At 39.5% G+C, this 288,358-nt stretch overlaps 1 protein-coding gene and 2 pseudogenes across 1 annotated transcript; all 3 read left to right on the top strand.

The window, feature by feature from the left end:
• Positions 1-268,158: 268,158 nt before the first annotated feature.
• On the top strand, positions 268,159-269,911 carry LOC114468218 (peptidyl-prolyl cis-trans isomerase FKBP8-like). The gene is made up of 2 exons (XM_028454983.1): positions 268,159-268,293; positions 268,937-269,911. Exon 2 carries the CDS (start codon positions 268,970-268,972, stop codon positions 269,909-269,911), a length of 942 nt encoding a protein of 313 aa, XP_028310784.1. The 5' UTR covers positions 268,159-268,293; positions 268,937-268,969.
• Positions 269,912-272,413: 2,502 nt separating this feature from the next.
• Positions 272,414-274,146, top strand: LOC114468217 (peptidyl-prolyl cis-trans isomerase FKBP8 pseudogene; annotated as a pseudogene).
• An 11,283-nt stretch (positions 274,147-285,429) lies between these two features.
• On the top strand, positions 285,430-287,162 carry LOC114468216 (peptidyl-prolyl cis-trans isomerase FKBP8 pseudogene; annotated as a pseudogene).
• The last annotated feature ends 1,196 nt before the right edge of the window (positions 287,163-288,358 follow it).

Here is a 288,358-nt window from a genome sequence, read left to right as displayed (position 1 = left end):
GCGTTATAGCCCGTCAGGAATTTGTGTAGCATTTTATTTAATATTTTAAATGCACCTCACACTGTACGTCAGACGAAGAAGAGGAACCCGGAAGTGGAGAAACACTCGCAAATCTCAGCAAAAAGAGCTTTAATAAAGAAAAGATGGCAGCTGGACAGACGTGGGCAGTACAGTCCGTCAGTTCTACAGCGGTCCTACGGTGTTCATGCACGTGTAGTGTCAGAGTTTGAGGTCAGCCAGTCCGTGGCACTGCTTCAACTGTGAGATACGCTCATGAGGAGTGACTGAATTTCAAACATGTTTGATTTCCTTACGCTGGTCGTCAGGTGTTAATCGCTTCTCGTGACCCCATGTATACTACACAATGCACGACACGATCTAGCAGAGACTCGCATGCTCCACAATATAGATGCACGAGCCAAAAATCAGCTCTAAATGGGCCAAAAATTGCACAGTGTAGGCCTGCCTTTAGTTCTTCTCTGACGTTTTGCGATTTAGATTTACTGTCTGATTATTAGCAGGTGAAAGAGTGGCTGTCAGGTAACTTTTGCTTATTTTTTTTTTTTTGTTGCCATTGCCTTGTGGTCATTTGTTTAATGCTTAACTAATTTGTTAAGAATTATTTGACCAGATTCAGTTAAAACTACATTTATATCCAACATTCTGTTTTTTTTTTTTTTTTTTTTTTTTAGTTATCAGCATGCCCTTAGCACCGGGAGAAAAAAAAATCCTGGTGCCGAGCCGGTGGCCCAGGCTTGTTTGAGCCATCGCAAATAAGGTGACACCAGGTGATTGGAAGTGTGTGATCGCAGCAGCATGACCTGACATGGCCAAGCCACAGCAAAGGTAGTGTGCCTACGGAGGGATCTGAAAGTTGTACTGGCTCAAATGTAATGCTAAGTCCTCTCTCTCCACCAACTTGCCGACTGCAGCTTTAAAGGCCATCAGGTCGTTTTGACAATCAGATGCACTTCCACTAGGTGACGTTATAATCCGACAGTGGTGAAGGTCAGTGACGTCTGCCATGTTGAAAATAACTACACATCTCCGAAAATGGACTAATGTACTATTACCTGCACCTCTAACCACTGATATTATCTCAAATATCACAAGGTTGGAATGTAAATCAAAGGAAAAGAGACTATGAGGAACTAAAGTGAAACTAAAAAAGAATGTCACATTCAGAAATCAACATTAATCCTAATTAATTATGATTTTTGGGAATTGTTACAAGATATAGGCCTACATGACATTCTAGGAATACACATGTACAACCACACAAAGCATTCCGAGGTGAATTAAATATGCTGAATAAAACATAATGTGGCTTAAAATATCTCTGATCCCTCTTTGTTATGAGACAGGGTGCTCTGTTTTATGTCAGTTACCATCTGATAATATGGCTTGCATATCATAAGATATAGGTTTTGCATTATTTAATTGTGTTGAGGCATATTATTGCTTTGGTGACAGTGATCCCGCCATCATTCTGTGTCCAAACACTAATGCTAAATAGTGAGGGAGGCCTGATTGGTAATGGGACACACCTGGGTGGAAAACATGAGGTAGCGAATCACAGCAACCAAACACTGGGAGGAGGAGACACCATCAGGAATACCTGGAACAGAAAGACAATAGATAAAACATAAAACTAGAACTAGAACAGAAACTAAACAGAACAAACAAAGACTCACAAAACAAAAATAGGTCCACAAGGGCTAAAGACAGCTAAAACTAAAGAGAACTTGACAACATCAAAGCAATCAGCAGACACCTCTGAAGAAGCCTGGCAGTTGACAGTCGAAACAAATCAGGAGATAAAAGTAGTCTGAATAAATGAAACCTTAACATATATCGGGAAGTCAAATTATAATGATTTATCTAATAAATTAAATAACCAGAAATTTAGCAGAATGACATTTTAAAATGTAAGGAAAATGGCTGAATTACCCAGGTGGGCTCTGACTATTAGCTCCAATTCTACAGTATCTCAACTCACTGTTGTTTGTGTCATTCTCACACATTTTGGGAACAACTGCTTCTGACGGATTGACACAATGATGACACTGCAATGTATCACACCACAACGTGTAGAGCACAAAATGTGACTCACATATGGACCTGAACCTATCAAGATAATCTGTATAAAATCATCAATAAAACAGTTTATTTAAACAATAAAACCAAAGTTGCAGGTTGTAGAAGTTGTATTTTGTGTAAGGTGGTCTGACATCTTTACTCTTTAACCAGCACTGATTTATTATTCAGACTTAAAGGAAAGATTTGTATTCATGGTGTTTAATCTTGTCTCTAATAAAATACTCATAAAGATTTCATGTTACTTTGTGATATAACGTCTCCATCAGAGCCCGACCTTTACCAGCTGCTTCTAACAGAGGTTTCGGACATATTAGTGACTTTAGGGAGGATGAATCACTCTCCCTGCTCACCCTGTGTTTTAATTCTTGCTCACAATGTGACTTGTCATGACCAGGACATTGACTTGTTGCATGTTATGTGAACGGCATGAAACATGAACCACCAATCTGACCAGAGCAGCTGTCACTTGGCATTATTGCCCAGTCCAATGGTTGCCTCATCGCATGTATCACCATCCAAACAATGATTACTGTATGTCGGCCCTTGTTCACATACTGCACGTCCACGGGTCTGTGCTCATTGGCTACCTGGTCCGTGGTCGTTGAACCTGTGAATCATTGTAAAGCTGCAGATGCTCGAACAACTCTTACATAAGCAAGGGCAGCATGTTTAATGTAAGCCCACACACACCCAAGAAACCTGAAAGACTAATGGCAATCTGAACACCTTCATCTCTAGTAAACACATTTTACTGAATGAAGGAATCTCAATGACACTAGTCTTCTTAGTATAAGTTTATTACTTTTATGTTATTGTGGAACTTCTGTTAACTTTTCACCTCCTATATTTTTGGCAGCCACTGTAAGCAGCTCAAGGTTTTACTGCTTGAGGATGGTAACTTTGTGGTGAAATAACCGTGTTTTGTTGCACACTCCCTCTCCGCTTTCGGCCTCCGACTCTACTTCAAGGGAGCTTGAAGATTGTAAGCCGTTCTCTTGGCATTGTTTTTTCTGCTGCTCACATGCTTGGCAATATGCTGCTGGGCTGCTTTGCCAGGCTGCTGCGGATCTTTATAAAGATGATGTTTTGGCATATGCTGCAAGCAATCTCTGCAGCTGCTGTCTATGTAAAGAGAACATTTAAAATGATTATTATTATTTTTTTAATTTAATTACATTTTTTAAGGTGAGAATCTTTAATTTAAATGGCAAGGCTAAATTATTTGTATAGCACATTCCAGATGTGGCAAGTTTAGAAATCAATAAAAAAAAAAAAACGAGTTTTAGTCAAAATTTAGTCAATAAAATTTGTGTTATAGATGTTACAGATATAGTGGACAAAAATATAAATGTTTTATTTTTTAAGATTCTATTGCTATTCATCAACTTGATATGGGATGATATTAATGTGTAAATAGACAGACAGATTTAATGTGATCAATGCGTAAGATCACATGATCACATGAGTTCTGATCGGATTTTGTCCCATGACAAAATTATTGTAGTGTTTTTTTTTTGATGAAAAAAATGAAAACAATAGCCGGGTTTCCATTACCCTCAGAAATGTGCAAAATCTAAATAGTGCAATAAAAACTGGTAATGGAAACACCTGAATATAAAAAAAAAAAAAAAAAAAAAAAACACTCAAATATTGCTTAAACATTTTTACACTTTCATAAGGAGGAATTTCAGACGTTTCGATATTGAAATGTGTCGCAAAATCAATCAATCAATCAATCTTTTATTTGTATAGCGCCAAATCATAACCAATGGTATCTCAAGACACTTTACAGTAGAGCAGTCTTAAGGACGGACTCTTCATTTTATGGATACACACATATGCATATATACGTATATACACATACATATGTATCCCACACCCAACATGAATTCATCATGGCGGCAAGGAAAACCTTCTGTTAAGCAGCAGGAACAAAGCAATAGCAAAAGCGCTATGGAAACACTTTTTCCGCACATACACTTCTGTCCAAAACAACGTTAGATGGAAACACGTTCAAAGCGCAATTACACTTTGTTGACATTTCGAAGCATCACTGTAACGGAAACACAGCCATAGTTTTCATTCATGGATTTTTTTTTTAATTAGTCATAATCTCGTTATTGTCACCTAAAAAAATGTAGTCGACGAAAACGATGATGACAACTTTTAGTCAACAAAATTAACACTGGTCCCAAGTGTGACAATGGCTGCTGTTCCTGTGCTTGTTAGATATTTTGTTTTAGCAAATATCATAATTCAAATTAGAAAATGTGCATTTCCAGCTAAAATGGGAGTGAGAACGCTCAATGTTGAAATGCTCTGGCCAGGTAAAGGCACACATTTTTGTCAATTTCTCAATATTTTTAATTGGGAGAACATCGAAGTACGATTCATGCTGTTTTGACCCGTCTTCTGTTGCCATGGCAAAAAAAAATCCAAAAGTCAAGCTAAACTGTGTATTATTCTCACAGGACACAGAACTAATAAAAAGTTACATTTGCCATTACTTCACCACTTACTTTAACCCTATACTGGGAGTCGACCGTTTCTGTGGGGAAAAACTTATTGGTGTTAAAAGATTAGTGAGAGTGAAAATTGGTTTAGATAGTAAAAAAAGATACACGATGCACATTTACGTCTTGAATGCGTTGCAATTGTCCAAGTCTTATTGCAGGGCCAACAGTCAAAAGAACAAATTATTGGCTAACCTGGAACTCGGTTGTTGGGCCAACAGATTTGGGGCTAAATTATTACTTGATGCCTGAAGGTTTGCACTGCTATTTGTTCATTACATTCCCAGACGCCCGGTGCTTTTTTTTATTTAGAAAAAAAAGCAATATGGTAGATTGCTCTCAAGGCTTTGAGAATTGCATCACAAGGAAGGGCAATAAGGTCTAATTCTCATTACTAATGGCTTCAAAACAAACCGGGTGGCCAACAGGTTGCCATTATGTAAGTGATTGCCCACATACCACATGGTCCATATGTCAAGCCATGAGTTTAAGCCTGAGTCACACTCTACATATGTCAAGCCTGCTCACGTGTATATGTTCATGCTGCACGACAGAAGAAATTAGTCTTTGTTAATGAAACATCCGTAAAAAAAAAAATGCCTATTCAATCTTATAAAGCAGTGATTCTCAAACCTTTTTGGCTCAAGTACCCCTTTAGAAAACTATTTAAAAACAACTATAGAGCATAATGATGGAATGAATGAGTGATTACATTTTAAAGAATCTAACTTTGTATATAAGTGAATGAAACAGTATATACCTGTAGTGCCTCCTGAATAGATTTATTAGGACTAGTACAGTGCCCGATGGAAATATGCATTCATGTGGGAGCATAAGTACAGTTGTCTTTTATGTCCAAATGAGCATGTGTTTGAAGGTTGGATGTACAAAGAGGTGTACATACTCTGTACTCTGAAGTGTTATAAAGGGGTTTATTTCCCTAGTTTCATTCTATGGGACATGTGCATGATAAATGTGTTTGTTGTTTTTTTTTTTACTCGTTTTTATATTTTTTTTTGTTTGGTGTATTTTTTGGAATCATTATGTGTAATTTTGTTTCTTTTTGTTTTTCTTTGTTGCCAATGTATTGTGATTCTGGAGTCATTTTGTGTATTTTTGGAGCCTTTTTGTATGTTTTTGTGCCTTTCTGTTGTAGTTTTGTGTACAAAAGTCAATCCACATTCATGATCTGAGAGTAGAGAAAGTGTGATGACAGTGGTGGCCTATGGTTAAGGAAGCGGGCTTGTAATTGGAGGGTCCAATTTTGTGTACGTAGCTGTACATGTATGACAAAAAGGCTTAATTATCATAATTATTATAGGAGATATTCCAGCAACAGTCTCCATCGCGGCTTTTGGCACAGCGGTTACACCGCAAAGCAAGAGGAAAACGGTATGTGCGGCGCGCTGCGTGCGATCCACTTTCAGTGCGCAGTCTGCCCCACATACCGAATCAGAGTGATAACAGACGGAATAAATAGCTTGTAAACCTAAGAGAAACATTATCTAAAGTGGAGAGAACAGACGCCATTCATCGCATTGTGGTTGTGGAATTGTGTGTCTGTTCTGATCAGCTGCATATGTGTGAAGAGCAGCTGTGTAAGAGCCTCTTACTGTCATCACAACAGCAAGCGATACATGCTTTTATGTATCTAAAACATCAGAAAACTCTCCAATAAGATAGGATAAAGTCCCTACATTTGTTCCTAGTACCTATGACATGCACGCAAGCGTTCATCGGTGAGTTTCATTCAGGAGGGGAGGGGGGAGCGTGGGGCGTCTCACAATTCTACAAACTGCAGCTTTACAGCTCAAACACACTCGGGCGGACTCCGTGCACAACAGGCCCCGCGCGGACTGTTCCTCAGAGCTTACATACACGGGAGTAGTTTCAATTAAAATCCTACATTTCCCACAATCCTTAGCACTTCTCTGTAGTCTTTGTACTCCTGGGATGTGTTTTAAAGGTGTCGCTTCCAGTTTCTCCTCTAAGCTCATGTTCATCTCCCCTGCTCTGCTTCACCAGGCGGTGAAATGCAGGTTGGTGTTACATTTAATGTGGATCGATACAATGCTGAGCAGTGTTTTGTGTGACACCAATTACGTGGCGAAGTCCACGCGGTCGTATGATCTGAGCTTTGCATTTAATTGGCCTGGCGGACTCCGTTTGGGGGTGTCCGCGCTAGTATGTTTGAGCCTTTACAAGGGGACGAGTCGAGGATGGCATCGATGCAATTAAAAGAAGAAAATTCTGCTAGAATAGAACTCATCATCACCGGCCCAACATCACCACAAGCATCTGAAGTGAGCATAATGTCGGCCACCGTGTCTCCTGGGCGTCTACGTTTTTTCTCCTTCTTGGCTGCTCTACCAGGACAATTAAAGAAAGTTACCAACTAAACTTCTAGTACTATGATGATGTGATTTGCAATTAAAATTCACTACAGGTAACCTTTAATGTTGGCAACAGATTACAAAGATAGAAAACAATCTGGCTGAGAATGTAAATACAGTCTGCTTTGAGCTAATCTGCATCTCTGCATTGGTCACTCTCTAAAGACTCAGTTTGAAGATTGTAAAGCACCACGACCAGAGCCATCTGCTATTATCTTAGCTCTTGTTTGCCTGAGATTTCTACTTCTGGTTTTATGACGCTTCATAAAGTGATATCCAGTCAGGACAGTTTGGATTTTTTCATCACTCACTGTTAAATTGTTAGCTTTTTACTATGTTTATCAGAAGAAAAGTCAAATGTGACGACAATAATATGCAATAAAGTATGTCTTAGTAAAATGTATGTTAAAAAATGCATTACCAGGTATCTACCAGTGTCATTTTCCTCTTCGTGGCGACCCACTGAGAGAAACCGTTTGGGTCTCCTGAGTTTTCATAGCTACATGGAGAGATTCCTCATCTACTAAATGGCCCATGACCTGCTGAATGATGGGTCCCATCACTCCTATATTACATGTTGGCTGATGCCACAGACTGCACAACTATGGATTCCTGTAATTCTGACTTAGTTGCACCTCAAAAACACTAGCCACAGCATATAAAAGCAGCGTATCTTATTCTAAATTTATTTTTATTCATATTAATGATAAAGATGGGTACATTTTCATTCTCTTCAAATGAGGCTGAGGATTTAGCTTTGGGGCCCCCTATTGGCTCATGGGACCCCTTAAGTTGGGGTCAAATAGTTTATAGCTGTCGAAGTGTTGAAGTGTCCTTGGGCAAGACAATGAACCCTAAGTTGCTCCCAGTGGTCGACGAGCGCCTTGCATGGCAACTCTGTCCCATTGGTGTATGAAAGGGTGAATGAGCTGATACTGTATGTAAAGTGCTTTGGGACTACAGTGTAGGGATAAAGCGCAATATAAATCAAGTTCATTTACCATTTTACCTTATTATCTGAGTAAGACAAGGCTTAGAATAGGGGTGTCAAACTCATTTTAGTTCAGGGGCCAAATACAGAGTAGTTTGATCTCAAGTGGGCCACAGATTTTAGGCTGGAAAACAAGTAATTTCAACATTATTGTGTTCTAGTTTTACACATCTACGTATACATAAAATACGAAATATGTAAGAAAACGACAATAACCAATAAGTGACAGCCATCAGTCCCAACAAGATTTTCACTTTAAATTTCCTAGATTGTGTGACCAATTTCTATTTAATTAAGGAAAATATTATCTCATAATTTGGGGAAAATTAAAGTAAACAGTGTAACAAAAATTACTGCAGTCATGTGATATAAGCACCAAGAGTATTGAGTTTGCATTTACACAATGTCTCATATTTTCTCTGTAATTTTTACTGTCTCCTGCGGGCCGAATTAGATGCTCCAAAGGGCCGGATTTGGCCCCCGGGGATTGTGTTTGACACGTGTGGCTTAGACAGTGGAAATTGTTCTTTTTATACAATCAGGTCGTTCGTGGGCACAAGAAATTACCGACAATAATATTTGATTACATAAACATAGTCTTATCATTTTGATTTTTTAAAAAAAAAAGTAAAAATAATGCATCATATTTTTATGCTTTACCCTTTCTTTGTTCTGTAGTGTTAAACAATGTAACTCTTCACAGTAATTGTATTGCTTAATGTGAACAATACAATATGTAGAACAACTTTTTTCTAAATTTCATGCCTTTAATCGCAGTGTTTCAACTTTGAGCAAAGTACATGGTTCTATTATCATCTGTATTGGCATTTTAGTTTGTATGACAAAAAATTTAATAAATTAATTCATTCAAATAAGTTGGGTAATCCATGCACTGAGAAACCAGTGATAGACAATGAAGCCCGATGCTGTATCTCCGGCATAGATTTTGACAGCATAGATTATAAATAGGGTGGCCTTTTTCCCTTTCTTTTGTAATGTACTACTTGTGTGTGTAGATAGGACTTTGCTGAATGGCAAAGACATAATTCTCTGTAACAAAAACACTTAAAATATTTTTTTTTTATTATTCACTATCAGTTGTATAAAACATGGGCTGTGAATTCAGCTGCTCCTGGGAAAGCTTCAAAACCTGTGAAACACAGAGCTTTGAAACAACAGGAAGAAAAAGCCACAGTGGAGGATACAGAAGCTTAAATCCCATCATCATAAACACAATTTTACAAATCTAATGTATCCAAATTTGGATCACTGATGCTGATAATGCCCCAATTTAAGAGATCAATTTGTAATGAGTAAGTCATATTTGCCCGTTTATAATCACTTAAAGTAGCTGAAGACACAACATTTTATCGCATAAATCCATATAGGCCTCATGGAGCAATATACAGTAATTAGCTCCAAAAAAAAAGATGGAAATGATTGAAATTGCCGCTCAAAAGTTTGTTTTCATATCTACTGTAAACACTTTCTAAAGACATTTTCAGAAAACATTTGTGCATTGCATTGTCGGATGTGGAGTCCTGTAAATGGGTACATAGAAGCGTTCATTGTTATTGTTTATTTCTTGTGTTTCTACACCAGACAAGGAAGCCAGTGATTCACTTTACAACATGTTTGTTCTAATCACTTCTCGAGACATTCAAAATAAACATCTGCTACAACTTCCAGTCCATAAAAACACCAGAAATTTGTTGTTGTTGTGTTGGGAAGTGACTTTTGCAGTGTGTTTAGGGGCAAAGACAAGAACCCACAAATGAAGTAAAAACACTTCTATACATCTGTCCGCAGAGGTGTCCATAAAGGAGGGTTAACAAACTCTGAGTCTATCCATAAACTCTGGGTCAACATACCCAGCGATGGGAAACTCTGGGTATTTGATTCCATTACCGCTGGTATGAAGTGGGTTAATCAACCCTGAGTATGTAAACCTTGGGTTACTGACGTGCACGTGCGCGATAAAAAACCATCATCAATAGATCAGAGATGACTCAAGCTGCCATGACAACCAAATGGAAGAGAGTGATTTACTCACCCTAATGGGTGAAAGAAACCGGTGTTTGAGGAATATGAGCCTGTTCTAAAGGTGCGTTCAGTCTTCAGTGACTATAGTGGCTTAAATCACCCGTAATCAGTCACACTTTTTGGTCACTTCATCAATTTATTGCTTCAGTGACGTGACGAGCGGTGAATAATATGAATAAAATGTGTCTGAGGAGAAGTGCCAGCAGCATAGGATGGCTACATAAAGAGCCCTCCCATTACACTGGATATAAAGACAGTGACTGCCGCTTGATATCGAATCAATTATATTGATTTTTAATGTAATATTGTCGCCAGAGTCATCTCGACGTCCTAAAAAATGTCTTAAAAAAACATTGATGCGGGACACTAACCCACGACCCATCACTTCCAAGACCAGCGTCACAATTTTAAATTATCATCTCCTCTTTTATATTATCCACAGGTTTGTATTCAGGGAACTTTACTACAGACGTCAGTAGATGTTTTAATGCAGATCAACCTCAGTGTCTTTCATTTAATGATCTGCATATACAATGTTAGAAAGAAAACTACCGTTTGCACAAACAAAAAAAAAAGGTAAAGCAACACAACATTACTAATGATGTGAACACGTCTGTGGTGTGTGATGCTACTAATGTGTTTCAGAGAAGAGTGTTAAGGTTCATTAAAGTGTTCAGAAACGGTGTTCAGGTGGGCAGAGCCAGGTAGAAACCCAGGGTTTCTTTGATAAAACCTGCCAGCGACCAGGTTTAGTTCACGAACAATGTTGCCATGGAAACATACTCAGAGAAGAGCCTGAACATACTCAGTTTGAACATATAATATGGAATACCCATCAGGACTCCACACCTCACAATGCAATTCTGGGAACTTTTCCGACAATGTCAATAAACGAAGTGTTTTGAACAACAATTTTAATCTTGTAAATTTTTTCAAAGTAGATTATCTTTGATTTTTCTATCCATGAGGCTTACAATAGCTTTAATTGGGCAAAATAAAGAAGAACCGAACCCAACAGAACACGACTCGAACTTGCACGAATGAAGCCAATGTCTCTTTAAGCCCGAAACCGTTTCAACCCAAGACATCCGTGTGTGTGTCTTTCTTTCTTGCAAAAAATTGCCATATACTTAGTGTGCTTTTTAGGACCATTGACTCTGCTTTGCAATGTTATGCCACCATTCCCACGCAGGAATTAGTAGCACGGACGTACAGACGTGCTATGTGAATTTCAAAATGAAAGCATATCTTAAAGATGACGATGTTTATCAATGTTTTCATTGTACATCGATGTAATTGCTTTGTTAATTAATTAATCGATGTATCGATGTGGATCGACGTATTGTTACACCACTATATGGTATGGTACTATAACCTACGAAAACAAACTCTGCTGCCCTTTTGTTTTGTTCCAACTGACCTGAATGTAAATGTGTGATCACACATGCAGGACAATTTTGAGTAAACATTTCTCATAGCACATCTCAAAAAGCATGTTCATATAACTTGAGGACAAGTCAGGAACAGCTTCAGCAACCATCACTATTGCTTTTGAGAACCTAACCTAATTTGGACGAACAAACATCATTGCTGTTTAAAATTCACAGCTGAGATCTGGCTCCTGGCCCAAATAACTGACCGTTGAGGGGCATCGAAAAGGTCTCTGGCTTTTTCATAATGCCACGACAGCAGTGCTGTGTGTATGTGTGTAGTTTTTGATTAAAAGCGTGCCTCAGGGGACGTAGTACACAGAGGTCCAGGCTGTGGGAGCCTCTGCTTGGTAGCGTTCACGCCTGGAGGACATGAGCCACTGAGGCTGGATCGTCTGGAAGTGTCAAGTTGCCAAATGTTGTCTCGATGAAATTTAGAGCTGCTATCTCTCTACTTCCCTGGTTGTATTTTTCTATTACAGTTTTTCACGATTGATAAGACTTTGTTCCTGAAAAGTGGCACACACTTCCCAAAACACTACACCCTATTTTCTTTATTAGGACACAATTTGCAAAGCACTGCACACTTGTGTCAAAAATAAGCACACAGAGCAAGAGTAGCACACTGCGCTGCTGAATACAAAACTCTAGCTGTGTTTCCATTAGGCATGAGTGAGTACATCATTATCTGTATCTGTTAACCATATGAATTATATGTATCTGTATCTGTACTCGGAGTGGGGTGGGGCCTAACCCAAAAGTCGGCGAGATTTAACCAGGAAGTGGATTGGGTTGTCTTGAAATGGGCGGGATTTAACCGGTATGTTATTTTAAGCATGCAATTAATATGTCTTATGTTTTTTGCTGATTAGAAAGATATTTACAAGATCAGCATTGAGCTTCAGATCAATGGTTTTGATCACGATAGCAAACAAACTATTTACAGAACAAGTTTTGCAACAATGATTACAACACATGCGGTTGCAATTATGAAGTAAAATGTAATGAACGAGAGTATTCATACTAAACATAACTTTCTTTTTTTAACTTTTCTTTTTTTTACAATCGTGTTACTTTTTATCTTTTTTTTTTTGCTCTTTTACATTTTTTTTATTTCCACAAATTGTGTGTGTGTGTGTTTCTCATGCCAATAAAGCTGTTTTGAAATGAATAGAATTGAGAGCGAGAGAGAGAGAAAAAGAGAGAGAGATTTTTTAGATTTTAATCAACTTTATTTGCCGCTCTTTTTTCTAAGAGCACATCTCAACATAACAAAAACATCCACATTGTTACTCCCTAGAAATAAATAGATAAATAACTGGACGAATAAATAAATGAATAGTTAATTTACATGAGCACATCTCCAAACTGCAACACAACACCTGATTAAAACACCAAACCTGCTGGAATGAGTCCAAATCTCCTGCTGCCTTGTAATAGTTAAAATCAATGAGAAGTCTGGACTTCATCATATTAACACACACAGTGACAGGTTCAACAATAAAACCATCCTCCACCTTCCTCCTCCGGCTAAAATACACCGCCACCTTGGCCTGCCCTAAAACAAAGTTTAAAAGCTGGCATTTGTTCTTGTGATGGCGTGTGTACTTAAAACCCAGGATAAAAGACTTCTTGGTAAAAACCTCTCCACATTTGGTAAAAACAGTTTCTAAAAACAGAAACAAAGGTAAAAGACGAAGACTATGATAAAAACAGTGAAACACAGTCTCTCTTTGGTCACAGTAGGGACACTTTTGTGGACACAAACGAGTTCACTGCGATGATTCCATGGAGGACTCTCCAGTGAATGTCTGCATGTCTGTCTCTTGGAGAGTGGAGGCTTATAAAAGGACCTCCACTCAGGTCTGGCTGCAGGAGCCAGCTGAAGATGTTTCCTGCATGGGGTGTCAGCTCTTCCGTCTAGTCTCGTTTTGTTAATTGTTTTCACCATCAGTCTGTAAAAGGTTTTCCCCCGTGGTCCCATCTAGTGGTACAGGGTGTATATTTTCCATAAAAGGACCAGAACACTCTTTAAAATCCGGTGCCAGGGAAAAGGCAGGAAAAGGGTCTTGATCAGTCACCGTCTGAATAAAAGGGGATTTTAAAAGCAGGCGGTCATGTCCCGTGAGTCTCTGTCTCCAATGTTCCAAGAGCCTTTGTGTGACTCTTACTGATGTCAGTCCCAGCCGGGCAGCGAGTCTAGAGGGGTCATCCATCCGGGGTCCAGCCAGCTCCACTACCTGCCCCAGAGTAACAACCCCAGCAGTCTGCAGTCTCGAAGCCAGACTCTGACCTGCCCAGCTGGGAAGGTCCAGACAGGTCCCCCACAGGACCGGCTCTTGGAGGATCCAACACAAAGAGTTCACCTGCCCCCTTCTCTCCTTCTTCAGCAGGTTCCACACTCTGAAAACACTTTTAGACATGCTCATGTTCGGCATGTTCATTAAAAACAAATTAAAATCATGACCCAGGCCTTTAAAACCCTGCAGAATGCAGCGAGACAGGAGCCTCCACAGAGTGTCCTTTGGTCCCGTCAGTAATCTCTGGATAAACTGGAGGTTTAAAGCTGTGCCCCTGCTGGCCAGAAGGACCAGGCCTTGCCCCCCTCCTCTTCAGGCAAAAAAAAGGACACTCTGTGGGACCCAGTGTAGCTTATCCCAAATAAAATCCACAAAAACTGCCTGAATTTTAGACAGGAGAGAAGTCGAAGGATCGACATAGGCCAGCCGGTGCCACAGGGAGGACGAGACCAGGTTATTCGCAATCAAGGTTCGGCCTCTATACAACATTTTTGGGAGCAGCCACCTCCACTTCCCCAGCCGACCTTTGACCTGCTCCAAGACATTGTCCCAATTTTTATTAGTGCGGGTTTCATCCCCCAGAAAGACTCTGCGGTACCTGAAACCTCCTCTTTTCCACTGTAGGCCACCGGGCAGCCCGAGTTGCTCCCACAGCTCCCCCCCCGCCATCAGAGCCTTGCTTTTCCCCCAGTTCACTCTAGTTCGACGAAAAAGTACCAAAATCTATCACAGTGTCAGTTAAAATGTCAATATCTCTTTGTGAATTAACTAAAACAATGAGATCGTCAGCGTACACAGACAGTTTAAAAGACACAGGACATTGGGGAAAACACACACCTGGAGGTTTAGCCCTAAGGCTGTGGAGCAGAGGCTCAATGGCTATGGAATACAACATCCCAGAGAGAGAGCAGCCCTGCCTCACCCCTTTCTTGATCTCAAATTGTGCGCTCAGCCCGCCGTTAATTTTCAGAACACTCGCAATGTCACTATAGAGAACCCGGACCATGGCTATGAAACCTGGGCTGAACCCAAAAGCAGCCAGAATCTGCCACAGGTACTGATGTTCAACCCGGTCAAAAGCCTGTTCCTGGTCTATCGAAATTAGACCAGTTTCTACACCCAATGAACTGGAGAGCTCCAAAATGTCTCGAATTAAAGTGACATTGTCACTGATGAGCCTGCAAGGCACACAGTAGGTCTGGTCAGGGTGGATGATGGATGCCATCACCTCCCTCAGTCTAAGGACCAGAGCTTTAGACACGATTTTATAATCCGTGCACAGCAATGAGACTGGCCTCCAGTTTTTCAGTTCTTGCAGGTCTCCCTTCTTAGGCAGCAGGGTTATGGCAGCCCTCCTGCAGCTTAGAGGCAGTCTGCCGATCTTTATGCTTTCATTAATCACCTCCAGGAGATCTGGTCCTATTATGGACCAGAAAGACTTGTAAAAGTCAGCAGGAAGGCCATCCATACCTGGAGCTCTGCCGCTCTGCAGGCTCATGGTGGCAGCGTGAAGCTCGAGCAGCGTCACCTCTGCTGCCAGCTCGCTGTTGTCAGCCTCGTTGACTTGAGGGAGACCTCTGAGGAAGCTGCTGTGCACATCCGGATTGTGTGTTCACTCACTATTAAACAGGTTTTTGTAAAAAGCGGCAGCATACTTCCTAATCTCACACGAGTCTGAAACTTCGGAGCCGCTTTTTTGCTCAGCCCAAAGAAGAAGCGAGATGGGGCATCCATCTGTGTGATGTTCATAAACCTAGACCTGACCAGGGCCCCCTGTGCTGAGATGCCCAGCAGGTTGGCTAAGGCCGACTTTTTCGACTTGAGGTAGTCTAAAAGCCCTTGATTTGCTGTGGAGTCCGCTAAAGTCTGCAGCTCCACTACCTGCGTCTCCAGATCTTTCATCAACCGGGTTAACCCCATAGTGACACCGCGAGTGAATTGCTGACAGAGCTGCCTTATCTGGGTTTTACCAAAATCCCACCACTGTTGTTTGCTTGAGAAGGCAGATTGGCTCTCCCTGTGGGATTCCCAAAAAAACTTAAAAGCAGTTCTAAAAGTCTGGCATGTAACAGTGCCGTGTTAAAATGCCAATAGGCGCTCTTCAAACGGATATTTTTAATAAAAACACGACAGGAGACTAAAAAATGATCACTAAAACCCACAGGCTGAATAAAACACCTCTTGAAAATATTTAAATGGTGTTTAAAACAATAAAAGCGGTCCAGTTTGGCCAGAGATAACACCCCCTCTGTGCTGTGGCTCCAGGTGTACTGTCTGTCCTGACTGTTAAAAGACCTCCACACATCACTCAGTTCCTGATTCTCCATCAGCTGTCTGAGTGTGTGAGACAAAGGGGGGTGTGGCTCAGGATGGTTCCTGTCTAGGGTTGGACTTTCTGTGCAGTTAAAATCATAAAACCATCATCCTCACAGTTCTTTACACAGTCACTTAAAATGTTTAAAAATGCCACCCTAGTGCGAGAATAGACATTTAAAAACACGCTCACGTCATGTGACCGTGTACGTCACTTTCTGTGATATGCATTTGCGGGAAAAGTGTTTTTTGACACATTTCAATATGAAACGTCTGAAATTACTCCTCATGAAAGCACAACAACTGTTTAGCAATATATGAGTGTTTTTTTTTTTTAATTCAGGTGTTTCCATTACTAGTTTTTAATGCGCTATTTAGGTCTTGGTCTCGTCTCGGACTCTGAAGCATTTTGACTCCGTCTTGTCTCGGACTCGGGCTGCCCGGACTCAGAATTTTCCCTCAAGACCGTTCGAGACCAGCACTAATTCCTGCTATTTTTAAACTTTTTTATAATGTGATAATAACACGGAGAAGAACGGGATAAAACAATCCTTTATTCGTTCTTTAATCCACCTCGTATAATGACCACAACCTTCCTTAATGTGACTGAGTGACGTGTGTGTGTGTGTGTGTGTGTGTGTGGCTATGGTTTCAGTTTGAACCGCGGAGCGGAAGAGAGATAGAAGCTAATCACCGGTAAAAATCCCAGTAAAACTCCGGAAAACAATCACCAGCAATAAATAGTTGCTCCCTGGTAAAGACAGTAGCTCTAACAACAGGTAAAATGATAAACTGATGATATTACAGCCAGTGCATGCAGGTCGGGTACGCATTTACTCCGCCTCTGGGTCCTAGTGCCTGCCCCCCGGGGAAGCCTGTTCGGTTTACCGAGGTCCGTGTGTGTTTAATAAGTCTGTGTGTGTCCGTCTGAAAGTCCGCATGTTTATGCCTCTGTCCATCCACTCTTTTCATTATATCCATGTCTTTTAAGGCTCTTATTAAATAGTCTCGGCTGTAGTCCGGGCCGCTGCCATCTTGGATTATGTCGTCACCAGCGCGTCATCGCCGCAAGTCTCATATTTTAATTTTATTTTGCTTTGCAACATACAAGACAATACACAGGAACAAAAAAACTGACAGCATAGATTCAGGGAACAGTATTTACAATTTCTTGCAGTATGTGTGTGTCTGAGAGGGAGAGAGAGAGAGAGAGAGAGAGAGAAACAGGAGGGAAGGGATGAAGAGACTATATATATATATATATATATATATATATATATATTAATAACAAAATAAGATATAAAAATAAATATAAAGTAAGAAAAAAATAAATAAATACAATTTACATAATCCAATATATAATATATATGTATATAATATCCATGATACAATAACAAAATACATATAATAATAGCTGACATAATGATACAAATATGAGTTTTATATACACAGTCCATTTTCATTTTAAAGTGGTGGTTTTTTGTGGCTTTAGACTCCAATTACATTTATGTATATAAATAATATGTTCCCTACAATATAAACAGGTTGACAATATAACTACTTTTTTACAGTTTCCGTTTTCACTGTTTCCAGAATAATAATAATAATTCTCAACAAGAACTGTTGATTGATTTGTCACATGACTGTTCCAGGGTTGGAGTATTTAGTTTCACATCTACCTGTAGCTCTTTGTTTTTTAGACTGATGACAACTTGTTTGTAGTTTTATTTCAGTAAGTTTAATTTTTACAGTTACAGTTGGGGACCTTTGTAATGTATTAAGGCTTTTTCAAACTAAAAAAATATCTTGTGAAATCTGTGACCTGTTGACCTGCACAACTCAAAGAATCGGAATCGAGAGTCGTTTAGAACAGGATTCCAAATTGAGAATCGGAATCAGAATCAATAAAATCCAAACGGTGACCAGCCATGTTATCTCTTGGCAGAAATGCTTTTAAACACTTGCTGTACATTCAGCTGACATAAAAATTTTGTTTTCAATTATGTGGAATAATTGTGAATTTATCAGTAGCAGTAGTAGTTTTAATATTTTAGTTAATTTTTTGCAGGCACCTTTTTTGTCCATCAAATGTATTTAGAATAAACTAAAATTAAAGAGAGAATGTTATTTAACTGTCGAACCTTGTCATAATTTTATATATTTATATATTTTTTTAAATTGAAAAAAAAAAATGTTTATGGTCTTGGTCTTGACTCGGTCTCGGCTCCCGGAAGTCTTGGTCTTGTCTTGGTCTCGGTGTATTCTGGTCTCGGGAAAGTCTTGGTTTCGGATCATGTGGTCTTGGACACAACACTAACTTACAGTAAACACAAATGCATCCTATGAATGAATCAGAGGGGATCATTACAGTGCCTGACTGTACATTACTAGATAAAAATAATATTACACTAAATTACAAGGCTGTATTATACACAGTACAACACAGTCTTTGTGTTCGCTTTTTAAAAAATGTGTGCTACATGTGAGAAGTGCATTCAAATGAGCAAAAATTGTGTTCAGTGTTTCGCAAAAAGAGTGCAAGAGTTTTGGAAACTGTGTGCAAACCATGAAATGTTCAATGTTTTGACATCAGTGTCCCGTTTGTGAGAAATGTGTGCAGTCAGTCTTATTAATCGAGAAAAACTGTAATTTAACCAATAAATGCGTACCAGTTAATCTCAGCGATTAGTGCAGTTTCACTGACAGAACATTGACTTATTCAGGCAGACATATCAACTTTTTGATGAAAGTCACACGGGAGTCACAGGAGGCTTCAAATGCCACGTCATGCTGGACAAGCTGTGACTTTGTGATCTTAGATCATAGATCTCACATCTCAAGTAAAAGGCCAAGAACTTACAGCAACATTTCATCATGTTTCTGTCAGAAAAGTTTCATCTTAAATACTTATCGCTGTTGAGTTTGACGATCTGACTTTTTCCCACTCATAGATGTCATGTTAAATACTAACACATCTCCATCTGTAGCCTATTTGTGACCCGGTTTCTTCTCTAACTCCCTCCTTTGCCACGTTATGTAATTTTGCTGCATTGAGCAATGTTTATAGGGCAAATTTTTTGTCTTCTTTCTTTTAAAAACGACTTCTGTGAAAACCAAAGGAAAAAGGTTGTTCATATGATTCAATACTGTGTGATATTTATGCACACATTACACCCACACATTTGACCCATAATACAAGTATTTAACTTGATTTTCATGATTTTAAAGGTTGTACATCATTTGCCTTGACTGTTCTAATTTATCAAATATTTATTTTAATCAAGTAGTGATAATGGGTTCAGGCCAGTTAATAACTGCTGCTTCAATGATCAATGCTTTTATAGAAGGAATCTATGCAGAAGACACACCACTTAGTGAGAAACAGAGCAAACGAAAACTAAAAAGAATGAGCATGAGTTTTTTTTAAAAGCACATCACTGACCTCTGCTTAACCTCAGCCCAAGCTCTGAATAAAGAAGTTCGCAATTTGTTTTTTTAAATACTTCTTTTAAAAAAGGGGCTTATTTCTCGCTTACTTAGATTCACAGATTCCTGGCATAATAATTCATATTGAAAATAGTATATCTATTAAAACAAACGTTTCCACAATGACAAGAGACATCTATCAACAAAATGAAACAAAAGAAAGGGAACTTAAGTTGCATTTTAAGTGTTTTAGTTAAGGTTCAATTTGGTCATCAAGGGGGTGGGACAAGAGAAAAATGCAATTTTAGGGGGTATTCCAGACACTTTTGGCATTTAAAAAACATATTCAGTTCGATTTGGTATCAAGACAAGTACAAGTTACTCATCAACTAATTGTCATAACAGTTTGTACATGGATTTTATGAAATTTATTTCATCGTTTTGAGCCTGAGGTCGATGCCGTAGCTGCGCGTAACTCTCTGTGCGTCAACGTAGACCCCCACGCTGTAACGTGCGTTTTCCAAAAATTGTGACTGCGCTTCGAGGCGACGCAGTCTATAAGGGAGATGATTGGTCCGCTCTAATCCCCACTCCCTGTTTGTTGTTTTTTTAAGTCAACACCGCCATGTTTCAGCTTCTTTTGGAGCGATTTGAGAATTGACAGATTGAGTCAAAGAGAGAACCGAGTTGGACAAAAAGGGCCAGCGTTTTATTGTTTCCTTTCATGGCTGAGGCACATGTTCACTGCCACTGCCACTACCACTGCCAAACGCAGTTCAGTCACAGACAAAAAGTCTGTTTGGTTATTATTGCTACCAGGGTTCTTGACCAGGTGTTTTTGTTTCTTTCCTTTTTTAATCATTAATAATTGTTGCACACTTGGACACAAAAGGGACTTCCAGGCGTGCACGTGTTGTTTAAACTCTCTTTTTAACCTGCATAACCAAGAAACACATACAGTTGTGCTCATAAGTTTACATACACTGGCAGAATTTAGGATTTTTTGGGCATTTTTCAGAGAATATCATAATGACATGAGAAACTACCCAAAGCACCGTCTATTTAATACAGGCAATTTGCTTGGATGCTCCAGTTTTCACCTGGGGACCAGAGGATCCTTGAAGCTACTTAGCTTCCTCCGATGTTGCCTGTCTGCATCCTCCGCTTTGTAACTATAATCACCGTCCAATATAAACAGTGTAGCGTGTAGCGGCACATGAATCTGGTTATCATGTTTATAACTGACAACGGATCATTCTATACGTGTGCACAGGGATCTGAATATTGTCGGGTTGAAACGAGTTTGGGCTTAAAGAGACATCGGCTTCATTTGAGTCAGACGGCTTCGGGCCGTGTTCTGTCCAGTCGGGTCAGGTCTTCTTTTAGGCCCAACTAAAGCTCTACCGTGTGCATCCTCCATTTTGAACTACAACACTCGCCCTATGCTGTGACAAAATACCTGGTGAGAATCCTGGCTACTCTGCCTTGTCTCTGAACCTACAGTGTGCCTGTGTGTGTGTGCGTGTGTTTCATTAACAGCAAACAATTACCAACATTCTGCGGAGGCTGCCAGAAGGCAGTCGCACTCTCTGTTTCTCCCTCTCTTCCACCCTTGCTGCTTTGTCTGGTCCTGTGAGCCTAACAAGAGCCTCTCTCTCCGACTCATCCAAAACTGGAATAATGGAACTAATTAGTTGGTCTCTCAGTGCTATCGCCCAGATTTGTTTTGACGAAAAGAACCGGGGGTGGTGAACCCGCATGTCCAAGCGGGACGTTTGCGGCAGGATACGCACTTGACCCTTGGAACAAGTGGCGAGTTGTGTCTGTCGATTATTTCCGTGGAAGACGTGGAGGACATCTACATGATTGGAATAATGATAGTAGGCATGCTGCTGATCGGAGCTGGTGGCTTCATAATCTATCGAAAAGTCCGTACTACGGTGGCAACTGTTTCGGAAAAGCTGCCAGTGATTTCTGAAGGATGTCGTAGGGCTCTGAACACTCAGACTCATGTGTCGATGGATATCAAAAGCAAGCTAGAGCTGCTTTTGGATCGTCTACGCGTCATGGATAACAACTGGGAGAAGTTGGAGACCCGGTTTGGATTACAGCAAAGAGACCCAGGACAGAAGGCTATTGAAAGTTGACATAACCTGTATCAAAAACACATTGCTTATCAACCTTTCAGATCCCCAAGCAGCCAAGGCTAAAGCCAAGGTTGTCTCATCTCTTATCGCCAGGAAGTTTCTGCAGACGGCGGTTATGTTTACAATCTACAGCTCCATACATGTTGCATATGTTTATAATGACAAATAATGCGCACATTTTGAAACAGTTGTTTTCATGTTCGTGTCCAACAATACACATATGGTTAGGGGGGTGAGTAATAATCCAGAAATAAATTGTATAATAAGATAAAACATAAAACATTGTTTACTGCAGTGCTTCTCAAAGTGTGTGGGGCGCCCCCTGGTGGGGAATGGAGACATGGAGGACATTTTCAATTTCATGCCAATCTTCTAAAATGCCTTTCTTCATTAACAATAAAGATAATTAACACTAAACAAAACACCTACACACAGACAAAATGTAATGTGGACCTAAAGTTAGTAGCATGTACTTCACATGGAGCGGAATAATAAACAAACTTTCAATAGCTGACTTAAAACAAACAAAGAAAACAAAAAATATGTTTAATGTATTACCAATAAGCAAAATATGTTAACTTTTTTTAAAATGAAAAAAACACATTAAAAATACTTTTTAGAATGAATTTATACCTTGGGGCATAAACTATGGAGAGTCGCCATTTTGGTCAGGATATGACGCACTTTTGTTTATTCCTGTTAGCTGTTGCTAGGCAACAGTGTTCCGTTGTGCCAATCAACGAACGTGCGTCATATCCATTCCACGATGGCGGCTCTATATAGTTTATGACAGAAGGTATAAAACTGTCCTAAAAACTCCTTTTTATGTGATTTTAAAAAAAAGGTGCCCATGATGTTTATTGGTAAAACATTAAACACATGTTTTGTTATAAACTACATTTTCACTACAGATGCCCTTTAAGCTTTTTGTCAAAGACTGACAACAATGTTTAATTATATCTTGTTTTTTTCACAAATGCGCTTTCACATTTGTTTTTTTATGCAGGTGATTAGTTTAATTTAGTTGTTGAGTTTTGATTAATTGTGCAATATGGTGTTACTTGTTCCCTGTCAGTTCAATAAATTAGAAAATGTGTTATTTGTCAAGATTATTTTGGGTGCGTGGGGCCTGAAAGTTTACTTTTGTTCCAAAAGGTTTGAGAACCACTACTTTAGTGTGATCGGAAGATTAACAAGGGCCCCTTAAAGCTGACTCTGAAATACACACACACACACACACACACACACACACACACACACACACACACACACACACACACACACACACCCTATTGTTATTCGTGAGCCATATGCTTCTACAGGCTGGCAGAAGTATTTGGCAACCCGTGTATTTAAAGCAGCTGTGCTGTGTCAGACAAAGACAGAGATGATATCACAATGATACAGATGTGCCTCCACTTGTTAATTTGACACAGCATATTCCTGCCAAAGCATGTTGTCAGATAGAAGCCAATTAGTACAAGGACGATATAAAGAAGGAATCTGTTCTCTAGAGAGAGAAAGGGTTTCTAAAACATTGTAGAAGATTTTTCTGTCAGGCCCGCAGGGGAAAAGTATGAAAAGTCTTTTGCCTTTTTCAAAATAGAGCTTTGAACACAATCAGTGATTGATTTGAGCAGATGAAGAAATAACTTTTTTTTTTTTAACCATCGTAATCAAATGATCAGTTCACAACTATTCAAGTCACACAGAATACAATTTTAGATTTTTATAAACACCCAGTTTTGAGGCTGGTGACACTGAGGGCCTGTACTAAGAAGCTGGATTTCCTCTTATCCTCCTAACTTCTGGGATTTATTCAGTGTGTTCTCTACTACAACGCTGGATAACTTCTTACCGGACTAAATCGCCATGGTAACTTAGGCTGAACACCTAACTTGGTCGGGGAGTAGGTTTTATTCTGTATAAGATCTGAGCGAGCACTAAAGCCCCGCCTCCTGACCAATCAATTCTCTTGTAAAATAAGCTGCCCATTGTTATTAGATCCTGGTTGGTGCAGATCTAACAGCTGTGTTTAGTAATGAATGATTATTAATGGATAAATACAATCATTTCATTTACTGATGACATCCTTTAGGAAAGATATAGATTTATATCTGATGGACTGATCTACAGTCAGCTGATGAAATCTGTGGGGAGACACACTACGTATGTATGGATGGATGAGCTCATTCATTCATGTCAGCATCAGCAGGAACATACTACAGTGAACCAATGTGTTCTCGTCCCAGTGTGTGTGTGATAAATTGAGGAGGACTACCTGAATAGAAACACGCCTGTGATGTAATAAAGTGAAACTGATCAGAGCGTGTCCGTTTATCATCCCATGGATTAATATTGTCTAATCTGACGTTTATACGCATTAACAGTGTCAGCAGCTTCCTGCCTGTGTTCTTTTCTTGATGCTTTTTCTGCAGCAACAGTTTTATTTTTGGTCCAAATTATGGATTTTAATTCTTCATGTTTTTAAAGAATTATTCCTCATTTGTGATGTAAATTGCTCTACACTTTCTCTGTGTTTGTGATTGGTCTGACACTGCAATCTCCCCGTCACAGGAGCGTGCACGTAGCCAGGCTTCAACTGAACATATTAATATCCTGCTTTGTAGGACAGCTGTTCTCTGACAGGGAATGTTTGGTTAAGTGAAGCCCGCTAACAGAGAAATATCCTGGATATACTTATCCAGCGTCGTAGTACAGGCCTATAATGGCCAACTTGTTCCCAATATGTGATAGAAATCACTGAGCAGCAGAGTGTCATGGAGGAGCGCTACGAAACTCCAGTTACCCATTCCACGATTGCCAACGTATAAAGCTTCTACTAAAAAAGAAAAGAAAAGTCTGGGTACAAAGCTTGTGGATAAACGTCTTTGTGACTGCAACAGAATTTATCTCTGAGCACGGGGGCCCCCCAAGGATGTGTGCTGAGCCCCCTCCTCTTCACCCTGCTGACCCATGACTGCGCCCCATCTTCCAGCTCCAACCTCTTCGTTAAGTTCGCGGACGACACGACTGTGGTGAGTCTCATCAACAACAACAATGAGTCAATCTACAGGAGTGAGGTGAGCAGGCTGGCCTCGTGGTGCAAGGACAATAATCTCCATCTGAACGTGGAGAAGACGAAAGAGATTGTTGTGGACTTCAGGAGAACGCACACCCAGCATGCTCCTCTGACCATCGACGGTGCTGCAGTGGAGAGGGTGAGCAGCACCAAGTTCCTGGGTGTGCACATCTCCGAAGACCTGTCCTGGTGCCTCAACTCTGCATCACTGGCCAAAAAAGCTAATCAGCGCCTTTACTTCCTCCACAAACTGAGGAGAGCAAGAGCCCCATCCTCCATCATGCACACATTCTACAGTGGCACCATTGAGAGCATCATGTCCAGCTGCATCACCGTGTGGTACGGCGCTTGCACCGTGTCCTGCCGTAAGTCTCTGCAGCGCATCGTGAGAATAGCTGAGAAGATCATTGGTGTCTCTCTTCCCCCCCTTCTGGACATTTACAACTCACGTCTCACCCGCAAAGCCACCAGGATTGCAGGTGACCCCACCCACCCGTCCTACAGCCTCTTCAGCCTGCTGCCATCTGGGAGGAGACTGCAGAGTCTCCGTGCTCGAACGAGCAGGCTCAAGAACAGTTTATTCCACCAGGCTGTCAGGAGACTCAACTCCCTCCCTGCTCTCCCTCCCATTCGTCCACTCATCCCCTTTCCCTTTCCTGCCCCTGCCTCCATCCCCCCTCCGCCTCCTCCACCCTCTGCCCTCAGTTCTCTACCCTCCTTCACCCCTCTGCCCCCTCTGCCCTCCATCCCCCCCCCCCTTCATCCTGCCACAGTCTGCCCCTACAGGACCTGGCATCACCCCCCTCCACCTCCACCCCCCGCGTGCTCCACTAATTCACGCACCCTAAACTCTGCACAGCCGTCATTGTATTGTTATGCTATTTGTACTATTTGCACACTACCTCACTTTTTAACTTCGTAATTTAATCTGCACTCTGTTTATATTATTAATACTGTAATTTATTTATATTCTACCTCATAGTAATTTATCCACATTCTACCTCATAGTGGAACACTCACAAGTGCCTTGTCTGTCGATTGTCTGTTGTTCGTTATTTGTTGTCCGAATGTCTTTAGTTAAGTTATTTGTTGTATAGTATTGCTAGTTGTTTTTTTGTGTGTTTGTTGTATGTTTTTGTGTTTTAAGTGCTCTTTTTATGCACTGCAGGTTTGCACTGGGGGTTGGGGGGGGATTGCAATTTCATCTGTGCTGTATGTTTAACATGGTGCATATTTGACAATAAAGAACCTTGAACCTTGAACCTTGAACCTTGAACCTTGAACCTTTTCAAAGGGGGAGGGACGTTCTGCTTTTAAAAGGATTCCAAACGGACCAGGATTTGGAAACATTTCTCATGGACAGGTAATAAACATGTTTTAATCAAAAGTTGTGGCACTCTAACAATAAACGTGTAGTTTTTATAGTTATGCGACTTTGTTGTGTTTTGCACAAACATAGAGGCGTAGCTTCTGGTAGATTGGCAGAGGCAGGGGAGGAAGTAGAGCTGTTGAGGGCGGGACATTGAGACGTTCTCTCAAAAAATCTAGATAGCAGCTTTAAACGTTTTACCGTTCAAAAGTGCATCACAAACTGCCCCCTCCGCTCTAGCTTCCTTGGGCTACAACAGTCAACTGCTCACTTCTGGAACTATTGTGAGGCTCCATGAACCACCATTCCTGTAAAAAAAAACCTAACCATTAGAGTGAATGGAGGTGTTGCTACTCTCTCTATACGTCTCTGGATGGATGCTGAAACCTGTCTGAAGAAACACATTAGATACAAGATCAGTTGAAATGTCAGAAGTTATTGATCACTAAAAATGAGTTCATATAATAATCTGGACTTCAAACACATTTTTTCCCATTAGCCAATGCCAAACTAAAAGCCAAGAGACACAACAAATTAGTCTTTTTTACTGTTTTCCCCAAGAAATCTATAAATTTTAAATTCATTCATCTATTTTCTGTGTCTGCTTATTATGATTAGTCTTTTGCAAGACGACACACAACACACTCCTACAGGCTCCTACTCCTATAGACCAAAAAACTACCATATATGTTTACTGTATTGTGAATTTCAGCCACTCATATTCTGTGATGTTCAGAGGGAAACAGGAAGTAGACTGCACACCGAGCACTAATCAGTAATGATGATGCTCTTAATCAGTGACGTGTCGTGAGCACTAGGGTAGGGTAGGCAGGGCGTTGCAAATCGAGACCACCAATGTCGACACCAATGACAATTTCATATGTTTCTGCTGGCAAGTGTTTTTCTAACAAAATCAACATCGTAAAACACCATTAAAGAAACATAAACAATTATTTAATATAGCCTCCATACTCTCCCAACAAGATATATCTCATGACACGGCAGCGCTTTGTTGTTTTTGTTGGAAACACAGAAACACGGAGAAAATGTCAGCAACAATCACTCAGAACAGCCTCAGTGAGGCGTATCCACAAAGCCAATCCTTCCATTCACTGTAGAAAACACGAAACATTTTCTGACCTTACCTTTACAGAAAAGTCTGGTAACTCAGGTGTTGGTCTCCCATCTTTTAAAAGCTGTTTTGTTTTCTCAAAAAAAGTTTCTGTATCGTCTTTAGCGCTGTCATCCTTCCTGTAGTGTTATCCCGCCCACTAGCTAGAGAACATAGCAGCAGCGGTCACACTTTTATTAATGCACTAATGCACTCTGAATGTACGTATAACATTTAGCATAGCGCGGTTTTGTCCAAAGGCAGCGTAGAGAGCTGCCTTTTTATGTAAATCGTTTTCATATTGGGGAACTGACTGCGCATGCTCAAACACATATAAACACAGGCTATGGGGCCAGAGGCAGAGCAGCAATGTGCCTTTGGGAGAGGGTGTGGCCTGATCCTGGCTCCTCCTCCTGCCTTACAGCTGAGTGAGACAGCTTCTCTGCCCTACCAGGAAATAGCATTGTTTAGTCATTTGGGCTATGAAAAGCACAAAACGCTGATACTTTCAAACTTATAGGTACTGTAGGCTATCAGAAAGTGAAAAATAAATGATTTATAATGGGCGACCGTGGCTCAGGTGGTAGTGGGTCGTCTTCTGATCGAGAGGTCGGGGGTTCGATCCCAGTACCTGACTATGTGTCGAAGTGTCCTTGGGCAAGACACTGAACCCTAAGTTTCTCCCAGTGGTTGACTAGTGCCTTGCATGGCAGTCCTGTCCCACTGGTGTGTGAATGTGAGAGTGATTGTGTGAATGAGCTGATATGTAAAGCGCTTTGAGACTGCTTCAGTGTGGTGATAAAGCGCTATATAAAGTCAAGTCCATTTAGTCCATTTATAATGAAATTATAGTTAAAATAAATTATCACCCTTGGGTAGGCACTGCCTACCCTGACTACACATCACTGCTTGTAATTCAGAAAACATGTTTAAACATCAAAACCTACACAAGGAACTCCTTTCCCCCCATCCTCTTCACACTCTTCTTGCTCTCAGCTGGACACATCTCAAACTCTTTTCCAAAAGGTCTCATCATCACACTCCTAATGGAAGGCTTTTATATCATCCAAACAGATACAGAGGTGTGCTCTTTCTTTAGACCTCAATTTGAAGTGTTTTTTCATATTTTTTTTCTCTTCTGGTGTGTATTTAAACCTAATGGAGTGTCTACTTTATGCTTATTCGCTGACTCATACATGGTGGTTGTTCTGACACTCCTGAAGAGAGACAGATGTATGCTGTGAATAGACTGTGGGAAGAAAAAGTAGGCCAAAGAAAACAGGGCAAATCAACACATCAGACCGTGCATGGTTTATTTCTGAATGTGTGACATACAGACAAGCAGTGATGATGAGGTTTGTTTTCATATTTTCACAACCCACATACTGTATGATCTGATTAAAATCACGCTTATAGAAAGAAATACTCTGATGTACTTTTAAAATAGAAAGTAATTTGTTATAATGTGTTTCAGCCAGTAACAATTAAAGGCTTGTTTCTGAGGATTTAACAAAAGCCTTTTTACAAGCATATGTAAACCCTATGCCTACAGAGATGTATGCAGCTTTATTCAAGTAACATGCTGCCTGAATTCGGACCTTTAGACCACTAATTCTTAAAAGGGGGTATGTGTATCCCTAGGGATATGTGATGGTACTACAGGGGTTACGAGAGAGAGAGAGAGAGAGAGAGAGAGAGAGAGAGAGGGAGGAATTAAAGCATTAAAATATGGGGTTAAATAATGTTTATTTTCAGTGAAAAATGATAATCACACTGATTATTACCACTTACCAGCAACTCACAAAATGACAGACACACTAAATGACAGAAAAATACACAAGATCACTACAAAATACACAAAAATAACAGATAAACATACAAATTGACATCAGAAACAACAGCAACTAAATATACAAAATGACAAAGAAACACAAAATGATTATAGAAATGAAATGAAAATACAAGGACATGATAAAAACTGTAGAAATACATCTATTCAGGAGGCAATAAATACAGTTTCATTCCAAATGAGATTCTATAAAATGTGTGTTATCACTCGTTCATTCCATCATTATGCTCTATAGTTGCATTTTCCATAGACATACGGGGGTACTTGCATTCAAAAGTAAGATCTGCTTGATAAACTACTTAATATTTTGCCCCTCAACTAAAATGAGTTTGACACCTTTGATCTAAATGATAGGGATAATGCAAGTTAAAATTGTTCCAATACAAAAAATAACGAGTTTTCAGCTTTTTTTAGTTTTTAAATGTTGTCCCTAGTTGGGTTTTTACATAAAATGTAATCAAAATTGACAGCATAGATATACTTAGAATAATAAAAGACGTAAAACCAACAAACCAAAATATTATCTTCACAGATAACAAGGTAAAGATAAATGCAGCTCTGGTTTACTGTCAGTCAGCCCTTTACCTTTGTTAGAAAAGCTTTAATATCAGTGACGGTGGGTGATATATATTGATATATTTCTGTCCCCAATCTAAATTAAATTTGTTCCAATGTCAAAAAAGATAACCAAGCAAAATATTAGCCAAATCTATCGTTGTTTATGGGGTCCAACAAGCCAGTGAATAAATGAAAAAAACACCAATAATAGTAGGAAATATGCATCATTTTGGTGAAATTACAAATTACATCATAAATTACAGTTTTATGCATATATGAATGGCTATATAAAAATTAACTGTATTAGAGAGTCTATCTTATTGTCCTTTTACACAAACTGTAGTTATTGACACCGGCCTATTTCTGGTGACTTGTAGATGGGTCAGACTTCTGTTGACTGAGGTTTGGTTTGTAGTACATCCTGGTAGTGTTCCTCATGTTTGGATGCTGCCAGGAAGTGATAACTCCCTGCTCAGCACAATCGTTCACAACATTTTATGCTTGAAGTGACGTTTGTTGACCAGGATTCTACAGTTTTAATAAAGGAATGATTGGTCAAGTTTGAACAGAGAAACCATGTACCACTCGTCTGGTCTCACAAGGTCGGCCAATTTTATTGTATTTTTAATATCTTTCGGGAATCCTGGTTTCCCGAAGCCTGTTCCAAAGTGATGCTATGGTGCATTTAACTCAACATCTGGTTTCACTGCTAGAATACTGTCCGCCAGTGCTTGTTTATCATCAGTAGGCACAATATCGCTGAAGTGTGCTAGATGCACTATTTCAGCTGTGATGTACCAGAAGTGTCTCTGCATTGCCTTCACTGCACTTTAAGGGCACAACTTGATTGACTGTGTGGTACGTGAGGAAGTCCTTGTAGAACTTGAGGTCATTCCTTGCAGCGTCGACTGCAGATGTACACTTCAGCCACCACTGTGAGTACACCAGGGTGACAGAGTTGGAAAATTCTTGCACCTTAAGAACTCTGTGTTTTATTGTAATGGTCACTGAGGAAAGTTCTTGAATCTGTGTCTCTAACAAGCAGATTTTGATGGTATAGCACACTATAGCCATCACCCTTTCTTTGTGCAGTGATCCTGGGAAGGATTGGCTTGCATGGTCATCCCCAGGGAAGACCAAACACAGTTTCACAAACTCTTTGTTGTCACCTCCTTGGAGATTAAGTTCAGACCAAGGCAGTGACGGCTGACCAATAGAGGGCGCTAGGAAGCCATCCCACCGCTCAGCACATTAGTTTGAGTAAGGCATATAAAATAATACAAATTAATAATGAATTAAAAATACTACAAAACAAAGTTATATTTTTATTTAGATATTCAGAATAAATATATAGATAATGATGATGTGTAAAGTTGTCTTCATGCATCAATCTTTACCGTCCACTCTCGTTAAAAGTTGTACATGTGCAGTAACTCCTCTTCAATATGAGTCAATGGAATGTCTGTGGGGCGCAGCTTACATGCGCCCAGAGACTCTCTGTGGCTGTGCAGAGTTGAATGCAGCCGGATCATTTACACAACACGTCCTCCCGCCATGGGAGGGGCTGATGTCACAGTCGTCCGTCATAAAGTGGCTTTGAGAAGGGAAGCCGTGGGACGTTAGAAGGAGAATCAAAATGAAGAAAGATAAATTAAATAATTCTGCTTTCCCTGCCTACCTGCTGACTTGGCATGGATAAAGACAGGTAACACTTTCAGAGAAGGCAAAGAAACACGAACAAACTAGAAACAAACTAAATTTGATGATTTCTAATCTTGAATATGTCCATATTTTGTAAACTATGTCTTAAATTATATGAATTCAATACCACTTCCTTTGTCACCTCCCGTTTGTATTTAATTACTTGTTAAACTAACTAAAACTAAAAAAAAATACGTAAAATCTGAAAAACTAAATAAAAAAACCAAATTCCATTTCATTCCATTTCAACAAGTATAATAACCCTGACACACACTCACTCACTCTATTGTATATACCAGAGTTTCTCAAATTAATAGAAACTAGTACAGTGCCCGTCGGAAGTATGCGTTTATGTGGGAGCATAAGGGGTATATTTGCGGGTGCAAAATGTGGGTGCAATTTTCCTGGTTTAATTCTATGGGATATGAGCATGATAAATGTGTTTGTTGTTTTTTTTTTTTACTCACTTTTATATTTTTTTGTTTGGTGTATTTTTCTGTATTGTATGTTTTTTGGAGTCATTATGTGTGATTTTGTATCTTTTTGTTGTGTTTTTGTGCATTATTCGTATAATTATTGTTTTTGTTTCCATTGTTCTGGAATCATTTTGCGTATTTTTTGTATAAATATTGTTTTGTTTTTGTTTTATTTTACTCATTTAGTATATTTTTATTATAAATACTGTGTGTGTGTGTGTGTGTGTGTGTGTGTGTGTGTGTGTGTCTACATCCATTCCTCCGTGTGTGTCTGCATCCATCTACTCCGTGCACGCGCATCAGCCGTGTGTGTGTGTGTGTGTCTATATCCGACTCTGTGAACGCGCATCAAATAAATAAATACCTTGTGTGTTCATGAATGTTTGAGACGCTGATAACAAAACTCCATAGACATTGTAGCGCCAATCAGAAAAGTAACAAAACTGCGCAAAACAAAACGGAAAGCTCCAGACTACATGAGTGAGTAAGTAAATTAAAGTATTATCTACAATTCGGCTGTCTTTTTTTAAAAAAACAAAAATAATTTTTTACCTTTAAACAGAGTGGTCAGAGCTTAGCTTCCATGCACGACACCACAGAGAATCCGCAGTTTTCCAGATGGAGTATTGAACAGGTTGGGGAACGTGTCTCTAAAAAACTTACCAGTGGCTGACGGTTTCAAATGATCTATTCAGAGAGCTCCGTGTCTCGGTCTAAACTATCTTCTTCTCTATCGCTCGTGTGTTTACAGCTGCTTAGCTGTGTGTGCAGCGATTGGCTCTGGCCGCTGTTGTTGTGCGCTAGCGCCCCCTCACACCCTGAGGTCAAAAGTTGAATAGGTTTCATTTCGGGGCCGTCCAGAAGTGAAATAATATTAAAATAAACATTTGGAAAAGACCAAATTACTCCAAAATAACAGATACACACACTCGGGGTATTTGGAACCGAGTTTCAGGTCGAACTCGCAACGCGTCGGGGAGATATTTGCTCCACACACGCACGCACACACACACACACACACACACACACACACACACACACACACACACACACACACACACACACACACACACACACACACACACACACACACACACACACACACACACACACAGACCTCCTTTGCTTTTATAGGTAGATAAATTCATGAGGCACTAAATACTGTTTGTTTCCACTTTTTTACAAAATGAGATTCTTTAAAATGTGTGTTATCACTCATTTATTCCATCATTATGATCTGTAGTTATATATTTTTTACAGTATTCTGAGCAAAATGTTGTAGTTGGACATAAGGGGGTACTTGGATTTAGAAATGAGAGAAAGGGGGTACTTGAGCCAAAAAAAGTTTGATAACCACTAGTGTATACTCCATTTGTTCTTGCTTGTTTATGGGTTCTGTGGAAATAAATGTGGTTAGTTTGGTAGCAGTTCTGTCACTGCAATGTTCCTTTCTAATTTGTTCAAAGCTACACAAACCCTGTTTTTGGTGTACGTCTATTTTGGAGTTGTAGCTCCCCCGGAGAAAAATGCACCAAGAGTGGCGGATGCCTCAAGCAGTTCTGTTAAATATATAATTTATTCCAGCAAAAAATTAACAAATGCTATATTAAACAAAATAAATAAATAAAATCACTCATATTGAGGTATATGTAAAAATTTCAACCTTGAGGTGGAACCCCTAAATATAAATTGATTTACCAAATATTTTGCAAGGCTTCCTATTTTGGTTGTTGGATCATAATTAGACTAGGAACTGATTGATTTTAAAACATCTGTATCTCACTCACTTACTCTATTGTGATCATTGTAACCATCAGCAAGACATGGGTCCTCTATACTTTAACAATAGAAGTCACAAAGTTGAACATTTTTAGTAAGTAAAACTCGAGCATAAAAGAACAGAAGCGTATTATATTGTATTGCAAAAAACTTCCAAAAAAAATCAAATTTTTTTTAATGCAATAAGCCTCTGTATAAAAGAAATTAATGACTGTATTTAACAAAAAAATTACAAAATGTTTTATAAGAAAATGCATTTACATTATATTTTCAAGGATCAAAATGGACTGGAGGTAACAAGTTCAATACACAACTACTGTATGTTCTTATTAATTGCTCATTGGAAAATTAAAAATAAATAAATAAAATAAAAAAGAACAAGATAATTACAATGCACTCCAGAAATGAATAAGTCTATAGACATGTTCCCTTACTTTGCAAAATCATGAATTTGTTTCTGGCTCGTTTCGTTCTTTTGTAATCAGCCGTTGAATAGAGCAAGTTTCGCACAAATCTTCAGTTTCAGAGCAAAATGCTGAGAAAATCGCCTTTTTCTAAAAAAATCCCTGTCAGTGACTTTTTTTTTTTTTTTTGCTTTAGTGACAACTTTAACATCTGAACATTGTTTCCTTATATAAAAATGGATTACTTACTGTATTTTGCCGTTCCTCCAAGTTTCTCTCCCGTCAGTCTGCACACACGCAACTTCCTCATCCTCCCAGACATGCAGAGTGTCACTACGTTCCCCGTTTTTTTTATATTGTTTTATCTCAACATCGCCACACTATCCATGAGTTCCACACATGCTCTAGTCAAGTGTGCGCTGCTGTGAATGTCAACTCTCGTACGTAGCACCATTTTCTGTCTTGTAAACGCCTTTCCTCCTCTCCCTCTTAGCTCTGCTGAGCACGGATGATCTCTCATCCAAAGGTGCTGCTACCTCCTACATGTCACCTTTTATTTTGCTATCTGACTCACGGGCTGGGGGGTATTTTTCCACCCTCCCCCTCCCCTTCCTCCTCCCGACATGCAGCGATGACACGTTTGGCTCGGTTAGTTGATGGTTTTATCTCACCATCACAACATTATCAATAATCTACTCAGGTCCACACATGTTCTGTGTTAGTATGTGATGCTGTGAGCTGATGAATACTTCACAATATCACTCTGTAGTGCCATAATCTCACTTGTTCCTGCTTCTTCCTCCTTTGCTGGGTAGCATCAGTGGCTAATCTCTCATCTAAAGGTGTACTGCAGCACAGTTGGGCACTACATCACCCCACAGTTTAGATATTGATGTTTTCTAGTAATCCCTGTGAAAAAACGCAATTGACGAGTTATCTCGTCAATGGCACTGAGCGTTTGGATCTGAAATGATGAGTTATATCGTCAATGGCACTGAGTGAGTTAATAGTTCATGCAAACTAAGGGAGGAACAGACATATAAAAGCTTGCATGGCTGCCTTTTATCCCAACCATTCCTCATTGTGCTCTGTGTATTTCAATCTGCAATTTCTCTCTCGGGAAAGGTTTACTGTCAATGAGGTTTTGGAACAGCTCTTTCACAGTGGAAGTGATGTAAAGGAGAATGTGCCTGAGACAGAAGATTGTGTTGAGGAGTACTCTGATTTTGAGGTACGGTGTTGAGTTGACCCTCCTGCAGAAACAATCCCTTCCAAAAAAAAATGGAATGGCCAATATCAATTAATATTGTTCATTCTGTGAGTCATGAATTTAAAACAGGGGCACCCCAAATTAGAAAAGATTTGGATGAAAGATTTTAAAAATGTACTAACTCTAAAACTGAAAGTTTGACCTGATGGTGGTGCTGCAGGAAAGGTCATATCATCACCACAACCAATAGCGTTCATACTCTTGCAGTCAATAAATTTGAGAAGATTTGAATGAAAACTCTTCAAGATAAATTAATTCTAATTTATAAGTTTGGCCTGATGGTGGCGCTAGAGAAAAGGTCAAGATTTCCTTATCAATGGGTTATTTATGTATTCAATAAATAAACAAGGTCCCTGACACAAAAAACTTAGACAACAACTTTCTGAAAATAAATTTTCTGGAAGCAAATATCCCTGGGGTCAGATTGACCCCAAGGGTTAAATGTGTTAGAAGGGTTTATTTCTCATTTCACATCCAAGCCTCCTTCATTCAATCTGCTTTTACTTGTGTCAGAAATCAGCATCTTAACTATAGCAGCTAGCAACTGACTATTTTAGAGCTCTTAGTTAAGGCTGCATATTTTTTTCTTTGACGTCCCTGATGAAGAAACGTGTAGAATGACGCAGGTGGGCCAGGCTTCAGAAATATTCAAGGTTTTTCTTTACAAAAAAATAACAATAGATTTCCGAGCAATTTACAAATCTTAAGTAGGGGTAAAAACAATCCGATTGAAGCAAAAAGTGAGTGAAAAACACCAACCAAAGCCTTCTGACATATCTTTAATTACACAAACATATTATGATGAATACATTGTCAGATTCTGGGTGTGCGTGTGTGTGTGTGTGTGTGTGTGTGTGTGTGTGTGTGTGCGTGTCCAGACAGATCAAGCAGTGTGAGCAGTAAAACCTAATGAGAAGACAGGGAATAAATAAGACTCAACTAAATCCCAGCTGAATATATCACACACAAAAGCAACTAAACCATAACTAAAACCGTATAATATCAATAGTTTAAAACATACAAGAATGAGAACAGAAAAAACTTGAATAAATGTCGACAGAAAACCACAAATATATAATAAATAAATTAAAAAAAACTCTAGGTTTGTCACATTTTCACTGTGACAGTGGTTGATTTGTATTTACTTCTCTTAGGGTCAAGAGAAAACCTAGGGTGTATTGAAGAACAGCCAGATGAAATATTTAAAATCTTGAATTCCTAGGAAGCCAATATAGAGAGAAATACTGTAGAAAGAAGTCTTACATTTGTTATTAGAATTGCTGCAATTTTAAATAAATCAGAGGATTTGAAATGGGTTTCTGGGACACTGTGACACTACACAATAAACTAGATTTGAAGCATCAAACACATTAACCTCATTTTTCCAGCATCATTTTGGCGTTCACAGATTAGGAAAGGGACAAATATTCGAGAATTAAGATAGAGATAGCTTCAAGTTCTCTTCAAAGGTCTCACTTGGAAGAATATCTGTTGGTTTTAAAAACAACAATCAATTTAATCTTTTTTGTTTTTTACGTGATTGACTCAGCAGAAGGATTTATAGCAAAAATAAATAAAAAAAATCAAATTCAGAAACCAAACCAAAATAAAAAAAATGTTGCTATAATACAAAGGAAAATTGGGTATATTTTTACATTTAGTTTGGCTCTGGCATTTAAAAAGAAGAGTGGTTTCTCTCACATATAAGAAAATCCACTCATTAAATACCTCAGAGATGGGAGAACGTTTCCAGAAACTCCCATTCGCAGTGGCTGTCTCTACTTTTAGAAAATCTCTGAACTGCTCCTTCTTTCTTTTGTGGGATCATTTTTGAGTTTCTGTCTGGGTGCGGTGGTGCGTAACTTAAAACTTTAAAATGTCAACATAACGGACAAACTTCCTCCATGACTTAACACGAAGTCACCTCGTGTCTATGGTTAGTGTTTGTGCTGACACATCAACTTGAAGCTGTCCGTGAGGACAGGCTGGTGTTTTTATCTTCAACTGCTGAAGGGAAAAAGTGGCTCTCGGTTCTCTGCAAGTGTGACAAGTTGGTGACGTTAGGACACACTGCTCCTTTCTCTCTTATATGTGTGCATACTATACATTCTAATAATACAAATAAGAACTCATTCTTTCATATCTTAACCCAGTTAGACTGGGGTACAACACAAAAGCTATGACATAACAGAGAAGCCACAATGAAAGTAATACTTCCTAAAGTCACAGAGGTTAAAACAATTCCATGGAGTTAAACCCAAAGTGAGAATCAAACAAACACTGGCAGCAGATAGTTTGACAATAGCTTATTGTTGTGAAGCACTTGGTATGCCGCTGGCTGTTTCAATGTGCTATTTAAATAAAGCTGACATTGACATGTCATTTGTTAAACTCTTATTTGTTAAAAAATTCTCTCAATTACTTTTTTTCTTTTCTCCATTAGTGTTGTAGTACTCGAGGCCGGTGCGTCTTTTAACCCCCGGAAGTGTTTAAATGGCGGCCATGATAAGGAAAGGAGGCTCAAAGCTTCCTTTATAACTTCCTTTTTGCCGAGGAAACACTAATGCATCTTTTACCAAAGGGGACCATATAATGCTGACTCTCAATGCCTTGCGGCAACAACATTTAAAGGGACGGACTCATCAAAGAGTTCATCGAAACTCACAAACACTGAAAAGGGATGCAGATCATGTAAGTTAGTAAATTTGTAGTTTTTTCACCACGGCAGACATCACAAACTTTCGCCGTTGTCAGATTATTACGTCAACTAGTGGAAGTGCATCTGAATGTCAAAACAACGTGATGGCCTTTCCCTAACTCCTTTAGGAAGTCTCCTAACACCTTTCCTTAAACCTGTGACATCATCCACTTGGAAAAGTGGATAGGAAAGGAAAGAGGAGGGAATATTCGGACGCAGCCTTGGTCTTGAAACCAAAAAAAATTGTGAACACATTTTGAAAGTCTCAGTCTTGCCTTGGTCTCAGAGTGGGCGGACTCAAGATTTTCCATTAATACCAGTCGATACCACCACTGATCTGCTATTCTTCAACTTCTTTAATGTGATAATAATTATAGCACTTAGAACTGTTCCCGATGAATTCATGTTGTAAATTAACTTAAAACATTTACTGTTAGCTCTTTAAAGTTGCATAGGACAGGATCAAGAAATAAGACTCAATTGTGCAGACATAGGCAACTGGCAGCCCGGGGGCCACAAGCGACCCTCGGTTTAATTTTATGTGGCCCCCAAAGTAAATGTACAAAATGATAGAAAAATACACAAAACAAGAGCAAGAACAGATTAAAAAATACAAAGAATTACAACATTGTAGGAAAATATTGTAAAAAAACAAGAGACAAAACAGACAAAAATGAACAAAACGACAACAGTAATATACAGAATTACTCAGATAAATACACAAAATTACAACAGAAGTACACAAAAAGACAAGAAAACCATGAAAAATGACTTCACAAACCCACAGAGCTAACAAAAAAGCAAAACGACAACAGAAAAAAACAAAAATGTATCCAAAAAATGCAAAATGGCAGCAAATACACAATACGACTCCAAAAATCATATTTTACAGGAAAGATACACAAAAGAACTACAGAAATGCACAAAATGCCTCACAACGAGCAAGACAACAAACATACACAGAATGAAAAAAAAAAAAACACACAAAATTACAATATAAACTTTGTTCGTTTTCAGTATTAATGCTCAGATCGCCCATCATTCTAAATGCTGACATAAATGTTGAAAATGTGGTCCTCTGATCAAACAAACTCATTTCTGTGGCCCCTCTGTGATAAAAGTTGTCTACCTCTTCCTTAGTAACACAATGGCTGTTGGTGTAACTGCAGTCATCAGCAGAGCAGCTGATACTATGACATGGCTATTCATTTACTCACCATTCATTGCCTCTGAGGGACCAAACAGTAGTTTGGCTCACCGTTCTTTGTCTCCAAGCCATCTCTTTCTTCTTTATTTCTGGCAGAGTGGACGCCTCTCCAAGCTGTCAAGGACACGTATTACATTTCACCCCCTCAGAGCTCAGCACAACAAAAACAAGAAGACAGTCATCAACATCCCCCGCCAGATTGGTTGTCATAACTCACAACCTTTTCCTAAATGTCCCAAATCTCAGAACTGAGTAAAAAACAAAACAAAAAAAAACTGCACAAGGGCAATAACTCTGGAAAATAACATTTGCGCACTTCTCATTTTCGAACTCCATCAAGGTATTGATACACTGAAGCCACACACCAAATTTGGTTATTGTATCTTAAACAGTTTCTGAGAAAAGCTGTCCCTTTTGAAGATGCCCTGAAAAAAGTAAAAAAATTAAAAAAGGGCAATAACTCGGGAAAAAAAATGTGGGCTTCTCATTTTCAAACTCCATCAAGGTATTGATACCCTGAAGCCACATACCGAATTTGTTGTTCTATCTTAAACGGTTTCTTAGAAAAGCTGTCCCATTTAACCCGGACAGACGGAGCACAAACCTATAGCTCCCTTCACACTTTGTGGCAGGGGATGATAATCAAAAGGGTTGGTCATGGGTGATGCTAACAAAACTGCACATCAAGCAAAAACTGGGCCTTGTTATCTAAAATATGACAGTGGGATTGCTCTCCACTATCACCCACTTAATCAAAAATTCTAATAATTAGGTGGAAGCCGCAATCTAAAAGGGAGGTGTTCACTACAAACAACCAAAGAAGTGCTTGGATAAATTGTTCACACAGTCACAGTTTTCATTTAATTTCCATAATTCCATTCAAAAACAATTTCATGTATTTATTTGTTTATTTTTACATAATTTGGGCTTCAAGCTCATAAAACCCACGAAAACAGCAATTCAACAAATCAGAATACGGTGAAGAAATCACCATTTACTTCTCGTTTCTGCAGAAACAAAAGAGGAGAAGAAGGAATGGACTGTTGGCCAGTGGTCCAAGGTGCTCTTTTCCAATTAAAGTAAAGTGTGTCTTTCATTCGTGAATCAAGGTCCAAGGGTTTGGAGGAAGACGGGTGAGGAACAGAAACCAAGCTGCTTGAGGTCCAGTGTGAAATATCCACAGTCAGTCATGAGTTGGGGTAAAATGTTCTGTTCTGTTTTTTTTTTTTAACATTGAGCTCACTTTCCTCACATTTAGCTCATTTTTCTTTCATTTAAGACAAATTCATGAACAATTGCAAAAATGTGTAAACGTAAAAAAAAAAAAATAATCTAAATTTAAAAGTTAAAGGTCCAGTATTATGCTATTTTTCACTCATCTCCATTTGTTCTAAGAACCCCAACAACATAGTATAGGTTTATTTCCCCAAACTCGCCTGATTTCTGGAGATTTTGCTGTCTGAAAAGTCACTTTCTGAGCAGTTTTATAAATGGGCTGTTTTGGGGCCTATTTATGCATATTCACGAGTAGGCATGTCTGTAGATGCTGACTCCACACAACAGTTTGCTATCCACATACTCTTGTTATTATTGTAGCTACAAAACTGCTCATTACAGTAAAACACATGGCTATTTTAGTGGCTATTGAGTCACAAATTCTGCTCCACGGTGTGTTTGTGTGTTTGTGTGGCAGCAGCAGCGGAGTTAGTGAGCTAGTCACCTGCTGCTGCTGCCGCTGCTATGCCACTTTCTCCTCCTCCTCTTCACTACTTATTACAGGAATAGTTGATTCAAAGTGATAGTCCACTGTTTTGTCCAACATGGGTCACAAACACATCAGATCAAGTCAAAGGTGATACGAGGCGATATAACGGGTACTAAAAATGGAACTGCTCCAGGTGCTACAACGTGGCTACTTACTGCTCCTCAGGGAGAGGTTAAATGCAGAGAACACATTTTGTGTATGTAGCTTGACATCACTAAGTGGAGAAAATCCAACTCGCCCTGACTTTTTACAAAATGTGGAATAACAGACCTTTTTCAACTTTGGCCCTCTGAATGAGGCTAAAGGAATGTAAATCACTGTAGCAAAACCATTATAAAGTTGTCTTTTTACAATACAGCCCTTTTAAATCTAAAACTAAAAGTTATATCAGTCGCCAAGTGTAAAGCTGTTTAAAAATTATACAAAGTGGGCAGGTCACATGGCCCCCACACTTCAAACACCCAACCCTCCAAAGTTTTTGGCATCCTCGGTGTCTTCATCGTTGGCAAAAGTGAGCTAACATACAGCATGATGGTGCTGCTCTCAGTGAATCTAAGTCTGTTAAACTGTGTGAGGACAGTTTTCCACACATTCCCTCAGTTGATGTGCAGTCCGTACACCAGTCATTACCGCTCTTGTCAGTTTGGAGCGATCCCGCCATGTCTCACTCTTGATTTCTTCTCACTCACTGAGCCGCAGTCAGTGGTGTGGGTGGAGCCTCATGATTGACAGGTGATGACCTGCCCACTTTGCATACTTTCTAAACATTTTGCTTTGCACTTGGCGACGATTTAACATTTAGATTTCAATTAAAGATTTAGATTTAGATTGAACTTTTACATTTGTATTTATTTTTTGTGTACACAATTTTAAAAATGATATAGAACATTATGTTTTACATGAATTTATGTCTCAAATGAAAGAAAAACAATTGAATGTGAGCTAAATGTTAAAAATATGTCGGCTATGAAAAAGTGACCGAGCTTTTACATTGAGCACCCTTTGTGTATGGATAAGCTCCTGTTATGGAAATGAATGATACAATTCAAAATGATTGGGTGGATAAAATGTTACAGGTTGTACTGTAACTGAGTGGCTTGAATTTATTGAATTAATTTCCAACCAATTGCTGTCTAGGAGCATAGATATAAGGCCAGTTGTAAAACAAAAATTAAGTTCACTAGCTTCCTCCCACTCATGTAAATGGAAAAGTATTTGCCATCTGAAATGAACAGGTGTGCAAAGACATTAAAAAATTTTTAAAAAGTAAATTACAACAGTCACGAGTAGCCGACTCACGAGTTTCACCTCTTTCTACAAAGTTTCTCAAGGTTTTTTAAGGAAAAAAACTGAAAACACTGAAAAAGGAAGTTTGGAAAAAGAAAAAAAAGCTTTTGTTTGTGAAATGTCATCGTGAAGTTGGACACATATGGTAAATAGTGACGGCTACTGCTACTTGTTTTCTACTTGACAGTTCTGTCATGCTGGCCACGCCCACTGTAGCCTGATGGTCTCTGGAGAAGAGAGTCCCAGGTGTGGGAGAGTGAAAATGTTCCTTCATCCCTGTTGATGTTAAAGCTCCGCCTCCTGATCTAGCATTTGCATTTGTTTCTTTCTGTCCCGATTATTGTTGCGTCGTCAAAGTAAATTTCCTGAAAAAAGTTGTCTGAATAAATGAAACCTTAACATAATATTTCTCTTACATTTGCACTAACTGACAAACTGGGCAACCTTTCATGATGAATGCTTAGTGAGCGAAGAAGATTACACCAGAGCCAGAATAAAAATCACAGCTGGTTAATGCTCCACGTGATATTAGAAGATAGATAATACATGACTTTAGGGTCACATTTACATTCACATAAGCACAAGCCTTCCCCTGCAATTAAATCTCATCTCTGAATAGCTGCAGGCTAACTCTGCTGCAACCTGGAAGCATTTTAGAGTTAGAGGCCTTGCTCAATGGCTCAAAGTTGTGGTCATTAGGACAATTAATGCCTTATGATCCTCTACGTCTATTCATCACTTTGAGAAATCTAGTACAGTTATATTGCTGTATCATTACTGCCACATGACTATGGTGTTACAGAGTGCCTTTAGTGACAAAAAACGAATATCGGATTTATCGGACTTCATCTAAAATCTATGATATATATTATATTATACGTATTCAATTGTAGAATACTGTAGATATTATGTTGAAGGTTAAACTTTATGTAACCAATTGCTTATAATTAAACGGGTCAGTTTTTCTCATACTTGCTGACTATTGTTCTCTGATTGACTAACATCATTTGATCAAGCCTTTTCTAACATTCTACACTACAAAATATGTAAAAAAAAAGTATGTATAATTTGTGCAGATATTGTATCGTATCAATATTGGTATATTATCGGTATTGTATCGGAAGTGAAAAAGTTTTATAGGGACATTTCTAGCATATACACAGTTTTATGTGAGCGCCCCAAAGTTTAATGCATGTGCCTAAATATACATTGTGTTACAATGATGCCGGTATTGCACCGGAATCTGTGACCCATTGGATTTTGTGACTGTCATTGCTGCAATTTCGGAATATCAATGTGTAAGTGGTCAACATTTCAATGATCACACAACAATGTTTGTGATGTTTTGGAAAACTTAACATGTTTATTATATGAGGATGATACCAGCCTGTACTGCTCAGGAAAGGACCTGAAACAAATCCTTGCTACAGTAGAAGACAAACACACATTCTTTAAAAAATGGTTTGATTTAAACAAACTTTCAATAAATTTGGGTAAAACAAAATACATTGTTTTTGGAATTAGAAAAATCAGTGATCGTACAATTTAAAAAATTAATGATACAGAAAATGAACAAGTTTTTGCAAATACATTTGTAGAAGTTACCATTGATGGAAAACTTGAATGGAAATGACATATAAGTATATTAAATACAAAATTAGCAAAAACCATTGCTGTAATTGGCAAAATGAAAACTGTACTTGGCAAAACATTTTTTCTATTACTATATAACGCCCCCATTTTTCCTTATCTAAATTATGGCTTGGAAATATGGGGAAACAACTACAAATCCACTACTCATCCTATTTTCAGACTCTTAAAAAAAAGGCAATAATAAGAATGATCACTAAACTCAATGTGTAAATTTAATTTACTCACTCATGTAGTTTGGAGCTTTACATTTTGTTTTGCGCAGTTTTGTTACTTTTCTGATTGGCGCTACAATGTCTATGGAGTTTGGTTATCAGCATCTCAAACATTTCACGGGAACACACACACAAAGTATTTATTTATTTATAATAAAAATATACTAAATGAGTAAAATAAAACAAAAAAACAAACAAAAAAATGCACAGAAAGACAACTGAAAGATAAAAAAACACACAAAATGACTCCAAAAAACATACATTACAGAAAAATATGCCAAACAACAAAAATATAAAAATGACTCAAAATAGACAAAACTAAATATGTATACAAAAAATACTCAAAATGACAACAGAATCACACTACAATGGCAACAACAAACTATAATTATACAAAAAAAACAAAAAGATAGAAAAATACGCATAATGACTCTAAAAAACATACATTACAAAAAATATAAAAATTAGTAAAAAAAAAAAAACAACAAACACATTTATACAAAAAATGCACAAAAACATTACAGAAAAATACACCAAACAAAAAAAATATAAAAGTGATGATGAAGTCATGCACATGTCCCATAGAATTAAAACAGGACAATTGCACCCACATTTTGCACCCACAAATATATCCCTTATTCTCCTAAATGAATGCATACTTCCGACGGGCACTGTACTAGTATACATTGATATTAACTATATCATATATTATATTGTGTTGCCTTGCAATGGACTGGCACCATATCAAAGGTGTAGCCATGTCATGTACTGAGGACACATCGTACTGAGATTGTACATGCGCATGCGTACATGCGCATATACAATCTTAATTTTTACTTAGAAAAAAATAAAAAAATCATTTTTGTTTATTTTTGTTTTCAAAGTGAACGGACAAGTGTTTTATTTGTTTATTGGATTATGTTAGGGTGAGGGTTATAATCTCAGTACGGAGGTAAACTCAGTATGTGACACCCCCACCTAATGCCCATTGAGAGCTGGAGATAGGCACCAGCATTACCCTCGACCCTGAAAACAGGAACAAGTGGGTCTGAAAATAGATGGATGGATGGGTATATCATATTGTGCGGAAGTTGAGACAAAAGGCGAGAGTGGCTTATTTCGAGTTGTTGATTTGTTATCAGACTTCCATCAATGCACAACAACAACATGGAAGTAACAGTTGTTTTTTTATGACATTTCTGGTGATGAGAAAAACCCCTTGTGGTCCGCCACAATTCTATGCTTTGAATTAGTCATGGTTTTGTTCTTGTCATTTAAAAAAAATTGACATCATCAAAATGAACAGTGAAGCAGCTTGATGTCCAACCAAACTATTGGAGACCACAACAGACAGCAAAGACAAGGAAAACTACCAGCACCCAACAATTATCAAGACTTCTAGATGAGAAGCATGGTGTAGAGAGCCTGTGTGCATTTTTACAACTTGCTGCATAATCTCTCCTTCTCCTCCTCTGACTGACCTACTTCAACCATTCATTCAACCATTAATGCATCCAACAGATAAAACCTAAGTGTAACTAAATGTGATGCATCAACATAATTTATCTCAATACTGAAATGGCCAAGTTTGCAATCAAGATAATGTGTGTGTAGAGCGAAAACTGTTGCATTTTAAATAGGGCCTCAACAGCTCAACTCCTATTTAGCATAGATAGTAGCTATGTTAAGTCGCTCTCCAAAAAAAAAAAAAAAAACTGCTGTGCATTTACAAAACAATGAATCCTAAACTTAAAGTAGGATGGCTTAGTTTTTAATGATTACTAGAAAACCTTGATATAAATCGAATTCAGACGTCAAAGTCAAAAACAAAACCCAAAATGAGCTTTTGTGCAATATTAAAGATTGGGCAGATAAAATATAGGATTTGTGTTAAAGATGAAAAGCTATGCCAAAAATAAAAAGGATGAAATAAAGCACTTGTTTGGCAGAAGTGGCAAGTGAATAAAAAAATAAACAATAAATATTAAAGGAAAGACAAACACAAGGACGTAAATTCCAGTGAAAGTAACTGATTACAAGTACTCAAGTGAATGTAATTGAGTTGCTTTTATGGGTACTTGTACTTTTTTGAGTATATTTCTGAATCAGTCATTGTACTTGTACTTAAGTACATTTTAATAATAGAAAAGTAATTTGTTACATTCCTACACACAAACGTAACTGAGTAAATTATATTTTGTTTTAAAATGATCAACAGACATTGTGAAACTACTAAAAAAATGAAACGACAAGACAATAAACAAATGTATCACATCATAGCCGACAAATGAGATTCATCGTAATGCACCGCACCAAAACAGCATTAAATGGAGGTTATTTTCTCAGTTTTAAAGTTAAAAAATTTAACTATACTTAGACCCTGATTACATTTTGATTTGAATTATTTGGTGTTATTTTATTTAAAAAATAATTGTACATTTTGACAAAACTTTTATTTCCTACAGATGCCTTTGGATAATAAATTAAGTTCCAATTCTTCCTTTTTAAGTTATATATACATGAGATGCTTACTGTATGCAAGGGAACCGTGGTAAGATTATTACCAAAAATAAATGTGGGGGGGGGGTGAAAATCTGTAAGTACTATTTATTTGAACGACTTTTTACTTGTACTTGAGTATTTCAGAATCAGAATCAGAATCAGAATCAGAAATGTTTTTAATGGCCATGTACAGTTTTAAGGACAGTACAAGGAAATTGTCTTGTTAGTTGGTGCACAAAACAAACAACAAAAAAAAAATAAAAAACAAAGAACAACCCAGCAACAATAATAATAATAATAATGATAAATATAAAGGATGAGGGATAAATAAAGGATAGATAGAGAATAAAGGATAAATATAAATATGAATATATATATATACAGTGCAGCAGATAATGTCATCATGGAGGTGGTGATCGGGTGGGGGGGGGTTCAGTAGGATTAAGTTATATTATACTTGAGTACAATTTTAATCAAGTAACAGTACTTCTACTTAAGTAGAATATATCAGTACACCTCTGTCTGAATGACACGGGACAGTAGTTGTGATTAAGAAAAGTAGATTTGTGTAATTTTAGATTGTTCCACCGCTTTGACTAAGTACCAGGTCGCTTTCTGTGGTGCGTGTCTCTGGAACCAATCAGAAGTGTGTGTTCCACCTGAACTCACTACCTGAAGCAAAGAGCTATTTAAGCAGCCGCTAAATTATTCAGGAGCCTCAGTGTGCTGAGCAAACTCTTAACCTGAGAGCACTTCAACTTAACGCATCTGTCCTCAACTGTTTTTTTTCTTCTGTTGTTATTTTTCTTTGTGAGTTATGACTGCTCTCCTTTATTCTCCCACTGTTTGTGCTTTCAGCCAAACACACCGAGGGAATAACATGACTACGTGAAACCCTGTAATGCAGATTTGTTGAACGTTTCTGCTTATCACCATAGAATACTGCAAGGAATGCAATGCTGAGCTCGAGGACTGAAAAATAGGACTTAGTGTGAGAAACAGGACATGGTTTAATGAAGTCTTACAGTTTATTGTGACTCAGTTGAAACAGCATGTTTTAAATAGTTTTCTTATTTGTGTCATAATACTCCTACTAGAGAAGGCTTTCTTAGAGAAATGGTATCGTCTGGAACGTCAGTATCCTTGGTCTCACTAAGCCAATATGAAATCTTCACAGTACCACAATATGAAACACTTTTTTCAACTCTGATGACCTACTTTGATTCTCACTTCAAGCGCTCAACTTCACACCTCCAGTACCACCTCAGGAGCCTCAACCCCCAACCCCCTGGCCCTTAATCTTTTTTATTTGCACAGGGTGCAAACAATAACCCTTGAAGCTAATTCCTCTTTATTTCCCTTGAGTGTGCTGTTGAAGCTTACATTCAATGAAAAAGAGTTAAGTTTCCTCAATCAAAAAAAAAGAAAAAGATGTCATGAACCTTGAAATCTACTGCTCATTGAGGCTCATAACACCTAATATTGACATTACATCTGACCAGTCCTGACCAGTAGTGAAAGTAGAGGTTTTTGCTGCTGTATCTCAATTCATTGTAATCTTCGGCTATGTTTACACTCTAAGCCTTAAAGCTGATTTCGGCAGTTTTTGAGAAATCTATGTTTATGTATCATTCTTTTGAAATGCGGCAAAATACCTAACTAGTCTTTTACTATTTACTGCCGGTGGTCATTCATGTACATTAATGTATATAAGTCCCTCCTTTGTCCTATAGAAACCCTGTACAAATGGAAATGATTGCAGAGTTTTCAGTTTGCATCTAAAAGTGTTAAATGTGGGAGCTCCTCTCAGATGTGCAGTCAAAGTGGAGCAGATAACTGAAACAATCATTCACATAGTGATACAAGCATCAAACCTGGTAAAAAAAAATACTCCTTAGACATTACTCTTTTGAAATAGTATGCAGGCCACTTGCAATTCAAGATGGTCACCATGTGGACTTGTAAATGGGTTATTTTACACATAATCTCACCACTTTGATGGATTTGGTTGATCTTGGTGTCTAATGAGAATGAGAATGAGACAGCTGAAAATTCAACTCTGAACACTCCCAGCACTCTAAGAAGCTTCTTTCCACCATTTCTAGCAAAAGATGATGAAAACTTTAGATAGACCAGAACATAGGCATTGAAATATTGTATATGATCCTTGTTTGAATGTACAACTGGAATGTTCAGTTATTTCACATTTTTGGGACATTGATAGTTAAATTGCAGCATAGAATAAATCTGACAAAAAAGTATTTAAAAAGGGATGTCTGTTCTCTTGTACTTGTTGGAGTATGCTTGTACTTTGGGGAGCACATCTAACATGGCTAAGTCTTCAAAAGTCACTGAGGTTTGTGGTGGCAGGGTGTTGACCAGTGCTGAACCATTAATTATGATTGCATCAGCCTTTTTTTAAATTTATTTATTTATTTATTTATTTATTTATTTATTTATTTATTTATTTATTTATTTCAGGCATGTGCCATTTAATACATTTTGTGCAATCACATACAGTACATATCAAATATTCCTATACCTACACACATCCAAAAATATATACACCATTTGATGTTAATAAATAAAATGTATTATATCTTGTAAAAATATAATTATACAAAAAAATATATATATAAACTATGTTTAATTAGACCCACATATACTTGTCAACATACATACATACATACATACATACATACATACATACATACATACATATCTCATATCTGATTAGCGGTAGGAAGAAGTAAACTTATCATATCCTACCCCTTCTCCAATATTTAATAGTTATTTATTATAATTGTCTTTCTGTATTAAAAATAGTATTATGTATGTAAATATAACAGTAAGACTGTTATCCAATATAGATTACTTATATATACATATATGTGTATACAGTATATACATATATGTAAACAATATTCACACATATACACATTTATCAGATATATACACACAAAATGTTAGTTCATATACATTCAGTCACACAGTGTTCCCCTTCCCAATATGTCTGTAAACACCCAAAACCTATATATAAAATTATATCTACAATCACCCGTGTATAATCCTGTTATACACCCTATAAACCCATGCCACATTACCTCACAGGTCACGTAATGTACGGCCCAGCACCATGATGGAAGAACAAGTTACAGCAGGAAACGATTTGAAACCATAAACTGTATATAGCGAAGCAGAAAGCCCACAAGCGATGGTATCGATATTGGCAAAATATGTACATATTTATTGCAAAACATACAAATTCGATACTACATATGGCAGCCATCTTGAAAATGGGTGGCCATCTTGAATTTCAGGTGGCCCACATACTTTTTGAAAAGAGTAAGGTCCAAGGAGTATCTCAGCCAATTTTGGTGCTTGTATCACAATTTGAAAGATTCCTTTGAAATGTAACGTTATCTGTTCCACTAGCAGGGCATTACATTTACTAGGGGAGTAAAAAACAATATCGTCCATTTGCGACCAAAAGTGGTCATTTCCGGTCATCACGGGAACACCCCCTATCTGAAACGAGAAAGCCCACCATTTCTTCGGCTGCCAGATGCGTAAAGAAAAGAAGGTGGTGACATCTCCTGTCAAACATACGAAGTTGATGTAAGAACAATATGTGTCTATTTTAAAGAGGACAATAACTTCCTACACAGTTTTGAGACTGCTTTGAGTTATACACTTACCAAATATACAAGCATTTTAATGTACTGAATGTCTAAATAGTAAAAAGGTCATTTTAATGAACAAATTGACACATTTAAGGAGGATGAAAAAAAACAATAAAACACTTAAATATTGCACTGAGCAGTTTTTAATTTAATATGAGCTACCATGGCATGTTATATATAATTTAAAAGCTTATTTTCTCAGGAAAACATCCACATCACTCTGAACATTTCTCCCAACAGGAATAAAAGAGCACTCAACAAGATAATGAAACAAATATAAATGGCTGTAAATATTTAGTAAGCAGCAAATCTCTTACACATCTTTAGTAAATTGCCGTAATTGTATATGCCATACACTCCGCAATTTGGGGTTGCAGAGTAAATTTTTCAGTGAAGGCTATGAAATATATGGACAAAATAAATAGCAGATAGTGATTAGTGAAGTGAGAGGGCACATTGTGATACTTCATAGACCCTTGCGACGGACATCACAGCACACTGACCCAGTGCCATCTTGGAAGATGACGGCCCTATACGGATGCACCTGCGTGGGTGTGTGTACTAGACTGATTGTGTTGTTTTTTGACTTATTGAAAGCAGCCCATGTGCTAAACGATGATTGTCGAAGGTCGTCTCCGTTTGGCCTCAAAATGTCGGAGGCCACGTATTATGTTGACACTCTACCAGAAGCTGAGAGAAGTCGGTACAAGGAGAAACTGGGTCTGATTGGCGGGAATGACCCCATACAACAAATGGAATGAAGATGTCTCTTATTTCCCAGGAGTGACTTATCCTGACATTGTGAACTACCTCGTCTTTACATCTAGCTCATACACAATGGACCACATGAAAAGTTTCAAGGGACTGGGAGCTTACAACCAGTTGGTTTACGGCTGGATTTGTGAAGTAGCTGCTTTTATTCATAATGGACTCCATGTGCTTAAATCCAGGGTAAGAAGGCTAATTTATCATAATTAATCTGGAATATGAGTGTGCAATGCTGGTTTTTCAGAGAAATAAGATAAATAAGATAACAATATAAACATAAGAAAATGGAAATCTGTAATCTGTTGGGGAGCTACTTGGAAGGGGGAGGTGAGGTGCTGGAAGCTCACGAGTTACAGGTTGGAGACCCCCTGGAATTGAACATCCTCCACTACGTACTTTCCATGTCCCAAAGATTTTAGGAGGATGCCTGCTCTTTCCCATTGTTCTCTGGAAGACAACAACCATTCCAGTTTCAGAACCAGACCACTGCCATTCCCCACAACCTCACAATTGTCTGAAATTTTGGTTCACATGTATGGCTGAATATCATGTTCCATGGCCAAATAATCATTAATGTGGACTTTTGGCAGGAAAGGCTTCACGAGCTCCCTGAATGTGTTGGAAACTCTGTTGAAGGCCTCGAGTATGGCCATGTCCATGGACAGTGTCATCTGGATGATTAGTTGCAGGACTTCTGGTGGAAGATATGGCATGTCCTCTTCCTCAGTCTCTGGGGGGTGTGACACCAGCACTTTGTTTGCTGGAGAGTGAGGCATCTTGTTTAAGAGCACAGCAGGTATAGAGAAACTGATTACAAAAGTTGCACATAGCACCACCGCCTGATGTCACACATGTTCGCCTGTAATACAATGTTGTTTGATGATATGTGTTAATGAAATATTAAAATATTGTAAATTTTCAATTTGGGGCTACAATTGCTTTAAAAATGACTTCACATGCATTTAGATTTCAAAAGAAAAGTCAAAATAATACATGGCCCTCTGTCTTGGTTTTAGTACCTGAAAACGGTTAATTTCATCTGATAACAAAACATGTCAATTATAAATCCAGTAGGGTTGCAGCTATCGATTCTTTTTGTAATCGATTAATCTAGCCCTTTATCGATCGATTAATCGGATAATTTTTTTGCGTTCCTAAACAACCAAAACATATAATGCTGACACTTCCCGGTGAGACCCCGCAAAGAGTCCAAATCCATTTGGTGGATTCATTATCTTACTAACTAAATTAAAAATTAATAATAAAGTGAGGTCCCATTGCAATGTGTAAAAATTTTTCTTCATTGTTGTTGTTTAACGTTAAATTTATCATCCTAGCTCATACTCCTAGCTCATACTACTCATTTTTCACTCATCACTGTACAATCATGTCCTAAAGTTATATTTAATTCATTCATTTACTTTACTACAGCAAAAATAAATTAAGTTTAAAAGTATTTTATTCTATTTATTTATTTCATTTTTATTTAAAACTTATTGTATTTCTTATTTTCCACATTGTTGGATGAAATGGCATTAATATAATTGAACCTTGAGGTTAACGCTGTGTGTTAACTTTATCCAGTGAGCATATCCTTATCCTTACTTATCTGCTACTTATCCCTTAATCTACTAGTTTAGCGGGGATAATTCACTAACATGCTTTAATGCACACGTTAATGAGTTTACATATGTTGATAATAATAATAATAATAGTAATTATAATAATGATAATAATGCTTCACAAACTCTCTCTCTGCTGTGGCTTCAATAGGCTTCATCAGTGAACTGCTACTTCCGGGGAATGAATGCGAGTCTGCATGAACCGCCATTGCTGTGAAAAAACTGAACCATTGGTGTGAACGGAGTTGACGCAACTCTCTTTCTCTATGGCTCTGGTCCAGTCTAGTTGAAATGAATGCATTGGATGTTGACAGAATGTCTCTAATTTTTTATATGTTCTTCAGATGATAAAATGCAGATTTTGAGATTTGATTTTTTGAAATTTAAATTGTTGTCCAGTATTTTTCCAAGGTCTTTTGCTTGATTGTTTGTGTTTAAAGGGATTACATTGAGATGAGATTACTTTTAGTCTTTGAGTTTTTGGACCAAAAATCATTATTTGTGTTTTGTTTCCATTGAGCTGAAGAAAATTATCTGACATCCAAGAGTTTAAGTTATTGATACACTGGGTAAGGGAGTTTATGGGACTAAGGTCATCTGAGGATAGTGATATGTAAAGATGTGAATCATCTGCATAGTTATGGTAGTTAATATTGTTTTTTTTCAATGCGACCTGATACATTGTGTCACTTTACTGTCACGGGACGGAACTGAGGCTCAAGCGCAGACAGCACAACAGGAGGCACAGATACAATTAACTGATTTATTTCACAAAACTGAATACAACAGAAAACCTACCAGCGCCCTAAGTGGGGTGGTGGAGAAATTAAAGAAGTGCTGAGCAAACTGAGGGAGACCTAATACTAAGATTAACTAAAAACGATCAGGAAACTACTGACGAAAAAACAGAACCCTAGGTCTAAAGGCATAAACTCAGAATGACTAAACTAACAAAGGAAACCTCTGAACCCCAAATGGGCAGGAACACAGAGACGCTCGAGCTGCAGCCAACGCGGCCGAAACGAAGGAGCCTGGCACAGGAGTGGGGAAGAACCGGCTGAAGGGTGGAGTGAGCTGAGGGATTCCAGCGGTGATGATGGTTCCAGGTGGGAAGGAGGCAGGAGAGATCCCATCGGCTGAGAGGCGGTTGGCCTGCCGCTCCATCCTCTCAGTTGATTGTATAAGTCTGGCCCTGGCCCTGTCCCAGACCCTTTTGATCTGGCTGACGAAGGCTTGTACAGAGGGAACGGAGAGTTCTTGTTCTTGGGAGGGGAACAACGGAGGTTGATAGCCGAGGGAGCACTGAAAAGGAGACATCCCCAGAGAAGAGTTTATCTGTGAATTGTGTGCATACTCCACCCAGGCCAGATGCTCACCCCAGGCAGTGGGGTTGGAGGAGACCAGACACCGGAGGTACGTCTCTAGGGACTGATTGGCCCGCTCTGCTTGGCCATTAGACTGAGGGTGAAAGCCAGAGGTGAGACTGAGGGTGGCCCCTAGGGCCGTGCAGAAGGCTTTCCAGACTCCGGAGATGAACTGTGGACCCCGGTCCGAGACAATGTCTGCTGGTATCCCGTGCAACCGGAAGACGTGGTCAACTAGGAGGGATGCCGTCTCCCTGGCTGAGGGGAGTTTGGGAAGGGCGACGAAGTGTGCTGCTTTGGAAAAACGATCAACAATGGTGAGGATGACTGTGTTACTTCCAGAGGGGGGTAGTCCTGTGACGAAATCCACTGCGATGTGTGACCAAGGCCGAGTGGGCACCGGGAGTGGTTGAAGAAGACCCGAGCTGGGCCTGTAAGGGGTCTTGCCCCGGGAGCAGGTGGGGCAAGCGGCGACAAAGTCCCGAGTGTCCCTTTCGAGAGAAGGCCACCAAAACTTCTGCCGAAGGATGGCTGTGGTCCGGAAGCCCCCAGGATGGCAGGCGAAGCGAGAAGTATGAGCCCACTGGAGCACCTGGGTACGCACAGACTCAGGAACATAGAGAACATTAGGCGGGCAGTTACCTGGGATTGGCTGTTGGGACTGCGCTTGACGAACCTGATCCTCCACTTGCCAGGTTAGAGAGGCGACAAGACGAGCAGGGGGAAGGATAGATTCAGGGTCACCAGAGGGTTTGTCGCAGGAGAACTGACGAGACAGGGCATCCGGCTTGGTGTTACGGGACCCAGGGCGATACGTGAGGGAAAACTGGAAGCGACCAAAAAACATCGCCCAGCGGGCCTGCCGAGAGTTCAATCTCCTGGATGAACGAATGTACTCCAAGTTCTTATGGTCGGTCCAGACAATGAATGGGTGCTCTGCCCCCTCCAGCCAGTGACGCCATTCCTCTAGAGCGAGCTTGACCGCCAACAGCTCCCGGTTCCCCACATCGTAGTTCCGTTCTGCTGGGGTCAGGCGGCGAGAGAAGAAGGCACAGGGATGCAGCTTTTGGTCAGATGGGGTCCTCTGGGAGAGTACGGCCCCAACCCCGGAGTCGGAGGCATCCACCTCGACCACAAACTGAAGGTGGGGATCTGGCTGAACAAGGATAGGCGCAGAGGTAAAGCGTACCTTGAGGGACTGAAATGCTTGCTCGGCCTTGGGGGTCCACTGGAAGGGAATTGAGGTGGAGGTCAGGGCTGTGAGAGGGGCTGCCACCCTACTATAGTCACGGATGAAGCGGCGGTAAAAGTTAGCGAAGCCCAAAAAACGCTGTAACTGTTTCCGGGTCTCTGGCTGGGGCCACTCGGAGACAGCCGATAGCTTGGCCGGGTCCATCATGACACGTCCTGGGGAGATGACAAAGCCCAAAAATGATACAGTAGTAATGTGAAACTCACACTTCTCTGCTTTAGCAAAAAGGCGGTTCTTCCACAGGCGCTCCAAAACCAGGCGGACATGGCGGATGTGTTCCTCCTGGTCTCTGGAATAAATCAGGATATCGTCTAGGTAGATAAACACAAAGCGGTTGATCATATCTCGGAGCACATCGTTAACCAGGTTCTGGAAGACGGCGGGGGCATTCGTGAGACCAAAGGGCATTACTAAGTACTCAAAGTGTCCCAGGGGGGTATTAAAACCCGTCTTCCACTCATCTCCCTCTCTTATTCTCACTAAATGATAAGCATTTCTCAGGTCTAGTTTGGAGAACACTTTGGCCCCGTGGAGGAGGGTGAAGGCAGAGTTTATCAGAGGTAGAGGGTACTTGTTCTTCACGGTTATATTATTTAGGCCCCGAAAGTCAATACAGGGTCGCAGGGACCCGTCCTTCTTATTTACAAAAAAGAATCCCGCACCTACCGGAGAAGTGGAGGGCCGAATGATACCTGCTGCCAGGGAGTCCCTTATGTAAGTTTCCATGGCGGCCTGCTCGGGTTTAGAGAGGTTGTACAGACGGCCAGAGGGCAAAGTGGCTCCAGGCAGGAGCTCGATGGCACAGTCGTAGGGCCGGTGAGGAGGCAAGGATAGGGCATCCTCCTTACTGAAGACTGGAACTAGGTCATGGTAAACCTCAGGAACGCCGGACAGGTCCGGAGGCCGAGGATCTGGCTTGGGATTTACTGGAGCAGGGGATGGGGCTGAACGGAGACAGTTAGCATGACACCCAGTACTCCAGGACTTAACCTGGCTGCCGCACCAGTCAATAGAGGGGTTATGTTTAATCAGCCAGGGGTGCCCCAGCACCAACTGTGGGCGAGAATGTTCCAACAAGTGAAAGGTTAGTGTTTCATGATGGTCACCTGCTAACCGGAGGGTGACAGGAACTGTTCTCCGGCGGATCGTGGCCAGGGGGAGGCCGTTAAGAGCACGGGCCTCCACGGGAGAATCCAGTGGCACCGACGGGATGTAGAGCTGCCTGGCGAGGTCCGAGTCAAGGAAGTTCTCCTCGGCCCCAGAATCCACCAGCACGGTCACAGAAAGTGAGTGGTTCTGATAGCTGAGTGTAGCGGGTAGCTGTAGCAGATGAGGGAGGTGGAAGCAGTCTGGCTCACTCGTAGACTCCCCGTCACGAGTGAGCCCTCTCTTTTGCTGGTCTCTTGGGGCAGGAAGCAATGAAGTGCCCGGAACCCCCACAGTAGAAACAGGTGTTAGTAGCCCGCCTCTGCTCCCTCTCTTGCTGAGTAAGCGGTGCCCCACTGATCCTACCAACCTCCATGGCCTCTGGGGCAACCTCAGGGAACGGTGCGGGCGTAGCAGACTGGAGAGTGGGACTCAGTCGGCGGGGGGGTGCTGAGTCCCTCCAGTGTGAGCGCTCTCTGCGTCTCTCCCTCAAGCGATTGTCAAGCCGGATGGCGAGGGAGATTAGGGCCTCCAGGCTGCCCACCTCCTCCTTGGTGGCGAGTTCATCTTTCAGAGCCTCAGACAGTCCCCTATAGAATGACCTCTGGAGGGCCGGATCGTTGAACCCACTGGTAGCTGCAAGGGCCTGGAATTCCACGGAGTACTCTGCAACACTGCGGGCCCCCTGCCTCAGGGTCATGAGGCGATCTCCAGCGTCTCGTCCCCGAACTGGGTGATCGAAGACGCGTCTCATGTCCGCAGAGAAGCGGGAGTAGGAGGTGCAGACCTCCCCCTGTTTCTCCCACACAGCTGTTCCCCAGTCCCGTGCAGGCCCCCGTAGAAGCCCAATTAGATATGCAATTTTAGCCCTATCGGACGCGTAGGATGTCGGTTGTAACTCAAAGACGAGTGAAACCTGAGTCAGGAAGGCCTGGCAAGAGCCGAGATCCCCAGCATAGCGCTCAGGAACCGGAACCGTGGGTTCACGGGCTACTGTGGCCAGAGCCGAGGGAGAGCCTACAACCGTTGTTTCGGGGGCATTAGTGGGGGTAGGCTGACAACCTGACGCAGCTAGGGAAGATGCTAACACGGACTGCTGACCAGTAAGGTGAGACATTTGGCTGATTAGAGCATTAACGCTAGACACAAGAGTCTTGAGTAGCTCCTCATGCCGGCCTAGAATTGCGTCATGGCTATCTACAGCATGAGGAGCGGCTGAGCCCTCATCTGTCGTGCGGTCTGCTGAGCTCATTATGGCCAAACTGTACTGTCACGGGACGGAACTGAGGCTCAAGCGCAGACAGCACAACAGGAGGCACAGATACAATTAACTGATTTATTTCACAAAACTGAATACAACAGAAAACCTACCAGCGCCCTAAGTGGGGTGGTGGAGAAATTAAAGAAGTGCTGAGCAAACTGAGAGAGACCTAATACTAAGATTAACTAAAAACGATCAGGAAACTACTGACGAAAAAACAGAACCCTAGGTCTAAAGGCATAAACTCAGAATGACTAAACTAACAAAGGAAACCTCTGAACCCCAAATGGGCAGGAACACAGAGACGCTCGAGCTGCAGCCAACGCGGCCGAAACGAAGGAGCCTGGCACAGGAGTGGGGAAGAACCAGCTGAAGGGTGGAGTGAGCTGAGGGATTCCAGCGGTGATGATGGTTCCAGGTGGGAAGGAGGCAGGAGAGATCCCATCGGCTGAGAGGGTCAGAGTGTGCAATGTTTACAGTTTGGCGTCGGTTTGTGGTCTGCCGGTGTCTTAAGTAGTGGTGTGACCACTCCCCGCCGCAGCAGGAAGCAATCCTGATGATTAGAGTTGAGTAGTCCGGACAGTGAGGCATGGAGACCACCAGATGATGCCAACGGACCAATTCAGGAGATGCCAGAGGTAGAGGGCATGACATTTACAGCTGTAGCAGTGAGCTGTCCTCTGCTAATAGTTAATATTGTTATTCTGAATGACCTGTGGAAGTGGGACCATGTACTGTAGAGGTTCAATAACAGTGGTCCATGAATGGAACCTTGAGGCACTCCATACTTAACACTCACTTTATTTGAGTGGAAGTCTCCAATAGAAACAAAAAACTGCCTGTTTAATAAAATGCTGTGATCCATCATATTAAATGCTGCAGAGAGGTCAAGAACATTCAGGAACATTACAAGGTTGCAATGGGTCACATTAATATAGGTCTATGGGTCAGTTAAGAGCCAAAATTATATTTACCTGTTTGCTGTTGTGACGCGCGGCCTTGTTTCCGTGCACAGTTACACATTCACTTTGACTGAGAGTCTCAAAAACACGAAGTCGAAGCCTATTGGCTGGACGCAGTTAGCGATCGTTTCCATTTGTATAGGGGTCTATAGGACGAAGGAGGTACTTATATACATGAATGTACAGTACGGTATGAATGACCACTGGCAGTAGATCATAGTAAAAGACTAGTTAGGTATTTTTATGAATTTCAAAAGAATCATACACAAACAGATTTCTCAGAAACTCCAGTTATCAGCTTTAAGGGTTTTGTTTCTGTGTAACTGGGGATGAGGTGTATTCAATGTTTTTGAGCTACAAATATTTTGTCTAATGATGATTATTTTATTATTAAAAACTGCTCACAGGTATCGGTGGAAATCATCTGTGCTGGGATTTGGCTGCCTGTCAACCGTGAAAAAGAGTGCTTTATTATTGTTTATGTTTTCATTAATGAGTTTAGAGAAATAAGACTGTCTAGCTAATTTCATTTCTTTGTGATACGTATAACGTGTACCCCTGTAAATTTTATAGTGAGTTTGTAGTTTTGTTTTTCTCTACTTACGTTCAGCTTGCCTCTTAAGCTGTCTAACGCGTACTGTATTTCTCCATGGGTTGTCTTTGTTTTTAATGATTTTAGTTTTCACAGGTGCAATGTTGTTAGTCATATTCTGTAATTTATTGTTAAAATCCATCACAGGATCATCAGTTGATGATACCAGGAGCCCAGGAGACTTATAGTTTTCTCAAATTGTTTAACTGTGTTGTCATCAATAAAAAGTTTTTTGATCATTTTAACAGCATTCTGTGAACCAGGTGAGGCAGACACATCAAAGGAAATACAACAATGTTTAGAGAAGGCAAAATCTCTAACACAGGATTTAGGAATAATAAGCAAGGTGCAAGGTGTGTCCCTGATTATGAGTGCAACCAGATACATGCTGTGAAAGGCCAAAAACATCCAGCCAGCCGACAGCAGCTCAGAGAATACATCAATAAATCTGTGTAACAATTAAGCTTTTTTGTAGTTAAACACAGTGTACTAAGATAGCAAGATATTCAAAAGAAACAAAGTCCCCAATGTGAACCTTATTGCAGATGTACATGCTGGAAAAAACAGCTGCTATGTTTGAGTTAGTCTCAGCGCACACTTCGTCTGCAAATGCCTCGCAACCCACACCCAACCCCACCCCAGCTTCTCCTCTTCTGTGTAATTTAACAGTGTCTTCTGTTTCCATCTAAACATCTGTTTTTCAGTTCCAGGGGATCCTGCTGACCACTCTCTCTGATTATGCCAATCCATGTAGCTCATGGAAGAGCGAGGGGGAGCTTCCTTCGCCTTCGCTTCGGGCTTTCCAAATAACTGCTGGAATGGCAGAGAGGTCCCGGAACAGAGCCTCACTGCCAAATCTAAACTGCATGCTAAATAAAACAATTTGACTAAAGTGATCCTGACGGCTTTTTGCTGTGCTGATATGTTTTTAAACACAGACCAGTTAGGATATGAACCTTCAAGCTTTTCTTTAGAGTGCAAATCGGGCCGCATTTTTTCATCCGAGTCCGACCCGAACCCGAAATAGTAAAACCATTCCCGACCGGTATTGAGATATTTATATCCGAGCCCGACAGTGAAAACCCAATTTTTTCCTCATACAAATATATATTTATGTTGGTTTTAGTAGAAAGCCTGCTTTCATTAACAAAAAAAAAACTGTTAATGTCAACAGAACAGATCACCACCAACCATCGTAATATTTGACTCACAAAAAAATGAGATATCAACTTCCGTTTTTTTTTTTTATTCTTTTGGGGCCTCAAATCGAAAATCGGGCTCCGAGCATCAATGCGTACACATCCATAGATTATAGCTACCAAATTTTAGCCCCATCCGTTCACGAATAACAGAGGAGTACCGATTTTAACTAGTGTACACAAGAAGAAGAAGAAGAAGAAGAAGAAAGTGAGTGGTGTTTTGAATCCAGTAGGCTGGCGCAAAAATCAGATCTGTATCTGATTCAGGACCACATATGTAAGGCTATGTTCACACTGCAGGCAAAAGTGGCCCAAATCCATTTTTTGGGGGACAAGTGGACAGATCTGCTTTTTTAAAAGCAATTTTTTTTTCAATGCGACCTGATACATTGTGTCACAGCAGTGAGCTGTCCTCTGCTCACCGGGGACCAGAGCAAAGCTTGGAGCACATCTGCTGTTGATACATTCCTTTTTCTGCACAAGAACATGGATTATCCTTATATTTGATACATGGATTATGTAAATAGATCCACTGTCTCTTGTGCGCACTGCATTTGTGTTTGATGTTCACTTGTTTACTCGTGCGCTGATCTGAGGTTGAGATTTACAGTTGTTTGTTAATAAAAGCGGGCTTACCACTAAAACAAATGTAAATATGTCTTTTGTATGAGGAAAAAAATAGTTTTTAACTGTCGGGTTTGGGTCGGGCTCGGATATAAATATCTGGATTCCTGTCGAGTTTGGTTTTGCTCTATCGGCTTTGGGTCAAAGCTGTGTTTAAAAGCACATCAGCACAACAAAAAGCCAAAACAAAATACTTGGCTCTTTTTCCTCTTCCTCCTGTACACCTGCTCATTCATTCTACGGCTCCCATTGCACAAAAACTCTGAGACAAATGCAAAAATCTGCATGCAGGTAATTTCGCAGCCGCAAACAGTTCACACTGGAATCTCATACAGGTCACATTTTAAATGGTAATGTGAACTTCTAAACAAAAAATCGGATCCGAGAAAAAAAATCAGAATTGGGCATTAAGGCTTGCAGTGTAAACTTAGCCAATATGTTCTAAATCTAATTAGAAAAATCAGATATGGGCCAGATTTCAATGTTCACACTGCTTCTAAAGTATTCAGGTCAAAAATCCAATTTGGGTGACTTTTGCCTGGAGTGTGAATGTAGCCTTATAGTCTTCCATGGCTCAAATCTAAGTTAACACTGATGTTAAACAGTTGCATTTCTGAAATTCAACTGATGATGTCTTTATTTCCTGCAAGGTAAGATACAAGCAAAGAGAAATTCTTTTTATTCTTTTCGAAAAAAACCAAATGAAAAAGTTCTGTCAGGATTTTTACAGAGATGGAGTTGGAGTTGTTGGTTTCATCTCCAGTAGGGCTTCAGGCTGACATTGAGCTGAGGCTGTCAGAGGGGTACCGTACACTGGAAATGTATTCACTCCACACATCCCACACATCCAACCAACAGCTCCTCAACCACACACACACATACACACACACAAACACTGCAGCCCAACCGGCTCTGCCTTTGTGTTGGATTCAACTCCTCTATGGAAGGAAGATTCACAGCAACAGTGTGGGGAAAACCAAAGGTTGCCTTGCCTATATGAAATATGAATGTGGATTTGTATTGAGCTCCAGGGAGGCAATGGAAGCTCCATCTTGAGTCACTCAAAGATCGTCTCCATAGATTGACACACAGCTGGTGCCACCAGTTTCAAAGGAGGTTGTTTGAGACTTCAGGGAATGTAAAGGTGCTGAAATAACTGCTATTTCACTTCCATCCATCAACGACCAAATAAATGAACCACATTACTGTATAGATACTGTATGTACACCACCATATGTTAACTCCCACATATGTACTAAAGCTATTATTCTTGGCAGGTTGAGTTACATGTACAAGCTATCTAATTATTCAAATGTAGCAAAGGAAAACAAACAGCATAATGCATTGAATTCATTCTCCTCCCTGCCAGTATTTCATCTTTTCATATCCATGAGAAGAGAACAAGCCGATCCCAATTGATATGAAACTATTAATCATTTTAACCAAGTACAAGTCAAGGCAAGCAGTGTGAATTACTTTAGCAAACCCCAAGAGATCTGGGCATTCACAAAACTTTACCAAGGTCTTCGATTTTAATTAGTCTGACATGCTGTTGCTTGTTTTCTATCAGATTGGGGGCGAAATGAAGAAGTAAATTTCAAAGCCAGCTAAGGTCCCAAAACCCAGATCCCCAAACAGAAATTGTAGCTGTGGAAGAATTTCACTAATTGGAATCAACAAATTAAGACAAGGCTGATATTAAGCAAGGGTTTTTGGAAAGCTGCTATGTACAATTAACTAAAGAGATCAGTTTGACATAAACATGGTTGTAGAAGATAATAGAGATTCAATTTCAAGGCCTAGGCTCTGTTTGAAATCACATACTAATGTACTACACACTCAATGAGTATATACTCTCTACTACATACTATCAGTATGATTAGGATGGTGAGCATTCCCACTGAAGTACACTTCAAAGATGCATTTGGAACCTACAACAACAAAAACCTGAAGCACACTGAGGCTAAATATCTCTGTTGATTCTCCACCTTTGAAAGTGACCTAGTAGAATATCAACAAGTGCTTATTTGATCCATAAAACTCTCGGAAACACATTTGATGCAGACATTTTGGATTATTTTCGGAAACCCTCATTTGTGCTACTGACAAAACAAGAGCCCTATTTACAAAAGCATTAAAAACTAATGGAAGACAAGAAGAGGTGCTTTTATTTTGAAACAGGGATGTTTGATTTTTAGCTTGAAGGCGATCCCAGGACAATTTTACATTCCGCTCACAATGCATCATGGGGTGGTTAAGTATGACTCGTGTGCCCACCGTGAGTACTTAAAATGTCCCAATATAGTTTACATCCAGGCAGGGATAGACTGGGACAAAAACTCAGTCCTGGCATTTTGTGTCCAGACCAGCCCACTACATTATCAGAGGACACCACGTAGAAGCCGTTACTGTTAGTGATCCTCAACATGTGGCTTTTTATGTCTTAATCTTAATTAATATTTCCCCAAAACACCTTCAAGCAGAACTAAGTTACTTTTTCATCTTAATAAATCCTTCTCGTAGTCCCTCTGAGGGTAATACTAGTGTTTATGAGGCGATTGGGGGGGTCTTTCATCTCCCCCTGCTGTCTCTGGCCAGAAAACCACGCTTGCAACTTTCCAGTCTCACAGTTCTGTTCTTGTTCTCGCGACAGGACGTACTGCTTTACAGCAGCCCTGTCGGGTGTCTGTTGATGGCTGTCTAGGGCTCATTGCACTGGCGGCATCAAGGAAAGGAGATTTGGAGCGCTCTGGGGTTCTCGGTCGGTCCGCCTGGGGGCCGGCGGGGCAACTTGAAGCATCCCCTTGGTGCCCTCGGTGACTATGGGCGTGGTCATCATCCCTGGGGGCACTGCTCTCGGTGCTGCTGCCTGGGGCTCCCTGGCCCCTCATCTTTCTGCTGGCCTGGCTGCATCTGCGGGCCCGGGGCAGTTCCTGGGTTTGTGATAGCGGTTTTTGCACATATACTGGTCTACGATAAAACTCATACTGAGCTTAACTTTAGACATGTTAATCCCAAATACCCGCTTTATGTATTACCACTCACTAATTCCCCCTGTCCACAGCCACCAACTTTATGGCTAAGCTTCACACTTGTCACTATACTGGCTTGATTACACAACATAATAAGCACAATATGTTCTACAACTTCACATCTCAACCTCACTGTAAAATAATCTATTCTTCCCCACCCTTTCTATTTCCTACCTTGAGTCCCCCCCCCCCCCACCTAGGTGTAACACTCCTCTCCCTTTTTATATCCTCTCTATAATAAAATATTTCTTACCCTTCCTTAGGGAGGGCTGGTGATGGTCACAATTAAGCAATAAGATAAATCACTTTATTTTATTGCAATAACAAAACATGCATTGTTGTCTCATAATGATTGCACTTCTTAGTGTTGACCTTTGACAGCATGTGCAGACAAGTAACACAAAAAAAAAAGAAAAATAAGGCTGTAAATTGGACACATACTTGGAGATGTTGTTATTGGACTAGTAAGTACTACATATGATAATGTCTGTTAGTGTTACTGTTGTATTAAGACACTTTAAGATTTCAACTACCTTTTGCAAGTAAATATGCCCACCCATTTATATATATATATATATATATATATATATTTTTTTTTTTTACTATTTGTTGCCATTTTCATTGTCTTTTTGACAATCATTTTTGCAACTTTTCATCCAAATATACTACCTTTTGCCCATAAAAAAACACTTGTTTCCTTTTTTGTTTTATATTTTTGCCTTTTTTCACTTTTGCCATTACATATCACCTGCTTCCTCTTTTTTGCCCGATTATTATTTGGCATTTTAGAGACTTGGTATAAGTAGTACTTTAGTATGACATTTACAACAAAGCCATAGAGTGAGTTTAGATTTTTCAGGTGAGGCCATTTGCACAGTTGAATAATAATAATAATAATAATAATAATAATAATAATAATAATAATAATAATAATAATAATAATAATAATAATAATAATAATCAGTGTTTGGAATAACGGCGTTTAAAATAACGGCATTAGGTAACGCCGTTTGTTTTTCAGTAACGGGGTAATCTAACTAATTACTTTTTATGCCGTTACAACGCCGTTAACATTACTGAACGCTAAATGCGGTGCGTTACATGTATTGATTGAATAAACTGTTATCCGAAAGCACCCCTGGCTTCTTACGCAGTTGTATTGAGGAGGTGGGTTAAATACAAGGTGAGCGATTATGATTGGCTAAAGTGGCGCCATGTTCCATGGTAGCCAATCAGAACCAGTGTTTTTACTCATGTGCCAGCACACACACACACACACACACACACACACACACACTGCAGATTGGATGAAGCAGCAGAGATGGTGAGCGTGATAAAAAGTTGTAATTTTTAAGGTGACGATACAAACACTACTTTAAATGAATTGTAGTCAAAGGCAAAAATGTGCATGTGAAGTGTTCATTATATCCAGGAGTGAAGACTTCGTCGACATCCGTTGTAAGCAACTGGAATTTAATGAAGCACCTCACGACACATGCATCTAAAAAATCTGAATTCTTTGACATATAGCAACTTTTTTTTAACAGTAATGCAAATAGTTACTTTCCTGAGTAATGAGTTACTTTTATTATAGAGTTATTCAGTTACTAACTCAGTTACTTTTTGGAACAAGTAGTGAGTAACTATAACTAATTACTTTTTTAAGTAACGTTCCCAACACATAACAATACATAACACATTTTATTTGAAAAATCATCGGCTTTCTTGTCACTTGAGGTCACTTTACAGTGATTAATAAAACCACAGCAATACACGGTATAAAACCACAATAAAAATTAAGCAAAACAGTCTAAAATAAAAACAACAACAAAAGTGAAGTTAAAACACAGAGACAGAGGGGGGGGGGGGGGGGGGGGGGGGTAGTCTGGTGAATGGCCTTAAAAGTTTATAGAAGGATTTTGAAGTGAATGCGAAATGGAATGGGAAGTCAGTGGAGCTGGTGGAGAACAGGAGTGATGTGGGAGATATAGGGGGTTTTGGTGACTTCTGGACTAACTGGAGTTTATGAAGGGGTTTGCTGGGGAGACCAAAGAGAAGGGAATTGCAGTAATCAAGCCAAGAAGTGATGAGACTGTGTACAAGGATAGCAGCAGTGTGAGGGGTGAGGGAGGGGCGGAGGCGATTGATGTTACGGAGGTGGAAATATGCAGAACGAGTGATATTATTGATGTGGGATTTGTAGGATAGAGTGTTGTCAAGGGTGACATCCAGACTCTTAACCTGTGGGGAGGGGGAGACGGAGGAGTTGTCAATTTGGATGGAGAAACTATTGGATTTGGAGAGTGTCGATATCTAACTAAAAATCAAGTGAGGTCTGTGTGTGTGTGTGTGTGTGTGCGTGTGCGTGGTGTGGAGCAAATATCTCCCCGACGCGGTGCAAGTTCGACCTGAAACTCGGTCGATGGGTTCCAAATACCCTGAGTGTGTGTATCTGTTATTTTGGAGTAATTTGGTCATTTCGAAATGTTTATTTTAATTTTTTTTCACTTCTGGACGGCCCCGAAATGAAACCTATTCAACTTTTGACCTCAGGATGCGAGGGGGACGCTAGCGCACCATCTATATCTATTTTACTGCACAGCTCCTCACCCGAGCAAGAGTCATGTGTTCGGCCAGAGCCAATCGCTGCGCACACAGCCAAGCAGACGCAGACTGCAAACACACGAGTGAGACTATCTGGTTCTTAAGACAGAGGAATGTAACGTTTTTGTGGCTCCACAACACGGCTTCACTACGATAAACGTTTGTTCTGAGCAAGAGAGAGAGAGTTGTGTTGCAAAACGTTCATTTTTCCTGGTACTTTCGGGTCTCTCTTTCTTTTTTGAATCTCTCAACAACCTGACGGATTATGTGCATAATGTGCACGCACGTATGAGAGAGGTAACGCACGGACACACAGTATTTATAATAAAAATATACTAAATGAGTAAAATGAAACAAAAAACTAAACAATATTTATACACAGAGTACACAAAACAACAACAGAAATGCACACACATGCTCCAAAAACACACAAATGACTCCAATTAAAAAAAAAAAACAACATTACAGAAAAATACACCAAACAACAAAAAATATGAAAATTACTCAAAATACACAAAAAAATATTTATACACCAAATGACAACAGAAATGCACAAAACTACACAAAATGACTCCAGTATTACACTACAATGGCAACAAAAAACTATAATTACAGAAAAAATGCACAAAAACACAACAGAGAGATACAAAAATACACATGACTCCAAAATACAGCCATGACAGAAAAATACACCAAATGAAAAAAAATATACAAATGTGTAAAAAAAAAAAAAAACACATTTATCATACACATGTTCCATAGAATTAAACCAGGTAAATCGAACACACTATTTTACTTTGCATCCACAAATATACCCCTTTATGACAGTAACAGAGTATGTACACCTCTTTGCACATCTAACCTTCAAAACTCTCATTTGGCCATAAATGACAACTCTATTACACTACAATGGCAACAAAAGACTATAATTACAGAAAAAATACACAAAAAACAACAGAGATACAAAAATACACATGACTCCAAAAAACATCCATAACAGACAAATACACCAAATGACAACAAAAACATGAAAATGACTCAGAATACACTAAAATGACAACAGAAATGCACAAAACTACAGCAAAAAAAACCCAAAAATACATAAAATGACTCCAGAATCACACTACAATGTTAACAAAAATTATACAAAATATGCCCAAAAAGACAACAGAAAGATGTAAAAATATGCATAATGACTCCAAAAAACATACATTACAGAAAAATGCATCAAAAAATAAAATAAAAAAAAATGAGTATAAAAAACAACAAACCCATAAAATTAAACTAGGGAAATCGCACACACTATTTTACTTTGCACCCACAAATAAACCCCTTTATAACACTACAGAGTATGTACACCTCTTTGTACATCAAACCTTTAAATATATTCTCATTTGACCAAAATTGAACACTGTACTTATGCTCCCACATGAATGCATACTTCCGACGGGCACTGTACTAGTTGTACCAATGAGGAGAACCTCAGTATTGTCACTGTTTAGTTTTAAGAGATCCTGATAGGAAAGAAAAACATGTTTTCTATTGGTACTCTGCTGAGTACAGGAGGTTCATTGAAGAAATGCACGTAAACTTTATTTTCATAAAGCAATCATAACCGTGAATGCTTATGTATCCAAGCACAGTAATTATATTATGTCTATCACTCCATCAGCACCAATGTCAATGTGATTTCTGTAATTAGTTTGGACTCGCTGTATATGAACATTAGTGCTAGTGATGAAGAAGTATTTTGTAAATTCAGCTCGTGTGTTAGTAAGAGTGTGCACAACTCGAGTGCGTGGGAGAATTCAGCAGCGTGCTGTAACACAAAAGGAAAATAATTACTAAATGCATAATCATTGCTGTTTAACGCATTGATAAAACTGGACCACAATGGGTTGCTTCCTCAGAGGGGTCATGTGGATGTGCTGCTGCTGTTACATTGGACATGGCAATCATAAGGATACTCTACAGTTGTGTGGTGCATGTGAGGAAAAGGTGATAAATATGGATGTCTTCACAGAGCCAGTACGGAGAGTAAAGGTGGTGATACCTGCAGTGATTGTTTGTTTCTCCAAATAAGGCATGTTTTCAGCAGAGGTTAAGAGTCCTATTGGTAGAATCACCCCCAAAGAAAATTGTTATGCTTCTCCATGTGTGCAGACAAATTAATTTCTTGCTATGTGAGGCCCCTTTAAATAATACTGTTAGGGCTGCTACATGGAGAGATTTCTAATCCAAAAAATGGTCCTTGAAATGCTAAATGATGAGCATCTCTCAATCATTCCCATAACAGTTGTTGAAGGATGGCAAACACTTTCGATACAATTCTTTTCATTATTCTATTCTTCTCATATGAGATGAAGGACTCAGTTTAGGGTACCCCTAGTGGCTCCTGGGGCCTGATGCAATTGCATATTCCGCCTATAGCCAGAAACGCAAATGTGTGTAGAAACTAGTTAGATGTGATTTGAGTCATTCTGTGGAACGATGGCTAACATTGCTGTTTTCGTCAACATCACAACCTATGATTTTCTCTGGCCAGGCAACATGGAAAAAAAAGACCTAATGTGTTTGATCCAGCCCTGACATTGATCAACAGAAACATCATCACATGTCATGACCATTGATTACAAGAGATGTTCCTGAATGTATGGCCACTGCTCATATACCTTCCACCTCCATGCAGAGAATAATTCTTCTATGGGATTCAGAATATGGCGGCAGAGAAACTACAATACTGAAAATTGTATTCTGGAATCAATAACCCTTTATGAAAACTAACATTTTTGCAGAAACAGTGTCTTCCTGCAAAAACAACCTGTACCAGTTGCCCTCACCAAGTCCATTTAGGAAAGTCAACAAATGCCTGGTGTTGTAAGGTATCTGGAAATCTATTTCTTTGTGTGGGTCTTTGTGCTCGTCTAGGTCTCTGCGTTGGTCTTTGTCTGGGTTTGGTTTTGGATCATGTGAATGGGCAGGTCTGGATTCTGGCCATGGACTGAGATGTCTACATTTTATTCTTGCTCCTCTGACATCCATTTTGAACAGCTAATGCTAATGTTAATGCTGTTTCCCAGCAGGTTTTATAGTGTGCAGTTCATTCAGCTTTGACCTGTTGTGTCTTAAGTGTGACAGCTGTGTTGGAACACTGTCCGAATTCTGCCTCTGAGTGTTCACTGTTTTACAAATGTGTGCTATGAGTGAAAAGTGTGTTCATATGAGCAAAAAAATGTCTTCAATCTTTAACAAAAAGAGTGCAAGAGTTTTGGAAACTGTGTTCAAACCATGAGTTGTGTTTAATGTTCAGCTCTGTTTTTGAGAAATGTGTGCAGTCAGTCGTAGAGGTCGACCAATATATCGGCCCATACCTGTCAAGTATCCCGTTTTGGCCGGGAAACTCCCGTATTTTACCCCTCTTTCCCGCCATCTTCCCGTATTAGTATTTTCCCGTAAACATCCCGTATTTTAATGTAATAATAATTAAAAGATGTCTTACTAAACTGAACGCTGTCACTAGCCTCGCGAGAACTACCACCTGAAATGGCCTGAGTGACAGTTCTTGCGAGATTAGTGCTGACAGCGGCAACAAACTGTTCTGGTGAACAAAACAAAAGAACTCTTGTAAATACCTTGTAAACTGGAACAGAGAGTTTATCTTCCTGAAGAGCAGCAGGATGGGACACAGTTACACATTCTGTTAGATTAATAACTGATGTTTTAACATCTACCACGGGGGAAGGAATGACGTAAGTCACCATGAAAAATCAGCCAATCACAAGCTCCACAAATATACACTGCTTTAAAAAGTGTTAAATGATGTAAAGTCTGTAATAAATGTGTCTAATAAGTCATTAGTGAATACCAGAGAACCACATGAGTGAGCATGAAAAATTATAAGAAAATATATAATGAAAATAAAATGTTAATGTTTAACTTAAAGACAAGCAACGTGAAATTAACAGTAAATATGCAACGTGTTGACTTGTATATGAACTGTAAGTATATTAAATAAACACGTGCTTCATATACACATTTATGTTTTTATTTAGGCTGTATTATAATTAAGGAATTGGGGCTGGGCGATATATCGAGATTTAAGATGTATCGAGTTTTCTATTATATATAGTAGCTTTTTTTGTATCAAAATACTAGTTTTAGGAGTCATTGCTTTTACTTCTCAGAACAGAGTCCGAACTCAGAGCTTCCCCATAACAAGCCATATTACAGATTACATATCACTCACACATGCTGTCCCTTACAGGAGAAAAAACCAAAAGTGGCACATATTGATCAGCTGTTTGTTAATAAATGAGCCTGTGTAGCATTTTGGATCAGCAAAATTAACCCAGAATTCTCTTTCTTCTCAGGCTTCATTTGAAAAAAAATTATCTAGATTTATATCATATGTCACCATTTTGAGAAAATATATTGAGATATGAGTTTTGGTCCATATCGCCCAGCCCTAGTAGGAATGTTCACAGCATTTTAATGTTAATAAAGGTCGACCTACCAGATTCTAATCACATAATTGTATTTAGTGAGTGGTTGACAAATGGCTATTTTAAATTTATCGTACACTTATCTTAAAATATAAGGGATACTGGAGCTTGGTTGGGCGGGTGGGACGACTCGTAGCGGGCGGTGCTGAAAATTGAAAATTTCCCTTATTTTTAAACCCAAAACTTGACAGGTATGTTTCGGCCCAATATATGAACTTTTTTCAAGATCACCCATCGGCCAAAATAAAAAATAAAAAATTCTATATATGCAGTGTTACACCTAAGTGAGGGGGAAGGGAACAGGGAGGAGAGACTCAAGGTAGGAAATGGAAAGGTGGGGAAGAGTTAATTATTTTAAAGCCAGAGTGAGATGTGATGTAGTTGTGCATATGGTGTGAAGCTTAGGTATAATGGTGGTGGCTGTGAACAGAGGGAAGGAGTGAGTGGTTTAACCTAAAACAGGTTATTAGTTTAAAACGACTACTTGCACATTGTATATTGTTGTCGTGCTTTACTGCTACTTACTCGTCCTGTACTTTATGTTTTACTTGGTTGTGTACGAGTATTTTTAAAGTTCAATAATTGTTCAGAGTTCTATTGGTGTATTTAATTTAATTTCTAATACATACATTTATATAATATGAGTGTTTCAATTGTTTTTCATAATAAATGTACTTTAAGAAAAAGTATATCGTCTCTGCCTTTAGATATTGGCCATCGACTGAAATTGTTTTTTAAAAATCGGTATCTGCATCGACCTCTGAAAATCCCATATTGATCGATCTCTAGTCAGTTGGTACCTGTGTAAAGTGAATGGAACTAATTAGTGTCTTATCAATCGAGAAACTCTGTGCACTGACCCCTGCAACTGTGCCCAGGATATACACATTATTTCATGCATAGATGTATTGTATCTCTACCTATCGATTTCCTTTGCACGCTTCATTCAGAATATGAAGATATGAGATAATGTGTTGATGAATATTTATTGTTCATTTTGCCCAGTATCCTGCATCGATTCAGATTACCTGCTAACTCTGAATCCTCATATGTTTTTCATTTATTCATTTTTTTCATGCATTCATCACGACTAATTCACTTAGGATCTTTTAATGTTCTTACAATGAACACATAGTATTAATAGAGTTTTTATCAGGATTCCTCTTTAAAAAAAACTAAAAAATCTGTAAAATTTTTAGAGTTTTAGAGTTTTTGTTCATTTATGATTCGTCTTTTATTGGCTTTCACCCTGTACTGCTTCTACCATGGCAACAACCTTTACAGTAAAAAGTTTACATTATATCTTAGATACACAACCGGTCAAAAGCTTTAGAAAACCCTACATTTTCCAGTTATTTATTGCAATTCAAGTTGTGCAAGTCCAATGAATAGCTTGAAATGGTACAAAGGTAAGTACTGAATAGCCAGAGATAAAAAAAAAAAGATTTGGTTTCCCACAACTGAAAAATAATGTTCATTTCAGAATTATACAAATAGGTGTTTTTCAGGGAACACAAAGTGGGTCAACAATTTAAAACTGCTCTGTAGCAATGAAGGTTTAATCAGCCTTGAAAGCAACTTTTCTTGATTACTTCCAACCACCTCTGTCTGCTTAAGAAAGACACTGTACTTTGATGAGTCAAAAGTTTAGAATGCATTTTGGTCTATAAATTGATTCCATGATTTCTCTTTAGACTGAAATTGCTTACTTGTTCTATGTTTTCATTTCAGAAAGCAATGACACAATAAACTGAATAATTTTTAGAGAAAAACTGGGAAGAGTGTGGTGTTCTAAAACTTTTGACCGGCATTGTATAATGTAATGTAAATATATTTTTCACATTATTAACCATAGTCAGGATGCCTCCTGCATCCTGACTATGGTTATCCATTTTTTCTTCCGTCATCGTTAACTCCTCCTACATCGTTTGTTTGATTTTGACAAATAAGCTATCAAAAAATTCAGAAAGTACTTTTATAATTACAAACTTTTCATTTTTTTTCTATCCCATTCATTTCTATAGGAAATTTCAACTTTTAAGCCCTTCATCCCCAGCCATTCTTCAACTGACTTTGATCATTCTACCTTTAACATGTTCAGCTACTTAACAACACAATTCAACCCATTTCAACTGATTTTAACCTTATTGTCAATGTTCAGCTATTGTTAGGTTAATGCTTAGCTAATGCTAGGCTAATGGTAGGTTAATGCTATTGCTAGGTAAATTCTAATGCTAAGCTAATGTTAATGCTAGGTTTGTGGTAATGCTAGGTTAATGCTAATGCAAGCGAATGGAAGCTAAAGCTAATGCAAGCTAATGCTAATGTTAGGTAATTTTAGTGCTAGTTAATGCTAATTGTAGTTAATGTCAGACTCAATGCTAGTTAATGCTAATGCTAGCTAGATCAAGTGCTAATATTAACTAATGTTCATGCTAAGCTAATCAGTCTGCCTCTCGTGCATTCAGTGCTTCTTCCTCTCTCTCTTTATTTCTCCTTTTTAATGCTTCTTTGGAGCTGATGGTTCTTGATCTAAGGTCTTCTTTCCACCAATCACCATCGCCAATAATAAAATAATAAAGTATTTATAATATATTATATATTATTATCTTTTCATATCAGCAAGTGATAGTTTTTAATATTCTTTTTCCATCACATGTGAAAATATTGAGTCGTCTCGATATTTTCATGAGAAGATTGTGTTCCATTTTGCAGTATAAATAAATGGATTTAATTAAATCATGCAATATTCATTTTCATATATTATAAAGAATTCAAACAAATTGTGTGACATTCATACTACTGTAAGCTCTATTACATGCTGAAGTGAGTAAATCAATCAAAAGTTATCATCAGTATTTAATCTCCTGTTAAGTTTGCTGTTAGTCTTAAAATTGAGGAATCAATAGGTCTGCTCATGTATAGAATTGATTATTCTAATTGGTTTGATGAGCCGTGTACCACATCTTGCATGAGTTTGAAACATTATTGTGTGTTAGAATCCGATTGAAGCGGAACCATGGGTTGATATGTGACATTTAAAACAATTAAAACATGTAAGTTTGCATAAATTATTCATTTAGTTCTCATTTTCCCTCCACAACAATGTTTTTATTTAATGTAAATGGGTCAAACCTTTACAGCATGTCAGAATTATATATATACAGTATATGTTTCCATAGAAAATATTAAAGGGAGAACCTGGTTTGATTGAACAAATGCTTCAAACTGTGAGACTTAGCACATGTTTTATTGAACCAAGTTTAAATAATTAATTTACAAAACCAAAATATTTAGTTCACATGAAGACGGAACTAAAAGAAACGGTTCAATTTGGGTTTTTTTTTTGGTTTTTTTCTGACAAAGCTGTAAAATCTTGAGTTCACACTTTCAGGTGGTCAGGTGTGTTGTGGAATGAAGATATTTCCTAAAAGAAAATGACTTGAAAGAAACATCACAAATAAAAGAAGAAAACACCACTTTTTTTTTTTATATATTTCAAAATATCATTTTACAATAGGTTACAGGCTACAATCATTATGAAGATCTATATTTGAAATTACTAAAATTGTAATAAAACTTTAGTAGAATTCATGCCAGCTGGTTTCCTTAGACACTCAACAGTTTCTCATTCAACCTCCCACATTCAAGGCGTTTTCAGCAGGTGGTGAGAACGGTGATTTCCACTTCAGACTGAAGATGTGGGTCCTTTGATGTGATCTCTGCCACAGCCTGACTAAGCTGACAGAATCCTCTCTATTCCAGGATGATTCTTGATTCCTATGGAAGAAGCTTTGCACACCCATCTTTGTTAGTTCTGTCTCTTACCTCTTTCACAGACTGACGTCTACTACCTGATAAGAGAGTTATCTGAAGAGTTAGCTTTAACCCCACAAAGTATCACATTACAGGGTGACCAAATGACCTCTTTTTGAACCCTGTCGGAGTTTTTCCATAACATCCATTGGCAGATTGAGATTCTTGCCAGGAAGGGCAAAAGAAAAAATAGAATTAAATATTTAGACCGTCTTGAGATTTGTGCCAACCAGCAGAATGTGTGTAACATCTATCTATAAAAGCAAGGAATATCTGTCTGTGTGTGTGTGTGTGTGTGTGTGTTCCTCACATATCTCTGTTAATCAGGATCAGATGGACCTGAGACTTTCAACATGGCTGCTGCTTGGTTCAAGGGTGTGCAATGTCAGATTTGTTGGGATTTGGGGTACCGTTTATAAGTTATTTCATAAAATTGTCTGAAATTTTCAGAACAGCTCAATATTGACAGGTAGTTATGGTAACTCAGGATAAGTCGAACACTGCATAGAATCTCCAGGAGTGACTATGACAAAGGGCTTTTCAAAGCGACTAAAGTGGGTCTAATGCTGCATTCGATTGCACTCGGAACTCGGATAAATCCGACAGAACAAATCGGGAAAGTGCAATGAAACGGCCCTTGAGCTCGGAACCCCGACTCAGGAACTCGGGCAGGATCCATGCACCCCGAGTCGGTCAGAATGATGTTTTAGCAAAATGGTGGTGTCCATTTCTCTCTCTCTCTCTGTCTCTCTTTCTCTCTCTCTGTCTCTCTCTCTCTCTAACAGAACTAACGACCTGGATCTTTCCGGGTTCCGAGTGCAATCGATTGCAGCATAATAGCCTAAAAATAACACCCCATAAATATTGACCAGCAGGTGTCCTCAGTGAGAAAAGTTCCTAACTAAGGTGCGCAATAATAATAGTAACCTATATTACAGCGCTAAATATTATGCTCTGCACAGTTCATTTAGTTAACTAGTCACACACACACACACACACACACACACACACACACACACACACACACACACACACACACACACACACACACACACACACACACCTCTCTCTCAGCAAGCTGCAGATATATGCTAGCCTATATTTCAGTGCTAAATATTAAACCTCCCACTTTTCTATAGCAATACATACTGCCTACGGGCTCTGCACTAGTATACAATAATCCAAAAATGATTTGTAACATATGTTGACTACAAAAATGTGCGTTGACGCATCATTTCAAACGTCCACCGTCCCGAATGCAGGTGAAAATGCATTTTCTCACTCATTCACTCATTCTCAAATACAGAAGCATATCACAAGTGTCATATACCATTTAAAAGCTTAGAATCTTCTGTTCTTAACCATATAAACCATTCTAAGACCCAGCCATAACAGCAAACACAGTCAATTATTTTGTCAAACATCAAAAGTGGTCTCAAAATCTTCCTGAGACATGAACAAATCCAATGAATCCAGCATTTAGTCTTAAACACATTAAAATATTTGTAAAAAAAAACAAATGTAACGACCGATTTACGAAAAGAAAGCAGCTCCGCCCTGATTTCTTTTTACTTTTTTTTTTTTTTTTTTTTTTATAGCTCTGTGAGGCTGACCGTGTCATTGAAAATCATTATTTTTAGATTAACTCATTAACTGCCAGCCATTTTCAGAGCAGCCTACCCCATAGTGACAGGCATTTTAAATGATTTTCACTAATTTTCAAGACCCACAAAATATTGTGGTCTTATTCATTTTAGTGAGAGTGTGTTTAATAGACTTAACAGTAAGTAACAATGCTAGCTTTAGCACTTCAGCTCATTTCCATTTGTAGGCCTCGCAAAGTTCAAACATAAATAAATAGATAAAATATAATTAAAAATGGATTTTAAGTACAGAAAAACATATATTTCAAACAGCCATTATTACAAATATATCTATTTTGTAAAATATGACACAAATAAAAGAATACTATTTCTATGTTGAAGATAAAATATCTGAGAAAGAAGAAATTATTTTGTTATGGTTATTTTTGTGCCATTGACCTTTTAAAATAATATACAGTAGTTGGCATGATAAATAATTAACGTGATTAACGTGTAATGCCCAAACCCAGGTTCAGGCAAAGAAATCAAGCTCTATTAATTTAAAGTCAGAGCAGGTGTGGCATCATTTTGGCTTGCTGAAATTCCTAAGAAAAAAAATGTTAATTCCAAGCCTGGAACATAAACTGCACTTTAAAAAAGAAAGGTACTTCTACACTTTTTTCACTGTATTTACTGTAAATGACAAAATATGCAGTTCATTTTGGTTTATGATCTCAAACAGTTCAAAGGGTTTGTAAGAAGGTTATTAGAAGAAAATGTACAAGTTAAAAAAAATGATTGACAATTTCAATAAAAGAATAATAATCTGTATTTTGATCTCTATGTATTCAAATTGAAAGGAGTTAGGTTAATCAGCAACCTGCTTCTCTCCTCTCCTTATTCGGCATGTACAAAAAAAAAAAAAAAGAGAAAAAGAAAACTGTGAATGCAACCATGTCGGAAATAAACTGAGGGTACATAAATAATAAAAATTAAATTGGAAACAAGAATATAAATAGACCAGCAGTCAGGAGCCTCCGTGTATTGCCATAAAAAAAGCACAAATTTGACGAGAGCTACATTGCTTTACCAATTTACATTCCTTACAGATTATTATTATTATTATTATTATTATTATTATTATTATTATTATTATTATTATTATTATTATTATTATTATTATTATTATTATTATTCCTCAACAGGATAGGTCAAATTCAGTGACAAATTTCTCTTTCTTTCAAATTTTTCTTTTCTGAATTTGACCTTTCCTGTTGAGGAATAATATATTTAATAATAATTTTAAAAAAAGAATAATCTGTAAGGAATGTAAATTGGTAAAGTAATGTAGCTCTCGTCATATTTGCGCTTTTTTGATGGCAATTCATGGAGGCTCCTGACTGCTGGTCTATTTATATTCTTCTTTCCATTTTTATTTATTTTTTTATTTATGTACCCCCTATACCAATTTGCGTACTCCTGGGGGTACCCATACCCCATTTTGGGAATCTAGGTTTTAGAGGAAACGAAAGTATAGAATTTTGTGTGTGATGTTAGAATTTGAAAAAAAATGATAAATCAATTTTTAATCAGTATTTTTCTATTGTTATTTATTGTAATTTGTTTATTTACATTTCAGGGGACCCCATTTGAATTCCAGCCAACCCCAAATTGGGATTCGATTCAAATCGTTGGTTGAGTGTATCCTTACACCCCTATAAATGCCGTAAGTATAAAAGTTTTGTTGTTTTTTATAGATTCCAAGCCAGTTCTCGTGATAAAGAAGACCTGAGTGTCTTCAGGGTTTTAGTGTCTGTGTTTCGTTTTGGTGTCTGGATGTTGGAAGGATGGGATGTTTGAAACCCCCGTAGAGCTCACTATTCCAGTGCCACCCCATTAAGTCCAACTGATCAGCGATTCCTTTTCTGCTCCTCTATCAAAGAAGCTGACAGAGCTTAATCACCGGGTGTATCCTTTCACTCCTTCAGCATTTTTTAGGTTACCCCCAAGGTGGGCTCTGCTTAGTGCAGTGGGTGAACACCAAACCATTACTTTCTCATCGTTGATGTTTAGAAACAAATAGAGCTACTCCACCCTCGTGACAGTGCAATGCAGTTAGAGTAGCTCTCATTAGGCATTCCAGTGTGTGAATGATGGCTCATATTGATCATGATAATCCACCAGTGGCTTTAATCAAATAAAATGCATCCATCTTACACCGTGTTCTCATCTCACATGGGAGTCTCTATGGGGATCTGCTAATTCATCCCTTCTGCTTCATCTGTCTGTTGAAAGACCATGTAAGAGAAGAGGTGTGTGTTGTAACAAGCTTCTCACATTTTCTAGTATTGAAATAGTCCAGCAGCAAAAATACACAGATCCCCCCCTCCAGCATAATAAATAAATCCTCCCTCAGCCTCCATCTGGCAAACATGTTCTTCAGCAGGATTTTAAAGTCCGTGTAAAGCAGAAATAAATGTGTGTTATGAGTTTGTCACACCACAGAAACCACTGAGCCAAATTTGAATGATGAAAAATATTGTATAAGTATTAAAATTAGGTTTCAAAATCATGGAAAAACAAGCATTTCTTTCTGCTCTGAGACGCTGGGGGCGTGTCAGTTAGAGGCGCTGGAACCACGCCCACGCACGGGAAGGGCGCCGCCTCCTTACTGTGTCTATCGGAGAGAGCAGTGTGAAAGAGGCTCAAGCGTCGATAGTGCTTCCAAAAGTGCTCGAATCGGGCCGAACGGAAAGGTCTGCTCAGCCCGAGTCCGAATATCTGCATCCCTCCCGGGTTGAGTCAAAACTTATCCCGCTAGAGGTGAAAAACAAAACTGTTTTATAAACACGCTCATTTCATGGAAAATGTAGCACCAGCGAACGCGTTTTATTCCCCTGAGTCAAAATGTGTGGTTTGTTTTTGGGTCGGGGCCGAATTGTGCTTGCTGGAGGCCGTGGAAGTTTGGTGTGCTTCAGCAGTTACGTAACGCGTCCCTGATTTCTGACCTGCCCTTTAAATCCGGAGCAAAGCTATTCCAGCAGAAGAGCACCTGTAGTTGGTATCCTGGTAGGAGATGCGAGCGCCGATCCAGGTCAGCAAGTCGTCAAACTGGGCACGGTAGAGACAAAAGTAGCGCTGAAAACAACTCTCATCTGAGCGCAGCTCTGGTGAATCCAGAAACGGCGCCGAGGCTCAAATAAAGCCACGCCACTCTCTTGATAATGTAGAGCCGATGAACGGGGGTCGGAGGGGGCGTGTTCAGCAAGGAACTCCAAACTTTATTCTCCATGCACCCACACTTCTCTATAGCCCTCTAACATCACAGTGCACACACTGAGTCACACCAAAACACATCTGACTGGAAACACAGCCTTCTCAACACAATAATGTTCCACTTCACAGTCACTGGGTGAATTATGAATATAACTGATCGTCACAATATCATCCATTGTATGAACACCACCGGCCACAGAGAAGCCCCTCCCCTAAACATGCATCCAGAGCGTCTTTGGTGCTCGGTGACAAGTGTCAAATTCACTGATCACAATCAGAATCAGAATCAGAATCAGAATCAGAAATGTTTTATTTGCCATGTACAGTTTTGAGGACAGTACAAGGAATTTGACTTGGTGGTTGGTGCACAAAACAAGCAACAAAAAGAAATAAAAGAAATAAAAACAGAACAACAAAGCACAACCCAGCAACAATAATAATAATAATAATGATAAATATAAAGGATGAGGGATAAATAAAGGATAGATAGAGAATAAAGGATAAATAGGATAAATATAAATATAAATATATATATATACAGTGCAGCAGGTATCAAGCTGGTGGAGGTGGTGATCGGGTGGGGGGGGGGGGGGGGTTCAGTGGGTGACTTGGGGTGTGTTCATGTGGATGGTGGCAGAGGGAAAGAAGCTGTTTTTGTGTCTGGAGGTTCTGGTCCTGATGGACCGAAACCTCCTACCAGAAGGGAGAGATTGAAACAGTTTATGACCGGGGTGGGAGGGGTCGGCCACAATCTTTCCTGCACGCCTCAAAATCCTGGAGGCGTACAGGTCCTGGAGGGAGGGCAGATTGCAGCCGATGACCTTCTCTGCAGAGTGGATGATACGCTGCAGTCTGGCCTTGTCCTTGGCCGTAGCTGCAGCGTACCAGATGGTGATGGAGCATCCAACTAAGGGCATGAGGCACGATTCTGACGCCCGAAACGCATTTGGTGTGAACGTACCATTACTCTGTTTAGTTTGCCATTTCTGTTCCTGTGTTCTGGGGGGAGAAGTCCCTTAGCACTTGTGTTGCACTGATTTATTTGGTTCCGGAATCTTGCATTTGTGTGTATTCATTTGGCAAACTTTGTGTTTGACGCCCTGTTTTGGAGTTTAGTTGGTATGTTGTGCTCCATTTTGTGTCTGTTCACTCATCCTTTTGTTCTATTTTTCAAGTGTCTATAGGCTATGTGTTTGATCGTCTGAGTCACCTGAGATTTTGTATCGTGAATGTGGAAGCAGGGTTCTCCATTTACAATTTTAAGAGTGGGGGTGTTACGGCTGGTGCCTCCTGGCCTCTCAGCCTGCCCTTTCTCCCTCTCACCTAACACACCTGATTCAAATCAGTAATCAGGTGGAGAGGAAGGAGGACCTGTACAAAGGGCTGAGAGGACCAGGAGGGAAGAGGAACAACATTTGACCAGAAGCAGACATGTGGGGAGAGTTCTTTAGCCCCCCACTTGACATTTTGTAAGTTGGTTATTTTAGTTTGGACTGGAGATTACTGGTAGTTTCATGTTTCTATAGGTTTACTGTTTTGTACCTTTTTGTAGTTCAGAGGGTGGTCGCTGGGTGTGACGTCCCTATATAGGGTTGGTTCAGTGTTCTCCCTACTTTTGCTCAGTTTGGCCAGGGTCTCCAGTCGCTTTTGTTTCATTGAGTTATTTTTGATCATGTTGCTTTTTTAATATAACATACTAGAGTGAGCCGTAACAGGCAGTATTATGAAAAATCCACTTTTTAATGGTTTTACTACAGTGAAATACATTCCTATAGCCTGATTCAGGGGGCCAAAAGTTCTGTTTCTGCCTTTGCTATTACAAATTTTGTAAAAAGTGACCACCAAACAGGCTAGGTGGATTTTGTGTGTCCCCTTTATGAGTCATAAGGGGGAAACTCCTCCTCCTGACAATCCTGGCTCCTCCTACCCCACATAAGAATGTGAGCTCCTCCCTCTCAAACTACCTCACAGGTAAAACAAACATTGAGAAGGCAGGGTATTGTCACAATAATTGCACTGTTTTGGGCTGCATTGAACAATGGATAAATATATATTTTACTACCCTAATCCTCTCAGGAACCAGTGGCTGTACCTTATCTTTGCTGGTCATGCTGGTCCAAGCAATTTTAGCAAACAAATGTACGTGTTTGACCGGCATTTCAAGGAGGATGTGCTCTTCCGGCTTCTCTCAAAGACTCCAGATAAAGCATGGCGCGGTACCAACACTTTGGTACTCAGGCATGAATGTGGAAGATGTACGTGAATGTTGTTTTGAGTTTCTGCTGGTGAAGCCTGATACACCCTTCTGTATCGGGCCGAGGCCTAGCATATCTGTGTAACATTAGCACAGCAGCTAACGTAGTTCAGTTAGTCTTTCTAACATTTTTGTCCTTCATTAACACTGAAAAGCTAATGGCAGAAGACATTTAACATAGCTTTAGTATCTTTAGCATCATTCCGTGCTCCGATGCTATGGAACAGTTCACCTGCAGAAATTAGCCTAGCTCCCTCCATTGTTGTTTTTAAGGCAAAGTTTAAACCTATTTGTACACTTATGTATGAGTTCAAAAAGTCCTGTTTTCATGAATGTCTTTTATATAATTGTTATTATTTTTACATGTTTAATGGTTGATCTATTTGATGTATAGATCAGTGGTTCCCAAATGATGTGCCATGGTACACTGGTGTACCGTGAGGCAAGTCCAGGTGTGCCGTGGGATTTTGTGACAACCATACTGTTCCGGCGATCTTCCTGAGTGCTTTGAGCGCGGGGTGTGTGGTGACGTCATTTTTGGCGCACGCACCTCGCGACATCCCACGCCCGTCAAGCATAAACCAGGCTGAATGAAATCCTGAGTCCGGTCAAGTCCTTCCTTTTTCAAGTATGGGAAACAATGATGTTATAAAGACACTTGATACATTATTACTGAAATATATAACTACAAAAAAAATTATTACATGTTAATTTACTACTTTGTATGCACTCATCTCATAATACACAGGCAAACTCTATACCTAAAAACAATTCTTTAAAAAAAAAAAAATAAAAAAAAAAAAAATAATAATAATAATAATAATAATAATAATAATAAAAATTCTTAAAAAAAAAAAAAAAATGCAATATTTTCCTGTTCCCGCGGTTACGCAGGCGGGAATTATAAGACTGTCACAAAGACTGTAGGACAACATTAAAACAGAGAAACAGCGAGAGGAAAAATAGAGTGCTTTCTTGTACAGTGATATTGTACATGATATGAGTGATAACACGTGTTATAAAAGCTATTTTGCACGATAGGTGTGCCTTCAGATTTTTGCTTGTCCTTTGGTGTGCCTTGGGCACAAAAAGTTTCTGAACCACTGATGTACAGTGGTAAATAAATCTCAAATACTGTTGTTGGGGAACAATTGAAGATGGGTGAGAAATACCATAATATAGGACCTTTAAAAGAATAAAATAAGCCACCTTTAGAAGCTGTGGCTAGTAGTTTTGAAGCATAATTAAGTAGAATTTGTTGAACTCCAAAAGTGTGTTGCATTTCAGAGCAAAGAATCTATTGTTGTACTGCTTGCCTGTATAAAAAGTATGCTTATGGTTTGTGGTGTATCTAATATTCTTATAAAACATGTTTTTAGTAAAAGTCGTTGGGTTTCAAGGTTTAAAATCTTCAAAATACTTGCAGTAAATATGTTTCTAATGATATTCATAGCAATCCTTTATACTTAATGGAAAAGAACTCATGGTTGAGTGACTCTGCAGCTTTACTCAAGGAGACAACGTCATAAAGATATTTTTTTTTTTTATGTATTCTAAGCTTTTGGCTTTTTATAGATTTTAAAAACATGGTGCTAAAAAAATATTTTGGGACATTTATAATAGGTATTTATCATTTAAATTCAAGACAAGAAGCCTAATTTTTGGACTTCATTGAAGATTTGAGGAAAAAACAAAAGCTCTATCAAGATACTTATCAGTTCATACCAAAGGCTAGATTCAAATTAGAAAAATAGAAAAATACAAATATATCATGTAAGCAATGAGGTGAATGTTTTACATGGCCAATGAAAATACATCTATTGCCTTATGAAATTGCCTTTTAGTGTAATTAGCAAACCAATATGCCTTCATTATTAAGTTCAGAGCCTAGGCCTGTTTTGTAGCTAAACAGATGAAATACTTGAAAGACTAAAACAAATATCCTGCACTTTAAAATGCCACAACACTTGAAGCTGTGACACATGAAGGCAAACAATTGTCAGGATAAAAGACATTCACCAACAGCATCTCTTCAGCAGAGTTTGATCTTCAAGTGTCGTCTCTAGACCCCTCTAAAAAAAAGAAAAGAAAAGAAAAGAAAACATTTCTGCTTTGTTGATGAAAGTGAAATTGAATTTCCAAGAATGGCTGCCTCGAGGTCTGTCCTGCTATAAAAACACCAGGTCTGACCCCATTAAAGCCACGTTGAGGTGCCATGGATCAGAATTGTCAGACTTTCAACTGTAAGTGCTAATTTTAAAACTAGGACTTGTGCCAATGGTGTGTACTTGCTGACCCTTTGTTACAGTGTTGGTTTTAAACCAGCATAAGTGGCGATAACGCATACATCGTGTAAACTAGTTAATAAAACCAAGGAAAAGGGTACTTAGAGAGCTATACCAGCCCAGTCGCATGGGAGATTGTGAAACAGTCGCATAAATGAATGAATGAATTTATTATTCCTCACAAAATTTCCTCATATTTTTAGTCCTGCTTGGAACTTTTATTTTGTAAACCGACTGCAATTTTCTGGTCGATATTGGCCGATCCACATCCATGGAAAAATACAAACTTGTTGTTTTTAACTGCACATGAGGTCGTTATCTCAAATATAAGTAAAAAGTTTGGAACTTTGCAGTCTAAAATACAAAATTATATTATCAGTTCCTTGAGTCTTTCATTTATCAAATTCTAAAAACACAACTTGTGCAAAGGTCACACTGCAGACCTGTTTGGAGCTCTTTGACAAAAATTCAGTTCACAGTAGTATTTTGGTTTTACAAATAAAGAAAATCACAGGGTTTGGGGTAGATGATAAAATAAAGTTTCTAAAGTTTTAGGTTTCCTTGTAGTGCAAAAATAAAAGATGGCCAAATTTAGCAGCTTTGTGGATATTTAAATCTAAAAATATTAATCCAAAATTAATGTGCAGCATGTGTTAAATTATCAAAGACTTAACAAGACTTAACATAGCACAGGTTAGTTGTTCTCTGACTTATTGCAGTCACTTGTACATTAATGGTCGCGGCCAGTGTTGTGCTAGTTACTGAAAAAAAGTAACTAGTTATTGTTACTAGTTACTTCATTCACAAAGTAACTCAGTTACTATTTTGATTACTTACACCAAAAAGTAATACGTTACTGGAAAAAAGTAACTTTTGAGTTACTTAGAATGTATTATTTATTTTGGGTCATTTGTGTCCATACAGCTTCATATTAGTGCTGTAATAATATAATAATCCACTGTTGATCAACTGCTATAAAACAACCATAAATGATGTGCGTTTAAAGCACAAAACAGCTGCTCCAAAATTAAAACAGTAAATTTTTAGCCTTAGCACAGTAATGTAAAGTAAGCTGTGCATATTCCAGGTGCACATTCTGCTGTTTAAAATGCTTCTAAAAATAAATGTGGAAAAACTAATTCACAGCATTTTTCTCAGCTACACAATGCTAAACTTATCAGGCTAATGAGCTGCTGTTAGCAGGGACTCAGCAGTAGCGACAGGCTGCTTATTTACAACAACATACCGTGCAATAGTTTGGCTGATCTGTCCCTGGATAACAGTCACAGTCCGTTAAAATCCAGCCGCAGCGTTAGCTTAGCTTCACTGATGCATAACTTTCGCTTTAGCATTCGCTTGATTGCTAGCTTCAAATGCTGCATACTCAGTGGTGTGGTGGTTTCTTAACCCCACCACAACATATTTTTGCGTTACATGAATTACAAATTACAATCCTTTAATCTCTTTTTTTTGTGTTATACTGCCAAACTGTCGACATGCTAGGTTGACCGTGTTCCGTGTGACTGTTGTTGTTGACCCGTGTAGCAGATACATGCACATGTGGTGGGCGAGGCCTGTCAGTCATCTCACAGTAGTGGTTGACTTTCAGACCTTTGCGGAGATGGATAAAATCGGCGGAAAAGATCAGTTTTATATACAAGTATCGGCCGATCCCCCATATTCAGGTTGATCGATCGATGCATCCTTAGTAAGTACACTGAAAGATTTTTCTCTAGCCATAACCTTCTATCTCAAGGAGCTTGTAGTGCCATACAATCCCCCCAGAACACTACGCTCTCAAAATGCTGGACTACTCATTGTTCCATTCATCTCTAAAAGTAGTATAGGAGGAAGAGCTTTCAGTTATCAGGCCCCACTTCTCTGGAACCATCTACCAACCACGATTCGGGGGGCAGACACCCTCTCTATCTTTAAGGTTAGGCTCAAAACATTCCTCTTTGATAAAGCTTTTAGTTAGGAACCAGCTCATAGCTCATAATTAAGATGCAATAGGCATAGACTGCCGGGGGGGGGGGTCTGGCATGCTCGGTTGGAGAGAGGTTGGAGAGGGCGTTAAGAGAGAGGTCATTTAGGTTAGAGAGGGACCGGAGAGGGTCCCATTCCTCTTTCAAACACTCCCTCTATGTCTGCTTCTTCCCTTGTGTGTTTGCTCCTGTACTCCTTCTGGCTTTTGTCTTGCAGGTCCGTGGGATCCTCAGTGTGGAGTTACAGAGACTCAGCGGCTCTGTCTCCACCCTTTTCTCTGCACACACCCAACACAGCATAACGTGGATGGCTGTTCATCATAGGAATGGGATCCACACAAGGTTCCTGCTGCTTAACAGAAGGTTTTCCTTGCCGCCATGATGAATTCATGTTGGGTGTGGGATACATATGTATGTGTATATACGTATATATGCATATGTGTGTATCCATAAAATGAAGAGTCCGTCCTTAAGACTGCTCTACTGTAAAGTGCCTTGAGATACCATTGGTTATGATTTGGCGCTATACAAATAAAGATTGATTGATTGATTGATAAAGATTGAACCTTGACCTTAACCCTGAACCATTGCAATTTCCCTCAGCCCTAATCCTAACCAACAACGTTTTGTACCACATCATTTTCATCCTGCTTTCATTTGAAGAAGCACGGAAAACAATTGTTGGAAGCAACACGAAACAAATGAGGAAATGGTATTGGAATGCATGAAACAATAGATTAATTAACTAATGAGTTTCATAATCCCCTGTAAGATGGGCTTGTTTCTCCACAGCTACTACTGGTCTGCGGAATCACAACTATGGTTTTGTTCATCATTAATATTATCTGAGAGGGAGGTTTTTTATTATGTTGTTGTTGTTGATGGAATGTGTTTGTTGATGATTTTAAATGTTTTTTGTTTTTTTTTAAATGCTGATTTTAATGTTCTTATTGATTTTTAAGCTGTTGAATGTTTTCTGTTGCACTTTTTGACCTTGAGTTGCCTTGTGTATGAAATGCGCTATACAAATAAATTCTGATTAATTTTCTTTGAAGGTTTGGCTAAATTAACTCATCTGACCTGGAGCTTCATTTCATTTTAAAAACCCTGTGACGATCTAGGGCCTGTCGTTATGTTTTGTGTTTTTGACAGTATTTAGTTAGTATAATAGTGCAGTGTTAGGTTCAATATGAAGTTCTTAGTGTTAGTACAAACATTAGTATGGTCTCCCGAATTTCGCCATTGTTTTCTCTTGTTTATCCTGTGTATTGATTCTGTTTTTATGTCTTTGTCTGTTTGATTAGTTATCTGTTGGGTAAATTCCTTATCTCTGTCTAGGAGTCATGGATTCCTGTTGTTAGTTTACTACCTCCCTTGTCTTGTCAGTGTACAGCAAGTGCAGATAGAAGATTTTCTCTCTCCCTCTGGTCTCTCTTAGGTGAAGTTAATCTTACCGCTTACCCTCACTTCTTAAAGAGCACTGTTGGCAAGGTTACTTTCAAAATGTAATCAGTTATAGATTACATGCCCAAAAATGTAATTTGTAATGCAATCCCTTACATTGCTCAATCTGAGTGCTGTAATGTGATTACTTGGATTATTTCCACATTTTTTTTTTTTTGTTTTGTTTTTTAACGTGTAGGAATGCAGCTGTCTTTGAAAAAAAATGAAAAAAGAATATTGCGAATACAGCATTCTCGACAGGTGCTGATGGTGATATTACACAGTAATAGGAGGGACTTATATACATTAATGTATATGAAAGACCACCGGCAGTAGACCATAGTAAAAGACTAGTAAATACATAAACAAAGATTTCTCAGAAACTCCAGAAATCAAAGAGTGATCAGAGTGAAGCTTCTGACTCTGAGTGAGATGAGCACCCACTCCGCTGTAAACAAGCAGTGCAGCATAAACAAGAACGGAAAAGCCTCATAAACACGCTGTGTGGGCTCTAAAACATTTAAACCTTTTGAAATATTCGTCTTTGTGAGTATTGAAATGTTCAATGCACTTATATTGAGCTTAGAAATGTGTGGTTTTAGTACTTTGAATAGGTTTTGTAAGCTCAGTGGTGTTTTCATTAGCCTGGTTACTAATGTATTTAATTTGTGTTAGCAAGCGGTCTGTTAGCATATCACATGAGCAATATAGATAGTAATTGCATTTATGTTACAGTTACCGCACAACATTGTCAACTTTATTGACTACAAGAAACCTCCATAAATACAAGAAAATTAAGCCTTGTTTACGGAGATTTCTTTCATGGTTAGCTGGCTGTCTGGCAGCACACAGTCACGTGTTGTGAGGGCAGCATACTCATAATAATCAGCTGTTTTAAATAAGTGTGAAGTCTACTAGTCTATTCAACAAACCATGTTAGCACATCATGGATGACTTGTTATGTAAGGAAACAGACAGTATTGTATGAGTGAAAATGGTATTTCTGAGACTGTTTACAGTATTGTTTTTGTGTGAGGATTACAATATTGTTTTATGTTCATGTTCTGATTTGGCGTTGGCACGTTGTTACTGCTAGGGGTGCTAGAGGTGAGTTAAGGAAAAAGGCAGGAGAAGAAGATGGGGGGGGGAAAAAAGAAAAAAACAACAACAAGGAGAGACGGCTGTGGTCCGTGATTTTCTGAGAGCTCTCTGATTAAAGGAAGTTATGAGCAGAACCTGTGAGTTTGGACTTAATCATTTACTCCACACACTCACGTCGCATACAGTATCATAGCACTAACTGTAGACAGTAGGTTATCTGTAACTAACTGCACATTAATAAGTAAATAAAGATTAGATATGTTGCTAACTGACTATTATCCTTGTTGACTACACTGACATTTCTTCATCCACTAGTGACTAGTCTATTACATGAGGTTTTTCCATACCTGTCAAGTATCCCGTTTTGGCCGGGAAGCTCCCGTATTTTACCCCTCTTTCCCGCCATCTTCCCGTATTAGTATTTTCCCGTAAATATCCCGCATTTTAATGTAGTAATAATTAAAAGATGCCTTACTAAACTGAACGCCGTCACTAGCCTCACGAGAACTGCCACCTGAAATGGCCTGAGTGGCAGCAGATTAGTGCTGACAGTGGCAACAAACCCGGAAACCATTCAGAAAAGAGATGATGAATGAAGACGTTCTAGCGAAAAAAAAACAAAGAACTTGTGTAAATACGTTGTAAAATGTAACAGAGAGTTTATCTTCCTAAAGAGCAGCAGGATGTGACACAGTTACACGTTCTGTTAGATTAATAACTGATGTTTTAACGTCTACCACAGCGGAAGGAACCACGTAAGTCACCATGAAATATCAGCCAATCACAAGCCCCAAAAATATACACTGCTTTAAAAAAGTGTTAAATGATGTAAAGTCTGTAATAAATGTGTCTAATAAGTTATTAGTGAATACCAGAGAACCACATGAGTGAGCATGAGAAATTATGTAATGAAAATAAAATGTAAATGTCTAACTTAAAGACATGCAATGTGAAATTAACAGTAAATATGCAACGTGTTGACTTGTATATATATTAAATAAACACATGTGCTTCATATACCCATTTATGTTTTAATTTAGGATGTTTTATAATTTAAGAATTAGGGCTGGGCTGATATATCGAGTTTCAAGATGTATCGAGTTTTCTATTTTGGCGAAATAGAAAACTATAATATTTGATATATCATATGAAACAAAATACTAGTTTTAGGAGTCGCTGCTTTTACTTCTCAGAACAACATGTAAAGCTCAGTTAGATGATAAATGAGTGTCACATATTGTGCAGCTGTTTGTTAATAAATGTGGCATTTTGTATCAGCAAATTTAACCCAGAATTGTTTTTCTGGTCAGACTTCATTTGATAAAATTATCAAGATTTATATCATATATCACCATTTTGAGAAAATATATTGAGATATGAGTTTTGGTCCATATCGCCCGGCCCTAGTAGGAATGTTCACAGCATTTTAATGTTAATAAAGGTCGACCTGCCAGATTCTAATCACATAATTGTATTTAGTAAGTGAGTATTTTATATTTCTTGTACACCTATATTAAAATATTAGGGATGACGTAGGGCCAGAAGACGGCCCACCCTCGCTCATGCTGCTTTATAAACACAAGACAGAGCGTGGGGGCGGGGTGTTCACCGGTGCATACATAGACTGTTGAAAATGCATACATAGCACTGCGCAAAGGATGCTGAAATGCTCACCTTCATGGTCGTGTCTGTTTACAGTACATGTCAATCACAGCAGAGAGCTTCCTGGAGGCGTGGCTTCTCCAGCTCAATGCTGCGTCAAATTCGTCTTCAAAGTGGGAACGCGTCATCAAATTGTAGCGAGGTGTTTGGGCTCACCCTGCAGTAAGAAAGGAGTTAATCACCCTCAAACTAACGATTGAGGGAATCAATGAAAAAACACTTTGGGCATGTGTATGAAGCCTAAATAGCACTTTATGATGTTTAAAGCACAGAAAAGTAGATTTAGCTAAACATGGGCCCTTTAAAGCACAAAAATAATCTACAAGGTCAAACCAAAAAATATTTTGTACCTTTAATATTTATCAGAAAACAGCCTCTGAATAATCACACTTAAAACAAACCAATGGACTCTGGAATCAATGTGAGCCAATTTCAAGAATTTCTTTAGTTTAAAGCTTACAAATATTTAGAGTCCAAATATCTCTAAGCTTTAAACTAACAATAACATGTTCAGACATCACATTTTAAGTGTGAAGTGTGTCATATCCTCCTTTTACCAAACACAAAATAAAGCTTTGATTACATCATCAATAGAATCATTAGCAGGTAGTAACAATCACTTTAAAAACACCTGCAATAAAATACATTTGTACCTTTACACGCACGCACACGCAAGAGCGAACACACACACACACACACACCGCCATCTCTTCAGTAACCTGGACTGAGACCAAAAAATGGCCCTGGCATTTTTGGCCATAGTGGCCCACCACCATACAATATGCGAAAACACACAACATACGAGATGATATACGTATCTGCATATAGTATTGTTTCAAAAATTAAAGTACATGGAAGAGAGTAACTAATTAAACGTTTCACATGCTATTTCAATACTATAAAGATGCTTATCTTGGGAGAGCTGATCACAGTGTCACAATTCCCATCTTGAATGGAAAGTAGATGTTAAAGGAACACTGCTAAAGGTGTATTTTCAGTGTTTAATGAAATATACTGTTTATTCAAATACAAAATTTTCCATTTATCCATTTCAAATTACAAGATAATATATTGGTATATTCAATTCTATCTCTCTGTCACACACACACCATGGTGACCACCTCCAAACTAGCAAAGACAAGGTTGTAAATAAAACTCTATAGACTCATTATTATGCATGTCTTGAGTTTGACTGAATACATTGAGTCTTGTTATCATTTACTAAGTTGAGCATTTGTACACTTCAGCATAAAATTTCCTCATATTATTAAGAGAAGATGTGTCTCTAATAATCTTTAATAATGCAATTCTATTCATTTGAACTGTTTTCTAACTTTTTCTTACTCTTTTCTGTTTTTCATTTATTATTACAAGCATTTTTTTTTTTTTAATTAATTCCACGAGCTAGCATCATCTAGACCAGCGGTCTGCAACCTTTATTCCCAAAGGAGCCATTTTGCCTGATCTCACTTGGATTGAAGTCCTTCTGAAGCCAAAAAAAATGCTTTTTGATTGTGGTTTTTAGTTGCTGTACTTTAAGATTATCATGTCGGTCAACAGGTACTAATTGCTAATTTCTTGCAACATATGCAGGTACATAGGCAGTTCATTATATATTTCTCCACACAAATCAAATCTCTATTTTCTTCCAATATAGTCTTTTTGTTTGTTTAGTTACCTTGCCAGGGATTTAAAACTTAGCCACAGGTGCAAGAAAAGAGTTATTGCACAATGCAATTTATTTTTAGGTTGACAAAATGTTATAACAGGATTTTTTTTTGTGTCAATGTCATTTATCATTAATTTCCTCTGTAACTAATAACAATTCATTATTTTAATGTTTTTATAGCTATAGGGAGCCATTGCAAAAGAGTTAAAGAGCCACATGAGGCTCTTGAGCCACAGGTTGCAGACCCCTGATCTAGACAGTCCAGATTTTAGCTATTCCACTAATAAATATCCTTTCATCCAGTTCTTAAAAAAAAAGTCTCAAAAACAGGAAGTCAAAGCTTATTGGCTGGGCGCACTCGGTGATCATTTCCATGTATAGGGGTCTATAGGACGAAGGAGGGACTTATATACATGAATGTATATGAATGACCATAGTAAAAGACTTGTTAGGTGTTTTGTCGCATTTCAGAAGAATCATACATAAACAGATTTCTCAGAAACTCCAGATATCAGCTTTACTTACATTTAGTAATGTAGTTTTTTACTTTTACTCAAGTAAAAGAGCAACTTCAATACTTACTTTTACGAGAGTCACTCGAATCTCCTTTTCTACCCACTTTTCCTTAACCCCAGAAATGTACACAGTGTTTGAACAATTTTTCTTTTCCTTTTTCTTACAACAAAATATACGCTACTTTATACCTAATACATTTGTTTTCAACATTCAATGTTTGCTAGTCCATTATATTGTCATCCCCTGCAGTTCCCTGTCTGTATTCTGTAGTTACTTGCTTTTGGTTGGGGTTATAATTGGTTGAGTTGCTTTTGTCTCTACGCACTTTGTAGAACCTTTGTTTTTTGTAACAAATGGTGAATGTTGGACTCCTACATGCCTACATCCCTTTTGTCAAAGCTCTCTAAAAGATCAAACAGCAAGTCTATTATTGTTATCTAAGGAGTGTGAACTTCATGTCATCCTGTAAATTGCTGACTGCTTCACAAGGAGTCAATATTAATTTAATGGTCTTTATGTTTCATCTGGGGCTGAACGACCAATCAGTGCGATATCTGCTTCACGGTTCTATTTAGTCATGAAAAATTAAGAATCCTCCAAGTACAACAACGCAATTAGATTTGACCCCAGCGATGTAATTATACACAGCTTTATAATAGATTGCAGTGTAATGATATTCCTGGTCTTCCGCGATTTGATCGTCATTAATAACGCATGCATGGGTATTGTTTTGATTACCTAGAACATTTCGTCTTACCTCAAGGACATATAAAAGCTGAACCAGATAAATCATTCATGGTGATGGTGTGACAGCCTCAAGTACAGAGCAGTGATGACAATGTGTTATGTGCTTCCATGAAAACCTTGGGACCTCCAACGTTTGTCTGAAGCTCTCTCATCACTATTCTTCATCTTTACACTGAGCTTAAATATTGATTAGCTCTCCTGCAGGCTTTCCCATCACAATCATATATCTAAACACTAAATTGCTTTTCTGAGACCTAATAAAATTTATTGTTTTCCTTCACAATTGTAAACTAATGTCCACATGGAATACATTTATTTCTTCCTTGGGCAAGCAGTTTCTCATAACCTCATGATGAAGCTAATATCCTCGTATGTATGAGGAGGTGAAAGGATATAGAGGTGGATAGAACGTTTTTCTGAGCTCTTGTTATACACTACAGCTTTTCAGTCTGTGTACAAAGACACTAGATGAAGCAAATTACGTTCGTGGAAGGTGTCAACATTACCAAAGACAAAGAAATGAAGGTAGATGCTGCCTGTCAGTTGCTTTCTCTCCAGCTGTGAGCAAACATGTCTTTAGCATTCATGATGTTTGCCTGGATTTGTGTTGACGGTGTGTTTCTGCAAGCGTTGCCACTGTGGTTTTTGTCTCAGGTGGTAAGATTCAATCCGACAGGCGACAGAACCCACACCGTAAAACCTTGTGTGGCTGAACAGCGAGGGCGCTTTGAACAATTTAGGAGTGACTTGACGCCCTCCCTGACACAAAAAAGTTTTGTGTATTGCAAGGGTTATGAAAAGATCCCAAGTGGACACAACAAGAAGGACGAAAAAAAAAAGAAAAAAAAAAGCGAGCTGCTGAAAGATTCATAGAACCTTCGTTCAACAGGCGTTTCCATGGCAACACAACAGTCTCAGGCTAAAGGAACCAAAGGCCTCTGCAGACACAGATCCGCCGCCTCAAAGAACCCTTTGATATCTGCTGTGCACACACACAGTGGGGCATGTGCACACACTCGCACTGAATGCTTTCATTTTAATTGTGCGCTCATCCGTTCTTCTTTGAAATCCGTTTAATCTCATTCTAGTTTTGCAATCATCACTTGATATCAGACAACTCAAAGATAAATAGTGTTTTCCTTATTTGAGTTCAGGCAACAGGTCTGAACAAGATTTACATGGTGTTACACAACTGATTAGTTGTAATTACTTTAATATTGGATGTTTTCACTAATGTAGGATGGTTGCTTTTTTCCCCCCAGGCACACACACACACACACACACACACACACACCCACTTTCTCTCTTTTCTTTCCTTGATGGAGGTTGGTTTTTGCTTGAAGTTTGACTGATTTAATTTCTCAGTTTTCATTTTTTTTTTTTTTTTATCCAGGGCAAACAGTAGCTGCGTATCCATTACCCGTGGAAATGCGCAAAATCTAAAAAGCTCAATAAAAACTGGTAATGGAAACACCTGAATTTTGAAAAAAACACTCAAATATCGCAAAAAAAAATTTAAGCTTTCACGAGGAGGATTTTCTGACGTTTTGATATTAAAATATGTCGCAAAAACACCATGGAAACTCGTGAAACAAAAAAAAAAGAATACGAAGTATTGTTAGGAGGTTTGGAGCACACATCTTTCTGCTCCGAAGTCTCGCGGGATGAGATATCATGGGAGTTAAGAGGCTCCAGCCCAAAGCAACGTTCAATGGTAACACGTTCAAAGCGTAACTACCATAATTTCCGGGCAATAAAGTGCGCTGTTTTATTGGCCGCATTACAATAATTTAGCAATTTTTTAAGAAAAATCCACACAAATGCTGCAGCATAACATGGGCCGCACCCTATTGGCTGATGAGGGTGCCCTTCAGATAACTCGGCCAATCAGAACAGGCAGATAGATGGGCTGCTGTACTCAAGTTAGGTTTCGTGTTTCAACTGATAAGTTTCCTTTACTACATGAAGTCTCCTCCTCACTGCCCCACGTCTACATATCAGTACATTTACAGCTTTTTATGGTCACTTTTTACTGGAACCAGACTGATACACCGCTTCGTCAGCTCTTCTTACTGTGAATTACCTCGGAGCGATCACATTGAGTCAGACTCTGAGTCAGAATACGGACACAAACACTTCTGAACAAATCCAACGTGGTGATTTGGTAACTTCATGCTGTTACGCTACTATTACAAACTGGCACACACAGATATCAGAACAGTCTGGAAACAGGATGTATCCAGACTGTTCTGATCTCTGCTTGGTCGGTCCGTCCTCCTTACGGAAGCGTGTCCATCAGCCTCAGAGTCCAGAGCACCGATCAATCCTGAACAAACCTAATGTGGTGATTTAACAACTTTATGCTGTTTATTCTTCTATTACAAACTGGCTGACTTTTACTGCAGCGGGCGCTCGCTCGCTCTCTTTCTTTCTCTCTCTCTCTCTGACAACATTTCTCCATGTTGTTGCTATGATGATAATGTTAACAATTTCATTGTTCCACCTGGTCTAATGTGACAGAGCTCAATTGTGTGATGGCATGAAGCTTATAAAACCGGGAAAAATCCACATTTTAGCCTCGTCATTGTTTAAGCCGCAGGGTTCAAAGCGTGAGAAAAAAGTAGAAGCTTATAGTCTGAAAATTATGGCATACTTTGTCAACATTTAGAAATAACATTTTTATATTGTGAAAATCTGTAATGCAAACCCAGCTATTGACAGACAAGTTGGGGGACCCCCAGTGGGATTTGAACCCACAGTTTTTTACTGAAGGGCTTTGTCACACCCTGCCTGTTTTAACTTGAAGTCATATCTAGTTTTCGTCGCACCTCAATCCTTATTCATCTATCACCAAAAGTGCTCCGTGGTTTCAAGGTACGAAGTTTTATTGTTAGGTCCCCTCATTTCATCAATAAAGCATCTTACAAAATTAAACATTTTCATTAACAAACAAAAGCACACAGAGAGCGTAAACTTCTGCCAAGTGTCAAATATCCTCCTCACTAGATATTCACAGTAACTGGATCAGAAATCCTGATCATGGTAATGTTATCATTTACACTTTAAAGGCCTGGAAGACATTTCTATCCCCATTACTGTAATAATGATACAGTATAGTCCAAATGTATGGGCACCCCCATCTTTACAAAAAAATCACAAATAAATTCTCAATCTTGATTTGATCCGGATGAAAGTGGAGTAATTGAGGAACCAAAACTGAGACTAATTTGGTAAAGATTGCCAATGATGAGAGAATCAGTAAGGGTGTAACGATTCATCCATTAGATCGATGGATCGGTTTATATTCCTACAATTCAACTACACTGACCTGTGCTCGGCAAGGTGGCCTTCCCAATGACATTAATCAAGCTAAAATACTTTTTTGGTGTGCACCAGCGAGACATTGATCAATAAGTCACCTTTGTGATCCAGTGTGTGGAAACACTTTGGCTTAAACACATCAGAGAGATATATTCTGAAGGAGTCGCTCACTGTGTCCTCCATCCACCATCCTTCTGACAGTGTTCACAGCAGCAGCAGCAACACATGTTGCGTTAGCTCGTTAGCATTAGCTTTGCAGAAACCTCATAATAACCATCAAGCTAAAATAAAAAGTATCAGGTTTAACCACTGCTCATTTAACCTGAACAGATCGTTGGTTGCAATTCATTGTTCATATTAATATTGTATTATTTTTATGTTGAGAAAAGCAGAAGGGTCAGGTAAACTTAATATGTATTTTTATTAGTGCTGGGCAACAATTACAATTTTCATTAATAATTTCAAACCTAGCATATTGCACACTTTTATTTGAAAAGTACTGCTGTGTGAACAAAAGTACAATAACATTTGGCTTGTAAACATGACTTAACACAAACAAATAAGGTGCTTATTAAGAGCAGAATTCCCTTTACACAGTAGTACAACATAATGTACCCCCAGAGTCCAGAGCCAGGATTAACCATCTGAGCAACAGGAACATTTTTAAATCAGTTTTCTTTCTAAACAGGTAACAGCAGGAACATTTTTATTTCATTAGGGCGCAGCATAAACAGGCTATATTCAGTAGCAAGTGTCCCTGTTAAGAGTGAAGTGAAGTGGTTTACCACACAAAAAAGTACAAAGCTGCAATTTCCTTTGCATTCGTTGCTGCGCAACATGAATGAAATGTTCTGCACACGTTTCAGCAAAATGTCTCATCTGTTTTCATCATGACAGTCAAAGCATGTGAATGCAGCGCCCACTGTTAATCAGTGTAATGCACAGTAACTCTTAGATAATTGTGGTCTCCAGTGAGAGCAACCGTCGGTGCAAGTTGTAACGCCGTCACTTTTATAGTCGATTCCTTTTCATACAACTCGTGTATTCTTCTCGTGATGTGTGCCTTGAGGGAGGCTCACTCACACTTGCAGACGTTTGTTGAGATCCTAACAACGTTCCTCAGACCAACACATTTGTTAGCTTGTCTTGCTTTTGTTTAACGATGCTTCACCCGCACGATGCATCCAATGTGGACTGCTGAAGCCTCCGTTTGCTGTTAGTTTGTATGGGTGATTTGCTAGCGTCAACGGTGTGTATTGCATTTAAGTGATACTTAATGCTGCTTTCACACCGGATGCATCATTAAATGTTCGTGCGACCAGATTACATACAAAATCAATGGATAGAAGAAATCTTTCCTGTCCAGCAGTGCGGTCCGATCCACACGTCAAGTGCGTTGGCCATGCAAGCGATTTTTCGTCATATTTGCACATTCGCTGGAGTTGAAATATTGAACTCCTGCGACTGTTTCGCACGACGAAATTGCTTATCAGAGTCTTTGTTGACGATGATGTTATGCCGTCAACACAGACACCGGTCTGTGCATCCATTCAACCATGGAATAGAAGCTGTGTGTGGCCACCAGGAGCTGTATGACACGGCCTTTATAACTGGGACCGTGGCGTGGAGGAGAATCAGCGAGGAGGTGGTAGTAGCAGGTAAAAGTTCTCTCTGTAGTTTCATCTTTGAAAGTCAGCACTGAGCTAGGATAGCATTAGCCGCTAATCACACCGGCTTTTTCACTGGTGGTTTAAGTTTATGAGAGGAGAAAAAACAGCGCAGCTCCTCGCTTCAGGCAGGCAGTGAAACTAATCATGTTGGATGTGTCGCTGGTGGGCGGTGCTTCACTTCAAACACGCATATGAAGCGAATGGGGACATTTTTTGATCCTGCAAAACCTGTGGAACGTTCCGTGCGGCAGATGCATCCGGTGCTGCAGAAGACGCGTTCGGTGTGAACGCAGCATTAGACTTGAAGTACTCTGCTGATAAAAAATTCAGTTTTACAGTTGCTACAAATAAATGTGATTTTTATCCAATTGGCCATCTGGAAGCGATTTAAAATGAATCCATGTAACAATTGGGTATCTTTCGCCATGTTTCTGTCCCGCGCGTTATGTTCCGGCTCTTCATCATGTGACAACATCCGACCCAATAAGCAACGGACTTTCCAAATAAAAATTAAAAACTGCTTTAATGCGCGATAGAAGAATTGTTGGCGTTAATTAATTATTGCGTTAACGTGATAATAACGTGTTAACTTGCCCAGCATTAATTTTTATTGAAAGTATAGAAAATGAGAGCAGAAAAGTTAACATCCTCTTTATTTAAAATGAAGTGTCTAAAATGTAAATACATTTGTCATTAAATGTTTGTTTACCTGTTTAGTTATGTTCATAATTGATTTATAGACGATTCCCTGACAAGATACAACAGGAATCTATAAAACCTCACTTGTACTGTACAGTATTCAGCTATTTATTTTACAGTCACACTGGTTGAATTACTATTTTGAATAAAAAGTTACTAAATTTACGTCTAGTCATTGAATCGTTTCGGATGGAATCATTCTAAATTAACCAATATCATCCTTAAATTGAATTACCATCAACGAATCACGATTCAAATTGAATCGTTGCTAAAACGGATTTTTACACCCCTAAAGATCAGTATCAATCCGGATCCCCTCCAAAATTCAAAAGAATCTTCCATTCTTTTTTCTATTTTTTGTCAAAATCTGTAAATTGACGCAATGCTGCTAACAGACAAACACATAAATAAATGCCAGTGGGTAATGATCATAATATTATTGAGGAATAATTCCTACCAGTTAAATGTAGTCCTGGAACCATTTTGCCCTCATTAAAGCTGCATTACTTGAATCTTGAACCATGACAGATGGGCATGGCTGAATGCGAACCGTAAATTCCGCCCCCCACACTGATAATCCCTCCCAGTCTCCTCCTATGGAAGTGCACGAAGTCGCACATGAGTGCTAAACGTGCACACGCATAGGTTGACAGTCTGACATTGCATCCAAGCATCTCCGAGTTCGTATCTTGTTGCCGAAAATAATGTCATCGTCACGGTACGCGCTAGCACCGTGCACGCGCTAGCGCCGTGCACACGCTTCACTATATATCGAGGCAGCCAATGAGGAGGCTCCTTCCTGGGCTCTGCTCACCCCTCCTTTATATAAACCCTGTGATTGAAGCTGGAGGGGGTGACCGCCAAGACTTTGTCTTCCCGGGTTTCATTAACTAAAATACTTAATTATAAGGTACAGACAGCACGCAGACTTTTACGATCTACTATCTGATGCTAATAAAAATAAGATTTTTTTTAATTAAGGAAAATAATTTCAGTACCCCAGCTTTAACTCATCAGTGTAATTACTGCTTCCTGTGTGCAAAACCTGAATTATAAAGTGCTATAAATGTGTCTATAAAAGGGAAAGGGTGCACACAGGTTTAAAATATCACCACAGGGCCTTGATGTGTTTTTGCTTTCATTTGTAGTTGTTTAGTTCAAACATTCCACTGCAGTGTTTACACTTGAGACAGTGAGGCCAAACTAAACAGAAAAGAATTAAAGCCTCTGACATTCAGCTCACATATACAGTATGTTGCTTTACAGGAATCCATTCTCTCACTGCTCACACATGAAATATACTTGTACGTTTTACGACCGTCTGATGAAAATAGAAAGTGGACTATCGGTGTCTGACGGCCTTAGATCTAGTTTTTATACTCGGCCAACTTCAGCCGAAGGGTATTGTCATCAGTATATTGTCTGTCTGTCTGTCTATCTGTGTGTCTATCTGTGTGTGTGTGTGTGTGTGTGTGTGTGTGTGTGTGTGTGTGTAGAACGGTGTAGGACCTTTAATGCAACACCCACCAACCATTCACACACCAAAACATTGGTACTAATGAAGTGATTCCAGGTATTGAAAAAAAAAATCTGGTCAGTCAATTTTTGGTGAAAAAGTTTTTGAGGATTTTGAAAAAAAAACATTGTTGTGGACTGATTTTAAAGAAGGAAAGGAGGTGGACCATTGATACCTTGCTTTAAGGTGACGTTTACTTAGGGCTTTAGATTAGTGCTAACAGTTTTCTGATCTGAAAATCTTTGGCGAAAAAATGGCATTTTTAAAAAAAGTTTTTATCTTCGTTTTTGTCACATAAACTACTACGCAATAAAACTACGCATAAACAGGTGAGTAATCATATTTAATAATGTTTTATTCCCCTACTAGTGATATAAATGTAATAGATGAACCATTAATGAATCATGAATTCACTTTAGTGCCCAGCTTGGTCACAATTAAAAAAAATTTTTTTTTTTTTTTTTTTTGTGAAAGTTAATTTTTTGAGGATTTTTCATATGTTGGGCCGAGGGTTTTTAAGTGCGGGCATGTTCTGTTTTGGATGTATACACGTCTAGCAAATTCAGTGTTGGGGTTCAATTCATTTTCCAGTTACAATTACCCATGTTCAATTGCAACTCAATTATGATTACAGTAACCAGGCTTTTTTCCAATTAAATTGAAATTATTCTTTATCCTCAGAAACTCAATTGCAATTATGTTCTACTAAAGTTCACTTAATCACATTACTGAGCCTGAAATAAATAACCTAATAAAAGGTCCTAAATCAGCTATAAAACACAGTAAAAACAAATATGTATCATCTCATGTATTTCTTATCTCTTGGTTACCTTGTTATGCTTCCTTTCAATGAAAATATAGGTTTTAATTTTTTTGGTGTGGGTATCTGAGTCTTTTTTGTGTCAGTATAGCCCAAGATTTAAATTTTTCTAAGATGGTAAAAGGTGGGAAAGTCTGATATGAAACATATTTTAATCATTGTTAACTACATACTGTATATGTAGAACTGTACAGTTTTGCGCAGTTTTTAAAGACTTTTCACTGCAATTACAATTACAAAGTCAGTTTTTTCGGAACTACAATTACAATTACAATTACAACAGATTTTTTAAATTTTAAGATTTTAAAAACTGAGATTAAGATTTTTTTTACAGTTGCAATTGTAATTACGCCATAATTGCAACAAATTATCAGTTAAGTGATTACAATTATAATTGAACCCAACCCTGAGCAGATTATGCAAAAATATTGAAATAGAAGTTTAAACGCAGAAGCAGGTGTGGCGTGAGTGAAGCTATAGTGATCCGGTGACCTTCACTATCGATCACCGTGTACGTGACGTGTAAATACTGAGAAAAAAATGCTAGGTGTACGCGCGTGCAGGTCATTAAGCTTGTGTGAGTGTTGAGTATGGGGGGTGGATCCATTCTATTCTATGGATTAATTAGGTAAGTTTAGTGCAAGTTAGGCAGGCAGGTACACGTGCGATGGACTGATGCATGTGAATCCAGAATGGATTCACCCCCCATAATCTGTGTGTGTGTGTGGTGTGTTTCTGTTGATGTGCTTGTGTATGTGTGTTTTAATATTTAAATATCAGACGAGTCAAAGTAATATTTCAAACCTCATTTTGCCATAGGCAAACAGACTTTTCCCATTCATTTTCATGAGATACGACGGGTATCTCAAACCTCACTTTGACGAGATTTCATCATTTTGCCCTCTAGCCTATAGTATATACTATAGCTTCAAATGATGGGAGTTGAATATATCTTCAACTGAAGTTTTGACTTGGCAACATGATATTTTTGATATTTTAGATTGAACTTTCATTCTGCCTTGTCAAAATGAGTTTGCGATGGGGCTAATGATGTACCCCATGGACATGAATGGGAAATGTGACGTAGAATCGCCTTGGCAGAATGACAACGTAGACGTGACTAGGTGCAATGGAAGTGCAGAATCAGACATCTCTAAACAATATCCACCATCGCTAACACAAATGTCTGTGAATCCAGCGTGAACATATATTATAATTCATGACAATTTGCTACATTGTTTCTGTCATTGTTTCTGTCCATTTTTGCTATTCAGGCAAAATATATCACTTTTAAGCTTATAATTTTATTCTTTGAATTCTTTGACATGTTTAAATCTTTTGTTAGTGTTGTTTTTCACTTTTACTGATTTTATGCAAATTTGAAATTTTATATTTTATAAATTATTTCCCTGTCTGCTTTTATTTTACAGGTACCTATGAATCTTTTTTGTCATCTTTTTTAATTATTTTGTGGGCATTAGTCTCCAAATCTTTTTATTTTTATGTTTATCATTTTACTTTTTGTCAATCACTTTAGTCAAAATGTTGACTGAATTGGACTGAAATTAAATTTGTTTGAAAAGTGCTATATAACTAAAGATTGATTGATTGATAAGATACACGAGGAAAGACATCATTATCAAAAAAGGAATTAACTCCAGTAAATTCATTTTGTTTTCTTTTTTGAAATAATATGTTAAGGTTTCAACGTTTTTCAGGAAATTTACTTTGATCACTGACATGTTTCGACTGTCAACTGCCAGGCTTTCTCAGAGGCCTCTGCTGATCGCTTTGATGTGTGCTTATGAATTATTTCTGGGCGTGGCCAACTTGACAGTTCTGTCAGGCTGGCCACGCCCCCTGTTGCCTGATGGTCTCTGGAGAAGAGAGTAAAAATGCTCCTTCATCCCTGTTGATGTTCAAGCTCCGCCTCCTGATCTTGTGGCTTCTTTGATCTAGCGTTGATGTTTGTTTCCTTCTGTCATGATTATTGTGGTTTTTACCTTTGAAAAACGCTCTATAAATAATTACTTACTTACTTATTGACAGTTGAAACGTGTCAGGATATCAAAGTAAATTACCTGTTAAAAAGTCTCTGCTGGCTGAACCATCCTCCCACCTCTTCCCCTGGCCCTCTGACTGCCTACACTGTAGGACAGACAAAAGGTAAAGTTAAAATACTCGTCGCATAATTTTTTTTCAAACCTAAAGTCTGCTGTGATCATTAGTTATCACCTCATATTGTGTTCAAGTGCTCATTTTTACGTGAAGTTTGTTTTAAATACGTTATTTGAGGTTGAAAAACAGGATTTGACGTCATATACAACAATGATTGACAACCTTGGATCTTGCATAGCTCTCTTTTTGAATAGCATGAGCAGTTCCATTGTGAAGGAAAACCGAGACACCATTAAAGTTTTCCGTTCAGTTTTTTCATCTTTTTTGAGCTACGAGTACTAACCTCTATGATCTGATCATCTGAGCAAGACATTGGTAGAAAGATACTAAAGTTCTTGGCGTAGCTGGGCTGCGTATGTCGAGGGCAGTACTCTAAATGGGCGGGACGTGTTACCAGCCTCCAGGCAGACTCTGGCCACATCAAATTTGCAAGATGGAATCACCCCTAAGCACCGTGTTTTGGCTTCAAGAATGTTGAGTGGGAACAGCTACAGTGCACGCCCTCTGGTCTGCTCCCACCACGACTAACATCACAGCTGACCAGGTGAAAGGGCAACTGGTGAAACTCCACGTGGGCAAAGCTGCAGGACCTGATAGGGTCAGCCCCAGAGTACTGAAGGCTTGTGCTCCCCAGCTCTGTGGAATATTCCAGCACATCTTCACCATGAGTCTGCAGAGGCTCCTTGTGCCGTGGAAGACATCCTGCCTGGTTCCTGTTGCAAAGACGCCACATCCCAGTGGCTCAAAGGATTACAGACCGATTGAGTTGACCTCTCACATCATGAAGACCCTGGAGAGACTCATCCTGGTGCAGCTCCGACATCTATCAGACCACACCAGCCCAAGGTTGGAGTTAAGAAAGCCATCACCTACCTGCTCAACCGTGTCTACTCTCACCAGGACAAGCCAGCGAGCACTGAGAGAGTCATGTTCTTTTTACTTTTCCAGTGCTTTTAACTAGGGCTGTTACTTTAACTCGTTAATTGTGATTAATTAATTACAGTAAAAACATTAATTGTGTTAATCCTTTTGTTTAATTTACAGTCTGTTCAATACACCATAAACACAGCAATGTGGTCCTTCACACATTCACATCAATTTCCTCACAGACATTAACCAGATATATATTGTATCTGAAATTGTATTTCAGTATCTATACTGACTTTATGGCTACTATGGCATAGTGTAAAATATAGTGTAGTTCTTACCAATAATCCATATTCCATATAGAGTTTAAAACCGTTTCCTGACTGACACATTTGACATGGAAAGATTACTATTAAACTCTTCAAAGTACTTACATGCAAACTTACCTACTGCTTCTTTAATCTCAATTTACTATAATCTATTTCTGCAGTGAACTGAAACAGCAATTTCTTACTAAACAATTAAAAAAATAACTCTGCAGAATATTTGTGTTCAGCATCCCAGCACCCTAAATGCTGTCAATACATTTCATAAATCATATTAATAACATGTACAGGAATCCACAGAAACACAGATCACGATATACGTTGTATTGTAAAATAGTGTGCCACGTGCGTCACTCCAACTTGCCTAACGGCGAGCTTCCTCTGCTCGTAACTCATTATTTAATGACAAAACACATTCACAAACCATGCTTAACTCTCTCTCTACAAGACAGTAGTATTATTTTTGTGTGATTTTCAGAGTGTACGGACCTGGAAAACACATTTAAATGATTCAGAGGAATGAAGACACAAGCCGATCATTTCTCTTCCCAGGTTTTCTCTGACAGAAGGGGCAGAAACCTCCACCTAAAAGGAAGCGGGTTGAGCCATCACCTGCGCACATTTGTTTCGCTCTTTTTCCTCCATTGAATCTAAAGTTTCAGTTCACAGTAAATTAATAATTTTGAGTGCTTCAATGATTGATTAATTCCAATAATGGACTGCTTGGCTCCTCTACATTAACAAATAACGTGCTGAACAGTGCACACACAATATGAAAAAATATATTTTACAGAAAAATATACAAAAATGTGATTATACATTTTGAGTGGATCACATAGACATTGTGAAGGAGTAAAAATATGCAGGAGTGGTGATTGACAATAAACTGGATTGGGGGAAGAACATTGACTCCCTCTACAGGAAGAGCCAAGAATTTTTTTCTGAGACAGCTGAGGTCCTTCAACATCTGCAGAAAAATGCTGAGGATGTTTTATGAGTCTGTGGTGGTGAGTGTGATCTTATACGCTGTTGTTTGCTGGGGGAGCAGACTGAGGGTCGCAGACGCTAACAGACTCAACAGACTCATCCTCAAGGCCTGTGATGTTGTGGGGATTAAACTGGACTCTCTGACAGTGGTGACAGAGAGGAGGAGCCTGTCCAAGGTGAAGGCCATGAGTCCCACCCAATCCATGATGTGCTGGTCAGTCACCGAAGCACCTTCAGCACCAGGCTGATCCAACCATGGTGCTCCACAGAACCAACCCAGTCTCACTCCCAACTCGTCACAAGCTTTTTTGTCACCGCAAGTTTTCCAAATAAGACTTTGCCCTAACTCTAACCCTTACCATAAGATATGGGTACACTTCTCACTAGAAATGTCATAAAAACTATTGTTTCCACGGGCCGACCGATATGTGACGAGTTGGGAGTGACAATGTGTTGACAGAACAAAGCGATCAAACTTTACAATTAATCACTGTAACCTCACAGTTTTGATTGTCTGTATTATATTTGTATTATTCATATTCATTTTCATATTATTAGGGTCCGATGTCCCAGAATGGGACAGAGGAACCTATTGTTTTCGCTTTTATTTATTATTATTATGTACCTCCCCACTTTGAACGCTAATTCGACCCCCTAAAAACGCCCGAAAACTCATCGAAAATTGCACGCACCTCGCGCCTGGCGAAAAATTTGATAATTTGGTGGCGTGAAAAAAAACGGACAGAAAACGCACGCGTAGCGTAGCGTGCGTTTTCGCCGCCAAAAAAACGATGGAACCGCACGACCGCCAGGTTTGACCGATATGTACGAAAATCGCCACATGTAGTCTTCGGCCCAGAATGAGCAAAAAGTTACATTGTGACCACGCCCAAAACCAAACAGGAAGTCAGCCATCTTTGGTCAAGTTCAAAAATGGCGTTTCGCCCTCGAAACGCATCTGCGCGAACTAGTCTGAGGGGATTCATCATATTCGCTTAAAACTTGGCAACACCACTTAGGACCCATTGAAGATGAAAAGTAACCGAAAGAATTTGCGTATCTGTCACGGTTTGGTCGTGGCGCCGCCACAAAAATGCAATGCTAATTTTCGTTAGCACGCAGAAATGTCCAAATCTCAATAACTCTGAGACACAAACTTCGATCAGCTTCAAATTTCACACAAAGGACATGTGCCCAAGCTTGGTCATGACTGCTTTGAAACATTTCCCATCATGCCTTGTGTTTTCGACCGATGTCATTTAAGGTCATGTACACAGTTAGCATTTACAGGACGCCGTTCTAGGAAAAAGCTTCTAACTCTAGAATGCAAAGTTCAAACTGCTTCATATTTGATACACATGATGACCGTACAGCCATAAACAAAACTCGAGAGCCAATTTACCCATAATGCCTTGCGTTCTCAGAGGGTGCCGCTTCTGTGGTCGTCCAACACGAGCAGCTGTAGCGGAAAGACGATATGTTGTGTTGACTTCAAAACACTGTAGGATGAACCTACACAGAGGGGAGCAAACTGCTATGGAAGAAAAAACAGGCTGTGATCAGTGGGAGGGGCCTATAATGACACGGGAGAATTCTTGGCCATCAGCACGCTATAATAGGAAAATGCTTATAACGCTTCAATGCAAAGTTCAAACTGCTTCATATTTGATACACACCAGTGGCGGCTGCTGGTCTTTCATGCAGGGGAAGCTCATTTTCTGCCTACTTCAGAAAATGTATCTGTTTATTTAAATGTGAATTCTAGTAGAATTCACATTTTGTTGTCAACAACTATTTGTAGATTATCACACACGCACGCGCGCGTAGCTGCTGCGCGCTGGAGTGTGAGTGTTTGGTCAAAAGTCTCACAACACAAGCAGTAACAGTCTCCACAAACACCAAAAACAGACACTAGGTTTGTCAGAAGTTAATTCGCTATGAGAGGATCAGCAAAGTCTCCGTGTCAACACAGAGCAACGGACTGAAATATTTGAAAAACCCGCCTGTGTGCTTACAACGTCATACTCTCTGATTGGCTCATTTCGCTGTCAATCAAAATTGAATTAGCCTGAGACAGATCATCCAATCATCATCCATTATTCCAGCGTCCGGAACAGACAGATCCAGCCCACTGCTCCATAGACCTCCTGTGAAGCTCGGCGTCCGATAGGCGGGACTAAGTGCGTCATAACTGAGCATTTATCCAATGAGCGTCTAGTTTGACTGCAGTGGATCAACCCCTAAATCGTCTCCCATTGAAGTCAATTGAAGCTGAACTTCACCACTGTTTATTAACACTGTGACGCTGCGGTAATGAATGAAGAACGTCACGCTGTCACTGTCAGTTTCCTGTTATAAGAAGCTGATTCTGAACTAAACATACATGTGTTCTGTCATATATTTAGTCAATGAAATGTACACACAACACTACATATTTGACCACTGATTTTAGGGGAAGCTGAGGTTCCCTTGTAGTCTTAAAGCATCCGCCACTGATACACACGATGATTGTCCATCCATAAACAACGCTCGTTGACCAAATTACCCATCATGGCCAGTGGGAGGGGCCTATAATGACACACGAAAATCCCTCGCCATAACTACGCCGTTATACGAAAACGCTTATAACTCTAGAGTGCAAAGTTCAAACTGCTTCATATTTGATACACACGATCACTGTCCAGAGCTAAACAACAAACGATAACCAATTTACCCACAATGCCTTGCGTTCTCAGAGGGCGCCGCTTCTGTGGTCGTCCTACACGAGCAGCTGTAGCGGACAGACAATATGTCGTGTTGACTTCAAAACACTGTAGGATGAACCTACACAGAGGGGAGCAAATTCCTATTGAAGAAACAACAGACTGTGGTCAGTGGGAGGGGCCTAAAATGTCACTGGAAAATTCTTCGCCATCAACACGCTGTAATAGGAAAATGCTTATACCGCTCCAATGCAAAGTTCAAACTGCTTCATATTTGATACACACGATGACTGTCCATCCATAAACAATGCTCGATGACCAAATTACCCATCATGGCCAGTGGGAGGGGCCTATAATGAACAGCAAAATCCCTCGCCATCAGCACGCTATAATAGGAAAATGCTTATAATGCTCCAATGCAAAGTTCAAACTGCTTCATATTTGATACACACGATGATTGTCCATCCATAAACAACGCTTGATGACCAAATTACCCATCATGGTCAGTGGGAGGGGCCTATAATCACACAGAAAAATCTTTCGCCATAACTACGCCGTTATACGAAAACGCTTACAACTCCAGAATGCAAAGTTCAAAGTGCTTCATATTTGATACACATGATGACCGTACAGCCCCAAACAACAAACGATAACCAAAAACACCCAAAATGCCTTGCGCTCTCAGAGGGCGCCGCTTCTTGGGCCGTCCTACGCCAGCAGCTCTAGCGGCAAGACGACATGTCGTGTTGACTTCAAAACACTGTAGGATGAATCTTATTAGATGGAAGCACATTGCTATGGCAAATAGAGCAGGCTGTGAAAAGTGGGAGGGGCCAATCATGACACAGGAAAATCCTTCGCCATAACTACGCCGTTATACGAAAACGCTTACAACTCCAGGCCAATTCCCAAATCCCCAACAGTGGTATACGTGACCGTGGGTTACCGCCCCCGGCCACTTCATTGGACCCTATGACGCCGCTCACAGCTTTAATTTGAATTGTGTTTGCTAACAGCCAATCAGCATTCAGAGACTTGCACTGGGTTCTAAAACCATGACAACCAAAGATGAAAGGCAGCAGGCAAACAATAGCATGAAAGCAATGTTCTCTTCCATTTGCATTCATCTTATATTGTTTTCTTGCCACACAGACTTCTACACCTTGAGAAACTAGCTTTTTTTGGAAAGATTCACTAGTTTTGCATCTGAACATTGAGAGAAATGGAAAGAAAACCACAGACAAAAGTTACTGCTAACTTTAACAGTCACCAGCTATATCCAGCTAAGCCAGAGTGTATCCAATCTGTAAAGCAATCTAAAAAAACAATTTTTCCAGCTAACCGGCTCGAACCAAAAGAAAAAGAAGTCTTCTTTCTTAAACTAGCTCTTTCAAAAATGAAAGAAGACCATAGAAAACAGTTGGAAGAAGAGCGAAAAAACATGGTTATCAGGGAAAATGAAACCAACTGCAGCCTTCAAAACCCAAATGATGAATTAAAACAGAAGAAACGTCTCATAAAAGAACATCTAGAGACTATTTCAGAAATGGGGGCTGCTCTCGAAAAGATAGAGAAAGCTCACTACCATAATGAAAGCACATTCCAACAAAAGCTGATACAACTACAGACCGACCGGGATGAAGTGGAGAAAAAACTTCACACCAAAAATCTGGAAATGGAAGAAGAGCATAGAAACCAGTTGGAAGAAGAGCGAAAAAACATGGTTATCAGGGAAAAGGGAACCAACCGCATCCTTCAAGACCTAAATGAGGAATTAAAACAGAAGGATCGTATCATAGATGAACATCTAGAGACTATTTCAGAAATGGAGGTCACTCTCAAAAAGATGGGGAATAACTTAAAAAGCAAGATGGACCAATGCAACCAACTGGTGGAGGAGAAGGAGGAAATAAAGGAAGCTCACGTCCATAATGAGAGCACATTCCAAAAAAAGCTAATACAACTACAAACTGACCTGGAGGAAGCAAAAAAAAAATTTCACGCCAAAACTCTAGAAATGGAAGAAGAGCATAGAAACCAGTTGGAGGAAGAGCGAAAAAACATGGTTATCAAGGAAAAGGAAACCAACCGCATCCTTCAAGACCTAAATGATGAATTAAAACAGAAGGATCGCATCATAGATGAACATCTAGAGACTATTTCAGAAATGGAGGTCGCTCTCAAAAAGATGGAAAATAACTTAAAAAGTAAGATGGATCAATGCAACCAACTAGTGGAGGACAAGGAGGTAATAGAGGAAGCTCACTGCCATAATGAGAGCACGTTCCAAAAAAGGCTGATACAACTACAGCCTGCTCTAGATGAAGAAGAGAAAACACTGGAGCGGTCCAACCACATGATGACTGCGAGAACTCAGGAGAAGAAAGCTTCTAAAAAGAAATCTGGATGGAAACGGTTCAAGTGCTGGTTGAAGGTCCCCAAGAAGAAACACAACATTTAATCATTTTTTGCTCTCTTTTCTTCTTTTTTTGGAACAGTTTTTTAATGTGGTTTGTCAGTACAATGTCTGATGTCATGTCTGGACCTATTGTATGACCGTTCTTTGAGAGCATCAAATGCCTGAGAGAAACACTTTAGGTTTTTTTGTATGGAAATACACTGCAATGACAAATGAAGAACCGTGAACCTTGAAAATAAACAGCTTGTAAAAAATGTAAATTTGTATTCAACTTTTTGTGACCTTAGAGACTTTTTTTATTCAAGAGTAATGTGGCAAATTCTTAGTTTGAATGACTAAACTCATAGTTAATGGTATATGTGCTTACAATAGATTTTTTACTACCTTAGCAAACATCACTTGGCCAAATCTACTAAATAACTGATTTCCCTGGACTAAATTTCAACTTAAACAAAACTAAAAGACTAAAATGTGACCAGTGTTTGGAATAACGGCGTTTAAAATAACGGCGTTTGTTTTTCAGTAACGGGGTAATCTAACTAATTACTTTTTACGCCATTGCAACGCCGTTATTGTTACTGAACGCTAAATGCATTGTGTTACATGCATTGATTGAATAAACTGATCTAAAAGCAACCCTGGCTTCATACTCAGCTGTAGTGAGGAGGTGGGTTAAAAACAAGGTGAGCAATTATGATTGGTTAAGGTGGTGTCATGTGTAAAAACACTGACTCTGATTGGCTACCATGAAACATGTGCCAGCAAGAGGAGGTGGGTTAAAAACAAGCTGAGCGATTATGATTGGCTAAGGTGGCGTCACGTTCCATGGTAGCCAATCAGAGCCAGTGCTTTTACTATTTATTATTTTATAATTTTACTTTTTATTATACTGATTCAAAATTCTCCAGAATTTTAGTATATCATTAAAATGGCCCCAAAACTAGTTAGAATATATGTCACTAATTTAGATACGTAAAATGAAAAAATCGTGAGAGAATCGTATCGTGAACCCAGTATCGTGAATCGAATCGTATCGGGAGTTGTTAATTATTATTATTTTTATTATTATTATTATTATTATTAGAACTTCGTAGTCGTGTCATCGGACTTGCGGCCGCATGTCTTGGACACTCGGGTAAAGAGAGGGGCGGAGCTGTCAACTGATCACCACCTGGTGGTGAGTTGGCTCCGATGGCGGGGGAGGATGCCGGTTAGACCCGGCAGACCCAAACGTATAGTGAGGGTCTGCTGGGAACGCCTGGCAGAGTCTCCCGTCAGAAGGAGCTTCAACTCCCACCTCCGGGAAAACTTCAACCATGTCTTGGAGGAGGCGGGGGACATTGAGTCCGAGTGGACCATGGTCGGTGCTGTGGCCGCAAGGTAGTCGGTGCCTGTCGTGGCGGCAATACCCGAACCCGTTGGAGGACACCGGGGGTGAGGGATGCCGTCAAGCTGAAGAAGGAGTCTTACCGGGCCTTTTTGGCCTGTGGGACTCCGGAGGCAGCAGACAGGTACCGACGGGCCAAGCGGAGTGCAGCCACGGCGGTCGCCGAGGCAAAAGCCCGGACATGGGAGGAGTTTGGTGAGGCCATGGAGAACGACTTCCGGACGGCTTCGAAGAGATTCTGGACCACTATCCGGCGTCTCAGGAGGGGGAAGCAGTGCACCGTCAACACTATGTATGGTGCGGATGGTGCGCTGCTGACCTCGACTCGAGACGTTGTGGATCGGTGGGGGGAATACTTCGAAGACCTCCTCAATCCCACCGACACGCCTTCCAATCAGGAAGCAGGGCCCAGGGACCCGAGAGTGGGATCTCCTATCTCTGGGGCTGAGGTTGCCGAGGTGGTTAAAAAGCTCCTTGGTGGCAGGGCTCCGGGGGTGGATGAGATCCGCCCGGAGTTCCTCAAGGCCCTGGATGTTGTGGGGCTGTCATGGCTGACACGACTCTGCAACATCGCGTGGACATCGGGGGCAGTGCCTCTGGATTGGCAGACTGGGGTGGTGGTCCCCCTTTTTAAGAAGGGGGACCGGAGGGTGTGTTCCAATTATAGAGGGATCACACTCCTCAGCCTCCCCGGTAAGGTCTATTCAGGGGTACTGGAGAGGAGGGTCCGCCGGATAGTTGAACCTCGGATTCAGGAGGAGCAATGTGGTTTTCGTCCTGGCCGTGGAACTGTGGACCAGCTCTACACCCTCAGCAGGGTCCTTGAGGGGTCATGGGAATTTGCCCAACCAGTCCACATGTGTTTTGTGGACCTGGAAAAGGCATTTGACCGTGTTCCTCGGGGATTCCTGTGGGGGGTCCTCCGGGAGTATGGGGTATCGAACCTCCTGGAGTCAGAGTCTGGTCCGCATTGCTGGCAGTAAGTCGAAATCGTTTCCGGTGAGGGTTGGACTCCGTCAGGGCTGCCCTTTGTCACCGATTCTGTTCATAACTTTTATGGACAGAATTTCTAGGCGCAGTCAGGGCGTTGAGGGGGTTCGGTTCGGGGGCCTCAGTATTGCATCACTGCTTTTTGCAGATGATGTGGTCCTGTTGGCTCCAACATACCGTGACCTTCAACTCTCACTGGATCGCAGCCGAGTGTGAAGCGGCCGGAATGAGAATCAGCACCTCCAAATCCGAGTCCATGGTTCTCGACCGGAAAAAGGTGGAGTGCCTTCTCCGGGTTGGAGATGAGGTTCTGCCCCAGGTGGAGGAGTTCAAGTACCTCGGGGTCTTGTTCACGAGTGAGGGAAGGATGGAGCGAGAGATCGACAGGCGGATTGGTGCGGCGTCTGCAGTGATGCAGAGTCTGCACCAGTCCGTCATTGTAAAGAGGGAGCTGAGCCAAAAAGCAAAGCTCTCGATTTACAGGTCGGTCTACGTTCCAACCCTCACCTATGGTCATGAACTTTGGGTCATGACCGAAAGAACAAGATCACGGGTACAAGCGGCCGAAATGAGTTTCCTCCGTAGGGTGGCTGGGCTCTCCCTTAGAGATAGGGTGAGAAGCTCAGTCATTCGGGAGGGGCTCAAAGTAGAGTCGCTGCTCCTCCGCATCGAGAAGAGCCAGATGAGGTGGCTCGGGCACCTAATTAGGATGCCCCCTGAACGCCTCCCTAGTGAGGCGTTCAGGGCACGTCCCTCCGGAAGGAGGCCCCGGGGAAGACCCAGGACACGCTGGAGAGACTATGTCTCTCGGCTGGCCTGGGAACATCTCGGGGTCCCCCCGGAAGAGCTGGAGGAAGTGGCCGGGGAGAGGGAAGTCTGGGCCTCCCTACTGAGGATGCTGCCCCCGCGACCCGGAAACGGCTAAGCGGGAGAAGATGGATGGATTATTATTATTATTATTATTATTATTATTATTATTATTATTATTATTACTGTCATTCATATTATTATTATTATTATTATTATTTATTCATTTATTTTTTTACTACTGTAATGTGTGTCTGTTTAAGCCTAACCCTAACCTAACCCTAATTAAGTCTTTTAGTTAATTATGTAAGTTTTTTTTTTCTCTTTTTTTTCTTTCTTTCTTTCTTTGTTTAACATTTATTCTTTCATTTGTACTATCAGTTGAGCGGCTGTAACGCAAGTAATTGATAAAGATGATTAAAGGACTTCTGATTCTGATTCTGATAAAAAATTCAAAAGACCAAATGCTCCCCCTTTAAGCATATACAGTATTTGCAGTAAATGATGCTTGGTTTGTGACGGTGTCTATTGCCTGAAATAAAGCTTTTCATCTTGATTCATTCCAAATGAGCTTTGTGTGAAAAACTGTTTTGCTGCTGATTGTTGGTGAATGATGACGTTAAGGCAGAAGGACAAACAGGACATTAGAAAAAAAGAAATACAGAAGCTCAAGGACATGAGTAGACAAAAGCCCTGTGTGTGTGTGTGTGTGTGTGTGTGTGTGTGTGTGTGTGTGTGTGTGTGTGTGTGTGTGTGTGTGTGTGTGTGTGTGTGTGTGTGTGTGAATCTAGAGGCTCCAATAAAGTTTAGAAAAGCTTCAGACTGCAGAGACCTCTGCTGTCAGCTTTATGACATTACATGTTACATGTTACAATAAGTTCCCTTACTGTGTAACATTAAGAGTTTAGTCATCAAATCCATCCATTACAGATATAGTCAACTAAAATATAAAGCACAAGAGTTCATGCAATTTTATAAATAATAATATAATATGAACCTGATATGGGATGGTATTAATGTTTAAAACAGATTTGATGCATAAAACCACATGATGTTTTCTCTTTGCGTGTGGTAAATTATATTCTAGTCTTTATTAGCTGACAAATATATTTGTATATTGTGATATGGTTTTCATTCACAAGTGTTTTTTAATTAGTCATTGTCTCGTTATTGTCAGTTAGCAAATGTGGTAGACAAAAATAACACTGTGAATAAAGTTAGTTTGTTTTTCCTCAAATATATATATATCTGTCCTTGTCAAAGTCACATGATGCCTGAGGCTATCACAGCTTGATGTGAGTCAATTAATCATATTTAGTCACTCCAACTCCAACTCATATATAATTATGGACAGCAGAATCATTGAATAAAACCCATAACATACAAGCAACCATAATCAATACCCACTAATCCACTTAGCTAAATGTTTGTCATCGAAGAGTTCATTGCTTTCCATTATATCCATGTTCTCAAGCAGAAGAGGACCTCTGTCTTGTTATGAGTTCATAACATCGTCCCATGCTTGTGTGAGACTTCCTTCACAACTTTGAAAACATACAAGAAGGCACTTAATCAGTGTTTGGCCAAAAGTAGTGAAACACAAAGTCTCTGCAGTGACATCATCTTCCACTAACGTGACTGCATCCAGTTGTTGATCTAATTTTTAGATGCTGGCTGAAGAGCCAATCAGGTGATCCTTCAAATTATCCATCATCCATAAAACTGACTGCTAATCCTGTTTAGCATCACAGGGTATTACTTGGAGCCAATCCCAGATCAGTCACCATCAAGATATACCCTTAAAAAGTCACTTATTATCTTTGTACAAACCAGAGGTCTGCCACCCATGGCTCCGGAGCCACATGTGGCTCTTTCATCCCTCTGCTGTAGCTCCCATGGCTTTGTTGGGGGAAAAAATCATGCGTGTATTTATTTATCAAGAGGGAATCAGACTTTAACTTGGAGAGGAATATATATTGGCTAGGACTTCAACACTGTCCATATAACCTAAACCTCCCTGAATCACCTTTTGGGGACTCCCCTGGCCACACCCCATGAAGGAGCTTTGACTACTTTTTTATACTCAAGCTAGAGTAGGTGTCATAACATTTTCAGGAAAGGTCCCCTCACAGAGTTTTAACCCACACATTTTTGCTAAGTGACCATAAAACTGAAGTTCAGCTTTTTGTCTCAAATGGACAATTAGTATTCATTTAAACCCAGTCTTTTTTAATATATGTTTTTTTACAAACACAAATGTAACTTTGTTTTCCTTGTAACAGTTTATTGATTTCATATTCGCAACACACTATAGTTTGTTTTTATACAGCATAAAGGTAAAAAACAATGTTATTTGCAGTTTTATCTCCATTTTAATTGTTAAAAGGGTTTGGGGCTCCTAATGCTTTCTGTTTTCTTGGAAACGGGACCAAATGGCTCTTTGAGTGATAAAGGTTGCCGACCTCTGGCACAGACACACACAAAAATCAATCATTTCCCAAAGTTCTATGTTTGTTTTAGACTAAGACCTTCTATGCTTCTATATATTAGAGAGGACAACCTCTGCCCAGGATGACTTTTGGCAGTATTACTGAACCATTACACAACCATATCCAGATTTGTAACACAAAACTTACACCAATCCCAGTTTTTTACTCAGTCGAATTAATGAACAAGGAGAACATTATACTTTCCTCCATTCCATTTCTTAAAATGCTAAAATTCATTGCAGTCCTTGTGATTTTGATCCCATGCTGACTTTTTTCTTTTGTTCTTGTTCTGCGTTCGCCCTTTGACTCTTTGTGGTTTTAACAGGGAATTGAACATTTAAGTTTTAAAGGCCCAGCGGGCTCGATAAGGCATTTTTTGAGCTTCAATAAGATTTTAAAAAGACCATCTTTGATGCAAAGTCCTCCCGAATCTGAGCTTGCTGGGAGTTGCGTCACTGCAGCAGCATCAGATCTGTGTGGCAGAAAGTTTCAAAAGTGTGTAACTTATCAGCATGCAGATGGAAGCTATTTGAGTTCCCCCAGTATTTACAATGACTGCTAATGCCAATAGAGTGAGTTATCTTTGTTGATCTTAAAACAGAATTACAAGTAATTCCTCTAATCAGCAGAATCATTATCACCTTTCAGGGTCATGGGAGTGTCATTTGCAACACATCCTGGATTGAAAAAGGGCTACACCAGGCACAGGTTGGCCATTAAACATACTTAGGTTAGTGGTGTGCAGGGATGGGAATTGATACGATTTTTAAGATTCCTTTATTAATTTGGTTCTTTATCAGTTCTTTTATTGATTATCATTAGGAAAAAAGGAGAAAAAACAGGTGGATTAGCTGAGAAACTAACTAACTATCTCCGCTGCGCCACGGCACCAATCCGGTTTTTCCCCGCTGTCCGTCGTCTGGTAATCCCCACCGATTGCGTTATGAGTGCGCCACGGTGCACTCCGGTTGGACGACTGTGATGTCACAATTCTCACAATATTTATATAATTGCGCGAGAACGCAGTTAAAGGTATGAGTTATAAACGCAACAATAAACAGATAAACAGGTCAGTGTTCCTAACGAAGGAGAACAAGAAGGTTGGACTCTCTGGATTTGTCAGAGCCACATTTTTTATCAACAGCCAACAGAGAAGAGATAAAACTGCACCAGTAAAACATGAACTAAATCAAAGTTGCTGCAGTTTACAGTGCAGTTACAGTATGAGAGGAAACAATATAGTGAATGTGAATTGGTTTGTACACATTATGACGTTTTGGTGATGTAGCTACTTGAAATATAATCTGAAGTGTTTTATTTTGAAACGTAATCCGATATTTTATTGCGGAGTACGTGCTTCCATTTGTGTTTAGCTTCATTTGCTCTGTGCTGAATGATGGGTCATGCTCCAATGTCCGCCAGAAATAGAAGCCCTGCGTATATCTGGCGGAGGGCACCGGACTACCGCAGCTGGGAAGGAGCAAATGCAATGCAGCGGACCCGGTGGAAATGAACACATACAGTAGACTAAAGTGGAAACCTATCAGCTCCGGAGGCGCGGTGGAGACGTAACGCAGCGGCGCCGCATCCAGTGGAAATTGGGAGTTAGTCAGTGACTCACTGCTTGGTGACATTGGTCTATCCTGGCCTGTCATTTTACTCTTTCCTGCATTGGTGAAAGGAGAAGCGAGAGGCAGACGACGTAATCTGGAGCAAGTACCATAGGCACAGTTTTCATTACAGTTTTCCCAAATTCATAAAAAAAAACTCACACACAATTCCTAATATAATGTACATAATGTACAAATATTAAGTGCCATAAACATAAAATATATATCAATTAATTCGTTGTGGATTCTGTAATGTACGTATTTCTTGTAGTTTTGGTTTTCAATGAAATGGTCCCAAGTTTTTGAGACTTTAGGTTGGTTCTTCTTCTGTTGCGCAATTCTTCTTCATAATGGGCTCTGATCTCCCATGCGTAAAAGTCAAAACTGTTTTTGGCTGTGTGCTATTCTCCCCCTGTACTTTAGTCAGTCACTGAGCGCCTTGATCTCAGTTACGCACTGTGGGTGGAGCGGCCCTGAAATGAGGGCGTTCCCATTCAAATCAGCATTTTGCAGTCTGCTTAGGTTCTTTTCCTTTTACACGTTTCTGAACCTGGAATAAGTGCAGCGCCCCGATGAGGTGAAACAATATATTGCACTACAAATATGGACTTAGTTACAATTTAAGCCACACTCACTCATACTATTGCAGAAGAGACTCCCAGAAAGAATCTATCCAAACTGACACTGCCACGCTGTCACAGGGGTGGGAGGAGTCACACAAGCCATCAGCATTTTTAATATATTCGCATTTACCAGTTCTAGATGGGACAAAATGTGTTACATTTAATTATATTTTACCCGTGTCGTCCACTACGTGTCCTGGAAGGGGGTGGTGCAGCGTCGCGGAGCTGTTGGCTGCTGCAGCTCGTTACAGTGTAACTCTGACAGACGTCAGACTGATGCTCAACTATTTTAACACTGTGTATAACATAAAGCCACAGTTTTATCCAGTGGCGCCCCCAGCCGGAATCCTCTACGCACTGTGCGTACAGTTTTTTTGAAGGAGTTTTTTTTTAAATGTTGTTTTTACGGAGGGGATAATAAAGATGCTGGTTTGTAATAAGCTAAAAATGCTGAGTCCACTTATCTTTTAATCCAAATAATTGAAGTCAAACATAAAGGCCAATGATTGTCATTTACATTATCTGTCTGTCACTAACTGATTTTGAAGCCTAACACCGAACTCGACTGAAGCAACTGGATTACATTCAAAATCAATGTAAATGACGCAATTTCAAGCAACCTCCCTTCCCTTGGGTCGCACAAGTTTGAGCGACCCAACTTGTGCGATTCTGGATTTTTCAACTTTGAGCAACTGGTCGCGCAGGACCTGGTCGCTCAAAGTTAAAAAATCCATAAAACCAAGGCAGCAGCCCCTCCCTCTCGCTACAGTGAGACTGGAGGGCTGTACACTTGCTTTACTTATCGGGGAAAACTGAAAGTGGTGAACTTCTTGAATAAGCTTACATTCTGTGTGAAATCATCCTTTAACTCACCCCTTTCACCGGCTTCACGCACACACGCACACACACACACACACACACACACACACACACACACACACACACACACACACACACACACACACACACACACACACACACACACACACACACACACACACACACACACACACACACACACACACACACAGTTCCCTGGCCATCACTTCACTGGAGCGATGAAGTGACCAAAAAGCGCCACTGTTCAAGCGACTCTTCACGGGCAGTTGAAGTGACTCTCATCGCTACAGTCGCGTTAGGTGTGAACGCACCGTAACTGATCTTAATTTTTTGGTTGACAGCTAGGTGACAGCAGTACTACTCCAAGCGGAGCGTTCTTGTGGCTTGTTTGCAAATCGCGCGAGCGGCGCTGCTCAAGGACTGGTGGGCCCCACAATAGATAGAGTGGGGGGGGAGGATCTGTCCGTACTATGAAATTGAATTCTAGCAACACCACTGGTTTGATCCACTACGTGAGTAAATAACAAGTGAAACATTGATGACTGTCAAGTAACTTTGGATTATATGCAGGATTGCCTGGACTCCCCTCTGTGCTCCATCTCACTCACATGCACGCGCACACCTGCTGCAGAAGAGCTCAGCTCATCTCTTGTATTGTGTAGAAACGTTGTTGTCTCATGTCTCATTCAGCAATAAGCAAACAATAAACTTTTTTGTTATATATGTTAAAAAATGTGACTAAAAACGATGTTTCAACTTTGTCACTGGTGACGTGCTTTCAGTGTGAGTTCGTACATGCTAGGGAACGAGAACGAGCTGGGAGACAGGAAGACGTGATTGGGTAAAAACGGTTTGTTTTTTCCATTGATCGAAGTTATTACAGATTTACAGCTGCTACAGATGACAGATTTTCTTTGTTCCTTTTTCAGAGCACATCAGATCTTAATTTATGTCAGGACATAAATACATTTTCAACCGAAAACTTCAAAAGTGTATCTGGAGATAATCGCCTACCCTAGCGTTAACATTCAGTATAATACATCATACAACATATTTAAAAACCCAAAGATCTTTTTAGTGGACATAAACATACAGAGCATTGTGCCAAAAGTAGAACAAATTCATCACCTTTTACCTAATTCAAATCTGGACTATCTCTGCTTATCTTAGACTTGGCTCAATAAAAATTATCCCCATGCTGCACTTAAAATTCCTGGCTATGACATTTTTATTAAAGACAGAGAAGGGACAAAGGGTGGCGGTGTCATGATAAACATAAAAAGTAATATTCAGTGCCATGAAATTCAGGGGATGAGTGGACATGAATTAGAGTTTATAGCTTTTAATGTGATACCATCACCGCAAATATCTTTTAAAGGTACAGTCTGCATCTCTTATAAAAATGACTTTTTGTCATATTTGCTAAAGCTGACGCTATGTAAGGACAGCTTTACATCAAACTAGTAGTTTGTGTGAAAAAAACAGGCTCATTGAGTCCCCCCCCCTGCTGCTCCTGCAGCCTTTGGCAGATTGCCAGAATGCACCGCGACCAAGCAAAAATAACCAATCAGAGCCAGGATTGTGTTTGATGGGCTGTCTGACAGCTGTTGTTCACAGTCCCCACCCCTTTCTCGTAGCTGCTGTGCCATTTATTTATTTATTTTTTACAGGGTATGGTCTGGAGGTGTAGAAGATGGAATTGGTGACTTTTCTGCTTGAAAGGTAATTACTGCTGCTTGATTTACAGTATGTTTGATTTGTAATTGTGACACTAGAACTCTGTGGTGCATGTGTTGTGTGCGCGCAGCAGTCTCTGTGTGGCTGCCGTAAGTGACACTGTGTTGTTGCTGCTGCTGCTGAGGTGTGTGCACATTGAGAGAGAGAAGCATTGCAGTAATATGCTTTTAACAGAGCATGTTATATTACTGTGATGTTGCTGTCGGGCTAACATTAGCTTGTTAGCTCCCCTGTGTTAGGGACTTTGGAATGATTGGAGGCAGGGCAAGAGAGCAGCGGGGAGGCAGGGGGAGAGAGGGATCTGAGAGTTGCGTACTGCACCTTTAATATCATTGTTGTTTATTGTCCGCCATCATCAGATGTTAGCTTCTATGAAAAATGTTAAAGTTTTCTCTAAAGAACTCAACTTGAACAAAGAGACTGTTATTCTGGGAGATTTCAATGTACAGTAAACTGGGAGGACACATCATGCAGGAGGAACCTTAAAAGAATAGCCAACAAATTTGAACATATCCAGTTGATCGTGAGCCCAACAAGAATCACAACATTAAGTAGTTCTCAGATTGATTACATTTTTTTCCAACCGGCCTGAGAGAATTAGGGATGTATATTGATAAGGACTTAGTGATTCCGATGCTTGATGCGATTCCTGCTTATAATAATTACAAATCAAAATTCAGCAGTGACAAAACAAAACACCTTGTTTATTTGGAAGAAATGAATGCATATTAATGGATGCAACAGTACATGATATGCCAGGTTTAACAGTTTAGCTCATTGCTATCTGTAGTCTCCTTTATCATCAAACTAAGAATAAACAAATACAGATATTGTAAAGGATTTGGATTTGTTTAGTGAATAGTATGTGTGAAAGTCAGAAAACACACCTGGGATTTATAAAAACATTGTAGCGAAATGAAACTTCTTTTATACTCAAAAGGGACCAATGACCTCATTGCCAAAAGCAGAGGTACGTGGACCTTGTGGACCAAACAGTATCCCCTACTGTCCAGTCCATCATCCATCTCTATAACAAGCAATACGGTAATAAACAGAGGTGTAAAGAGTACTGATATCTCCTAGAAGTACTAATACTTCATTTAAAATTGTACTCAACCTCTGGACAGCAGTTTATGAAAAGACCATAAAACAGATGTAAAAAAATAATCACAATATATATATATATATATATATATATATATATAAATATAATTTTCTAAATGTACTTTTTGTGATTACCCATGAAGCAACTCATTCATAGTAATGTATGAACTTGTAATCTGTTACTTTAACCTCTGGTAATAAACTACATTGTTCACATTTTTAATTGTCATCTTTTGTCCCTTTAGAACAGACATATGCAACTGGCGGTTGTGACCCATGGTCTAATTTTATGCAGCCCCCAATGTAAATGTACAAAATGACAGAAAAATACACAAAACAAGAGCAGAAATACATTAAAAAAAACCACAAAGAATTACAACATTGCAGGAAAATACAGTGAAAGACAAGTAAAAAACAGTAAATACTCCAAAAAAACCCCCACAAAACTATGACAAAAAAAGAACAAAACGACAACAGTAAATACACAAAATGACTCAAAAAATATGCAAAATTACAGAAAATGACAACAAAAGTAAACCAAAAGACAAGAAAAACACAAAAAATGACTCTGCAAACCCACAGTGCTAACAAACAAGCAAAACAACAACAGAAATTCCCCCCAAAAAACTTTAAACGACAGCGATATGACTCCAAAAAACATATTTTTAACAGGAAAAAAACACAAAAGGGCAACAGAAATGCACAAAACGCTTCATAACCGTGTAATAATGCTCAGATCGCTCATTATTCTAAATGCTCACATGAATGTTGATCATGTGGGCCTCTGATTAAAAAAAAAAAAAAAAAAAACACATTTTTGTGACCCCGCTATGATAAAAGTTGCCTACCTCTGCTTTAGAATATGTATAATGAATGTGAGGGGTTTAATCACTTTGACTGTAGGCTGAACTGTAACTCGTCTCAAATTCAATTCATGAAAATAACCTATTACATATGCTGTGCAGCAAAAGGGTTTCGGGCGAAGTGAATAAGGTCATATTCATGGAGGAGTTGTTGGCTCTAACTTTTTATTTTAACATTGCAGTGGTTACTTTTCAGCTACAATGTCTTTGTTTTTAAAATATTTAGATATTTCGCAGCACATGTACTGTAAGTTGGTTATTTATACTCACTGTTTCTAACTATGCTATAATTGGTTAGGATGCATAGCATCACTATTGTTTTCTGTGTACTTTACAATTTTTCTCAATTGTTTGAACATTTTCTGAAATCATGCCTCATACTCTCAGAACTCTAAACACAAAAAAGGCAGTGGCTATCTGTACGTTTGCCGTATCAATATACCAGCATTCTATCCGTACGAAGCACCCCTATTTGGCCAGTTTAGGTAAATGGTAAATGGACTTGATTTATATAGTGCTTTATCACCACACTGAAGCAGTCCCAAAGCGCTTTACATATCAGCTCATTCACCCAATCACTCTCACATTCACACACTAGTGGGACAGGACTGCCATGCAAGGCGCTAGTCGATCACTGGGAGCAACTTAGGGTTCAGTGTCTTGCCCAAGGACACTTCGACACATAGTCAGGTACTGGGATCGAACCCCCAACTTCTCGATCAGAAGACGACCCTCTACCACCTGAGCCACGGTCGCCCTCGGTCACGTGACTAAGACTAAACCTAACCCTAAACCTAACCATATCTCTAACCCTAACCCTAAAAATTGTTGCGGTATTGGGTTATAACCTAACCCTAACCCTAACACTAAATCTAATCCTAACCATAACCTTAAGACACTACGTATGTAACCATACCAATAGCACTGGGGGATGTTCGTACGCCAACAGTACAAATTGAGACTTTCAATAAAAACACAGACAACAGGCAAAACCCCTCAATTCTCCTACAAAATGAAACTTTACATTCAAAACAACGTTATTTCTCCTCAAAATGGTGTTTTGTTTTCAAATTATACACTAACCGCCTAATCAATGGACCTTTATAACAACCATTGAACACTGATTGGCTTAATGGAAAACACAGGAATGGAAAACACTTCTTCTCCATTTATCATAATGACTTACACTAACTACAGACAGTACAAGACAAAAGTTTGTTGTTAAATAAGTTTCTTAAACCTCCGTAATATCTCTAAAATCAGGAATATCTTGGCCCAGAGTGATATTGAAAAACAAATCCATGCATTTGTCACATCTAGACTAGATTATTGTAACTCTTTACTGTCAGCATTTCCCAGTAACTCACTAAAAAGTATCCAGTTAATTCAGAATGCTGCAGCTAAAATACTAACAGGTACTAACAGGACAAAGCATATTTATTCAGTATTGGCTTCCTGTAAAATCTAGAATAAAGTTTAAAATCCTCCTGTTCGCATACAAAGCTCTACATGATCAAGCTCCTGTGTACCTTAAAGATCTGTTAGTGCTCTATCATCCAGGCAGAACACTCCGCTCTCAAATTGCTGGTCTTCTGGAAGTTCCTAAAGTGTCAAGAAGTAGAACACGAGGCAGAGCGTTTGGCTACCAGGCTCCTCCCCTTTGGAACCAGCTCCCAGTCTTAGTACGGGAGGCTGCTACTCTCTCCACCTTGAAGGCAAAACTCAAAACCTACTTATTTGCTAAACCGTATACCGTATAATAGCATTAACTTAACCACTAGAGCGGACACGGTCTCATCTGTAATGGCTGCTTCTACAGACCATGGAGATGTCGCTCCTCACTCACCATCAGAGATAGACATTTTATTACTAAATGCCAATAAGGAAACTACCAATCTACAGGAAGCGATTGCTAAGGCGTATACCGTATAATAGCGTTAACCTAACCACTAGAGCAGACATGGGCTAGTCTGTAACGATCGCATTTACAGACCATGGACTCGCCGCTAGTTTACCAATCTACGGGATTTGTCGCCTTTGTAAGAAGCAGTTATCTAACCACTAGGAAAAAAGCCCAAAACCATGCAGGCTACCTGATAATACTACATCATGTTTTGCTGCAGTCTGTGCCTTCTCCTCGGCCTTCTCTCTCTCCTGATGAAGACTGAGGACAACATGTACCATCGGAGAACAAAACAACAAGGAAAGAACATGGAGTCAATGAGCTTCCAGCAAGAAATCAAAATTTCCAAAATGAAGAGGTCAACCCAACCCCCACATCTCAGGACCCACCTGCTTCACCCCAAAATTCACCTACTTCCACCTCATCCAGCTTCTCTCCTACCCCTGCCTTCTTGGATTTAACTGCCCAGATGAACGAGCTGGTTCTGGCCGGCACAAGACTGACACCCCACCCTTTACCCCACCATGGTCCCATCGTATCTCCTCTAAAGAACCAATCTGCTCCACCCATCCCTCCTCGACGATACCAGGCCCAGGATCACTCTTCTCCTCAGGCCAGCTGTGTTCAAATTAGAGCGACACAGGACTGATGTGTGCTGGGTCCGGACTGCAATAGCTCTATTTTTAGGAACAACCAGAAAAAGTCAGGGCCTTATGGAGTTAAAGCAGCTTCTTTAATTCCTGTGGCGACAGGTAACACAGGTAAAATTGTGAAATTAAAGAAAAGCAACAATCTTAATAGAGATAAAAATTTGACCCCTATAACATGTCGTTCAAAAAGTCCACCAGTGTCTCCAGTAAAGTCTTTAAAATGAGCTCTTCTTAATGTTAGATCTCTTGTTAACAAGTCACTACTAATTAATGATAATATTTTGACACATCACTTGGACTTTTTATTTCATAATGAAACGTGGTTGAATGATGGTATCAGTAATACTATTCTCAATGAAAGTGCACCACAAGACTTAATTTATTTCAATAAGTGTCGTACTTGCAGGAAAGGTGGTGGAGTTGCTGCCATTTTTAAATCAATATTTCTGTGCAAAGTAATAACATTTGGTGAATTTATCTCCTTTGAATATATGGTGTTCTTACTGAAGGGTAATTCAAGAGTTCTGTTTTTAGTCATTTATTGACCCCCAAAATACTTTGCTGAACTACTGTCAGTTGTATGCACTGAATACAACTTTTTAATAAAAACAGGTGACTTAAATATTCATGTAGACAATAACATGGACAATACTGCCAAAGAACTGTATGCTTTAATGGACCCTTTTGGTCTAATACAACATGTGACTGGTCCAACACACACTCAAGGTCACACTTTGGATCTGGTTATCTCTAAAGGTGTTGATATCTCTGCTGTTGATGTAACAGACTTGACTGTAACATCTGTTCCCCCTACTTCTGTGTGTTTAAAGAAAAGGTACATAAATGACAACACAAGTGCACAGTTTATGGAAGCCATAACATTGACACCAACCTTGAGTGCTGAGACAGTTGATGATCTTCTGGATGAGTTTAATACAAACGTCTGTAATGTCATAGATATGGTGGCTCCAATCAAAACTAAGAGAAAACCAAACACACAGAAAACACCTTGGAGGAGGACTGAGATGATGCAGAATTTGAAATCTGATTGTAGAAGAGCTGAGCGTAAATGGAGATCAACAAAACTCCAAATTCATCTAGAACTATACAAAATAAATCTGTGAAAATTCAATGATGGCTTGTTCAAAGCAAGGCAGCAATACATTTCTGAAATTATTGCCAAAATTGTCAACAACTCTCGCATGTTGTTTTCTGTAATTGAAAAGCTCACAACACCCCCAGATCAGATAGCCCCTGAATTACTGTCAGCTGGAAAATGCAATGAATATGCTGTATATTTCAATGAAAAAATACAATCAATAAGGTCAAACATCAGAACAAACCAGCAAAATAACAAAAAGCTTGAACAGCTTCAACCACTGGGGGATGAGTCAACTACAATGTTATTTACAAAGGAGAGGAAACTGTTCAGCAGATGAATCTATCAACGTGTTGCCTTGACACAATACCCTCAAACTTCTTTAAAACTGTTGTAAAGTCAATTGTCACTGATTTGTGTCAGATAATTAACTGCTCATTCCAATCAGGCACCGTACCAAAATCCCTGAAAGTAGCTGCTGTGAAACCTCTGTTAAAAAAGAGAACACTGGATGCCTCTATACTGGCTAACTATAGACCAATCAGCAACCTTCCAGTCATGGCCAAGGTCATTGAGAAGGTGGTCTTCAACCAACTGAGTCAATTCTTAACATTCAACAAAATATTTGATAAATTTCAGTCAGGTTTTCGTTCTCATCACAGCACTGAAACTGCTCTGATCAAAGTGATCAATGACATAAGGTTGAACACTGATTCTGGAAAAGTATCTGTTCTCATTCTATTGGATCTAAGTGCTGCATTTGACACTGTAGATCATACAATTTTGTTGCACAGATTGCAAACATGGGTTGGACTAAATGGAAAAGTAATGCAATGGTTTAAGTCCTGCTTGGAGGCACAAAGTTATTTTGTAAGCATTGGAAACTTTGAATCTGACAGATTACCAATGTCCTGTGGGGTTCCTCAGGTCTCTGTTCTTGGACCCCTTCTTTTTAGCCTTTATATGCTTCCTTTAGGACACATTTTACAGAACTGTAAGGTTGATTATCAGAGCTAAGCAGATGACACACAACTACATCTATCACTGAACCCAGATGACTATTATCCCATTGAGGTGTTGTGTGACTGCTTTGAAAAAGTAAACTGCTGGATGAGTGAAAACTTCCTTCAACTAAACCATGACAAGATGGAGGTGATTGTCTTTGGTAACAAGGAAAAGAGGACTGCTATCAGTAAGTATCTTGAGTCTTGATCTTTAAAAGCTAAAGACCAAGTCAAAAACCTTGGTGTTCTGATTGACTCAGATCTTACATTCAGCAGTCAGATCAAATCTATCACAAAAACAGCTTCTACCACCTAAAGAACATCTCCAGAGTGAAAGGTTTAATGGCTCAGAAAGATCAGGAGAAACTGGTCCATGCTTTTATCTCCAGCAGACTGGACTATTGTAATGGTCTTCTGACAGGAATCCCCCAAAAGAGCATCAAACAGCTACAGCTGGTTTAGAACACAGCAGCTCGGGTCTTAACCAGAACAAAGAGGTCAGAACACATTACTGCAGTTTTAAAGTCTTTACACTGGCTCCCAGTCAGCCTCAGAATAGACTTTAAAGTTCTGCTGCTGGTGTATAAATCTGTGAATGGGTTTGGTCTAGAATACATCAGTGACATGTTAGTCAGGTATGAACCCAGCAGGTCTCTCAGATCTATGGACACAGGTCAGATAGTGGAACCCAGAGCTCAGAGTAAACATGGTGATGCTGCTTTTAGTTGTTATGCTGCAAAGAAGTGGAACAAACTGCCAGCAGAGCTGAAGTAGGCATCCAATGTGAACATTTTTAAATCAAAGTTAAAGGCACTTTTTTCCTCTACTGCATATGATTGAGAGGGAGATTTATGGTCATGTTGTTGATGTAATGTGTTTGTTGATCATTTTTATTGATTTTACTGATGATTTTAAATGTTCTTATTGATTTTAAACAATTGATTGTTTTATCATGTAAAGCACATTGAGTTGCCTTGTGTATGAAATGCGCTATACAAATAAATTTGCCTTGCCTTGCCTTCTCTGTTTCAGGTGTTTTGAAGCTAGATCTGGCAGTTCTATACTGTACTTTATTTTTTAAACAGGCTTGCCAGAGCCAATAGAGCTGCTTTTATGATTGTGTATTATTAAGTTTTGAATTTCATTGTGTTCACTGTAAAACACTTTGTGACCTCTGTCGGTGAAAAGCGCTATATAAATAAAGTTTACTTATTTACTTACTGTACTCAATGAGTCCTGTATTGATATGCAGTACAGCAATTTTCCAGTGAGAGTATATTTCTTACCTATTCTCATTTTGGAATGTCCTGTGAATCGTTTTGTAGGTTTAATGGTTTCTGATTTATTGGCAACATCAAATTAAACATTCAAACCTATTGGAACAATGATATCACAGTTTATATCAGCATCTTAGGCCCCATGCTGTTAGTGATGGTTGCACAGACTCCAAGGAGTATTACTGACTCCAAGGAGTTATATTTAAGAATATATGACTCTGAGAGGTTCAACCTATGTATCCTCAATTGCATTTTCTTTGGGGAATGCAGGTTGTCTCATTTATTTTATTTTCCATGTCAATTTTTTTTGTGTTTCCATACTTTCTACTGTCAAACATTTATTTTCCCTCTTAGTTTCCTCTTTTCTTTTCATACATGTTCTTCATCACCATGCCATCTCCTCTTCCTTCCCAGTGGCGACACTCTCTATAGAATCGTGTCCCGCACTGAGGGTCGATTAATAGCTGTCATGTTTGCTTTCTGGTGAAGCGGCCGTAAGTGGTGCAGACAATTTGTATTACAGAGGGTCCATCTCATGCAAGAGAGAGCAGGGTGATGGAGCTTGCTTCTGCTAATAGGCTGGAAATTCATAGGAGAGAGACCTCGAAAACTCAGCTATTAGATCAATTCAGTCAATGCTAGTTTGCTTCTTTTTTTTAATTTATTTTTTTTACAATAGACAGAAATGACACAACAATACGGAATAAAAATATTAGAATAATCACAAAAAAGATTAACATATTCTGTAATAAATATGGCTATTTTTTTATGCTTTTTATCTCTTCTCATTTGCAGACTTTCTGTCTGTCTGCAGCTTAATTTGAATTTGGGCTTTTATTCATTCAATTCAAACTTTTGACAAAGTGTGAATACCATTCACTACATTACAATGTCATGTTGTAGATGGCATTAGTGTTAGTGTTAGTGTACAAGTTAGCCTTAGTTCTACTGTTCGGATGAAAATCTAACTTTATAATTATTTAAAACTCGTCTTGCTCAACTACTTTGAAATTAAATTCAAGTGCTCATTTTAATATTTAACTGGTGTTACTATCTTAAATTTTCACATAAAGATGTCTTCTAAACCTCTCATTTGACTAGATGACTATAGTTATAACTATTTGTTTTTTGTTTTCAAGCATTGGGTTTAGTTTTTATTTGGTGACATAATTTTCATGCATTTTAGTGTTTAGATGACATGATTACAAAATTGGCTGCCGTTAAATAAGGCAAGGCAAATGTATTTGTATAGCACATTTCATACCCAGGGATATTCAATGTGCTTTACATGATTAAAAAGTGCAACACAAAACATTTAACAGTTTAAAAATCAATAAGAACATTTTAAATTAGTTTTTAAATGTTCCACTTCTTTGCAGCATAACAACTAAAAGCATCGTCACCATGTTTGCTGTGAACTCTGGGCTCCACTATCTGACCTGTGTCCATAGATCTGAGAGACCTGCTGGGTTCAGACATGACTAACATCTCACGAGCTGTGATTTTTGCAGATTTTACAGATTTTTGCAAAATAAAAGCGATATTTCTAAATGTCGACAACGTTGCACTTTGAACCTGTTTCCATTGAAGGTTGTTTTGGGTAGGAGTTGAACAAACTCGTCGACTTTAATGTTGTCTAATGTGACCCGAAAAAATCTGTGACCGCAGGTGGCGACAGTTCCAACCCCTGGGGCTTCTCGGTGGACATTTACTCCTCCTTAAACATGTTTGCAATTCTTCTCCAGTCTGCATTTACTTCACCCACTGGAGTGTCATGTTAAAAGGGGAGTAAATAGTTCCTTAATAGCCACAAAGAGCTTTAGCACTCTTCTTCTCTACCGCCAAGAAGCCGCAGCGATCACAGATTTTTTCGGGTCACAGATTTTGGCACAACACCTGTTGGCTTCGGTGAAAGAAGCTACAGTAAAAACGGCCCAAACAAAGTCTAAACATGCGGCTCTGAGGAAGCCTTTGGTTTAACAGTTACCGTAGACTCATGGTAGGTGAAGCAGCAGTGTTCCTGGGTTTGCTTAGCTTCTATAGCATGTCCCGTGTCCCAGGGCCTGGCAGTGTTGTGCCAAAGTCTGTTTAGACGGCACAAGCTTTTCGTGCCCCACGTGCCCGTGACATCAGAGTAAGTCCGGAGCAAGTTGGACAAAAATCTAATCAGCATGCACCGTGCATCTGCAGTCAGCTGTCCCTAACAACCCTAACACAGTGACATCACTGGGAGGAGGAGACACAAGTAGAAACACCTGGGAACACAAAGACAAGAGTTTAACACATGAAACTAGAACTAGAATGGAATCTTACGAAAGACTTACAGAACAAAAACAGAACTTAAACAGAATAAAGATTTTTATTTATCAAGTATTGTAATTCAATATAACGAGTATGGCTATTTTAATTTTCTTTTCTTTTTCCTTACCATAACCAAATAAAAAGAGTGAATCATAAAATTTTGGAAATAACATTCGAGTCGTCGTTCCAAAAAACAATGCACATCACATTTTCAGTTGGTCAGACATTTATTTCACCTGCATGGAAAGTTTTAACCTATGACATATGCAGAGATCAAATCTTTTTTTTTTTTTTTTTTTTTTTTTTGTAATGTTTCCGGTATAAATATTGATTTTATCTGTAATATTTTCACAAAAATCGTGATGTACAGTAAATCGATATATTTACCCTCCTCTCGTGACAATTTTTATTTATTTATTTAGTTTCTAAAATTATTATTTCATTCCGAATATGCGAATAGTACAATGCTTCCTATTGATCTATAATAATAAAATGTAATTCTTGTTTTAAAAAAATATTCAATTAGATCATGCAATTTCAAATAAATTATTGTAGCTTTAGATGCTTACGCAAAGGGTTTGAATTAAATGGCTTCTAATTTGAAGACATAGTTTGAGCTATGGTGGGGACAAGAAGGCCAAATTAATTAAAAGCCTGCATTTGTGATTTTGAGATGTATTTTTTTTTTTTTAAAAAGGGACAATATGTATTAAAAAATACATATTTCATCCTTTTACAGATTTTGCCAAAGGAACAAGTCAAAAACATGGATCTGTTGCTCTCATCAAACAACTACAGTTAGCCTGTTATAAAACCCACATATTTAGGCCATAGCTGCATTGAAAACCTCAAAGCAATGAGTTCTCTGCATTTCTATAACCAATCACGTAACATTCCAACCATTCATAAGCCAGTGCTGTCCTCATTTGTCTGTGCTGGCTTTTGTGTGCTGTGAAAAAACAACTGCAATGGATTCATCCTACTCAGTCTTAATTTTGAGCCTTTTTATGAATAATATTCACAATTAAAAACACAACCTAAAAAACATATTTTCATGTAATCAGCATCAGTACACTACTTTACCTGACTATGACTCCACACAGATACTCAAGGATAGAAAAAAAAGGAAAAGTTTTGCAAAGGCAATTTTGGCAAAGAATTGAAAAACTACAGAAAAAACAGATTTCATTGATCCTTCTTCGAACAATTTCATCCATTTAATCTGGGATTGGTTGCGCTAAAGCTGATTTCTGCTGACTCAGCGTGAAGTCTGGACAGGACAAAAGTCTGAGAGAAAGTAAATCAATGGCACAGACCATTACTCCCACAGTCCATTTAAGGAATCCAGCTAACCCAACATAACAAACATGCTTTTTGACAACAGGCCTGGGAAGAGACAAAAACAGGAAGGAAAGGAAGTCAAACAGCTGATAGAAAAATAGCAGGTAAAGAAGAATTGGAAGGTCAGATCAAATAAGACGCCTAATATTCAAGACTGTATTAAAAATAAAATGTACTTTAACTTTAGAGAGAGTGAGAAACATGTTTTAATCTAAGATTGTTTGGATTTTAATGGGTTTAAAATCAATGATATATGGTACATGAACTGCATTTGCCAAAGACAATCGTCACTAATAAAGTTGGTCAGAATGTGCTATTAAAGGGGCAGTATTATGAAAAAATCACTTAATAAGGGTTTTTCTACAGTGATTTACATCTCTTAGCCTCATTCAGAGGGCCAAAGTTGAAAAAGTTCTATTTCCACCTTCCCTTGTTATTCCACATTTTGTAAAAAGTCAGCTCCAAACTGGCCAGTTGATATTGTGCTTCCCCTTATGACTCATAGGAAGCAAAGACTCCTCCTCCTGACAATCCTGGCTCCTCCTGCCCTACATAAGAATGTGAGCTGCTCCCTCTCACAGGTAAAACAAACATAGCAAAGGCAGGGCATTGTAACAAAAGTTGCGCTGTTTTGGGCTGCATTGAACAATGGACAAATATATATTTTACTGCCCTCATCAGAACCTCTCAGGACCAAGAGGCTGGATTGTATCTTTGCTGGTCATGTACAAAGTGAAATAGAAATAGAGTTCAAAATGTCAGTGGAAAGGTCTGGTCTCCCCTAGTCTGAATATGTGCATCATTCCCGGATAGAGTCCAAATTACACCCGCTACTGCCAAAACGCACAATTTTTGGTCAGGTGAAAAAGTGAGCGGACAGGTTTTATTCCCCTGAGTCCAAATATGTGCATGGTTTTCGGCTAGAATTGGAATTGCACACGCTGGAGGCCCTGGAAGTCAGTGCTAGTTGCTCACAGATCCACCGATGGGATCAGGGATATCTCTGGTGCCCCTTTGGCTGGGCAGGGTGCCTGGTCCCTGGGTAGAGTCCTGGCTGGCGGGGCCTGAAATTTTTTCCTATCGATTTTCCAAAAGTGCTGGAATCGAACCAAACTATGTATCAGCAGAAAGTTCTGGTCCCCCCAGAGTCTGAATATGTGCATAATTCCAGGGTAGTGTCCGAATTGCGCAGGAGGCTCTAAAAAGTCAGTGTTTCCTTCTACCAGGGGTAACCTCGGTCACTGGGAGTACTACTCGTGCACAGCATGAAGGTCCTAAAACGGCCTATTTTTAGGGGTCATGAAAGTGACTTTTCTGAGGGCTAAAACTCCAGAAAACTGGCGAGTTTGGGAAAAAAAAACCCTCAAATTCTGCTATCAAATACTATACTGTTGTTGAGGTTCTTAGAATAATTGGAGATGGGTGAAAATAGCATAATACTGGACCTTTAAGTATTCATTTGATTTTTCTGCAGTTCTGGACTTAACATTAATTCTTGGTCACAATGAGACAAAATGGAGCTCTAACGCTACATCTCCTGTATTTCTAACTCCTTGAATTTCTACTGATGCATTATCTGAACAAAAGCTTTGATACAATATTAGAGAATCACATCTCTTTATAAGAAACTGACTAAATAAGAAGCATGGACTGTGCTGCCAGATATCACTGGGATGCACTTGGCTTTTATCTGTAGAGGAGTAAGTTGTGCAGCTTTGCAGCACTAGAGGGTGCTCACAGCTCTTATCAGAGCCCCACTCACAACCACGGCTCGTTTCCAAACTGCCTGTTAAAAAATGAAGGCTTTTCACAACTGTGTGCGTAGTAAATGTATTTGTATAGAGCATTTCATACACAAGGCAACTCAATGTGCTTTACATGATCAAAAAGTGCAACAGAAAACATCACCTGCTTAAAAATCAATAAGAACATTAAAATCATCAGTAAACACATTTAAAATCATCAGTAAACACATTACGTGAACAACAACATCTCAATCATACGCAGTAGAGAAAAAGAGTACCTTTAATTTTGCAGCACTGTACGCAAACCCATACTCCAATAAACCAGGGGTTCTGAACTGGTCTCAACTTGGAACCCAAATGTTTCCACGGTCATTAAATTATGATCCACTGTTTTTTTAGAATTCAACAAACCAAATTTAGTTTTTCAAAAATAGCTGTTGAAAACACACACACACACACACATAATCTTTTTTTAAAACATATATCTATATATTTTCCTCTACAACATGCATTTCATAGCATCAAAAGAAAAGTTTCTTTCAAAACAAAAGACAAGTCCAGCATGAGAGACATTACAAATTTATTTTTGACCAGCTGTCCTTGACCCATCCAGGACAGGTCCGCGACCCACTTTTGGGTCCCGACCAACCGTTGAGAATCGTTGCTTTAAACCAGTGTTTCTCAAATTTGAAACGCTATGGCACTACGGCGGTAGCCTACTTAAAATGAACAAATAAAGTGTCCCACCTCACGTGTGAGACGACCGAAAATTATAAAAACTATAGAAATCAATCAATTCAGGAGCCACTAAATAAGTGTTTTTCAACCTTGGGGTCAGGATCCCAGGTGAGGTTGCCTGGAATTTAAATGGGGTCACCTTAAATTTCTGAAAAATTCAAATAGATTTTTGAAATTTTGTAATTATTATTGTCACTTTTTTTTTTTTAAATAAAACAACACACAATCTTAAACAACTGTATTTCTGTACTAAAAACTAACTCTAGAAAAAAATGTCTTTGGGGTCGCCAGAAATTCTTGATATCAAAATGGGGTCACGATCCAAAAGAGGTTGGAAACCACTGACCTAAATACTATCTTTGCTCTTATTTACAAAATGAGATTATTAAAAAGGTGTGCTATCACGCATTCGTCAATATGGTCTATAGTTATTTTTAAACAGTTTTCTAAGCAAATAGTTGTCATCTGAAAAAGGGGGTACTTGGATTCAGAAATAAGAAAAAGGGGTACTTGAGCCAAAAAAGTTTGAGAACCACTGCTTTAAAACATGCAGTTTTACAACAAGAGAGAGGGAGTTGATTAGTGAGCATGTGTGTTAGTTTTTTGTTTTTTTTTGTTTTGTTTATAAAGGTCTGGGTGGTTTTATCTTTCCTAGAAAAGTCTGAACATAGCCACACAACAGTTGTCCTCTGAGCCATGGCACTGGAAACCTTCCTCTCTCCTGGCACACTGCAGCCACCCATGAGGAGCTCTGATGAATATGGATGGAGACCTTGTGCTGCCAATTGGCTTCCCAATGGGTCCAACCATCCCTGTTAGCGCAAGGAAGGCAGGGGGCAGAGGAGCCAAAGACAGGAGAAAGTCAAGGTGAATGCGTACTTTAAGCTGACTTTCTTATGAAAAATTTATTGTTTAGCGGTGCTGTCTTCTCAATAAAACGATATTGGGTAAAAGTAAGGCTGTTGACCCTGACATTGTCTGTCTGTGGGTGTTGGTCCTGTGATAAGTTGGTTTCCTGTCAAGGATGTGTCTGCCTTGTGCTCTAAATCAGCTTGGACAGGCTTCAGCAACTTTCTACAGCTGCTTTTCTTAATTTGGATCCAAGGACTCCTATAGTGGTCTGCAGGGCACAATCAAACCTTGCTGCAAAAAAACACAAATATGCGGCCGCTTGTAATTGCGGAGGATGTACTATGAGCTTATATATGTAGACGCTACATCTACTGCTGCCGCCGACTAGAGCGGTGCATATGTATATTATGTCTATGCTTTGCACTGCTTACAAGGAACCTACGAAGATCAAAATGCCTACTTCACATCCTGTTTTCAACCAGCGCCAGGAGAAAGCGTTCAATGGAGTCATGTGTGATAGAAATACCTTGCATTTGACAGCAAAAATATTGGCTAAGGACCGTGCAAAACAGTACCCAACGTTGCTTCATAAGAATGGAGGTACATTTTTTTGTTGAAAATGCAATGATATCATCAAGCGGAAGTCATTTATGGACAAGCATTTTGCTTCTGCAAAGCACGTCAAGAGAATACAAGCCACTGCCCATGTGGGAAAACAAACAGGAAGCACACAATATCATTACATACAGTAATTAATTAATGCTTTGTAATTTTAATTATTTTTGTTATATTAGAAATATGTCTTCATGACAGGTTCATGTTATGCACTTTAAGATTCCTTAAGTTCAATGTAGTTTACTGACTTACACTTCAGAGGGGTATTCCATAAAGGAGGGTTAACAAACTCTGAGTTTATCCATAAACTCGATGGGAAACTTAAACATTACAGCTGGTATGAAGTGGGTCAACCAACCCTGAGTATGTAAACCTCGGGTTACTTTTGTGCACGCGCGCAATGAAAAGCCATCATCAATGGATCAGAGATTATCGAGCTGCCATGGCAACCACCCGGAAGAGAGTGATTTATTCATCATGATAGGTGAAATAAGCCAGCATTTGAGGAATATGAGCCTGTTCTAAAGGTACGTCCAGTCTTCAGTGACTATAGTGCCTTAAATCACCCGTAATTAGTCACACTTTTTGGTCACTTCATCACTTTATCTTTTCAGTAACGTAATGAGCGGGGAATAATATGAATAAAATGTGTCTGAGGAGAGGTGTCAGCAGCATAGGATGGCTACATAGAGAGTCCTCCTGTTATACTGGATATAAAGACAGTGACTGCCGCTTGATATCATAATTTATATTGATTTTTAATGTAATATTGTCGCCAGAGTCATCTCAACATCCAAAAAATATGTGATAAAAAAAAACTGAAGCCGTAACCCATCACTTTGAAAAGCAGTGTCATAATTCACTGCACCGTCATAACTTCAAAGGGCTATAGATCAAACTGTTTTACAATATAAAAAAACACTGCAATTGAGCCTTAAAAGTGGATTCATTTAAATGATCATCTCCTCCTTTATATTATCCACAGGTTTGTATTCAGAGAACTTTACTACAGACGTCAGTAGATGTTTTAATATAGATCAACCTCTCAGTGACTTTCACTTAATGATCTGTATCCACAATGTTATAAAAATAACTATCTTTTGCACCAAAAAAAAAAACAAAAAAAAAACGTAACGCAACACAACATTAGTAATGATGTGAGCATGTCTGTGGTGTGTGATGTTACAAATGTCTTTCAGAGAAGAGTGTTAAGGTACATTAAAGTGTTCAGAAACGGTGGGCGGAGCCAGGTAGAAACCCAGGGTTTCTTTGATAAAACCTGCCAGCGACCAGGTTTAGTTCACGGACAATGTTGCCATGGTAACATACTCAGATAGAACATACCTCGTGTTTAGGGAATGGGATACTCAGAGTTTCCCTCATTTGAGCCTGAACATACTCAGAGTTTGAACATAACCCGCTTTATGGAATACCCCTCAGATGTTCATTTTGATTCAAAAACTGTTGCACCTTTTGCATTCAGGGTATGCTCAGTGTATAAGCTAAAAAAAATCGTGTTGGTGTTTGCTTTACAACAATAAAGCATGTTTTTTGGTCATTATGCATGTCTGGTCATTATGTATTTATAATTGGTAGGAAAAATGTACATAACTGTGAGTAAAGTATGTTTTATGGCTGAAAAAAAATTGCAACTTTTTACTGCAACTTTTGCAAAAATGGCCTGCGAAATCAGGCATTTCAGCCCGCAACAATCACAAAACATGCCCGCGAAATCCTGGAGGGACAAGCCTTGAGAGTAAAATAAAAGAAAAACTCACAAACAATTGTATGAAGAACTTTCACAGATTTCCTATGACAGTGTTGGATGTGTTGTTTTAGTAACAGTAACAAAGAGCTCATCTCAGTGCTGGCATTCATTCATTTTGTTTTCTTCATTCAATGGCTTTGTTAACAATGTTTTCTAGAGCTGTCGCATCACATTCTTCTCCAGTCCCCCGACCCCTCCTTGTCTCCAGGACATTGATGCTATCCATCAATTAATTTCTCCAAATGAACTGTCAGTTTTATCAGCCCAAACCTGCCATTTGACTTTTCCCAGGTTGACATTTGATTAATTGACTAAATAAGTACCTGGAAAATGCCATAGTCTGTGTGTGTGTGTGTTAATAATGTTCCAAAATGTGATGGTCCACTTTGCTAATAACAAACACAGTATTGTGATTGATCACTGTTTATATGCTACCTATTGCACCATTTGTAAAGAACTAATTTATTTTTAGGGCTGTATGGTGGTGCACTGGTTGCTTTGTTACAGAGATGATGGGATGGTGGGTGCACAGCTTCAACTAGTCTTTCTCTATGAGCTCTATGAGTGTCTTTACAAAAAAAAATATATAAAATGAAACTGGAGAACTAGAGTATAATGTATTGGCGTTTATGGTTGTTCAAACCAAGATATAAAAAACAAAAGGCAAAAGGAACAAAGGTATGTTATCATTAAGGTTGTGCACGTAAGGTTAAAAAGCATATGTTTGCATGAATGATTAACCACTTTCTTCTTTTTGAAGAAGTATTTTTGAAGAAAGTAATTTTTATAAAGTGTTTTTTAACTGCACCAAATTTTTACAGGCTTTAATATTATATAAACCATTCCATATATCCACTCCACATCAAGAAACACACAAACAATACTGTTTTTTCAGATTCTTATTGCCTCTCAGGTTGAGGCTCGAACAAAACATTTTTTGAATATTTGCTGGAAGCTGAGATTATTTCACTTTAAAAATAAATAGATTTGTGCAGAATTTTACTAATTTTGATCGAAGAAACAGTGCATTTGTATGTTCTCGATACCTGGCAAAGTTAACAATTCTAATTGCTATTTTTTGTATTTTACATAATACTTTGGTGTTACTTTTACTCGTGTTCCCCCACACCTCAATACAGTACATTAAATGAGGTAAAATTAGAGTACAGCATATGGTATATTATTATCAAGGAGATATTTAGATTTGGAGTAGAAGATAGAACTGGTGACTTTTCTGCTTGAAAGGTAATTACTGCTGCTCTATTTACATGTGTGATTTGTTATTGTTACACTAGAAATCTGTAGTGTTGTTCATGTGCATGCAGCAGCCTCCGTGTGGGCTGCTGTAAGTGACACTGTGTTGTTGCTGCTGCTGCTGAGGTGTGTGCACACTGAGAGAAGCGCTGCAATAATATGCTTTTAACAGAGCACGTTATATTACTGTGATATTGCTGTCGGACTAACGTTAGCTTGTTAGCGCCTCTGAGGGAGGAATTTTGGAACGTTTGTAGGCAGAGCAAGAGAGCAGCGTGGAGGGAGGGATCTGAGAGTTGCAGACTGCACAATTAAAAGAAGCATTTCTGTTTACGGTGTTAAAGTTTGGAAGGATCACTTTCAATTAATGAGTTCACTGTCTATGTATAAAACTTATTAAAAAACAAAATGTTTTGCACCTATTAAAAGTTGATAAACTGATGAATACCGCTGTTATTGAGTTGTTTCTATTGTCTTTTTTTTATATAATGCTGTTTGGGGTCTGATAAGCAGTTACTGTTTCAGCCGATTCCATTTTTGTTGTTAAAATCAATGTTTATTCTTTGTATTGTATATGTTTGGAGACAGCCAAGAACAAATATATAGCGGCTGAAAGAGCTGAAAAACAAGAATTGAACAGGTGTCATACGGATTTAAAACAACTCAAAAAGTATTAAACAGTGCATTAAAACAGATAATATTTAAAAAAAATTCCACTACTCTTTTGGGGCACCACACCTGGCCAGGCTGCGGCCCGGTATGCCGTCCATCGCTCGGAACCAAAACCCCACACTGCCCCGGCGGGTTCGGCGATCTTGCCCTTGTCGTCACCCCATCCAGGCCTCCCTTCCTCCACTGGGGAAGGGCGTGGGAGCTATCAGTTAGTCCGGCTGTGGGCGTGCGCCTTCAGGCATGGTGGGAAAAGGTGGAGGAGAGGACTGCAAAGGGGTTCTTGCACATAAGTTTAAACTCAATTCAATTCAACTTTATTTATATACAAAATACAACAAAGTCATCTCAAAATGCTGAACAAAATATAAAGTTCATAGTAAAAAGAAAGAACCCAACATGATCCACATGAACAAGCATTTAGTGACAGTGGGATTAAAAAACTCCCTCTTTTTTATAGGAAGAAATCTCCAGCGGAACCAGGTTCAGAGGTTACAGCCATCTGCTTTGACTGGTTGGGGTTAGTGAACAGAAGGGCAAACAGAAAAAGATAGAAGGATAGTCCATCTGAGTGTTCCAGACTAGTTGAGCTGCAAACCATTGATCAGGAAGCACCAGCTACTGCATCAACACACCTGAAACAAAAAAGAGAGCCCTCGGAGGGCGAGGAGAAGGCACAGACTGCAGGCAAAACATGATGCACTATGATACACTCATTCCTACTGGCTAGGTCAGGGGTCTGCAACCTTTACTCTCAAAAGAGCCATTTTGCCTAATCTCGCCTGGATTAAAGTCCTCCTGGAGCCAAAAAAAAAAAAACATTCTCAATAAAGACAATACAGTGTTATTATTCTATACAGTTAAAATAATATCAAATACTTGTATGAGTTAATGGATTTGAAGGGCTACAAAAAAATAACTTGAATTTGATGATGTGAGAGATCATGTCGGTCAACACATGCTAATAGCTCATTTCTTGCAACAAATCAAGCATGCATTATGCATATTAAGCCGACATGTTGGCAATTAAATAAATCTTTTCCCACACAATTAAAATCTCTATTTTCTTCCAAAATAGTGTTTTTGTTGGTTTAGTTATCTTATCAGGGATTTAAAACTTAAGGTTAGCCACAGGTGCAGGAAAGTTGATGATCTGTAGATGTTGCAGGAGGTGAAGTAGGATGGTGGCAAAGTTATTGCACAATGTGATTCATTTTTAGGGTAACCAATTCTTTTATCATAATTTTATTTTAAGTTATTGTCATTAATCATCAATACCATATTTTTTTAAACGCTACAAGGAGCCATTGCAAAAGAGTCACAGAGCCACATGTGGCTCCAGAGCCGCAGGTTGCAGACCCCTGGGCTAGGTTAATATTAAATGCCTCGCGGCTTCCACCATGCTCTGAAATGCTACCACTACAGACGAAGTTTTGTCTTGTACTGGGCACACGTAGTGATCTCAGCGAGCACTACAGAGGGGACCTTGTCCGCTTTAAATTATCGCAATTATACGAAGTATGCTTTTTAAATAAGTAGGTTTTCAATCAATCAATCAATCTTTATTTGTATAGCGCCAAATCATAACCAATGGTATCTCAAGGCACTTTACAGTAGAGCAGTCTTAAGGACGGACTCTTCATTTTATGGATACACACATATGCATATATACGTATATACACATACATATGTATCCCACACCCAACATGAATTCATCATGGCGGCAAGGAAAACCTTCTGTTAAGCAGCAGGAACCTTGTGTGGATCCCATTCCTATGATGAACAGCCATCCACGTTATGCTGTGTTGGGTGTGTTTTGAATGTAATTGTCTCTTGCAATGGTCTGAGGTGCTGACCATTGCGTGTAAAGGTCTGTGATTTTGACCAAAACAACGAGACCAAGTCTGCATTAGGTTATTGCTTTTATACGGTATACGCTTTAGCAAATAAGTAGGTTTTGAGTTTACTTTTAAAGTTGGAGAGAGTAGCAGCCTCCCGTACTAAGACTGGGAGCTGGTTCAAAAGGGGAGGAGCCTGGTAGCTGAATGCTCTGCCTCCTGTTTTACTTCTAGACACTTTAGGAACTTCCAGAAGACAAGCAAACTGAGAACGGAATCTTCTTCCTGGATGATAGGGTACTAACAGATCTTTAAGATACACAGGAGCTTGATCATGTAGAGCTTTGTATGCTAACAGGAGGATTTTCAACTCTATTCTAGATTTTACAGGAAGCCAATGAAGGGAAGCCAATACTGGAGAAATATGCTCTCTCCTGTTTGTACCTGTTAGTATTCTACCAGCAGCATTCTGGATTAACTGGAGTCTTTTTAGTGAGTTACTGGGACATGCTGACAGTAGGGAGTTACAATAATCTAGTCTAGATGTAACAAATGCATCAATTAGTTTGCCCGTGAAAATGCTTAGACACCTAAAACTAAACACCCTGCTATTGTTGATACTGACACAATCACCATTCACTGCTGCATCCACAAGTCACCTGTCAGCAACATGCAGGACGCACTGGATCAACTGTCAAGTGACTTAAAGACAGCTTTTCATTTAAAGACGCCTTCTGAGTTCAGGATTTCAGTGGAGAGTGAATATCCAGGCACACACTGAGGCCGTTTGGCTCTACATATCTTGTGTGAAAAGACTATCTCAGCACTGACATATAATAAAATATACAGATGATGTCTTAACGTGAGGATGATCTGAAAGTGGCCGTCTCTAAAATTAAACCCAGAATTGACCTGCTGTGCTCCATGCATATTTCCCACCCATCTCATTAGGTGTGAATATTATAATATAATTTTGGTGTTCAAAAGTTGACGAACTGCAACAGTTTGTGGCTATTATGCCTACCTTGACTAATTGTTCTGATAATATGGAAATTATTTCATGGATGAAAGCGCGTGTTTGTTTGAGGTAATAAATGCACGAGTCCTGTGTGCCCATTTTCTTATGTTTTCAGTCAACAACTGGGATATGGGGGTCCCAGTCTCTGTCACTGTTATTTTGGGGGCCGCTGACTGAAAAGTTTAGGAGCCCCTGCCATAGGGGATTGTAAAACTGTCATGTAAATAAATCAATCATTTCATGCCCAATTCTCTCATTTTTTGGTGATGCTTGAAACAAAAAGGCACAGAAGTATTTTTATAGCTAGTTATTTGCTTAGCTGTACCCTAACCATTCCCCCTACCCTTATTCTAACCAACCCCTTCTTCTTAGCTGTACCACATCGTTTTCTATAACTTGAGTTAGTGCAAGCATGGGTTGAAGTCCCGATGTGATTTTATCCATTTTAGGCCAATTTTTGTTTCAAACACACACACACACGTCATTGATGATAGCATGGAGAATATAATAATAATAATAATAATAATAATAATAATAATAATAATAATAATGCATTGGATTTTATATAACACTTTTTCATAGACACTCAAAGCAATTTACATTGCATTGAATTATTATTTCACTCCACACTTAGTGGTGGTAAGCTACTATTGTAGCCATAGCTACCCTGGGGCAAACTGACAGAAGCAAGGCTGGCATAGTTGTCACATTTCGAGGTTCTGGATGATGAGGATGCAAGCGCAGAGAGAGAATCAGGCAGCAGGCATGCGTAGCGTTCAAAGAACCAGCCCATCTTTAATGTAACAACTTACAAAATCCAAAAAGGCACAAGCAAACCAAGGACCAGGAGACAAAAAAACACAGCAGCACACGAGGAGGGTAACATATGACAATGATCCAGCCATCATTCATTGTCCAAACACTCACAAATAGTGGAGGCCTGATTGCGAACGGGCCACACCTGGGTGGAAACATGAGGCAGTTAATCACTAACAACCCAAACACACTGACATCACAATGAGGAGGAGACACCAGCAGGGATACCTGGGAACATAAAGAGTTAAAAAAATGAAACAAGAATTGAAACTAAACCAAACAAAGACTTGAAAAGAGGACCACAAGGGCAACAGACAACTAAAACTAAACAGAACTTAACAGTAGCGCGCCATCGGCCCCTAATCAACCAACACTCTCTCATATACCACATTCATACTGGGCATTGTTGGTCATGTCTTACCTCAGGACACAATAACTGGGTTCCATTACAGATTTTTGCAAAAAAAAAAAAAAAAGCGATATTTCTAAATGTCGACAAAGTTTTAATTGTGCTTTGAACGTGTTCCCATTGAAAGTGGTTTTGGGCAGGAGTCTCATAAGTCCCACAAAATCTCATCATGCGAGACTTTGCTGCAGGAAGACGGACGCTCCAAACCTCCTTAAAACACTCCGTATTTCTTTGTTGTCCAATGTGGCAGTAGTAATTTTTAAGTATAATGCTAAGAAATGTCTTGGTTTCCTCTTCTGTCCACATGTATCGCACCGTTTTCTCGGGGAGAAGTGGTCATGTGACCATGTATGTCACATTTTGCGTATGTGTATTTGCGGAAAAAAGCGTTTCTATGGCGCTTTTTCAGTACATTTTAATATCAAATCGCGTGATAAACCTCCTCCGCGTGCAAACTTTTTAGCGATATGAGTGCTTTTTTCAAAATCCATGCGCTTCCATTACCAGCTTTTAATGCACTATTTAGGTTTTTGTGCATTTCCAAGGGTAATGAAAACACAGCTAATGACATACCAACAGAACAATTGCCAACCCCCCTGAGGCACCTGGAAATCTCAGTGGTCTCCCATCCAACTACTAATCAGGCCGAGCCTTGCTTATATTCTGAGATCTGACGAGATCCGGAAAGGACAGGCAGGTAAGTGGCCATATCTGTCTGTCATTATTGTATACATTGAAACACTTATGTGGCTATATACAGTGTTTTAATTGACTAATGAATCACCTTTTTTCTATGCAACAAAAAGGTTTAGCCATATTGAGTACAGGTGTTTACTAGAGTACAGAACTACTGCTAGATTACAGTGTATGATGATTCAGTGCATTAAGAAATAAAAGGAAAAAATATTATCAAACATTAGCGATGCAGGTAAAACCACTGTTGGTGATCTGATACTTTATTGGCTCTCATTTGTTATTGTTTTTAGCGTGGTCTAGATAGGACATTAAGATGGAAATGGAACTCCTTGATTCATTGAGAGTATTGCTGAAGCTGCCAATGATAAATGCTTAATACAACCGAGTGGCCTTCAAGCATTTCCTCAGTATCACCCAAACAATGATTAATAATTTGCCAAAGTAATTAACTTTTAACATCCTCAATCCTCACTCTATTATGGTTTTGAGCCAAGAAATTATTTAGTCATTTTTTCAAAGCTCTCCTCATCATTTCCTGCAGGTCATTTCCCAACAACAGAGGTCTGAAAGCTTTGGTTCTCCATCGAGGAAACACTGCTGGAAGACCTGAGGTAACAGGTTTTTTTCCTCACAGGTATTTAAACATTCATGAGTCTGATACACACGAGAAAAGTATTAATTCAATTATTAGTCATTTAAATTAGGGTAATGTTTGGAATCATGAACCAGTCAGATTTCTACACTTAAGAACAATTCAAGTCAACAGTCGCATTAAAACAAACAACCTTTGTGTCAAAAATTGTCTTTAAGACTATTATTGGTCTGGAACTTAACAACAACATCTGTGTTGTAAAGTTTGAAAAGTTGACTGAGTGCAAGGAATAAGAGACGATAATTTCTCTGCATTATACCTAGAAATAAGAGGCCATGATCGAGTGTGCGTCTCTACTGCTTTTTGTTGGTTTATTGATTCATAAAAAAATATTTTTGGCTCTGTACAATACAAATCCTGAGTTCTTGAAAAATACACCTGAGTGGAAGAACTTCAAAGCCTGGTGGGATATAAATGAGTAGCTGTTTGTATCGACAGAATGGCACTGTGAGCGCACTGGTCCATCGCCGCGGGAAATCAATAGGAAAGTTTGACTCTTCAAAGCAGTGTAGAGAGTACTTTGTGGGTAAATGACTCTAATGATTCAGCCGATGGAGCTGTAATTGCCACCAGGCAGGGATGCATGGCTGCGAAGAACACATTTGTCTTCTTATGGGGCGCAGCTTTACTTAGAGAGGTCTACTCTGATGATATCAGATCATATCCATGAGAAAGGCTTTTTCCCCATTGCCTTTGTCTGGAGCTCTAAACCTTACTGACACAGAGGTTAACATTAGTAGATTACTAACATGGATTTAAAAAAAAAAAAATATATATATATATATATATATATATATATATTGTTATGAATCCTGTATTTTTCCCATTTTTTCCCAAATATCTTTAAAGGAGCAGTATTATGAAAAAAATTCACTTTATAATGGTTTTGCTACAGTGATATACATTCCTTTAGCCTCATTCAGAGGGACAAAGTTGAAAACGTTCTGTTTCCTCCCTCCCTTGTTATTCCACATATTGTATAAAGTCAGCTCCAAACTGGCAAGTTGGATTTTTTTCCCCCCAATATTACATCATAACGTGGAAACTCCTCCTCCTTACAATCCTGGCTCCTCCTACCCTATAAGAATGTAAGAATGTGAGGTCTGTCCCTCACAGGTAAAACAAACACTGTGGATTAATATAGAATATACATTATACTTTATTGTCATATCTGCATGTAACCCCTCTCTGAGGAGCAGTGGGCAGCCACGGTGTAGCACCCAGGGAGCAGTTAGGGTTAATATAAGAGACTGATCAACATCCCACAGTGATGGACCAGGTAGATTAGAACCAGTGACCCTACGATTACAAGCCTGCTCCCTTAACCACTAGTCCCTTTATCCACAGATAATATATATACGTCCAGTATATAGATTAGGCAGTAAAAAGATAATCCAATATATAGATAATTTAGTAAGATTTTTTTAAATGGTTAAACTTTTTACAGTTGTGACACTGTTGTTCAAAAGCTGGACACTTTTCCCGCTTAGCTGCATGGCTGCCCCCACAGTTATTACAGTTCGATATAGTCCTATGCAGTGACAGCTGTTGTAGCTTAGGCTGCTGCTTTCTGTGTGAAAATGGCTTTATGCTGTCAACAGTGGTAGCTTTTATACCGAGTGTCTTGCTGCTTTCCTCTGTCATTTCGTGAATACGACAGATGGAAATAGCTTTATTTAAGCTCGTCACTGTCTCTAAAAGTGTCTTCCTCAGAGAATCATTGGTGATGCCACAGACTATTCGGTCACAGATTAGCTCATCAGCTAAATCTCCAAAATGGCAGCTCTTGGCTTTAATTCTCAGATCACTGAAAAACGACTCGATGCTCTCACCTTGTCTTTGATTTCTGGAATGAAACTTGTGCCTCTCCATTGTTTTGTTGCTTTGAGGGTTGCAGATTTCACGAAATTTCCGTTTCAGGCACTCTGGGTCCTCTCTGGACTCAGCAGGGGTGATAATAGCTCCATCTCCGCCCACAGCACGCACCTCAGCCGCATAGACGAACGAGCGCTCCCGCTCTATGGCCTCCGGTCCCGCAAGATTGAGGAGGATATAGGCCTTAGTACTTGCAGGCTTGTCGAAGTGTGCTGCAGCGACAAAAATGTCATACTCCCTCTCGAATATCCGCCAGTTCTCAGCGACATTCCCGTCAAAAACTACTGGGTCTGGTCTGCGAAATCCCTCCGCCATTTCAGAGACGCAACGTGGCTCTGGTTAGCTTCCCAGTTAGCAAAGTCCAGCGGAATGCTAAGGAGGTACTCACAGGAGGAGAGTCCGTTCAGATTCTGACACCATGTAAACAGTTTGTTGTTTGTCTTGCTGGGAGCTCTTGACGAGCATGAGTCTAAAGGATGAGACGTGATGATGGTCTCACCGGAATACTTTTATTACGCACCTCTGTGCACACACACCGTAACATTGCATGCAGTCACCAAACACGCAGTGAACCGAATGCCCCCTCTGCAGGCACAACATGTAACATGCACTTCCTCAGTATGGTGGCTCTGTTCGTACAAACATAATCATTTAGCAAATGATCTACAACTCCTAAGGGTCTCAATGAAGAATTTGATTCAAGACCCTTTCTATAATCTACATTCATTATAATTATTCATACTCCGGTGTTATGTTGTCTCTTTTCTGGTGGACCATCACTGAGTGTTCATGTTTATTTTGTAATTCACTCATCTTTTTTTGTATTTGCAATTGTGGTCATTACACCATATTAAGATTAGTTTAGGACACACCTACATAAAGTATAATACTTCCATACAATATTATGGGTACCCTGATGTTTGTATGATCATGTATGCAAAATTGTATCCTAAGAATATTATATTTATAAATAGCGTAAAAAGTTTTTTAGAAATATATATAGCCAATTTTTGTATATATTTGCATATATGTAGTGTATATATATTTTTGTATATATTTATATATAGTGTATAAAGTTAGTACACAGGGCGACTGTAAATATATCCTAAGAAAAGCTTATTCAAGATGAAATAATTTTACAGTCTGGATGCGTCGTGATGGTTGTCACTCTGCGCTGAGTGGCAGCTGAGATCACAGCCACATCTGTGTACTTGTTGCGGGGGGAGGAGCCGATGGCAGCAGCCGCTGTTAATTTATAAAACTATGCCTAGGTACGATCACTTCAGCTAAGGTACGCTAAAAACCAGGAAATGCATACGCAAATAAACTGTCAGACTTATAAATGAGGGCGTATGCTCGTCCCACGCCTGTTTCCATTTCTAAATGACAATCAACTCGAAAGTTATCGCAGGTGAGGAAACACCTTACTCCACCCATACGGTGCCCATAAAAGGTCAGGTGAACGCCCTTAATATGAATATTCACTAAGGCAAATTTTCTTGGTGGACTGAGGGGGAAAATCAGCAATAAAACAAATTTCAATTTTTCCTCCTTCGTTTTTGCAAATATATCCTTCATATATGATTGTGTTGTGAAATGTGTTGTGATTATTTCACACAAATGTATCAATTTCACAGAGCTGTCTTTAATTTCATCCTTCTCCTGTTGGGGGCGGAGTTTCCCGTTTCTCATGATTTTGTGCGTACGACAAGGTCAGAGCTGCCGTGGAGGTGGAAACATTATCTCGCCAAGTTTGTTTTCTACCAGTTCCAAACGTTGCTTATAAGTTGTGTATGCTTTCTTTTGTACTTACGCATCAATTGTAAATGGGGCCCCAGGGCAGTAACTACAGAATGATACATATACATACATGTCAGAGTCTCTAAAACACCAGAGAACTCTCCAATAACACAAGATAAAGCTCATACATTTGTTACTGTCTATTGAGAAAAAAGTTGCTATAGCGTTCACAAACTATACCGGTAAGGGTGGCTGAGTTTCGATTTCAAAACAGAGTGGAGAGAGGATTCTACAAACTCCAGCTTTAAGAATTGAATTATTGTTCTGTGCTTTTTCATTAGTTTAATTTTTAGTAAGAAAGTAATTTATTTATAAAGCGCTTTTTGCAGATAAAATCACAAAGTGCTGTACAGAGTTGTGGTAAAAAATACAAGTACAACATCATAATAGAATAATAAAACATGAGTGCATAAACATCTTAAGAGCAGCAACATTAAAGGATAATAAAAATGTAAAATCTCTCCCTGAGAGACTGGTGCAGGTTATTCCAGAGTCTGGTGGCCACAGCCTGGAACGCCAGGTCTCCTCGAGTTTTAAATTGTGTTTTTGGGGTCTTTAGGAGACCCTGACCTGAAGACCGAAGACTTCGCCCTGATGAGTAGGGGCACAACAAATTATTGATATATTTAGGGGCCTGACCATGTAACGCTCGGAACGTAAGAACTAATATTTTGTACTCTATTCGAAACTTAACTCGAAGCCAGTGCAGAATAGCAAGAATGGGGGTAATGTGGGATGTTCTGGGAGCACCACTTTTATTATTTAATTAACTATTTAATTTCATTTTTGTCCTTTTTTCCTTCTTTTTTTTTTTTTTTTTACAAGATTTATATTTCAGGGAGTAAAAAAGTAAAAGTTGTGAATGAGGACCCAAGCGCATTCTATTTCTAAACCCTCAGCTGAATAGTGAGGGAGGCTTGAATGGTAATGGTAACGGGCTACACCGGGTTAGAAAAATGAGGCAGATAATCACTAACAAGATAAGGAAACTCTGGGTATCCGATTCCATTACAGCTGGTATGAAGTGGATCAATCAACTCCTCGTATGTAAATCTTGGGCTACTTACGTGCACGAGCACAATAGAAAGCCATCATAAATGGAGCAAGGATAACACGAACAACCATGGCAACCACCCGAAAGGACTCCCTTGAAAAAGAGGTTTTTAATCTCAATGGGATTTTTTTCCTGGTTAAATAAAGGTGAAATAAAAAAAAAAAAAGTGATTTATTTCACCTTTATACGTGATATAAGCAGGTCGTTAAGATTGTGTATATCTACGCTCTTACTCTGTGTGGATGTATTGTAAAGGTTGAGTGTTGTGGCGTATGTTCTCCCCTTGAGGGCGCTCTCGTATTGTATAGTGTTTAACACCACAGCAGTTTTGTGTTCAGAGTGAATAAAGTGTATCCTCAGAGAGAGGACGTTGATGACTACGTGTCGTTCATGTGCATGCACAAAGGACTCTGTTAAGCTCAAACACCTTAACACAGGTATTTGTGGAATTTTAGCCTGTTCTAAAGATGCGTTCAAAACGCGTCTTCACAACTATAGTTGCTTAAATCGCCCGTGATGAGTCGCTTTATTACTTCATCACTACAGTGACGACCAGGAAATAATATGAATAGTGTGTGCAGTCGTTGGGCAGCACTGAGATGGCTGATCGCTTCTTCTCCGGTTGGTATAGCACTTTTCATGGACAGCTCCACTGTACTTATGGTTAAATGATCAACTTACAGAATTACTAAAGGATGAGTTGCCTGAAAATATAATTAGAATTATAAAGGCGTATTCAAGAAGTGTGGCACTTTCATTTGGCCCCAGAAAGTTGAGGAAGTCTACAGCCCTCTCAGTGCAGCCTCAGCTCTAAAGACAGTGACAGCTGCTTGACGTCGCGTCATGTACATTGATTTTGAATGTAATGTAGTCGCCAAAAAAACATATTTTAGACATCATGAAAAAAGATGTCCCAGCTTGGATTTGAACTCCTGACCCTACGCCTTCAAGCATGCTTCCTTTCCTGTTGCGCCATGTTCATGGAGAATGTTGACATGGTGACATACTCAGAGAAGAAACCGTTTTCTGGAATACCCCTCAGCAGGCATACCTGGGAACACAAAGACAAGAGTTAACACAAGAAACTAGAATAAATAGAAAAGGGACCACTAGGGCTAATAACAACAAAAAACAGAACCTGATAAAATATTATTATAAATGGGTGGGGCGTGGGGGTGGGTTCTCCAGTGATTGGCTCTGGCACACGTGTGGTGATGGTGTGCAGTGATTGGCTAGGTAGAACATTAGAACATTGTTCCTAACTGTTGACATCATAACTGTAGAGCTAGGACTGTTGACATCATAACTGTAGAGCTAGGACTGATGACCTCACTTAGTCTGTTGACTCAGGAGGTGGGGTGTGGGGTGGGGCGTCCAATCAAATCCGACATTGCACACCCTTGAACCAAGCAGCAGCCATGTTGAAACTCTCAGGTCAATCTGTGATTGAACCGCTGAGTTCTTTGAGGAACACACACAGGCATACAGAGAGTCCTTGCTTTATAGATAGATTAGCCTTTTTGCAGCATTCCTAGGTTTAATGTATTTTTCTACATCACAACAAAGTAAATCAAGGATCAAGCAGAATGATCATCGAAATTACAGGTAGAATTAATGTATTTAATTAAAGTCACAACCTTTTTAATTAAGTTTTTTTCTCACTGTAATGTTCTTTTTTTAATGGCAAGTTAAATATGCATTTGCTCCTTATATTAAAAAAAAAAATATATATATATATATATATATATAAGAATATAACTTTTAAAGGCAAACAAAATATAGACATGGTTTCCATTTGGAAGTATTATAAAAAAATAATTAAAAAAAACAACATGAATACACAAGAGTTGCAACAAGGAACAAAGTAGTGTTTTCAGGAGGGAGTAGATCTCCTCTTAGACTTAATGCGACTGCCTCCTCTCGTGCATTGTCTGCACTCTTTGTGAAACACCAAATACAAAGCAGAAGGGACTCCAGGCTCCAGTTTTATAAAGGAACCCATTGTGCAATCAACTCCTTGAATTACCTCTCGCTTTTCATTCAGCCCTTCCATTAGTCCACAGGCAATCTCCCCTTTTACTCCTTACCAAACCACAAAAATCACTGCTCATAGGCGATCAATGACACTGCAAGAAGAGAGGATGAATATGAGGCTGAGTACAGGGAAGGGGGGGGGTGGTAGGTTGGTTCAACTAAGGTCTGCCTTAAAGCCATTGAATAGGCTTTTGTACATATACATCCTCAATTAGATTAATTTAAAACTCCACTCTTATTATGAATACTGGACAAAAATCTCTTCGCATAGCTCGTTGCATGTGCACGATGAATACAAGGGATGTGTGAATTGTTCTATATATTATCTTTAAGGAAAGCAAATAAAGAGGATTTTTCTGGCCAGAAAATGCAACTTGACTCTTAGAAATGGTCCTTCTATATAGTGACGTTGTTACAGTGAACATCTTACCTGACTCTCATCATTAATCATGTCTTAATGGAGGGTTTATTATAATATAAACTTTAAAGGCATCCTGAAATTATAACTGATGCATTAAATCACTTTATAATGTTTTTTGCTACAGTGATATGCATTCCTTTAGCCTCATTCAGATGGACGAGGGTGAGTTTCCTCCCACCCATGCTATTCCGCATTTTGTTAAATGTCAGCTCCAAATGGGCGAGTTGGATTTTTCTCACGTTATGACATCATAACACAAAACTCTTCCTCCTCCTGCCCTACATAAGAATGTGAGAATGTGAGCTCCTCCCTCTTAAACTACCTCACAGTTAAAACAAACATGGCAAAGGCAGGTTGATATTACAGTTAATATCTTTACCTACAGTATATATTAGAGTATGTACATAATCCGAAGCACAGCGCGAGCACTCAAAATCAGTTTCACTTTAGCAGCTGTTATATTGCCTCATATCGCCATTGACATGATCTGACATGTCTGTGACCCAATGCGATGCAGCGGTTGGACAAAACAATGGTTTGTTGTCTTAAATGGACTTGTTCTGCTTCACTCAACTGTCTATAGTTTATTGACTTCATGTTAAACATTGGCATTGCAGCAAAGTGCACATAAAATAAAAACCCATTGCCTCTTAAAATTGAAAAAAATAATGTAAACCTAAATTTTTTTAACTTGAAGTTCTGTCAGTCAGTATGACTTTGTTGGGAATTGTGAGATTCTTGTTGAGGAAAAGGAGCTCATTGAGGGGATCTCAGTGAGGCAGCTCCTTTTTGCAGTGACAATATCACCAGCAGTTGAATGAACCCTCTCAGCTGCAACACTGGTCCCTGGGATACTAAGGTATCGCTGCGATACAGGAGCCAAAAGAGGATTCTCACTCTCATGTGACTTCCAGCAGGTTTCATCGCCCTGTACCTCTCTACTGATGTTTTGTGTGTGTCTGCCTGTTCTTTTGGTGAGTAGACTGCTCCAAGGGGAGACTCTAAAGCACTGGGTTCTTTTTGTCTTCTTGGGTGGAGGGCCCACCCCCACATTCTCAGCTCCTCCATCAGATTCATCACAATCATGCTGCTGAAAGATATAAAAAATATCTGGAATAAATACATTTGAAAATGTAAAAACTCCTCACCGTTTCTCATCAAATTCAAGCTATATCCATATTTCAATTTACACTTACATCGAGTACGTCCATCGCCTCACCCAGCACAGTGACAGCTTCGGTGTGCAGCCTAGAGAAGGTGTTGTTACGCTCCGTATCAGATAAGGAAGGCAGGGCTTTAAAATGAGCATCCACTACTGATGCTAAATACAGCATGTTATTTTGGGTACCATATCTGAAAGATGTTTAACAATTTTAAATCGCTGATGTTATCACAGTGGGAGGACACACAAATACTAAAATTTTTACACTCAAAGTGCAGTGCGTTTAAATTAAACTACTAGAACTTTTAACGAATGGGTCAGATGAAAGTGAACACGGGAAATACTAAACAAACTTTGCTTATTAATTTTGATTTGAATATTATTGGCTTTTACAGATAGAGAATAGCATACCTTCCATTCAAAATGTTCTTCACATCAGTCTTTACATCCTTCAGTCTTCAGGTTTGGGGGTCATAGCCTCCAGCAGCTGAGTAAGAAGCGGTGCGATGATGGACAGAGTTGGTAACTTGTCCTCTGACATGACCTTTGTGGCTTATTTCATTGATTTCAGAATCCTAACCAAATCCTCAGCCACTGTAGCCCTCCTCTGACAAGCTGCAGAGATCTTTTTCATTCTTGAGCACCTCGTGTGACAGGAGAGTCGCAGAAATTGCCGGCTGCTGTTCCAGAAAGTGCACCAGCATATTGAGCGCACTATTCCACCTTGTTATGATGTCAAGCTTTAGCTTGTGCACTGGTAGCTGAAGCAGCTTCTGTTTTTCTTTAAGGATGTGGTTTGCCGTTGTATTATGATGAAAGAATGTAGCTATGCGCTTCACTAGGCCAAGAAGACATGCTACAGTTGCCAGTTTAAAACCTGCTCGCAAAGCTAAATTTAGTGTGTGCGCAAAACAGCCGATGTGCATCGCCTCCATTAACTCCACAGCATGGACCCTATTAGCGGCATTGTCTGTGATGATTGCTACGTCTTTGTTGCTTAGCCCCAACTCCTGTATTGCTACCCTCAACACTTTAGAGAAATTATAAGCAGTGTGGCTTTTTTAAACCACTGTTGTCTGTAGCACGAGACATAATGTTCCACTCCCTGTCAACGTACTGCGGGGTTACCGTCATGTACGACTCAGTTTCTCACGGCTGACTGCATCTTCATTCAGATGTCTCCTTTCACAGATGTAAACTTCAGGAGCCGCTTGAAGCCTTCGTTTTCCACCACTGAGTACGGCATAATTGCGAACAAAAGCTGTGATAGCCTCTCTTCTTTTTATGGCACGCGGAGACTCGGAAAGTAGTTGTAGTAATTCTGTAAGTTGCATCTGTGTTTAACCTGGGCGCCGTGTCAGAGGCGGATTATAGCAAATCCAAGTGGTACCTCATGAAGTGGTTTTTGAAATTTGTGGTATTTCTAGAGTACTTCTGCTTGACAGATCTTGCAAATAACTTTACTTTTATCAAGCTCGCTTGTGTCTTCATGTTTTTTAAAGCCAAAGTAGGTTCCAAACTTCTGATTTTAGCTGGGGCAACCCACCCAGTGGATCAGCATCTGTGTCCGCCATGCTTGCAGTCTTGCACTGAGTGCATTCAGTGTTGAAATGATATCGCAAGACTATTAGGGTTTGAGTACAAAAAAAAAATATATCAAAAATCGATTAAAATCGATATTTTTACATCAGCTATAGACAAGACCATGGCAAACTTTCATGAAATCTTTATTGTTTCTTAAAATAAATAAACAAAGTTTGTCTGGATTTGACCAAATCAACTTAAAATCTATCAAAGTAAACCAAATTAGATATTTACATAATTTACAGTGGGTTGCATAAGTAACCGCACCCTTTTTGACATTTTGCCACAAATTTTACATGAAAGACACACATTAAGTGACACACAATCGTGAAGTGAAATGAAATTTATACATGATTTAGAACTTAAAGGAGACATATCATGCTTTTAAATTCTTCCTTTTTACTTATAAATCATACAGTTGTGGTCTATATAAAGCGGAACTGCAATGCTTGGTTCTGAATTCCTCATTATTATAGCTCCACCTCTTTTCTACCCCTTTTCTGATCTCGTTTTGGTGTGGTCTCTTTAAATGCAAATGACACACTTCATACCCCGCCCCCTCTCCAGGTTGCAGAGGTGACACTCGGTTGAACTCCACCCTGTTCGGCCATTTTTGTAGTTTGATAGTAAAGATACGATTATGAAGCGGTGCAGAAACTTTTTATTCACACATTATTTACAAAATGTCAACAACAGAAGACTTGTCCATCCAGCCTTACATGTTTGAGCCAGAGTCGGACCCGGCGAAAGGAGATGAAAATTAAGATGATGAACCTGCAGAACCCAAACAAGTGAGCTAACACAAGCATCGAGCTAACACAAGCATCGAGCTAACGCTGGCGCTAAGCTAACGTCACGAAATGCATTTTAATACAGTCTTTTCAAAGACAAAAACAGCAAAATGAAATGACTAATGAAAACTTTAGACTTAAATTAAATCACGTAGGCCAAATCATCAAGGATCTAAAACGAGCACACAGCGCTAACATATGAAAACGGTGCAACTGCTAATACTAAAAAAACATTGACAGGGACGTCTTATCATCACACTTTTTACCGTTATTTACAGCTTACCGAAGTGCTCTGTTCGTCATCTCCAAAGATAGAAGGAATTGAACCCTCAATCAGACAAAGTCTTTCGGCAAATCCTTCTTCATACTGGCGGAGGTTGCTGAAGCAGTCATCCTTGAAGTGCTTCACGCACACAAAAATGACCTTACCCACAGATGTGGGTATATTTCCGTGAAAAATAAAACTCAACCAGGCACTTTGAAAAGGTTCTGATGCTGGGAGACGGTGTAATGAAGCATGTGGGTTACTACACCCAACAACCGAACATTTTGACTTATCCTCTCGTAACTTCAGCATCCTTGAGCTTGGACTACAAAATAAAAGCGAGAAATAAAAATGGCGGATTGATCAAAGTGTTGGACCTGGAGAATCAAAAAATCGAAACAGATTGAAAAATATGACCAAAACAGAATATAAAGATATCAACGGAGCACCTGAAGAGATTAATTTGAACTTTTCTGTACTTCTAAACAATCTAAATATTCAACAAAATGCATTTATGGGCTAAAAAAGTGGATTTAGCATGATATGTCCCCTTTAAAATAAAAATGAAAAATGGAAAAGTGGGATGTGCAAAAGTATCTTAGTGCAACCAATTGCCTTGGGAAGTTGCATTTTCATTTCTGAATGGCCACATGTTGACCTGACTAAATAGAGTCCACCTGTGTGTAATTTAATTTTAGTTCAATTACAGCTGATCTGTGATGGTCTCAGAGGTCTGTTAAGAGAACACTGGGGAGCAGACAGCATCATGAAGTCCAAGGAATGCACCAGACAGGTCTGGAATAAAGTTGTGGAGAAGTATAAAGCTAGGTTAGGTTATAAAAAGATTTCCAAAGCTTTGAACATCTCTCAAAGTACAGTTAAATACACCATCCAGAAATGGAAAGAGTATGGCATCACTGCAAACCTACCAAGACACGCCATCTTACTAAACTTACCAAGCAAACAAGGAGAGCATTTAGAGCTGTATCCAAAAAGCCTATGATGACCCCAGCTCAGATGGGGGAACCTGTCCACAGTTCAACTATTAGTCGTACACTGCACAAATCTGCCCTTTATTGAAGAGTGGCAAGAAGAAAGCCATTTTTAAAAGAAACCCATAAAAAGTCCTGTTTGCCAGAAGCCACATGGGGGATACAGCAAACGTGAATAAGAAGGTGCTTTGGTCAGATGAGACCAAAATTGAACTTTTTAGCCTAAATGCAAAATGCTATGTTTGGCGTAAAAGTAATACTGCACATCACCCTGAAAACACCATTCCCACTGTCAAACATGGTGGTGGTGTCATCATGCTCTAGGGGTGCTTTTCTTCAGCAGGGACAGGGAAGATGGTTCGAGTTGGTGGGAAGATGGATGGGGCCAAATACAGGGCAATCTTGAACAAAAACCTGTTGGAGTCTGAAAAAAACTGGATTATATCCATGTGTTAGAATGGCCAAGTCAAAGTCCAGACGTAAATCCAATCGAGAATCTGTGGAAAGATCTGAAAACTGCGGTTCACAAGCGCTCTTCATCTAATCTAGCTGAGCTTGAGCGGTTTTGCAAAGAAGAATGGGCAAGAATAAGATTTTCAAGATGTACAGGACTGGTAGAGACATACCCCAAAAGACTTGGAGCTGTAATTGTAGCAAAAGGCAGTTCCACAAAGTATTAACTCAGGGGGGTAGGTACTTTTACACACCCCACTTTTCAGTTTTTTATTCATAAAACTTTTTCAAAATTATGCATAAATTTCATTTAACTTCACAACTGTGTGTCACTTAGTGTGTGTCTTTCACATAAAATTTCAATGTAATATATTTATGTTTGTGGTCCATAGCATGGCAAAATGTTGAAAAGTTAAAAGGGTACTTATGCAACCCTTATGCAACCCACTGTACATCGTGTGTACAGTAGTAACCCCCTCATTTATTGCGGGGGTTAAGTTATAAAAATAACCCGCAATAGGCGAAATCTGCAAAGTAGTCAGCTTTATTTTTTACAATTATTATACATGTTTTAAGGCTGTCAAACCCCTCACCACACATTATACACTTTTTTCAGATAGGAATCAACATTTTCTCAGATTTCTCTCGTTTAAACACTCTCAAAGTTCAAACCTTCGTAGATTTTAAAACAAACGTGTTTTCAAACATACAGCACTTCAGAGTCACACTGCTAGCGATCAGACATTAATGCCAAACACATTCAGAGTCTTTTTTGACGATGACGATAGGCCTTCAACACGGACACCGGTCTGTTCACCTATGAAGTAGAAGCTGTGTGTGACCACCTGGAGCTGTATGACACGGCCTTTATAACCAGGACCGGACAAGGAAGGATTTGGCGTAGAGGAGAATCAGCAGGGAGGTGGTAGTAGCAGGTAAAAGTTCTCTCTGTAGCACTGAGCTAGGATAGCATTAGCCGCTAATCACACCGGCTTTTTTCACTGGTGGTTTATGTTTATGAGAGGAGAAAAAGGAGCGCAGCTCCTTGCTTCAGCAGGCAGTGAAACTCATCAAGTTGGATGCGTCGCTGGTGGGCGGTGCTTCGCTTCAAACACGCATATGAAGCAAATGGGAAAATTTTTGATCCTGCGACAAATGCAGAACGTTTCGTGCGGCAGATGTGTCCGGTGCCGCAGAAGACGCATTTGGTGTGAACGCAGCATTAGCCAATCAGGACGCAGAACACAATGTGCATTTATACGCTGTAAAAAATGCATGCAAAATTGCACTGTAAAAAAAATCCACGAAACATTGAGGCCGCAAAAGGTGAACCGCGTTATAGTGAGGGACAACTGTACATCAGTATTGTTAAATGTGCAAAGTTAAAGCTAATTTAACCTAACCTAATCTTAATCAAACCAAGGTGGGGTGTGTACCTGTGTGGAGGCCAGATTCTGGGAGCTTAACCTCAGCACACTGGGTGTGTTTCATTACCCAATCGGCATGCTGGAACACTGAACAATCAGCACATGTTGCCATGGGCATCACATGTTACCATTTACTCAATGAATGGATGAATAAACAAGGTGACCTCTGAATAACTACACATCATCTAGTGGATGATATCTTGGTAGCTCTTTAGCTATAGCATCACCTGTCTGCTCTCTTCTTTTCATCCACCTGCCCTGCCTCACTCTCCCCAGTCAGTGGCTCAGTAGCTGCAGGCATTTTGACAAAGACCTAATCACTTCTCAGCACGTTTGCTCTCCTTCACATTTTCCCATCTCAGGGTCCATGCCGCATTTTTTACAAGGACACTGAGCCTATAGCCGCGGGAACCTGCTAGTTAATGTGAAGACGTCAAGTTCAGCGCAGGCACCATATTTGACATAAAGAGAAAGGAGGTGTGTGTGTGTGTGTGCGTGCATTTGTGTGTGTGTGTGCGTGTGTGTGTGTGTGTGTGTGCGTGTGTGTGTCCTTGGAGGCCGTGTTTGCCCCTATTTGGGGGAAGGTTTTTTCTTAGATACTATGTTGGAAAATAAATATACAGTAATATATGATTTAGGACTGCACACACACAGACAAAGTGAGTCATTTATCACGTCTAGACCTGTGGAAAGAGAGAAAAAAAAAGGAGCAACAAAAAAGAAATATGACGGACAGAAAATACAACAGTTCTTGGGTGTATTAAACTTATTGACCTGTATTCTTCAGCGTTGTAAAGAGTACTGATACTTCTACTCAAGTACTGTTACTTGATTATAATTGTGCTCAAGTACAAGTACAAGTACATAAAATACTCAAATACAAGTACAAAGTAGCTCAATTCAATAGTACTTGAAATAAAATATACTAGTTACTTTTACCGCCCACCTTTATTTTTGGTAATAAATCTTGCCACGATTACCTTGCATACAGAAAACATCTCATGTAGAAACTTAAAGACCAAATCTTGCACAAATGCATCTGTATAAAATAAAAGGTTTGTCAAAAAGTACAATTATTTTTTAAATGAAATAACGCTAATACCCATCCATCCATCCATCTTCATACCCACTTATTCCCGTTTATCAGGGTCGCGGGGGATAACACTAATACATTGAATTAAAAAAATAAAAATAAATGAAGATCAGGCTTTAAGTATTGTTACATATATGAACTCCAAAACAGTGCCATGTAAAATGTGCGATGTGGATGACAACATAATAGGTAGAAAACCACAACTTGAACTTAAGAAAGTATGGTGATCAGAAATGGCACGACTAAGAACATATGGATTATATTCAATGTGTCTTCATGAACTGCTGAATTAAAACCATGAAACGGAAGTAAAAAATAAGGACAAAAAAATAATCATGTACTTAGTAATGGTTAGTTGTAGAAATGTAATTAATTAATTTACTTCTTTTAAAACATACTTAAGTATGAATAAAATTACTGATTTAGAAAGTACCCATAAAAGCAACTAAATTACAGCAATGTGAGTACTTGTAATCCATTACTTTCACATCTGGTATTCTTCCTCACATGAGCTCCCCACAGTGGGTTTATTTACATACATTTTGCATTTACTTTGACTCTCTCTGTTTGATCATTCAAATTCAGCGCAGACATCATGTTTGACATAAAGAGAAAGGAGGTGTGTGTGTGTGTGTGTGTGTGTGTGTGTGTGCACATGTAGGCTATCTTTGCCAAAGGCTATTGCTATTGATTGATTATTCATGTATCTGTGCTGAGTCTGACATGAGAACGGAGCTGATGTCGCATGGCCTAAGGATAATCAAATCACATATCTTAACTTACAGTAAACAGTGAGTGTTATGTAGCAACAAAAAGGTGATAGCCTTAATCTTTATAGCAAAGTTATGAACATTCATTGTCTTTTTATCATTTGATGTTGTCATGGAAAGTTAAAGTTGTCAACCACGATTCTAAGCTCCTCTTTTAACACATACTGTATATAGACAGAATATAGGCCTGATTAATCAATAAATCTAACAGTTTTTTTTTTCTGCAAAATGGGAAAATTCCCTCAGACAAGTGTTAAAAGTTGAAAGTGTGCTTCTAAGGACTATTTTTGACTCCATCACAAATATCGAGTTTGTGACTTAAACTTTGAAACATATTCACAGTATTTGCTTAATTCTATCCATGATTTTTTGAGTTTCTTTGCAAGACAAAAATGTGGACAGTGTTCGTTGTGATATGACGTCACTCCACGAGAGGGACAATTTTGGCTTTATTTGTTTTTTTCTGTGGAATAATCCCCAATCCATATCAAGCACGGTTTTCTTTTTTTTGTTTTTTTCACCTTGTCAGCATATGCTATGAAATATTAACATCATGGGGAGAATTCACTAAGATCTGAAATAAAGTGTGGTAAACCCTAAATCCTTTGGTGACGCAGTTTCCTCATCTGCAATGAGGAATTCTCTAAGATTGCAGCAATGATTAGTGCACGTGCAGAAGTGGTGGAGACCGCCCTATTTAAATAAGCGTTTTGCTCGCTCAATGTGGAGACGTGAGTGCACAGAATCACAGAATGACATTTGAGGAAGTTAAATTGAAGTCAGATGGATTTTTCTGTCAGCTGCACAAACATTTAATATTGTAGAATACTTAATAAACCAAAAAAATAAATTGATTAATAATAATAATAATAATAATAATAATAATAATAATAATAATAATAATAATAATAATAATAAAAAAAATATAAACCTAATGATTTTTTCCCCCCTAATTTAATGCGGCTGCTCCGTTATATCCCGTAACTTTGCCCTGATCAGTCCATGAAAAACAGGCAGATTTTGACAAAAACTGTCCTATTGATCTGAGTTAATGCAGCAACACAGTCTGTCAATCAGTCTGCACCATTTGAAGATGGTCTATGACCATCTCTGTGGTATAATCTCACAATAGTAAACGGTACTTAGAGAATGATGTGATGTCATCAGGAAGACACAGGTTAACATTGTCGTTGCTGTTGTGGTTATGTTCGGAGGCTAATAAAAACACCACGTTGAACCGACAGTCGGACTCACGTGAATCAATAACATGACAAGGTGTCAGAAGTCCTGTGGGTACGTGAGAGGTGGAATTGTCGTCTGGAGGATTAGCACTGTCGGCTCAAGTCTGGTGACGTGTTTTTCCGCAAATTTGTGTTGACATGTCTGAGAATGAGGCAGCGGCGAGTGGTAGCGGAGCAGCTACCCAACCACAACCAAGACTGAGTGCGACGTTTAGCATTCAACCACTGGAGAGTTTTGACTTCTCAAGACCGCAGGAGGGGCTGAAATGGATTCGAAGGGTTGAAAGATTCTGTATGGCAAGTAATCTGCAAGATTGCTTAGAGGAAAACCAGGTAAATACTCTGATTTATTGTAGGGGGGACGATCGTCAAACCACGTGCTCCGTGTTTTGACAATCGCTCTAGAAGATGCAGGATGGTACAAAGGAGTCCGCAACGCTTTACAGAACTACTTTATGGTGAAGAAAAATGTGATTTATTTGCCGGTGAAGTTCAATATGCGTGTGCAAGAAGAGGATGAAGTGGTTGATTCTTTCATCACGGCACTTTATGCACTGGCTGAACACTGTCAATACGGGCTGCTACATGACAAGCTCATCAGAGACAGGATTGTAGTGGGGCTCCGTGATCGGCGGCTGTGAGCGAGGAGGTGAAACACCAACAAGTCACGCTGAGAGGCCCGAGATCTGATGCAAGGGACAGCAAAGCCATCAACAGAGTGTTCAAAAGCAGTGAAAAGCCTAAAATGAGAGGGAAATTCCAGCATTCTGGCATGCAATTCAAGCCCAGGACTGATGGTGCTCCACAAAACACAACAAAGACTGCCCAGTGTTATAAATGTGGAGCTTCTCCGTCACATCCAAAATGTGACTGCCCTGCAAATGATGCCAAGGACCATTACCAGAAGATGTGTGAAGCTGGAAAATCTGTACGTGAGATTGAGGAGAATGATGAGGATGGAGTGTTTCTTGGCAGTGTCATAGCCAAAGGTTAGCCTTGGATGGTAGACAATGAAATCAATGAGAGACATGTGTCATTCAAAATCGACACAGGAGCAGAATATGTTCAAAGGGGATAGCATCAGCATGGACACACTGAGAACGACCTATCCCAAGCTCTGCAGAGGTCTAGGGGAGATACGTCAGCCATATAGCATCCGTCTCAAACCAGATGCCAAGCCTTTTTCTCTGAAAACACCCAGAGGAATTTTACTTCTACTTATATTAGACAAAGTGAAGCAGGAGCTGGCACGAATGGAAGGTCTTGGAGTGATAAGCAGAGCCAACAGATTGGTGCGTCGGCATTGTGGTCGTGCCGAAGAAGACGGGCACCGTGCATATATATGTGGATCTCACTAAGCTCAATGAGTCGGTGTGTCGGGAGAAGTACATCCTGCCTTTAGTGAAAAAAAGGCTGGGAAAGTTGGCAGGTGAACAAATCTTCACCAAGCTGGATTGAATATGGGATTTTGGCAGATACTGCTGACAGAACTAAGTACACCATCTTCATTACACCTTTTGGACGCTACCATTTTAATAGACTTCCTTTTGGTATAGCATCAGCCCCAGAACACTTCCAAAACGAATGGCAGAGGTCATAAATGGTCTTCAGGGAGTCATTTGCCACATGGATGACATGCTGGTGTGAGGTCAGACACAAGAGCAGCATGACAGTCGACTCCACGCTGTGCTGGAAAAAATCCAAAAGGTGGGAATCACCTTAAATATGGGCAAATGTGACCTCTCAAACGCAGAAGTGAACTTTCTGGGCCACATAATTTCCAACAAAGGTGTCAGCCCAGACCCGAAGAAAACAGAGGCCAGAGAATGTGAGTGAGCTGTGGAGTTTTCTGGGCATGGTCAATCAGATGGGGAGGTTCATCCCACTGCTGGCCAAGAGAGACAAACCACTGTGGGATCTTCTGTCTGAAAAGAACTGTTGGGTGTGGGGTGTCAATCAGGCCAAAGCCTTCCAAAGTCTGAAGGATGTACTCATCAAAACACCTGTCCTCACCATTTATGATGCAAACCAGGAGGTTAAAGCCTCCCTCCCCTACCATGAAGGCTCATGGTAGGGGAGGGAGAAGTGCACTCCCTGCCTCTGGCTTTCCACATAAGTCCCAGAATAGACCCATACCACCAAATATGAGATTGCATTCAATAAATAATTTATTTTAACTAAAATATGTTTAATTGTTTAGTTGTGAACATCACCGGCCCTCCCTAAGGAAAGGTTAGCTTGACTTTATTAGAGGCAAAGATATAACAAGAGAGGCCAGTGGTACACCCTAGTGGGGGAAGAGAAGAAAAGAGAGGGAGTTAGGGTGGGATATAGAAAGGAGGATGGTTGTGCTGAAAGTATAATGTGCTTTATTACTATTATGCATATTGTGCTGTGGGGTGCAATTTATTGTTTTTCACTCTAGGTTTGGTGATGTTGAGTGAATCTTAAGATTCAAGATTAAATCAAGAATGTGAATTCAATACTTGATTTAATCTGGTGCACATAAGGCCTGTGTAACATGGCTGCACCAGACACATACACAATATACACATTTAAAACATAGCAAGTCCAAATGCTTCTATTATTTGCTTCTAGATTAAAGTCCTCATTGATAATACATTTCTAGGTGTGTTTATATTCACTCACTTCACTAATACGTGCATTTACATCAAGGACTATGTTTATCAGTCAAAGAACAACTCAAATTTTCTTTACATATATTGTCTTGCAGGTTTCAATTTGATCAAATTTAGGATTTTAATCTTTCTCACAGCGCTTGAATAACAATGTGTTTTGGATCTTATGCAAGATTGTTTTCATGATTTTAGTTAATCTATGTTTACAAATTATCGGCTACACTACAAAGAGAATACCTGTCTTTTAGATTTACCAGCCTTTCTTCAATTTGTGTATCTATGCTTCATTTTCAGTTCTAATATGTGCTTGCGTCCTGTGAGTCAACGTCCCCTTAAAAGTTTTTCACGATTTATGATCATTTCTTGTGTTTTTCTAATATTCTCAAGTTATCTGACAATTTATTTTTGACAGAATGACAAAGTTCAATAAAATGCCAGGTCGAGTAAGATTTCATTCAGTAAGAACTCTACTTGTAACTGTCAGTGAGAAATGACAAAGCATGCCATTTGTAAATGAAAACACCCGCAAAGTCTCTATGCTGACCACAAATGCTCAAAGCAATTTTCACATTACCTAAAGATTTATCTACTTCCAAATGGCAGCTGGAGACATAAATTCAAACAAATGTCTGAGCAAAATGATGAGAACTGTTGGAAGAAGGATGGGGGACAGAAAAAAGTAAGAGTGAAACACAAAGACACGCCGCCCTCTTGTCCTTGTGCAGGATCTTAATAGAGCCATAAATACATAAAGACGTCAAGTGCTCCATGATGTGTGCAGTGCACTGCTTTAGGGCTGTTACACTCTCATATGACACAGATACTGCAGACAGGCCAGGTTGACCGATACGGACGACTACAAACGTGGAAGTCAAGCCTGCTGTAGGTAATAAAACCACACTTTATCTATAATGACACAAAATAACATGCAAACAACAAAAAAGCCTATGCAAGACTTCAACAAACATTACACGTAGGGGTGTGACCATTCGTTTTAGCAACAATTCAATTCAAATTACGATTCGATTTGAATCACGATTCGATTTGAATCACGATTCGATTCAAGGACGATATTGGTTGATTTAGAATGATTCGATTCAAAAGTTATTCGGTGACTAGAAATGGATTCATTAACTTTTTAGCCAAAATATAAATTTCAACCAGTGTGAATGTGAAAAAAAATAGCTGAATACTGAAAAGTGCTGGTGAGGTTTCATTGATTCCTGATGTTTCTTGTAAGGGAATCATCTTTAAGGTTATTATGGACATAAACAAACCAGTAAACGACATTTAATGGCAAATGCACATTTTATTTATATACAGTCCAACCAACACTTCAGTTTAAATTAACATGACGTTAACTTTTCTGCTCTCATTTTCGATATGTTTTCAATAAAAAAAAATAAAAAAAAATAGGATTACCTGCTTGTTTTTACAACTTCAAAATAATACAATATTGATATAAAAAAAATAATTGCAACCAAGTTGAGCTTAGGGCAGGATTTAGAAATCAAACTCCATAGTGACACCATGGTGGTTAGTGTAACTGCAGCTATCAGCCAAACCACCGCGGGAGCGCCGATCTAATGTTTGTTTATCAACGGAGCACAGCTGATACTTGAGGATGGATACCCGACTGATCCCTGACGGGTCCGGATAGATATTTAGAACCGGTGTTTGGGTTATAGTGTCATAGTGTCGTTTACGCTGCATAATTCTTCCTTTTCTGCTGCAACAGCCACGCAGTGATCCGCGGTGGATGTAGAATGGAGCAGAGGACAATTTTAAAGGAATACACCATAACAATATTCCTTTTATTGCACAATAACACAGACTATTCTTGTATTTAATACATGGATTATGTAACTACTGTAGATCTGATTAGTCTCTTGCGTGCACTGCGCCCCTGGTTGTGTTTCACTTTCACTTTTTACCCGTGGACTCGGACAAGAAAATGCAGCTTGTTCCACACTCTAACTGTGACGGTTTTTATTTACTCTGCATTTACTGACTGTTTACTGCAAGACCTGTGCACATGCCTCTGCGTACATCTGTGGAACCAAACATTAGTTTTGTCCACCGTGCTTGTCTCCAAGTCGTCTTTTTCTGATTCTTTTTTTATTTCCGGGTTATTGAGACGGCTACCCAAGCCGTCGTGAACGCGCACCAGTGTCATTTGACGTCACCATCAGCGCCATTTGACTCCACGTATGCAGTGTTCGGACAATAAGAAGCAGTACAAAATGTAATATTTTCAAGGCAATAGGTAGAAATACAGTATGTGTGGACTCATTCTCTTTAGTTTAGAGCTTTTCATCACACATTAGCATTTTAAAAAAAACTTAAAATGAAGGTTTATTTTTTTCTCAAATCCAGCCCTGATACTTCTCCTTTTAAAATGATGGTTATCATGAAGCTTCTGCAGAGCTAATGCTAACGAGCTAACACTACATGTGCTACTGCTGCTGCTGCAATGAACGCTGTCAGAAGGACCTGGTGGTCGACGGTGGACACAGTAAGCAACTCCTTTAGAATATCTATGTCTGTGTTAAAGCCAAAGTGTTTCCACACACAGGACCGAAATGGTGGTTCCATCAATTTCTTGATCAATTTCCTTCACCTGCTTTTCCGTTTAGTTTGTCGTCTGCTGGCGCGCACTGCGTGACGTCACAGACAGTAGGGGAGACTGGGGTAAAAGGAGCCATTTTTCATATTTAGGATCACTGCATGAAGGCAATCAGAGTTTTGTTTCTAACAAATATATCTGCATATAGTTCAGGATGTTGTGCATATCTTCAAACAAACAGAATGAGTGTAAACATAACTGTTTGAACAATATAGCAAAAAAAAAAGTATCAGGTAAGTTGACAATAGGAGTGAGAGCTACAATTTTGACTTGATTAGTCCAAACAGCTAAAATGGTGCAGTTTTATTCTAGGTTTATTAACTCATGTTAATAATAATAATACATTTTATTTGTAATTCAGCGCCTCTCACGTAACCCAAGGTCACTTAACAGTACATGGTAAAACCAAATATAAAAGTATAAAACCAAAGTACATTTAAGCTAAAACTTTATATAAACAGTAAGAATGAAGCTAAAACACAGGGACAGACCAGGAAGGGTCAGGTGGGAAATGCTGTTGTGAATAGGTGTGTTTTGAGTGCGGCTTTAAACTGTGAGAATGAGTCCATGTTCCTAAGATCCAGAGGTAGTGAGTTCCAGCGCAGAGTGTCTGAAGATACCACTGTCAGTGCCCAATCATTTCACAGGCCTGATCTTTTCAGATCCTTTCAACGCATGCGCGTAGACTACGTCACTACGTCACACTGACCATATGACGTTTGTTAAATATTTTAATAGTACACTTGCAAATATGTGACTGATTGGTGGTGTTTTTAAATTGTAAATCTAAAAAAAAAAGTCAAAATTTTTGCGAAACGATATATACAGAAACGGATCAAAACACAAAACACAATATTGACAGAATAAATCGGAATTCACTCAAATCTTTGAGTAGCAGGATTTCAACCTTTTAAATAGGACCGTGAACGGATGAGCCCTGACAACCACAATTGATGTGTAAAAAAATTAAAAATGATCAATTTAAATCTAAACACAATTTTCATGAAAGGTATGATCGACTAAATTAACTTTCAGAGAAAGAGTGAAAAATGCTTTTTTGGAAATAAATGTTGAACATGTGGTTCTAACCTTCCCAGACTCTATAAAACAATGCCTTCTCCCTAAATATGTGGTCACATGATCAATGTTTTTTTGTTTTTTTTTACCATTTCCAAGCAACAATGGGTTACCCCACTCTCCCCTAACATCATTTATATTAAAAGTGCTTTTAAAACACATCCATATAAAGTCTGATATGCTAAAATCCAATGTGTTATTTCTTTATATCGATACAGTCGGTTGATTATAACTTTTAAAACAATTTTAGATTGATTAATGTCATCAGGAAGGCCAACTTGCCGAGCACAGATCGATGAAGTTAAATCGTAGGAATATAAATTGATTCATTGACTCATGGATGATTTGTTTATTTCACCCAAAACCAGCCTTCTAGCCTGCTCAACGTTTATAACTTAATTCAATCTCACCTCCTCCAGATGATTCAGCCTCTGCTTCATCCACAAACATCCAAATAAAAGAGCAGCAATCACAAGCAGAACCACACTGTGTCCACCCACAGAAAGCCAGACTGATCACTCATGCAAATTACATTCGGCACAGCCGTCTGAAATTAATGTCCTACATCAAAGAAGAAGAGAGTATAAAAAGCGAAAATGATGGCGAGGTAATTTTCTGGCTCTAAAGAACGTTGAGACAAAGCTCTCAGTACACCTAGCACACAATGACATCTATCAGGTGTAATTAAGTCCTCATAGAGACACAGTCACATTCAAGGTAAAGGGAACAGTCAGATTAGAGACTGGAAATTAAGCTTTGTTGTGACGTAGTTATAATAACTTACAACAGAAATGCATGGGCAGTAATTGCAAACCTTGTGTATGTTCATAGTGTCTTTATATATGCACTATTATTTATTGCCTTTAGCTGTGGTTTTCTACTGCTTCCAATTTCAGAAAATAGTGTTAGAAACCTTGCCTTACAGCACGCAGCAGGGTGTCAATTACATTTTTCAGTTACAATTACGTTTTCAGTTACCCATGTTCAATTACAGTTCAATTACGATTACAGTGACCAGCATTTTTTCCAATTACAATTGAGATACATATAAAGTCAATTCCAATTACGTTCTCAATTAGTAAAGTTCAATTACAATTAATCACAATTACTGAGCATGAATTAAATAACCTAATAAAAGTTAACCTTCCTCTTGCCATCTTTAGTGATAATGGGTCATAAATCAGCTGTAAAATACACTATAAACAAATATACCTATCATCTAATTTATTTCATATCTCTTAGTTACCTTGTTAGACTTCCTAATCAATGAAAATAAAGATTTTAACATTTGTGGTGCGGGCGTCTGAGTCTTTTTTGTGTCAGTTATGTCCATCGATTAAAATGTTATTTTTTTGCTGTTTTTTTTTTTTAATGGTATAATGTGGGAAAGCATATTTTAACAATTGTTAACTACATACATGTGTAGACGTGTACATGGTTCCACAGTTCTGCGTTAAATTACAGTTGACAATTTTTACTGAATTTTCATGGCAAATACAATTACAAAGTCATTTGTATAAACTCAATAACAATTTGTTTACGATTACGACAGCAACATATTTTTAAAATTACAATTACAATTATAACTACACCATAATTGGAATTAATTATCAATTACGCAATTGCAATTATAATTGACCCCAACCCTGGCTAGCAGGGTTATACGTTTCTAATTCTGCAGCATTTCTCTCATGGTTATTCTGCTAGTTTCCTTCTGTTGTACAGTGTCGTTCAATGGTCGCTCCATTGCAATTTCAAAATTGGGCCACTAAGTGAATGTGATGCCTGGGATTTTCTGTCTTTAAGCTTGCAATGGGCCAGCCTGGTTACAATCCACATTAGCACCTCAGTAGCTAGGATATTAGCTTTTAAATTCAGTGTTACGCTACTTAACACCTTTGTTCTAGGATTCAGTGATTACTAATAATCAGCAGGAAATCATGTGCTGATTCCACATGGAGCTGCAGCAGAAGGTCCAGGCCAGCTGCCACTGTACAGCGTGACAGGATGTTAACGTTGACAGATGGGCTCCGTCCCTCCATCTTTGCTTCTCTTTGATGGTGGATGTCTGTGGCTGTCAGTGGCCTCCACCCTCTGCAGCTGTTGCAGGCAATGTGAAGGCCAGACGATGCTCTGCAGTTGTGTGGATACAAGCTGTCACAGCCTTCCTTGGGAATTCCACAACTTCATGTGACACTAGAAAAAAAGGGTTTAGACTGTATCCTAATAACATAATTACATTTATTAAGTCAGTTTTTTCTTTTTGTTAATCAAATTAAGTGCAGTGGAAAAACGTAAAGATTTGCCAAAAATTCTGGCATACAAAATATAGTGATATCCCACCTAGGGGTGTACCGATACAACTTTTTCATTTCAGATACAATACCAATATTGCAGCCTTGCATATTGGCTAATACCAGTATTGATCCAATCAATTGTCAGCAGAAATCATACATACTTTTACATTTTGTATTCTGAAATGTAAAGCTAATGGTTTCTATAACAAAAAGACCGACACAGTAACATTTATTTTGCGTCTCTAAGCCAAATAATGACACTGGTTCCATAATATCGGTACGGGATACACACTTAAAACGTTCCCGCTCGGACGGAATTCAGTGGACCGCTTTAAGCTGAGCTGTTATGAGAGGGATCTGTGGGCTAAGCTAATGGTCGAAGCAAATGGGCACAAAGCCAAAGTTAGGCCTGTAAACAGACGCGGTCGCAACAGAATTCCTTCACAGAAAGTCTCAATGCAGCTTGTAAACGTACTTGTTCAGAGCACTATTATGTATCTGCTTGACAGATAAGTTTCAAAGCTTTGTGTTGTTGACTAACACTAGAAGTCCCATTGATCATTGATCATTGGATCATTTTATCTTTATACCTATAAAGCCCACAGAAGGGTCATTTGACACCTTCTCCTAAGCTGCAAACAGAGGCTTTTGTTATGTTAACAAGGCACCACAGGAGGGGGAGCCACTTTTTTTTCAGTTCTTGCTGAGATTTAGTGATGAGGAGTGTGTGACATGAGAAATATACAAAAGAACAACTGAGATTTGTTTTTTGTTTGCTTTTATCATAGTTTAGGAAAACAGGAAAATAGTACAAAATACAAGTAATAAAACAAATATTTACAATTTTAAAAAAGTATGCATTATTAGGTGTGTGTGCGTGTGTGCGTGTGTGTGTGTGTGTGTGTGTGTGTTTGTGTGTCATTTCAGCACTCACTCCCTCAGTCAGCATTGGTCGAAACACACCTGGCACTGCCATGATATGTTCTTTCTACATTTGCCACATGTGTATTTGTAGCAGTCAACACATCGTACAGAGGCGCAATTTTTCTTGCATCGATGGTTGACCTGACACTTGGCCCTTTTCCCAGGATCAGGTGTGGGAGGTTGTTGAAGAAGAAGTTGCTCCTTGCATGCCTACTTCGCACCCACATGAGAGTTAGACAACTCTGTTGCAAGCTCCAACAGGAAGTCTGTCCGTCTCTCCTGCCTCCCGGTGCATGTTTTATAAAGCACATATGCATTCAGTGCTGCCATGTCAATCATGTTGTAGAACACTGCGACTGGCCATCGCCATGTTCCTGTGCGCACACTGTACTCCCGCACCATCTGGTCCATAACATCTACGCCGCACTTTGTGTTGTATTGGGTGATGGTGTTTGGCTTCATTTTGGTGGTATCCTCAGTCTCAACATGCTGCTGAAAACGTAGACGGTCTTCTTCCGTTTGGGAGCATATATTGTCAGCGTGGCACCAGTGGTTGAAAACACCTAATAAATAAGATAAATTGTTATTGTCACAGCACACACAATCACACAGAGGTGTTGATAAAAAAAAAAACAAAAAAAAAAAAAAACTGCAACATACCTGAGTAGTGAATTCAATGCGGTCCGTTTGTCTTGTTGACTAATTTCCTTGCGATTCTTGTTAACTGTGCCAAGAATGGTGGTTTTCAGGCTAAGCAGTCGTTGTGCAAGTGAGAGCGATGTGAAGAAATTGACGGTGGTGAGAGTTTGGCCCTTGTTCATGAATGGTTCCATCAGCCTCATCACTACACTCTCTGACAGTCTCTCCCCACTAGGACGACTGGGGTCCTTGCCAAGATATGGGAGGCTATTGCTGATGTACTTGGATTTCAAGTCGCAAGCCACCCAAACGTTGATCCCAAACTTTTCAAGGTTTTGTTGCAATGTACTGCAGGAAACAGCAGCGAGTCTTTGACGGGAAAAGCTATTCATCAATAGTGATGTGTCGACCAGGGTTGTAGGATGTGATGCAGTTGGTGACAAACAATCCCCACACATCGGAAATTGCAGCAAACCTATCGGTCTTCGCTCACTCACTGCGCGTGAACATGTCTTCAAAGCGTAGGTGTCGCATGATGTCTTGGAAGCAGTTTCGTGACATAGCTGTAATGATCCGTGAGTTTCCCAGGTTTGCTGACCAGCTGAAATGAATTCTCATTTGAGAGCAAGCTATAAGCTATTTCTATAAATATGCAAATTCGGACCTTTTCACATCTGGCCGGTGTCCCTACATGACAATGCGAGAAATGGTCAATCGAGTTTTCTGCTTGTTATGAATGAACGATCCTCTCAAAACTCCCCTGTTTGTATGCCACAGTCAGCCAATTGAGCAACAAATAAGTGAAATCTGCATTACAGTTGATGATACTCATATCCGATGTGAGAAGCAGTATTATAGCTAGCTCCTCTGCTTCTTACTTTGTATTTTCTCTATTTAGTTTTATTGTTGATAGTTTTTTTTTTTTTTTTTTTTTTTTTTTTTTTAACAACTGTAAAGTGTTTCTGAAATGTGCTTATAAATAAAATGTATCAATCAATCAATTTGGTTGTACTGAACAGTTGTAAAAACTGCCTGAAGCTTACAAAGTGCTTCTTTTAATGAAGTAGCAGAACAATAAATGACAGTGTCATCGGCATAAAAATGAAAGTTAGCATCCACAACATTTTGATCGAGGCTTTTGATACTGTATATCTTATAAATAACAATGGCCTGAGGACCAACCCCTGTGGAACAACTTTGGACACAGGAAGTAAATTGGAGGTGCTGCCATCTACCTGCATATATACTGCAAAATGTTTACCTCTGAATGTACAATGAGCATGTTTTACAATCGATCTGTAGTTGAGCAAAAAAAGAAAAATAAATAAATAAATGACTGCACCATAATGAAATCAATGCATTCGAAATAAGAGACTAGAACAGCATGTGATACGCTTCATTGTAAAATGATTTGCTAACATGTTGGTGTGAAGAAGAAAAAAATAAAAGGCAACATAAATATGAACATGAGAGAGGATTTTGACTTTGGAGAAAGGAGAGAGAGGTGGTGAGATGTTGAACAAAGGATGAAAACTAAAAAGTCAGCAAACAAACAAGCTGAGTGCGAGGGACGTGTCGGGGATGGTGCGACTGCTGCTCTGGACTCCCCCCGTCATCTGATCTCTGTTAAGATTCTCAATCTGCACTACAGCTTCACACTGTAACACATTCATCCACAAATATGCTTTCAAGCTTGATGTCTGAATTTGTCCTTCAAACTGCTTGTTTTCCTGTCATGTTTGTTTTCTCCTCTCTCCTTTCTCAGCTCCATCTTTTCTTTGTCCTCTTAAATGTGTTATCTCTCTCACTGGTACCTCTGAATCGGAGCTCCCTGCAAAGCTTAATTTCTGGCTTCAGGCTGTTCTTCTATTGCACTAATTAGTCTATTGTCTCTACTCATGCAAAGTTAAAAGACCAGAAGGGAGAACATTAAATTTGTGGGGCAAAACCCCATCATTCAACCTTATGTTTGGTGGATTTTTAAAGCTAAATAACAACCAGACTGATCAATGCTGAATAATATTTAAAAGACACTGACATTTCTCAGCCTGGATATTGGAATGGACTTATTTACACATTAAATAGAACCTTTAATCCTGTTCATAGCCAGTTGGAATTGATTTGATTGGCCTTCGGCTCTGTGCAGCCTCCCACAATGCCAGGGTCAACAAGGTCACTGGATCATTGACTTCTGGCACTACACAGAGGGTTTGGAAACTCAGAAAAACCTCAAGTGGACCTCCATCAAAAAGAAAACCATATCTGAGTTAAGTATGCTTCAAGCCATGACCTATTGCTCTGACATCGCAGTGCATACTTTTACCTCTCATGAATAATATGAATTAATATTCAGCGCTTGCTTTCCCTTCTTCCCGACGGAAGAAAAAGAAAGCAGTTAGGATTTAAAGAGGTGCCATGCCATCTGTCGCCAAATGTCATTCCATAGATCAGAGACCTGTTCGTAGCCCCAGTCATAAAAAAGGGTTAGTTTAATTATCTGTAGTAATTTTAGCCTTTTTTCTTCTATATATTTAGCCACAACTGTCTTATTACTTTCATCTAAGGAGGTAATATTTTCACCAGTGTTTATTTATTTGTTTATATGTTAGGATATACAGTAGCAAGTACTCAATGGATTTTGATACAATTTTTACCAAAGATGGAGCTTAGGTCATGTAAGATTCCATCAAATGTTGGAAGGAATCACTGCACACATCCCTGTTTTAATCACAAGCAGAATCCAATACAAACAACAACCAGGTAAAAACGCTGCTAATCTTAATAATCTTTGGCCTTATGATCAAAAATCACCTCACTCTCCTTTTATCGACACACCTGTTTCACACGCAATGGCACTTTTTAATGTACGTTCTCTTTTAAACAAGTCTTTTATTATAAATGATTTGATTTTAGACTACAAACTAGATTGTTTGTTTTTAACTAAAACCTGGCTGGGTATGCCAGGTATCCTGTCAACAATTATTCTTGCTGAGGCCTCGCCACCAAATTTGAACTTCTCTTCTTCTCCCATGGATAAATCCTTCTCCCGAATTGATTTTTTTCAGGCCGGGGTTCTTATCTGTGTGTTAACATGACTCAGCTGTTCAAAAGTGCAAAGAGTAATGCAGTCATCATGTATTAAAACATGACAAATTGTACACATGAACACACATTTGATGATATGATGATGAATATAATAATTTCACCCATTATTACCTAGCAAACCAAATTCTATATTTAACAGAATGGCTAAAACCAAAAGAATACCACAACACCTGGCTAGAAATAGAACAGCTAGACTGCAGACAGATTAAAATCTCTGATCTCCCTTTTATCACTGCGAGCCTCAAACGTCACAACTGCTTTAAAAACCCACTGATTGCCTCCACCCTGACTGCGTAGTGGAAAGCCCTGGACATTACAAATGTTCAATTAAAAACTAACATGCTGTCTCCAATCTGGCACAACTTGACTTTAGAAACAGAAAAACACCGCTCTATCTAAAAACATGGGAAGAGAGCGGAAATATTCATCTCCAAGACCTCTTCGAAAATGATAAGCTCAGGACATAAAACAATCTAACCCAAACATTTAATATAAATAAAAGTAATTTTCTTCAGTACTTACAGTAACAGAGACAATTAAGAAAAATACGGCAATAGATTTAATCACCTTGCAACCTCCAGAACTGGCCATATGAAAAAAATCTCAACAAAAACAAAAAAACTCTCAAAAATATACAGAGCACTCTTGAAGACTAACTCTAATCACTTACCAATCACTAAATGGGAAGCTGAACTTTCAATCACTACGAACACCAATTTCTGGACAGAAATTTATTGTAATACCTTTAAGATGACTAAAAACAGAAATTCTCAGCTAATTAAATACAAGGTCCTCCACAGATCCCACATTACCCAACAGAAAATGTATAAAATGGGCTTCTCCGTAACAGACATCTGCTCTCAGTGCACCCAGGGAACAGCTGATTCATATTTACATGCCGAATGGCTTTGCTCGCCACTTCAACAGTTTTGGTTTCTAATCACTGAAAAACTGTCCCTCATTTTGGACTGCAGGATTCCTCTATCTCCAAATCTATGTCTGTTAAGAGACCTGACTATGCTTGATATTCCAGCAAACCAATCACAATCCATCCTTGCGGCACTCGCCATAGCAAAAAAAACAATATTAGTGAATTGGAAAGATAAAAAATTGTTAAGCATAAACGAATGGCGAAATCTCCTCATAGAGTTTATTTCCATGGAAAAGAAGTCTGCTCTCAGGAAAAATAAAATAACCTACTTTGAGGAGCGTTGGACTCCTTTTCTAATTGCATTGAATCTTGATTTTTCATTTTTAGCCTGATGATCTAGCCTGCAAGCAACTGCCAGCACCACTCTTTACTTACACACTGATCTAACTGTAGTCCTGGACCTCCATGGGCTTGTGGGGTGGCCTTGACTTGGGTGGCTTGATTGGGTCCCTGGGCGGTTTGGTGTTGTTCTCCTGCCCCCTTCGCGCACGTCTTGGGGCTGGGGGCCTGCGTGTTTCTCTGCCACTCTTTCCTCTTGCTCTCTGTCCCCCTGTCTCGTCCTCTCCCCCTCCTCCGCGTTCGCTCTGCGCCTGCTCTCCCATTGGGTTTGGCATGGTGGGAAGCTGGTGGGGGGGGCTGTGGCCTGTGGCTGTGGTCACTTGGGGGACCGCAGGGACCGGCTTGTGTAGCTTTGGGGGGAGGTAACGGTGAGTTGTGGGGCCTCGCCCGCGCTGGGGCCTCCCCTGGGTCGTGCTTGGTAGGTATGTGTGGGGGTGCGGCCGGTGGCTCCTGTCCTGGCAGATCTGCGTTGGGAGCGGTCGGTCTGCTGGCTGGGGGCGCCGGGCCCCGTGGGGGCCGCGTCTGGGCGGGGGTGTCCCGGGGGTGGGTCTTTGGGTTCGGCTTCTCGGGTCGCGCCCCCCCGCCGCCTGCCCGGGGACTGGTACCGCGCCGCCTTGGGCGGGTTGGGGCTGGTGGCTGGGGCCCGCTGTCCTCCAGGCTGTGCTGGCATTGGGGGTGTCTCATGTTGGTGCGTGGGTGACCTCTGTGGGGTGGGGGGGCTCTGCTGGCGGCGTTGGTGTGGGGTTGCGGTGCCTGGCTGAGGGGACTTGGGTTCGCCTGCCTATCGGTCCATGGCTGGCGGGGTGGACCTGATTGGGCGGTTGGTGGCGTCCTCTCTCGATGGGGGGGCTCACCCTTGAGGGTCCTTTGTCCTGCGGTGGTGCCCTTGGGATCCGGCGGGCAGGGCCGGGGTGGGGTGGTTTCAGGCCGTGCCCTACCATGCCTGCGGGTGCGGCACCGGGTGGCCCCGACTTGGGCGGCGCCCTGCGAGCCGGGCTCTGCGGTGTGGCTGGGAACTTTGGTGGGGGGTGGGGCTGTCTGGGGCTCATCGTGCCGGTGGCATCAAGGAAAGGAGATCTGGCACGCTCTGTGGTGCTCGGTCGGTGCGCCTGGGGGCCGGTGGGGCGACTTGCAGCATCTCCTTAGTGCCCTCGGCGACAATGGGCGTAGTCGTCGTCCCTGGGAGCGCTGCTCTCGGTGCTGCTTCCGTTCATGGTCCTTCTGGCCTGGGGTTCGGTCCCTGCTGGCTCTGGGCCCACCGGCGGGTGGCCGCCGGCTGCCCATTCGGTGCGGCTCTGGCGGTCTGCTCAGCGTGGGCCTTGGTTCCTCTGCTAGTACCTCAGGCGGGGTGCTCTCTGGGGCCTCCCCTCGGGGGGTTGGGTACTTGGGTGTGGGTGGGTGGGGGGGGGGATGCTGGCGGGCAGCCTTGGGGTTGGAGGTTGAGGTCGGTGGCGGAATGCGCTGAGTGCTCGGCTGCTTGGGGCTTCCTCGGATGTGTGTGTGGGGGGCGGTGGCTGCTTCTCGGCCTATGATCTTGGGGGCGTCTGGGGGGCTGCTCGGCCGTGGAGGGGTGGCCTGGAGCTCCATGGCTCCCGTTCTTTCTGCTGGCCTGGCTGCATCTGCGGGCCCAGGGCAGTTCCTGGGTTTGTGGTAGTGGGTTTTGCACATATACTGGTCTACGATGCACTGGCATGCCTTGGGATGTGGGATTAAACTCATAATGGGCTTAACCTAAACACGTTAATCCCAAATACCTGCTTTAGATATTACCACTCACTCATTCCCCCTGTCCACATCCACCAATTTTATAGCTAAGCTTCACACTTGTCCCTATACTGGCTTGATTACACAACATAATAAGCACAATATGTTCTACAACTTCACATCACACCCTTTATATTTCTTACCTTGAGTCTCTCCTCCCTGCTCCCTTTCTCCTCCCCACCCCCTCCACCTAGGTGTAACACTGCTCTCCCTTTTTATATCCTCCCTATAATAAAAGATTTCTTACCCTTCCTTAGGTGACGGTCACAATTAAGCAATAAAATAATAATAAAACATGCAGTGCTGTCTCATAATGATTGCACTTCTTGTAGTGTTGACCTTTGACAGCATGTGCAGACAAGTTAAAAAATATATAAATGTGATACGTGATGGTAAGAGGGGAGTTTGCACAGCATCCATTACCAACAACCTTGCCACCAAATCTGTTTTACTTGATTCCTATTCTTCAATTGAATTTCACACTTTTATATTTAAGTCTTCCAATTTTATGTATAAATAAAGATTGATTGAAGATTAAAACACTGATTTAGTTCGAGGAGGTTGCTGTTGTCAACTCCTAGGTCCACTAGCCATCGGGCATTTGTCTCATGTGATGATTTCTTCTCCTATTTGTCTTTACAGTATTTTCCATCTCAGCCGGTGCTGGCTCTGTTCTGCTGTTGTTTCCCTGCCACTGATAGAACACCTTAGCCAGTTCCGCAGAAATAATTTGTTTATTCTCCACTTCTTTGTTGTACCGCTTCAGCCTTTAATGCTGCGTTTACACCAGACACGGTACACATTTTTGTATAGCATGCTCCGCACAAAAGCTTCCGCATGATTGAAAAAAGTTTTCCCCATATTTGCTTCATATCCACTTCTAAAGCGAATGTAAAAGTGCGCCAACCAGACTCCCTTTCTTTTCACCTTCAACTATGGAGGACTCCAGTAATATTGATGCTCTTTCCCTTCTGTGGATGCTGAAGTGCCATCAAAATGCTTGACGTCGGCGTTCCTGGATTCACCAGGTTTACCAGCGATGCATCAACTCACTGAGTTTCACTGTTTTCTTCAGGAGCTGAGCCAAATCCTAGTAAAAAAAAAAAAACAGTTCGTGTTGTAGAACTCCGGGTGGTCACACACCGCCACGATTATTTTCTCCTCCATGCTGAAACGGGTGAAAAGACTGGTGTCCGTGTTGACGGCCTGACGTCATTGTCAACAAGGACTTTGATTGGATTTCATGCCTGCGTGTTACACGAAACATTCGCTGGAGTTCAATATTTCCAGAAAATTGGGAGCGTGCATGCCGCAGCCAGTGCTCTTGCCTCGCGGATCAGTCCGGGCCTCCCAAAAGGAGAATAATTTGCCTTTTCAGAATCAGAATCAGAATCAGAATCATCTTTATTGGCCAAGTGTATGTTGTACACACGAGGAATTTGACTCGGTCAACTGTGCTCTCTCCAATAGTGAAAACATTCAACAATAAACAATCAGCTAGAAAAGATGATAATAAGTATAAACATAAGTATAAATATAAACAGTAGTTAGACTAGAATGTGCAAATAACAAGATGATAATAATAATAATAATAATAATAATAATAATAATAATAATAATAATAATAGTATAAAAAAATAAACAAATATAAATAAAAATTAAAAAAAATAAGATAAAAAGAAGGAAAAAAAAATAATAGAAAAGAAAGATAATAATAAATATAATAATAATAAAAGGAAAATAGTGCAGTAGAGCATTGATAAGTAGTGCAGGAGAACATTTAAATTAAAGGTATGTACATGAACATTCTCAGTGTCAGATTGATCCAGGGTTGTTATGTTTGGTTCCAGGGTTTTTCCACAGAAACAGGACTGACACTCTTTGACTGTTTAGTGTTGATCAGAGTGACAGCCTGGGGGAAGAAACTGTTTTTATGGCGGGTTGTTTTGGCGTACAGTGATCTGTAGCGTCTGCCAGAGGGGAGGAGTTTAAACAGATTGTGTGCAGGGTGAGAGGGGTCTGCAGTGATGCTACCTGCCCGTTTCCTGACCCTGGACAGGTATAAGTCTTGGATGGAGGGCAGATCAACACCAATGATCTTTTCTGCAGTCCTGACTATCCTTTGTAGTCTGTGTCTGTCTAGTTTGGTTGAAGATCCAAACCAGACAGTGATGGAGGTGCACAGAACAGACTGAATGATGGAGGTGTAGAACATGATCAGCAGCTCCTGGGGCAGGTTGAACTTCCTCAGCTGACGCAGGAAGTACATCCTCTGCTGTGCCTTTTTCCTGGTTGAGTCTATGTGGGAGGTCCACTTCAGGTCCTGTGAGATTGTGGATCCCAAGAACCTGAAGGAGTCCACGGTAGCCAGTTCCCTATTTAAAATGGTAAGGGGGGGGAGTGGGGGGGGATTTCTTCTGAAGTCCACTGTCATCTCCACGGTCTTGAACGGGTTCAGTTCCAGATGGTTCTGACTGCACCAAAGAGCCAGCTGTTCCACCTCCCGTCTGAAGGCAGACTCGTCCCCGTCCCGGATGAGACCGATGACGGTGGTGTCGTCTGCAAACTTCAGGAGTTTCACAGAGGGGTCCCCTGAGGTGCAGTCATTGGTGTAGAGGGAGAATAGCAGTGGGGAGAGAACACACCCCTGGGGGGCGCCAGTGCTGAGTGACCGGGTGCCAGATGTGATGCTTCCCAGCCTTACTTGCTGCTTCCTGTCAGTCAGGAAGTTGGTGATCCACTGACAGGTGGAGGCCGGCACTGTGAGCTGGGTGAGTTTCTGGTGAAGGATGTCCGGGATGATGGTGTTGAATGCAGAGCTGAAATCCACAAACAGGATCCTAGCGTAGGTCCCTGGGGAGTCGAGGTGGTGCAGGATGTAGTTCAGACCAATGTTGACTGCATCCTCGACAGACCTGTTTGCCCGATAGGCAAACTGCAGGGGGTCCAGCAGGGGTCCTGTGATCTTTTTCAGGTGGCTCAGAACCAGCCTCTCAAAGGACTTCATGACTACAGACGTCAGAGCAATGGGTCGATAGTCATTAAGTCCTGTGATGGCAGGTTTCTTGGGGACTGGGATGATGCTGGAACTTTTGAAGCAGCACTTCACACAGCTCCAGTGATGTGTTGAAGATCCGTGTGAAGATGGGAGCCAGCTGCTCAGCACAGGCTTTCAGGCAGGAGGGAGATACTCCGTCTGGTCCTGGAGCCTTTTTGATCTTTTGTTTTTTGAAAAGCTGGCACACATCTCTTTCATTGATCTTCAGGGCAGGTGGGGGGACAGAGGGAGAGGTAGGGGGGGAAGTAGGGGGAGCAGGAAGGGCAGAGTCCAGGTGATGGGCTGATGCTAATGAACTGGGGGGTGGGTGTGAAAACCTGCAGTAGAAGCTGTTCAGGTCTCTAGCTAGTCTTTTGTTACCAGTAGGGTGGGGGGAGGGTTTCCTATAGTTGGTAACTTCATGCAGGCTTTTCCACACTGCAGAGGGATCTTTGTTTGAGAAGCTTTGTTTTAGCTTCTCAGTGTAGCACCTCTTGGCTACTTTGATCTCCCTGGATAGTGTGTACTTGGCTTGCCTGAACAGGTCCCTATCCCCACTCCTGTAGGCTTCCTCCTTAGCCTGACGTAGCATCCTAAGTTGAGGTGTGAACCAGGGTTTGTTGTTGTTGTATGTGCAGAAAGTCTTGGTCTGCACACACATGTCCTCACAGAAGCTGATGTAAGATGTCACAGTATCAGTCAGTTCATCTAGGTTGTCTGATGCAGCTTCAAAAACACTCCAATCAGTTTACTGGGTCTATCCCAATGACTTTGTATGTAATCTGGTCGCCCAAACATTTTGTGACTCATCCGGTGTGAATGCAGCATAAGAGTGTTTTCACACCGGTTTAGTCTGTGATCCGGTTTGAATGGGCGGAGGACAGGTTCTAATTGTCTCACCTTGGTTTGGCTCTGATTGTGTTCAGAGCCCAACTTATGATCAGCTCCAAACAGCTTCGGGTGCAGTGCCATTAGTTAAGTAGAGACTTCTCTAGGCAGGATAACAGAAACCTGAAGAAGATGCTCTCAACTATGGGTCAAAGCGAGCGCTTAAGAGTGCACAGAGACGTCTTCCTTCTCTGTTTTGTTCTTTCACAACATTTAACAATGAAGCAGCAACAAGTTGCTGTGCTTTTGGTATTTTTAAAGCCCTAGTTTGCGCCGTCGTAGGCTCTCCTGTTTCCACATCCTGTGCGCTCTACGTCATTTCCGATACTTCCTGTTTGATCCGATCCGAGAGCAAATGTGTTCACGGCGTTCCTAATTACTGTAGGCTTCGATTGGAAACGCTCTGAGACCGACAAAAATAATTGCTTTAGAATTTGCCTGTTTGATTCGATCGAGACTTTGTTTGCGTGTTCACATTGCCCAAATGAGGCTGACTATTCGAGTAAATGAATCCTAGAGCATTTTATCCGCTAAAGCATCCGTTGGTGTGAATGCACCCTAACTGTCCCTTTCTAATTGCGCTCCATGTAAATTAGGATGGATTAGGATTTTTTGAATAGATCAGCACGTTTCCAAAAAAGGTCAACGTTATCAATAAATGTGAAATATTGGAGTTTGCAACAGGATTGTAAGAAGTTGTGCTGCTGTATGAGACTGCTAAAGCATTCTATACCTCTATTTAGTGTAGGAAGAGGACCAGAGATGAATACTGATTTTCCACATCTTTAGAACGTTAAAGAGAAGGTTAAACGCGTTCATGGTCTGCATTGATTCTTGTCGAGTGGTATTGTTCATCCCTACATGCAACACTATTTTGGTGTACAGTTTCAACGGGCTACAGAGAGGGATTGTGACCGGTGGGAATTTAATCCGAGTGGTGGTGGAGGCGTTTTCCTGGCGGTTGTTTCAGTCGGCCCAATTGGGCTGAGTTTGTTTTTTTTGTATGAGAGGGCTTCAAAACGATTATGAAGAGTAAGCGGAGGGGGGACGCCATTTTTTCCGCGTTTTTTCCTTGTCCGCAGGACAGTCTTGAATCCGGATTCTGCCAGGGAACTGTATCATAGTCACATACAGTATTATGGAGAAGGCGCTATTGACTGTTGTACGACCATGTTCGGTCCATTTAAGCTTCTGCCCATTTGTCATCAAGAGGTCTTGCTTAAGGATGGTACTGGATGGTAGTTTCCGTAACTGGGATTCAAACCCCAGTACACTGTGTGACATTCAAATGTTTTTACCATTGTTAAAATGCAGATCTAATATTTGTGAACATATACTTATACACATATTTATTAGATCATATATATTAGATCAGCACAATTGCCTACTTCTTCAAACTGAAGCATTGCCTACATTTTAGCTCACCATTCTCATTGGCAAATCATTCTTATTTTTTTATTATTTTCATCAATATTGTCACAAGAAGTCCAGTTAGCATCAGTTTGGATAGATTCATGAAATACATTTGCTGGTGTCTGTAACCCATAAAAACATAGTGGTTATAACAGCTGTCATTGTTTTGTCTTTTCTTAACTTGGAGAAAGATCCCAGCAATCATCTCTGCATTTGATAGTTATTTGTAGTCAAACTGTGTTGTAATTCAAAGGAACTGCATTAACCACAACAATAACAGGACCTCATGCAGCTCAATTTATATTACAATCCTTTAATTAAAATTTTAGGAAGACACTTGCTTTTAAAGAAACTGTACAAGGTCTCAGGTGACTTCAGTGTCTTATTAACAGAGTGTGTGTGTGTGTGTGTGTGTGTGCGTGTGCGTGTGCGTGTGCGTGTGTGTGTGTGTGTGTGTGTGTGTGTGTGTGTGTGTGTGTGTGTTTGTGTGTGTGACTATCAAATTCAGGCTTGTGTGTCTGTACAGCCATTATTTGTCCCTTGTTACAATGAACTCTGACATTGTACAAGCTTTTAGTCTGTCACTTCCTGGCTCCTGCAGGCCGGGTCAGACATCAGCACACAGAAGTGGTGAGGAAGGTAATGAAAGAGGAGAGAAAACAAGGGGAAATAAACTAAGGGAAAGTGCTCAGGGACCCGTCAGACCCCCAGCGAGTGTTGATATATTGGTCTCACCTTCATGGCTGGATTTCATACCCCGTGTTTCACTGCTAGGCCCTGATTACAATGTTAAGATTGTAAACTAGCTTTGTTTTCGAAAGACCAAAAAAATATATAAACCCAACATCCATTTAAGACTACATACAGTAAATATGTATAGGAAACTTCTTCTGGTCCATATCTGGCCCATATACTGCATAGAATAGTGGTTCTCAAACATTTTTGGCTCAGGTACCCCTTTTCTCTTATTTTTGAAACCAAGTACCCCCTTTGTCCGACGCTCAGAATTCTATGAAAAAACAACAATAGAGAATAATGATGGAATGAATGAGTGATAACACACATTTTAAATAATTTTAAGTATTTAGTGCAGTGGTTCCCAACCTGTTTTTGGATCGTGACCCCATTTTGTTTAATTTCTGGTGACCTCAAAGACTTTTTCTTTCTTGTTTTTGATCATGTTTGAGCTCAGATTTTATTATTATTATTATTATTATTATTATTATTATTATTATTATTATTATTATTATTATTATTATTATTATTATTATTTATTTTTTTAATGAATTATTTTAACTTTTTAGAAATTTTAGGCGGCCTCATTGAAACTCGATACCAAGATTTTGTGGCTCTTTTAATCATTTATCATTTCCCTTCATCACACGCCTGAGGTGGGACCAAAACGACCACTTTATTTGTTAATTTTGTACTCTTTGTCTCTCAAGTACCCGCTGTAATGCCAACACGTACCCCCATTTGAGAAACTCTTGCATAGAATGATGGCACTTGGACGCTCTATTCCCGTTTGGCACAACTTGGCTCTAACCAAGACATCACAATGTCAGATGTCAGTCAAGAACAGACCAAATAGATATGGTACCTTATAAATGGGCCACTTTTGTCTCACAGGTTAGATTATGTTTCAAGATAAGTGCTCCACATTTGCAGCATCATCTGTAGGCCACTTTAGGCTCATATCTATTCTGTATGGGCAAGAAGAATGCCAAAAGTGCTGGATCGTTGACTTTTATGATACTAATAACACAAAAGAATCCCTTTGCAATCATGAAATCATCAACGACTAAACTTGTCAGTTGTTTGTTGTTGTGTGTAATTTGGCTTCATAAATCAAGTTGGATAACTTATTATGGTCTTTTTGTCCACAAATTTGAAACAAATTTGAAACATTTTTTGAACGATTTTTCTTGTGTTTTATGAATGGAAAACATACACTTTAATGTATAGTAAACATACAAATTGGTGTGACATAGCCCTAAAAAGAACAAATCACCAGAGTATTGTAAACTATGAAGCAGAACTAATATTCTAATACGGTAATGATTAACACATTATTGTAGAATATCTTTTTTAAAATTATTTTCTTTCTTCTTTTTACCAAATTGCAATATTTTGCATGCACAAGAAGTGTTTGTTAAGTTTTTGATTTTCAGTGCATCACATAGATAAACTTCTGTGCAGGACAAAAGCAGCAGGTCAACTCAACAACATATTATGCTGCGTTCACACCGGACGCGGCGCAAAATGTTTGCTTGGCCAGATTACATACAAAGTGAATTGGAAAAAAGGGAAATTCTTCTGTTGGGCGTGGTTTGATTCGTGCGAAGAGAGCGTTGGCCGTGGCATGCGTTCTCCCATTTTTCCATGACATTTGTCTTTTGCTTGTTTACTGTAATGTTTCACATGACACACAGCTCGGAAGCCAATCAGAGTATTTGTTGTAAATGACGGACACCTTTTCACCTATTTTAGCATGGAGGAGTAAATAGACCACCTTGAGCTCTACGACACGGCCAGTTTAGTTTTTCTTACCGGGACTGGACCAGGAATGATTTGGCTCCTGAAGATAACAGTGAAACTCAATGAGTTTGATGTGTTGCCAGTTAACCTGGTGAATCCAGGAACGCCGACATCGACTGTTTTCATGGCTCTTCAGCTTCCACAGAAGGTAATTTTTATATTTTTTCTTTAATCTAATCTAATTTTGCACTGAATGAGTTTCTTTTCTTTGTCTTAAAGAGCAGCGATCTACTGGGCTCCTCCATAGTTGATGGTGAAAAGAAAGGGAGTCTGGTTGGCTTTTTTTTATATTCGCTTTAAATTTAATTTTTTATATTCGCAAATGAAGTGAATATGGGAAAGAAGTTTTTCGATCCTGTGGAAGCATTCGCGCAGTGCCCGCGTTTTGAAATACTGCGCCTCGTCCAGTGTGAATGCAGCATAAGTCAACAGCTAAACAAACACTTTCTAAAATTTACCTTTTAACACAGTTGGCATGAAACAGGGGCCCACATAATTCTCACTGGCCGTCTATTTGCAGATACAATCCTAGGAGAATGTGCTACTTTCTCACCTTTATTTTATAAAAAAAGGTCTACATAGTGAAGGGAGACTCCATTGTCATGCCCTTGTTAGATAACTTCAGCCCAGGATTTAAAGTGTGCTGTTCTGAGTGATAATGAATGGTGGAAATCTAGAGAGTTTGTTCAATGTGTGGCCTCTGTGTGTTTTATTTAAACTAGTTCAGTGCCCATCGGAAGTATGTATTCATATAGTGGGAGCTTAAGTAGAGTTGTCAATTATGGCCAAATGAGTATGTGTTTGAAGGTTGGATGTACAAAGAGGTGTACATACTCTGTACTCTGTAGTCATATAAAGGGGTCTATTTGCGGGTGCAAAGTAAAATAGCATGTGCGATTTCCCTGGTTTAATTCTATTGGACATGTGCATGATACATTGATAAATAAAGTTTGTACCAATGCAGCGTTTTAGGTAGAATCTGATAAAAAACACATTCATTTGTACAAATAAAACTGTTTATTTAGCATTTAAAGCTGATATCCGGGGTTTCTGAGAAATCTGTTTATGATTTTTTGAAATGTAAAAAATACCTAACTAGTCTTTTACTATGATCTACTGCTGATGGTCATTCATTTACATTAATGTATATAAGTCCCTCCTTCGTCCTATAGACCCCTATACAAATGGAAACGATCGCTGAGTGCGCCCAGCCAATAGGCTTTGACTTCCTGTTTTTGAGACTGTCAATCAAAGTGAATGTGGAACTGTGCACGGAAACAAGGCCTCGCATCACAACAGCAAACAGGTAAATATGATTTTGGCTCTTACCTGACCCATAGATCTATATCAATGTGACCCAATGCAACCTTGTTATGTTCCGCGATGCGCGTACAGAATAGTAGAGGCGTGGCTTCTAGTAGATTGGGAGAGGCAGTAGGAGAAAGTGGAGCTGTTGAGGATGGGACATCGAGACCTTCTCTCAGCTTTAATGCTTCATGTAATAAACAGAAATATATTTAAGCCCTTTTGGAGTGGTCCAACCATTGAAAGTGAGTTTGCTATATCGTAAAGTTTAGTAAAAGTGAAATGACAGACATCGAAGCAGAAGTCTACATAACAGTATTAGACACAACAGTTACACAGCAAATCAAGAGGAAAAAGGCAGACCGAGGTGAAGAAGCAACAGTTTAAAGCCACAAACACTGAGGCTGAATGGATCACTTTTGCTTTGCGTCCTCGCGGACCTCTTTCTCTGACACCAGTGAGAACAGACGGGATGAATCGCGTGTAAACCAAGAGAAGCTTATTCAAGGTGAATTACTTTTATAGTCTAGATGCGGAGGGATGTTATCAGTCCACTCAGAGTGGCAGGCAGCCTAGATCACAGCCGACTGTGTGTGATCTGGACGAGCCGACGGCAGCAGCCGCTGCTCAGGACAAAAACTACAGTGATATGTGTATCCATGTTAGTCTCTAAAACACCAGAAAAATCTCAAATAATGCAAGATGAGGTCCATACACTTGTCACTAGTCTATAATGACAAAAAAGTCGGAAAGACACCGGTAACGGAGGTTGAGTTTTAATTTTGATTTCAAAACGGAGCAGAGAGAGGATACTGCAAACTGCAGCTTTAATGAATAGTATAAAACTGTGTGTGCGCGTGTATGTAATTGACTCCTTCATAACATAATATCAATGTGACGCTAATGGGATAATATTTTCACCAGCATTTTTTTTTTTTTTTGGTTGGACTGTTAGCAAGTTTAAATGAAAAGTACTTAATGTATTTTGGCAAAACTTTAACCAAAAATCAGAGAATTGATACATCCTCCTGAAGTAGAAGTACTGTTACTTTATTGAAATTGTACTTAAGTACATAAAATACTCAAGTACAAGTAAAAAGTAGCTCAATGAAATATTACTGAAAGTAAAAATGACTAGTTACTTTCACCATACCTGTCAAGTTTTGGATTTGAAAATAAGGGACATTTTCAGGTGCCCACCCACTACCACCTGCCCAATCAAGCTCCAGTATCCCTTATATTTTAATATAGGTGTACAGGAAATGTATTAATACCCACTTGTCAACCACTTACTAAATACAATTATGTGATTAGAATCTGGCAGGTTGACCTTTGTTAACATTGAAATGCTGTGTACATTCCTACTAGGGCTGGGTGATATGGACCAAAACTCATATCTCAATATATTTTCTCAAAATGGTGACATATGATATAAATCTAGATAATTTTATCAAATGAAGTCTGACCAGAAAAACAATTCTGGGTTAAATTTGCTGATACAAAATGCCACACAGGGACAGTTATTAACAAACAGCTGATCAATATGTGACATTCAATCATCTAACTGAGCTTTACATGTTGTTTTGAAAAGTAAAAGCAGCAACTCCTAAAACTACTATATTGATACATAATAAGCTATATATATATACTGTATATATATATATGAAATATTACAGTTTTCTTTATCACCAAAATAGACTCCATACATCTTGAATCTCGATATATTGCCCATCCCTAATTCCTAAATTATAAAACAGCCTAAATAAAAACATAAATGTGTATATGAAGCACATGTGTTTATTTAATATACTTACAGTTCATATACAAGTCAACATGTTGCATATTTACTGTTAATTTCACAATGCTTGTCTATAAGATATACATTAACATTTTGTTTTCATTATATATTTTATTATAATTTTTCATGATCACTCATGTGGTTCTCTGGTGTTCACTAATAACTTATTAGACACATTTATTACAGACTTTACATTCTTTAACACTTTTTAAAGCAGTGTATATTTGTGAAGCTTGTGATTGACTTACGTTGTTCCTTCCATTGTGGGAGATGTTAAAATCACTAATACGGGATACTTGACAGGTATGACTCTCACCCCCCACAATTATTTTTGGTAATACTTCTTGCCACGGTTCCCTTGCATACATTTCATGTACAGTATAAACTTAAGACAAATTTATTTTCCACAAGGGCATCTGTATAAAGTAAAAGATTTGTCAATACTTAGTTTGTACAATTATTTTTTGAATAAAATAACAACATTGAATTCAATTCAAAATACAGAAAAAAAATCTCAGGTAAGTGTAGCTAAATTTATCAATTCTAAAACTGAGAAAATAACCTCTATTTAATGCTGTTTTGGTGCCGTCCATTATGTTCAATCTGATTGGTCGGCTTTGAAGCAATGCATTTCATTGTTGTCTGGTCTTTTCATTTTTTGTAGTTTCACAATATCTGTTGATTTCAAAACATAATACAATAACAATAAATAATATACTGTATTACTCAGTAAAAGATGGGTGTAGAAATGTAATGAATTACTTTACTTCTTTTAAAACGTACTTAATTATCCTTAAAAAGTACAAGTACCCATAAAATCAACTCAGTTACAGTAACGTGAGTAACTGTAATCTGTTACTTTCACCTGTGCTAAAGATAGACTTTACAATATTGAAAATTTAATTAGATTTTGGAGGGGATTTGGATCAATATACTGATTCTGGATCAGTTTTTAAAATTGAAAAATCTCAATTTTTCAAAACATTTTCAAAGTATTGTTATTAATGGGGATTTACGTTTTTTCCAAGCCTTTGAAGTGTGAATGACCATAGTACCATAATCAGGATCACTGATAGAGATTACTGCCAATATTTGGCAAAGAGGATATTTGGCTCTTGGTGAAGGTTTGTATATCTGACTGTTCTTTTTTGATGTAATTTAGTTTAATTAACAAGCCCACATTGGGATTGTTAGTTTGAGTCTTAGGAGTCAGGTAAGGCTGTCCAAAAGTTAGGATTATTAACTATTATACAGTGCTTACATCTGGACCAGGCTTGGAAAGGTCCCAGATTTCTGACTGGGTGACAGGATTGTCTGCGAGCCAAGTGTGGCCAGCTGAGATGTGGGTCGTTGATGGCGACTGTTGGTGGCGATGCGGAGAGGGGACTAGGGAGATGTCAGGCTTTGACAAGGGCAGACGGGACAGCCAAGTGTCACAGTGGGAGCCTATCTCTGCCTCACTGGCTTGTTGCCTTTGGCCTCTTACCACTATGAATGCAGTTTTTCCTCGATTTATTATCAAACAACGAAAGAAAGCCTGATCAGTCAAGTCTTCAGTTTCAGGAGTATATTGGACAATTCATTTTTTGCTATGCAAACCTCTTTTTTTTCTTTTTTTTGGAAATGAATGCAAATAAATCTGTAAATATTAATGAATTCATCAAATCAATATTTTTTTTCCCAATTATTTAAAACACTAAGCTTAAAATTTTTTATTATTTTGTTCCATCAATGAGTGATAAGTACATTTACTCTTTATAACTCTTGGAAGTGTGAAGTAATACTAGGCATGCTTGGATGACTAATTCAAAAGTGAAATGAGCTTCTGGCACAAAGACGACTGTCATGTTGGGTCAGTGACTCCTGCAACGTATCAAATTGAATGAAAAGAAATAGTGTTGTCATCAGTTACTGCGTTCTGCTTTCTGTCATGTCAGCCACATCCTGCTTGAGAATATGCACTGTGTGTGTGTGTGTGTGTGTGTCTGAGTGTGTGCATGGTGAAATGTATGTTCCCTATTCATGTGTATCGTGTGTCTGTGTTGGAATGAAAGTTGTGTTTTTTGATGGAGAACACTGAAGCCAGCTTTTCCTGTAAATGTTAATAAAGGTGATTAAAAAGACGGAGGTGGTACAAGGGACTGTGGAACAGCAGTTAACCTCCCAAAAAGCTGTAATTACTTTTGCCTTCATCTTTCATTTCTTTCATCTCTCCTGGAGTGCGATTACTAACTGAGAAGAAAATCTAATTGACATAGCAAATTGGCAAACACATGATGAGAGCTTGAGCTCAGAGCCCGTCATTTATGAAAATGTAGATGGAAGAAATTTAGTTTTGCATCTTCCCAGGGGTGGTTGGGAGCGCTCAGATCATTTGGATGTGGTTTGGTTTTTTTCTCAAAATTGGCATTCTGAATCAATCAAGCTCTCCTACAAATACTTTGACTTCCACATGTGCAGTATATCCTAAAAATCCTGAGTCTTATTACTCACGTCATGCATCTGCCAGCAGAAAACGCCCTGCTGTTATAAGTTATTTTGGCACCGCATTCACTCACCAGCTTTAGCAGTGATACCATATTTTCCGGGCTATAGAGCACACCACTCTACTGGCCACATTCCAATAATTTAGCAATTTTCCAAGAACAACATAAGGCCACACCGTTACATAGGCCGCATTCTATTGGCTGGTGAGGGTGCCCTTCAGACTACTTGGCCAATCAGAACGGGCAGATAGGTGGGCTGCTATACTCCTGGTAGGTTTCACAGAGGCTGTGTACGTCCACACACTTACCTGGCCCGATGCACGTGAGCCTGTGCTCGCAAGACTCGTGCTTGGAAGACACACACACACACACACACACACACACACACACATACACACACACACACACACACACACACACACACACACACGCACACACACACACACACACACACACACACACACACACACACAGGTTGTCTGTAGATGCTAATAACTTTACCTGGTTGTGGGAGGAGGTTGTTCTACTATTGACTGTCAGAAGTTGTAAATGAACAGATTGGTGCTCTAGTGCCACCTCACAAAAGCTGAATAAGTTTCATTTCTGGGTAAACACGAATGTGCCGTCCAGGCTAAATAAAATAAAAATAAACATTTTGCAACATCAAATAAGTCCAAAATAATGGATGCACATACTTAGGGTAAGTGGAAGCTGTTAAAAAGGTTTCAGCTCCATCAGACACCACATCAGGGAGATATTAGTTCCACACGCACGCACGCACGCACGCACGCACGCACACACACACACACACACACACAATGTCCTTGATTTATTAGAGAGATGAAACAAAACAGTAGATGAAAAAAGTGACAGCTCAGAATCCAATCTAATGAGACAAAGAACAAAGAGCAGACGAGAAGCAAAGCAGAGATGGGCGAATAACCTCAACCCCCCTACAGGCAGACACAGGCTAGTCCTCCAAGTGTCAGTCCAGTCAGCACCAAGCAAGAAAGCTAGCTATATCCCCTTGGGACCCCCAGGAAAGCAGATAACGTCTGACGTGAGAGAGCTTAGATGCTTGCTCACTTAAGGCTGCCTCTGTTTGCACTCGACTAGTTGTGTTGGTTGCCATGCCTCCATTTGTGCTTGGGTCACAGCCCATCTTTCCAGTGTCTTCTGTAACCGAACAGTACATGTGATTTCTTCCAAAACTAACCTAGAGGAACTTGGAATCGTTTGTTTTTTCCACAGACTGAAACAGGTCTAATAGAAAGAAAAAAAATGTCCACATTCTTTCAGTCTCATACAAACACAGAGCTGAGGAAGAACTAAAACTACTCAATCAAGGGAGCTGTCACATAGTGTGTGAAAGACAAAAAGAGGGAGAGGTCACAAAGAAAAATAATTGAGGTGAGATGACAAACAGTGATGGAATTGGGGAAATAAAACAGAGCACTCTACTAACAGTTTCAGAACATTACTTTTTTGACTCAACATGGCACAGAAGTCTAACAGGAGAACACTAAATCTGACACTTAACCCAGAAAAAATCTTTGACAAATTCAACTGGTCATTTCTTTCCTTGGTAATTTTGGATTTGAAAGTTAATTTACCCAATGAGAGTCCACCCGACACCACAAACCTAAAGCTACAGTAACCACAAATAAAAAACCTTTACCCTTGTACTTCCAACTACTTGTACTGTAATTGTCTTGCTGTTTTGGGTACTTGTACTTTTTTTTGTATATTTCTAAATCAGTAATTTTGTTTGTACTTAAAGCTGCAGTTTGTAGAATCTTCTCTCTGCTCCGTTTTGAAACCAAAACTGAACCTCCTTTACCGGTGTCTTTGTTAGCGCTCTTAGCAACTTTTGTCTCCATAGAGACATTGACAAATGGATGAACGTTTTAGATACTCTGACATGAATGTACGTATCATTCTGTAGTTACTATCCTGAGCAGCGGCTGCTGCCATCAGCCCCTCCCCACCACACAGCTCACAGAGGGGGGCTGTGATCTCAGCTGCTGCTCAGGGCAGACTGACAACCATCACTCTGCATCCAGACTGTAAAATTAATTCACCTAAAATTAGCTTCTCCTAGGTTTACACACGATTTATTCCATATGTGATCACTCTCCCTCTGACACCATTGTGTGTATGTGACGGACCCGACGCCGTCACGAGGATCCACGAGGACGGAAAGTGAAATCGATCCGTGTTTGTAGCACACGTGTTTGTAGAAAGATTTCTGATTGGCTAACATCCAGCGTCATGCTTCTAGATTTATACATTTCATTTACAGGGCCAGGAGAAGAGATTGTCCACTCAGAACACTTTGGATTACAATATACTCAAAGATGAATATGGAATTTTGACCAAATGTTGCCAAAAAACTTACATACTGCAGCTTTAAGTACATTTTAAAAGAAGTAAAATAATGTGTTACATTTCTACACCCAACCGTTACCAAACAAATTCTAGTTTTTTTAGATTATTTTTTTAAATTTTGGTTTCATGGTCCACATTGAACATAATCCATATGTTCAATGCCACTTTCTTTGGTTCAGGTTGTGGTTTTAACTATTATGTTATTAAATGTAGCTATACTTTGTTTATTTATTTTTCAAACCTTAGATTTTATCCAAATGTCTTTGTGAAAAAATAAAATACTGTAATTCCAAATTGTGGTCTCTTCTTTTTTTTTATATTAGGGGGCCAAGCCCGCGGGGCCAGGGAATTGTAATCGTTCCGATTATAATTGTTACCTTTTATTTTTCCCCCGGTAAAAGTAGTGCTGCAGGCTAAACCGTGCAAGGTAGGGCAATGCCCTTTGGGGGTTGGGTCCAGACCACCCTGCGTACCTTGGACGCAAAAATTCACATGTCTGCCAGCAGGTGGCCCTATAACAAAGGTCAATGCATTTTGGCCAATAACTCCCACACCGTTTGTTGCAAATTTAAAACCTTCATATCCACAAATTCCTTGAATAGCACTGAATCACCTGGGCTAGGCCACGCCCATTTCCGCCTAACTTTTCTCTGAGCAAAATCGCAAAAACTGGAAAACCTATTTTTTTGAACTCCTCCTTGGGGTTTTGTCCAATCAGCGTGAAACTTGACACGTAGAGTCTTCAGTTGGACGTGATATACAGTTAACTAAATGAGTTTGTCCGGGTAAATCAGGCACAAATTATTAATGAGTAAAGTTTTCGAGCTAGCAATAAATATATGAACTGGCGCATATCTTGGTCAAAATAAATGCTAACAACACCAAATCTGAGATCCACAGTTGGCATGTGACTGTGAGGAAATGCGCCAAATTTGAATGATATAGACCACTAGGGGGCGCTACAAATAACGAATATTTATATCTCTTCAATGGCACGACCAATTTTTACCAAATTTGGAGGGTATGATCTTGGGTCCCTCCTGAGGCGATATCTCAAAGTTATTCGAGAATTGGTCAAAGTGGGCGTGGCTTATTACTACATAACATATAAGTAAACAGACATTTATTTCTGCTGAAATATTATGTTGAGGGCAGTGAAATTTACAGGGTAGATATAGAAGACCACACAGACCACCCATACCAAAAATTGCGGCACGAGGTGGCGCTTTAATTGCAAAAACATTTTTGCCTCTAACTTTCACAGTTTAATTTACATCTTCATAAATTTCAAATCCACATGTTCCTTACATAGAGTTGCATCATCTGACATACGCCACAACCTATTACTTTTTGTAAGTCATTACACTGTCAAAAACATACTTTTTCAAATTCCTCTTGGGGGTTTTGTCCAATCAGCATGAAACTTGAGACGTAGAGTCTTCAGTTGGACCTGATCTAAAGTTGATAAAATAATTTTGTTGGCTCAAAATATGCGCGAATAATTACTGACTAAATTTTCCAAATAATGCGCAAAATATTAACGAGTAAAGTTCTTCTAGCTAGCTATTAAAATGCAAACTGTTGCATATCTTGGTCAAAATAATTGCTAACACCACCAATTCGGAGATCCTTGGTTGGCATGTGACTGTGGGTGTAAGAGCCAAATTTGAATAACTTAGGCCTTTAGGGGACACTGCAATTATGAGAAATGTATATCTCCTAAATGGCACAACAAATTTTTACAAAATTTGGTGGGTATGACCTTGGGTCGCTCCTGGGACCGTATCTTAAAGTTAATCGCGATTGGTCAATGTGGGCGTGGCTTATTACTACATAACATATAAATAAACAAACCTTTATTTCAGCAGAAGTAATATGATGAGGGCTGTGAAATTTACAGGGTAACCATAGAAGAGCACACAGATCACCCATACCAAAAAGTGCACCACTAGGTGGCGCTATAATGGGTGCAAATGCATTTTGGCCTGTAACTTTCACACTTTAAATCACATCTTCCAAAACTTCACATCCACCTGTTCACAGCAAATGGCACGTTGGCCTGTGTCCTGACGCTCGCCACAAGCCCGTCATCCTTCATGACGTACTTCCACGGGCTCCGCGAAACCTGGGGGCCGAGTCGCGCGGGAAGGCTTGGCCCCCTTTCTTAACTGCTTGCAGTTCTAGTTTTTATTTTATCTTTATAACAATAAACATGGGGGGGTAAAAATAACTAGTAACTTTTACTTTTAGTACTATTTAATTGAGCTACTTTTTAGTTGTACGTAAGTATTTGATGTATAACTTACTTGTACTTTAGTACAATTTCAATCTAGTAACAGTACTTCTACTTGAGTAGAATTTATCAGTACTCTTTACATCTCTGCAGTTATGCAATAAACTAAATGTATTATTTTATTTTGTTGCACGAATACATGAAGAATCATGCATTGTTTTTCACAAAAAGATGAAAAGATATGTTGTGTCTATCTATGATGACACACAGTATGTAGAGAAAAAAAACACAGCGTGGAAACTTCCTGCATAAAGGATGTAGACAAAACGAAAAATGAGAGCCAAAAGAAGACAGAGGGAAGAAAGGTGGCACACAGGAAAGAGCAGTCTGATTAATTGAGACAGAGTCAACTGACTGCAAGCCATTAAGCTGCCACTGGGCTGAGTGCCAGTCACTATTTATTCTCCTCACCAGCACCGCTCCTCCGCTCTGAGCTCAGGATCATTCCTGCATTACGTTCCTCCTTGCAAATTTCTGCTAACACATGGGCGTAGTTCCTCCTGGATGGGAGAGAGTTCTCACAAAGACATTTTGTTCTTATTGGCTTTCCACTGGAAATAATTGACTTTGGATAAGCTTTTTCACAATCTCGGAAATCTTGTTCACGTTCATGCGTGAGTTCAATAGTCAAGATGGAAAAACTCGCCTTGGCTGTTAACAAGTCTAACAGAGATTTAGATTATTTTTGTCATTGTAGTGTTGATTCCTTTAAAGATTTTTTGCGTAAACGTAGTATCGGTCTCCAACTTAGAAATGTCAAGTTAGCTGCTAAAGCTAATGCTGCACACGAGCTGAAAATTCAGGTTTTTCCTGCTTGAATGGTGTACCTTATAAATGTACCTTTTCAAAGTGAAAATATACTGTGCTTTTCACACTCGGACATCTGGCTTGTCCCATCAACAACAATAATAATAATAATAATAATATAATAATAATAATATTGACTACCATACATTTGTTTTGTTTTTTTGTTTTTTTATTCAAACTTTTATACATTAGCAGAACTAAAATAAGCAAAACCAGACGTGTAGTTATCTGAATCTGAATGGATGCTGTGTTTACTGCACTTCACTGTGTGCAGCGATATAGAGAGGTATGTTTAACCCAACAAGAACCCTCTGTACTTTTTTTTATTTATTGTGTTCAGGTTTTCATCATATTTTTACAAAGTAATTTCCACAATCAAGAAATACCACCCCCAAAGCATAAGGTGGATGTTTTTCAGATTATTCCTCAATTTAGGGGATGTTATCCAGCTATTGAACACTGCATTTTGGCTTATCCAGATGTGACGATATAATGGGATATCAACCTTTTCCTTCCAATAATTACATCCTTTATTAGGCAGGAAGTTAGATCTGTCATAATAAGGGGTTAAATGACTCTATTGTGCACAAACTATGACAGCTACTTGTCAGCCAATTTTTAAGACATTTATATGTATTTTTTTATTTCTAGTTTGGGGTCTCAGACTGAGAATAAAAATGGTCAGACAGGATGTCAGGGTCAACAAACACACAATTTAATCCATTTAGATTGCTTTCAATCAGTTTATAAGTAGTGATAACAACATTTATCTTATTCCAGTTTTCTCGAGCACAGTGAGAAGCACGAGAATGGGAATTTATTGTTCTGAAAATTAACTCCTAATTCTAAAGCCAAAAATAGTGTTGCTCATTTTATCTCTAAAGGTGGCCAAATACTGTAAATCTAGATCTAAACCTTCACTCAACATTCGTTGAGGACCTGACTTTTAATCTGAAAGGCTTACATTTTTTGAGTAGGGGTGTAACGAAATAGTTTACTCACGATACAATATGAAAAAAAATTCCCCAATGAAGAGACATTTCTTGGGAGTTTTTTGCTTCATAAATAAAGAATGAAAAGAAATGTACCATTGTTTTGTTTGTATTTGTTTTTATTATTATTTCTCATTTCTGTAACCGTAGGCGGCGTTTAAGATTGTTGTCGGGGGGACAGCAAAAAAAACAAATATATATATATATATATATATATATATATATATAGGTATTAAAAGGCAGCAGGCAATTAGACTAAAAAAAAACCACACCTGTTGATCTATGTGAGGACGCACACCGCAGGTCGTCTGACCCCACGCTGACGGGGCAAAACGCAGCTATTGAGCTGTGTCAGGACGCACACGGCAGGGCGTCTGATCGTATGCTGATCCGTGGCTGGACGCACGCCACAGCTACCCTGGTCATCCCCTGATGTGGCTGCAGCCAACCCGAGCCAGCACCAGTACGCATGCCATGGAGCCAGCACCTGGACGCACGTCGCTGAGCCAGCACCAGGATGTACTTCGCTGATCCAGCACCAGTACGCACGCCGTGGAGCCAACACCAGGATCTTTTTTTTTTTACGGGATGTGCTTAATTTTGCTGGATTTTCAGTTTGTGGTTTAAAATTGATTTTTCCAGAGCCATTGAGTGGAGTTTGCAAAAGGCCGTTAAACCCGCTCAAGCTATTTTGCTTAGCAACGTACCAATTGAGACTAGCATACAGACTGTAAATAAAGTAGTGGGTAGCATTAAAGTGTTTGGTCGTACTAACATATGTGATCGCTGGGGGGACTTCACTGGTACAAAATTGTTCATTTTAGTTGAGACCAGTAATCCATATTTAAACTCTGACCTTCTACCTCCTGAAGTTGGGATTGAAGGGGAAGCAGGGCCATGGGTTGTTGATGTTGTAGGGAGTCTGTACCGCCTTGATAAACTCCTTCACCTGCTCTTCTTAAAGGTGGGATAACGGCTGCAGTGATGAATCGAGCATGGATGGAACAACTCATTAAAGGTGCACTCACTCATGAAATGGTTGCCCTATGGAAAAGAATGAGTCACACTTTAGAGAACCCTCCCTCCTTTTCTCAGCTAATGTGGGAAGTAAGACAGGAAGATACCTGGATAAGTGCCAAGGAGGGAATGCAAACTGTCGTTGCTGCGACCACTGTTGCTGTACCACAGTCCTCAGTTACATCCGAGCTGCGTAGCGAAGTAAAACAGTTATCTTTGCAAGTAGCCAAACTCCTAAATACTCCAGTTCCTACCTCAGCACCCCATAATCCCACTTCCAATTCCAGACCTCAATCTCAGGGAGTGAAGGCTGCTACCACAGAACATTTACCTAATGAGATGCCATTCAAACCCCTACCACAAGGTGTTTTTTGCTACCATTGTGGACAAGATGGACATACAAAACGAGGCCGCACAAAGGCAGAAGACCTGAGAAAAGTAAATCAAAAGCTATTCAAAGCAAAAAGACAGTCAGGAAGCTTCTCCGGAGCCATGTAAAGGAGCGGCTCATGGTTCCATGTGACACACGTTCCACCCAAGGCCAGCCATCCGTAACACCACATGGAAAAGGGATACCAGAGGGTTTAATAAGTCCAAGAACTGTTGTACCATTACAAATAAAAGGTTTTTACGCAAACGCTATTTTATTTTATTTTTTTTTATTTTTTTTACCTTGTCTGCACATGCTGTCGAAGGTTAACACTACAAGAAGTGCAATCTTTTAACAGCAATGCATATTTTATTATTGCAATTAAATAAATTTATTTATTTTATTGCATAATTGTGACCGTCACCAGCCCTCCCTAGGGAAGGGTAAGAAAAATAGCAAACGCTATTTTAGATAGTGGGTCAGTAATACTATTCTGTATTGTAGCTTTTATAATAAATACCTGAAACATTTACCTATTAATCTACTTACAAACCTTGAGCTTTGGGATTTAAGTACTGAGCAGTATCCTTATGATGGATACCTGTCATTAAACTGAAATTCACAGCCGCTGTTACTGGGGTGGCACAGAATGTTTCTACATTAGCTTTATTGTGTCCTGACCATGAGAAAGATGATGTAGCACTCGTTGGCACAAACACTAAGCTTGTGAGGATAAAAAAGACCAGGCAGGTGAACAGTTTATGCATTCCTTGACCATACACCCTGCACTTAAGAAAGCTTATGTAAACCCAACACAATCTGTTACACTTGAAAATGTAGATGAACATGGGACAGTTTGGTTCATTCAGTCTAAACCAATTACTTTGCAGCCAGGCCAAGTATTTAAAATTACAGGCCGCTCCAAATGTCCTAAAAGTTTCTCAGACAAGTTAGCCTTGATCAGCCTACCAACAGATCTCCCAAGGTGGTTAAGACCTGAAGTTCATCCAGCAACAGTCGCTATTACGGTCACTGTTAAGAAAATTTCCACAAAAGAAATGTGCTTAAAAAGGGGCACTCCTTTAGCTCACATCTTTCCAGTAACTCCCATATCTAAGCAAAAGAAACCCGGCCATGTGAGAAATGAGAGTAAATTAACACCCTCGTCATTTGACTTTGTGGCTTCTCCCATGTCAGAGGCAGACAAAAGGCGATTGTTTGAGAAAATAATACAAAGACAAGAAGTCTTTTCTCAACATGAATGGGACGTTGGGTGTTCCAAGAGTACCAGACATGAAATTTGACTCAAAGATGCCCGACCTTTTTGAGAAAGGTCTAGGTGCATAGCGTCAGCTGATTTTGAGGATGTTAGGCAACACCTACAAGAGCATTCCCAATAGTCATTGTGCGGAAAAAGTCAGGGAAAGTACGCATGTGTATTGAGTACAGAACCATTAATCTCAGAACCATACCAGATCAGTACACAGTCCCAAAGATTGAGGATGCGCCTCATTGTCTGTCAGGCAGCAAATGATTTAGTGTTCTTGATTTAGGAATGGTTATTCTGAAATACCAATGAGTGAGTCAGACAAGGAGAAGACTGCTTTTATATGCCCTTTGAGTTTTTATCAGTTTGAGTGAATGCCTCAAGGGGTCACTGGTGCACCTGCTACCTTTCAGCTAGTCATGGAACAGACTGTTGGAGATATTAATTTCCTTGAGGTGTTAGTTTATCTTGATGACTTAATTGTTTTTGGTCGAACCCTACAAGAACATGAGGAGCGCTTACTTAAGGAGTTAAATTGACTCAAAAAACGAGGCCTTAAACTATCACTTGATGAATGTCAATTTGGACATACTTCTGTCACCTATGTCGGCCATGTAGTTTCACGAGATAGGATTGCAACTGATCCCTCCGAGATTGAAGCTGTTGTATCCTGGCCAAACCCCCAAAGAGTGACCAAGCTCAGATCTTCCCTTAGATTTTTTGGCTACTACCGCTGATTTGTCAAACACTTTTCCAAGCTCTGTTATCCATTGAATGAACTGCTGAAAGGTTATCCTCCCCGAACAAATGTAAAGAGAGCAATGTCAGAAAAACCCTCTGACAAGACTTACTTTAAATCCTCTGAACCCTTTGGTCTTCGTTGGACTAAAGAATTTGATCAAGCCTTTCAAGAGCTGAAAATACAGCTCACAAAATCCCCTGTGTTGGTGTTTGCTGCTCCACAACAACCATATGTTCTTCATGATGATGAAAGCATGGAGTGGTGCTCTATCAAGAGCAGGATAATGGTCTCAGCCCAGTAGCTTTTATAAGCAGAAGTCTTTACCCTACAGAACAAAAACTATCCAGTGCATAAATTTGAATTTGTAGCTCTCAAATGGGCTATTGTGAACAAATTACATGATACCATTATGGCGCAACTGTACAAGTCAGGACAGATAACAATCCATTAACATACATCCTAACATCAGCCAAACTAGACGCCACTGGTCACCGCTGGCTCTCAGCTCTATCAACATATAACTTTAGTCTAAAACACAGACCTGGTAGACAGAATCTTGATGCTGACTCATTGTCTCGACATCCGTATCCCACCAGTAATGTCAATAAGGAATGGAAAGAGATCCCAGTGTCAGCCAGTGTTGGGAACGTTACTTTAAAAAAAGTAATTAGTTATAGTTACTCACTACTTGTTCCAACAAGTAACTGCGTTAGTAACTGAATTACTCTATAATAAAAGTAACTCATTACCAAGGAAAGTAACTATTTGTGTTACAGTTAAAAAAAAAAAAAAAATTTGCTATATGTCAAAGAATTCAGATTTTTTAGATACGTGTGTCGTGAGGTGCTTCATTAAATTTGAGCTGCTTACAACGGATGTGGACAAAGTCTTCACTCCTGGATATAATGAACACTTCACATGCACGTTCTTGCCTTTGACCACAATTAATTTAAAGTAGTGTTTGTATCGTCACCTTAAAAATGACAACTTTTCATCAGACTGCTCCACGCTCACCATCTCTGCTGCTTCATCCAATCTGCAGTGTGTGTATGTGTGTCGCGTGTGCTGGCAAATCGCCTTAGCCTATCATAATCCCTCACCTTGTTTTTAACCCGCCTCCTCTTGCTGGCACGTGTAAAAATACTGGCTCTGATTGGCTACTATGAAACATGACGTCGCCTTAGCCAATCTTAATTGCTCACTTTGTTTTTAAACCACCTCGTCACTACATTGAGTAAGAAGCCGGGGATGCTTTCTGATAGCAGTTTATTTAATCAATGCATGTAACGCACTGCATTTAACGTTCAGTAACAATAACGGCGTTGTAACGGCGTGAAAAGTAATTAGTTAGATTACCCCTTTACTGAAAAACAAACGCCGTTACATAACGTCGTTATTTTAAACGCCGTTATTCCAAACACTGGTGTCAGGGGTAAGAGCCCTTTGTCAAGCTGCATCAACCCAAACTAAAAAGGGAATCTCCTCTCCAGGGTTTATTGAACAAACTGGCACTCATGTTTCAGTCATCCGTAAAGCATACTCCATGGGACCCTAAAACCGCAACAAAAATCAAGATGGAGTCAGCACATTGCACAGCTGGCACACGCCTACAACTGCACTCCCAATGAGGCCAGTGGATTTTCACCACATTTTTAATGTATGGTAGAGAGGCCCAACTCCCCATTGATCTTCAGTTTGATGTGTCTGCCGATGGCATCTCTGACACATCCTATTTAAAATATGTGTGAAAGATGAAGAAGGAGTTGGATGCCGCGTTTTGGGTGGCACAAACCTTTTTGTAATCCTTTTGCACAATGTATGACCTGTAGGTTGAAGTCATCATCATTACTTTCTATTATACCTGTTTTATTTGCATGAGTCTCCTGTTGAAAAAACATGCTATTTACACAGGTCCCTACGTAAGATGGGTTAGCAAGGGGGCATGCTGTTTTCCTAGTGGGGGAGAGTAAATTAACTTGATTTATATAGCGCCTTATCACCACACTGAAGCAGTCTCAAAGCGCTTTAACGAATCAGCTCATTCACCCATTCACTCTCACATTCACACACCAGTGGGACAGAACTGCCATGCAAGGCGCTAGTCGACCACTGGGAGCAACTTAGGGTTCAGTGTCTTGCCCAAGGACACTTCGACACATAGTCAGGTACTGTGATCGAACCCCCAACCTCTCGATCAGAAGACGACCCTCCACCACCTGAGCCATGGTTGCCCTAAGTGTAGTGCTATGGTAAATGAGATGTGTTACACTGTATTTGTGTTGTTAATGCTACCCCATAAAAGGGGCACAGGGGCCTCTGTGTCCATTTAAGGAGGAGCCGGGGGAGGTATTAAAAGGCAGCAGGTAATTGGACTAAACAAAATGCTCCTGTTGATTCGTGTGAGGACGCACACCGCAGGTCATCTGGTCCCACGCTGATGGGAAAACTCATCTGTTGATCCGTGTGAGGATGCGACGCACACCGCAGGTTGTCTGATCATATGTTGATACGTGGCTGGACGCATGCCGCAGCTCACCTAGTCACTCACTGACGAGGCTGCAGCCAACCCGAGCCAGCACCCGTACCAAACCTAGTACCAAGCGCTTGGTGAGGATTGATTTATTTTCTTGATTATATGAACAGTTGAAAAAAAACCTAAATGATGTTGTTACCTTGTAATGCTGCGTTCACAACAAACGCGGTTTCTGCGGGACCGTTCGCGTCTGTCGCGCGAAACCTTCCGCAGGATTCGCGGGATCAAAAAATGTTTCCCTATTCGCTTCACATTCGCGTCTGAAGCGAAGCTCCGCCCACCAGACTCCCAAACGGCGACAACCAGGCTCTGTTTGTTTCCACCATCAACTATGGAGGACCGCCGTCAATTCACTGCTCCTTACCCTCGGAAGGGGAAGAAACATCGGCTTTCCTGGCTTCACCAGGTTAATCAGCGCCACATCCAACTCGGTGAGCTTCACTGACTGCTTCAGAAGCTACACCTGGATGATGACTGCTTCCAGCGGTACCCGTGGATGACCAGCGCCCGATTCGACGACCTGCTGGGTCGGATTGGCCCACGGATGTCCCGGCAGGATACCAACTACCGGAGCTCCATCTCTGCAGCCGAACAACTGTCTGTCTCCGGTAAGTTTCATAAGCAACCGAAGATGCCATGATTCATCAGACACATCTCTTAAATACACAATAAAGATAGATACTATATTAATCCCAAGGGAATTTAAAAGCAGAATTATTAAAATTGTTTTCTGGAGATACCTATTCTGGGAGATAAGGCCTGCTTTATTATTGTTTTTATCATAAATATATTACAACTAAAATAAAAGTTAATCATTATAATAAATTATTTACTATTGTTATTTTTTGTCCTCTGGAGACCTATTCTGGAAGATGAGGCTTGTTTCATTAATATTTATTGTTTTTAACTCTTATTAATAAATCATTATTTATTTACTACTGTTAATTATTGTCATGGTAACACATTCTGGGAGATAAGGCAGGCCTGTTCTCTCTAATCTCTCCACCTTTTATGCACACGTACACACACCCACATTATACATACAGTTGTGTGCGAAAGTCAGGGCACCCCTTTAAAAACAGCATATTTTATATATTTAAAAAGTTATATTCATATTTACTGTCTCTCTGGTATATGTGAAAAAAAGACAATATTGTCAGGAAACATTAATGCATAGTTACATTTTATTTTATAAATTGAACAAAATTACAAAAATGAAAAACATAATTTTGGCATGTGCAAAAGTCGGGGCACCCTGAGAGTTTCAAAGTGTCAGATTCTTTTTACAAGCTCAGACCTCTACCAGCTCATTGGTCCTGAAGCATGTGTCAACAATTGTCATTAGGGAGTGCCAGCTGGTGCCAATTTGAGGGTTTCTTAAATACGGCGACTCCACAAACCTTGTACAAACACTCAGCAACCATGGGTTCCTCTAAGAAGCTGTGTAAGACAGAAAAAATTAAAGTAATTGATGCCCACAATGCCGGGGAGGGCTACAAGAAGATAGCAAAGCGTTTTCAGCTTGCAGTTTCCACAGTGCGAGGCATATTTAAGAGATGGCAGGTGAGGGGAACTGTGGAGGTCAAGAAGAGATCTGGAAGACCAAGGAAACTCTCGGAGAGAACAGCTCGTAGTCTGGTCAGAAAGGTAAACCAAAACCCACATTTGACTTCAAAAGACCTCCAGGAAGATTTAGCAGACTCAGGAGTGGTGGTGAACCCTTCCACTGTGCGCCGATACTTGCACAAACAAGACCTTCATGGAAGAGTCTGTAGAAAAAAACCTTTTCTACGACCTCATCATAAAATACAACGTCAAAAATATGCAACAGAACATCTACAGAAGCCTGATGACTTTTGGAAACAAGTGCTGTGGACTGATGAAGTTAAAATAGAACTCTTTGGCCACAATAAGCAAAGATATGTTTGGAGAAAAAAAGGAGCAGCATTTCATGAAAAGAACACCTTGCCAACTGTTAAATATGGGGGTGGATCCATCATGCTTTGGGGTTGTGTTGCAGCCAGTGGGACAGGAAACATTGCTCGGGTGGAGGGAAGAATGGATTCAATTAAATACCAGCAAATTCTGGAGGCAAATATCACAGCATCTGTAAAAAAGCTAAAGCTGAAAAGAGGATGGCTTCTACAACAGGATAATGATCCTAAACATACCTCCAAATCCACCATGGACTACTTCAAGAAACGCAAGCTGAAGGTTTTGGAATGGCCTTCACAGTCTCCCGACTTAAACATTATCGAAAATCTGTGGGTAGATCATAAAAGAGCTGTGCATGCAAGATGTCCTAGGAATATTGCAGAACTGGAAGCCTTTTGCAAGGAAGAATGGGGAAAAATCCCAAATAATAGAATCCAGAGACTTGTTGTTGGCTATAAGAAGCGTTTACAAGCTGTGATATCTGCCAGAGGGGGTGTTACTAAGTACTGAAGGTACTGATGCTGTAGGGTGCCCTGACTTTTGCACATGCCAAAATTATGTTTTTCATTTTTGTAATTTTGTTCAATTTATAAAATAAAATGTAACAATGCATTAATGTTTCCTGACAATATTGTCTTTTTTTCCCATATACCAGAGAGACAGTAAATATGAATATAACTTTTTAAATATATAAAATATGCTGTTTTTAAAGGGGTGCCCTGACTTTCGCACACAACTGTATCTGATTATCAATGATCTGAGCTTTTCTATGTTGTTCACTGTGCAGGTATCTGGCCACAGGTGACTCCTTCAGGACCACAGCTAACAGATATGGACGAGAGGTCTTCACATCGTACTTGTCTGCAGGAGCCGTTCCATGGCTAGACATATTGCACCAGCACACCCAAAACGACTATTTTAAGAGCTAACCACATACTTCTATAGAGCAAACTTCCTATTGTATTAACATGTGTATAATAAATATGGAAGAATGGGAAGAGAAACGTCTGTCAGCTTCATTTTTAACCAGAAAGAAATAATCCAAGAAACCTCACCTCGGAAATTAATTTAAGGCATTAAAGGTCTCACAGAGAATCAATATGAGGAAACTATATATTCTTGTAGGAACAAATTATATAACCTTGATGTGGTGTACACATTGCTGTTAAGATGCATTGATAGAAATTAAAAAGAAAGCAAAAGTACACTTTAAAATGTGTTTTTAATCAACAATTCTGAAAGAACACCATGTACATTAACATAATACCTCAATTTTAAACAAACTATTTACTTAAATATTATAATACTTACATAATAAATGGACTAGTATAAACAACTATTCACAATGTGGTTCCTGCCATGCAAAGAGTGCCGCCCACCCCAGCCCAATCCAAAACCTAATTAAAATTTTCCAAATTTAGTGTTACCGGATGATAATCAAGAAGTTTAAAACTTTGAAATTTAATGTTCCCTAAATTCTGGTGGCACTTTTTGCAGGGTAGGAAGCAGGTCTCTGAAAAACATCTCATCCTCAGTCAGAGCAGGTGGTGAGGAGGTGGTCTCCTGAAGGTCTGTAGGATAAGCTGCTCCACCTCTCTTGGAGAGCCTTGGCTGGGCCTCTTCTTTGCTCTTTTTCCTTAAAAATAAACAAACATTATATATATATATATATATATATATATATATATATATATATATATATATATATATATATATATATATATAATAGCTTATCAAGTCACTGTTACTTAAATAAGATCATAGATATATTTTAATTAAACATTAAATGAGGTAATGATCAACATTGTCATCACTGATATACCAAGCATTTATAGATACATTTTATTTATAACAGAATGCAAAACAACTTCTGTCATGTTCATATCAGATGGTTTGGCTGCACTTGTTTCTGCAGGAGATGCTGCTGTAGCACCATCACCATCACCATCATCTTCTCCTGCTCCCTGAACACTATCTGTTCCCCCTCCCTGTCCTTCTCCATCACTCATCTGATTGTTTACCTCTGAGTGACAGCAAACACAATATATAAACACATTACTATACATTTTAAATCACTATACTAGATTTAGATCCCCCACTAGAAGAAGCCCTGTGATGCATAAAGGCCTGGATATTAACCTGGTATATATTTCTATATGTCTGCACTGATAAACAAATCTCCAGTCTCTGATGGTTGACCATACTCTGTGGTCCTGTCTTCCTCAACCCTCTGCCCCATGTTGCTGCTTGTCTCTCGCGGTGAAACAAAGGGGTCTATGAAGGACATGACCACAGGGTATTTCCACAGTTTGGATGTTCCTGCAGCTGACCCACTACGGTTCTCCTGACTTTTTTTTCCTCTCATAACCCATAAGTGAAAATAGCTGGTGTTAGCGGCTAATGCTATCATTAGCTAATGCTATCCTCACTCACTGCCGACTTTCAAAGATGAAAACTACAGAGAGAACATTTACCTGCTGCTCCACCTCCTCGCTGATTCTCCTCCACACCAAATCCTTCCTTGTCCTGGTCCCGGTTAAAATAACAGGCCGTGTCATACAGTTCCCGGTGGTCACACACCGCTACGATTAGCTTCTCCTCAATGGTTGAACGGGTGAAAATACTGGTTTCTGTGTTGCCTGCCTGACGTCATTGCCAACAAGGACTCTGATTGGCTTTCGCGCCTGCGCGTCACGCGAAACAGCCGCTGGAGTTCAATATTTTCAACTCAAGCGAACGGCGAATAACGCGAAAATCGGGAGCGCGCTTGCCGCAGCCTTCGCGTTCCACGCGCAAAACAGTCCGCGCCGCCCCACCGGCGAATAATTCGCCTCCCAGCGCGTCTAAACCATTGACATGTAATGTCAATGGCATGTAATCTGTTTGCTTGTGCCGCAGAAACCGCGTTTGGTGTGAACGCAGCATAAAAGAAAGGGCACTTTGAGGTTCCCCCAGAGAGAAAATAAATAGTTTTTGTTCTGATTTACAATTCTGTCTAGTGCCTGGTTTATAAGGTAAACAGAAAACAAGCTAATTTGCTAATACTCAGACTACTTGTTATTTGTGTAACTTATATTTATAGTGACGGTTACATATATATATATATATATATATATATATATATATATATATATATAGAGAGAGAGAGAGAGAGAGAGAGAGAGAGAGAGAGATAGTGAGAGAACATCTAAAGTTTCATCATGAAAACAAATTTATCAATCTAACTTTTTTATTATTGTCATTTCTGTAGCATACGTTTTGAAAGCTGCCAGAATAAATCCAAAATGCAGCTTGAAATGTTAACCTAAAGAAGGAGAGAGTTGTGGAGCCGAAGAAAAGGAGTCGGAGGTGGATTATTCAGCATAGAACTCCAATCTTTATTTTCCATTTAAGCAGGCTCTTATTCACCTTTCTAACACACAGGGGAGAGACTCATGTGCAGCTCTAAAATAACCCTAACCCATGGAAACACCATTCCCAACACAATACGTTCCCCCCGCCACTCCTCATTTATTGGGTGAATTATGAACATGAAAAACAGTCACCACATGAGCCCCCCCAGAATTCACCCATACACAAAATTACTGTCGAGGAGGCGCAACGAGCCGGCCCCTACGAATCCGAGTACCGAGGGAAGGGGGGTGTGATGACGCCGAGTCCAACTCAGCAGCCACAGGGCTGCGGGGGGTGCGTCAGGGAACACTGCAAGGCGATCAGACAAACGAGACACCGCGGGAGGGCGTCCCCGCCGTGGGGGCTGCGCCAACTCCAGCGGGAGGCTCAAGTCCAGGTGAGCAGGCTTAACGTGGTCCACCGAAACACGATCCGGCCTGCCACCTACGTCCACCACCAAATGCTTAACCCCGTGATCCAGGACCCAGAAGGGGCCGTCGTACGGGGGCTGAAACGGAGCATGAATACATGACTCACCGAGACCCCAGACACAGGCGTGCAGTGCTGTGAAGTAGGCACTGGGGCGAAAGTCTACCCTGCAGAGAGGCACGTTGGACCGACGCCGACCAGGGAGCAGTAGCGCTAAGCAAGAAATCCCCCAACCGCAGCGGCTGCCCGTACACTAACTCGGCCAACGAGGACTGGAGGTCTTCCTTGTGCATGGTTCTGAGGCCCAGCATGACCCACGGAAGCCTATCGATCATATCAACTGCCTACATTGACGCCAGTGGGACAGCCTCAGGCCAGCGGGTGGTCCTGTCCACCATCGTGAGCAGCTAGGTGAAACCATGCGACGAGGGCAGGGGACCCACCAAGTCTATGTTAACATGATCGAACCGCCACTCCGTGCAGATGCAGCCAGGCCAGCAGAAAGAGCGGGGGCCAGGGAGCCCCAGGCCACCCCTCCACGGCCGAGCAGCACCCCAGACGCCCCCAAGATCCCAGGCCAAGAGGCAGCCACCGCCCCCCACACACACATCCAAGGAAGCCCCAAGCAGCCAAGCACCCAACGCTGTTACCTCACACTGAATATGGGAGACAGACTTTAACATTTAGGGATAGACTTGCTCATAGTTTTAAATCACTAAGTTAAACAACAGGTAGAATAGAATAAAAGGATCCATATGGATTAAAAGCATTTTAAAAAGTCCAACAACGTAGGTTATGGCATTAAAAGTCACTAACAATGTTACACCGCAGTCCGCATTCGCTGATTGTCTATGTGCTTCCGCGGCCGGTGGATGCCGATATTGTTGAGGGGTAGGTGGGTGAGTAGATTATCACAACATCACTCAATCCACTGCTTTATATCTAGACACTGAGCGCAGGGTTTGCTCATTCTTGTTTTCTCAGCGTATCAGTACAAGCAACAGACTAGTGAGTCGATGGATCACCCGCGGTGTCCTCCATGTTGTAAACAAAGCTCTAAGCTGCTACGGGAAGCAGGAGGGTCAAATGCCATCAGCTGCAGGCCCTTTAAAACTTTTTTTTACTTGGTTTTATTTTGTGAGCCTTTGAATTTTATATCACCATTCTTTTTATTTCCTAGTCACTGTGTTTTTTGGCACTTAAAATATTTGTATATTGTGTAAGTTACATAAAAAATTGGGAAAACTGTATTGAAAACTTTTAAGCAACTTTTACCCGTTCACTGTTTCAGTCGGATTGTTTTTCGGTTCATCACTACACACAACTGACTTATGAGTCTACGGAGCATCCGCTTTGTCCACCATCTTGTTAACATTGCAGCCTCTGAGCTGCTACGGGAAGTCGGGGCGTCAAAGGTCATCAGCTGCTGCGCTCCATTAAAACTTTTTTTCTTGGTTTTAATTTGTGAACCTTTGAATTTTATATTGTCGTTATTTTATTCAGCAAAATTTTGTGGCATGAAACTTCTGTTATTGTTATTTTGTAAGTTCTTTATTTCGTTACATTCCTAAATTACGTGCCACAAAATGTTGTTACATTCCTATTTTTGAGTGTTGTTTTTTTACCATCAACGACATCCAAATCTTCATATCACTTCTTGAAAAAATTTACAGTAGCTATCTCACTTCCTGCTTGCACAATAAAATACCTTGAGCGGCAGTTGGTTATCCATTGAAACTTTTAGAAATACAAAGTAGTAGAAGGAAGCATTACTCCAACATATGCACAAATGACAGATGAGCTTGGCTTGATCTGTCTGTTCCCATCCCTGTTCCCCGTCCTTGCACTAGTCTCAGTGTTATATTCATCATCACCTCGGGAGCCAGTTGACTTCAGTGAGTTATCAGTACTTTAATCTTTTACCTCATGTTGGTTTTTATCATGTCTGCTGTGGTAGCCTGATGCATGCAGGATAGTGAATGCACAGATAAATATTTGTAGGTTGGATTTCACAAAGATGGACAGATTTGACGATAGCCCTTCATTTTCACGTCTGACACGTCTTCTGGAACAACAGCAGCATGCATCAGTCTCAGGGGGCTGAATACAAACACAACAGCATGTCAATTTATTCTGACCATCCAACCCCAATACCTGTCCAACTTCTTGGGCAAGACACGTGACCAGGGGTGGCCACACTTTTTCGGCTTGCAAGCTTCTACGACGGACAGCTCTTTGCGGTCTTCTGTGTTGGGGGTTCATAATTGTAAATAATTTGATTATAATATAATTACTCACTGGCCACAGTTACATTATGTTTTATTTATTTTTTTTATTCAAAATGAGTTATTCTGAATTAAAGTGTTCCATAGTGCTTACATGGAAATGTGTTACATAGTGCTAACATGGAAATAGTAATTCCAATTTGAGGTTTACATGGAAAACAAGTTTTTTTTTTGGCTTCATTCAATTCCGCTTTAGATCAATGGGTTGGGAAGGGTTCTGATTGGACTGGGGGCATACCTGTCAGAACTCGTGCAAATACCTTAGAAAATGGGACAGAGAGTTTAACTTCCTAAAGATCAGCAGATGGGACACAGTTACACGTTCTGTTAGATTAATAACTGAGATTTTAGCGTCTACCACGGGGGGAGAAACAACGTAAGTCACCATGAAAAATCAGCCATTCACAAGCTCCACAAATATACACTGCTTTAAATACAATACACTGTATTGTAATTTTGGAATTAGGGTTGGGCGATACGTCAAGATTCAAGATGTATCGAGTTTTCTATTTTGGCGATATAGAAAACTACAGTATTGCATATATATATATATATATATATATATATATATATATATATATATATATATATATATATATATTATAGCTTATTTGAACAACATGTGAAGTTCAGTTAAATGGATTAATGAGTGCATCCTAACCCAGACCTTCCCCATTACAAGCTACACTATGGAACTCACTCACACGTGCTGTCCCTTACAGGAGAAAAAGTAAAAAGTGGCACATATTGATCAGCTGTTTGTTAATAAATGTGCCTGTGTAGCATTTTGCATCAACAAATTAAGCCCAGAATTTTTTTTTGGTAAGACTTTATTTGGAATCTAATTATCTAGATTTATATCGTATATCAGAATTTTGAGAAAAAATATTGAGATATAACATTTGGTTCATATTGCCCAGCCCTAGACGGAATGTTCACAGCATTTCTATGTTAATTAAGGTAGGCCTATCAGATTCTAATCACATAAGTGAACTGTATTTAGTGAGTGGTTGACAAGTGGGTATTTTAGATTTATTGTTCACCTGTCTTAAAATATGGGCGGGTGGGATGGCTCGTAGTGGGCGCCTGAAAATTTCCCTTAATTTCAAATACAAAACTTGGCAGCTATGACTGGGGGTGAACGTGACGTATAGTGTGTATTGGGAAAACCACCCAACAAACTCTTTCTTTTCAGCTACAACATAGAAGACCACATAATAAGTACTTTTTTCACTTTTATTTGGTTTGTATTTTTGAAGCAGCAGCTGGACAAAAACATACGGTTTCATTTATGAAGTCTTGTGGCCCATGAGCATGATTGACTCAAAATGCGATTGGTAGATCTTGTTTGGCGCATTTAACAACCCTGCAATAGACCCTAAGTTGCTCCCAATGATAGAGTGGCCCATTGGTGTGTGAATGTGTTGATATTTGTAAAGCGCTTTTATCTCCAGCAGACTGGACTATTGTAATGGTCTTCTGACAGGAATCCCCCAAAAGAGCATCAAACAGCTACAGCTGGTTCAGAACGCTGCAGCTCAGGTCTTAACCAGAACAAAGAGGTCAGAACACATTACTCCAGTTTAAAAGACTTTACACTGGCTCCCAGTCAGCCTCAGAATAGACTTTAAAGTTGTTCTGCTGGTGTATAAATCTGTGAATGGGTTTGGTACAGAATACATCAGTGACATGTTAGTCAGGTATGAACCCAGCAAGTCTCTCAGATCTATGGACACAGATCAGATAGTGGAGCCCAGAGCTCACAGTAAACATGGTGATGCTGCTTTTAGTTGTTATGCTGCAAAGAACTGGAACAAACTGCCAGCAGAACTGAAGTCAGCATCCAATGTGAACATTTTTAAAGGGGACATATCATGGTTTTAAATCCTTCCTTTTTACATATAAATCATACAGTTGTGGTCTATATAAAGCGGAACTGCACTGCTTGAGTCTGAATTCCTCATTATTATAGTTCCACAGGCCCCTTTTCTGATGAGCTTCTGAGAGCAACTCGTTTTGGTGCGGTCTCTTTAAATGCAATTGAGACACTCCATATCCCGCCCCCTCTTCAGGTGACACTCGGTTCAACTCCACCCTGCTCGGCCATTTTTGTAGTTTGATAGAAGAGATACGGCTATGTGTGAATGAAGATGATGAACCTGCAGAACCCTAACAAGTGAGCTAACACAAGCACCGAGCTAACGCTAGCGCCAAGCTAACGTCATGAAATGCATTTTAATACAGTCTTTTCAAAGACAAAAACGGCAAAATGAAATGACTAATGAAAACTTTAGACTTAAATTAAATCACGTAGGCCATATCATCAAGGATCTAAAACGAGCACACAGCGCTAACATATGAAGATGGTGCAACTGCTAATGCTAACAAAACAATGACAGGGACGTCTTATCATCACACTTTTTAGCGTTATTTACAGCTTACCGAAGTGCTCTGTTCATCGTCTCCAAAGATAGAAGGAATTGAACCCTCAATCAGACAAAGTCTTTCGGCAAATCCTTCTTTATACTAGCAGAGGTTGCTGAAGCAGTCATCCTTGAAGTGCTGCGCGAACACAAAAATGACCTTACCCACAAATGTGGGTACATTTCCGTGAAAAATAAAACTCAACCAGTCACTTTGAAAAGGTTCTGATGCTGGGAGACGGTGTAATGAAGTGTGTGGGTTACTACATCCAACAACCCAACATTTTGACTTATCCTCTCGTAACTTCGGCATCCTTGAGCTTGGACTACAAAATCGCAGCGAGAAATAAAAATGGCGGATTGCTCGAAGTGAGTCGATGTCCTAATTTGGCAATACTGTGATGTAATAGTTCAAAAAACGTAATAGAGAATAGAAAAAATCAAAACAGATTGAAAAATTTGACCAAAACAGAATATAAAGATATCTACAGAGCACCCGAAGAGATTAATTTGATTTTTTCTGTACTTCTAAGCACTATAAATATACAAGAAAATGCATTTAAGGGCTAAAAAAGTGGATTTAGCATGATATGTCCCCTTTAAATCAAAGTTACAGGCACTTTTTTTTTCTCTACTGCCTATGGTTGAGAGGGAGATTTTTGGTCATGTTGTTGATGTAATGTGTTTGTTGATCATTTTTATTGATTTTACTGATGATTTTAAATGTTCTTATTGATTTTAAACTGTTGCACATTGAGTTGCCTTGTGTATGAAATGCAGTTTACAAATAAATTTGCCTTGCCTTGCCTTTTAGGGTAATAAAAATGTTTTTGGCACTTTTACTTGAATATGCTTAAGTAAAGAGTTTAATTCAACTTAATTCACATAGCGTCACATAAGTCATCCCATAGCACTCATCACAAAATATAGTTTATAACTTAATATAACTCAACATTTCCACACATACAAGAGTTTAGTTCATTCACAAAAAAACTGTTTTTTGAGACAAAACAAGAAGAAAAGAAAATGATATGGAAAAAAAGCAGGAGTAAGAATATTCAGAATCACTAAACTAAGTACAGTTTCACTCAAAAAGGAGGCAGACAGGGATGCCCCTCAGTCCTGCTCTCTTTGCCTTATTTATTGAGCCTCTGATTCAGGCGATTAGAGAGGATAATGATATAATGGGCATTTCTATTGGAGAGGCCCAACACAAAATTTGTGCGTATGTAGATGATATTTTAATGACACCTGTCCAGAGACAAGTTTACCAAGAGTAGTGTCCATTCTAGAAAAAAGTTGGTTCATATTCTGGCTACAAACTAAACTTACATAAAAAAAATACCTCCCAAGCCATTTAATAAATGGAATAGAATGATCTCATCCAGTGACGTGCCATGAGCAATAGGGTTGGATAGGCAGGGTGTTGCAAATCAAGACCTCCAATGTCAACACCAATGATCATTCCATATGTTTCTACTGGCAAGTGTTCATTCAATTCAGTTGAATTCAACTTTATTTGTATAAAGCAATTTACAACAAAGTAATCTCAATGCGCTTATCAAAATATAAAATTCATAATAAAGTAAAAACCCAACAATATGCACATGAACAAAGATTTAGCCATCTAACAAAATCAACATTGTAAAACACCATTAAAGAAACAAACAATTATTCAATATAGCCTCCATACTCTCCTAACAAGATATATCTCATCACACGGCAGTGCATCCGTTGTTTGTGTTGGAAACACAGAAACATGAAGAAAATGACAACAACAACAACAACTAAATGAACAACAGAGAAAGGAATAAATGTGATTAAAATAATTATGGAAGCACACAAAGGCAATGCCACCAGACAATTGATTGCTAAAATGTACACATCCTTGCAGCTACAGAGAGGTCACTCCACAACATATGTTAAGACAAAATGAGAATGGGAAGCTAAGGTAAAGATAACTGAGGACATCAACATCTGCAAAACACAGTCATCCACCTCAAGCTAGGGTCTGTGGAGAGAGTTTACATGGAAAAATATCCTAAGATTTTGTATCACTCCAAAGATCAAATGATCCCATACTAACAGGCCTGAGCTTGATCACTGTTGGAGGTTGTGTGGCAATACGTCTGCTGCACTTTCACTGTTTTGGGGAAATGTGATAAGAGAAATTTGATTAATTTTAGGCTCAGATATAGACTGCTCTTTCAGTCTTATGTATCTACCAATAAAAATTTTTTTAAAAAAAAACAAAAAAACAAGAGATGTATTTAATACAAATTCTATTAGCTAGTTGCAAAAAAGCAATAACCAGAAAATGGCTCAGTAAAGAGCCATTGTCTATTCCAGAATGGAAAGAGATCATTGGGGAAATTTATACTATGACTAAGAGACATGCCAGTGCTAAGTTTGAGAGGTACTGGGAACCATGGAAATCTTACACAAATCTGAAACAAATGTCTTACTCTATGATTTGTAGAGTTAATAATTTTTTTTCTGCATTTGTCGAGGATATTGATGAATATGATGTACAGATTAATGTGTTTCTGGGACTCCTTTACACTTTCATAAAGATCGAACTCAGGAATGAATGCATGTTGTGAACCTGTACTGACCCTGTCTCCTATCCTTATGGTTACATCCTTGTTTGTTGTTTGTTTCCTGTAAAAATGTCTAATAAAAACAAATTTAAAAAAAAACAACAAAACTAAGTGCAGTATAAATGCAATATATTTTTAAAGGGGACATATCATGCTAAATCCACTTTTTTAGCCCTTAAATGCATTTTGTTGTATATTTAGAGTGCTTAGAAGTACAGAAAAAATCAAATTAGTCTCTTCAGGTGCTCCGTAGATATCTTTATATTCTGTTTTGCTCATATTTTTCAATCTGTTTCGATTTTTCTATTCTCTATTATGTTTTTTGAACAATAACGTCACAGTATTTGCAGCGGAACTGCCAAATTAGGACATCAACTCCAGGTCCAACACTTCGAGCAATCCGCCATTTTTATTTCTCGCTTTTATTTTGTAGTCCAACCTCAAGGATGCTGAAGTTACGAGAGGATAAGTCAAAATGTTTGGTTGTTGGATGTAGTAACCCACACGCTTCATTACACCGTCTCCCAGCATCAGAACCTTTTCAAAGTGACTGGTTGAGTTTTATTTTTCACGGAAATGTACCCACATCTGTGGGTAAGGTCATTTTTGTGTGTGTGAAGCACTTCAAGGATGACTGCTTCAGCAACCACCGCCAGTATAAAGAAGGATTTGCCGAAAGACTTTGTCTGATTGAGGGTTCAATTCCTTCTATCTTTGGAGACGACGAACAGAGCACTTCGGTAAGCTGTAAATAACGCTAAAAAGTGTGATGATAAGACGTCCCTGTCATTGTTTTGTTAGCATTAGCAGTTGCATCGTCTTCAGACTTCATATGTTAGCGCTGTGTGCTCGTTTCAGATCCTTGATGATATGGCCTACGTGGTTTAATTTAAGTCTAAAGTTTTCATTAGTTATTTCATTTTGCCGTTTTTGTCTTTGAAAAGACTGTATTAAAATGCATTTCGTGACGTTAGCTTGGCGCTAGCGTTAGCTCGGTGCTTGTGTTAGCTCACTTGTTAGGGTTCTGCAGGTTCATCATCTTCATTTTCATCTCGCTCCGCTGGGTCAGACTCTGGCTCGAACATGTAAGGCTGGATGGACAAGTATTCTGTTGTTGACATTTTGTAAATAACCTCTGAATAAAAAGTTTATGCGCCGCTACATAGCCGTATCTCTTCTATCAAACTACAAAAATGGCCGAGCAGGGTGAAGTTGAACCGAGTGTCACCTGAAGAGGGGGCGTGGTATGGAGTGTCTCATTTGCATTTAAAGAGACCGCACCAAAACGAGTTGCTCTCAGACGCACATCAGAAAAGGGGTAGAAAAGGGGTCTGTGGAGCTATAATAATGAGGAATTCAGACCCAAGCATTGCAGTTCCGCTTTATATAGACCACAACTGTATGATTTATATGTAAAAAGGAAGGATTTAAAACCATATGTCCCCTTTAAACAAAGCAAAAATACATTTTAAATTAAATTATTATTTTTTTTTTTATTTAAAGGAAAAAATTATTTGGAAAATAGTTAAATTAGTACATATACTGTTTGAATTAGTTTTTAGGACATAGGTTTTCATTGTTCCATGAGTTTATATAGTAATCCTATCTGCCCTATTCACTGGCCATTGAAGGCTCAACAATAGGGAAGTAAAAATAACAGCAGCCAAATGGCAAGTTTAGCAACATCAGTATCTTTATGTAAAGTTTTCTGCACTAAGCTCCACATTAGTGATACCAGGAGGTAAAACAACATATTTCGTGTGTCTTTTTGTGTCGAGATTGTGTGTCTGTCGCTGATTAGGTCTGTTGTTTGATGAAAGTGCTGAAAGTCATTTCCTGGTGTTTGGGCCTTGCTATGTGTTTTGAAAAACATTGTCTTTGTGTTTGTCACTTCTGAAAGAAGGTGTCTCATTATGCCGCGGCAGCTTTTTCCTCTCCCTCTCTTCTCGCACCTCAAGAGTGGATTTTGTTTCTTGATAATGGGTCTCACCCACCCTGGTGTTCCACTGGGAATAACATGACCCAGCTCAGCAGAGTAGTGTGAGTCACACCAACCTCTTTGTTTCAAACCAAGGGCTGCACAGTGAGAAGTGTGGGCTGTGTTTATGTCACTGTTAGACACTGATGTTTTTAGTGTGCTGCAATAGGTTTGTAAAAACTGAAAAAAGTGTTGTTTATGAGTAAGCAGTCATCTCATTACGTGCATGAATGCAAATGTTTATACACTAGCAAACGCTTGTTGTTTGTTCTGGATGCGTCTACAACGCTGAGATGACTTTACCCTCCTAATGTTACAATGATTCAAAATAGGTTACAAAATACCCCCAGCCTGTGAGCCAGATAGTATAATAATAGGTGACATGTAGGAGTTAGCAGCGCACCCTTGGATGAGAGATCATCTGTGCTCAGCAGAGCTAAGAGGGAGAGAGGAAAGGCGTTTACGAGACAGAAAATGGCGCTACGTACAGAGTTGACGTTCCCAGCAGCGCACACTCGACCAGAGCATGTGTGGAACTCATGGATAGTGTGGCGATGGTGAGATAAAACGATATAAAAAAATGGGGAACGCAGTGACATTCTGCGTGTCCGGGCGGAAGAGGAAGTTGCGTGTGTGCAGACTGATGGGAAAGAAACTTGGAGGAACGCCAAAATACAGTAAGAAATGCATTCAAATTTGACCCAGATAGCAAAATAATAATAATTTTGCCATCAAAAGCCTGGTCTCAGTGTTTTTTTTTTGTTTTGTTTTATGTAAGGAAACAATGTTCAGATGTTAGAGTTGTCAGTAAAGCAAAAAAAAAAAAAAAATAGCTTTAAAGTCACTTTTTGCTCTGAAACTCAAGATTTGTGTAAAACTTGCTCTATTCAATGGCTGATTACAAAAGAAAAAAACGAGCCAGAAACAAATAATTTTTTTTGATGAAAGTAGAGGCTTCAATCTTTCAGAATCTGGTGTCAGATTTATATATGGATAGTCATAGTAGAAAATATTCTGTGGGTCTTTAAAATCAGTCAAAATGCTCAAAAACAGCTGGCACTGAGGGGGTAGAAAATCTGAAAATGGCTGGCACTGAATGAGTTAAAAACACAACATTCTACTAGAAACATTCAGTGGAGTAACGCTTACTTTATTATTTTAGGCCTACGAGACCGGTCTCGAGACCAAGATCGCTCTGCACTACTACAACACTAGTCTCTATTATAACACATTTCAAGAATATGGGTTATACACAGAGTCGGCGCCAGCCAGTATTAAATGGGGGGCATTAAGAAAACTGCAGGGGACACAAGAATGACTAGCGTTGTTCTATGAACTTTTTACATATCTCACCTTTGTGAACGAGAATCTTCAGTACTCTATAAAATATATTTTCCTTTTCTCGATTAGAACGGTTGGAGCAGCCGTAAACTACACAAAACATGGGCATTTTGATTATTTCAGATAGCAGATTCTCAAGCTTCACTTCCTGCCCTCCATCTGATTTTAGCGCTCTATAACTATATCTCTATACAGCTCTGGCTCTCGCAATGTGAGTGACGTCACAACAGAGCAGACTCCGTCCGTGCTCTCATTGTGTGTAGTCAGTTGTGATAGCCAGTCAGATCTCTTGACCTTGAGTAATAAAACGCTCCCCCTGTATCGTGGGAACAGTAGGGTGGGGGGCACGGCCCACGAATGCACCCCCAAGACGCCGACACTGGTTACACAGTATGTTAACAGATAACTACAAAGGATATTTTGTTGTATGTTTTTATAAAATAGCCTGACAAAAAAAAAAAAAAACATTCATTATTCATCAGAGAGGAAGTTGTGCCCATAATTGTTTCCGATGTAGAGCTCGATGAATAATGTAGACAAAGACATCTACCTGTTAGAGTCTGGAATCTGTGGGTTCGTTTTGGATTTTTCTTTCTTGTTTAATAAATTGGAATGTGTTTTCTGTTCATTTGCTTGTGATATATTAATCTGCTTATGCAGCTCATCTGGTTCTAGGCTTGTAGTCTCAAGATCAGGAGTTAAACCCCATTGAAGTCCTTTTTCAATGTTTCTGTTCATCATGTATAGTATTGCTTAGTTTTGTCTACAATAGGCTATGTTAGCAGGGTACACATATAAACGATTTCCCCACTTCACGCCCAAGGACAACGCCAGATTATCTAATATCTTTTAAAATGACTCTTTAAGGTTATCCTGTCATCTGAGGTTTGTTGAGAGTGAACCTGTCCTGATGATTGGCTCCGAAACGGGTCAGTGCTGATGATATTGAAAACCCAAACTCCTCATATGTGTTGGGAAAACCAAAAACTCACAACTTATTCTGTGCATTTTTTCCACTTTCGAGACATTATAGTCAATTATAAACTTTTTCCACCACATTTACCACCTAATGTCATATATGTTGACCCATTATTGTCACTTTTATCCTCTTTTTACCACATTTCATGCATATTTTTTGCAGATTTAACCACATTGCTGGTTAATGCTGGCGGGACGGGAAAAGAAGAAATAAACCTTCCATCCCTATCAACTACTCCATGCTGGGGGAAGCATACGAAAGTATCCCAACAGTTGTTCGTCATTTAAACCGCAGGACTTGTCTAAGGATTCTTTGCTGGTTTGTCTTTACGCCAAAAATGTCTTTTGCCGGAAGAATTTACAATCTGCAAAGAGGGAGTCAGTCAACACCTTACTAGACAAAGAGGTAAAAAATGATTCATGATAGGCATTTAACATGTATTAATCAGCCCCATTTTTGTCTTTATCAGGGCTCTCTATAACAACAAAACTCAAAAGGATTAATAATTTAATCCCTTCTGCTCAATTTTCTCTACAATCATGCCTCCGTCAATGATGCTATCAGGTTCATTAAAACGGCAGGCAGGGGCTCCCGGCTTGCTGAAGCAGATATCTCTGATGCTTTAATGCTATGCCTGTACATCCCTCAATGGAACTTAATGAGAAACAAATAAAAAATAAATTGAAATAAGATAAATAAATAAATATAATAATGATAAAATACAATTTAAATAATTGTCACCGAGTCAAAATAATCTTCGACTCCTTCAGAAGCTCTTCACTGGATTCTGCTAAACAACTACAAACCTTTCATACTTCATCTCCTGGATGACTTCCTACTTAACAACCATCACGTCTCAAAACGTATTAATGTTTCCGAGCTTAAACGCTGCCTCTCTCTCGTCACCCAAAATGCAAGCCTCCCGACCTCTTGAAAAATTAAAACCAAACTACAGAAGTTATACAAGGTGTGCGATTCCCAAAAGGGAACTGTGTCTCTGCTTGGTCATCTTAACTTGCCATCCGTGCCATTCCACTGGGCCGCTCACCCAGAGGCAGTGTTCCACAGTACATGACTTTTGCCCAAGATGGCGGTGCAACACTGCAACATGGAAAACGAGGGTCCTAGTACCCCTACAAGGCAAGGTATCACGACATCGAGCAAAATATTTTACTAAGGATGAAACAGGTACACAGGTAATGTGTAGCTTATGCAAAAGTACTCTCAAATACAACAACAGTACAAGCGCGCTCCACACCCATCTGAAAAAGCACCCGCTAAAGCTAGCTGAGAAGTATTCGTCTCAACAGCAGTCAATCAGCAGCTTCACTAAACAGACTACGCTGGCAGACAAGTGAAGACAACCATCACCAAGCTGCTTGTGAATTTAATTGGTAAAGATGTCAGGCCACTTGTCACAGTGCATGGTGAAGACTTCAGAGAACTAGGGAACTTTTTTGAACCAAACTATTTTTTTCCGTACCGTACAATGTGGAACACAATCAAACACGAGTATGACAGCCTACAAAAAGACATGGTAGAGGAGATGAGAGGCAAAAGCGTCTTGCTAACCACAGACCTATGGACTTCACCAAACATGGAACCATACGTTACAGTAACAGCTCATTATATCACCAACACATGGGAACTGAAAGCCAGGGTTCTGTGTACAACATTGATGCCTGAGAAACACACTGCCCCTAGCATTTCTGGTCACTTAAGTGAAATCATTGAAGAATATGGGATACGCGTGTTTTGCACTGTGCATCACACTGCCAGTAACATGAACTTAGCCATGAAGATTCGTCAAATGTGTCCAAAGGATTTGGGATGCAGCGGACACACTCTGCAGTTAGCGATAAAGTCTGGTTTGGTCTTACCTGATGTGGCAAAGAGGGTTGATGCAGCGAGGAAAGTTGTCAGCCACTTTCGCCACTCCACCCTGGCCACGTGTGCTTTCAAAACACGTCGCGAACAACTCGGTATCTTTTATGTGTCTGATGTCAAATGATGTATCTTTCTAAGTAAAGTTAGGTTTAATTTTCTGCAACAGTTAATCACGTAGTAAGTATTGGTGCTTAGAGCTTCACCAAGTAGTCAGCACCCATTGGTTTAAATTCTATTCTAGAAACTATTACTGGGCAAGATGGACTAAAATTCATATTTCCATATATTTTCTCAAAATAACAAATATGAATAATTTTAATTCAAATATAGTCTTAAATTATTAAATGAATTATTTGCTGATGCAAAATGCCACATGGACTAAAATTTACATCATGGTGCTTTAAAAACCTATGAAAACCTACAAAATACAATCAAACTGAGAAATACACAAAAGAAACACAACAATACACAAAAGACTCAAAAAGAGGAAAAAAATTGGACAACAAAAATACATAAAAGAACAAAAACAAACAAAAAGGGGACAACAAAAGGAGGAAAAAATGCACAAAGGGACAACCATAATCCAATAACATACATACCAAAAAATACACAAAACTACTCAAAGACATTTTAAAATACATGAGAACAACAATAATACAACAAAATACACAAAAGGGACAGGAACATTTATCAACAAACACAAGCTGCACAATATAAGCCACTTTTGGCTTTTTCTCCTCTAAGAGACAGCACTTGTGAGTGAGTTCTGTAGTGTGCCTTGTTTAGAGGAAGGTCTGGGTTAGGACGCACTCAGAAATTCATTTAACTGAGCTTTTCCAAACAAGTATTTTAATGTAAAAAAAGGCTTTGAAAAGAATGTTGAATGCTATTGTATTTTTTTATATTGTAAAAACAGAAAACTTGATATATCTTGAATCTTGATACATTGTCCAGCCCTACCAGCGAATTAATTTCACTCTAACCATCAATATATTACCAGCTAAGACCAAGTGAGGAGGATGAAGTGACTTAAAGCAGCAGATATTGATGATGAGCCACCAGCAGAATAAAGTGAACCGCTAAACGGTACAAGATTTATCATTGTTTCCGTCTCCGTTATTGACCTTGTCTTTTTCATCTTGATTTCTCACCTCAGTTCCTTAAAACAAAATCAGTTTTCCACACATTGCCATTGGTAGAGTTTTTATATTACCAAATAGTGAATGTGAAATGGTTTTTGGCTATGAGCCAAGTACACATTCTCTCACTGGTATGTGTGGATAATCAGATACTGCAACCGCTGATTTACTAATCTGAGTGTGAGCATGGATGAATGGATGGAGGTATGGATGGGTGGATGGATGGATGGATGGATGGATGGATGGATGGATGGATGGATGGATGGATGGATGGATGAATGGATGGATGGATGGATGGGGTTCTGACATAGGTAATGCATTATCCTACTTGCTGAAGGTAACTTTGTTCAATGTCGCTCACAACCACTATGTAATAAACTGTGCCTGCTGCCATTTCTTTTAGTTTATTTTCAGATTTTAGCAGAGACAGAAATATGTTCTTCCAGGCGATAAAACCTGCAGTACAAATCAAACAAAAAGGTAATAAAAAACTCCCTCAAATACTTTTTTCATCCGTCAGACCTTTTTAAAGCTTCTCATAAAAAAAAAAAGTATTGTTAGGCTCCAGTGACTCTGCCCATCTGTCTGCGTCTATCTCCCAAATCCACATCAGTGTCAGACACACATTACACCTGATCTCCTGGATATTCTGTCAGCAAGTTAAAATGGGTTACCTGTTTGAAATGTGTAATCCACTTCTTCACTGCATGAGTGTGTCATCCTATTTTGAATTGAGGACGGTGTGTGTGTGTGTGTGTGTGTGTGTGTGTGTGTGTGTGTGTGTGTGTGTGTGTGTGTGTGTGTGTGTGTGTGTGTTGTAAATAGGAAACATAATAGGACACAATATAAACACCCCAGTGTGTAAAATAAAATCCTACTGTCTTATCTTCATGTCTTAGAAGATGAAATTGTTTTGGTGAAAGTGACAGAAAACACATTGAGGGCCGTTCATGTGCAAAATAGTCGACAAATTAATGAGGCGCATACAGTTTTCACTTTGTGCTCTTTTTTCTGTTCAGTGCCACCTTAAACATTAAAAGTACTCACATACAAATACACTTTATTAGTCATTAGTAGGGGTGTAACAACACTCACGATATGATATAGGACTCACAATATATATATAATAAAATTTCCAATAAAGAATAACAAATGTGTAACACATTTGTGTTGATGAAAAAACTATTTGACTGTAAAAGTTGGAAACAGTGTGTGGTAGTGTTTTGCTTTACAAATAAAGAATAAAAAGAAAACTCCATGTTCTATGATTTCTAGATGGCCCAAAAATAATGACATCATGGCCCAGTCCGCCTCTTTTGCTTTGGACCGCCTTCATTCACAGACTACGTGCTTTTGGTGGACTCACACACAGGGCGTGTCAGGAACCTGGACCGGAGAATACGCGCAGAAGAGAGTCACGTAACTGCAGGCGCGTAAAAAAGTGTTCAAGTCCAGCCAGAGAATAGGGCCCTGACTGTGGTGTTTGCTTACTTATGAGGAAAATTGCAGTCACAGAACTGCTTCCAAACTAACCAAACGTATTGCCACAGAACCCAGAAACAAGCAAGAACAAATGTAGTTCATACAATGGAGTGAGTGTGTGTCAGGGTTATAACTTTTGAAATTTTAATTTTTTTTAATTTAGTTTTTCAGATTAAAAAAAAAAAGTGTTAGTTTAACAAGAAAATAAATAAAAATGAAGGTTAAAAAGGAAGTGGTAAATGAACATACATAATATAAGACCTAAAAAAATATAATTTAAGACATAGTTTACAACTATGGACAAATTCAAGATTTAAAATCATTAAATTTAGTTTGCTCCTCCTTTGTTCATGTTTCTTGGTCGGTCATGCCTGTCCTTATTCATGCTGGGTCTGATCCTGATGTTTGAAAAAGGAGGCTGGGAAAGAAGAATTATATATATATTTTTTTTCTTTTTTAATTTTGCTTCTCATTGTATCGTCTCCCATGGCTTCACCTGTCAATCAGCCACTTTATGACGGACCACTGTGATGTCAGCCCCTCCCATGGCGGGAGATGGTGTTACGTTCAACAGTGAATTACGATGACCGACCAGCTACGCCACGAACTGTTGGGCCAGACTCCTATGATGGCGGCGTGAGCAGGTGATGTGAAGACGCTGCGCACCAACTCTGGAAAAGAAACGTTCAAATGAACCCTTTTTTTAGTGAACCTTGAACTAAAACCAACCCAAGCATATATCACTGTATGTAGCAAAGCCACAAGATGAGCCTCAAAACAAAGTCTTTACTTTACTCATCATCATTATCTATATAATATTTATTCCGATTATCTAAATACAGATATACATTTGTTTCGTAGTATTTTTAATTTATTATTAATTTGTATTATTTTTTTATGTCTTACTCAAACTGACGTGGTGAGTGGTGGGGCGGCGCCCTAGCGCCCACTATTGGCCAGCCGCCACTGATGGTTAATATCATTGATGTCACATTTATTCTCAAATTGCTTTCCTATTCGGGGAGAGTGTTTAACATTGCATTTACCAAAGTAAACAGATCTTGCTCTCTAAACAAACATACAGACTGAATTTACAAATAGTCTAAATGACAAACATTTTTAATTCAAGTAGATTGATTAATTATTTAACCAAAAATGTCTCATGATCCCCAAGACCTAATCATGTAGACAGAGGCAGGAAAGATAATTATCTCCCCATATTAAAGGTCAAAAGGATACATTTCCCAGTTGATTGGCTAAAAAAAATCAAATCCACATCGGTGGTGTTCAATCTTCTCTGTAAAGTAATATTGATATTTTCCTCAACCTGAGATCAATGCTGAGTCACACCTCATTAGATCAGGTAAAAACAGTGTTTGCTTTGCATGTTGTTTTGGATCCACTAAAGTCTGTGTCCAGAGACACGTTCTCTGATGCTTGCTTACAATGTCGGTCCCGTGGGTGTTTTGTGGCCACCCAAGGTCGGCAGGATATCATGCTGGTCTTGGATTAACTGGCCTCCGGAGGGTTTCAATCTTGTGAAAAAGAAAATATGTACTTTGCAGCATGACCTTGGGAAAGTCTGTTTGTACCCCTCAGGATGTGACAACGTCATTTAAAAGCCATGGATACTGGTGCTGTGTCCAAAGTGAGAGTTAAGGAAATGACCCTGCAAACTGTGGTAAATTCCACTGCTTTTTGTTTCTATTTCAAACTTCTAACGCTAAACAAATCCATCTGGAGCCACTGATGGCTTAGATATGTCTTGAAACTCAGACTCTCAAAAGATTTTATTGATTGCTTGGGTTATACGAGCTGGGAATTGGGGCACCTGGTCTTTGTTCTGGTTAAAATGATGGCTGAAGTAATAAGATGGATACTAAGAGTATGACCTTTAATGCATTGATTGGAGGATAAGTCCTTTAAAAAGGTTATTCAGTGTTTGAAACACATAAAACTGTTTCAACATTTTAGGAAGTGACAGTTTTTCCTTCTTGTAAAAATAACATAATAATCATCAGTATCATACCTGTCAAGTATCCGGTTTTGGCCGGGAAACTGCCGTATTTTACCCCTCTTTCCCACCATCTTCCCGTATTAGTATTTTCCCATAAATATCCCGTATTTTCATGTAGTAATAACTAAAAGTTGTCTTACTAAACTGAACGTCGTCACTAGCCTCGCGAGAACTGCCACCTGAAGTGGCAGCGGATTAGTGCCGACAGCGGCAACAAACCCGTAAACAACTCAGAAAAGAAATGATGAATGAAGACGTTCCGGCAAAAAAAAACAAAGAACTCGTGTGAATACGTTGTAAATTGTAACAGAGAGTTTATCTTCCTAAAGAGCAGCAGGATGTGACACAGTTACACGTTCTGTTAGATTAATAACTGAGATTTTAGCGTCTTCCACAGCAGAATGAATCACGTAAGTCACCATGAAAAATCAGCCAATCACAAGCCCCACAAATATACACTGTTTTAAAAAAGTGTTAAATGATGTAAAGTCTGTAATAAATGTGTCTAATAAGTTATTAGTGAATACCAGAGAACCACATGAGTGATCATGAGAAATTATCAGAAAATATATCATGAAAATAAAATGTTAATGTTTAACTTAAGACATGCAACGTGAAATTAACAGTAAATATGTGTTGACTTGTATATGAACTGTAAGTATATTAAATAAACACGTGCTTCATATACACATTTATGTTTTTATTTAGGCAGTTTTATCATTTAGGAATTAATGCTGGACAATTTATCGAGATACAAGATGTATCGAGTTTTCTATTTTGGTGAAATAGAAAACTATAATATTTCATATATCATATGAAACAAAATACTAGTTTTAGGAGTCGCTGCTTTTACTTCTCAGAACAACATGTAAAGCTCAGTTAGATGATAGAGTGTCACATATTGTGCAGCTGTTTGTTAATAAATGTGGAATTTTGTATCAGCAAATTTAACCCAGAATTGTTTTTCTGGTCAGACTTTATTTGGTAAAATTATCTAGATTTATATCATATGTCTCAATATATTTTGAGAAAATATATTGAGATATGAGTTTTGGTCCATATCACCCAGCCCTAGTAGGAATGTTCACAGCATTTTAATGTTAATAAAGGCCGACCTACCAGATTCTAATCACATAATTGTATTTAGTAAGTGGTTGACAAGTGGGTATTTTAGATTTCTTGTACACCTATATTAAAATATAAGGGATACTGGAGCTTGGTTGAGCGGGTGGGACGACTCGTTTTTCTTTGCCAACATTTTCTTGCTCAAAGGACTATTCAGAATCTTGTGCACCCTCTCTTCAGTGTTTATTTTATCGACTAAAAAAATCATAAAAGTTTTTGACGACTTCATTTTTTTATGACAAAAACTACACTCACAAATTTAAAAACAATGACAAATGATAAATATGTTAAAAAATACAATATCAAAATATACTTGTATATTTGTTGACTAACAACAAACTATAATTTCTTCACCTGGGAGGAAATCCAATTAGAACTCATGTGATCTTACACTGATCACATTAAATCTGTGTGTTTTTATAAACATTAAAACCCATTCCATATTAGGTTGATACATGGTAATTATTATTAGAATTTTTTTCTTCTGCTGAATAATTTAGTCGACTAAAAAACTATAACTAAACTATAACTGAAATAGTTTCAATGACTAAATTTGGACTAAAACCACCTTGTATTTTAGTCAAAAGACTATGAGTAAAACTAAATCAAAATTTCCTGTCAAAATTAACACTTTTCTTGACGACCATAAAGTGAGCATAGTGTTAATTTAGGTAGGCTACGGACGTCAAGCCAGCCACACCCCTAATCAACCAACAGCCTAGATTGGCTCCCCATTGGCCAACACATCGAGGAAGCACTACTTAAACCAAGACAGCTGCCTCAATCCTCCTCAGCAAGCATCTCGATGATTTTGCTCAGATCATCAGATGCATCATTCAGCTTACCTTACTGCTCATCAATAGATCCTAGGCCACGACGAAGCTCCATGGCAGATTGAATCGAGGACTCCAAAGCAGATGAAGACATCTGCAAGCATACTCCGTGTCCCCCCTCACAAAAAAGGGGGCGCGCCAGGCAAGTATTCGCTCAATCATTACCCAAACTAACACAGCATCTCCACAGGAAAGCCATGGAGAAAAGGAAGTATCTTTCCACCATTCTCGCTGCAGTGTTGGAAAGATGCAGCCCCAACTCCAGGTGCTCCGGTGAAGCATGCACGGTGCTTGGCTTGCAGCTGGCCAACAACTTGGGTCCCAGTGGATTCCCCATCCTCTCAACCATGGGTAACATTCAGTCGGCTCTGTCCAGCATCAGCTCCCGCATCCAAGCCTTGGAACTGCTTCAGCTCCCTCCAAAGCTTCCATCTTGGGCACAGCGGCTTGTTTACATATCCCCGTGCAAATGATGAACTCACTCTGGCATTCCGTGATGACATCACTATCCCGCAAAGATCCCTAGGAAGCACGGTCCCAATCTCACAGAAGAATGACGAATTAGCGTTGGAGAGGCACAGATAATCGCCCATTACAGAGCACATCTGTCTCAGTCTGAGTGACAGCTTTAGCAACAAGGACAGGGCTAATCACAGCTAATTTAGAATTAAAAAGCATTGGCATCATTGCTATAGGTGCTCCTATTGTTATGCTAACAGCTGCTACTTGCTACGCTATCTGCTGCTGCTTGCTATGCTAACTGCTGCTACTCAATATGTTTACTGTTGCTACTCATTACGCTAACTGCTGCTACTTGCTATGCTAACTACTGCTACTCGCTATGCTAACTGCTGCTACTCAATATGCTAACTGCTGCTACTTGCTACGCTAACTACTGCTACAAGCTACGCTAACTGCTGCTACTCATTAACTGCTACTCTTTTCCGCAATTTCTACAGAAACAACCATGAACTTATTTATCTCAGCCATTTCTACAGTCTTTTCAGCTGACAAGACACAATTTTGACAAAAAAAAAAAAAAAAACCTGCGTAGTGTGGGCGTGGCCTAACTTCTCTTGGGGGGGGTCTGGCTGACCGCACTCCTTGCTTCAGGCATTCCAGGCTCATGGAATGTCAGGGAGGAGTGCTACCTCCGGCTTTCCATATAAGCATGCGGAAAAGGCAAGGAGGTCCCGGAACATAGTCATACCAAGATTGCATGCATATCAATATAAAGCCCTTGTAGGCGCTTTATAAATTACAATGCATTATTATTGTAAATAAATCATTTCTTTTTACTGAAGTGGTTCTGACTGAAATATAATATTTATATGAGTAGGTTGTAAATTATTTTACAAATTCACTGAAGCTCTCAAAGTTAAGCACGTCTTACTAGATCTACTTATACCAGTTTAATCAGATGTTAATATGTACTGGTAACCCTCAGATGTAAAGTTTAGATTATTATTTCAGTTATTTCATTGTTAGATTTGATCAGAAAAATGCTCTTTACATGCAGGGAACATAGCATGAAAGCAACACCTGAGCTGTCTACAGCTACTGGATTAGCCCTCCAAGGTCAGAGCAGTTACCATTCTCTACTTCCTGTTGTCCTTTTTATTCCTCTCTTTGTTCTTTAGAGTTAGCTAAAGCATAGACCCAGCTGGAAGGAGGATAAACAACCGTGATTTCTGGACTGTAAGCCGCTACTTTTTTCCCATGCTTTGAACCCTGTTGAATAATGGCTTGGCTAAAAAATTGAGCTCCGTCACGATAGACCATTGCAATTGCATGTAAGGTGGTCCAATGGAACTGTTTACATTACATTATTTGCACTCCCGCTGAATCATTCTGATCAGTCATTTTGTCATGAACACACCCTCATCATGGCAAAGACATGAAGAAAGCTTTCAAGTTGTCACTCACAAAAAGAGAGAGAGAGCTGTGGCAGCCTGGATAAAGTGAAAGTCAGCCAGTTTGTAATTAATAAATAATAATAAACAGCATAAGGTTGTTATATCACAGCGTTAGGCTTGTACAAAAGCCATCGATGCTCTGGACTCTGAAGCTTACGTAAAGATAACTGACAGACAGAGATGAAGCGGAGATCAGAACAGAGAAATAGGCAGTTTGTAATAGAAACAATAAACATAAAAAACTTGCCAAATAAAATGTTTAGTTTGTTTATAAGAAGAAGCTCGCATCTGTACTCAGACTCAGACAGTGTCTGGACTCTATGTGATTGCTTCATGGTAATTCACGATAAGAAGGACATGAGAGTCTATTGGTTATTGGAGGCTTTAATCAGTTTCCATGATGCACAGTATTGGCCTTTATTGCCTCAACCGCATGTCAGAATTAAGTTATTTTCACAGTAAAAAAAACGTACGGTAAAAAGTACATTAAACATTTAATGGTTTTATTGTACAGAGAAAGCACAGTCTACCAAAGTCAAATTCCTCAATAAAGCTGATTCTGAAATAGGCTCCATTTGCTCCTGACTAACATGTGTGAGCACAGTTGTCCTGATGTCAAGGTAAGATTAATTAATCAATTAAACACATTTTCAGGTTAATGTCACACACCACCATCATTGATTGCCCTGTTGGTAATGTGCAGATTTGTAATACAGTCTGAAAATATATTTTATAAAACCCATTTAGATCAAAGTAGAAACATGGAACAAAAATAGACAATTATTGGCTGATTCACTCTGTGAATTACAGCTGCTCAGAACTGATTACCTGTCACAGAATGAGTTTTCAGTTCAGATTTGTTTTCATCATTATTGTCAATCAATGACTTAAAATCCTTCATATAAAATGCCTCTGCATTCTATTAAGATCTAAAACAGATAGGAAAGGAGAGCTCCTGTAACATTAATTTGGAAACTACTGTATATGCTGTAGTTTTCCACACAAAGGAGTATACTTAGGTTCAGGAAAAATACTTGTGTGCAGTCAAATATATTCCCCCTACCAGTAAGAGACCCAACAGAAATAATCATACCATCATCATTATGTTAAGACATTCATTCACACTTGGGACATTTACTATGCAGAGTTTGCATGTTTTCACCCATGCTTTTTCTCAGGGTACTCTATTTTATCCCACCATCCAAAAACATGTTAGGTTAATTGGATTCCCTGGATTGCTGATCGGAATTAATGTGAGTAGCAATATTTGAGCTAGCAAGACCTCCTCTAAGCTACACTCCCTACTGTATGCTTGGGGCTTCATCCAAAGCCTTCCCACCACCCCCACAACTTGAATGCACATCTCATAAAAATCAGATGCTCAAATAATGAGCTGTCCGACAGAAAAAAGGCCCTTGAGTCGCCTCATTTGTGCCCCATATTTCAGGCAAAAGTGTCACATGATGAGTGTGCACACAGGATAAAATAGGGACAGAGGGGGCGTGGGCGGTGTCACATGTCAGAGTTGACGAGGACCCAAGCGCAGAGATGGAATCAGGCAGCAGGCAGGCCTAGCTTTCATAAGAATCCATTTTAATGACAAACAAACAAAATCTAAAAGAGGCACGAGAAAAACCAGGGAGCAGGGTACAAAACGCAGCAGGACACGAGGAGGTACACATTCACAACCCAAACACACTGACATCACTGGGAGGTGGAGACACATGCAGGAATACCTGGAAGCACAAAGACAAGAGTTAATGCATGAAACAAGTACTATAATGGAAACTAAACAGAACCAACAAAGACTTTCAGAACAAAAAGATGATCACAAGGGCGACAGACAACAAAACTGTCTTTTCTAAATACTCAATGTACTGAATACTCTCAGAATGGAATGAACATTTCACCAAGTTTTCCTCAGGTCAATAAGGGAGCAGTTGTAGGAATTCGTGGTCGGACTCACGGAATCGACCAATTAAAATAGAATCCACTGTTGAACGTGTAAATTTAAATGATGTGAATGAAACGCTGTCATTGCGAGGAAACAAATATCTCTCTGGGGAAACTTTTCCGAGGACCACTCATTCATTGCACCCCCACTCCCCTACCGGTCCCGAGCGTAACAAGATGTCAAAATGGCCACCTGAAACACAGTTTAAACTGTAAAAAACACTATGCAACTCATCAGCCCATCCGTTCCTGCATAACTTTGATGTGTCTGTGAAGCACCGCCCATTTCTCATGAATTGTTGGGATGCTCCCTGAAAACGTGAGTATGCCTTTGTCAAAACTCGGCTTAAACAGGTCACAACAACAAGAAGGGGAGACAAGATTATGGCAAGCATTCAAGAAATCTTTATTGTTAAATAAATCAATTTAAACCAAATTCCATCAAATTAGATATTTACATCCTGGAGTGTGTATATCAGTATTGTCAGTGGTGTAAAATGTGTATAGGTGAAGATAATCTGAGTGTTGTAAAGTGTAAACAAAACTACAAAACGTGTGTCAAGTACTGGAGGGGGCGTTTCCGCAAAGCGCGCATCAAGGTGCCATGTGACTGCTTTTGGAAGTGGCACAAAGTTTGTCTGGTGGTTTGACAGCATCATAAGCCTTCAGGCTTCATTCATGATTGATAGAGAGCTGCAGTTAGTTCAGAGTTTGGATAGAATTTATATATTTCAGAAAACCTGTCAATATTTGGTGTGACCACCATTTGCCTCACACAGTACAACACATCTCCTTCACATAGAGTTGATCAGGTTGTTGATTGTGGCCTGTGGAATGTTGGTCCTCTCCTCTTCAATAACTGTGAAGATGCTGGATATTAGCAGGAACTAGAACACGCTGTGGTATACGCTGATCCAGAGCATCCCAATCATGCTCAATGGGTGACATGTCCAGTGTGTATGCTGGCCATTCAACAACTGGGATGTTTTCAGCTTCCAGGAATTGTGTACAGATCCTTGCAACATGGGGTTGTGCATTATCATGCTGCAACATGAGGTGATGGTCGTGGATGAATGGCACAACAATGGGCCTTGTCACGGTATCTCTGTTCATTTAAAATGCCATCAATAAAATCCACCTGTGTTCATTGTCCATAACATACAACCATACCATCACCCCACTGCCACCATGGGCCACTCCATCCACAATGTTGACATCAGCAAACCGCTCACCCACACACACTGTCTGCCATCTGCCCTGAACAGTGAAAACCAGTATTTATCCATGAAGAGAACATCTCTCCAACATGCCAGACACCTTCCAATGGGAGCATTTGTCCACTCAAGTCGGTTACGACGGCAAACTGCAGTCAGGTCAAGACCCCGATGAGGATGACGAGCCTGCAGATGAGCTTCCCTGAGACGGTTTCTGACAGTTTGTGCAGAAATTCTTTGGTTATGCAAACCGATTGTTGCAGCAGCTGTCCTGGTGGGTGGTCTCAGACGATCATGGAGGTGAACATGCTGGATGTGCGGTTGTGAGGCCGGTTGGACGTACGGCCAAATTCTCTGAAACACCTTTGGAAACGGTTTATGGTAGAGAAATGAACATTCAATTCATGGCAACAGCTCTGGTGGACATTCCTGCAGTCAGCATGACAAGTATACGCTCCCTCAGAACGTGTGACATCTGTGGCATTGTGCTGTGTGATCAAACTGAACAGTTTTAGAGTGGCCTTTTATTGTGGCCAGCCTAAGGCATATCTGTGCAATAATCATGCTGTCTAATCAGCATCTTGATATGACATACCTGTGAGGTGGGATGGATTATCTCTGCAAAGGAGAAGTGTTCACTAACACAGATTTAGACACATTTGTGAACAATATTTGTGAGAAATAGGTCTTTAGTGTTTATAGAAAATGTTTAAGATCTTTGAGTTCAGCTCATGAAACATGGGAGCAAAAACAAAAGTGTTGTTTATATTTGTATATGTTTATGTATCATTCTTTCTTTCTTGGTGTTTTAAACATTGTTGTTATGTACTGCTAAGCGCTTGCACAAAAGTAGAGGCGTGGTTTCTGATAGATTGGCAGAGGCAGGGGGAGAAAGTGTAGCTGTTTAGGGAGAGACATTGAGATGTTGGCTTTTGAATTTTCTTTTCATCCTGCGGATATCAGCTTTCAGCAACCTCAGCACACTGGGCCCAGGTGTATATTATAGTCTTAAATCAGGCAATTCCAAAAAACTGTTTTCCACAATTAATCACATTCTCCAACCACAGATCTCCTCATTCTACACCCACACAGACACAAATTGCAACCGGTTTCTTGATTACGTCACATCAAAAATTGATAATATCCGTTCCTCATTCCAATGTCTCAATAGCACATTACTTGACCTGCCCACAACACCTATCGCACAAAACCTACCACAATTCTCCCTCACAACGCAGCAGGAGGTCAAGAACATCATCCGTAAATCTAACCCATCCACTTGCCGCCTAGATCCACTCCCATCTCCTCTGCTTAAAACTCACAACAAATCCATCAGTCCCCTCACAACCAAAATAATAAACCTGTCCTTAGAAACTGGCCATGTTCCAACCTCCCTCAAATCCGCTCTCATTAAACCCCTCCTCAAAAAACCCACCTTGGACCCTAAACCACTGTCAAATTACAGACCAATCTCAAATCTCCCATTCATTTCCAAAGTTCTCGAAAAAGAACAAAATCTAACAGACTCTATGAAAAATTCCAATCTGGTATTCGTCCCTCCCACAGCACAGAAACAGCTCTCATCAAAGTCACCAGCTGATGGCTTCTGATTCCGGTTCCTCATCCCTCCTCATTCTTCTTGACCTCTCTGCTACGTTTGACACTGTAGACCACCAAATCCTCCTGCATCGACTCCAACACTACACAGGTCTCTCTGGCACTGCCCTTCAATCAATCAATCAATCAATCAATCAATCTTTTATTTGTATAGCGCCAAATCATAACCGATGGTATCTCAAGGCACTTTACAGTAGAGCAGTCTTAGGGACGGACTCTTCATTTTGTGGATACACACATATGCATATATACGTATATACACATACATATGTATCCCACACCCAACATGAATTCATCATGGCGGCAAGGAAAACCTTCTGTTAAGCAGCAGGAACCTTGTGTGGATCCCATTCCTATGATGAACAGCCATCCACGTTATGCTGTGTTGGGTGTGTGCAGAGAAAAGGGTGGAGACAGAGCCGCTGAGTCTCTGTAACTCCACACTGAGGATCCCAATGGATCTCAATGGTTTCACTCCTACCTCACTGACAGAGCCGAGTGCGTAGCTATGGGGGATGTGTATTTATTTATTATTATTTTATCTTCTTTTAATCCTGTTGCACTTTGAGATTTGGAATCAAATATAAAGTGCATTACAAATAAAATAATAAATAATTTATTATTATTATTATTATTATTATTATTATTATTATTATTATTATTATTATTATTATTATTATTAAATGTAAGTTAATGATAATTTAATAACTTCTAATACAATGTTCTGCTCACTAGTGGTGAAATAACTGATGCATCATGGTGTCCATTTATTTTAGTGTAATCATTACGGTCTGGATTGTGGTCCTCAGGATAATTTAAATTAGGTTAATTTAAATTAAGTTGATCAAAACTTAATCCATAATCTTGCTCAGACATTACATTTTTGTTGTGGTTCTTTTTTAAAATATTATTTTTTTTAATTTTGTTTCCTCACAGGAGTTAAAAACTAATATGCCCTGACATTTTTTTTTCTATTTTTCTAATCTGAATTTTAAAGAATTAATGCAAAAAACACAGAATTTTGAAAGAAAAATGAAATTGGAAAAAAAATTAAATGAATTTTTTAGGGCCTTTTTTTAGGGCCCTTTTAGGGTTGTAGTTAATCAAGGGACAATTTTACATCTAATCACCCTACAAATATGTATACAGTAAAAGACTCCTAAGCAGAAAGTATGTTAATTCACAAGAGCAAACAAGTTGTCTTCAAAAGACAACAAATCTATTTGATGCATTAAGAATCAAAAACCAATAGTTTGAGCCTATACGCTGCTTTAGCCGATGCGCTGCAGGTTAAAAGATGCCAAGAAGATAAACATTACAGGTCTAATGCAGTGCTGAAGTTGGCAAACTGCTGATTCAAAGCTAATTATCTGTGCTTTTATTTGACGTAACATAGTGCCAGGGCTTAATAAAGTATAGGAAGAGGCTATCTACAAGGATTGATCAGTAATCTGCTGAATATGCTAAAAGTGAAGGGGGCTTTTGAAGGGATTAACTAATTTCATCTTTTTTCATCAAGGGAAAGTGAGAGAAAAGGTTTTGAGAGGCTGCTATAATCATGTGTCACTGCGAAGGACTTTTTTTTTTTTATTTTGGAACATGCTTTGTTTTGAAAGTTTTGGAATGAGGGAACATTTCTCCAAATAAAGTGATCAGAAGAAAAAGACTCTGAACGAGGGGTTTCCTTCCTTCCTGCACCATAGCTAATAAAAATCCCTATAACCAGTAGCTCAAATGGGCCGGTACGCATCGGTACTGAGTTCTGGGACTTTTAAAAATGTCAATTGAGCATCCTGGCACTTCTCCAAGCGCCAAAAATGTACTTCCAGCATTCCGGTACGCTCACCAGCACGTCTATTTTAATCCTTCAAATAGCTGCTCTGCCGCGTATCAGAGAACATTAGCCTTCACAGTGCCAATGTAAGTACCAAATGTGTCTGGGCATCCACATTAGTCCGGGGTCCGGGGGGCATGCGTGAAACGCGTCTCAATCCGGTAAACCTATTTTACTGCAGTGTGTGTACTATTTAAAAGGTTGAAACACTGCTTTTTAAAAATAATTAGAAGTTTATGCTTTGAGTGAATTCTGATTTATTTCGGTGTTTATCTTATTTTCTGTTTGGTTTTTGATTGTCAATCGTGTGAATTGTGTTTTAATCTGTTTTTTTTTTATTATTAACAATTAAAAACACCACAAAACAGTCACATATTTAAATGTCTACTATTAAAATATTTAATAAATGTTGTATGGTCAAATATTCATATCATTTTTATTTATTGGATATGTTCAGTACTTTGTTTTTACTATTTCAAGAGCAGGAAAAAAAAATCTCAGTTTTATATACAGTATTGACAGTTTACATTTTTTACTCACTGTTAACTTACCTGTTTGTGAATAAAAAGCAAAGAAAATGTAACTTTGTTCTCATTTGGATTATTTAAATTCTATATTAATAAAAAAAAAAACCTGCTCAATTTGATCATGGATTTGAGCCAAGTTAGTCCCTTTCCTTTTGGATCTTGGGGATCATGCTGCACAGGGAGAGGAAGGGCCTCTATCGGGTGGAGGTTGTGCTCATTAACCTTAACAGCATAACAGTGCAGGCTCTGTCTGACTCCATCCATGCCCTGTAACTCATATACAAAACATTAAAGATCTTTTGTTGAATACGTGGTCTGCTAACTGATGGAGAGGTAAAGTTCACCAAACTTTGTTGTTACAACCTAATGGGGAAAGAATTAGTTTGCGGCAGGGATTCAAATGAGCGATCTTTGTATCAAGAGGTGAGTTAATTTAGTGTTGAGCTATACATGCACGTGGAAATTTATAACTATAACACCATTTGACATTGTATGTTTTTAACCCCTCCTTATTCAATAAAACAAATCATGTGAATATCCAGTAAGAAAAGTGCCAAACAATGCTCTGTTTGTCTGTAATCTTTAAGTAAACATTAAAATATTAAGCACAAGAAAATCCCAGCGTCATCATTTTGTTGCGCCACAGAATTTGTTGCAACACCTCGTATAGAGTGAAGTTACGCTGCAGGTTTTGCCTTGCTTGAATAATTCAATTGTTTGATAATAGATTTTAAATGAACAGAGTCAATGGGAATGCAGGCATCTAACACAGCTGTGGTCTGGAGTAAACACCCTTTCTATATGCGCCAGCACATTGTCTGAACCAACAGCCCCAGGGTCGGCCACCTCTAGACCCGATCGTAGTATTCTTCAGCATTTCATCCAGTAGTTGTTATTTTCTGTCCCTCCTCTTCGACAATGAGCAAAGTTTCTCTTATTTTCATCCAAATATCACCTTTTCAGCCATGTGCATAATGTTATACTACGTAAGACATTTCTGATTGTCAGTCAAAACATTAATTAGCTGTCTCACATCAAGGAGGAAGAGATAAAGACGTACACACATTCATCTGAGCAAGCAGAAATTCTAAAGTTTATAGGCCTGTGATTGGTCTTATTTAGAAGACTTTACATTTAGAAATCAAAAGATCAGTTATGAGATCAGAATGTCTGATGTTAATCCCGTGCGAATCGGCCATGTCAGTAATTTGTGACAAATGACCTACTATATTTTGCTGAACTCCGAGGTCCAGTGATAATACTAATCCAATGTGAATAGGCATCTCTGTGATTTGGACAGAAATGGGCGGGATCTGATGCGTGATTACGCGTTGTTTTGTTTCCGGTGTCTGAGTTTACCTCGTACTGAGACCGATTATGAGCATATATGCGCCATGCAACCCTAACCCTAGCCTAATCCAATAAACTAATAAAACATGTATCTGTTCACTTTGAAAACAAAAATAAACAAAACTGATGTTGTTTTTTTTAGCAAAAATTAATTTTCTGGGAGTGCGCATACGCTCATAATCAATCTTACTACAAGGTAAACACAGACCGTGACACCGGGACGCATGTTTATTTACTTTTGGTAAAGAATTGAGGCTGCATTGGAGTGTTTAGAAAACCTTTTGGGTCCCGGGCCAGCAAAACCTTATCAGCCCGTAACGTATGGCAACCAAAAGAGAAGGAGCAATATCAGAAGCAAATGGTCCTGCTTTGCACTGTGCAGTTTTTTTTTCTGTTTGTAGCCTTCTATTTAATACAGCTGACTAGCGCTTGCAGTAACAGCACCGTGCTGTGGTCAAAAGCCTGCAAAGTTGTTTTAACATCAACTCACACACTGTTTCACGTTTTCAGAGGTCCGTAAATTACAGGCTTCGGTTATCCAGTGTGAATACGCCACATAAAAGCAGATGTTGGGGGGTCATTTATTTATTTATTCCTAGATAAAACTAATCCCTTTCAAATGGGGCTAGATGACAATTTCTGCCAATGAAAACTATACCAATTAAGTATCGTACAAGATTTTTTGATTGATCAGTTATTTCATATGATGATCTTATATGTAGTTAAATCATTGTAAGGGGTCAAAGGTGTGTGCGCTTTTTATTCATTATGAGTTAATAGTTTCACGTGGTAAATATAATTATTAGAGAGAAATCAGACTTTTTATTGTTCGTATTTTTTAGAAATTTGTACTTGGATTCAAAACTGTCTTGTAATGATAAACTCAATGGCCATTTATCAACTATTCGTATGCTCAGATCTGTACTTATGATGTGTGTACACCCATGTCAACAAAAGCCTCATTTTTTTTTTACATGATTGTACACTACAATCAGGTCTCACGTCAGGTCTGACCTTATGTATGCCAATCTGAGTGTGTGGATTTGTGCTGCAGTCTGTAAATAAAGTATTAAGCAAGCCTCAGCTGTCATTTAAACATAAGCAGATACACTTTCAAAACAGATCAAAATGGTTTCATAAAACAAAATAAAATTAATTTCAAAAAAGCCCACCATATTACTGATACCAGCACTTTATTGTTTTTTCTTCAATAAGCTTTCTGGGCCCTTACCTCGGGGGGTTGGGTGCTTGGGTGTGGGTGGATGGGGGGGCGGGATGCTGGCGGGAGGCCTGGGGGTTGGGGGTTGGGGTCGGTTGCGGGATGCGCTGGGTGCTCAGCTGCTTGGGGCTTCCTCGGATGTGTGCGGGGGGGTGGCTGCTTCTCGGCCGGGGATCTCGGGGGTGTCTGGGGGGCTTCTCGGCCGTGGGGGAGTGGCCTGGGGCTCCTTGGCCCCCACTCTTTCTGCTGGCCTGGCTGCATCTGTGGGCCCGGGGCTGTTCCTGGGTTTGCAGTGGCAGTTTTGCACATATACTGGTCTACGATCAGTGTTGGGAACATTACTTTAAAAAAGTAATTAGTTATAGTTACTCGCTACTTGTTCCAAAAAGTAACTGCGTTAGTAACTGAATTACTCTATAATAAAAGTAACTCATTACCAAGGAAAGTAACTATTTGCATTACTGTTAAAAAAAAAAAAAAAGTTGCTATATGTCAAAGAATTCAGATTTTTTTTTAGATGCGTGTGTTGTTGTGCAGGTGCTTCATTAAATTTGAGTCACTTACAATGGATGTGGACAAAGCCTTCACTCCTGGATGTAATGTACACTTCACATGTACGTTCTTGTCTTTGACCACAATTCATGTATCGCCACCTTAAAAATGACAACTTTTCATCAGACTGCTCCACGCTCGCCATCTCTGCTGCTTCATCAAATCTGCTGTGTGTGTGCCGTGTGTGTGTGTGTGTTGCGTGTGTGTGTGTGTGTGTCGTATGTGTGTTGCGTGTGTGTGTGTGTGTGTGTGTGTGTGTGTGTGTGTGTGTGTGTGTGTGTGTGTGTGTGTGTGTGTGTGTGTGTGTGTGTGTGTCGGGTGTGCTGGCACGTCGCCTTAGCCAATCATAATCGCTCACCTTGTTTTTAACCCACCTCCTCACTACAGCTGAGTAAGAAGCCGGGGATGCTTTCGGATAACAGTTTATTCAATCAATACATGTAACGCACCGCATTTAACGTTCAGTAACGATAACTTCGTAAAAAGTAATTAGCTAGATTACCCCGTTACTGAAAAACACGCCTTTGTTTTAAACGCCGTTATTCCAAACACTGTCTACGATGCACTGGCACGCCTTGGGATGTGGGATAAAACTCATTCTGAGCTTAACTTTAGACACGTTGATCTCAAATACCTGCTTTATGTATTACCACTCACTCCTTGCCCCTGTTCACAGTCACCAACTTTATAGCTAAGCTGCACACTTGTCACTATACTGGCTTGATTACACAACATAATAAGCACAATATGTTCTACAACTTCACATCTCACCCTCACTGTAAAATAATCTATTCTTCCCCACCCTTTCTATTTCCTACCTTGAGTCTCTCCTCCCTGCTCCCTTTCCCCTTCCCCTCCACCGAGGTGTAACACTGCTCTCCCTTTTTATATCCTCCCTATAATAGAAGATTTCTTACCCTTCCTTAGGGAGGGCTGGTGATGGTCACAATCAAGCAATAAAATAAACTAATTTATTTCATTGCAATAACAAAACATGCATTGCTGTCTCATAATGATTGCACTTCTTGTAGTGTTGACCTTTGACAGCATGTGCAGACAAGTGAAAAAAAAAAAAAGAAGAGTTGCCCATCCCTGATTTGGGGTGTGTCTTTGCATTTGGCATTAATGAAAAAAATATTTAAATATATTCAAATAGTTGGATATAAATTTCTATTTGTCAAAATATGTTTTTCTTTCATTGATTAAAAAAAATAAAAACTGGTCAACTATCAAAAATATTTGGTTACTAATACTATGTTCAAAGTTTCCCTTAAAGTTTTGTGTGTGTGTGTGTGTGTGTGTGTGTGTCTGTGTGTGTGTGTGTGTGTGTGTGTGTGTGTGTGTGTGTGTGTGTGTCTGTGTGTGTGTGTGTGTGTGTGTGTGTGTGTGTGTGTGTGTGTGTGTGTGTGTGTGTGTGTGCAAACTATGACAACCAGTGTGAGTCATGACTGAAGTAAAAGGAGTGTCACCCTTACAATAACGTCTTTCTACGATTCCACTTTCAGGTTAATAATGACACACTGTCAGAAACTGAAATACATTTCTTCCTCCAGGCAGAATCTTTCAATGAGTCATATAATTACAAAAATCACTAAACATGTCCTTCATTCACTATACTTTGAAGCTTTAGTTCAAGTAGACTTTAATAATGTATCGCATGCACTTTTTTCATGCTTTTATTATTCTCAAGAGAAAGGGTTGCCATGGAGTTTTCACACCGAGAGAACAAAGACGCGTGAACGCCCACTGCCTCAGAGAAGCCGTTTCGTAGGTGGGGTCATAAACCGAGATGAGAATGTAAGGAGATGAAAATAAAACAACACAAAACACGAGCCGTTATATCTGACTGTGAGGAAATCTACGCAGTAATGTTTTTATGATGATAACTCAGTGGTGTTCCTCTTTTAAGGAGATTTTTAATTAGCTGTTTCAGTGCCATGTTGTCCTCTTACTTTCATGTTCTGCATCTTTACATCTCTGACACTTTTGATGTCATCTCTGTGGCACAAGGGCAGTATTTGCCTTGTGGGTAAGGAGCTCCAGAATGTGGCAACACGTGTAGTTCTTAGCTCTAAATTAGCCTGAACTCTTTTAATATTCCTATTTTCACAGGTGAACGTAATGGATTGCAATTACTCAGGTTACTGTAATTTTACTTGTACTTAAGCACATTTTAAAGATCGTGTAAAGACAATTCTGACGTTTTCTTCATAAATGTATTTCCTTAACACATGCACAAAGCTATTCAACCATTTATAATGTGATTGTGGAGCTAGGCTGCAAAAACTCTATTTCCAATATCTATGTTGTGGATTTATAGGGCCGGTCAGAAATTAGGGATGCGTTACATAACGCAACCCTCATTAGCATAAACCCGACCCTGCTGCTGAAGCACACCAAACTTCAGCGGCCTCCAGTGGGCGCAATTCGCCCCCAGACAAAATCAAATCACATATTCTGACTCAGAGGAATAAAACGTGTTCGCTGGTGCCACATTTTTCATGAAATTAGCACGTTTATAAACCACAATTTTGTTTTTCACCTCTAGAGATGCACATATTCGGACTCGGGCGGAGCAGACCTTTACGCTGACACATCGTTTGGCCCGATCCGAGCTCTTTTGGAAGCAGTCTATCAACGTTGGAGCCGCTTTCACACTGCTCTCTCCCATAGACAGAGTAAGGAGGCGGCATTCTTCCCACGCGTGGGCGTGGTTCCAGCGCCTCTAAATGACACGCCCCCAGTGTCTCAGATCAAAGAGAAGTGCTTGTTTTTCCATGATTTTGAGACCTACTTTTATATACTTAGCAATTTTTTTCATCTTTCAAATTTGGCTCAGTGGTCAATGACATGTTTCTGTGATGTGACAAACTCATAACACACATTTATTTCTGCTTTACACAAACTTTAAAAGAAGTCAGCGTTACTGAGTATTTTTTTTATTTTTGTTTAAAAAAGATCAGCGGATATTGTGAAACTTCAAAAAATAAAATGACCAAACAACAATCAAAAGCATCACATCATAACCAACCAATCAGATTAAACGTAATGCACCGCACCCAAACAACCTTGAATTTAGATCAGTTTTAGAATTCATACATTTTGCTATACTCTTGAGCCTCGGAATTTTTATTTTGCATTACATTTATTGTTCTTCACTTTTTATTTTTTAATAATGTTATTTTATACAGATGGCTTTGTGGAAAATAAATTAAGTTCCAATTGTGATATAGATTTCATCTCTTTCTTTTTTAGTTTATACAGATATTTGGCAACATTTACTGTATTACCAAAATTAAACATGGGGGGGTGAAAGTAACTTTTACTTTGAGTGCGCTACATTTTGCTTCTGACTTACTTGTACTTGAGTACAATTTCAATCAAGTAACGACTTCTACTTGAGTGGGATATATTCAGTGACGTGCTGTGAAGGTCTGGTAGCTCAGGTGTTGGTCTCCCATCTTTTAGAAGCTGTCATTTTCCTCATAAGAAAGTTTCTTTATCGTCTCTAGCGCTGTCATTCTGCCTGTAGTGTTATCCCGCCCGCTATCTAGAGAACGTAGCAGTGGCCACATTATATCAATTCACTAATACACTCTGAATGTACGTATAGCATTTAGCATAGCGCAGTTACGTCCAAAGGCAGCGTAGCGAGCTTCCTTTTTATGTAAATTATAAACATATAGAGCAGCAATGTGCCTTTGGGAGAGGGTGTGGCCTCCTCCTGGCTCCTCCCCCTGCCTTACAGCGGAGTGAGACTTGTGCAGGGTCTCTGCCGTACCAGGAAATAGCTATGTTTAGTAATTTGGGATATGAAAAGCACAAAATGCTGACACTTTCAAACGTATAGGTACTGTAGGCTTTCTAAAATTGAAAAATAAATTATAATTATCTTATAAATAATACAAATAATCAAAATATTAATTCACCCTTGGGTAGGCACTGCCTACCTTGCCTACCCTGACTGCACGTCACCAGATATATCAGTACTCTTTACACCTCTGCTCATTTACAGTTTTTGTTGGATTTCTTCCACACTAAAATTAAAAGTAGTACACTATTAGCAAAACCTTATGCTCAAGAAGCAAAATATCAGCCCATATTTGCACAACTATAAGCACATTGTCAACCTCACACTTGTTGCAAAACTCTACACACAGTGATTTGCAAAACACTAAACACACTTAACATACATTAAACACAAAAATCTGTCATGAACTCAATTCCTTGCAATACCAAAGCACTGACTGTCAAATTACCACACCCTCCAACCAAATGGTTCAACACAGTCTTCAGGTGTGCAAACACTCGTTTGCTTAATTGTAGACTCACCAATCAGGTGTGTAAGCCCTATAAAAAGCAGCAGGTGAGTTCATCGGTCTTCAAGCACAATGGAAAGAGTCAGAGAAAGAGTAAGACAAGGAGGAGAACGAGGAATCGTACAGAAGAAGAGAAAGAGGCCATGCTGGAGGTAGAGAAAGAGGAAGACAAGAAGGTTCTCAAAGAGGACCGAATCTAACAAATGAGATTTGCGCAACACTGGTTGACCACGTTGTCAACCACGGCCTGACGCTGAGGGAGGCTAGACTGCGAGTACAGCCAAATCTAAGCCGATATACAGTGGCATGTGTGATGAGAACATTTCGACTGGAAAATAGGTATTGTAAAAATATCATCATCAGTTTTTCTCGATTGTTTACACACATTTTCTGAAAGCATGCCTCATATTTTAAGAACTCGACACACAAATCCAAAAACACACACAATGGGCAAAACCTCTCAATTCTCCTGCCAAATTAAACTTCACATTCAAAACAATGTTATTTCTTCTCAAAATGGTATTTGGTTTTCAAATGACACACACAACCATCATATCAATAGACATTTATAAGAACCCGTTGAACACTGACGTGCTCAATGTAAAACACACTTCTCCATTCATCGTAATGACTTTGGTCTTTTTTGTTCAGTGTTACACTTACTATAGACAGTACATACTAAAGTGTGTTGTAATGTAAGATATTTGAGAATATTGTTTTTATACTCAGAACACACAAATACACGGTAATAAATATATTCTATTTTTCCCACAAGAACAATGTACACAGTGTACATCCCAACCAACACAAGGTTCCACATACTGTACAGTGGTCTACATACAAAACAGTAGAATTTACTGTATACGGTTACTGTAAAAAAAAAAAAAAAAAATCTATGCTGCATCCTGTCTTCTGTTTCAGTCTGGCCACAGCACCTCATCCACATCACAAGCAATGTTTTCCCTGGCCAAGCAGCAGGGGGAATATCACCTAGCATGGTGAATCCAGCCATGAAAAGCATCAACTGCTATATCTCTACATGCGCCTTCCATAACTTGGAGAAGGGATATACGCATTTGTGGATTTCGGTCACACACTTTCCATTTCCAGGCAGAAAAAAATTCCTCAATAGGATTTAGGAATGGGGAATATGGAGGGAGATAAACAACTAAAAACGTGGTGGGCAATGAACCAGTTACAAACCAGAGCAGCCCAGTGGAAACTTACGTTGTCCCAAATTACAATGTACCTGAGCTGCTCTGGGCCATCTATCTGCTCTGGTGGAATGAGTGTGTTGTGTAGCGTGACCAGGAATGTGATCAGATGGGCTGTGTTGTAGGGGCCAAGGGTACCATGGTGATGTATGACACCGTGGTGCGTAATCGCTGCACACATTGTGATGTTCCCTCCGCGCTGGCCTGGGACTTCAACAATAGCACGCTGCCCGATCATTTTCCTTCCCCTCCTGCGTCTTTTTGTGAGTTTGAATCCAACCTCATCAATGAAGATGAACTGGTGCTCCACTGTAACCACCTCTAGCTCAAACACACATGAAAATATCAGAAATAGACAAGGGAGTGGCCACTATTGTAAAACACAATCATTGTGATTACAATACTGAAATATTTATACAGTGTTGTGAGTATGCATCAATTGTGGGATTGTATAGGACTCACTTGCACATAGTTATATCGCAATTCTTTGACTCTCTCTGAATTGCGTTCAAATGGCACCCTGTAGACCTGCTTCATCCTCTGATTATTTCTGCGCAAGACATGGTCCAGTGTTGATAAGCTTACCCTATCAATATTTTGAAATATGTAATTTTCTATTTTTTTTTTTTTGTATTTGCCGTAATGTTATGGCGTTATATTCTAGGACCATGTTGATTATTTCAGTTTCCTGTCCAGGAGATAGAAGACATTCCCGACCACCTTGTGTTGGTAATCATTCAGTTCTGCCAAACAAATAGTAAAATACTGTAAATACTCTGTCGGAATGCAAAGTAGGAATACATTTCCCAAATACTTGAAACATACTTTATTTTTATAGAACAGTCCACAGGCATTTCTGTACTACTGTACTCATTGAGTACTGTATTGATATACAGTACTGCAATTTTCTATTGAGAGTAGATTTCTACCTATTCTTATTTTGGAAGGTCCGGATAATGGATGCTTCAGTGTACTCTTTGCCCAGCCTCCCTCATTGTTAGACCATGGTTGATCACATGGTCAACCAAAGTGGCTCGGATCTCATCAGAGATTACAGCCCTTGGCCTTCCTTGTCCTCGTTCTCATCCTCCCCGTCCTCCTCCTCTTACTCTCACTCCTCTGGCTCTGGCTCTGCAGAGTTTCCAATGTTGGTATCCATTGCTCCAAAACAGCGCTTACCTGTTACCCTTTTTATGCTAAAGCTCTGATTGCTAATTGTAAACCTGTGTGACAGGTGTTTACCCATGTGATGAGTCAGTGTGCATAGTAGGACAACTTAACTTTAGAATTTTAATGGTAATGTGTTCCTTGTGAACACAAGAGATTTATGTCATGAAAATTGTGCTAAATGCAGAGAATTGTGTGTAGTGTTGTGAAAAAAATGTTTTAGAATTGCAATTTGAGTGTAAAGCAGGAATTGTGCTTGTAGTTTAGCAGAATTGGTTCAGGGGGTTGGTGCACGAGTTACATGTTGTGGTCATTGTGTCTCAAGTACCAGTTTTTGTGTAAACAATCGAGAAAAACTGTAACTGCTTACAGTACTGTAATCTATGCACTATCAGCACTCCTGTTACCTTTTCCTCTGAAATTACTTGTATTGTGTACTGTTCTTTTTTTTCTACATAGGATTGAGGGTCGGGAACAACAAGGGGGAAGGCCTCCCATGTTCACAGAGCAGCAAGAGAGGGAGATAGTAAACATGGTTTTGGCCAACAATGCAATAACACTCAATCAGCTCCACGCTAACATTGTCAATAACCACGCCATATTCAACAATGTCCATCAGGTCTCGCCATCAACACTGGCATGCATCCTAAAAAAGAACCATATTCAAATGAAGCAAGTTTATCGAGTGCCTTTCGAGCGCAATTCCGAAAGGGTGAAACGACTGCGGCATGATTATGCAGAGGTATGTATTCACTTTAGCAGTGTGATCATGCATACTTTCTCATAATCTTAGACTGTACTGTAATTTGTATACTAGATCTACACAATTTTGCCTGACACTGTTCTTCAGAGAGTTCTACAAATGGATGGAGAGGAGATCCAGCATGAGTTCATGTACGTAGATGAGGCTGGGTTCAACCTGACGAGAACACGAAGTACCCCTCATCCAATCCATGGAGGAGGCCTGTGACCAGATGGAGGTAGCAGCAATGCAAGGGTGGATTCGTCATTCAAGACGTTTCTTTCCAAGGTGTCTTGCTAATAACGACATTGCCTGCGATGTAGATGAAATTCTCTGGCCAGATCCAGGTAGACGAAGAGACGATGTCTAGTTTTTGGTTTTTTTTTTGTTTTGTCACATTTTGTTTCAGTATTATGAATCTCCTTGTCAACATTTTGGGCGTGTTGAGAAATAAATGAGTTTCTTCAGTCTGCAACATTGGTCTTGTGTAGTGTTTGGTGAATTTACATTATATTTGTACTTTGTTGATAGTAGCCTACTCTAATCATAGAGAAGTAGAAGTGCTAAAAGTGTTTTAGGTTTATCACAGCAGAGTTTAACTCGTGCAAACAGAGTACAGTAATGTGAAACGTGTGTTTCATATGGTAACAAAGTGTGGTTTTTGAAAAGAAGTGTATAGTTTTTACAAGAGTGTTTAATTATGCAAAGGATCTGTAGTGTTTTGCTAATTGGGTGTGTGGTTGTGTTAATTGTGTGTAGTGTTTTGAAAACACGGGCCCTGTTTTAAAAACCGTGCTTAAGCAATCCAAAAAAAACTGTATTTAAATGAAACTAGTCCATGAATACTTCCCCTCTGTCATAGATAATGAATTCCCTAACTTTTGTTTTTACTGAATGTCACATTTTAAACTGTGATTTAGCTGCTGAATCATCTTTTCAAAAGTTTCTTTTAATTCCATTGCTCATCACAGTGATCAATCTGTGCTGTACATTCTGTTCTTTCCTAAAATAAAATTATGAAAAGTAATGAATGGAGAGCAGCTGTGTGTGTGTGTGTGTGTGTGCGTTTGACCGAATGGCAGCCAGAAATGTGATTTAAATAAAGCAGACAGCGTATTTATAACTCAAAATTAGGTTCAACTTTAACTGAAATCAACTTCTGCCGTGACCTCCAAGACATTTGCAAAGTTACTCAGCTGCTGTCCATATTTTTATTATCCACCCTTTGCTGCACCAACACATTTAATTCATCACTGAATGCTCAGCAACCAGTTGTAAACAGCGGCAGTTATTTGATTTAAACTTCATCAGCCAGTCGTAAAAATGCTTCTATAACCTGAATACAAGATGAATGCCTAATCATCTCAGAGTATGGGGTCAAAACTAAGCCATGACGAGTGATAAATGCATCTGTGAGTTCCCACTGGGATCAGATTAAAATAATGATATCCTTTGGTGCAAACTAATCAGTGTAAAGTTTGGCAGCTGAATCAATGTTAATAGTAATAATAGTAATAATGGCTTGGATATCGCTTTTTGGGGAGACTCAAAACACGTACAGAAATACTGGTGGTGGTAAGCTACAATGTTGCCACAGCTGCCATGGGGCACACTGACAGAAGTGTGGCTGCCATTTTGCGCCTACGGCCCCTCTGACCACCACCAACATTCATGCACCATTCATACATACAAGGCAATGTGGGTAAAGTGCCTTGCCCAAGGACACAACGACAATGACTTGGATAGAGCAGGATTCAAACCCCCATTCAGTTACTGGACGACCCACTCTACCACTGAGCCATGGTCGCCACATGTTAAATGTATTTGTTAAAATTTTCATTGATATATATATATATATACATTGATATTTTTGTCAACTAATAAAAACTATTTCGTCACATGGGACGAAACCCAATCAGAACTCAAGTAATCATGTGATTGTACGCATTGTGATCATAATCTCAATATTATAAAATAAATTCATTTATTTTAATCGCAATAACAAAACATGCATTGCTGTCTTAAAAAGATTGCACTTTTTGTAAGGTTGACCTTTGACAGCATGTGCAGACAAGGTAAAAAAAAAAAAGATATATATATATATATATATTGAGCTGGATTTACGTATAATTATTTTGAATAATAATCTTTTATCGGTTTACTTTAATTTCTTTGTGCCTCAGAGAATTTTATGAGAAACAAAGGGCATGTCAGGTGTTGTTTGGTTTCCATTATAGTTCTAGTTTCATGTGTTAACTCTTGTCTTTATGTTTCCAGGTATTCCTGCTGATGTCTCCTCCTCCCAGTGATGTCACTGTGTTTGGACTGCGTCCGAATAGTCCCTCCTATTTCCTTTCCTATCCACTTTTTCATAACCTTGTGAATGACGTCACAGGGTTCAAGAAAGGTCTTAAAGGAAAACTCTTTAACATGGCCACCACTTAAACAAAAAGTGGATAGGAAAGGAAATAGGAAGGACTATTCAGCAGCAGCCTGAGTGATGTTTTCACCCAGGTGTGGCCCTTTACCAATCAGGCGTCCCTCACTATTTAGCTGAATGTTTGGACACTGAATAATAGCTTGTTCATTGTCAGTGTTACCCTTGTGTCCTGCTCTGTTTTCCTCATTACTCATTGTGCCTTTTTGGATTTTAGTTTTTATATGTGTTATGATCATTAAAAACGGACTGGTTCTTTGAATGCTTCCAAATGCGTCATAGTCGTGGAGGTAAGCTACATCCTCCACCACAGCGTTCCCCTAGCTGCCCTATATCCTTAGTTGTCATATTGTACCAAAAGCTCTTCAGACCACCAGCATAGTAATTCATAGGTCAATATTTTTGCCCATATTTTGGCACTTACAGCACCAGCTAAATTGATGGTTCAATGGTTAATGGTTACTCTGACAGCTAATGTGAGCCTATGTAAAGTCAGAGGCAAATGCTATATTGTTGTGGAGTTACATGAGTGTAGTCGAGTATCAAAATCAAAGATGAACATGTGTTGTTTTTTAACCATAACATGAATTAAAAGCATAATAAGTTTGACATTTATTAGCAAGGCAAAAATATCTCAACACCAAATATCATCCACCAGCACAGCAGCAGCTGCTTTAGTTTTTTTGTATCCGTTTTTGGAAACATATATTTAGAGTCTGTGAGGATTTCAATTGGGATGCTGAACTGCTGGGAAACATTCATTACCATTTTCCAAGAAATTATTTTGGTTCCATAATAACTATGAGGGAATATGTTCTTGACACACACTGCTGTGCTAAGTAATCAGCCTCTTGTTGCAAAAACCTTATTCTGTTCCTCTCCTAAAGCCTCCCTCTCCTTCTGGCATTTATCTTACCTTGTTTTTTTTTACCCTGTGATTGTCTGGTCTTAATTTTCTCCGACCCCTCCACTCTCATCCCTTATCATCCTTCTTGCCTGTGGGACTGTCCACGCTCCATTGCCCTTTATGACCCGTAATCCATGCCTATTAAACAAGGTGCGTGTGCCATTAAGAGTGGAGAATGATCCCGAATGGTGATACCACTGCCAGGGCTTACTACTTCAATACCATCACACATTTATGGTCATCGCTACATTAGCAGCATAATTTGAGTAACCTTGCATCATTGCCTTGGAAAAATATTTTCATCACCTTTGCTAAATCTTTGTTCCAAATCTACCCTGTCTCAGTGTTGCTGATTGAGACTTAGGTGAATAACTAGATCTCTCTGCTGACCCGAAGGATGAAAAACAGGTTAAACTAAGGTTAAACTGTTGTACTTCATTAAAAAAAAATACTAAAAACCCAACAGAGATTAATAAAGTCTGACCAGAATAAGTAAATTGGAGTTAAAAATGTGCAGTTTTGTCTTGAGTGAGATGTTTTACGCTTTCCATATTGTATGTAAGATGAAAGCAAGGGAAGTGAGGCCAACATTCAACATCTAACATAAAATATGGAAAGCAAAAAAACATCTCACTCAAGACCAAACTGCACATTTTTAACTCCAATATCAAATGCAAACACTCACCATAATCAACAAACTCCAAACATTCCTCAACTGCTGCCTCCAATGTCTTCAAGGTATATACTGGCCATCACAAATACCAACTTGTGGGACGTCACTAAACCAAATTCAATAGAAAGCCAAACTTGAAGACAAAAATGGAACTGTATAGGTCACACACTCAAAAGACCAAACACCTCAATTACAAAACATGCTCAAACCTGGAACCCGCAAGGCAAGAGGAAGCAAGGTAGACCTAGAACTACCTGCCTCAACTAATTTTAGAATGTCCATAACCGTACAGGTCCTCAGGACCCGCATTGAGAGTCCGATATGGGAAAAGCCACCGGACAGTGGCAGCGTTTAGGAGTGAGCGAGAGTCACCCGTGTCCAGCAGTAATGGCAGGCACACCCCCTCCAGCTCCATCTAAACGGCTGAGAGGCGGAGCTCACCCAATGAATGGTTGTCGGTACCCGTTGGTTGGGTGAATATTATGATGTGCTGTCAGCAGGGGCAGAGCGGCAGACTTTAGCAAAATGATTATTTTTTCCACAGCGTCGACATTTCTGACCCCTTGCAGGACAGACTGGAGCTCTGGCGGTGTGCGATGGCAAGCCACAGCTGCCACAAGCCTGGGGTGGTGTAGTGTTTTGACGCCCGGCAAAGTTAACCTCAAAACTGTCTTCAAGTGACTCAGAGCAAGGGTGTACAGCTGGGGGTGAAGTAATCTGTGCCATAAGGGTGGATGGCGAGGTGAGATGGCTGGGCTTCACTAGTTTTGCTGTTAATGAGGCTGCAGACTCCAGCTGGAATGTCATATCGATAGCCTTAGTCAGGGACAAATCATCAGGGGACGTTAGTAGCTTCTCCCTGAGTTTGGGGTTGTTGATGTGTTCAGCCAGCTGATCTCTTATTAGCTCCTCCTCTAGCTTCCCAAATTTGCATAGGCTTGCCAAGCCCCTCAAATCAGCCATGTAATGGTGAACGGACTCACCCTCCTGCTGTATGCGCTGTTGGAAGACTATCCGCCAAAGCATGACGTTCTGAGGAGCAGCAAAGTGTGCCGACAGCCGTGTGACACACTCGTTGTATGTTGCGGTGGGTCCGAGAGTCTGGAAGATCCTCTGTCCCTCGCTGTCCAGGTTGTGAAAGAGCATCGCTCTGCGCCGCTCGTTGGTAGCGTCCGTTAGCCCCATGGCAGTGATGAATGTCTCAAACGATTCATGCCAGCGAGTCCACGGCACGGGCGGGTCACCGGGCAGGGCCAGGAACGGAAAGAGAGGTGGGAACAGAATCTCCATCCTCGTTGCCAATGTTATGTAAGTAACTTACGAATTGCAACTCGTTAGCTGCTGAAGAACTTTATTGTGCTTCACACAAAACACACTAACACACACACTGCGTGCCGTAAACTGAGTTTTTTTTCACAACAGCTCTGACGTCATACTGTCGTAAAACCCACAGTCACAACGAGTACTGGGGTGGCACGTACACAACATAATCTACACTAAAAGTGAACGTACGTCAAAAATCTGAAAATGGACTATGCATTCCCACTAAAAATCACAGCCCAGCTGGAAGTTGGCGCAGGTGAATTCACTTCATATGCTGCATTCGACACACCCACATTCTACCATAAATGGTCAGTGACGTCAGCTTCTGTTGAGTTCTGTTCACTTTAGCCCTTGTGGTCCTCTTTTAGTTCTGAGTCTTTGTTTATTCTTTCTCGTTTCATGTGTTAACTCTTGCCTTTGTGTTCCCAGGTATTCCTGCTGGTGTCTCCTCCTCCCAGTGATGTCAGTGTGTTTGGGTTGTTAGTGATGATCTGCCTTATGCTTTACACTCAGGCGTGACCCGTTATCAATCTGGCCTCATTCACTATTTAGCTGTGTGTGTGGACACAGAATGATGGTTGGATCATTGTCAATGTCCTGCTGCGTTTTGTACCCTGCTCCCTTGTTTCCTCATGCATACTTTGGATTTTGTTTTGTTTTTTGTCATTAAAATGGACTCCTAATATGAATGCTGTGCCTGCCTGCTGCCTGTTTCTGTTTCAGTCCTTAGGTCCTCATCTACAACCCCTACACCTGACAGAATGATCCAGCAATCATTCTGTGTCCATACACGAGTCACGAGGAAAACAGAGAACAGGGTACAAAAACACAGCATGACAATGATCCATCCATCATTGTGCATCCAAACACTCAGCTAAAAGTGAAGGAGGCCTGATTGGGAACGGGCCCCACCTGGGTGGAAACATGAGGCATATAATCACTAACAACCCAAAAACACTGGCCCTCATTTATCAACCTTGCGTGAAAATGGCTGCAAATCTGAGTGCTCATTGTGTCGTACGACAGGCCCAATGTGGGACGTATATGACCAATCCCAGCGTACCAATGATCAGGTGTTGACAGATGCCACGGCTGAATTTGATCGTCATTAACATGTTACACTCTCAAATAGCCCAGGTTCAGAGGCCCCGCCCACTGAGGTAAAAATGTTATTTTCTCAACATTTTATATAAGACTTGATCATTTTTTGTTGACATTTGTTCTTAAATTGATTGATGTTTGAACATGTTTTAAGTTCATTGTCCAAAGAGTTCCAGTGCTTTACACCAGCAAATGAGATGTATATTTATAAGTGTGATTCTCACAAAAGGCAGTTTAAAGTCAAGGTTCCTTCTGTTGCTTTTGCTGTTTACAGTAAAGAGCCTTTGCAGGCCACATGGCAAAAAACAACATTTTACCTTGAACATAATTAATAAAGTTAAAAAAAAATAAAACATAAAAATAATAATAAAGTCTGTAACACAATTAGATCTTTAAGTTTTAATAGTCCTGACTTCAAAAATAGTTCTGAGGTGTGTTCTCTTGGAGCAGTCTTGAATATTATTCGTAGAGTTCTTTTTGTAGAATAACTAAAGGAATTAAATGAGTATTGTACGAATGTCCCCAGACGACTTCAATGCAATACATGAAATATGGCAGAATTAATGAACAATATGAAATTAGCACTGCCTTGTAATTTAAAAAATATTTTACTTTGCGCAAAACAGCAACATTTTTACAAATTTAAATTTTTATATAAACTATGTGTTGCTTCCAATAATAACTCCAAGAAAACAACATTTTAACTCCATTAAAAATGTATTTATTATTTTCAGTACATTTTGAATGGTGAACAACATAAACTTAGTTTTGCTTAAATTTAATAAAAGTTTCTTTCTATTAAACCATTTTTGAAGTTGGACCATTTATTTTTCAATAAAATCATTTATTGACTAGTGTGTTTACATTTCTCCCAGAACAAAATAAATGTGTCATCTGCAAAAAGAGCAAAACATATTAATTTAAAACACATCACATTTTATATACAAAAAAAAAAAAAATTGGCCCCAACACAGACCCTTGTGGGACACCGCAATTAATTTGTTGACTTCTTAAAACGTGCCCTTCATAATCTATGCACTGCTGAAGATCTTCTCAATAGTGTCGAACGCCTTTTTAAGGTCAATAAAAACTCCAAGTGTATAATTTTTATTATTTAATTCTGTTGTAATCTTCTGTTATTTTCGTTAATGCTAATGCTGTTGACCTATTGCTCCTGAAACAAAAATGACTCATGTATTAAAAAAAAACTTTCAGTAAAGTTTTTCAACAAAAAACATCTCCAAAATCTTTGAAAATGGAGAAAGCAAAGATATAAGCCCATAGTTTGTTAGACTGTGCTTGTCACCTGATTTTTGTCACCTTCATTTTGTTTGGAAAGACACCAGTGTTGAATGAAAGATTAATAATTATGCTTTAATGGTTTGAAATTACACTCTATTGAACGTATCTAAACCATTACTGTCACACAATTTTTTACTTTTCATTTTTGAAACAGTGGCAATAATTTCAGTCTCACTAACTTGCTCAAGATATAACTTTTTCAGTTGTGAACTTCATTATTTGTTTGAATAGATCAGGTAAGATTGGGACCAACATGAACAAAAATGGAATTAAATGCATCTGTCAATTTCTGTAGTATCTATTATTTTATTATTATTATTATGCTCATTAATTAAAAAAGATGGATGGCTATGTGTCACTTTGTTGCCTATAACATTACGTAGGACTTTCCACATTTCTTTAATATTACTTTTATTTTCTGACAACACAGAGTAATAATATTTTTCTTACATTCCTCTTTATATCTGCATTTTTTGTTTGCAGTTTTAAAAAGTCATTATACAGTTTATTCTTTTTTCTTTTTTGCACCCTTTTTTTTATATTTTTGTGGGACAGTTATTATCATATAGCAGCATGTATTTTTCAAGGAATTCATTTTATGCTTCATTTGCCCCGCTGGATTTAGAAAGACTTTCCCATTGTTTTTTCAGTAGATCATTCCAAAATCTCATTCTAACAACTATAAGCTTATTCTCTATTTTGTTTTATTTCACAAGAATATGTGATACATATAGTACAAATACTGGCAGATGATCAGGTGTGTCGTTTATTAGGAGACCACTTTTGACTGAGTTTTCTAGTATGTATGTGCGCATGCGCGTCTCGTTGCCATGTCTTTGATAAACGAGCCAAACATCCACATTATAAAAACATAGAAAAAGCCCCACCCACTATTTCTGCACACCTTTTAGAGTCCAACAGCATACTTACCGGTCCACTATGCCTCCCGGGACACCGGTGAACTGGTTAGTCATAAAGATTAGCCTTTCAGTTCGGTGTGGAAATATGGGACCTGTCAACCCCGACGCACCGATGGTCATTTCATAGATGGAAATAAGAATAACATGGGAAAATATAATTAAATCACTTTACATGTTTCGATCTGTTGTGATCTAAACTCACTAAAGAATAAAGGCTTACAATTGTATATATGTATACGTCATTGTTTTTTATTTCCGTATCGATCAGGCTGCTACGAGCTTGATTGCCTGGCCACAGTCTCATAGCGTCTATGTCCCCAACCACGATGAGGATATGAAATCAGGAAAGGTTTTAACAAAAGAATTACAACATCAACTCGGTCCGTGAATGGATATTAATCTTTATTTGCTTTGCCGTTTTGGGTGTCCATAGGTTGTCATAGCAACCACAGAAGAATATCCATTGTACCGGAAAAAATACAAATCGTTTACTTGAACCTAATGGATACTATAAAAGTTAAGGGCACATTTCTCACTAGAAATGTCATCAAAACAATTCTAAAGCTACAATCTATCTTGAAATAAGGCAATTTGCCACTAAAATATACAAGATTTCCATCATTGTTTTTCATTGAGGAGTCAGCAGTGACCAGATGTCAGCCAATTGAAAAGCATCTACGGACTCTCAGCGTCAAAAAGGAATGCCAACGGATTTGTATTGAAGTCTGTGGGCCAACCCTCAGCGTCGAAAGATAACACCAAAGGGGTACCCTGTGCATCGAACACTGACGCTAAGGGGTCCTGACCGATCGTCAAGTTGTGGATGAAATTGAGTTGGTACAGTATATCTGCCTCAGCGCGTCATCTTACCTTCGTCAGAGTGTCAAACGGCTTTGTACATTGCAGTCTGTTACAAACACAGACACTGCAGTCTGTTACAAACAGGGGTAGGAATGTGCGATATTTTATCGTTTATGATTTATTGTCAAAAATATTCTCACGAATATTGGAATATGTCATCCCACGTATAAACGACAAATTCCCAAGTCGGAAATTAATGAGGACCACAGGTCATTTGTCTTTCAATTTAGTAAAGAATGCCCCTAAAAACCTTGTTCCACGGGCCAAAGCTGCCCGTTTGTTGTCAACAACTTATTATTCTCTGGAGCAGAACGTTGTTCACGGAAGCTTCCGCTCCCGCCCATCGTCTCAGCAGAAGCTACTATGCTGCGATGCATCATGGACCACTACTTGGTTAAAACCAGACAACCATCCAACAAAGTGAACCAATCCAAGTTCCTCCGTCAGATCCACCCAAAGTTCCACAAACATGGAGACAGAGATGAACCTGTAGCAACGATTATGAACTGGAAACTTAACTAAAGCTAACTATGCTAAGCTAACACACTGACACAACAGACTGGACTAAAAGCTAATGCTAACCACTCCATATACAGAATAGACCAAGTAAAAAGATTTTAAGAACATGTCTGACTGTCATAAAGCCACAGAGAGCCACCGATCAGTTTATGGTCAGATTTAACACTTGTATGGAAGGATAAAAGCTAAACATGTCACACGTGTGAAATAAATGTTGGCATAAATAATAATTATTCATCCATCCCAATTTGTGAAACATAATATTTTTTAGATATATTTCACATGTTCACAGACAAAGCTGGTCCCATTAGACTAACGTAACTATTGAGATTATTGCACCTAAATACACTGAATGATTAAATCATCAGCTTGATCTGGTTCAACTACAGGAAATCAGAGTTATTTATCATTCATAACTTTATGTAACTCATAAGATGATTTTTTGAAAATAATTAAATTTTAAGTGAGGAAATAAATTAATGATATACAACAACAATAATAGAGTGATCCGCATGCACTGATATATTCCATACAATATCAGCTCATGAACTATTTGAGTCAGCAGCTATTGTAGCCTTTTTTATTGTGTCTCGTGTTGATGTAAATGTATTTGTGTTTGCAAGGAACTTGTTTACACTTTAAGTTGGGAATTGTTTTATTTATTTATAGTTTTTTTATTTATCGAGATGTTTATCATTATTGTGATAAATACCAGAAATTATCGGGATAAATCTTTTAGTCCATATCGCCCCTACCCTACCCTTGGGCGCAGCATTACATCTTTCTCAATCAGCTTCTTGATTGACTTCCTTCTTCCACGTCACAAATCCCTGGGTCATGAGTTTGGAGTTATCGGCTTTCCCAACACACCAGGAATTTTGGTGTTGGCCCTGAACCATTTTGTGGCCAAATAATGGGACAAATCTACATATAACACACGTCAGACCCTAGCCCTTTAAAGAGACGTATTAGCTTCTTCTCTCATCTAACAAACCAAACCAGTAAAACCAGGACAACATACAAGCAAAACCAAAAATGGGCAGTTCTACTTATCACACTCATTAACTCCTTAATATTTCATCAGTGGTGTCAAACTCATTTTAGTTCAGGGGCCAAATACAGATAAGTTTATCTTTAGTGGGACACAGATTTTAAGTGGGGAAATCAGTAATTTAATTATTATTGTGCTCTAGTTTGCACTTTCACGTATAAATACATTTTATAAATATGTTTGACACTGATAATATTAAAGCATTGCATGACAGATATCAGGCCTAGTGCCTTCACTTTCAATTTATTTGAGTTTGTGACCCATTTTTATGTAATTTGTGGAAAAAAGTTTGGGAAAAGTTCTTTTAACAATTTAAGATAAAAAAAAAAAAACAAAAAAAAAAAAACAACTTAATTGTGATATAAGCATGGGGTAAATGTGAGCCCTGCTAATATTGTGGAGTTTAATTGAAATTTAATATTAATTTGGAGATATCTACAACTGAATTAGCTGGTCATTTAAAAAATAATTAATGGCTTATCTGACTTTTTTGCTTTCTGCTGGGGGCCTTGAGTTTGACACGTTTGGACTGTGGGAGGAGGCCAGAGTAGCCAAAGACAAACCATGTAATTCCACGATTCCAGTCTATGACTTAAACCCATAGGCCTTCTTGCTCTGAGGCAAAGGTGCTAAGTTACTATTATATTACTGTACTACACTATAACAATTCATACAAAATCTAAAATGTTGAAAAGTTACATTGCACAAGTAAACCAATCAACTTCTAATCCCAGATTTGTCTTTGGTTTGACCAAAGTTATTATTATTTTACTCTTATTAATGAACACGTTGTGTTCCATTCTCTAATTGCTTCACTTAATAAGGGTGTTGAGTCAGTTAATGTTGTACGAACTGTAAAACATTAATGAACTGTGTTTAAAGCTTTTAAGATGAAAGTGTCAGCACATTAGGTAAAAGAACACTGGCACATTAGCCATGGTTTAGGAGCCGCTGTGGGAGATGCATCAAAACGCTGCTGTCAAACAAATGTGGCAAAGAGGTTAACAAAATCTGCTACAAACCACCTACATGTTCCTTCTCACGGCCACACACGAATAAGCACTGAGACAATAAAACCATTCTGAAATCATACAGCAGGAGGTTGAAAGTGGGCAGAAGTTAAGAAATGACTCATGTCACGCCAGAGGCAGAAAGTGCATCCAGAAGAGTGCGAGTTTAACCTTAATGTGAGATATTTTTTTCAGTAGCGTGCATGGGGGTGTGAGTTTGTGTTAACCACTGTATGAACAATATGTAAAATAATAGATTGTTTGCTTCTGTCTCATCATCACTTCAAAACTAAACGTAAGCAGTTCTCAGTTCTGTTCTTTCATTTAATCATTAGATAAAAATAGTCAAATGTAGCAATGTTTAAGAATAAAACTCAACTATGTAGGTTATTGTACCTGGTAACATGTATATGATGTTAGGTTTTGGATACAATATTCAATAATTAATTACCTGCTCACGCGCCTTTCCATTCAGGGCTGTGCAGATTACAAAATGTGAGGTAGGATGCTGTAAGGCAGTGTTTCTCAAATGGGGGTATGTGTACCCCTAAGGGTAGGCACATAGGAAGGCACTACACGGTGTACTTGAGAGACAAGGAGTGGAAAATGAACAGATAAAGTGTCAGTCTTGGTCCTACACCAGACATGAGATGACCGGAAATGATAGAATCTATAGAAATAAATCTATTCAGGAGCCACTAAATCAGTGTTTTTCATCCTTGGAGTCGGGACCCCATGTGGGGTCGCCTGGAGTTAAAATGGGGTCGCCTGAAATTTCTGAAATTTAAAATAGATTTTTGAAATCATTTTATGCTTTTCTTTTTTTAAAAACACATCATTTTAAAGAACTGTATTACTTTCACTTTTTGAAATATAAATATAGTAAAACAGTAAAAAAAACAAAAAAAGAAAAAGGAAAAAAAATATGTATTTGTATAATATAAATATCTGAACTCGAACATGATCAAAAAGTAATTCGCCAGAAATTCTTGAAATCAAAATGGGGTCACAATCCAAAAAAGGTTAGAAACCACTGCATTCAATACTGTTTCTTTCCACTTATTTACAAAATGAGATTCTTTAAAATGTGTTATCACTTTTTAATTTCATCATTGTGATCTATAGTAGTTTTTCAATAGTTAATAATTATCCAAGCAAAATATTGTAGTTGGACAAAAGGGAGTACTTGGATTTAGAAATAAGATAAAGGAATACTTGTGCCAACAAAGTTTGAGAACCACTGGTGAAAGGCACCGATTGATGATAAATGGACACGTTAACCTTAGTAAATACAAACATGATATTTCCTTAAATGTAAGTAAATTATTTGAGAGGAACTAATAGATAAAAGGCATATTTTACCACTTAGTTATTAGTAAATATTGCATTTATAATCATTTTTAACTAATTTACTTGGTTCAGCACATTATTACAGACCACTGGTCCACAGTTTTTATTTTTTCACTTGATCGCACTAATCAATTCTTTATTATCCTCAGCAATTAGGGTTTCTGAGAATGATCAATGTTTCCAATAAGTCACCAATGTTTTTTAAGGTTTATCTGGTTTGTGTTGCTGCTATCTGTATTCAGATAGATAAAGTACATTCATCATGGGCTGTATAGTTTCTAAAGAACACAAAACCAAACTTCAGGGCTAGTGCCTGACACTGATCATATGTTTAGATATGAAAGTTGTCAGATTTTGTCAATGAACTGAAATATAATTCTGAAATGCTAATAGATGTGGACATGCAAGAGTAAAGGGCGGGCTTTAATTCAATGTTTGTCTGTTTAGGTGCAGAGATATGTCCACTAATATATATTTTTGGGAAACGCTTTATTTTTTCTTCAAATTCTGTTTATATGCTTGTGAAAATATATATATATAAAAAAAGCATGGCACATGAAACCACCTGCATGTACTGTACTAATTTAGCTATATAGCTCTAGGTTAAAAACAGCTAAATATAAAACAATAGCATGCTCAGTTGTTAAGAATTGTTAATAAAGTACAACAACAGTGTCAGTTTCATATCTGAGTATTGCATTACAACTAGTCTGTGACTAGGGCTGAGCAGTATGACCAAAAATGTATATCAAGGTATTTTTCAAAATTCTAACGGTTTCACGGTATATGACTAATTTTTTTTTTCATGCATAATCAGGTGTTTACAGCATTTTCTACTGGTTGAGAGAGGAATTACTGCATAGATTGACTTAGGATGGTTTATTTTACTGTCATGACGAGTGAATATTGTAGCAGCAAACTCAATGTTCATAAATAGAAAGACACTATTACATACAAAAATAATCAAATAAGAACAGTTCAAATGAACATTAGATTAAACAAGGCATTTGTTTCATTTACTATGTATTTATGCTGATATAACATACAAGTGCAATTCAGATACTACCAGTGTTCATAACACCCATACACCCAAGTGACATGGGAAAAACCACTACTTCTTCCCCTGACCTGTGCTTTCTCGAGGTAATGTATCGTTTCCTCAAATAATTTGGAAGAAAATCAACTATACACAACCTGACTTGCTATTTTGATTCTGTGCTTGACCCTTTACTCTGTGCACATTAGCATTTAGATCCCCAGAGTGATTATAGACTGACTCTAAACTCACATTGTTGGCACTATATATCACATTAGACTATGCTTTCAACAATATAATGCCAGTTAAAGTCGTCCAAAACGCCAGCAATTATTGATTAGCTCAGTGGTTCCCAAACTTTTTGTGCCCAAGGCACACTAATGTTATTGAATGTGAATTTAGTCATTTGATTGTAATATGCAGTCTGTGCATTTTAGGCTCTGTGGTTATGTCTTAAACTTAGGGATGTAACGATTCACTCAACTCAACCCTCAATAGACATGATGTCAGCTAATTGCTGTCTCTCTCCCAGTAAAGTTTTTATTTTTATTTTCAAGCAATAAAGTTAAAGTCACGTGTTTAGCCAACCAGACGCATGGAGAACGTAATTTCCGCTTTTTCTGCCGTCTACAACAAGGCTTATAATGAACCACTCGACAGCAATCGCCTTTCTTTTTGCGCTCCATGTTCATGTATTTTGTGATGACATGAACATCATGACATTTGTAGATGGTGGAAAGTACCGAGATAGACAGCAGAAACAATGCAATCGCCAGTGGGGCATTATACTTGCTTTTATTTTCTATAATAACCCCATGGAATCAGCTGTACGTTCCAGCCAACACCGATGTTTCATTGACGATAACCGAGGCAAGTAGATCCCTTATGAGCCCCCAGCCTCGGAAGCGAGACGGCGGGTGTGAGCTGGCTGGGTGGGTGGCTCTATCGGTGGTGTGCTTCCCTTGGTGACATTGTCAACGCACAATGCTGTAAAGTGCCAATCATATTGTAACAGACTAAGTCCTATGTTACTGAGTTATGTTCCACGTGTAGTTTATTCAATGTTTAACAGGTGTGGTTTCCGATGGCATTTGAATCATTGTTACGTGCAGCTTTCTCTGCCAATGTTCGTCTTTGTTTACATGTGTTCTGCATGTTGATTGGCTGGGAGGTTGGGGAAGGGCGGGCGTCAGCGGAGAATGAGGGGTACAAGATGTTTTAAGGCACAGGTGTCAAACTCCAGTCATTCATTTGATTCAGGTGTGTTGGAGCAGGGACACATCTAAAAGTCTGAGGAATCCGGCCCTCGAGGACTGGAGTTCGACACCCGTGTTTTAAGGACTTCCATTAAAGGCTGATAAATCTTTGATAACGGCTCAAGTCACGTCATTACAATACAGTATAAAACACACGGGTGTCACGCCCTCTGGCTCGGAAGCCAGGTAGTGCAGTCTCTGTTCTCTCTAGGTGGGTGGCAGCTTGGCAGGTGGATTGTCTACCAATCAGCTGATGAAGTGCACCTGGGTCTGATCTTCTCCACTGAATAAAGCTTCACTCTGGACTTCAGTTCCTCGTCGGACTGTAAAGCTGAATCGTCAGTGTCTGACCTCAAAAATCAGTCTGTTTGTAGATCTGTTGCCAAAGCTTACCTTTATCTTTATTTTCTCAGTTGGAACTCTGCACACTCTGGCCTCCAAACCCTCCTCTCCCCTCTGTGGACAAGACAGGACAAACTCCGGATTTCCTTCCCCTCTGCACCCCTGCAAACTCCCTGGATCCCTACACCCGGACTTCCGCAGCTTCACCACTCACCCTCCATCACCCCGTCAGCAATCCACCTGCCACTGACATTTGCCGGACTTCCTTTCCCTCATACTCTGCTGCACCCCAGTTAAGCTTTTTATTCAGTTGGTACTTTTCGCTCATTGAAGTTGTTTTTTGTTAGGATATTTTTGTGTAGTGTAGCATTTGTTTTGTTTCTGGTTGTTTTTGTATTTTGGCTGGTTGTTTATTAAAACTTATTGTATGCAATTTGAAGTCGTGTCTTGTTGACCTGCACCTGAGTCTCACCATTCGTAACAACGGGCCTCACTAACATTACATTTTCACATTGTCCTGCGGGCCGCGAGAATGAGACCTCTGATGTAGAGGATGTTCTCAGTCACAGCTTCACTCTGTGGTTACTTCATGTCTTTGACATTGTGAAGCCTGTCGTTGTTTGATATTTTCTGATGAAATGAGAATGATAGTATAGCATTAGTATGTATTATAGCACAATTTACAACTACTCAATAATTAACTTGTTTTATTTGCATTATTAGGTTAAGGACAAAGAGCAAAACACACACATACACTAACACAAAAAGTACAAGTACCTTAAAAAAAAATCAAACAAATTTAAGTAAATCTGATAAATTACTTTAACCCCAGTTTAAATGTAATTAATCCAGCCTCACTCCTTTACAAACCAGACTTTAACTTTAAACTATTACCACCATTGTGTACAAGTTAAGTCTATATATAAAGCACATTTTAACACTGCTTAAGCTGATAAAACTAAAATAAAAAAGTATTAATTAACTAAAGCCAAATAAACCGGTTTTCCATGTAAACCTCAGGTTTACATGGTCGGGAATTACTATTACCATGTAAACATGAAGCAGAAGACTTTAATTCTGAATTATTTAATGCAGAATAACTCATTCTGAATTAAAAAAACATAATGTAACCGTGGCAACTGAGGAGTTTAGAACAACCCTTGATATGCCAAGAATGAACTCCGCGTCATAGAACATCAAAGGAACAGCAAAAAGTAGAACTCCAAAAAAAAGAACTAAATGCAGAACTAAAAACCCAGAGCCCATAGAGCAGACAGTTCATAAGGAGAAAAAAAACAGACCGAGTGTGAAAGCCCAAAGCTGCAGATAGGAGAGAATAGGAAACAACTGGAACAGCCCCTGATTCAAAGAAAGACTAATACATCCCGGAAATAACATCCTGAGACACAGCCCCTAAGCTACTCTTAAACGGTAAATCTCATGGTGCTACCATCATTTGGCACAAAGGACAATCCAACAACAGGTCAATTACGATTACAGTGACCAGCATTTTTTCCAATTACAATTAAATCACAATTATTTTTTAGCCTCAGAAATCCAATTACACTTACAGTGCATTCTCATTTACTTTACAATTATTCAGAAATACTGAGCCTGAAATAGATAACCTAATAAAAGTTAACCTTTCTCTTGTGTTAGCCTTCTGTTAGCATCTCATTTGATAACGGGTCTTAAGTCAGCTGTAAAATACACTTTTAAAATGGCAAAATGTGGGAAAGCTTGATATAAACATTTTATAATATTTTAACTACATATGTGTAGAACGTGGTTCACCAGTTTTGCATTAAGTAATAATTGACATTTCTTATAGAATTTTAAAGGCAATTATAATTACAAAGTAAATTATCTTAACTCAACTAGAATTTAATGAGATTACGACAGCAACAGATTTTTAAAATTACAATTACAATTATAACTTCACCATTTTTGTAAATAATTATCAATTACATGATTACAATTTTTACTGACCCCAACCCTGCTCCGAAGCTGCCAGCTAATAATGGTAATCTAGTTTGTTTCAGTAGTACTTATAATATGTTTTCTTGTGTTTCAGGTTGTTTACCAAAGCAGTGATAGTGCACCAGTCATGGAGACATGGAATGAGAATATTGACATGGATCTGTCCAAGATTTTAGAAACTGACCCCCAACTGCCTGATGATAAGTGGTTCGATATCTTTGGAAATGGTCATCTACTGATAAAGGTGCTGCAGGCTGGAGGAGGAAGAGACAGTAGGCCGCATCGTGGACAGATTGTGAAGATTCATCTAATAACACGTCTGTTGAATGGGATGCTGATCGACGATGAACCGGATTATTCGTTCACTGTGGGAGACTGGAAAGAGATCCGGGCACTGGATGTGGCAGTGCAACTCATGGGAGTGGGAGAGAAGGTGCTCCTCCAGGTTCCGACAGCAGCTGAGTTTGAAATTACGCTCCTGGAAGTTACTGATGCTCCAGACCTGACGCTGCCTGAGTCCATTTCTAAAGATGGTATATGTTCTGAAAAGGAGAACGAGCTGATGGAAGTGAAAGTAAAATGTTTGGACAACATGGCTGCTTCTATGGTGAAAGTAGACCACATTGATGAAGCGCTACAGAGATGCAGCGCAGCGCTACAGAGATGCAGCGCAGCGCTACAGAGATGCAGCGCAGCGCTACAGAGATGCAGCGCAGCGCTACAGAGATGCAGCGCAGTGCTGACAGATCGGCATGAAAATGTGAAAGCACATTTCCACATGAACAAGGAGCTGGCCTTGCAGGATAAATACTCAGAGGCCATTCAAACACCACGGGAGGCCCTGGAGCTGGAGCCACGCAACAACAAGATCTGCGATGAGGTCTCCACGATGATAAAGAAGCACAGTGAGGACAGCGAGGACGATGAGAAGATGTTGGAGAACCCGTCCAGCACGCACAAACGTCAGGCCAAGTCAGCATGGGGTTTGAGCTGGAAGTGGCTGCTGGGTGCCAGTGCAGTAGCCATTGGCGGCATCGCTCTGTCTGTGGCCATCTGTGCTAGAAAGTGATTCAAGAACTGTCGTAACGACAAGACTTAAACACTGGAGCACATCTGGCAGTGCATTCTTTTTTTTTTTTTTTTTTTTTTTTTACCTTGTTTGCACATGCTGTTGAAGGTTAACACTACAAGAAGTGCAATCTTTTAACAGCAATGCATATTTTATTATTGCAATTAAATAAATGAATTTATTTCATTGCATAATTGTGACCATCACCAGCCCTCCCTAGGGAAGGGTAAATACTTTATTAAAGGGAGGATGTAAAAGAGAGAGGGCAGTGTTACACCAGGGTGAGGGGGGTGGGGGGGGGGAGTTAACAGGGAGGAGGGATACAAGATAGGAAAACGAATGGGTGGGGAATAATCAATAAGTTTCAAGTGATGTGATGTGAAATTGTGGTTGTGTATATTGTGCTTATTGTTGTGTTATCAAGCCAGTTTGGTGACCAGTGTGCGGCTTAGGAATAATGGTGGTGGCTGTGAGCAGAGGAGGAAGTGAGTGGAAGTTACATAAAACAGGTATCTGGCAGTGCATTCTGACCATGTGGTCCATGAGGGTGAAAATATTTATCAGTTCATGACCTCCTCACTGTCACTCTCTGTAGAGGATGATGACATCATTTGTCACACATACATAGCAGAGAACAGTTACAAGATGCATTTTGTAGGCGAACAAATGGGAAGTAATCTTAAAAAAATATTATTTTGAATATGTTTGTTTGCCAGGAGTGCATCTGAAATTGAGGTTTAATAAAAGTTTAAATGCAAAAAAACAATGTTTAAATGTGTACATTTTTATTTCACAAGCATCTATTCATATAGGTTACATGCATGATGATGATAAATTCAGGGTGACTACAGGTAGGAAGAATACAAGAATATATATTTAAGACTTTTTAATACCACCTTAAAAAAAATTTAAGACCAAACTTATGATGGAAATACAGACGAAAGGGAAAATATATTGTTTTACCATTAAAGGCATTGATGACAGTTAATATAATGTACAATAAAGAAAAATGAAAATAATCAGTTGTTTAAGAACATTATCCAAATGTGTTTATTAATGTGGAAAGAAAACAAAAATATTAACATTGTCCAAAATGATATTTATTGTAACACATTTCTTACAACATTTAATATCAGTGAACAATAAACCAGAAATCAAAACTGACTGGAACCTGTGAACAAACCAAATGCCAAAGTGCTTTTATCAGATCCTTCACTGTGTAATGCCATATGTGGAGCTTTGATCTAAAATTAGGATGTTACGGTGAAATTTACGGTTACCTCATCTTTGACTTGGAAACACAATCTGTGGTGATAAATGATGAAGACCAGACAGGAGAGATGATGAAGTAATAAAAAATGATTTAATCTAAACTAAATGAAAAGGTACAAAGCGGGATGGACGAAGCATTGGTCTCTCCTGGCCAGGAGAGAGGGCGCGATGAGCAGGAGAAGAAGAAGAGGCCAAAAGTTCCTTTTCCCACACATTTATACCCCACCGTCCCACCCACCTTCCTCCTTCCACAGACAACAAAAGAAGAGACCAAAGGGGTGGGGGGTTGGTCAGTGAAAGTTAGGTGTGTGTGTGTGTGTGTGTGTGTGTGTGTGTGTGTGTGTGTGTGTGTGGATGAGTGTGTGTGTGTGTGTGGATGAGTGTGTGTGTGTGTGTGTGTGTGTGTGTGTGGATGAGTGTGTGTGGATGTGTGTGTGTGGATGAGTGTGTGTATGTGTGGATGAGTGTGTGTATATGATGTATGTGTGTGTGTATGTGTATATGATGTATGTGTGTGATGTCTGGGGGGGGGTTTGGACGTGCTCTGGCCTTCGAGATTAAACTGGGGCCAACTGACATTCATTTAGAGAAGCTGTATCATGGGAGTATACATAATTAATCAATTTTGCCACCACAATTAGTATGTATTATAGCACAATTTACAACTACTCAATAATTAACTTGTTTTATTTGCATTATTAGGTTAAGGACAAAGAGCAAAACACACACATACACTAACACAAAAAGTACAAGTACCTTAAAAAAAATCAAACAAATTTAAGTAAATCTGATAAGTTACTTTAACCCCAGTTTAAATGTAATTAATCCAGCTTCACTCCTTTACAAACCAGACTTTAACTTTAAACTATTACCACCATTGTGTACAAGTTAAGTCTATAAATAAAGCACATTTAAACACTGCTTAAGCTGATAAAACTAAAATAAAAAAGTATGAATTAACTAAAGCCAAATAAACCGGTTTTCCATGTAAACCTCAGGTTTACATGGTCGGGAATTACTATTACCATGTAAACATGAAGCAGAAGACTTTAATTCTGAATGATTAATGCAGAATAACTCATTCTGAATTAAAAAAACATAATGTAACCGTGGCCACTGAGGAGTTTAGAGCAACCCTTGATATGCCAAGAAAGAACTCCGCGTCATAGAACATCAAAGGAACAGCAAAAAGTAGAACTCCAAAAAAAAGAACTAAATGCAGGACTAAAAACCCAGAGCCCATAGAGCAGACAGTTCATAAGGAGAAAAAAAACAGACCGAGTGTGAAAGCCCAAAGCTGCAGATAGGAGAGAATAGGAAACAACTGGAACAGCCCCTGATTCAAAGAAAGACTAATACATCCCGGAATTAACATCCTGAGACACAGCCCCTAAGCTTCTCTTAAACGGTAAATCTCATGGTGCTACCATCATTTGGCACAAAGGACAATCCAACAACAGGTCAATTATGATTACAGTGACCAGCATTTTTTCCAATTACAATTAAATCACAATTATTTTTTAGCCTCAGAAATCCAAATACACTTACAGTGCATTCTCATTTACTTTACAATTATTCAGAAATACTGAGCCTGAAATAGATAACCTAATAAAAGTTAACCTTTCTCTTGTGTTAGCCTTCTGTTAGCATCTCATTTGATAACGGGTCTTAAGTCAGTTGTAAAATACACTTTTAAAATGGCAAAATGTGGGAAAGCTTGATATAAACATTTTATAATATTTTAACTACATATGTGTAGAACGTGGTTCACCAGTTTTGCATTAAGTAATAATTGACATTTCTTATAGAATTTTAAAGGCAATTATAATTACAAAGTAAATTATCTTAACTCAACTAGAATTTAATGAGATTACGACAGCAACAGATTTTTAAAATTACAATTACAATTATAACTTCACCATTTTTGTAAATAATTATCAATTACATGATTACAATTTTTACTGACCCCAACCCTGCTCCGAAGCTGCCAGCTAATAATGGTAATCTAGTTTGTTTCAGTAGTACTTATAATATGTTTTCTTGTGTTTCAGGTTGTTTACCAAAGCAGTGATAGTGCACCAGTCATGGAGACATGGAATGAGAATATTGACTTGGATCTGTCCAAGATTTTAGAAACTGACCCCCAACTGCCTTATGATAAGTGGTTCGATATCTTTGGAAATGGTCATCTACTGATAAAGGTGCTGCAGGCTGGAGGAGGAAGAGACAGTAGGCCGCATCGTGGACAGATTGTGAAGATTCATCTAATAACACGTCTGTTGAATGGGATGCTGATCGACGATGAACCGGATTATTCGTTCACTGTGGGAGACTGGAAAGAGATCCGGGCACTGGATGTGGCAGTGCAACTCATGGGAGTGGGAGAGAAGGTTCTCCTCCAGGTTCCGACAGCAGCTGAGTTTGAAATTACGCTCCTGGAAGTTACTGATGCTCCAGACCTGACGCTACCTGAGTCCATTCCTAAAGATGATATATGTTCTGAAAAGAAGAACGAGCTGATGGAAGTGAAAGTAAAATGTTTGGACAACATGGCTGCTTCTATGGTGAAAGTAGACCACATTGATGAAGCGCTACAGAGATGCAGCGCAGCGCTAAAGAGCTGCAGTGCAGTGCTGACAGATCGGCATGAAAATGTGAAAGCACATTTCCACATGGACAAGGAGCTGGCCTTGCAGGATAAATACTCAGAGGCCATTCAAACACCACGGGAGGCCCTGGAGCTGGAGCCACGCAACAACAAGATCTGCGATGAGGTCTCCACGATGATAAAGAAGCACAGTGAGGACAGCAAGGACGATGAGAAGATGTTGGAGAACCCGTCCAGCACGCACAAACGTCAGGCCAAGTCAGCATGGGGTTTGAGCTGGAAGTGGCTGCTGGGTGCCACTGCAGTAGCCATTGGCGGCATCGCTCTGTCTGTGGCCATCTGTGCTAGAAAGTGATTCAAGAACTGCCGTAACGACACGAATTAAACACTGGAGCACATCTGGCAGTGCATTCTGACCATGTGGTCCATGAGGGTGAAAATATTTATCAGTTTATGACCTCCTCACTGTCATTCTCTGTTCTCTGCTATGTATGTATGACAAATGATGTCATCATCCTCTACAGTTACAAGATGCATTTTGTAGGTGAACAAATGGGAAGTAATCTTAAAAAAATATTATTTTGAATATGTTTGTTTGCCAGGAGTGCATCTGAAATTGAGGTTTAATAAAAGTTTAAATGCAAAAAAACAATGTTTAAATGTGTACATTTTTATTTTACAAGCATCTATTCATATAGGTTACATGCATGATGATGATAAATTCAGGGTGACTACAGGTAGGAAGAATACAAGAATATATATTTAAGACTTTTTAATACCACCTTAAAGAAAATTTAAGACCAAAATTATGATGGAAATACAGACCAAAGGGAAAATATATTGTTTTACCATTAAAGGCATTGATGACAGTTAATATAATGTACAATAAAGAAAAATGAAAATAATCAGTTGTTTAAGAACATTATCCAAATGTGTTTATTAATGTGGAAAGAAAACAAAAATATTAACATTGTCCAAAATGATATTTATTGTAACACATTTCTAACAACATTTAATATCAGTGAACAATAAACCAGAAATCAAAGCTGACTGGAACCTGTGAACAAACCAAATGCCAAAGTGCTTTTACAGATCCTTCACTGTGTAATGCCATATGTGGAGCTTTGATCTAAAATTAGGACTTCTAAGAAAATGTAAATAACTTGACTAAAACTGGCTTTTGAAGGAAAAAAATAAATTATCAATCAATACAAATATGTTTCCAGCAAAGAAGCCATTATACCATACTATTTGCTCATATTAATTGTCACTGACCAACCCATATGAACAGATCAATTTCTGTTCTGGCTAATGAAACCTTATATTTCTATTATGGGCCCACCTTAGACATAACAATGTGAACACACAATTTTCATTTGAAATGTTGTGAAAACAGAAATTCTGTGGTGAGGTAAAAGAGGTAGGTGAGAATGTAAGGGAAAGAGAAAATGTCTGACTGGACATCAAGGCATGTGCCTGAGTTCAGTTGATTTGTCTTCCAGCTCCCTCTCAACTAGAGCTGCAACAAATTATTATTTTCATAATCGATTAATTGGTCAATAAATTAATCGATTAATTGAATTAAAAAAAAAATCACATTTTAATTTTCAGCCTCCCATTGTGAATGTAGTGACAGGTCACCCTAAGGTAGACTTCATTAGCTACACGTGTCCATATATCAGCAGTGAGAGACAGTTTGCTGTTTGTGTTAAATGCAATCTTCGCTTTCTTTAAAGTCTTCATATTTTATCTCCATGTGCTTTACTCACTTTTATAATTTTTTGTTTGGTGCATTTTCCTGTAATGTATGTTTTTTGCAGTCATTATGTGTATTTTTGTATCTTCCTGTTGTGTTTTATCTTTCAGTTGTCTTTTTGTACATTTTTTGTGTAAGTGTTTTTGGTTGCCATTATAAAGTGATTCTGGAGTCAATTTGTGTACTTTTTGTATAAATGTTTAGTTTTGTCTTTTATTTTACTCATTTAATATATTTTTATTATAAATAAATAAATACTTTGTGTGTGTTCCCGGTAAATGTTTGAGACGCTGAAAACCAAACTCCATAGACATTGTAGCGCCAATCAGAAAAGTAACAAAACTGCGCAAAACAAAACGAAAAGCTCCAAACTACATGAGTGAGCAAGTAAATTAAAGTATTATGTACAATTCGGCTGTCTTTTTTTTTAAAAAAACAAATATCATTTTTTATCTTTGAACAAAGTGGTCAGAGCTTAGCTTTCATGCACGGCACCACAGAGATTCCGCAGTTTTCCAGATGGAGTATTGAACGGGTTGGGAAAGTTGTTTGCAAAAGACTCACCAGTGGCTGACGGTTTCAAATGATCTATTCAGAGAGCTCCGTGTTTCTGTCTAAACTATCATCTCTCTCACTCGTGTGTTTACAGTCCGTGTCTGCTTGGCTGTGTGAGCAGCGATTGGCTCTGGCCGCACACGTGACTCTTGCGCGGGTGAGGAGTTGTGTAGTGAAATAGACATAGATGGTGCACTAGCGCCCCCTCACACCCTGAGGTCAAAAGCTGAACAGGTTTCATTTCGGGGCCGTCCAGAAGTGAAATAAAATTAAAATAAACATTTTGAAATGACCAAATTGCTCCAAAATAACAGATACACACACTTGGGGTATTTGGAACCCGTTGCCTAAGTTTCAGGTCGAACTCCACACGCGCACACACACACACACACACACACACACACACACACACACACACACACACACACACACACACACACACACACGCACATACGCACACACTTGGTAACATGTATATGATGTTAGGTTTTGGATACATTATTCAATAATTAATTACCTGCTCACGCGCCTTTCCATTCAGGGCTGTGCAGATTACAAAATGTGAGGTAGGATGCTGTAAGGCAGTGTTTCTCAAATGGGGGTATGTGTACCCCTAAGGGTTTGCGAAGGCACTAAACGGTGTACTTGAGAGACAAGGAGTGGAAAATGAACAGATAAAGTGTCAGTCTTGGTCCTACACCAGACATGAGATGACCGGAAATGATAGAATCTATAGAAATAAATCTATTCAGGAGCCACTAAATCAGTGTTTTTCATCCTTGGAGTCGGGACCCCATGTGGGGTCGCCTGGAGTTAAAATGGGGTCGCCTGAAATTTCTGAAATTTAAAATAGATTTTTGAAATCATTTTATGCTTTTCTTTTTTTAAAAACACATCATTTTAAAGAACTGTATTACTTTCACTTTTTGAAACATAAATATAGTAAAACAGTAAAAAAAAAAACAAAAAAAAGAAACAAGAAAAAAATATGTATTTGTATAATATAAATATCTGAGCTCGAACATGATCAAAAAGTAATTCTAGAAAAAAAATGTCTTTGGGGTCGCCAGAAATTCTTGAAATCAAAATGGGGTCACAATCCAAAAAAGGTTAGAAACCACTGCATTAAATACTGTTTCTTTCCACTTGTGTTATCACTTTTTAATTTCATCATTGTGATCTATAGTAGTTTTTCAATAGTTAATAATTATCCAAGCAAAATATTGTAGTTGAATAAAAGGGAGTGCTTGGATTTAGAAATAAGATAAAGGAATACTTGTGCCAACAAAGTTTGAGAACCACTGGTGTAAGGCACCGATTGATGATAAATGGACATGTTCACCTTAGTAAATACAAACATGATATTTCCTTAAATGTAAGTAAATTATTTGAGAGGAACTAATAGATAAAAGGCATATTGTACCTATCACAGGTATACAGAAGAACTCAAATGCAACGCAGGAAGGAGTAGGAAGAAACTGAAATATCTAACAGATTGAATAAACGGGCCCCAAACAAAACAAGGAGGATAACTGAAATAATCCCCAATCGGATTTGTTTATTAAAGGAACACAGATTCCCCACTTTGCAATCAGAATCAGGAACTCTCAATAATTTCAATGAGCTTGAAAGTCTCTCTTCACAGGTTGACAATATAGCAAGAGACTGACTGAACTGAGGGAGTATATATAACCTCCTCCGACTTGACGAGGGAATGAGGAGCAGCTGTGGAGAGCAGGAAAACTGGGCAGGCAGGAAAACGTGGACAGGAACAGGCAAAATCAAGGAACAGGGAGTGACTAAATAAGCAGACTCATGACAGAACCCCCCTCTCAAGGGACGGCTCCTGCCGTCCCAACAGCAACCACCACACCGGGAGGGAGGAGGGGAACACGATGGAGGGTCAGAACTCCTCAGAATGCCCCGAACCACCCTCCGAACAGACAGAAGAACCACCACTCGATTCCTCCACAGAACCACTGTCGTCCAGCTGGTCATCCAAGGCCGCAGGAGGAAGGACAGAAGGCACCCCAGAACCAGATCGGCCAGAAGCAGTGACGGCCGCCGAAGGTTGATCCGGATGATGCTCATGGAAGGCTCGAATGAGACGCGGGTCCAAGATAAACCTGGCAGGTACCCAACATCGCTCCTCAGGACCATACCCCTCCCAGTCGACTAGGTATTGGAGTCCTCTGCCAGGGGCCTGGAACGGAGAAGGCGTCGAACCGTGTATGCAGGTTCCCCATCAATCAGACGCGTTGGTGGTGGAGGAGGTAGGGCGGGAGCAAGAGGACTTTCATGGACAGGTTAAACCTTCGAGACATGGAAAGTGGCATTAATACGCATGGCCCTGGGTAACTTGAGGCGCACAGCCACAGGGTTGACCACCTTCTCGATTTCAAAAGGACCAATGAACCTTGGAGCGAGTTTCTTGGACTCAACTCTAAGAGGGAGATTCTTTGTGGAAAGCCAAACCATCTGGCCTACTTGGTATACAGGAGCCTCAGAGCGGCGGCGATTAGCAGAAGCAGAGTAACGATGTGCTGACCGGAGCAGGGCTTTTCGTGCCTGTTTCCAGGTCCTGTAGCAGCGTTTGATGAAGGCCTGAACAGATGGACAAGATGCTTCTTTCTCTTGGGATCGAAATAAGGGTGGCTGATACCCATACGCACATTGAAATGGTGAAAGGCCTGTGGCCGTACTTTGCAGAGTGTTATGCGAGTACTCGACCCACAGTAACTGTTGGGACCAAGAGGACGGACTTCTGGAAGTCATACAACCCAAAATGGTTTCCTTCTGTTGGTTAATTCTTTCGGTTTGGCCATTTGATTGAGGATGGTATCCTGATGACAAGCTGACAGTGGCTCCTAGAAGTGAACAGAACTCCCACCAGAAAATGGAGGTGAATTGTGGGCCCCGATCCGAGACAACATCAGTAGGTAGTCCGTGCAGACGAAAAACATTTAGCAACATAAGTTGGGTGGTCTCCTTCGCAGATGGAAGTTTAGGAAGAGGAATGAAATGAGCCATCTTACTAAAACGATCAACGACTGTCAGGATGTTGGTGTGTCCGTCAGAAGCAGGTAAGCCGGTAGCAAAGTCAAGGGATATATGGGACCAAGGTCGATGAGGAACAGGTAGGGAATGGAGATGTCCAGCAGGTGCTTGGTGTGTAGGTTTTGACTGATTACATACAGGACAGGAATTGACAAAATCTCTGGTGTCTTCATCCAGGGAAGCCCACCAAAACCTTTGCTGCAGGAACTCCTTCGTCCGCTGGATACCAGGGTGACATGTGAGTTCAGAACTGTGGGCCCATTGCAGAACATCCGACCGGAGATGTTGAGGAACAAAGAGAAGGTTGTCAGGGCAGGTGCTGGGTCCAGGACTGTCCTCCAGAGCAGCTTTGACCCGTTCCTCCACGTCCCATGTGAGGATGGCAACCATGTGGGAGTTGGACAGGATTGTCTCGGGTTCTGCAGTGGAGACTTCCGAGCTGGAGAACTGGCGGGACAGCGAATCCGGCTTAGTATTGCGAGAACCAGGTCGATAGGATAGAGTTAAATTGAACCTAGTGAGAAACAGAGCCCACCGGGCCTGCCGAGAGTTGAGGCGTTTTGCAGACTGAAGATAGTCCAGATTCTTGTGATCTGTCCATATCAGAAATGGCACCTTGTTGCCTTCGAGCCAGTGTCTCCACTCCTCCAAGGCCAATTTAACTGCCAGCAGTTCCCGATTACCAATGTCGTAGTTCCTCTCTGCCGATGTTAACTGTCGAGAGTAGAAGGCGCAGGGGTGCAGCTTCTGATCATCAGGTGCTCGTTGAGACAAAACCGCCCCCACACCTACATCAGAAGCGTCGACTTCCACCACAAACTGCCCTTCAGGATCCGGAACCCTAAGAATAGGGGCAGAGGTGAAACGCTTCTTTAGTGACTTAAAGGCCTCCTCCTCTGAAGACCACCTGTAGGGTACTTTGGAGGAGGTAAGTGCTGTGAGTGGAGCAGCAACCGAACTGTAACCCCGGATGAACTTTCGGTAAAAGTTTGCAAACCCAAGGAAGCGCTGTAACATCTTACGGGACTCAGGAACAGGCCAGGACGCAACTGCTTCTACCTTGGAGGGGTCCATGGAAATGCTTCCCTGACCAATGACATAACCAAGAAAATCAACAGATGGGGTATGGAAGTCACACTTTTCTGCCTTGACAAAGAGTGAGTTTGCAAGCAGGCGTTGCAGGACGGATTGGACGTGATGAACGTGTTCTTCCTTGGACCTTGAGAAAATCAGGATGTCGTCGAGGTAAACAAAAACATACTGGTTTAACATGTCACAGAGAACATTATTAACTACGGCCTGGAAAACTGTGGGAGCGTTGGTGAGACTGAATGGCATAACCAGATACTCGTAGTGTCCAGTAGGAGTGTTAAAAGCAGTCTTCCACTCATCCCCTTCCCGAATTCGGACCAAATGGTAAGCATTGCGTCGGTCAAGTTTAGTGAAAATGACCGCATCCTGCAGGAGTTCAAATGCTGATGAGATGAGCGGAAGAGGATAGCGGTTCTTGACAGTGATGTTGTTAAGCCCTCTGTAGTCGATGCACGGCCTTAGCATCTTATCTTTCTTCTCAACAAAAACAAAACCTGCTCCAGCGGGAGATGAGGAGGGCCTGATTAAGCCTGTAGCCAGAGACTCGTTGACATACTTTTCCATTACTTCTCTTTCAAGTCCTGACAGAGAGTAAATACGACCACGAGGAGGTGATGTTCCAGGTAGCAGGTCAATGCTACAATCGTACGAACGATGTGGAGGAAGTGAGGTAGCCCTAATCTTACTGAACACCTCTTGGAGATCATGATACTCCTCTGGCACCCCTTGTAGATCAGATGGAGGACCAGAGGTGTCACTGCGTAGTAGAGCTGGTATAGCTTGTTTCAGGCAGATCTGATGGCAATACGGACTCCAACTAATAAAGGAACCCGTAGACCAGTCGATATGCGGGTTATGTCGGAGAAGCCAAGGGAACCCCAGAATAACAGGATGTTGTGGAGTCTTCAGGATGTGAAACTGGACAGTCTCATGGTGCCTGCCAGCCAGTACCAGATGAACAGGAACTGTGCGATGTGTGATAGTACCCAGGAGTCTGCCGTCCAGAGCATTAGCAGGAACAGATGCTGGAAGAAGAACGCTTTCGATCACTAATTGTTGGGCCAGGTTTTCATCCAAAAGGCAAATATCAGAGCCTGAATCTATCAAAGTAGCATGGGTGTACCACGTTTGAGCAACAGGCGAGCCTGGAAGTGGGGTCGTTTGATAGGGGATGGTGCGGAGGAAAGTACTCATCAGTACTCCCCTTTCTACTGATGAGCGTGCCCCTTTTACCGGACATCTGAAAACGTAATGGCCGGGCTTTCCACAATAAAGGCAGAGATTTCTCTGGCGACGATGTTCTCGCTCCTCTGGCGAAAGGCTGGTTCTGCCCACCTGCATAGGCTCGGGACCACCATCGTGAGGAGCCGGAAAGTGGTTTACATCTACTGGAGGACGTGGTCGTGGAACAGGAAGTCGCTCAGGAATTCTGTGCCTCTTTTCCTGCCGTCGGGCTTGGATACGACGATCCAATCTGGTGGCAAGCTCTATCAATTTATCAAGAGATGAGGGAAGGTCATGTGAAACCAGCTCATCTTTGATGTAGTCATTCAGACCCAGGAGATGAGCATCCGTTTGGGCAGCGGCATTCCACTGGCTCTGAAGGGCTCGGGTCCGGAAATCAATAGAATAATCAGAAACAGTGCGGGTCCCTTGTCGCATCCCTAGTAGACCTAACTGAAATATTCCCCAATCGAATTTGTTTATTAAAGGAACACAGATTCCCCACTTTGCAATCAGAATCAGGAACTCTCAATAATTTAATGAGCTTGAAAGTCTCTCTTCACAGGTTGACAATCTAGCAAGAGACTGACTGAACTGAGGGAGGATATATAACCTCCTCCGACTTGACGAGGGAATGAGGAACAGCTGTGGAGAGCAGGAAAACTGGGCAGGCAGGAAAACATGGACAGGAACAGGCAAAATCAAGGAACAGGCAAAATCAAGGAACAGGGAGTGACTAAATAAGCAGACTCATGACAGTACCACTTATTTATTAGTAAATATTGCATTTATAATCATTTTTAACTAATTTACTTGGTTCAGCACATTATTACAGACCACTGGTCCACAGTTTTTATTTCTTCACTTGATCGCACTAATCAATTCTTTATTATCCTCAGCAATTAGGGTTTCTGAGAATGATCAATGTTTCCAATAAGTCACCAATGTTTTTTAAGGTTTATCTGGTTTGTGTTGCTGCTATCTGTATTCAGATAGATAAAGTACATTCATCATGAGCTGTATAGTTTCTAAAGAACACAAAACCAAACTTCAGGGCTAGTGCCTGACACTGATCATATGTTTAGATATGAAAGTTGTCAGATTTTGTCAATGAACTGAAATATAATTCTGAAATGCTAATAGATGTGGACATGCAAGAGTAAAGGGCGGGCTTTAATTCAATGTTTGTCTGTTTAGGTGCAGAGATATGTCCACTAATATATATTTTTGGGAAACACTTTATTTTTTCTTCAAATTCTGTTTATATTTATTTGAAAATATATATATAAAAAAAAGCATGGCACATGAAACCACCTGCATGTACTGTACTAATTTAGCTATATAGCTCTAGGTTAAAAACAGCTAAATATAAAACAATAGCATGCTCAGTTGTTAAGAATTGTTAATAAAGTACAACAACAGTGTCAGTTTCATATCTGAGTATTGCATCACAACTAATCTGTGACTAGGGCTGAGCAGTATGACCAAAAATGTATATCAAGGTATTTTTCAAAATTCTAACGGTTTCACGGTATATGACGATAATTTTTTTTTTCATGCATAATCAGGTGTTTACAGCATTTTCTACTGGTTGAGAGAGGAATTACTGCATAGATTGACTTAGGATGGTTTATTTTACTGTCATGACGAGTGAATATTGTAGCAGCAAACTCAATGTTCATAAATAGAAAGACACTATTACATACAAAAATAATCAAATAAGAACAGTTCAAATGAACATTAGATTAAACAAGGCATTTGTTTCATTTACTATGTATTTATGCTGATATAACATACAAGTGCAATTCAGATACTACCAGTGTTCATAACACCCATACACCCAAGTGACATGGGAAAAACCACTACTTCTTCCCCTGACCTGTGCTTTCTCGAGGTAATGTATCGTTTCCTCAAATAATTTGGAAGAAAATCAACTATACACAACCTGACTTGCTATTTTGATTCTGTGCTTGACCCTTTACTCTGTGCACATTAGCATTTAGATCCCCAGAGTGATTATAGACTGACTCTAAACTCACATTGTTGGCACTATATATCACATTAGACTATGCTTTCAACAATATAATGCCAGTTAAAGTCGTCCAAAACGCCAGCAATTATTGATTAGCTCAGTGGTTCCCAAACTTTTTGTGCCCAAGGCACACTAATGTTATTGAATGTGAATTTAGTCATTTGATTGTAATATGCAGTCTGTGCATTTTAGGCTCTGTGGTTATGTCTTAAACTTAGGGCTGTAACGATTCACTCAACTCAACCCTCAATAGACATGATGTCAGCTAATTGCTGTCTCTCTCCCAGTAAAGTTTTTATTTTTATTTTCAAGCAATAAAGTTAAAGTCACGTGTTTAGCCAACCAGACGCATGGAGAACGTAATTTCCGCTTTTTCTTCCGTCTACAACAAGGCTTATAATGAACCACTCGACAGCAATCGCCTTTCTTTTTGCGCTCCATGTTCATGTATTTAGTGATGACATGAACATCATGACATTTGTAGATGGTGGAAAGTACCGAGATAGACAGCAGAAACAATGCAATCGCCAGTGGGGCATTATACTTGCTTTTATTTTCTATAATAACCCCATGGAATCAGCTGTACGTTCCAGCCAACACCGATGTTTCATTGACGATAACCGAGGCAAGTAGATCCCTTATGAGCCCCCAGCCTCGGAAGCGAGACGGCGGGTGTGAGCTGGCTCTATCGGTGGTGTGCTTCCCTTGGTGACATTGTCAACGCACAATGCTGTAAAGTGCCAATCATATTGTAACAGACTAAGTCCTATGTTAGTGAGTTATGTTCCACGTGTAGTTTATTCAATGTTTAACAGGTGTGGTTTCCGATGGCATTTGAATCATTGTTACGTGCAGCTTTCTCTGCCAATGTTCGTCTTTGTTTACATGTGTTCTGCATGTTGATTGGCTGGGAGGTTGGGGAAGGGCGGGCGTCAGCGGAGAATGAGGGGTACATGATGTTTTAAGGCACGGGTGTCAAACTCCAGTCATTCATTTGATTCAGGTGTGTTGGAGCAGGGACACATCTAAAAGTCTGAGGAATCCGGCCCTCGAGGACTGGAGTTCGACACCCGTGTTTTAAGGACTTCCATTAAAGGCTGATAAATCTTTGATAACGGCTCAAGTCACGTCATTACAATACAGTATAAAACACGCGGGCCTCACTAACATTACATTTTCACATTGTCCTGCGGGCCGCGAGAATGAGACCTCTGATGTAGAGGATGTTCTCAGTCACAGCTTCGCTCTGTGGTTACTTCATGTCTTTGACATTGTGAAGCCTGTCGTTGTTTGATATTTTCTGATGAAATGAGAATGATAGTATAGCATTAGTATGTATTATAGCACAATTTACAACTACTCAATAATTAACTTGTTTTATTTGCATTATTAGGTTAAGGACAAAGAGCAAAACACACACATACACTAACACAAAAAGTACAAGTACCTTAAAAAAAATCAAACAAATTTAAGTAAATCTGATAAATTACTTTAACCCCAGTTTAAATGTAATTAATCCAGCTTCACTCCTTTACAAACCAGACTTTAACTTTAAACTATTACCACCATTGTGTACAAGTTAAGTCTATATATAAAGCACATTTAAACACTGCTTAAGCTGATAAAACTAAAATAAAAAAGTATGAATTAACTAAAGCCAAATAAACCGGTTTTCCATGTAAACCTCAGGTTTACATGGTCGGGAATTACTATTACAATGTAAACATGAAGCAGAAGACTTTAATTCTGAATGATTAATGCAGAATAACTCATTCTGAATTAAAAAAAACATCATGTAACCGTGGCAACTGAGGAGTTTAGAACAACCCTTGATATGCCAAGAAAGAACTCCGCGTCATAGAACATCAAAGGAACAGCAAAAAGTAGAACTCCAAAAAAAAGAACTAAATGCAGGACTAAAAACCCAGAGCCCATAGAGCAGACAGTTCATAAGGAGAAAAAAAACAGACCGAGTGTGAAAGCCCAAAGCTGCAGATAGGAGAGAATAGGAAACAACTGGAACAGCCCCTGATTCAAAGAAAGACTAATACATCCCGGAATTAACATCCTGAGACACAGCCCCTAAGCTACTCTTAAACGGTAAATCTCATGGTGTCACCATCTTTTGGCACAAAGGACAATCCAACAACAGGTCAATTATGATTACAGTGACCAGCATTTTTTCTAATTACAATTAAATCACAATTATTTTTTAGCCTCAGAAATCCAATTACACTTACAGTGCATTCTCATTTACTTTACAATTATTCAGAAATACTGAGCCTGAAATAGATAACCTAATAAAAGTTAACCTTTCTCTTGTGTTAGCCTTCTGTTAGCATCTCATATGATAACGGGTCTTAAGTCAGCTGTAAAATACACTTTTAAAATGGTAAAATGTGGGAAAGCTTGATATAAACATTTTATAATATTTTAACTACATATGTGTAGAACGTGGTTCACCAGTTTTGCATTAAGTAATAATTGACATTTCTTATAGAATTTTAAAGGCAATTATAATTACAAAGTAAATTATCTTAACTCAACTAGAATTTAATGAGATTACGACAGCAACAGATTTTTAAAATTACAATTACAATTATAACTTCACCATTTTTGTATTTAATTATCAATTACATGATTACAATTTTTACTGACCCCAACCCTGCTCCGAAGCTGCCAGCTAATAATGGTAATCTAGTTTGTTTCAGTAGTACTTATAATATGTTTTCTTGTGTTTCAGGTTGTTTACCAAAGCAGTGATAGTGCACCAGTCATGGAGACATGGAATGAGAATATTGACTTGGATCTGTCCAAGATTTTAGAAACTGACCCCCAACTGCCTGATGATAAGTGGTTCGATATCTTTGGAAATGGTCATCTACTGATAAAGGTGCTGCAGGCTGGAGGAGGAAGAGACAGTAGGCCGCATCGTGGACAGATTGTGAAGATTCATCTAATAACACGTCTGTTGAATGGGATGCTGATCGACGATGAACCGGATTATTCGTTCACTGTGGGAGACTGGAAAGAGATCCGGGCACTGGATGTGGCAGTGCAACTCATGGGAGTGGGAGAGAAGGTGCTCCTCCAGGTTCCGACAGCAGCTGAGTTTGAAATTACGCTCCTGGAAGTTACTGATGCTCCAGACCTGACGCTGCCTGAGTCCATTCCTAAAGATGATATATGTTCTGAAAAGAAGAACGAGCTGATGGAAGTGAAAGTAAAATGTTTGGACAACATGGCTGCTTCTATGGTGAAAGTAGACCACATTGATGAAGCGCTACAGAGATGCAGCGCAGCGCTAAAGAGCTGCAGCGCAGTGCTGACAGATCGGCATGAAAATGTGAAAGCACATTTCCACATGGACAAGGAGCTGGCCTTGCAGGATAAATACTCAGAGGCCATTCAAACACCACGGGAGGCCCTGGAGCTGGAGCCACGCAACAACAAGATCTGCGATGAGGTCTCCACGATGATAAAGAAGCACAGTGAGGACAGCGAGGACGATGAGAAGATGTTGGAGAACCCGTCCAGCACGCACAAACGTCAGGCCAAGTCAGCATGGGGTTTGAGCTGGAAGTGGCTGCTGGGTGCCACTGCAGTAGCCATTGGCGGCATCGCTCTGTCTGTGGCCATCTGTGCTAGAAAGTGATTCAAGAACTGTCGTAACGACACGACTTAAACACTGGAGCACATCTGGCAGTGCATTCTGACCATGTGGTCCATGAGGGTGAAAATATTTATCAGTTTATGACCTCCTCACTGTCACTCTCTGTTCTCTGCTATGTATGTGTGACAAATGATGTCATCATCCTCTACAGTTACAAGATGCATTTTGTAGGCGAACAAATGGGAAGTAATCTTAAAAAAATATTATTTTGAATATGTTTGTTTGCCAGGAGTGCATCTGAAATTGAGGTTTAATAAAAGTTTAAATGCAAAAAAACAATGTTTAAATGTGTACATTTTTATTTTACAAGCATCTATTCATATAGGTTACATGCATGATGATGATAAATTCAGGGTGACTACAGGTAGGAAGAATGTAAGAATATATATTTAAGACTTTTTAATACCACCTTAAAGAAAATTTAAGACCAAACTTATGATGGAAATACAGACCAAAGGGAAAATATATTGTTTTACCATTAAAGGCATTGATGACAGTTAATATAATGTACAATAAAGAAAAATGAAAATAATCAGTTGTTTAAGAACATTATCCAAATGTGTTTATTAATGTGGAAAGAAAACAAAAATATTAACATTGTCCAAAATGATATTTATTGTAACACATTTCTTACAACATTTAATATCAGTGAACAATAAACCAGAAATCAAAACTGACTGGAACCTGTGAACAAACCAAATGCCTAAGTGCTTTTATCAGATCCTTCACTGTGTAATGCCATATGTGGAGCTTTGATCTAAAATTAGGACTTCTAAGAAAATGTAAATAACTTGACTAAAACTGGCTTTTGAAGGAAAAAAATAAATTATCAATCAATACAAATATGTTTCCAGCAAAGAAGCCATTATACCATACTATTTGCTCATATTAATTGTCACTGACCAACCCATATGAACAGATTAATTTCTGTTCTGGCTAATGAAACCTTATATTTCTATTATGGGCCCACCTTAGACATAACAATGTGAACACACAATTTTCATTTGAAATGTTGTGAAAACAGAAATTCTGTGGTGAGGTAAAAGAGGTAGGTGAGAATGTAAGGGAAAGAGAAAATGTCTGACTGGACATCAAGGCATGTGCCTGAGTTCAGTTGATTTGTCTTCCAGCTCCCTCTCAACTAGAGCTGCAACAAATTATTATTTTCATAATCGATT

The sequence above is a fragment of the Gouania willdenowi genome, chromosome 8, assembly GCF_900634775.1.
Source record: "Gouania willdenowi chromosome 8, fGouWil2.1, whole genome shotgun sequence".
In the NCBI taxonomy this organism is placed as follows: domain Eukaryota; kingdom Metazoa; phylum Chordata; class Actinopteri; order Blenniiformes; family Gobiesocidae; genus Gouania; species Gouania willdenowi.
Note: the sequence above shows the minus strand (reverse complement) of the source record. Positions and strands in the feature narration are given on the sequence as shown.

Excerpts from the sequence above, each read along its gene's own strand:
- LOC114468218 (XM_028454983.1), top strand. The coding sequence starts at position 268,970 with ATGGAGACATGGAATGAGAATATTGACATGGATCTGTCCAAGATTTTA.